This window comes from Macaca mulatta, chromosome 13 (assembly GCF_049350105.2).
Source record: "Macaca mulatta isolate MMU2019108-1 chromosome 13, T2T-MMU8v2.0, whole genome shotgun sequence".
Lineage (NCBI taxonomy): Eukaryota > Metazoa > Chordata > Mammalia > Primates > Cercopithecidae > Macaca > Macaca mulatta.
In genome coordinates this window covers 4,595,290-4,838,937 of record NC_133418.1, presented here as the reverse complement: position 1 = coordinate 4,838,937, position 243,648 = coordinate 4,595,290, and the positions used below count along the sequence as shown (strand labels likewise).

General features: G+C 53.2%; 4 protein-coding genes and 4 long non-coding RNA genes across 28 annotated transcripts; 3 read left to right on the top strand and 5 right to left on the bottom strand.

Moving 5' to 3' along the window:
* Positions 1 to 27,334: 27,334 nt before the first annotated feature.
* Positions 27,335 to 28,628, bottom strand: LOC114671815 (uncharacterized). Its single transcript, XR_003721946.2, has 2 exons — positions 27,923 to 28,628; positions 27,335 to 27,744 (listed from the first exon to the last, which is right to left on the bottom strand). It is a non-coding gene; the product is annotated as an uncharacterized LOC114671815 (long non-coding RNA).
* Positions 28,629 to 55,012: 26,384 nt separating this feature from the next.
* Positions 55,013 to 68,717, top strand: GPAT2 (glycerol-3-phosphate acyltransferase 2, mitochondrial). Of its 8 annotated transcripts, XM_077958789.1 has the most exons (23): positions 55,013 to 55,817; positions 58,246 to 58,368; positions 58,519 to 58,632; positions 59,329 to 59,402; positions 59,814 to 59,918; positions 60,128 to 60,256; positions 62,614 to 62,713; positions 63,149 to 63,282; positions 63,594 to 63,693; positions 63,790 to 64,002; positions 64,381 to 64,503; positions 64,674 to 64,756; positions 65,086 to 65,204; positions 65,852 to 65,922; positions 66,002 to 66,260; positions 66,350 to 66,498; positions 66,686 to 66,763; positions 67,243 to 67,374; positions 67,457 to 67,577; positions 67,658 to 67,723; positions 67,962 to 68,017; positions 68,110 to 68,174; positions 68,390 to 68,717. In XM_077958789.1, the coding sequence occupies exons 2-23, from the start codon at positions 58,306 to 58,308 to the stop codon at positions 68,472 to 68,474; spliced, it is 2,439 nt and encodes an 812-aa protein (XP_077814915.1). In that variant the 5' UTR covers positions 55,013 to 55,817; positions 58,246 to 58,305; the 3' UTR covers positions 68,475 to 68,717. The 8 variants fall into 8 exon arrangements, with proteins under 8 accessions (XP_077814915.1, XP_077814918.1, XP_077814916.1 ...); XM_077958792.1 differs by lacking the exon at positions 68,110 to 68,174 and having other exon boundaries at positions 63,227 to 63,282; XM_077958790.1 differs by lacking the exon at positions 68,110 to 68,174.
* Positions 68,718 to 68,830: 113 nt separating this feature from the next.
* Positions 68,831 to 77,415, bottom strand: LOC704637 (oxaloacetate tautomerase FAHD2A, mitochondrial). 2 transcript variants are annotated; one of them, XM_077958803.1, is made up of 8 exons: positions 77,102 to 77,415; positions 76,236 to 76,486; positions 74,874 to 75,090; positions 71,394 to 71,453; positions 70,957 to 71,119; positions 69,426 to 69,534; positions 69,205 to 69,292; positions 68,831 to 69,066 (listed from the first exon to the last, which is right to left on the bottom strand). In XM_077958803.1, the coding sequence occupies exons 2-8, from the start codon at positions 76,478 to 76,480 to the stop codon at positions 69,004 to 69,006; spliced, it is 945 nt and encodes a 314-aa protein (XP_077814929.1). In that variant the 5' UTR covers positions 76,481 to 76,486; positions 77,102 to 77,415; the 3' UTR covers positions 68,831 to 69,003. The 2 variants fall into 2 exon arrangements, with proteins under 2 accessions (XP_077814929.1, XP_002808091.3); XM_002808045.4 differs by having other exon boundaries at positions 77,242 to 77,415.
* A 17,066-nt stretch (positions 77,416 to 94,481) lies between these two features.
* Positions 94,482 to 188,204, bottom strand: KCNIP3 (potassium voltage-gated channel interacting protein 3). 3 transcript variants are annotated; one of them, XM_015112830.3, is made up of 10 exons: positions 188,075 to 188,181; positions 179,413 to 179,481; positions 175,090 to 175,255; positions 103,361 to 103,485; positions 102,864 to 102,933; positions 102,572 to 102,642; positions 98,802 to 98,909; positions 98,025 to 98,129; positions 97,241 to 97,303; positions 94,482 to 96,530 (listed from the first exon to the last, which is right to left on the bottom strand). In XM_015112830.3, exons 1-10 carry the CDS (start codon positions 188,087 to 188,089, stop codon positions 96,483 to 96,485), a joined length of 840 nt encoding a protein of 279 aa, XP_014968316.1. In that variant the 5' UTR covers positions 188,090 to 188,181; the 3' UTR covers positions 94,482 to 96,482.
* On the top strand, positions 98,839 to 101,651 carry LOC144333667 (uncharacterized). Its single transcript, XR_013402579.1, has 2 exons — positions 98,839 to 99,045; positions 99,974 to 101,651. It is a non-coding gene; the product is annotated as an uncharacterized LOC144333667 (long non-coding RNA).
* Positions 179,904 to 186,899, bottom strand: LOC144333666 (uncharacterized). Its single transcript, XR_013402578.1, has 2 exons — positions 183,154 to 186,899; positions 179,904 to 182,749 (listed from the first exon to the last, which is right to left on the bottom strand). It is a non-coding gene; the product is annotated as an uncharacterized LOC144333666 (long non-coding RNA).
* A 6,885-nt stretch (positions 188,205 to 195,089) lies between the features above and the next one.
* PROM2 (prominin 2) lies at positions 195,090 to 211,819 on the bottom strand. Of its 11 annotated transcripts, none has more exons than XM_015112846.3 (24): positions 210,469 to 211,819; positions 209,790 to 209,839; positions 209,184 to 209,386; positions 208,970 to 209,090; positions 208,661 to 208,724; positions 208,262 to 208,351; positions 207,777 to 207,979; positions 207,340 to 207,414; positions 206,563 to 206,626; positions 206,205 to 206,364; positions 205,393 to 205,545; positions 204,057 to 204,180; positions 203,422 to 203,513; positions 203,218 to 203,302; positions 200,238 to 200,384; positions 199,658 to 199,729; positions 198,813 to 198,905; positions 198,476 to 198,529; positions 198,120 to 198,200; positions 197,878 to 197,946; positions 197,057 to 197,146; positions 196,778 to 196,884; positions 196,390 to 196,462; positions 195,090 to 196,172 (listed from the first exon to the last, which is right to left on the bottom strand). In XM_015112846.3, the coding sequence occupies exons 1-23, from the start codon at positions 210,710 to 210,712 to the stop codon at positions 196,399 to 196,401; spliced, it is 2,505 nt and encodes an 834-aa protein (XP_014968332.3). In that variant the 5' UTR covers positions 210,713 to 211,819; the 3' UTR covers positions 195,090 to 196,172; positions 196,390 to 196,398. The 11 variants fall into 11 exon arrangements, with proteins under 11 accessions (XP_014968332.3, XP_014968333.3, XP_077814912.1 ...); XM_015112847.3 differs by having other exon boundaries at positions 195,090 to 195,982; XM_077958786.1 differs by having other exon boundaries at positions 209,236 to 209,386; positions 210,469 to 210,875.
* LOC144333665 (uncharacterized) lies at positions 207,962 to 215,561 on the top strand. Its single transcript, XR_013402577.1, has 3 exons — positions 207,962 to 208,098; positions 210,260 to 210,375; positions 213,193 to 215,561. It is a non-coding gene; the product is annotated as an uncharacterized LOC144333665 (long non-coding RNA).
* Positions 215,562 to 243,648: the final 28,087 nt, after the last annotated feature.

Sequence of the window (243,648 nt, the reverse complement as noted above, 5' to 3'; positions counted from 1 at the left end):
TGTTCCCATACAACAGGAAACACCTTTCCGCTCCAGCGAAGGAAGCCAAGATCCAGGGCCCGATTTCCTGCCTGCCTCACCAAGCTTCCCCCTGGGGCGGGCACCACCCCACCACCTGGCTCCTTTCACACTGCCCTGTGCGCCCGACACAGGGCTCCAGGAGAAGGGGTTTAGAGTCAGGGACCAGCTCCTGGCAGTGGTTCTCAGAAGCTGCCAGCCTCCCAGCCTCTGAAATGGCCCTGCCAAGGTCTGCCCTCAGTCTCCTGTTCAAGCCCCTACCCTAACGAGGATGCTGGGAGACGGTTTCCCTGCAGGGCACATGCAGTCTGGGTGACTGGCTCCTCGCCGGGCCTGAGCGATGTCCCCGGCGCCTGCAACGAACCAAATGTGGTTATCGGTCCCTCTGCCCCTGCTGGCTCCCAGACGCTGGCAATAGAATTACAGCCTCACGTCCGCCCTCCTGCTGCCTCTTGCAGTCAGGGCGGCCTTCCCCTCAGCTGCACTCTGGGGTGGGGCTGGGTGTCCTGCCTATTGCCCCTGTTGGGAAGGCATGGCCGAGGCTCGGGCAGCCAGGATTTCATGATGGGCTGGGAAGAAGGAGGATGAGTGCTGGAGCAGGGGTCCAGAGACTCAGCCTGGAGTCCTCAAGGACTCTGGGCTGCTCACATGACCTGCAGGCCTGGTCACCTCGCCCCTGCCTCCCTGACGCTCTCTCCTCGGCAGTCTTATCTCTCTGCAACCCAGGCTTGCCCAGGGCACTTCCCTCCTGAAAGCCTGTGTTGGTGGCTCCTGGCTGCCCACAGGACAAAGTCCAGGCGCCACCCCAGTTACTTGCCATTCCCCAGGGTGTCCAGTTCCTCCCTGGTGCATGAAGGGCAGTAGCCTCTGGCTAAGGACACAGGCCCAAGATCAGCTGCTCAGGGATGGGCCATCCAGAGTCCCCTGACATCCTTGGTGTCTCCCTCTTCCTGGTGTCCCCCTCTTCCCGACCATCCTGAGACCACATTTCCCAGCCCCCTTGATCTAGGCGTGAGTCGGGCCAATGGAAAGGGAGGGAAGAGAGACACGCGCCCACATCCACTTGGCCCATGAAAGTCTCCCAAGCAGGATCCTTTACTCAGTTTCCCTTTTGTTGCAAGCATGCAGGCCGCAAGCTAAAGATGGTAGCACTAGAGAATAAATAGAGCCTGGGTCCCTGAGTCACCACTTGGATTCACCCTAGACTGCGACGTGAGCAAGAAAATCAACTTGTGCTCAGCTGCGGAGATCTGGGATTCTTTGTTCTAGCAGTTCGCTTACTCTGACTCACAAAAATCTTAGGAGTAACTGAGCAAGCGGTGTAACACGAGACCACTTTTCTTGTCTGTGGAATGAGATAATAATGTCTACGTTGAAGAATGATGGGAAAGACAGACCATCAGGCACCTGGCCCTCAGTAAGCCCTCAGTACTTAAAGCTATTTTGCAGTTTCTAGGCCTTTGCATGTCTCTTCCCTGTCCTGGCCTTTTCTTCCCAGCCGGCTCCATTCTGGGCCTCCTTCTAGGCTCACTGCTGTATGAAGCCTTTCTGAGCCCCCAGCTTCCACGCTCCTCCTGGGCCTGGGACTTGCGGCCTGGGGACACGCCAGCTGGAGCACTTCCCTTGTGGCACCATTCTCAGTTATCTGTCTATCTGTCTGTCTGTCCCTGGACTGGGTCCCACCTGCAGCCAGTGCAAAGCTGCAAAGCCCGGCACAAAACAGGACCCGTAAGTGGCTCTTTCATTTGTTAGCAAGGCTGGGCCTGCTAGTCTCAGGCCGGGGCTGGTGCTGTGAGGCGGACTGAGGCCCTGAACGTGAAACCGCGTTGGAAAATGGAAAAGACTCTCCCAGACTCTCAGGAGCAGGTTCCCTGGCCCAGAGCACACTCCAGCCCCTGCCCCACCACAGCCCCTCTCTCGGGGCACCTTCTGCCACAGTTCCCTTTTCTGCCTGTTTTTCTGTCTCGGAGACTCAATGCCAGCTGTTGTCAAGGCAAATGGCACCAAGCAGGACTCAGGTGAGGCCTGGAATCCACACCAGGGCCCGTCGCGGTTCTCCACCTGCCACGCTGCAGCTAGCTGCTGACCAGATGCAGCTGAGGACAGCCGAATGAGAACAGAGGCCTCCAGACAGCAAGGGACTCTCCTGGCCAGTGCTGGACACAAGCCAGCCTGGGGGCGGTGGGGACAGCAGCCCTGCTCGGCTCTCTCTCCTGCTCGTCCTCCACCCTCCCTCTTTTCTTCCTCCCAGGTGCAGGGGGTCGCGAGTGTGTGGGCTCCCTCCCTTGTCCCTGTGCAGTACGGGGTGGGAGCAAGACACCTGAAGGCTTGTAGTGAGCCCCTCACAGGAGGCAGGGGCGGAGGAAGGAAGGGACGTAGCACCTGGCCCAGGTGTGGAAAGCTTGTACCCCTGGACCCAGGGTTCCGACTCAGCTGTGACCTGGGCCTGTGAAAGGACTGGAGGGGAGCTGGGCATGGGGCCAAGCCTGGCATGGCTGGGGAAGAGGACCCAGCCTGCCGCTCGAGGCCACTGCCAGTGCCCCGGTAAGTCTGGGAGGGGGAGCCCCGGCTGGACCATGAGGCCACATGTCCCTCTCATGCTTCTTGCTCACCCCCTCGAACATGCTCTGGATCACAGGTAGTGCTGGTGTAGGGGTGCCATTGTGGAGGGACAAGGTGGAGAAGGGTCACAAACAGTGATCTTTGTTTAGGAGGCGTTTGCCTCTGGGATGGGGCAGTGACTCCCTCCAGAGGGAGCCCCTGTTCCTCCTGGGGCGTTCTAATCCACGGCATCCCCATTCCAGCTGGGCGAGGACGCTCTACGGGCTGTACTGGCAGGACTCCCTGCTGGACCTCACTGGGGTCCACGGCAGCTGCCCCAGGGTATCTCTGCCCATTGGGCCATTTCAGAGGCCGCCTGAGGAATGGCTTCCTTGCTCCAAGTCTGCCTGTCCCTGGGGCTGCTGCAGCCTGCAGGCAGCCTGTACACACGGATACATCGGGGATCCACTTCCAGCCTACAGGCGCACAGACACCGTGAAGGCGACAGTGACGGGCTTCTGAGTAGAAGAGGACCACATGCTCCCAGGCCCACCACTGCCACCGTCCCGCCAGCCCCAGGCTGTCCCGGCCACTGGGTTTCTGTCCTGCCTTCAGCAAACCTCCCAGCAGCAGCACTTCCCCGCCTCACCGGGTCTGCAGGCCCTGCTTAGAATGGCACAGCTGCAGCTCCTGATTTATGTAACTCTCCTCTTGTTGTCAGAAACTCAGGTGGCTTCTGGTTTTTCACCATTACAGAAAAAGCTGCGCTGAATGTCTTTTGAGCATAGAGCTTTGTCCTTCGTGAGGACGGCTCCTCAGTCCAGACTGCTAGAACTGGGGCTGCCAGCTCAAAGAGCCCAAAGGCCCTCAGAAACGATCAGAGATGAGACTGAGGTCAGAGAGGGGTGGAGACCTGGCTAAGGTAACCCAGCAGGTCTGCGGTACTGCTGGGCTCTGGTCCCGGGGCTGGTGATCCTTCCTCTCCTTGAAGCTTTTGCCCTGGAAAAGAGGGCAGAGCTGCAAATGCCTCTCCAAAGAGGATTTTTAAATAAACATTTTTATTCAGATATAATCCACTTACCATGTAATCATCCATTTAAAGTACACACTTCGATGGCTTTTAGTATATTCGCGGAGTGTGCCATCATCACCACAATCAATATGAACCCATTTCCATCACTTAAACAGGCAAACCCCATACTCTTTAGCCACCACCTCCCCCCGCCTCCACTGCACCCCCATCCCAGCCCTGGACAACCACGAATCTTCACGCTGCCTCTGCAGAGCGATTTACTCTGGATGTTCCTTAAAAATGGAGTGAGACCACATGCGGGCTTTTGTGGCTGACTCCTTTCACCGAGCAGAACGTTTTCCAGGCCCGTCACGCTGGAGCGCGCATCGGTACTTCGTTTCCGTTTTATTGCCGAATGATATTCCGTGGTATGGCTAGACATTTATTTTATTTGTCCATTCATCAGCTGATGGACATTTGGGTTGTTTCTACTTTGGGGCTCTTATGGGATGATGCTGCTATAAACATCTGTATACCAGTTCCAGTGGGGACATGTGTTTTCATTTCTTTTGGGTATGGACCTAGAAACGGAAGCGCTGGTTCCTGTGGGAACTCTATGTTTAACATTCTGAGGAGCTGCCAGACTGTTTTACAAGTTGCCACGCCATTTTATAATTTCCACCAGTGGCGTGTGAGGGTTCTAATTTCTCCACATCTTCATCAACACTTGTTATTGTCTTTCATTTTTTATTATTAGAGATGGGGTCTCACTATGTTGCCCAGGCTGGACTTGAACTCCTGGGCTTAAGCGATCCTCTCGCCTCGGCCTCCCAAGTAGCTTGGATTACAGGCACACACCATAGTGCCTGGCTTGTCTGTCTTTTTTTATTGTAGCTATTCTAGTGGATGTGAAGTTGTACCACATCATGGTTTTGATTTGCATTTCCCTGATGACTAATTATTTCTAATATCTTTTTAAGTGCTTACTGGCCATTTGTGTATCTTCTTTGTAGAAATGTCTTTTCAGATACTTTCCCCTTTTTTAAATTGGACCATTTGTCTTTTTGTTATTGAGTTGTAAGAGTGCTTCATACATTCTAGTACCTTATCAGAGCTGTCCCTTATCTGATAAATGCCAGATCTTATATATCTGTCCCTTATCAGATATACGATTTGCAAATATTTTCTCACATACAGTGGGTTGTCATTTCACTTTCTTTGAAGCACAAAAGTTTTAATTTTGAAGTCCATTTCATCTAATTTTTTGGTTGTTTGTGCTTTTAATGTCATAGTGAAGAAACCATTGCCTAATCCAATATCATGAAGGTTTACGTTTATGCTTTCTTGTAAGAGTTTTATAGTTTTAGCTCCTATATTTAAATCTGTGGTTCATTTTGAGTTTTATATATGGTGTGAGGCAGGGAACCAAATTCATTCTTTTGCATGTGGATATCCAGTGACCCAATACCATTTCTTGAAAAGACTAGTCTTCCCTTCATTGAACTGTCTTGGCACCTTTGCTGAAAATCAATTTGACCATAAATGCAAGAGTTGATTCCTAGATTCTCAATTCTGTTCCATTGATTGGAATGTGTATCCTTATGTCAGTGCCACAGTCTTAATCAATGTAGGTTAGCAGTAAATTTTAAAATTGGAAATCCTCCAACTTTGATTTTCTTCAATATTATTTTGGCTGCTTTGGGTTCCTTAGATTTCTGTGTGAACTTTGTGATCAGCTTGTCATTTTTTTGGAAGAAGCTAGATGAATTTTGATAGGGATTACATTAAATCTGTAGATCAATTTGGGGAGTATTTTCATCTTCATAATATTAAGTCTTCTAATTGATTAACACAGGGTATCTTTTCATTTATTTAGATCTTCTTGAATTTCTTTCAACAGTGTTTTATGGTTGTCAGGGTTTAAGTTTTTCACTTTTCTTATGACATTTATTCCTAAATATTTTATTATCTGATGCTGTTTGTAAATAAAATTGTTTTCTAAATTTCATTTTTGGGCATTGCAAGAGCATAGCTCACCAGAGATTCCAGACCCTTGTTGTCCGCTGGTGGATGGTCTGTCTGCTCCGCCCTGAGCCACCCTGGGTTCCTGCAGCATCATCAACCTGTGTGGCCAGGATTTGGTTACAGGCCTATGTGTCCACCAGAGTGTGGCTCCTCAAGGGCCCCATCCCAGCATAGAGCCCAGTGCACGGGGCGGGCTGAGCTGGGAAATGAAGAGTGAATGAGTCAGTGGGCGAATGAAGGAACAGACCGACCACAGGATCTGAGCTCGCGCTGGGTTCTGCGCATCCTGGGGCAGCGACTCTGGAGCTCAGGCCTGGAGCCCTGCAGCCTGTCCCAGGCCTGATCTTGCGCCTTCCCCCAGGTGCCTTCTGCCTGTGCCCCCCACCTACTTGCAGGGACATAAAGCCTGAGGGGTGGTGTCTTTATGCAGCTGCAGCTGTGGAAAGCCTGGATCCCCAGAGGTGGAGCTGGGTGAGGAGAAAGCAGGGAGGGCCCAGCTATCCAGCAGCCCAGTACCTGAATGGCCCGTCCCTCCATCCTCTGGCCCTGGCCCTTGGGCTTCCCGTGAACTGTCCTCGGTCCCTCCTGCCTCTCTGCCTTTCTGATGCCTTGCTCCTCATCTCAAGCAGACCTGGCCTCTTTGATCCAGGCAGGCAAACAGAGCCCTTCCCTTTCCTCTGCCCCGTCCATCCTGACAGAGAGAGGCGTGTGGCTGTGTGTGTCCTGTCTGCAGCATCAGCCACCCCCGCTGCCCACAGAGACCTCCAATCTCCAAACCCGAGGGCCCCTCAGCACCCCCACAGAGACACTGCACCTTCTGCTCCCAGGAACCCCTCTTCACTGGGCGTCCCTGCCTCTTCCTTTGGCCTCCTGACCACATCTCCATCTTTCCCACCTTCTGCCCCTTGCATGACGGGTTCCCAGGGTCTCCCCCACCTTCTGCCCCTTGCATGACGGGTTCCCAGGGTCTCCCCCACCTTCTGCCCCTTGCATGACGGGTTCCCAGGGTCTCCCCCACCTTCTGCCCCTTGCATGACGGGTTCCCAGGGTCTCCCCTACCTTCTGCCCCTTGCATGATGGGTTCCCAGGGTCTCTCTTTGGTTGCTTTCCCACATCCACTTGGTTCTCTCCATGGGCAGTAAGACCCTCTTCTGGGGCTTCTGCTATCACCACACCCACTCCCACCCCTCAGTCCCAGCCCTCCCTCTGCAGCCCAGGCCTGCATTGCTGGCAGTCAGCAACGCCTCCTGTCCTGAGAGAGTGCCTGGCTGCACTCTCTTCCCGGCTGCTCAGGGGTGAAACTTGGCCTCATACCGAAAGGAGAGTCTGGGTTGCCCAGCCTAGCTGGGGGCCTGGCACTGCCCCCAGGGGTCTTCCTGCCTTTGCAGCCTCAGCACCTGCACCTCCTCTCCCCACATCTGGACCCTCCAAAAACAGACTCAGGGCCACTCCCTGGTGGCTTGAGCTTCCCCTGTGCTGGGCCTGGGCACACAGTTGCCTGTGACTAGAAGCTTCTCCCCTTTCTCCTCCACTCCACACGTCCGTCATCTAAACCCCACCTACACCCCAAGGCCCACGTGAAGCCCCTGCTGACTGTACCTCTGGGCTTGCTTTCCTCCTCGCCTCCTCCAGTCCAGCAACCCCTGGCTGGTTGCAGGCAGCGGCAAACCAGAGGGAGGTCCTCAGGGCAGGCCGCTCTGGTGGTTGCTCTGCCTCTGGGCCTCCCTTAGGGTTTGCCGGATTAGCCAAAGCAGTGCAGGTGGCCCTGGCTGTCAGGGAGGGAGGCCCTGGGCCTGGAGGAGGTGCCCACTCTCCAAGACCGCTGGGAAGGGCCTGCTGGCCAGAGGCTGCCCCACCATTTCTCAGGCTCACACCGTGGTCTGTTCATTTGTTCATTTGTTTGTTCAGACATGGTGGATGCCCCCTGGCGTGTTCACGCTGGTGGAAAGGTCACCACCAGGACAGTGCAAAGCATGAGGCTTGCTGAGAGAATCCATCAAACCCAGCTGGAGGGCGTCCAGGGTGGTCTACAAAACCCACAGCACGGAACAAAGGCAGACACACACACGGCGAGAACTCTCACAAGCAAGAAGCAAGGGTGGGATGATGGAGTGGAACCCAGGGGGCGTCCTGCTCTCTCAGGAGAGGTGGCTGCTCGAGGGTGGCTACAGGGTACGCGGTCAGGGACGTGACGTGTGATTCATGCGTTCAAGCCAGAGCTGGACTCAGAAACAGCGCAGACAACCCAGGGGCGGAGGGCATTTCTCCCTTACTCCGTGGCTGGGACTTGGTGAGCAATATCCCAACAGCGCCTGCACCTGCTGCAGCATCTCTGGGTATCAGGGCGGCTTCCTGTCCTGGAATCTAGATACGACGGCCATGAGCACCAAATCCCCTGGCTTCTGGGAGCGATGCCTTCTGGAGTTCTTTGTGACTGCCGGGATAGAACTCACGCTCATCCCTTATCCCCGGTTTGGGCCACTAGACAGTTTTGAGGATGCGTGTGCATTCAAGGACATCCATGGGAATGGAGATGAAGAGAAAATGAACATAAATCATGTGAGTGGCCCCTCATGGGGCCTGCAGCTCAGTGTGGGTGGTGACAGGCATGCGCCTAACTCAGGCACTAAGGAAGGAAGAGGCAGGAAGTGGGGGAGGCTGGAGAGGGAGGGTGAGCCTCTCCCCTTAGGGTCCTGCAGGGATTGGGGGTGGCAGGAGCCCATATGGGGGTCAGGATTTGAACGTGCACGGCCTCTGACTGTGCACGCCTGGGGCAGGGCAGGGCCTGGGAGGGCTTGGCAGACGTGGCCTTCTGCATGCCTCTCTGCTGAGGTCGGGGCATGAGGCTAAGCCAGCCAGAATTTTTGGGCCACCTCTGGCTGAGCACAGAAGGCGGCTGTCTCCAGTGGAGGGGCAGGGGCCTTGGCCCTTGGAAGCAGGTCACGGGATGTGGATGCTTAGATATGTGCGGACGTGAGCAGCTCTGCGGTCCTTGGCCCCTTGCTGGCCAGCCCCAGCGCCAGGCCTGACTTCCCCTCCTCCCGACACTGCCAGGCTGGAGGCCAATGGCTGACCGACCAGGCTCTGCCTTGGGCTGAGCTGGAGCAGGGAGGGTCTGTAGGACTAAGGAAAGGGCCACTGCTAAAGCTATGGCAGCCTCCATCTCATCAGCCTCCTGATTAAAGTGTCACTGCACAGTGCCTGCCAAATTCATTGGGCGTTGACCCCAGGATGCGGTGGCCCTGCCAGGCCTAGGGGAAGAGGCAGGTGGGCTTCCTGGCCACCTAAGGCGGCCTGAGAACTGCCCATGTGTGGGGTGGGAGGGAGGGCAGCTGTGTAAGCTACACTGGGCGCCGAGAGACAGGAGATGTGAGTCCCTGTCCCTGCCTATTCCTCATGAGTGGTGCGGCCTTGGGCAAGCAGCTTCCCTCCTGTCTAAGGAAGTAATGAGGCCAGTTACACTCCCGGGAGCGGAGAAGCTTCCTTTGTAGACTGTGCAGTGCTGCCAGAATGGGAGGTGGAGAGGAGAGCTGGCCTTCCAGCCGATGACCTGATGACCTCAGCTGGCCAAGCAAAGAGGTCCCGGGGGACAGGCAGGTATCTTGGCCCTCGCTCCATTTTGTCCCTTTGCAGAGTAGCCGTGGGCTAGGGTGAGTATGGGTCCAAGGCTGGAGCCCGGCCTGGTCAGGACACGGGCTTGGAGCCTTTGCATTTTGCAGGCTAGAAGGACATCCTTGAGAGAAGAGCTATTACCGCGGCTGGATGGATCTGATAGCTTTATGAAGTCATCAGCAATGACTGAGTACCCAGGCTCTCCAGACCTCAGGCCTTGGAAGAAGTGTGGCACTCGCAGGACCGCCTGCTCATGGCAAGGCCCTAAGGTAAGACCTTGTGTGGGTCATGGGAGCCGCACAAGCCGACACTCTTACCTTTTGCTTGGAGAGGCCTGGAGATGCAGGCCCGCCTGGGCCACCTGAGTTATGCACAAGGGTGTTAGTTCAGCACCTCCTCCCCTGCAGTGAGACCTCTTGCCCAAGATCACAGGGATGGTCAGTAATAGCCCAAGCCAGGACTCCTGGGCTTAAGGCCTGGGCAGCTGCCTCAGGTAGGGGGCTGTCTGCCTTGTGGCCCCTCCCAGAAAACATGCTTGTATTTGGAACTCTGGTTGTGCAGCCACCCAGTTGGCAGCTTGAGAGGGGCATGTGTTGGTGAGAAGGAACACGGCATCCTCTGCCTTGCTCTGGTCTGGCCTCACCCTGCAATGCAGGGGCTCCATCCGCAACTCTCTGGGAAGAAGAAATACAGACTTTCTCAGACAAACAAAAATTGAGGAAATTTTTTGTCAGTACACGTGCCTTGTAAGAAATATTGAAAGAAGTTCTTCAAAGAGAAAGAAAAACATGTAAGTCAGAAACTTGGATCTATATAAAGAAAGAGAGCACTGAAGAAGGAATGAGTGAAAATAAAATAGAAAGTGTTATTTTTTTATTCTGAATTGATCTAACAGGTAACAGTTTGTTCAAAATAATAATAGCAACAATATATTCAATTATTTAATCATATATGTGTATATATAGATATCCACAGAAACATATACTTAAGTATGCTTATGTATAAGTGAAATGAATGACAGTAGTGATATAAGAGATAGGAGGCAGGAATTGGGATTATTTTGTTATTACAAGGTGCCCGGTATAACCCATGAAGTAGTATATGGTATTTGAAAACGGACTTGCGTTAGTTGTAGACATATATTGTGAATCTAGGGAAAACACTAAAACAAGTGAAAAAAATAAGAAGAAAAGTATTTTTTTTTTTTTTTTTTACAAAAAAGAAATTGTCTTAGTGTGCTTGGGCTACTATAACAAAATACCTCAGACTGCATAATTTATAAATAAGAGAAATTTATTTTTCATAGTTCTGGAGGCTGGGAAGTCCAAGATCAAAGCAAGAGCAGGTTTGGTGTCTGATAAGGGCTCACTCTCTGCTTCCAAGGTGGCACCTTCCTGCTGTGTCCTCCTGTGGTGGAAAAGATGAACAGCCCCCTCTCACCTCTTTCATTAAAGCACTAATCCATTAATGAGGGCTCCACCCTCATGACTTAATCACCTCCTAAGGGCCTCACTTCTTATCATATTGGTGGTTACATTTCAACATATGAATTTTGGGGGAACATATTCAGACTATAGCAGAAATATGCTGACTATTTATTTTTTGGTCATATAAAATGCTGAATTAAAACCACAAAAGGCAGAAAAAGAGTGGGAGACAAAATAGAGGAACAAACAACAAAGCAACAAATAGAAAAACAGTAACAGGTATGGTAGATATTACTCTAACTATGTCAATAATAATTTTGAATGCAAATGGTGTAAATACACCAACTAAGAGATTCTGCAAAGCAGAAGAAACTACCAACAGGGTAAACAGACAACCTATAGAATGAAAGAAAATGTTTACAACTTATGCATCTAACAAAAATCTAATGTCTTGAATCTATAATGAACTTAAACCAATAAGCAAAAAACAAACAACCCCATTAAAAAATGGGCAAAGAACATGAACAGACACTTCTCAAAAGACATCTGCACAGGCAACAAGCATAGGAAAAATGCTCAATATCGATAATCAAATCAAAACCACAATGAGATACCATCTCACACCAGTCAGAATGGCTATTATTAAAAAGCCAAAAAATAACAGATGCCGTAGAGGTTGTGAAGAAAAGAGAATGCTTATACACTGCTGGTCAGATCATAAATTAGTTCAGCCACTGTGGAAAGTAGTCTGGAGATTTATCAAAGAACTTAAAACAGAACTACCATTCAACCCAGCAATTCCATTCCTGGGTGTATACCCGAAGGGATATAAACGATTCTACCATAAAGACACATGCAGGCATATGTTCATCGCAGAACTATTCACAATAGCAAAGACATGGATTCAACCTAGATGCCCATCAATGATAGACTATATATACACTATGGAACACCACAGAGCCATAAAAAAGAATGCAATCAATGTTCTTTGCAGCAACATGGATAGAGCTGGAGGCCATCATCCCAAGTGAATTAACACAGGAACAGAAAACCAAATACTGCATGTTCTCACTTATCAATGGGAGCTAAACACTGAGTACACATGGATACAAAGAAGGGAACAACAGACATCCGGGGGATACTTAAGGGTGGAGGCTGGGAGGAGGGTGAAGATTGAAAAACTATCTATTGGCTCTGCCTGGGTGACAAAATGTTCTGTACACCAAACTCCCATGACAAGCAATTTACCCATGTAATAATAAACCTTCACATGTACCCCTTGAACCTAATATAAAAGGTGGAAAGAAAAAAATCAATAATGAATAACCTTTCAAAAACAGAAAGTATGAAGCCCAGATAGGTTCACTGGTGAATTCTACCAAACATTCAAGGAAGAAATTATATCAGTATTCTACAGTCTCTTTCAGAAAATAGAAGCAGAGAGAATACTTTCTAACTCATCCTATAAGGCCAGCATTACCCTAATACCAAATCACACAAAGCCATTATAAGAAAAGAAAACTATGGGACCGATATCTCTCATGAACATAGATGCAAAATTTGTCAACAAAATATTAGCAAATAGAATCTAACAATGTAAACAAAGAACTATACACCAAGACCAAGAGGGATTTATCCCAGGTATGCAAAGCTGGCTTAATATTAAAAACTTATTTAGATATATAAATCATCACACCAACAGGCTAAAGAAGAAAAATCACATGATTATATCAATAGAGCAGAAACCACGTTTGACAAAATACAACACACATGATAAAAAAAATCTCAGTAAACTAGTACTAGAGGGGAACTTCCTCAACTTGATAAAGAATATCTGCAAAAATCCTACAGCTAACATTGCACTTAACAGTGAGAAACAGCTTTCCTGCTAAGATCAGGAACAAAGCAAGGAGGTCTCCTCTCACCACTCTTTTTCAACATTGTACAAAAGTCTTAGCTAATGTGATAATACAAGAAAGATAAATAAAAGGTATGCCAATTGGAAAGGAAGAAAAACTATACTCTCTGTTTGCAGATGACATGTTTGTCTATGTAGAAAATCTGAAAAAAAAAAAAAAAAAATCTAGGCTGGGTATGGTGGCTCATGCCAGTAATCCTAGCACTTTGGGAGGCCAAGGTGGGTGAATCACTTGAGCCCAGGAGTTCGGAGACCAGCCTGGGCAACATGACAAAACCCTGTCTCTACCAAAAATACAAAAATTAGCTGGGTGTGGTGGTGCGTGCCTGTAATCCCAGCTACTTGGGAGGCTGAGGTGGGAGAATCGCTTGAGCCTGGGAGGCAGAGGTTGCAGTGAGCCTAGATCTCACCACTTCACTCTGGCCTAGGTTACAGAGTGAGGCTCTGTCTCAAAAAATAAATAAATAAATAAATAAAATAAAATTGAAGAGGACATAAAAAAATGGAATGGTTCATGGATTGGAAGAATCAATATCATTAAAATGTCCATAATACTCAAAGCAATCTACAGATTGAATGCAATCACCATCAAAATACCAATGACATTCTTCACATAAATAGAAAAAACAACCCTAAAATTTATACGGAACCTTAAAAGACCCAATATAGTCAAAGCTTTCCTAAGCAAAAAGAACAAAACTTGAGGAATCACATTACTTGACTTCAAATTATACTACAGAGCTATAGTAACTAAAACAGCATGGTACTGGCATAATAACAGATACATAGACCAATGAAACAGAATAGAGAACCCAGAAACAAATCCACACACCTACAGTGAACTCATTTTCAACAAAGGTGCCAAGAACATACACTGGGGAAAAGACAGTCTCTTCAATATACGGTGCTGAAAAAACTAGGTATCCATAGGCAGAAGAATGAAACTAGATCCTAGACCTCTATCTCTTGCCATATATAAAATCAAAAGTGATTAAAGACTTAAATCCAAAACCTCTAACTATGAAACTACTACAAGAAATCACTGGGAAAAATCTCCAGGGCTTTTTTTTTTTTTTTTTTTTTTTTTAATTTGACAGAGTCTTCCTCTGTTGCCCAGGCTGGAGTGCAGTGGTGCATTGTCTGCCCACTGCAACCTCCACTCCCGGGTTCAAGTGATTCCCGTGTCTCAGCCTCCTGAGTAGCTGAGATTACAGATGTACCCCATTACACCTGGCTAATTTTTGTATTTTTAGTAGAGGCAAGGTGTCATTATGTTGGCCAGTCTGGTCTCCAACTCCTGGCCTCAAACAATCCACCTGCCTCGGCATCCCAAAGTGCTGGGATTACAGGTGTGAGCCACCACCAAACAATATTATTTAGCACTAAAAAGAAAAGAATTCAGCACTAAAAGACTTTAGTGCTAAAGTCTCTTTAGCACTAAAAAGAAAGCACATGAGCTTTTAAGCCATGCAAAGACAAGAAGGAAACTTAAATGCCTATTATTCAATGAAAGAAGCCAATCTGAAAAGGCTATGTACTGTACGATTTCAACTGTGCAATCTTCTGGAAAAGACAAAACTGTGGAGACAGTAAAGAGTTCAGGGGTTGACAGAGGTTAGGAGGGAGGGAGAGATGAACAGATGGAGTATCCCAGATTTTTAGGGCAGTGAAACTACTCTGCGTGACACTACAACGGGGGCTACATGTTATTGTACTTCCATCAAAACCCATAGAAAGCAAAACACCAAGAGTGAACCTTAATGTTAAATATTGACTTTGGTTGACAGTGATATGAATGTGACTTAATTGTAAGAAAAGTACCACTCTGGTGGTCCATGTTGATAGTAGGGCAGATTGTGTATGTGTGGGATGTGTGGAAACTCTCTGTACTTTCTGCTCAATTTTGCCGTGAACCTAAAACAGCTCCAAAAAATAAAATCTATTAACAAGTTAAACTTAAAAAAAAAAGTCTATTAACAATAAGCAAATGCAAACTCTAGATCTGAAAAATACAGAAACTAAAATGAAGTATTCACTTAATAGGGCTGATGACAGATTGGATACAAGCAGAAGAAAGGATCAATAACTCAAAGGCAGGCCAAATTAAGTTCTCCAAGTTGAAGCACAGGAAGAAACCAACAACAACAGAGCAGAGGAAGGGTCAGCAAACTGTGGGCCCATGGACCAAATCTGACCTGCTGCCTGCTATTGTAAATAAAGTTTTATAGGAACCCAGACATACCAGACGTTGTTTAGAGAATAGCTGAGTAGTTGTGACAGAGACCATATGGCCTGCAAAGCCTGAAATATTAAGTCTTGCCCTCTAGAAAACAATTTGTCAACCCTTGTAATAGACCCTCAAAATCTATGAAACAATATGTTAAATGGCATGTTATACATATAACTGGAGTCTCAGAAGGAGAGGAGAATGGGAATGGGGCTTGAATGAGAATATTTGAAGAGAGAATGACTGAACACATCTTCACAAAACTCATGAAAGATGTCAACGCACAGATCCAAGAATAAAAATAACCCTAAACTGTATAAATACAAGAAAGGCTACACCTAGAGATACCATCATCAAGCTAGAAAACAAAGGTTAAAAGATCCTAAAATCATCCAGAAAATACAATCAGATGACATTTAGGGGAAACACAATAAGAATTGTAGCTGATTTCTCACTAGAAACAAAGGCAGCTAGAAGACAATTGAAGAACCACTTTGAAGGGTCTCAAGGAAAAAATTCTGTGAGCTTAGAAGTCTATATCCAGTAAAAATGTCACTCAAAAATAAAGGCCAAATCAAGGCATTTTTAGACAAACGAAAGCTTAAGGCATTCATTGTGACACTATAAATAGTACTAAAGGAATTTCTCAGGCCAAAGGGAGAGAATCTCAGATGGAAGCCTGGACTACACAAAATAAATAGAAAGGACCAGGAATTGTAAATACATGGAAAATATAAGAGATTATCTTTTGTTTTTTACTTTAGAAAACACTTTTGGCCATTTAAAGCAAAATAATAAGCATGTGGAAGTAAATTATATATAAACACTAGTGCAACGGGCAGAGAGATCAACACAATTACACCATTGCAAGTTCCTTTTATTGTCTGGATGTGAGTGATGGCTACAAGTATATGCAGGTGTAGAAATATATCAAGCCATAGCTTAGGATTTGTGTCCTTCACTAGATGTTAATTATCCTGCACTTTAGTGAAGTACTGTTACCAAAGAGAAGAGAACGGACAGGACAGAGCTCTGCAGGATGGATGGAGCAGATATTTATGTTTGTCACGGGAGAGTCAGGACCTCCCGCTTGGCAGAGGCTGCTGGGAGCTGAAGATGGGGTTGGCTGGGGCTCAGCCCACTTCCTGCACTGCCAAGGAGGCAGTGTTCTCCTCTGTGACTGACTCCTGCTGGAGCCTTGGCTTTGTGGAGATCTGCGACAGGGCTTGGCCCATGAGATGAAGAACCCAGAGGCCTGGCCTTCCTGTCCTGAGCCTGGTCCCACTTCTGGGGACGCTCTCCTATGGTGGAGAAAACCAGAATGTCAGCCTGGAAGTACTTGATGGCTGCCATTTTATAGAGATAGGCTCTGGGGCTCAGAGTGAATACATTCTAGAAACTGGACTGGAAACCAGATCTCCTCTTTATACTGTAGCAGCTGTCTTGGGTGCATTCAAGCTTGTCCTTCCTAGGTCCACAAATATTCCTCTCTCTGCTCTTTTCTTTAAAATCCTCATACCACCAATGCTAAATAACTGCTGATAAAACTAATTCATACTAAAGTGTGAGTGACTGATGCCCAGTTAAAGTCTCCCCAAGAAGGGCATGCATAGTAACCACCTCCAAGAAACCATTCTAATGCTGTGATCCCATTCAGCATGCAGGCTGAGGAGAAATGTTTTGGGATGAAGCAGGCAGAGCTGAGAAAAGGGTTGCCAGTCTGGAGCTAGCATGGTCCAGGAGAGAAGGCGGGCTCTGTCTTTGCCCGAACTCATCGGCTCATCTTGGACACGTTCTGTCACCTCCTTGGGTCTGTTTCTTCTGCTGTTAAATGAACGCTGGGCACTCAGATGGCCCAGGGCCCTTCAGCTCTGGTGTCCCAGGCCAGTTCACTCACAGCCTATTGGAGCTTTTGCTTTACAATCAGCAGTCCTCTGACCATCACTGGCTCTCACGACGTTCTTAGAAGCAGATTAGAGGCTGGAGTGTGTGGGTCCCCATGTCACAGGTGAGGAAATGGGGCAGAGAGGGCAGGTCCGTGGCCCAGGGCCACTCTGTGGGATGCCACTGCATTCCTCCCCCTCCCCCGGCTGCCTCATGAACGGGGTAAAGGAGCCTTCCCTTCCTGACAGAACCCACTGCTTCTCTGGGCAGCCTAGGACAGTGGAGCCCTCCCTGGGCAGGGGTGGGGGTGCAGAGCCAGCCCCACTCAAGTCCCCAAGGGAAAGTACGGGAGGCACTCAAGTCCCCCCTGCCTCTCATTCCTCCCCAACAGGAGGCCTCCCCCAGTGCCTTCACCAGCTCCCAAATGCCTCTCACCTCTGCATCTTTGAGCCTTTGGCCCGGCGCCACCTCTGCCGGCACGCCCTTCCCTTCTTCTCCGCCCAGCACACTCCCAGCAAAGCAGCCCCCCAAGGCAGGATGCAGCTCATGCTCCCAGTGGTGGACGGCTGTTTCAAGCATACCTAAGGGTTCCTCTTGCTGCCTGCAGACTCCTCTTGGGGAAGGAGCATGTCTTGTCTCTCATGTCCACCCACTTCCCAATGCACAGTTCCTGGCACGCAGTGGGGTCAGGACACGCATTCTGAGCACTTCAGCGGGCTGGCGAGGCACAGTGTCCCTGAATGCCCTCAGAGTCCAGGTCTGGCCCAGCCCCATTCTTGAGGATGGGAAGCTGGAGAGGTGGAAATATCTGGGCTGAAAGCCCGGCTGGTCACATAGAAGCTGGTGAACTGGACACTTCACCTGATGCCTCTGAGCCTCACCTTAACATGGGAGCTCAGCTCTTCCTCTGCCGCCTGTGGTAGTGAGCAGGCGAGGTCGTGTATGTGAAGACTTAGAGCACATGTGCCTGGGACATAGGACATGCTCAACCTCTTCTTCCTGTTAATCCTCCTCTGACACCCAAGGGACCCTGGCCAGGCCACCCAGCATCCTCTGTTTTCTCAAGGTCAAGGGAAATAAGGGCCCCAGCACTGCCCAGCCTCTAAGGCGTGGTCAGGGCGCAGGTGGTTCGTGATGACAGTTGCTGGGAGCTACAGGAGAAGTGAGGAGGGCCGGTGGGCCCTGTGGCAACTTCCCACAGCTCACAGGAGGGCTGGAGCTGACCCGGCCCCTCCACTCTGCTGCAGAAACAACAGCTGCTGCTCCCTGGGCTCTGGGCGGTGTCCGCAGTAGCCTGGAGACACCACAGCCCCAACCCAGTGGAGCCCCCGCCCTGCTGTTTTGTGTTCTCCAGTGCGAGCCCCCAGCTGGTGCGCACCTCTCTTGCCTTAGGGATGTAAAGCTGGTTTATTTCCGAAATAAAGAGAACAAAGCCTCCTTGTGGCAATAATTATGCAGTCATAAGAGGAGACTTAATGGGCCTTCATTAAGAGGTACGCTCAGGGAATGACAGCTCTGACAGCTGCCAGTACTGACTGTCTAGAGTCATGATGCTGTTCCCTGAGGGAGCATCACCCCTTCCCCTGAGCTGCAGCGGCTCCTCTGGGAATGGGGCTCACCTCTGGAGCCGCCAGAGCCGGTCTGGTCTCTCAGAGTGGCCTCGGAGGGTGTGTGGCTGCATTTGTGGCACTTGCTGTCTGATCAGAGAAGCAATGAACATGTGCCAGGCCGGGATCTCACAGGCATCTAGGCTGGTCTGACAAATCCTTGGCCCCATCTGACCACGTCTGTGCCCGTCACGCTGCGTTTGTTCCTACTGAGCCGAGGCCATATCCGAATTCTTCTTCCAACAGTCCTCCAGACAGCCAGGCTAGGGTGGCCAGGGAGTGGAGACTGGCTGTACCTTCCCTATAGAGTCCGTTTCCCCTCATCCCTGGATGGAGGCCACCCTGGGACCCACAAAGGGGTGTGAGCTAAGGAACAGCCCCGGCCAGATGGCGGTGGCCTCGCACCCTGGCGTGGCTGGATCTGTTTCCACAGCTCCCTTGTCCGTGGGGAGAAAGCAGTGATTCAGGCCTGGCTGAGGGGCATGGACAGACACTCAGCATCTTCCTCCTGAGCCCTGTTTCCTCTCCCTCAGGAGAGGAGTTTGAATTGCCCCCTCATTCCCCCAAAAGCCCAGGTAAGCCCATGCCACTGCCAGCGGGAGCTCCAGGCTCATGACTCAGGAAAACCAGAGCGTGATACGCCCCTTTCTTCCTGTCGCAGCTGTGGCTCTCCTGGTTGATCTGTGCCTCAAAAGCAGAAGGATTCATCCATTTGAGTCCCATGGATGGAAGCCGGCCCTTCTTCATAGAGTGGCACAGGGGCAGGAGTTTGAACACCCCTAGGAGTATGCGAAAGGGCACCTGTGGGATGAAGGCGTATCTGTGTCTGCAAGCGGGTGGGTGGCTGGGAGCTGGAGGATTTGGCGGAGCCAAAGATGGGCTGGCTTTGCCCATCTTAGGGTTGTTGGCCTGGAGCTCAATTGCTCTGCGATGGAGGAAGGTGACTCTGGAGCTCTCACAGGCATGGGGAGGGGCAGAGGGACAGAGAGAAGAAAGGGACGTGGGAAAGAGACCACACAACCCCTTCCATGAGGCTGGCTGGATCTTCAGTCGTGTGGCTGGAACTCCAGGAGATGTCCCCTGAGCCCAGGAAGCAGGATCAGTCAGGAGAAGGCCCTAAGGAAAGGCTTTGGAAACCACCTGTGGCCCCGCTGTACTCCAGGCCAAGGAGAGACAGACAGAGAGGGGCTTCGGGCAGCCAGTGGCACTGAGCTCTCAGGGTCCAGGACTGGGGCAATATTCAGGCTATACTTTCATTCCATAATGGCAACATAACAGAGTGCAGAGTGCTGGCTAAAGAGTGGGTAGCTTGAACCTGGTTCAAGGCCAGCCTCTGGCAGCTGCCACTTTTTCTTTAGTTTAGCAGTGGCCAACCTGCGCAACAGACCCCTTACCACATGCCAACACTGGGTACAGTCTGTGTTGTAGGGGTCTTGGGAACCTGAATCTTGAATGCACCCCTGTGCTCTTTCTCTCGCTGGGGACCCCTCACTGGGCTGTCTTGGGTTGTGCTCCGTTCACTGGGCCAGCTCTTCCCCGTGCCCCCAGCCCAGCCTTGGCACTGCATCTGGAACTCAGATGGGGACAGTAGCAGCTTTCAGGAAACTGCCCAGTGACGGGACTGGGCATCACACAGAGGGTGACTCATGTTCTAGTCTGTAGTTTTGACGGAATGCTTCTAAAAGTTCCTGAGAAAAGGCGCAATAGAAGAAAAGATGTCTGCAAACGTCTTCAACGCATCCGCATGTTTAGCCGATAGAGTGGCTGCCGTATTCAACCAGGTTCTGAGTTGCAGGAAGCTGACTCCAGGGGGGCTGGTGGGTTGACCCCTTTGGCTTCCAGTTGCTAGGCAGCTCCCCTGACTTTGTGGATACTGCCCTTCCCCGCACTCACCACCTCTGCTACAACATCCTGTCACTCAGAAATCCCAGTAATCCGACCCCATGTGCACTAAAAACAAAAAATTAGCTGGGTGTGGTGGCGGGTGCCTGTAATCCCAGCTACTTGGGAGGCTGAGTCAGCAGAATTGCCAGAACCGCGGAGGTGGAGGTTGCAGTGAGGTGAGATAGTGCCACTGCACTCAGGCCTGGGCAACAGCATGAAACTCCATCTCAAAAAAGAAACTCCAGCAATCGTCACAAACAAACAAGCTAACGGGCAAAGGACACACTAACAAACGGCGGCTTTGATGACCAGGAAAGCACACGGAGCTCCCATGAGGAATGTGTTTTAACTAGACGTGCCTCTTTGGGGAAAAAAGAAAAAAAAAAGAAACTCCTAGTAGAAAAAAAAGCCCAGTACTGCTTCTGCCAAACTCAGCTCTGGCAGCAGCTGCTCCTGTTTAGAAAGACCTACATCCCAGGAATATTAAATGTTTTATTGTGATTTTATTTTATTTGTTGATGCAGAGGGTTTTTATTTTATCTTTTGAACCAGTAGCAGCAGCGGGAGAGGGAGAAACGGGGGAGCCGCAAAGCTGGCTGGGGATGTCCTCCCTCCTCTGTTGGGGGTGGGGATGACGCCCCAGTCCCCTTCGCTTGGCTTGCTGGCCATGCAGGCCCCTGTCTCTGCCATGGCGTGGGGACTTGTGGTATTGGGAGGGAAAGAAGAAGTAAAGAGAGATGAGGGCAGAGGAACTGGGGTGTCCAGGGGTGTTTGGCCCAGAGCAAACCCAGCTGGCCCTCCCACATTCTGGGTCTGTCATCTGCTAGGACAGGCACAGTGGGAGGGGTGTGCCCTCTGCCCGTCCTTGGGGAGGTGCGAATGGACTAGATCCAGTCCAACCCCCCAGCTGGTGGAGACCAAGTCCCTGCAGAGGCTGCCCAGGACCTGCTGAGCGGCGACCTTGGGGGCGGACACCCTATATGCACCCAGCACTGAGGGTATGCGCGCTTCTCCTGTGCTGCCTGGGAAACAAACAGGATCGACCACAGGCGTCCACCCCCAGGGAAAAGGGTGAAGAAAGTGCGGGGCCCTGGCGGGGTCTCTCTGGGTTTGCAAGGAGAAGCCAGAGCGTCACAGGAACCCAGGAGGTGGGGGGGATGCAGAGCAGGACCTATTATTCCTGTCATGAAGTACCGATTCTTCTTTATGAGAAAACAACAAATATCTGGTGCCCGAATAGGATTATGAATTTTAAAAGATCCGGAGGAGTACCCGAGAAATTGTTCATGATTGTTGGGGGAAGGGAAACATTTTATCTTAGACATCTGGTATGGCTTGAAGTGTATTTTTTTTGGGAGGGTGACATGTATTATTTTTATTAAACAGTACTAGCTGAAGCCGTTACCTCTAGAAACAGGAGTGTGTTTTGTGGGAGGGTTAGGTGGTTAAGAGACATATTAGAACTGCCTGTAATACTTCCGGGTTTTTTTTTTCTAACAAACAGAAATGTTCTGGGACAATTAAAAAAATCTTTAAACTCCAATAATAAAGAAAAACAAAGCAACTCCTGGCTGCAGCCTGTGGCCTTTTTTCCCCTGCACACCCTGCCCGGGAGCTCAGGTCTTAGGAAGGCAAGCTCTGGCCTGCAGCTTGCCTTCCTAGGAGGCTTCCCCGACTTCTCAGCGTGTGTGCTGCGGCCAGGGCATCTTGGCACCTGGATCCCAGCTCCATGGGGCTCCAGGAAGGCTCAGGGGACACAGTGGTTACTTGATCCTGCTGTCTGCTGTCAGAGGAGCATGGTGGGAGCCCAGGAGGCTGGCCCAGCTCCCCAGCAATGCATGACACTCCTGGCACCGGTCCCAGCCCCGCAGACAGACAAAGCACCATCGTAGTCTCCAAAGTCCTCTAAGTCCGGGTCGTTGTTTGCTTCTCAAAGGAGCCCTGGTGGATCCTGAGCCAGCAGTCCACACCTTTGCCCAGGGGGAGCTCTGACTCAGCTCTCTCGCTCCTTCCCCCTCACCCAGGGCCCCTCTGGTTCCTGAGGCTGAGGGACATGGGCTTGTAGGGGGAGGGTTCTTGGGGGAGGCGTCCCAGACCTATTCCCGGTGCCAAGCTCCCCTCCCTCTCCCCCCATTCCCCCATCTCCTGTGTTCCTCAGTGCCTGGCAGGTGGCATTGTTCAGCACCTGACAGCTCTCTCCACTCCCACAGCGCCTGCCTCCTGCACTGTTGTGTCAATTTGGACAGCTGTCAAGCCAGCTCTGAAACACACCCAGTGTTCCCTACCCAATTCTGGAGGCCCCACTCTGCTCCAAGCAGCCTGGCGACCTTGGGTGTCCTTTTTCCCTTCTGGGTCAGGGATCCCACCTGGGTTGAAGAGAGCAGGGGCAGTGTGGTGCAGCAGGAGCCTTTTCCCATACCGTGCGCTTGCTGAGAGCTCGTTCCCCTGGGACATGAGAGATGCACCACCTTCCTGCCCAGCTGGGCGAGAACATCAGGAGAGCCGAGGTTCCAGGAGGCCTGGACGAAGCAGTGTTTTCAGTAATGCAATATGCAGCACTGACCAGGGCTGCAGCATACCAGGTGCAATGCTAGGGGATAACAGATCACAGAGAAAGGCTGAAGCACTCAAGGACTCACAGTGCAGTGGAGTGGCCAGCAGACAAGTGGCTGGCGAATGATGTGAGAAATTCCACAGTGAAGACATTTGAAGGCAGCAAGACAGGGCTTTGAGTCTGCCTAGAGGAGCTCAGAAGCCTTTGCCGAGGTGGGGGCATTTGAGTTGGGCTTTGAAGGATGACTAGGAGTTCACCAATTCGAGGAGACTAGAGGGGCCTGGCAGTTAGCAGCCAAAGCAAAGAGAAAGCAACACATGTTTCACCCAGAGAGGCATCAAAAGGGCAGTGGTGGAAAATGAGGCTGCAAAGACTCCCCAGATAGTGCTGAGCCTTTGTATTTGTTAAGGTGCTTTTGGCTGTCATTAAACAAATTGTCCAAAAAAGTGTATAAACACCCGTCATGTCTTATTGTGTGATATCGTTTGGATGGTCCCTCCAAATCTCATGTTGAGATGTAATCCCCGTAACTGCCAGAGCCTTGAATGCCAAGACACTTAGGCCACAGTGGGAGAGAGAACCATTAGGGCTCAGGGCCCAGGGCGTCTGGTTGAGAAGGAGGCACTGATGTCCGTGGTTGCTCCCAGCACCTCCCCTTCGAGTCCTCACTCTGGTCCTAGGAGGCAGCAGCAGAGCTGTGTCTGAGCTGCAGCCTCTGAGGTTCAGGCTGAGGATGGATCAGCGACACGGGCAGCAGGACCAGAGCAACAGCCTCATGGATTCTGGCCTTTCCTCAGTCCCCAGGGAGAGGCCCCTGCACCAGCAGCACTTTGCAGCAGCCTGGAGGAGCAGAGCTGGCCTTGTGCCCTGTGGAGTGCCACATGCAGGCCCTGAGCAGACACGCTGCACAGATGACCTCGTCGAATCCTCAAAGTGACCACCTCCTAGAGCGGACACTGTCACTACACCCACTTCACAGACGAGGCAACTGAGGCCCAGCAAGGCTCCACACACAGCTGAAAAGTGCAGGCAGAGGGAGAAAGCAGGACTTCTGCATGCACCTGCTCCCACCCTAGGCTGCCTGGGAGGCTGGGGCTGTGGGGTGGGGGCTCCCTCCACCTCTGAGACCCCTTCCCTTGCAGGGCATAGCCAGTGAGTGCTCTGGGCTTCCCACAGACAGACAGGAGAAAGAAATCAATTTCCATGGTATTCAGGTGCTGTTACTCACAGCAGAAACGGATCCCAACACACCTGAGCCCTGTACCCTTTGGGGTCCTGTACGGTATGGCCAAGTGCTGTCACCACACCGTCTCCCACAGGCCCCCCCAACACCCACAGGATTCCCTGGGCATCCTCATTGAGCAAGTAAGAGGACTGAGGCTGGGCAGTGTTCAGGTGGCCCAGAGCCAGATGCCATGCGGTGGCTTCAGCCGTGGGGCCCTCTGCCCTCATTCAGCCTGTTTCCCCAGATGCTTGAGTGGCAGCATTTGTAAACTGCTTATTTCTGAGTTCTCTGCAGACATGTTGAAGCAGAATCTCTAGTGACAGGCCCAAGAACATGCATTTCTCCGAGGTCATGAGTGAGGCTGAAGAGCTGAGCTTGCCTGAGGCAGAGAGGAAAAGTGAGCTTTCCAAGGCCACACAGCCAGCCAGCGGCAGAGCTGAGGTCAGAGCCTAGACCCGACTGGATCCCAGGCCATGTTGGCTGGGGTTGAAGTGAGCATTGGCTCCTGGGGCCCCCAGAGCTACAGGTGAAGGGGTATAAAGGCCTAGGGGCTTGGCTGGGCTTGGAGAGCTGCCCAGCTGGTGCATTCCAGGCCAGAGCCTGTTCATCCTGCCCTGGGGCTGGGATTGCAAAGCCAGCAGAGCACTTGCTGTTCCTCTGGGCAGCTGGGACAGCTTTGCCAGCCAGCGCACACTCTTCGTCCTGCTGGGAATATCCAAACCCTGCTCAGGCAGGTTCTTGCTCCTCAGAGGCTCCCAGTCTCGGCTCCTGACTCTGGCCACTGGCTCCATCCCGGGCTCTAGGCTTCTGCTGCTGCTCCCAGGGACTGCCAGCAGAGAAAGCTCTTAGTAGTTAATGGGGGAAAACACTAATCTGGGCGAAGAATCCCTGGGCCGGGCACCTGGCCCTGCTCTTACCTGGCCAGGTGGCCTTCGACAAGTCATGGCCTTCCCTGGACTTGGGGCTGTACCTCTGGATGGCCTGAGATTCGGCCTGCATCATCCAGAGTTGAAGATGAGTGCTGGTGGGCTCTACTCCCCTTCTCCAGGTGAAGAATCTATTCATTCATTCAGTCATTTGACATTCAAGAAATATGTATTCAACACTGACTTTGTGCCAACTTCTAGGCACTAGGATACCACAGGGAACAAATGCAGCAGTAATCCTTCCCCCTTTAGAGCTGATGTTCCAGGAGACCCATGTGCACAGGGTGACATCATTAAGTATTCTGAGATTAGATGGATGGACGTGTGGATGGATGAACAGATGAATGGATGGATGGATGAACAGATGGATGGATGGATGGATGAACAGATGGATGGATGGATGGATGGATGGATGGATGGATGGATGAAAGGATAGATGGGTGGATGTATGGATGCACAGATGTTTGGATGGATAAATGGACAGATAGATGAATGAACGATCGATGAATGGTAGATGGATAGATGGATGGACAGACGAATGAATGGATGGAGGAATGGACAGATAGTTGGGTAGATGCATAGATGGGTAGACAGATGAATGGATGGATGGATGAATGAATGGATGGTAGGTGGATAGTTGGATGGACAGATGAATGAATGGATGAAGGAATAGATAGAAAGATAGATGGATGGATGCATAGATGGATAGACATATGAATACATGGATGGATGAATGGATGGATGGTAGATGGATGGATGGATGAATGGATGGACAGATGGACAAGCAGATGAGTGAATGAATGGATCAATGGATAGACAGATAGGTGGATGGACAGATGAATGAATAGATGGAGGAATGAATAAATGGGTGGATGGATGCATGGATGGATAGACAGATGAATGGATGGATTGGTGGATAGATGGATGGATGGATAGATGGACAGACAGATGAGTGAATGGATAGATTAATAGATGGATGGTAGATGGACAGATGGGTGGATAGATGAATGGATGGATGGATGGATGGACGGATAGGTGGATAGATGGACAGATGGATGAACCAATGGATGGATGGGTGGATGAGGAGGGGAAGAAAACTGAGCCCCTGCTCTCCTCCCTGTCGCTGCATTTCCATCCAGGACAGAGCTGACTGGCTGACTGGGTCTCCTGGACAGAAAGTGAAGGGGGCAGTGGCTTGGCTGAGGCAGGGCTGGGGATGACAGTAGTTGGGCTCTGGGGAGACTTTGGTGATGGATGGGCTTGGTGTCAGCGAAGGTGGCCTGGGAGGAGGTGGTAGGGGATGGGCTGAGTGTTACGGGCACAGGAGACGCAGTTCAACCCTGTGAGTCTGCCTCTCTTTTGCCTCTTTCCAGGTGGGAGACTCTCTTTGGGTTTGAAAACCCCCAGTCTGAGATGTGCTGTTTCCCTTGTGCCCCACCAGGGCCCAGTGTGTAGCGTTCTGGGGACACCGGGTGTTGGTGAGAATGAATCAGGGAGCCATAGTCAGGGGGCTCAGTGCAGGGCAGGGGTGAAAGGAGCACTGGAAGCAAGCGGGCCTGGGAGTAGGGCATTTATTTACTATTTGTGGGGGCCATCTCGGAGGGGTGCCCAGCAGGCTGGGGTGGCCTGCCACAGCACTCAGTCCTCTCAGCAAGTCTGCAGCAAGAACCTGCTGGAAGCTGCGACGTTCACAGCTGCAGGATGGGCAATCGGCTCTCAGAGTCGGGCTCTGCTTCCATCTACAGGCCTGGATGTGAGGGCAGAGGAGCACTCAGTCTGCTGAAGGTCTGCACAGCTGGGCGGCAGCGGGCGAGATTGGCATTCACTCAGCATGCAGCTACTGGGTGCCTGGCTACTGCTGGGAAGCAAGCTGAGGGCGAAGACGGCCCCACAGGGGCAAGAGCTGGGTCCACCGCAGGAGGTCACTCCCCAGGCATGCAGGGCACAGAGTCAGGGGGAACGAGCTCCCTCCCCACGCACCCCTCCCCAGCTGTCTCCCTCCCCACGCACCCCTCCCCAGCTGTCCCTGAGTCACCAGCACCCTTCCCTTCCACTATCAGGGAGGCCCTGGAGCTGCTTCCTATCTCCCACTGTCCTGTGAGTCACCTCCCCACCCTCCAAGTCCCTCCCACACGGTGCGATCAGCATTCCCGCCTCTCTGCCCATGAAAGTGATTTCAAAAGGCAGAGGCAACGGGTGGTGGGTGGTCAGGTGGGCAGTGCCTCTCACCTCCCAGTCCATCTTTCTTCCCACAAGTGGGGCAGCGGCAGGGCTGAGAAGACCAAATTCAAAGCATCCTGGAAGGCCTTGGGGTGTGAAGGGCACCAGGCAGCGCATGAGGCTTTGAGAGGTGCCCCTGCCTTGTGCCAAGCAGGATCCTTCGCTGCTCTGCACACTGTGACTTGAGCAGGCTCTGGAACCCGTCTTTCTACCATCAGAGTGATACATGGGCTAGATGTCAAGGAAGATGGAGTGTGTTCCTCCAGGCCACAGCCCTGGGCCTCTGTGACAACCCCTTTGAGATGAAGAGACCTGGGTGGAGAGCCTGCGGCAGGGATGGTGGGGACATCTTCAGTGCTGTGGCATGGGTTCATTCCTCAGCATGCTCCTGCAGCCACCCCGAGCTGAGGACGAGGCCCAGATCCACAGTGGCCTGGCAAGTGCTCCCAGCAGAGCGAGCAGAGCTGGGCTTGAGTGCTGTCTGCCCTGTGTCCTGCGGCGAGGCTAATCACCTTCTGTTTCTGGGTCTTGAATCCCTTTTACAGCATGGGGGCTGGATGCTCTTTGAGCTTCCTCCTGGCTTCGATCCTGGAAACCCACACCTCCTTGTTTGCAGTTGTGTGACTTGGTCAAATCGTGTAACCTCTTGAGCCTCAATTTCATTCTGTGTGAATGAAACAGACAGTGAAAGCCCTGAAGATTAGATTTTTGATAGAAGAATTGTAATAGCAGTGACCCCATAGCCCTTTACCATTTGCAAGGTGCTTTCAGACAAAATATCCCACTGGTCCCTCCCAACAATTCCGCCACCAAAGGTGTTGTTACTTTCATCCCCAGCTTACAGTCTGAGGAACGAAGGCCCAGCTACCGGGGCAGGTGCGAAGGTGGGCCTCGCTTCCAGGTCTCAGCCTCTGGATGAAGGGCGAGATCCCTGCAGCTAAGGACGAGCGAGTGGTGGCACAGAATGTCCAGCTTGCCGGTCTTTCTTTCCCAGTCTGGGGCATCTCTGTGAAGTCTGATGAGTGGCAGCCCCTCCCCAGGTGCTAGTGCCAGGCGGCGGAGAGCTGCTTCTGACAGCTGTGCAGATAATCGTCACTTCTCCATCGCTGCTAATAGCATGTTTAGCTTGCCAACTCCTCTGTTCGCCTGGTGCCTCCCACGGGCCCAGAGCTTGGAGTTTCTTCACTGCCTGGGGCGGGGCAGGCTGGCAGAGGGGCATCTCTGCTCCCTGTCCCTGGCTGCAGCCAGCAGCTCCACCCAGGGCCCTGCACCTGGGAGGCGACTGCGATTCCATGCCTTGGCTCCCACCACCCCAGGGAAGTCCGTCTGGGCTCTGGAAGAGCAGAAACGGCCTCCTGCAAATCTCCTACCTGACACAGGACCAAGTGTGGGAAGGCTCTGGTCCAAGGGGCTTTCTCCAACTCTGGACCACAGGGAGCCGGCAGGATGGGGGCCAGTCCACCTTCAGATTACACCTGTACCTCTGACTCAGATGCCCTTGCCTCCCAGGCCACCATATGATGTCTCCTGTTTGCAGATCTGGCCATGCTGGGGACAGGATGGACCCCCAGCCGCTCAGTTGTGACCCTTCCGAACTTGTTAGGTTAGCAGAAAACTCAGCTCACACTCTCGGGGACTGCTCCTCCCCTGGTTCATCCACAAACCCCAAAGGTTCATGGGATTCCTAAAAGCCGCCTGCCAAATTTCCCTCCTGTAGGGAGAAGACCCCGTGGTCTGGCAGGACCCACTGCCCTTGGCCAGGCACCCCTCGCTTTGATCCTGCGTCTGGCTCCTTCCTTAGGAGCCTGCAGACCTCTGTGGGGCCACTCCCTGGTGACCCACCCAGCCCAGGCAGGATGGACCCCACAGTGGACCACACTCGGTTCTGTCCATCTCCCTGCCTTGGGAAAGTACTTGCCTGTGGTTTGGATTCACCTTTGACCCTGTGGCACACTTCTGGAATGTTCCCTCCATGAGGGCAGGGACTTGGTCCTGTTCACGGGATCTCTCTGGCACATGGAGCAGCTGCGTAGCCCAGACGGGGCGCTCAGTCATCCTCTGCTGCCTGAACAAATATGTGCAAGTTTGTCCTTTCACTGCCCTTAACATTATTTTATGAGTAATTTTACAAGTTTACCATTTTTCTTGGATGTATAATAAATATCCCATCTTATTGACCCACAGTTCCCCCTCCCGCCACTTGCAAAGTATTTTGGCTGACTCGACTTTTTTACTATGATAAATAATGTTGCTATAAACAGCTGTGCACGTATAGCTATTTTTCCCTTTGCAATTATATTTTTGGGAGGAATTCCAAACAGTGGAATCAGTGGGTCAAAGAGCATGGCATATTTATGGTCCTGGATGTGCTGGGACTGCCTGATTCTCAGCCCTCAGGCAAATCCTACTTTCCCTGAGGTCTAGCTCTGGGTGAACACCCACGTAAGTGTCTGTCTGCCCGAGGCTACCCCGGCCTCTGTCTGGCTCCTGTGGTCGTGGAGCGGACCTCATGGCGCGGGAGCTGGAGACGGGTGTGGGAGTTTAAGGAGGGGCAGGAGGAGGCAGCTGTGGGAGCCGTGGAGACGGCTTCATGGAGCCAGGATCTCTGTTCCGGGAGGGCAGTAGGACCCCCTCTTCTCCCAGAGCCCTGGCCTTCTCTTGGGTGGCTCTCCTGTCCCGGAGCCACCCCGCCCCCTGCAGCTAAGCCTCCACCCCCAGTCTCTGCGAGGGGACAGTGCCCCCCGCAGACAGGTGTGTTTGGGGAAGAGAGGGGACCCAGTGCCTCCGCCTACTCCGGGCTTTCTCCTGTGGGCCCTGGTGTGGTGTCACGTGGGGGAGAAGTGCCTGTGGAAGCTAGCTGCTGAGCAGAAGGTCTTTATCACTGCAGAAAATGCACCTGAGATCTGCCGGACTTCCGCCTCCATCCGCTGGCTCTGCTCCTCCTCAGCTCCTGGAGCCCCCTTTCCCCACCATTAGCTCCAGGCCTGCGGGCCTGGATGGTCTAAGGAGAGGAACCCACGTCGGCCCCTCGGGGGATCTTCCAGATCCTGGCTCCTACGGGAGGGCAGGGTATCAAGGGTGGCCACTCACTAGGCAAATCTTCCCATCTTGGGGAGACTTACTCTCTGTCTGGGGATGCCCACATTTTATGGGGACCCCAAGGCTTTCCCCTGCAATGGGGTAGTGTCTGGGAGGCGGGGCCTGCTGTCCCTAAGGGATGGTGAGCCCTGGCCCAAGCAGGGCTAGGCAGTGCCCTGTGGCTGAGGCCTGAGCGGCATGGGCGTGGCTCGTGCTGGGAGGGAGGAATGAAACTCCCTGTGTCCCGAGGCTCTCCCTTGGAGCAGGCTCTCTCTGTACCTCCTGCCCTGTCCCGTCCGGCTTGCAGGTCCCTCGGGGCAGGAAGTTCTGGGAAGCAGTGCAGAAAGAGCCCTGGACTTGGGCGTTCTCATCCAGTCTCTGCCACCAATGGCCTGTGGGATCCAGCCTCCACCTCAGTCCTCAGCCGGACGTTTGCCTGTGGCCTTGTGCAGCGCCTGTGGCCTCGGCAGGGTGGCTGAGGGTGGCTGAAACCCAGGTTGTGGGAGGATCTGGAAGGAGCCTGGCTCCTGTCTCCCCATGTCCATGTCAACCCTTGGCCTGACACTTGGAGACCCTCGGGGTTGGGGGTGTCACCCCCCTTCCTGTAGCCTCCGCATCCGCCTCCCATGCCCCACTCTGCTTTTCTGCAGGCTGGTGCGGGAGACAATGGCTGTGGGGCGTGTGGGTGCACGTAGGGGGGGCCTGTGTGGGTTGCGCAATTTTCCCGGACAGGCAGGCGTGAGAGGGAGAGGAAATTGTTCTGTCTGAAATCTCAGAGATGAGTCCTTGAGAGCTGGCAGAGCGACTGCTTCGCGTCTGGGTGGGGAGGCAGGAGACAGGGTGGGCCGTTTGCAGGGACAAGAGCAACGCAGGGCAGGCGAGTCCTCAGGGAGAATCCCAAGAAGGCCACAGCAGCATAGAGATAAGCCCTCATATTTCCCATGTGTCACCTGGACAAAGAGCCGTGATGCCCCCATAACAGCCGGTCCTCAGAGAATCCAGAGGGCTCGCTGGGGATGCAGACGTTATGATAACACCATTTACAGATGAGGAAATGGAGGCTCTGGAGGGGTTCACTGGCCTGCCTAGGTCAAGAGCCAGCCCGTTAGCGATAGAGCCAGAGCCTGAACACAGGTCTCCGGATCCCGAGTGCACATCTTCCTCCTAAATGACCACAGGGAGGTAATGTCTCTGAAAGCAAAGCCAGGGAGAGCCACCAAAGCAGCCAGGGAGAGCCACCAAGGCAGACAGGGGCCGCAGCTTTGTTCAGGTAGAAAATGCTAAAGGTGCCACAGTCCCACCTCACCCCCACCCAGCTGTCACCCTCAAAAGTGCATCTTTCATGCTAGAGGAGGGGAGGGGTTGAACTGGGACGACAACTTCCCTACTGTGACTCTGAAGCCCAGAGGCTGGGCTCGGCAACTTTCTGGGATTCACAGAGAGCCTCCTGCGGGACTTCTACATCTCTGCCATGGTAATTTTTATGTATTTATTGCCACAGAAAAGGAGCCAGATAGCAACAGCTAGAAACTGAACCGTCCACAGAATCTCTCCCTCCTTCCCTGGCAACATTCAGCTGCACGGTGGGAAGTGCTGCAGCGATGGGCCAGGTGAAACGGAGTGGGCAGGGGCTCTTGGTGAGGTGGCATTACGGTAGTCATCCGGGCTGTTCACAGATGTTTACGCCAGGCGCATGGTGGGAGGTGACGTCTCCATCCACTTCAATTCAAGCATGGCCATGTGAGTGGCTCTTCCCAACAAAATGTGGGTGGAAGTGGGTGGAATGTCACTTTCAGGCAGAAGTCTTAGGAGCCCGTGTGTGGGCCTGCATGTTCTCTTTCCCCATCTCTGAGATCCCGGACACGCCTGTTGAGATGAAACCTCTGTCAGACTGGGTCACCGAGTGACTGGGATGCCCGGAGCCCTCCTGCTGACTCAGCAGACATACTGCATATGTCGGAAATACCTTCACTCTTTTCAGCCACTGAAACAGTGGGCTACTTGTTACCCACGTGACCCGGTCTGTCAGGCTCCATGCAGTCACCAATCTGGCCAGTAAGATCCCTGCCCAGGACTGTAGAAGTAGGACCTACACCTCTCTAGAGGGCTGGGCCCACAAGGTGCAAACCTGGCTGCTGTGTTTTGCACTGTGGGATTGTGGAAGCAGACAGATCATTTTTCAAAGACAGAGAAGGACGTGTTCTTCATGCATCTGATTGAAGAGACGCCCTGAACAGGCTAAGTGTGAGCGACGAGGCTGTTTATTCACTTGGGTGGGAGCGGGCTGAGTCTGAAAAGAGAGTCAGTGGAGGCTGGTGGGAGTGGAGTTAGTTTTATAGGTTTGGAGTAGGTAGTGGGAAGTTACAGTTAGGGGCAATTTTTTTTCGGGCAGGGGAAGAATGTCACAAGGAGCATAGTCACGAGGTGGGGAGAGGTCACGAGGCACGATATCACAAGGTGGATTGATGAGTTAGGGTGGGGCAGGGACAGACCACAGTGGTGGAATGTCGCCAGGTCGGCTAATCAGTTAAGGCAGGAATTAGCTGTTTCTTCTTCTTTAGTGGTTCTCCTGTTGCTACAGGCCTTGTGACTCCAGGAGGCCTGTACATGTGGGTCACAGGGGTCACAATGGCTTGACCATGGTGCAGCCTGTTCAGAGGACCTTACGGGAAGCAGGCACACAGTAAGGAGAGGTGCAGAGCCCTCCCCAGGATTCTCTCTGCTGCCTAAGGTCTGGATGCATAAAAATCCTTGTGTCCCGGGAAACTCTTCCCCTTTTCTTATACAAGCTGGGTTGGTTTAGGTTGCATTCAACCACACGTCCTAATATAGAGTAAAAGGGGACGTGGGAGACGCCTCCATCTTACAGATGAGGCACTGAGGCTCAGAGTGGCCAAGCGCCTTGTCCAGGATCATAGGGCCATTGAGGACTAAGGCTCGCCTGCTCCCTTTCTAGTGAAATAATCCAAACAATAAAGATCCATTGTGAGTCCTCCTTCTCCCTCTCCCTCTCCTATCCCACTCTCTAGAAGTAGCCGCTCTTAAGAATTTGGTGGGCTTTGTCTCAGACCTTTTAGAAAAGGTGTTTATAATCACATGTATACAACATTCATAGATTTTTACTGGAAAATGGGATATTGACCTCATTTTTCTGAAATTCACTTTTTTCACTCTTCAGATTGTTGGCATTGCCAAATTCTATCTGTGCCTGGTGAATCTGGTGATGTGTCTGGGAGGGAAGTGGTGAACAAAGTCAGGGCCACCTTGAGCCCTTGTGTGTCCAGACTCAAAGGACTGAGGTCAGAAAATCCTCTGTGCAGGGCTGAGACTTAGAGGCAGGCTGGAGCCTTCCAGGAAGTGGTGCAGCCCCTCCAGGTAGCCGACCCCTCTGGCCAGCTCTGACCTGGAGCAGTTCAGCCTTTGGTTTCAGTAAAATCTGCACCCCCCTCTCCCCTCCCCCCACCCCCGTGGAATCTTCCCACTGGCCCAGTACCTCCCCGTTAACTTCTGGGGCAAATGGCCTTAAGTGCCTTCCTTGCTCCCACAGTGGGCCAGGCAGGAGAGAGGCCATTAGCTGCGGGGTAGGGAGTGTAGCCCCGGATTCTCACCTGGCAACCCCAGTAACGAGCACTGCAGAGGCAGCCAGACACCCTTATTGATCAGGAAGAAGTCAGGAGACCAAAGTTAGAGAACCAAGGGCTATGGGCCTGGAGAGAACCCAGGGAAGCCTAGCCAGCCAGAGGCAGGCAGGCAGTTAAAGGAGGGGGTGGAGTTTTCAATTAACAGCTTCTCTGCTAGAAGCAGGTAATTATCGGATTAGCAAGGCTGTTAGCAAGGCTGCTTGCTGCCAGTGAGGAACCTGGCAGGTGCTGCCTTGGACGAGGAGGACCAGGCTCCAGATTCCATGGGATGAAAAAGACTCTTTGAACTGGGGGTCCTGAAGGCAGCTGAGAGCCATGGGACTCAGCAGGGACACAGTGAGCAGGCTAGAAGGGCGGGAGGCCACTGTCCCCTGGCCTCACAGGGCCCCTGGTTCGCAGAGCCTTCTTTGCCTGGGACGGGCTAAGGAGGCAGTGTATGAGAGTATCTGGGGGTCATGGTGTTGACACCCCTGGAATTTGCACATTACCACACAGCTCACATGTTTTCACAGTGGTTTGGCAGGGAAGCTGCATAAGGCAGGGCTTGCAGCAAGGACTTTGACATTAGACATGCTTCAGTTAAGCCTCGCTCCCACTTCCCAATCTAGGGGACTGGGGGATCCTCAGACAGCCCAGATGCTCCTCAGACTTCTAAGCACCTTTCTAGTTGGGAGGATCGTGCCAAATTCTAAAGGAGCCAGTATGCACCTCCATGTGTGTCTTCCCCTGCCAGGGAGTTGGCAGAGGCCGCTGTTCCAGAGAGCAGAGCCTCAATCAGCCTGAATCCCTGAGTGACCTGCATGGAGCAGATTCCCTCACCAACCCCCATGAGTGGGAGTGAGAGGTAAACTACTGTGTTAGGAGATGTTTAGAACTGTGTGTTATAGCAGCATAACCAAGCCTACCCTGACTATTACACAGGGTCAACCTCACCTTTGTAAAATGGGTAAGAATGATACCACCTGGAATGATTATTGTGAGGTCTAGTGAGAGGATATATGACTTGGCTGAAGGTTACACTTAGCTTCTGGACCCCCCACCTTCTCCAAAAGCAAGGAATGTTGCCATGGACCAAGATTCAAGGCCAGGGGCATTTGATTGGCCACTTCTAGCAGAAGGAACTCCTGTAATGCTTAGCAAAGTGTTTAAGGGTTGAACACATATGGGGAGAGAATGGTGGAGACCTGGGCTGTGCCCTTTGGAAAGGCTTGACCAGCTCCCTCTGTCTGGCTTCTCCAGTTCTCTTTTGTCCCCAGTGTGGGGAGAGAGGGTGGGGGCTGCTACCCCAACTCTTGCTGGCTGGAGCCGTGAGCATTGCTTGCTGTGTTGCTGGGCTCTGGGAGGGCTTCTCTTGGTTCTTGAAGGCCCAAGGCCATAAGTGACTCTTGTGACCCCATCAGCAGCACAACTGTCCCTCTGCCCCCCTCTCCCATAGCAGCCCCCAGCATTGCCTCCTCTCCTGGCACAGCTGTACTCCACCACCTTCCATCATAAGCCTCCAGCCTGTCCGCTGAGCTGGTCCTACTTCCCTCCATTTGGGAGAAGCCGTGGAAGCTGCTGACTGTTCTCCTCCCCCTCGTTTTTCAGCCTGTTCCCCACTGTTCACGTTTGGTCTGCAACATCAAACCCATTTCTTGTTCAGCTGATCTCATTTCTCCTGGAGTTTCTGATGCTCTGAATCCAAAGCCCAAGCAACCGTATTCTTTGCACTCTCCAAATACGAAGCCCTCTCACCCTGGCTCAGCAGTTGGCTCCCTGCTCTGAGCCAGCTCACCTGATCCTTTAGAGAAAGAATGTTCCAAGCACAGGCTTTAAAAATGTCCCTCCTACTTTGTGCATATTCTAATATTAGTGGACTCGTCCCCACTTAAGATGCCATTTCCCCGACAAAGCTGGCAGCCTTAATGCCCTTCTCCAGCGCCCATTCTGCCCACCTTGGCTGAGGTCACCGCTCTGGGCTTTGAAATGCACAAACACAATCAGAGGCCAACTCCTGTCATTTGAGGATCCCTGATTAGAAAAGAGCTTGATATAAGCAGGGTGTGTGTATGGAAAGAAAAAATTAGAAAAAAGAGATAAATAAAACTGGACACACAGATCAGCATGGGTTAGCGGTTTCCTTGTCACTGTCACAAACAGACCCTTGTTCTGGTTCATGCCGGCCACTGCCACCCTTACAACCAGAGGTACAATCACTAGGCCTGTGCCATCCAGGGCAGCAGCCACTGACCACGTGTGCTTGATGAGCACTGAAAAGGAGCTCAGAAATGCTGAGATGTGCTGTGAGTGTGAAATACACACTGAATTCTAAAGACTGGGGATTAAAAAGAATGGGAAACATCTTATTGATATTTTGTATATTCATGAGACACTGAAATGATAGTATTTTGAATACATTGGGTTAAAACATATTATTGAAATTAATCTTTCTTTTCTTTCTTCTTTTCTTTTCTTTCTCTCTCTTACTTTCTTTTCTTGACATGGAGTCTCGCTGTGTTGCCCAGGCTGGCGTGCAGTGGTGCAATCTTGGCTCACTACAACCTCTGCCTCCCAGATTCAAGTGATTCTCCTGCCTCAGCCTCCTGAGCAGCTGGGATTACAGGCACCCACCATAACTCCTGGCTAATTTTTGTATTTTTAGTAGAGACACGGTTTCACCGTATTGGCCAGACTGGTCTCAAATTCCCAACCTCAAGTCATCCACTCACCTCGGCCTCTCAAACTGCTGGTATTACAGGCATGAGCCACCGCACCCAGCCTCTTTTTCTTTCTTAATGTGGCCACTAGAATACTTAAGATCCCCACTGCAGTGCACGTTGTATTTCTGTCACACACTGTTGCACTGGACACCGCTCTGTCACTCCTGCCATGCAGTGCCCTGCCCTTAGAATGCCGTGTCTTTGTTTCTTACTGCTGCTGTAGCAAATTAACCACCAGCTTAGTGGCTCAGAACAACACACATTTATGATTTTGCAGTTCTGGAGGTCAGACTCTGACCTAGGTGTCACTGGGCCGCAGCCAAGGTGTCATCGGGGCTGCGTGCCTTTCTGGAGACTGTGGAGAATAATCTGTTTCTGTGCTTCTCTGAGCTGCCCACTTGCCCTGGCTCACAGCCCCCTTCCATTTCCAAAGCCAGCAATTGTTGCGAGACTTTCTCATACGGTGCACTCTCACGCGGACTCGCCTACCTCCCTCTTGCACATTGAAAGGACGCTTGTGATTGCACGGAGCCCACCTGAATAATTCAGGATAATCTCCTGACATTGAGGTTAGCTGATTAGTAACCTTAATCCCATGTGGGCACTTAACTTCTCCTTGCCATGTAACCTAACATATTCATGGGTTCCGGAAATGAGGACTTGTTACATCTTCGCGGCCCCTCTTCAGGTGCCCACATACCAGTGCCCCGTGCACCTGTTTTCTTGTTCTCTGCAAGCTGGCCAGGTCTTGGAAATGACTGGTGTGGGGACACTTGCTTCATTTTCTCCCTTTTCTTGATTACAGTCCAGAGATCTGCCGGGGGATTGCGTGACCCCAAAGAAGTCGATTTCCTCCTTGAAGGTGGGGAGAAGGGAGAATGTGACTTGACCAAGCCAATTAGCAAACTACCTTCCCTCCCAACAGGAGTTGATTTGTTCAGGAGGGGGTATGTGAGAAAAGCTGGGCCACTCAGAGCCCATCTAAACACTTCACTGAAATGCTGATAGAAAGCAGCTGTTTGTGCCACAGGGGGAAAGCCAGCCTCAAATGAAACTGTCTTACAAAGAAATAGAGATGAATGACTTGTAGAGAAATGGAAACAGAAACAAAATGAAACTTGCAGAGAAAATATTGCAAGTAAATGTTGAACCTCTGGATCGAACCATGCCTGAGTCCCTCCTGGCTCTGGCTTTTCAGTGAGGTGGGTCCACACATTCTCTTTTTTTGGTCAAACCATTTGAATGGGATTTTCTGCTATTTGCAAAATAAAGATTTGCAATGATCAGACAGGGGTTAAAGCCGTATTTGATCTGGACACAGGAGAGTACCTAAAGCCTGTCCTCACCCAGCTGTCTCTTCCCACTGGTCTTTGAGGCAGGTCCTAAAGAAATGCCCTGTCTCTCCTTCCCCCAGATCTCCAAGAGGACCCTCCTGCCTCTGCTTCTCTTTCTTCCCTGGAGTCAATGTTGAGGTGTGCTGGTCAGCCTCATCCAGCCCCTCTTTTCTGGGAACTTCTCTGTGGCTGGATTGACTGGACAAGAGACACACCAGGGTGAGCTGGATCATCAGACAGTCTCTCCTAGGAATGTGAAATACGAATTCAGAGAGGCCGGCAGCCCATTGTCCATGGGAATGCAGAAGCTGTGGGGCTGAGAAACCCCTTTCCATCCAGAGGGAAAGAAGGTACAGTGGGTGAGGGGAGAACAGCAGAGGCAGGCAACTCTGGGGCCAGGGGAGCCAGAAGGAGCAGCTGCCTCTGTCTCCCAGGGCTTGCTAGCTTGAGGTCAGGTCCTTCCTGAGGTCTGACTGCTCCTCGTGCCCATTGGGTGTGAAATAAATCAATTATCACCTGCCCTTTTTCCCTATAGATGAGTTGAATCAATTTCTATCACTTGGCATCAGAAGAGCCTTGAATAAGCCACCCTTCCCATTCCCATGCTTGCCCTAGGACCCACTGCCTCAGATGGGGAGAAGGCCAAGAGAACACCCAGCCTTCAGGGACCCTCATGGAGGCAGTTCTCTTCCCCCACTTTGTGCCAAGCAGGAGAGGCTGCTGAGGCTGCAGCTATGACCTGGGGTTACTGAAGGCAGCAGGAAGCAGTGTGGGGTTGAGTCCCAGGTCTCTTGACTCCACACCTGGTGACCCATGCAGCTAGCTGTCCAGCCCACAGCCATTCTCCCCTTCCTCTCCCTCAAAGCCAAAAGTGGTTACACAACACAGTACAGCCCATGACAGGCATCCTCAGAGTGGGGCTTCCACGACAGCTACTGCTTTCCTGTTGGACCTGGTGGCTCTTCACTGTACCTTTCCCCTTCCCTACATTCCTCCCTGGGGCATGAAACTCTGCCTGAAGGTGTAGCAGCAGGTATTTGTGACCCTGAGGATGAAGGCACCGGCTGAGGGTGTCAAAGTAGGGAGCTGGAAGGACCCTGGTCCCCTATAGCCTCACCCCAACAGCAGCAGTGGGACCATGATGGGTCCTGGCCTTTGGGTTTCTCATTACTCATGGAAAAGAAAGACCCCAAACCATGTTTGCTTAAGACCTTCTTGTCAGGTTTCTGAGTCTTTGTTATTTGCAATTATGACTAATCCAATCCAATGTCCTCTGGGAATTTGGTTGATGGGTGGAGTTTTCTGGTGAGAAGGAGAAGGGTTCAGGGACTCTCTAATTTCATCATTTTGCCCAGGGTCCAGTTTTCTCTCAAGTTTGCAAGGACACATGGAAGGTCAGCAGAAACTTGGCCATCTCAGCGTCCTGGTGGGTTAATTTTACGAGGATTTCTCATCACAAAGGATGGGAACCCAAAGGAGAATGGCTGCCATTGGAGCCTTTCCTCTCCCTCCACTGCTCAAAACAACTGAGCTCTGTGTCAGTTGGGCTGTAAGCTCACTGAACAGGAGTTAATTTTACTCATGTAACAAACCTATGTGGTCCCAGGATAGTCTCACGGCCCAATAAAGGCAAAGCACGAGGTTGGCAAGTCTGAGATGTTCTTGATTTTCACCCATTGCTGCAAGATGGCCCCTACAGCTCCAAACATCACATCCTCAATGGTGAATAAAGCTGATCTCCAACTGGGAAGGGCCTCTGTCTTCTGGTGTGGTGGAGGCTGTTGGAGCATCTGCAGGAGTGTCCGAACCCTGTGCTATTGGGGTAGTCCACGCCCTCCAAGCCAGTCAGGGCTTTCCTGTTTCCTCTGTCAAATACTGGCTAAGGATGGGTCTGTGATGCAATTCTGGCCAGTGAGGCATGATGATAGAGCTGCTGGGTGAAATTCTGGGAAAAGTTCCCTTACTCTTTAAAAGATGGATCCAGGAAGAGAGAGCTTCCTCTGCTGGATGTTGTCATATCTGGAGGTGGTGCCTGGAACTGCGGCAGCTGGCTTGTGATTATGAGGAAAGCTGGCCTGAAAACAGACTGTCCCATTGAAGAGGGCAGCATGGAAAGGTGGAATAAACCTGGGTCCCGGTTGGGTCGCTGTGGCACTGATCTAATCAGCCCTGAGCTGTCCTACCTCTGCACTGCTTGGCACAGGAGACACATCTTCACTGTTTTAAGACCCTTTGAGTTGGGTGTTCTGTTTCTCGTAGCTGAAGGCACTCTAACCAATCCACACATTTCCCTCTGTTCGACTTCCTGCTCCAGAGAGACAGGCACAGACCAGTACCGGGCAGCCCCACTATGGGGAAAAGAACAGTGCTTATTCTTTGCCGGCACAGTGGGAGCTCTGCCTCCTGTGGCAGGCTGGTGATTCCAAAACCACACTGCCTGCCACTGCCAGAAAGAGGCCAGGACTGTGTTCAAAACCCCAGGCAGCAGGAAGAGTGGTTTGGGGGAGGTGTTGTGGGAGTGCATAAAGGAAGGCCATTCCCTGACCCTCAGAACCCACACTGCCCTCAGCCCACACAGCCCTACCCAGCCCAGCATCGCCCCCAGTGCCCGTGAAGACAATGACGGCAGCCACCCACTGGCTGCTCCTGTGCCGGGCAGGGCAGGAAGGCTGGCGGTTAAGTGCTAGAGAACCCCCAGGCCCTGGGGCTAGGCCGGAAAGGGTTTCTGTAGAGACAGTAAGGACATTCTGTCCTCTGCAGGCCTCCTGGTGGAGGATGAAAACAGGCCGGCTCAGTACTTTTTTGGCAACCGATTATATAGATTTGCATCCACATAAGCTCCTTCTTGCAATGATCCAGGCCCCCACAAGGGCTCTTCCCACAGTCATTTGTGTTGAGAACACGCTGAGCCCTTGAGCCTCCTTTCTCTCTGGGAAAGGGACTTTTTGGCCGTGAGAGGGACCTAGAGGGAGGCACTTCTGGAGGCATTATTCTTTCTAGGAGGAAATGCTCCAGGGCTCTCCTCCATCCACCGCTAGCCAACACGTTGAGGGAGTGGCAGCGAAGGTCATGCCTGAGCTGGGCAGCCATGGAACCTCACTTCCTGCTTCTCCAGCTTCATTCCCAAAGACGTCCCTCCACGAGCTTGTGCTCACGCCAAGCCTATGCTGGATGACCTTGCTGTCTGCAGGTGATGTGACCCGGGCCTGGCCCTGGGGATTAGTTCAGGCATGTCACTCTTTCTGGCCAAAGGCTTTTGGGGCCCTGGGGCTTTTGAGGAAACCTCTGAGAAAGGGAGGTCCACAGTTCTGGTTTCCTCGCTGCGAGAACACGCCCGGCCCTGGTGGGAACCATCTTTCCCACCCGATGGAGTCAGCCAGGACTTTTTAGTCACTGGAGTCAACACATTCTCTTTGTAAAAAGAAAAAATCAATTTGAGCTGGGCTTTCTGTGGCTCACAGTGGAAACTCATGAGTAATATAAATGCAGATGTCCCTCTTAGGCCAAATTAATCTCTCCTTTATTGCTCTCTCTGTATCACACACACTTGCTTCATTGGCATTTACTCTTTCCCCACCTGCATGGGTGACCTCACCCCCGCCGCACAAAGGCCCGGACATCGCTGCCTCTGCAGCCGCCCCGGATCCAGGAGCCATTAATTTTACTCTCAATTTGAGCTAAACTCCTCAGTGAATTATCATTGGTCCAATAAAACCGCTGTTTTATGTATTCTTTTCTCTCCACACTCACTCCCATTCCCTTCCCCTGCATGGGCAACAAGCTCCCCAGAGTCCTGTGCTTTTCAAATGCTCTTGCAAAACAGATACTGTCCTTATGTGTTTAATTTCTGCAAATGGTCATGTTTGGGTTCCCAAGTTGCTTCCTCCTTTTTAAACTCAGCCCTGTGTTCAGGCCCATCCTTGTGGCTACGTGTGCATTTCATCTCCCCTTGCGGCTGCATAATTCTCCATGGTGTGGACCATTCCCATTTTGCTTCCCCATTCTCCCCAGGGTAGACCCCTAGGGTGCCTCCCACAGCCCCCATCCCCACACTACCACAAAAAACCCTGCAGTGGACGTCTTCGTGTGCATGTTCGATGAATCTGTGTCACTTACCTTTTACATCTCTACCTGGAAGTGGTATAGCAGGGGTGGAAGGGATGCATGCTATTGACCAAAATCCTTCCACAATGGTGGCTCTGGTCTACACTCCACAAGCAGTGCCCTTACTGACTTTCCCACTTTCCCACCCAACATAAACATTTTTTTTTTTTTTTGAGACAGGGTCTCACTTGTTGCCCTGGCTATTTACAGGTGCAATCATAGCTCACTGCAGCCCCAAACTCCTGGGCTCACGGGATCCTTTCACCTGAGCCTCCTGAGTAGCTGGGATGACAGGCGTGTATCTCTGTGCCCAGCTCCAATGCTTGTATTTTCCCAGCTAAGTTTTGCCTAATATACTGCATTTGTTTTCTACGGCTGCAGAACGAGTTAACACAAATTGTGTGGCTTAAAATACCATGTACTTTTCATCTCCCATTTTCTGTGGGCCAGGATTCTGCCTTCGGTGTAGCTGGGTCCTCTGCTCAGACTGTAATCAGGTGTTGGCCAGGCTGCATTCTCATCAGAGGCTCCCCCGGGGAAAGATTGATTCCAGGCTGCCTCAGGTCGCTGGCGGACTTCATCTCCGAGTGATTGTAGAACTCAAGGAGACTTGCTTCTTCAAGGTCAGCAGGAGAGAGTCTCATACCTTTACATCCTTTTTTAAAGGGCTCACCTGATTGGATGCACCCTGGATGATGTCCTTTTTTATTAACTTAATGTCAACTGATCAGGCACTTGAAGTACATCGGCAAATTCCTTTCCCCTCTTCCACATGGCACTTCATCACTTTTGTTAGACTCTATTGATTAGAAGCACACTTACCAGGAGAGTGTTACAGAAGGGCTTGCCTATTGGGGTTCAGCTGAGAATTTTGCCTACTGAGCGTGTAAGGTTGTATCTGGTTCAAACTGTAGTAAAGCACACATAAGGTAAAATTTCCCATCTTAACCATTCTTAATTGTACACTTTAGTGGTATCAAATACATTCACATTGTTGTGCAACCATTACCATCATCCATCTCAAGAACTCTACTTTTGTGAACTGAAACACTGTGTCCAATTAGATACTAACCTCCCATTCTGTTTTTGCCCAGCCCTTGGCAATCATTCTATTTTCTATTTCTATGAATTTGATTATTCTAGGTATCACATGTAAGTGGAATCCTGTCTTTTTGTGCCTGGCTTATTCCACCTAGCATAAAGCTCTCAAGGTTCATCCCTGATGTAGCCTGTCACAGAATTCTCTCCCTTTTTAAGGCCAAATCATGTTTCATTGCACGTATAGACCGTGCTTTGCTCACGCATTCGTCCATTGGACACTTGCTTCCACCTTTTGGTTCTGTAAATGCTGCTGCTATGAACTTGGATACAGAATATCTCTTTGACATCCTGCTTTCAATCCTTTTGGGAATATGTCCAGAAGTGGAAATTCTTGGTCATATGGTAATTCTATTTGAATTTTTTTTAGGAATGGTCATGTTGTTGTCCACAGTGGCTGCACCATTTTACATACCTACCGGCAGTGCACAAAGGTCTAATGTCTCACTCCACACCAACACTTGGTATTTTTGAGTTTTCTTGATAGTAGCTGTTCTAGTGGGTATGAAGTGCTATCTCACGGTAGTTTTCGTCTGCATTTCCCTTATTCTGGGTGATGTTCAGCACCTTTTTGTGTGCTCATTGATGATTTGTATATCTTTTTTGGAGAACTATTTCCTTATATATCTTATTGTTATAATGTGTATTTCTGTACTAATGATCTTGGCCACCTCCTCATACGCTTCCTGGCTTTTGGGGTTTCCTCTCCCAAAAACTGCCGGCTTGTGTCCTTTGTCCATTTATTTTCCTTGTTAATTTTCAGGAGTTCCTTGTATATTGAGGCTACTAATCTCTTGTCAGTATAAGACTACACATAACTTCTCTCGTTTTGCCATGTGTCATTTGGAACAGATCTATTTGATTTTAACATCATGAAATCCCCTCCCTTTTTTCTGCCTTATGGTTTCTGCTTTGAAATTTTGTCTAAGAAATCTTTTACTCCCTTTGGGATGTTCCCCTATGTGTTTTGTTTTCTAACATGTTATAATCTGGCCATTCACGGTGGTCAATGTGAAAAACGATCCCATATAAGCTGGATGCTCAGATCATAGATTAAAGAATCAATGAATGATTCTTGGATTAAAGAATCAATAAGTCGCTTCCAAGATGGCCAAACAGGAACAGCTCCGGTCTGTAGCTCCCAGCAAGATCGATGAGAAGACGGGTGATTTCTGCATTTCCAACTGAGGTACGTTGTTCACCTCACTGGGACTGGTTGGACAGTGGGTGCAGCCCATGGAGGCGAGCTGAAGCAGTGCAGGGCATCGCCTCACCTGGGAAGTGCAAGGGGCAGGGGGATTTCCCTATTCTAGCCAAGGGAAGCTGTGACAGACTGTACCTGGAAAAATGGTACAATCCCACCAAAATACTGTACTTTTCCCATGGTCTTAGCAACCAGCAGACCAGAAGATTCCCTTCTGTGCCTGGTTCAGTGGGTCCCATGCCCATGGAGCCTTGCTCTCTGCTAGTGCAGCAGTCAGAGATCGACCTGTGAGGCTGCAGCCTGGCAGGGGCTGGGGGACAGGGAGGGATGTCCGCCATTGCTGAGGCCTGAGTAGGTAAACAAAGCAGCCAGGAAGCTCGAACTGGGCAGAGCCCACTGCAGCTCAGCAAGGCCTACTGCCTCTATAGACTCCACCTCTGTGTGCAGGGCATAGCTGAACAAAAGGCAGCAGAAACTTCTGCAGACTTAAATGTCCCTGTCTGACAGCTCTGAAGACAGCAGTGGTTCTCCCAGCATGGCGTTTGAGCTCTGAGAACAGAGAGACTGCCTCCTCAAGTGGGTCCCTGACCCCCGTGTAGCCTGACCGGGAGACACCTCCCAGTAGGGGCTGACAGACACCTCATACAGGCGGATGCCACTCTGGGATGGCGCTTCCAGAGGAAGGATCAGGCAGCAATATTTGCTGTTCTGCAGCTTCCCCTGGTGATACCCAGGGAAACAGGGTCTGGAGTGGACCTCCAGCAAACTCCAACAGACCTGCAACTGAGGGTCCTAACTGTTAGAAGGAAAACTAACAAACAGAAAGGAATAGCATCAACATCAACAAAAAGGACATCCACACCAAAACCCCATCTATAGGTCACTAACATCAAAGACCAAAGGTAGATAACACCACAAAGATGGGGAGGAACCAGAGCAGAAAAGCTGAAAATTCCAAAAGCCAGAGCACCTCTTCTCCTCCAAAGGATTACAGCTCCTCACCAGCAATGGAACAAAACTGGACAGAGAATGACTTTAACGAGTTGACAGAAGTAGGCTTCAGAAGGTCGGTAATAACAAACTTCTCTGAGCTATTAAGAAGCATGTTCTAACCCATCGCACGGAAGCTAAAAACCTTGAAAAAAGGTTAGACAAATGGCTAACTAGAATAAACAGTGTAGAGAAGACCATAAATGACCTGATGGAGTGGAAAACCACAGCAGGAGAACTTCGTGACGCAAACACAAGCTTCAATAGCCAATTTGATCAAGCGGAAGAAGGGGTGTCAGTGATTGAAGATCAAATGAATGAAATGAAGTGAGAAGTTTAGAGAAAAAAGAGTAAAAAGAAATGAATAAAAGCCTCCAAGTAATATGGGACTATGTGAAAAGACCAAATCTACGTTTAATTGGTGTACCTGAAAGTAACAGGGAGAATGGAACCATGTTGGAAAACACTCTTCAGGATATTATCCAGGAGAACTTCCCCAACCTAGCAAGGCAGGCCAACATTCAAATTCAGGAAATACAGAGACCACCACAAAGATACTCCTTGAGAAGAGCAATCCCAAAACACGAAATTGTGAGATTCACCAAGGCTGAATTGAAGGAAAATATGTTAAGGGCAGCCAGAGAGAAAGGTCGGGTTATCCACAAAGGGAAGCCCGTCAGACAAACAGTGGATCTTGTGGCAGAAACTCTGTAAGCCAGAAGAGAGTGGGGGCCAATATTCAACATTCTTAAAGAAAATAATTTTCAACCCAGAATTTCATGTCTAGCCAAACTAAGCTTTGTAAGTGAAGGATAAATAAAATCCTTTACAGTCAAGCAAATGCTGAGAGATTTTGTCACCACCAGGCCTGCCTTACAAGAGCTCCTGAAGGAAGCACTAAACATGGAAAGGAACAACCGGTACCAGCCACTGCAAAAACATGCCAAATTGTAAAGACCATCAATGCTAGGGAGAAACTGTATCAACTAACGAGCAAAATAACCAGCTAATATCATAATGACAGGATCAAATCCACACATAACAATATTAACCTTAAATGTAAATGGGCTAAATGCTCCAGTTAAAAGACACAGACTGGCAAATTGGATAAAGAGTCAAGACCCATCAGTGTGCTGTATTCAGGAGACCCATCTCATGTGCAGAGACACATATAGGCTCAAAATACAGGGATGGAGGAAGATCTACCAAGCAAATGGAAAGCAAAAAAAAAAAAAAAAAAAAAAAGCAGGGGTTGCAATCCTAGTCTCTGATAAAACAGACTTTAAGCCAACAAAAATCAAAAAAGACAAAGAAGGCCATTACATAACAGTAAAGGGATCAATTCAACAACAAGAGCTAACTATCCTAAATATAGGCACCCAATACAGGAGCACACAGATTCATAAAGCAAGTCCTTAGAGACCTACAAAGAGACATAGACTCCCACACAATAATAATGGGGGACTTTAACACTCCACTGTCAATATTAGGCAGATCAATAAAACAGAAGGTTAACAAGGATATCCAAGAATTGAACTCAGCTTTGCACCAATCGGACCTAATAGACATCTACAGACCTCTCCACCCCAAATCAACAGAATATACATTCTTCTCAGCACCACATCACACTTATTCTAAAATTGACCACATAATTGGGAGTAAAACATTCCTCAGCAAATGTAAAAGAACAGAAATCACAACAAACTGTCTGTCAGACCACAGTGCAATCAAATTAGAACTCAGGATTAAGAAACTCACTCAAAACTGCACAACTACATGGAAATTGAACAACCTGCTCCTGAATGACTACTGGGTAAATAACAAAATGAAGGCAGAAATAAAGATGTTCTCTGAAACCAATGAGAACAAACACACAACGTACCAGAATCTCTGGGACACGTTTAAAGCACTGTGTTGAGGGAAATTTATAGCACTAAATGCCCACAAGAGAAAGCAGGAAGGATCTAAAATTGACACCCTAATATCACAATTAAAAGAACTAGAGAAGCAAGAGCAAATAAATTCAAACGTTAGCAGAAGACAAGAAATAACTAAGATCAGAGCAGAAAAGAAGGAGTTAGAGATACGAAAACCCCTTCAAAAAATCAATGAATCCAGGAGCTGATTTTTGAAAAGATCAACAAAATAGACTGTTAGCAAGACTAATAAAGAAGAGAGAAGAATCAAATATATGCAATAAAAAATGATAAATGGGATATCACCACCAATCCCATAGAAATACAAACTACCATCAGAGAATACTATAAACACCTCTATGCAAATAAACTAGAAAATCGAGAAGAAATGGATAAATTCCTGGACACATACACCCTCCCAAGACTAAACCAGGAAGAAGTTGAATCTCCGAATAGGCCAATAACTGGTTGTGAAACGGAGGCAATAATTAATAGCCTACAAAACAAAAAAAATCCAGGACCAGATGGATTTACAGCCGAATTCTACCAGAGGCACAAAGAGGAGCTGGTACCATTCCTTCTGAAACTGTTCCAATCAATAGAAAAAGAGGGAATCCTCCCTAACTCATTTTATGAGGCCAGCATCATCCTGACACCAAAGCCTGGCAGAAACACAACAACAAAAAAACAGAATTTTAGATCAACATCCCTGATGAACATCGATGCAAAAATCCTCAATAAAATACTGGCAAACCGAATCCAGCAGCACATCAAAAAGCTTATCCACCATGATCAAGTTGGCTTCATCCCTGGGATGCAAGGTTGGCTCAACATACACAAATCAATAAACATAATCCATTACATAAACAGAACCAACAACAAAAACCGCATGATTATCTCAATAGATGCAGAAAAGGCCTTTGACAAAATTCAACAGCCCTTCATGCTAAAAACTCTCAATACACTAGGTATTGATGGAACATATCTCAAAATAATAAGAGCCATTTATGACAAACCCACAGCCAGTATCATACTGAATGGGCAAAAACTGGAAGCATTCTCTTTGAAAACCGGCACAAGACAAGATGCCCTCTCTCACCACTCCTATTCAACATAGTGTTGGAAGTTCTGGCCAGGGCAATCAGGCAACGAAAGAAATAAAGAGTATTCCATTAGGAAAAGAGAAAGTCAGACTGTCCCCGTTTGCAGATGACATGATTGTATATTTAGAAAACCCCATCATCTCAGCCCAAAATCTCCTTAAGCTGATAAGCAACTTTAGCAAAATCTCAGGATACAAAATCAATGTGCAAAAATCACAAGCATTCTTATACACCAGTAACAGACAGGGTGCCAAATCGTAAGTGAACTCCCATTCACAATTGCTACAAAGAGAATAAAATACCTAGGAATCCAACTTACAAGGGATATGAAGGACCTCTTCAAGGAGAACTACAAACCACTGCTCAACGAAATAAAAGAGGACACAAACAAATGGAAAAACATTCCATGCTCATGGATAGCAAGAATCAATATCGTGACAATGACCATACTGCTAAGGTAATTTATAGATTCAATGCCATCCCCATCAAGCTACCAATGACTTTCTTCACAGAATTGGAAACAACTACTTTAAAGTTCATATGGAACCAAAAAAGAGCCTGCACAGCCAAGACAATCCTAAGAAAAAAGAACAAAGCTGGAGGCATCACAATACCTGACTTCAAACTATACTACAAGGCTACAGTAACCCAAACCACATGATACTGGTACCAAAACAGAGATATAGACCAATGGAAGAGAACAGAGGCTTCAGAAATAATACCATACATCTACAACCATCTGATCTTTGACAAACCTGACAAAAACAAGTAATGGGGAAACGATTCCCTGTTTAATAAATGGTGCTGGGAAAACTGGTTAGCCATATGTAGGAAGGTGAAACTGGATCCCTTCCTTACACTATATACAAAAATTAACTCAAGATGGATTAAAGACCTAAATGTAAGACCTAAAACCATAAAAACCCTAGAAGAAAACCTAGGCAATACCATTCAGGACATAGGCATGGGCAAGGACTGCATGACTAAAACACCAAAAGCAATGGCAACAAAAGCCAAAATAGACAAATGGGATCTAATTAAATTAAAGAGCTTCTGCACAGCAAAAGAAACTATCATCAGAGTGAACAGGCAACCTACAGAATGAGAGAAAAGTTTTGCAATCTACCCATCTGACAAAGGGCTGATATCCAGAATCTACAAAGAACTTATACAAATTTACAAGAAACAAACGACCCCACCAAAAAGTGGGCAAAGAATATGAACAGACACTTCTCAAAAGAAGACATTTATGCAGCCAACAGACACATGAAAAAATGCTCATCATCACTGGCCATCAGAGAAATGCAAATCAAAACCACAATGAGATACCATTTCACGCCAGTTAGAATGGCGATCATTAAAAAGTCAGGAAACAACAGATGCTGGAGAGGATGTGGAGAAATAGGAATGCTTTTACACTGTTGGTGGGAGCGTAAATTAGTTCACCCATTGTGGAAGACAGTGTGGCAATTTCTCAAGGATCTAGAACTAGAAATACCATTTGACACAGCGATCCCATTACTGGGTATATACCCAAAGGATTATAAATCATGCCACTATAAAGACACGTGCACACGTATGTTTATTGTGGCACTGTTCACAATAGCAAAGACTTGGAATCAACCCAAATGTCCATCAGTGATAGACTAGATTAAGAAAGTGTGGCACATATACACCATGGAATACTATGCAGCCATAAAAAGGACGAGTTCATGTCCTTTGCAGGGACATGGATGAAGCTGGAAACCATCATTCTCAGCAAACTATTACAAGGACAGAAAACCAAACACTGCATATTCTCGCTCATGGGTGGGAACTGAACAATGAGAACACATGGACACAGGGCAGGGAACACCACACACCAGGGCCTGTCAGGGGGTGGCGGGTTGGGCAAGGGACAGCAACAGGAGACATACCTAACGTAAATGATGAATTGATGGGTGCAGCAAACCAACATGGCACATGTATACCTATGTAACAAATCTGCACGTTGTGCATATGTACCCTAGAACTTAAAGTATAATGATAAAAAGAGAATCAGTGAATGATTCTTTAATCCAACATCTGAGCATCCACCTTATATGGGATCACATTGTTTTTCTCCATATAGTAAGAAAGAGTTTTTCCAACAAGAACAGCAACTCTTTCCCACTGACTCGTGATGCACCTTTTATCATAGACGAAGCTCTCCTCCAGCCAGGTATCTCCCCTCTCCATGCTGTCAGTGTGTTGTCTATTGGTTCACTGTCATCATACTGCTTAAGACAACAACAGCACCTTTAGAGAGTACCGGAGTATCTGGAAGAGCAAGCTTCCTGCCTACATTCCTTTGGCTTAGGCATCTGTGGACCTTTATCCCTTCTCACATGTTTCAGAGTAAGTTTCTAAAACTGGACTCTTTACTGGACTATAGTGAAGTGATTGATGAATTGAGGGAGAAATGACATCTCCACATATCAGGCCACCCCTCCCAGGAGCAGGGGATGACTTTACTTGGGGAGTGTCTATACCCTCATTCTACTCCCACCCACCAATTAGTCAGCAATGGATGGAGTTGCTCAATCAATGCTAGGGAGGAGATCTCCAGGGAGGAAGACAGAGTGGGCCTGGAATATTCTTCAGCACCACTGCTTCCATTCCCAGCCATGCCTGGCAAGAGGGAGGAAACATCCTGTCACAGAACCTATGTTTTCTGGGTGGATGAAACCCAGGTGTCCTGGAGGAAGCAGGTATGATGGGAAGTTGGGGCAACGGGCAAGGGGACACAGAGCAACAGAACTTCTGGTTTTCCCTAGCGTGGCCCAACCCTCCCAGCCAGCATCATGAGGTGGCACTGGCTGCTTCCCCCTCGTCCCGGGCATTGGGAGGATTGATGTGCTTCATTCAGCCTGTCTGCCTCATGACTTGACTGAGCTACACCTCAACATTGTGAAGTAAGTAGACAGATTATCATCCCCATTCAAGAGAAGAGGAGACGTCATCTCCTGCTAAGGTCCACGGAGAAGGAAGTTCACTCATCACCTGAAAAACATTTATCCAGAGCTCACAGTGCACCAGCTTCTTGGCCCTGGGATGTGGCAGAGACCAGACAAATGGTCAAATGGATCCAGTCAGCATTAGACACCATGGTGGACATGTTGTTCTTGTCAGCCAGCCAGCCAGCACCATTCTCTGAGAGAACCAGCCCCGTGCCCTCCATTCCTCCTAGGTTGGTCAATCGTGGTGCCCCCTCACCAAAGACAGGAAAGGGGGCAATGGTGTGGGTCCAGCCACTATGGCAGGACATGCAACACCCGCTAGCCACAGTGATTGGTCGAGACGGTAGGAGGACAATCCTCGCAGGACCAGTCTTCCCTGGGGTTTCACGTCTATATTGGGGGACAGAAGTTTCTTTCTACTAAGGTTGCTGAGGAGGGCGGATATAAGTCTTGGGCGACTGACAGTCACGTTTTTATAGAAAAGAGGCTTCAGCAAGAACAAAACCAAGCAGAGACGAGCAGTATGGACACATGAGAGAGAACCAGAGGCCTGACAATGTTGCTTTAGCACTTAGGTCCAGCCATGCCTGAAGTTAACACATTCATACTTTCCAGTTATGTGAGCCAAACCATGATCTTTTGGCTTATGCACACTTGAGCTGGAATAAGTGGAAAGAAAGAGTCCCACTGAACAGAGCTCCTACCAGCAAATCCAACTGTCTGCCCCCTCTACTGAACTCTCACCCCTCAGGTTCCACCAGACTCTTTTAAGTTGGGGCTTATTTTGATCATAATTCCCCTTCTTTCAAATTGTCTGAATCTAGATTCTGTCAGGAAATACCCTTCATTCCTCATTGGTTTATGACATCTGCCAGAAGGCCAAGCCTGCCTTCTGTGCCATCCTCCAAGTTGGCGATGAAGATACCAATGTGGAAGAGAGAGCACTGTAGCATGCAGCACCCTCCTCCCTCAGGGATCAGCCCTTGAATGTCTCACACTGTCCCTGGTCTTCGCAGAATCCCAGATCCCCAATATTAGAAAGGACCTCAGGTTCCCCATTCACTCTATCTCAGCCTCTTGGCTCAAGTTTTCAACTATAGAGGGGGTGCCAGCCTTGGCCAGAGGAAAGTGAGTGTCTGTTGGCAGCTTCCCAGCACCAATGTTCCCATTCTCCTGCCACTAGCACCCAAATTCAACTTCTCCATTCTAGGCTTTGGTTTGCTGCAATGCTTAGCAAGATGTTATGGAAGGTTCTGGTATAACAGAAAGGATCCACAACATAGTGCACCACCAGTGGTTACCTCTGGAGGTGGCTGTGCTCACAGCACCTGGGCCTGGGAGGGAAAGGAGTATATCAGAAACAGGCATGTCTCCTCCATTAATCAGGGATCCTCAGACACTGGCATTTGAATTACCAGACTGAGTAAGGAATAATCACCTTCACCCCATGGGGGCAGACACCATCCAATCGGTCAAGGGCCTTCATAGAACAAAAAGCAATGGAAAAGTGCATTTCCTCATAACCCTAACGGAGGAGACACGCCTGCCTCTCATAACCCTAACTGATGGAGGAGACACGCCTGCCTCTGAGACAGCCCTTTCCCTCCCAGGCCCAGGTGTTCTGAGCATAGCCACCTTCAGAGGTAACCACTGGTGGTATCTATGTTGTAGATCCCTTCTATTATTCCAGAATCTTCCATAAAGTCTTGTTCAACGTGGCAGCAAACCACAGCCTAGAATGGAGAAACAGAACCATGAGCATAGTTAGGGGATGGACAGATGATCTTTATTATGGGAATTGGCTCCTGTGATTATGGAAGCTGAAAAGCCCCACCATGTGCCTTCTGCAAGCTACAGAACCAGGGAAGCTGGTGGCGTAACTCAGTCCAAGTTTGAAGGCCTGAGAACCTGGGGCTGGGGGTGCTGCTGGTACAAGTTATATAATCCAACGCCTGGATCTAATGTCCAAGGGTAGGAGAAGATGGGTGTCCCAGCTGCAGGAGGGAGGGATGGAGAGAGGGAGGGAGGGAGAGGGAGGGGGGAGGGGAGGAGAGGGAGGGGGAGGGGGAGAGAGAGAGAGAGAGAGAGAGCACGCGCGAGAGCGAGAGCGCCTGCATGCAAATTCTCTTTTCCTCTGCCTTTTTTCTATCAAGGCCCTCAATCAACTGAAAGGTGTCTGCCCCCACTGGGTGAAGGTGAATATTCCTTACTCAGTCCAGTGATTCAAATGGCAATCTCTTCCAGAAACACCCTCACAGATATACCCAGAAATAATGCCTTACCGGCTCTCTGGGCATCTGGTATCCCAGCCAAGCTGACACCTAGAATTAAACATCACGTCTCCTCTTCCCAGCCCTCTGGTGTTCCACGGACAGATGGGCGGAGCCCCCCTGCTCATTCTAATGCCAGCCCAAGTCCTTTTCTCCAGGGGATGTACAGGAGAAAGGCCTGTCAGTGCCTTCAGGGAACACGTGTCCCCAGCCATAGGGAGGGCCTTTGTCCCTCTGGGCGCAGGCAGTCAGTTACATGTCTGGACCTTCTGGGTAATGTGTTCTGGCATGAGTCCAGGATGGGGCTTACCAAGTCCAGTCCAGGTTGGGCAGGGCTCAGCTCAAATCAGTTTCTGTTTCTCTCAGGGTGGGGTCAGTCACAATCAGTGTGTATGGCAGCTGGCCTACAGGTCTTGCTGCATTGCAGCTCTGCCTCTCCTGCAAACCACTTGAAGGAGAAAGAGCACACTGAGTCCTTGGTGGCCCAATCCGGGTCTGAGAGGGATGCTTCTTTTCAAATGTCCAAATTGCAGCAAACCACCACCACCACCACAACAAAATACATTTCTTCCAAAGAAGCAGCACGTCTGAGAGCTGAACTCTGAGATGCCGGGCGGGCCTCATCTCTACGGTCAATCCATGCAAACTTCTAGTCTAAAGTCTCTGCCTTGGGGGTACTTCTCAGCATAAGAACTCCTTAAGAGGTGGGGACATGTCCATAACGGCAAAACTCAGCGGCCTGTACAGATGGTGTTCCCAGAACTAAGGGGCGTCAGCCCTCGGTAAATTCAAGTCTGCACTCTTAGGACGCAACTTACAACTTCGAAATGAAGGTCTATAGTTTTCGTTTTTCAGCTTCAGTCTCAGGATCTCGATGTGCACAGGGCACTGTGATACAAAAGAAAGGTAAGACAGGGTACAAAATGGATTCTGCAGGTACCGGGAGGATGTTGCAAATCCCAGTGGAGGTGAGTGGATGCACACACAGCCTGGACAGACACGAAATGGCACAAAGGGAGAGATAAGGCTACATCCTGGAGGGGCAGGCTGTGGGAGTCACATCAGGGCTGGTGAGTCAGAGAGGAAGGAGGGATGTGAACACGTTCTGTGCTCTCTTAGGCCCCTCCAGGCTCATGTGTGGCTTCTCTCGGGCACATGTGTGTCACATGCCCTGGAACTGCGGAATCCTCTGGCATGGCAGGTGGACTCATTCCACGGGGGCAGGAAAAGAGAGCACAGTCGTTTCCACATTCATCTGTTCTATACTGCTTGCCTCCCACTGGCTGGTCTCCTGCTGGGTGCTGGGAACACAGTTACAACACGAATGAACCCAGAAGGTCTTTGTTCACGCGGAGCTTAGGGCCGAGACAGGAGTCGGGTCTTAATCAAATAACCACACGAACGAACGCACTAGCCACAGGCCCAGCTGAAACCTCGGCACCTCGCGGCTGCGGGAGGTTCCCGACTGGTCTAGGCTTCCCATTAACAAACGAAATGACCCTGGGGAGGCCGGACTTGTTTTTCATGACTGCAGCTGTCTCCTGACGACGTTCTCTCCTTTCTAATCGTCCTCAACTCGGAATTTTGCTAGAGCCTGAACCCCAGTTTGGGGTGACTGAGCCCTAGGATAACCTGTTTAATCAGAATCTGGCCTGAGTCCCTGCTTGAAGCTCGGGCACCCAGGGCCTCGCGGCCGCCTGCAGCAATCCCCTCACACCGCGGGCCAGGGCCGGCTGGAGAAGCGAGCAGGCCGCCCACCGAGCACGGAGACCGGGAAGTGAGCAGGCCACCCACCGAGCACAGAGACCGGAGAACCGAGCAGGCCACCCACCAAGCAGAGACTGAGAAGCGAGCAGGCCACCCACCGAGCACAGAGACCTGAAGCGAGCAGGCCGCTCACCGAGCACAGAGACCTGAAGCGAGCAGGCCGCCCACCGAGCACAGAGACCGGGGAAGCCAGCAGGCCGCCCACCCAGCACAGAGACCGAGAAGCGAGCAGGCCGCCCACCGAGCACAGAGACCGGAAAAGCGAGCAGGCCACCCACCGAGCACAGAGACCTGAAGCGAGCAGGCCGCCCACCGAGCAGAGACCTGAAGCGAGCAGGCCGCCCACCGAGCACAGGTCACGTGTCCACGTCGAGCGCGGCGGAGCACGGGGCGCAGGGCGGGGCTTCTGGACCAGCGCGCATTCCAATTGGTTCTCGGGGCTGCCTTTTAGCCGGACGCGCCGAGGCGGGCGGTGCGCCCTTCCCCTGGGCAGTCCACGCCTTCCGGCCGCCTAGTGGAGCTGCTGCTTTGGCGGGAGTTGGCGGCTGGTGTGAGGTGAGAGGCGCGGGGGCCGCTCCCTGGCGAGGCCAGGTCAGACGCGGACCGGGATCATCCAGGGGCCTTCCTACTTCAAGAGCCTGGTCTGAGCGGCCTGTTGGGGACTGGGCAGAAGTTGAAGGGGAGGGAGCGCCGGCCATGCGGGGCCTGTGGCGGGAATGCGGGGCCTGTGGCGGGAATGCGGGGCCTGTGGCGGGAAAGGGGCCTGTGGCGGGAATGCGGGGCCTGTGGCGGGAAAGGGGCCTGTGGCGGGAATGCGGGGCCTGTGGCGGGAATGAGCCCCTGCGGGGCCTGTGGCAGGAAAGGGGCCTGTGGCGGGAAAGAGGCCTGTGGCGGATCTGGGGGTAGCTCAGGGAGCGCCCGCCGCGGTCTGGCGAGGGAGCCGAGGCCTGAGGGGCCCTGGGCGGGGCTGTGGGGCGCCGCGGCCGTGTTGGAGCAGAGCCAGGAAGGTGAGGTTCTCTCGCGGCTCTCTGTAGGGCGCGAACATTCCCAAAAGGGGCAGGTTTAGAGTCTGACCCTTGATCAAGGGCTGAACGCGCAGATGTGCGCGGGCTCAGGCGTCGATGATCATCAAGGTGGAGGCAGACGGGAGGGCTCCTGCGGTCGGGCTACGGGGACAGCGGCGGCCAGCTGGGCCCTGTGGGGTGTGTGCTCAGATGCCAGAGCTCAGCTTTTTCCATTACAACCGCGACTGGAAACCTTGATTTAAAAAAAATGTGTATATAACAAGCCTTCTGCTGTTAAACGTTGGTTTTACTTCATAAGGTCTCAGCACGTTGTATAGTCAAAGAAATGTGTGTGTGTGTGCGTGTGTGTATGTGTGTGTGTGTGTGTGTATATGTATATATATGAGTATATATATGAGTTGAATTTACTCTCGAGGTGCCAGTTTACATCCTCTGCTGTAGGAGTCCTGAGCTGTGTCGTTGAGGTAATTGGCAGATGGGGGTAACCTCTTGCCCTAGCTTTGACTCTGCTTCGGTAGAGTTAGCACAGAACTAATGGGGTTGGATTTGGGGATTGGGGGTGGTCTTCGGCTAAGGGACAGATATCCGCCTTGCAGAGCAGGCAGGACTCACCACAGGCCTCAGCTTGTAGCCTTGCTGTAGCATGTGTCTGTGAACAGAGCTATGCAAACATTGTCAAGATACGGAGTGCCTTTGGGATGAGCCTCCTGTGGCCCCCCAGACCCCAGGCACTGCAGGATCCTGATCCCATTATTGATTGGCTTCATGTCGGGAAACTGAGCTGACTGGGGAAAGGAGGAACGTGCCTGGAGAATTTTTGGGAGGACGTTACTGTGGGTCAGCTGGCTCTGCCTGGTTCTCTCTTGCACGCAGGGCGGACTGCTGGACATACAGAGATGAGCCCCCTGCCCTCAGGACACTCCAACCACGTAGGGAGATGAAACCATGGTCCTGGAGGAGGGCTTCGAATGGCTCTTTGTCCGGCAGGCTTGGGCTGGGGAACCCAAGGAGGAGAGGGAGGACTTAGAGGGTCTTCCAGAAGCATCGTGGACTTAGAACCCTGGGCAGAATTGGGTGGGTGGCTGGGAAAGGAGAGGGTCCCAGATGGGCCTGATTACAGTGTGGTGGGGATGGGGAAACATGATTAGAGCAGCCTATTCATCAGGGTCATGCTGGGAAATAGGGAAGAGGGGCTTCTAGGCCCCAATTTTTGAGCCAGGAGGCGTTCAGTGCTGTTTGAAGGAACATATTTATTAGTTGAGGGAAATATGGTGGTGGGATGGAGGGGCTGAGGAGCTACAAGTGGCGTCTTCTGTGGAGAATGTTAATGTGAGAGGGGAGTGATTGTGGAAAAGTCTGTCTTGTCCTTAACTAGGTGCTCATTCTTGCGAGTAGGCCTCTGTGTTCTGACCCCCAGTTGTCCCTCTTCTATTAGCCAGCCCACATTCCCATATGTTTGGGTGGTTACAGGGCTGTCTCCTGGTGGGGAGGGGAAGGGCAGCTGGGAAGGGCAGCTGAGAAGGACCTGGTAGCCTCATGGCGATAGTCTTCTTCCTCTTTGGCAGTCTCATGCCTCCGTCTTTTCAGTCCAGCCCTTATTCTTTCCCTCTGCACAGAAAAGATCAGCATCTCCGGTACAGCCCTCATCTGTGCTAGGAGATGGCAGGGTGGGTGTGCATGGTAAGACAACCCATCCCCCTCATATTGGCCTGAGGAGGGCCCTGACCTGGCTACTGTGAGACTTTTTGAGAAGAGCTGGCTCCTTTGTGGGACCAGTGGGTGTGGGGCAGGGCCTTGATCTGAGCCAGCCCCTAGTATCCAGCCTAGGTTCTCCTTACCGCTGATGGCCTAAGTGATGTCTGTCTGTCCTGTGATGGGGGGGTTGAAGTTACTTCAGGAGTCCCTGGATTATAGCTCAGATTCTTATGGCTCCATCCCTCTACCTTTCCCTGGCTCAGGTTTCTGTGGGGACAAGGAGCGTGGCAGAGATGACTGGTTCGTGGTTCTTCTAGGCTCTCATGGCCACCATGTTGGAAGGCAGACGCCAGACTCAGCCAAGGAGTAGCCCCAGTGGCCGAGAGGTAGTGTGGCTTGTCCCATTCCTCAAATCCCCTCTGCTCTGCCACCCCTTCTGCTGTGCCCCTTACTTCTAGAGCCTCTGTCGCTCCATCTTTCCCTCTCTCCTGCCAAGGACTTTGAGTCCTCTCATCTCTCCTCATTGCCCTTTCCAGACTAGCCTGTGGTCCTCAGGCTTTGGGATGAAGCTGGAGGCTATCACCCCATTCCTGGGGAAGTATCGCCCCTTTGTGGGTCGCTGTTGCCAGACCTGCACCCCCAAGAGCTGGGTGAGTGATGGTAGGGCCAGGCCGCGACCAGGAAGCTTGGTTCTGGGAGCTGAAGCTCGGGGAAGCTGCTTCCTTTATGCCCTTCCAGGCTTGGCTCTTCCCTGCCCCATGCCTCTGCCTCTGTCTTGCAGGGGAAGGGGTGCAATGGGATTGGTTGTGTGGTTGGGCTGTGGCTTGTTCCCAGGCCTGGGAGAGTTGGGTGGGAGAAGTGCAGAGGGGCCTAAGTGTGGTAGGGTGTGCCCAGGGGGCTGGGGTCTCATCATGCCCGTGTGAGTTTTCTTGTTCAGTTTTGGGGACACCACCCTCTCAGACTTCCCCAGCACTCAGCTCATGCTTGAAGACCTCTTTTTCGGTTCGTGCCACGTGATGGTGGTGAGGGGGCCCAGATTTCTCGTGGAGACCCAGGTTGCCTGTTCTCTGCTGTTGAGAAGATAACTTCCTGGAGACTTTCATATGCCACCTGAAAAAGGGTGATTCTGTACAGGATACAGCACTTTAGTTTTGAGCATGGGCCCCTTTTTCCTGAGCCAGCCTAGGATCTGGGGTCAAACGCCTTTGGGAAATACAGTGCTGTAATGTTTTCTCCTGGAAGACTTGGCAGGCTGCCAGGCAGAGACCAGAGGGCAGCACAGGGGCTTTTCTTTGCCAGTTTGCAAAGGTCCCCCAAGACATGCTGTCTCTCCCCCTCTGTGGCAGGAGTCCCTCTTCCACAGAAGCATAACGGACCTAGGCTTCTGCAGTGTGATCCTGGTGAAGGAGGAGAACACCAGGTAGTCAGAGCTACAGACTGGAGCAGGGTTGGGGACAGGGCCCCTTGGGTGCAGGGCTGCTGGGGCCCTGCTTTTTGGTGCCATTTTCTTGCTCTGATAGAAAAAGAAGGGCCCCGTCCTCTGTTCCACAAGCCTGCAGGGAGGGGCAGACGTGGAGCTCTCCTGCAGTTCCTTCTGTGAGCATGTATGGATTGCCCACTGTGTTTCAGGCTGTGAACCTGTCCCCGACTCAGCAGGGTGAGGGGTGGGAATGGGGCACAGATGGACAGGCAGTTCTTCTTCCTGCTAATGTGTTCCTGGGACATGGGACTGGGGTGTGGTCCCTTTCTGATTGAATAGCCCTCTGTGAGCCCTGGTGGAGGTGGGCCCTCTCTGAACGATCTTCCCTCCTGCTCTGGGAGCTGTGCCCAGGTTTCGGGGCTGGCTGGTTCGGAGGCTCTGCTATTTCCTGTGGTCCCTGGAGCAGCACATCCCCCCCTGCCAGGATGCCCCACAGAAGATCGAGGAAAGCACCGGGTGAGGAGGCAGGGAGTGAGGTCTGGCTGGTATTTCTGGGATCCTGAATGGGATGACAATGACAGTAGGTAGGGGTGGTTCAGAGGGCTGGCTGGGGCAAGGCTTCTAGAGCGTGAGCTTTGCCTGGGACCCTTCCTTAAGGAGAAGGGTGAAGATTGGAGGCCGTTCCCTGCTGCAGCCTCATATCACTCCTCCCAACCCCCCCACAGGGTGCAGAACCTCCTCTCAGGAAGGGTCCCAGGAGGCGCTGGCGAAGGCCAGGCTCCTGACCTTGTGAAGAAAGAGGTACAGCGCATCCTGGGTCACATCCAGGCCTCACCCCGTCCCTTCCTGGTCAGGTAACTGTGCTGAGGGGCACTCATCCTTGGGCTGGGGACTGTCCTTCTGGAGAGTGGGTGTTGGCTGGGCGTGGGGAAGTGCTGAACTCTCCTCCTAGGGAGCTGGGTAGTGTTTACCAGAGTGGGCTGCAGCCTGCCTTCACCACCGCCTCCCATCCCCACATTCCCCAGCACAGGTCTGAGCTTCTGTTACATGCAGTGCACTGTTCCAGGGAAATGGAGGGGCAAACAGAGATATGCGTGGCTGCAAGAAGGAGGGAACAGGGCTGAGACAGAATACCAGTAAGGGGACAAAGAGACTGTTTAAGCCAGAGCCAAGAGGAGGAAAAGGAGCCAGCCTTGGGGGTACAAGAATGAGGGGAACAGTCTTGCTAGAGGGAATAGCCTGAGTTTTGATCTTGGGCAGGAGAGGGACTAGGTTTGCTCAAGAAGCTGACGTGGTTGGAAGCCAGCAAGTGAGGGTTCGAGAGCTGTGGGAGGTGAAATCGAGAGGCAGAAGGAAGGGATCAAATCATGTAAAGCTGTGCAAGTTTGGACCGGATCTCTAAGTGCAGTGAAAAGCAGCTGCAAGGTTTTAAGTGGGAAGTGACGACATCGTGGATTAGGGTCAAGAGTGGAGACTAGAAGGGCATCTGGAAGGCTGTTTTGTTAGTCCAGGTGCGGGATGATGGTGGACAGTAGAGGTTGAAAAGTGGATTGAGAGATCGAGGTGACATTAACAGGACTCAGTGATGGACTGGACGGTGGGAGCAAGGGTAGTGAGGGAAATTGGAGAAGTTACAGGACAGCCCCATTTCTAGCCTACTTTCTGGTGGTATGTACAGAGAACAGGCTATGGGAGAAGTGAGTTGGCCCAGAAAGCTAATCTGGACAGAGAGTTTTGGTATTTGACATGCTTGTGGAGACACTGAGGAGGCAGTTGCATGTAGGAGCTTGGAGCTCAGAAGAGAGGTTGGGGCCAGAGACACTGTGAAGCTTTAGCATACAGATGGTGTTTAAAGCCAAGGAAATGAATGAGTCCCTGAGTGCAGGAGGGCTTGGGGCAGCATGTATCAAGCTCAGCTGTCTTGAATATGCTGAGTGGCCAACTGAGCAAGGACAGAAAGTAGAGGTTGTTGGTGACCTTGGCCAGCCCTCCACTGTGACAATTCCTTGACTTTGTTAAGATTTCTAGTGCCTTGATGTCCCTTGACATCAGCCATCAGCCTCCCTGTCTGTGTTGTCTTCCCTCTGAGACTAGCTGAGATTGCAGGCTCAGGGTGCGAGTAATGCTCTTGGGAGGGAATCATAGGCATGACCCCCGACTGTCTGCCTTCTCTTTGCACCTCAGCAGCCCAGCATTGCTAGAGAAATACACACCAGTGGACTGGTTTCCTTGCTAAGTGCAAATGTCACAGGGACACATGGCACCCTCCAGAGCTCCCATCTAGCCTGCTCCTTCTTAGACTTATCCAGTGTCAACTGATGCCGCATCTCATGCTTCACAGAAAGATAAAAACCATCACATGGGGACTTGCTGCTTATCTGCCACATTTCCCTGCTACTGCAGCTATGTATCTGTCCTAAATTAAAGCTGGTCCTACACCGGTGCAGTGGCTCATGCCTGTAATCCCAGCACTTTGGGAGGCCAAGCAGGGTAGATCATCCAAGAGCTCAAGACCAGCCTGGGCAACATAGACAAGCCTGGGCAAACTTGTCTCTCCAAAAAATTAGTTGGGTACAGTGGTGCGTGCCTATGGTCCCATCTACTTGAGAGGCTGAGGTGGGAGGATTGCTTGAGCCCAGGAGGCAGAGGTTATAGTGAGCCAAGTTCGTGCTATTGCACTCCAGCCTGAGCAACAGAGCAAGACCCTGTCTTAAAAAATAAATAGAGCCGGTCTTCCTGTTGGGCTGGATGGACAACCCCACCTGCCTGCCCACCAGGGATTTTGCCCCTGCAGTTGTCCCCTTTCCTTCTTCTATCACTAATCTTTCGTTTTTATTTGACCTTTCCTGGTAGTTTGCGAAGAACAGGCTGGGTTCTGCCTGGAGAGAGGCTTGGTTCTCTAGTCTCCTTTAGGGTAAATGGAGGCAGATGCTCTGATTCTGATGTGAGGCAGCTACACCATGAGGTTGTGGGAGAGTAGCAGCGTCTGGTGGGCATGAACTGTGGTGTCAGAACTTCCAGTCCCAGCACCACTACTTCTTAGTGTTCGCTACCATGAAGCAGTTCTGTAGCTTCCCTGAGTCTCACTTTCCTCTTCTGTAAAATGAGGACAGTGGTGGGGCCTGCCTTAGAGGAGCACTGGGCGGCCCTCCAAGTGCCCCAGGCTGAGCGTCACTCCTTGCTGCACCTCATGCCTGGTGTCCCTCCCCAGGCTGTTCAGCTGGGCGCTGCTGCGGTTCCTGAACTGCCTCTTCCTGAATGTGCAGCTCCACAAGGGTCAGATGAAGATGGTCCAGAAGGCCGCCCAGGCAGTAAGGCCGCCCTCCATTGGGATGGGGATGGTGGGAGCAGAAGAGCAGAGGCTGGGCCAAGCCCATAAGTGAGGAGCAGCCCCCATCTGGTCCTGCTTCCTGACCTCTCTGCTCCCTGCCATACAGCAGTCCAGTCCCCATCAGCTGGTGGGAAAAATCCCCTGCTTTTTGCCGACCTTCCCTTTATGTCTCACGGCCCTGCTCCCACGGGGCTTCCTCTAATGTCTTTCCATCATGGTCTTAACAACCATTACGTCAGTGCATCAGTGCAGTTACCTTAAAAGTTGTCTAAACGCTCCTTTGCCTTTGGGAAATGTGCTCAGAGGAAGAACTCTCAGCTGGACCCTCCCTCCCTCGGGCTGCCCTGGGTCTTTGGCTGCCTGTGTCCTCAGGGTGGGGCAGGTTGGCACTTCCCTCTGGCTCTCCCCGGAGCAGGGCTCGCCACTTGTCCTCCTCTCTACTCACAAAACCCTCCTGGACGGGATCCTGCTACCCTTTATGCTGCTCTCCCAGGGCCTGGGTGTGCTCCGTGTGGCCTGGGACTCCCGCGCCTGCTCCCCTGCCCTCAGGTAAAAAGCTTTTGCCTCTAGACATACGTGGGAGAAGCCGCAGGCTGGGGTGGGGTGTGTATTGGGGTGTGTTGGCAGCAGCTCCCTGCTAAAGCTCTCTTCATGGCCCCTCTCATCCCAACCATACAGCAGTCTGGCCTGTGGGGCTTAGATGGAGGGGTCAGCCACAGGGCCTAGGGCCATGGCTTCACCTCAGGGTATTCAAGTAGGACACAGGCTGGCCGTGGGGGAGCTGAGACTCTCACTAGCCCGTTATTCATTCTCATCTCCAGAGCCCCTTTCCTTATCAAGTTCTGCCCTATGTCCCACAGAGTTCTCCTGAGGAAGCTTGGGGGGCTTTTCCTGCCCCCAGAGGCCAACCTCTCCCTGGACAGCTCTGAGGGGCTCCTTGCAAGGGCTGTGGTCCAGGCGGTGAGTGCCCCCAGTGGTTACATATGGGCCAGGCTAAGAGGACCAGGGGTCTGTTTCTGCTCTGGCCTTAACACCCCCTGTCCCCACTTATTCCAGGTCATAGAGCAGCTGCTGGTTAGTGGACAGCCCCTGCTCATCTTCCTGGAGGAACCTCCTGAGTCCCCGGGGCCACGGCTGTCAGCCCTGGGCCAGGCTTGGCTGGGGTTTGTGGTGCAGGCAGTCCAGGTGGGCATCGTCCCAGATGCTCTGCTGGTACCAGTGGCCGTCACCTATGACCTGGTTCCAGATGCACTGTGTGACATATACCATGTAAGAACGTGAGACCCTCCAGCCCTTGGGCCCCTGGGTGGACACCAGCTCCAGATAGGAGGCAAAATATTGTGTCCTGTGGCTGAGTCCCTCGTAGGGCTGCTGGGGCTACAAAGGAATCATCTGGCAGCACCTGCCAAGGCCATTACCATCATCTCATTTCATCCTCTGAAGACCTTGATAGGGAGGGATTTTTCCTGTGTCATGGATAAGAAAAGAGGAGCTTGGGACAAGGTCATGCACCAGTTTGGGCCTGAGATAAAACTGAGCATGCTGGGACCAGAGTATACCTCTGGAGACCAGGATGGGTGGGCAGCCCTGATGTCTACTCCAGAGCAGTGCCCCTGGCAACTATAGTCATCCTCTCCCTCCTTGCAGGCCTCGGCCCCCCTGGGGCTGTGGACAGGAGCTCTGGCTGTGCTACGTAGCCTGTGGAGCCACTGGGGCTGCAGCCGCCGGATCTGCTCCAGGGTGCACCTAGCTCAGCCCTTCTCCCTGCAGGTATGGAGTCAGCTGGGGAAGGCTGGGAGTACCTAAGGGGTCTGTCCTAGGCATCTTGGCAGTCTGGCCCTCGAAGCCACTGCAGGGATAGCTTTGCCTACTTCCAGTGGGCTGTGTGCAAGTTTCCTGATAGTCCAGCGCAGGCCACCTAAGAACCTTGTCCTGGGCAGGAATACATCGTCAGTGCCAGAAGCTGCTGGGGCGGCCGGCAGACCCTGGAGCAGCTACTGCAGCCCATCGTGCTGGGCCAATGGTAGGGGCATGGGATCGTGCGGTCTCATGGGCAAGGCAGGCAGCCCTTCAGCACCAGCGTCTGTATCCCCCCTAGTATACACACACTAGCAGACCTCTCTCACCACATATTCTGGGGTCATCTTGGATAGTTCCAGTCACTCGCCTTCCCAGCAGTCTGAGTGTGAGAATATGGCACAGAGGCATGGAAGGGACTGGGGTTTATAGAAGCCATCCTCTGTCCTGGGGCTGGGAGGGGGGAACACCCTCACCTTTTAGAAAGCTCTAGGCTTTCCCACAGCTGTTTTTGTGTTTGGTCCCTTCATTCTGTAATCTGTGTCTCTATCTCAGTACTGCCGTCCCAGACACTGAGAAGGAGCAGGAGTGGACTCCCATAACTGGGCCTCTCCTGGCCCTCAAGGAAGAGGACCAGCTCCTGGTCAGGAGACTGAGCTGTCATGTCCTGAGTGGTGAGGGTGAACCAGATCTGGGCCTTTGGGGGTGGGTCCCTGAATCGTCCCCTCTCTGGGTCAGCCAGTCACCAGGGTTCTCCATTCCAAGTGAGTGTCTGCACGTGAGACCCTCTATGGTACCTCGGGGACATGTGAAGAATGGAACCCTCCTCCTACAGGAGGAGCAGGGCAGCCAGGGCTGGCATGAGGGAGCAGCTAAGTGCATGCACAAAGATGGTGGCCTGAGGCCAGGAGGCTGCAGCTGCTTCCCCAAGGCCACACCCAGCCCTGCCTTCTGAGGGGAGTCTCCTTAGCTTGGATGGGGATGGTGTTAACTGAATGGAATGATACGTGTAAGGGCTTAGCAGAGCGCCTGTGCAGAGGGCCCTTATAGAGAGAGCCATCAGTATCGTCTCCAGTGGCCCTCTGTAGTAGAGGCTGTGGGTTGGTGTGTGGGCCCCAGGACGAGATCCAGGGAAAGGCCCCCAGCTCCTGGCCTGGCTGTCAGCCTGTGTGATAAAAGCCACTGCTCCGGGCGTACATTCCTCATCCCTGGGGTGAGCTGGGATGTGTGGCTAGGAAGACTTGCCAGATAATGGAGGGACCAGGCTGCTGGGCCTCAACCCCTGACCAGCATCTCCACCCCCCACCCCGCCCCACTCCAGCCAGTGTGGGGAGTGCTGCGGTGATGAGCACGGCCATCATGGCGACACTGCTGCTCTTCAAGCACCAGAAGGTAGCGGGTGCCATGTGGTGGGGACCTGGGCGGGGGGTGGGGTGTGGCTCTCCTGCTCAGGCCTGCTCTGCCCACCCAGGGCGTGTTCCTGTCACAGCTCCTGGGGGAGTTCTCCTGGCTGACGGAGGAGATACTGTTGCGTGGCTTTGATGTAGGCTTCTCTGGGCAGCTGCGGAGCCTGCTGAAGCACTCTCTGAGCCTGCTGCGGGCGCACGTGGCCCTGCTGCACATCCGCCAGGGCGACTTGCTGGTGGTGCCGCGGCCTGGCCCAGGCCTCACGCAGCTGGCACGGCTGAGTGCTGAGCTGCTGCCCGTCTTCCTGAGCGAGGCTGTGGGCGGTGAGTCTTGAGGTGCACGGTGTAGGTGGGATGTGTGTGCAGTGGTGAAAGGAATAGCTTCATCCTCATAATGGACCCACCTCCCCCAGCCTGTGCAGTACGGGGGCTGCTGGCAGGCAGAGTGCCGCCCCAGGGGCCCTGGGAGCTGCAGGGCATATTACTGCTGAGCCAGAATGAGCTGTACCGCCAGATCCTGCTGCTGATGCACCTGCTGCCGCAAGACCTGCTGCTGCTAAAGGTCAGGCCTCCCCTACGGCCCACTTGCTCCTAGGCCTTCCCCTCTTGGTGGCAGGAATGGCCCAACTGCCCAAGCCCTACCTCTGAAACCTCCTGGGTGGTAGGTCTGGCCTTGCCCGACCTTTGGCTAGGCCCCTGATCATGTGCCTGGCTTGCCTGAGGCCATATGGGTGCCTTTTTCTCCCCAGCCCTGCCAGTCTTCCTACTGCTACTGTCAGGAGGTGCTGGACCGGCTCATCCAGTGCGGGCTCCTGGTCGCTGAGGAGGTAGGCAGGGCAGCTGGAGACAAGACCCTTCCCTTGGGCCTGGCATCCTCCAGCCTCACACCCTGAAGCCAGCTGCCCCAGGCTCCTCCTCTGCCCTGTGTGTGCTGTGGGGGTGGACTGCCCCTGGCCTTGCAGCGGGGAAGCCTAGCTCACACCTCTCCTCTGTGCCTTGGGAAATGGCCACCTATGCCCTGGTTCTGTCACTCTCTCTGGATAGCACTGGACATGTGTGCCTCTGAGGTTCTCTGCACACTTCCTGCTCCCCACATTTCTTGGTGACATGGGCACTGCCCTTGAGGGTGGGAATTCACTTCCTCCCACTCTGCAAGTTGGCCCAGCAGGTGCTGTGGCATGGCTCTGGCCATCCTCTTGGGTCTCTAGGTCTGCTTTTACTGGATTCACCTGCATGTATCTGGTCTGGGGGTACAGGGTTGATCCCTGGCCAGATTGTCAGAGAACTATGGCTCCATGGCCCCTAGACCCCAGGCTCCCGGTCAGCTTGTGACACAGGGCGACAGCGACTGAGCAGGAAGCTGCTGTGGAAACCAAGTGGGGACTTTACTGATAGTGACAGTGATGATTTTGAAGAGGCTGAGGGCCGGTACTTCAGGGTGTGTTTCAAGAAGCTGCCCCTGGAGGGAGGTGGTAGGGAGGTGGTGGGGAGCTGCGCTCACCCCGGCCTGTCCCCCCCAGCTCAGCCAGCAGTCACACTGCCCAGACTTCTTTCTCTTCCTCTGCCGCCTGCTCAGCCCACTGCTCAAGGCCTTTGCACAGGCTGCCGCCTTCCTCCACCAGGGCCAGCTGCCCGATACTGGTGAGGCCCTTGTTCCCTTGCAGTCCTCAAGGCAGGCTGTCTGCGTAGGGCACCAGGTCTAGGTCTTCTCTTTTCCGCAGAGTCGGGCTACACAGAACAGCTGTTCCAGTTCCTCCAGGCCACCGCCCAGGAAGAAGGGATCTTTGGTGAGTCCCAGCCAGTCAGCCCAGGCTCCTGGAGGCAGGGGTGTTTGCTGGTGGTTGCTGCCCCCTGCCGGACAGTGAACCCAACTCTAGGAAGGCGGCTGCAGAGTTCAGAGGGTCTTCTGTCCGGTCTGAGCTCTAGCCCTCCCTGGGCTGCTGCTTTACACAAGAGGAGAGAACCCTGTGCCCAGTGGCTCCCTGTCCTCCCTACCTAGAGCCTTCACCTCTCTCTCCTCTCCAGAGTGTGCGGACCCAAAGCTCGCCATCAGTGCTATCTGGACCTTCAGAGACCTAGGGGTGAGAGGAGCCACTGTCACCATCTTCTGTCCCCGTTCCCACCCCGATAGAGTGGCTCAGGGACACCCAGCTACGTCCCCATCACCCCACAGGGCTGGCGTGATGGTGTCTCATTAAGACCCTGGGATTTACTTGGTGTCTTCCAGCAACATACGTGGTAATGGGTTGGAGAAGATGGGATGGTCTCCAGCCTCTTGGTCTCCCAAATCACTGGCTCATCCTTCTAGGTGGGGTATTAGGGCTGCTTTGAGGCAGCTTTGCACAAAACACTGAGGTCTCACGGCAGGTTTCTGGGGGACAGGCTTGGCCCCTGGGCCCGGTGGACACAGTCTCTGTGTTGAGGGTACTCATGGCCCATCTTCCATGGCCCAGGTTCTGCAGCAGATGCCGAGCCCTGCAGGCCCCAGGCTCCACCTGTCCCCTACTTTTGCCAGCCGGGAGAATCAGCAAAGACTAGAACAGTTTATCCGGCAGTTCATTTGTAGCTAGAACTGTGAGAAGGAGCCTGTGCCGAGACTTCTCAGCCCCACAACACAGCCGTGTCCTAGAGCCAGAAGACGGAGAGGAGGCTGCAAACCCTTAGCTGGTCTATAAATATAATCATTGAGGCTTGATTGTCCCTTGCCATCTCTTGCTTTCTCCCTCCTTTGATGTGATAAACAAGGGGACCAGACAGGTTGTCTTTTCCCAAGCCCAGGAGTATCTTTGTGGCGTATGCGTGTGTATTTGCTCTCTTCTTCCCCAGTCCCACAAAATGCCCCGACTTGTCCCATGAAACAAAGCCCAAAAGAAGACAAACAGCAGAAGCCAAGCTGCTGCTTTGGCCTGACAAATTTATTGAAGAGAGCTCTGTCCTCCTCCCTTCTACCCAGAAGAGGCGGCTTCAGGGCCGGCACCTGCCCATACCTGTCACTGGGCCTTTCCCTGGGCTAGGCTGAGTGGGAGCAGATGCCCCCATCCTATGTCCAGGGCCTGTGCAGGAGCCATCACACCACCTTGTTGATGATGACACCTAGTTCTTCAATCTCACACTGGACTTCATCCCCCTTCTGCAACAGAGCAGGCCATGAGGGTGTCAGCCCTTCCGTCAGACACACGCACATCCACACAAGCTTGTACTTCTCAGGTCTGAGCCAAGCCTGCCAGGCCTTCGGGGCCCTTGCTCTCTTTCCTTTTCGCTAACCTACCTTGAGAAAGACAGGAGGTTTCCTGAATACACCGACACCTGGGGGGGTCCCAGTCAGGATGACATCCCCTGGGTAAAAGGTGACAAACCTGGAGCAAAGCCAAAGGACCCGGTGAGACCAGGGGCTGGCTGAGGTGGTCACAGCCAAGGGTGGAGGGCTCAGCTCAGCCTCCACATGTGGGCGGATGGAGTGGGACTGGCAGGACAGGCCCTGGCACTCACTGGGAGACCCAGGCTATCAGGTCCTCCGTCTTGAATACCATCTGGTTGGTGTTGCTGCTCTGGACCACTTCCCCGTTCACTCGGCAGCAGATCTTTAAGTTGTGTGGATCTGAAATGCAAAGATGGTACCTTGGGGTTATCCCTTTCCCCCCTTAAGCCCCCCAGTATTTCATAAACAAAACTGTAGCGGAGCTTTGTGACTTGCCAGGTGAAAGGGCTTTGTGCCCACATTGACTCAGTGCTTTACGTTAGAACTTTCTGTATAGACATTGGCCTTTTCAGGCCTCCCTGCATCCCCGCCAAGAGCACCCGGCAGTAGTCACAGGGCTGAGTTGAGAGGATGTTCCAGACTCTGAAGAGGGAGAGAAAAATGGCTCGGTTTTTGCCTTGAAAAAAAAAGGGCATCTGTCTACAGCATCGGATGACACCTGTAGATACAAAAATGCCTCCTGGGTAGGGCCAAGCCTGGTGCTCACGCCTGTAATCACAGCACTCTGGGAGGTCAAAGCAGGCAAGGACTGATTAAGCTCAGGAGTTCAAAACCAGGCTGGGGAACATAGTGAGTGCTTGTCTCTATAAAAAATAATAAAAACATTAGCCAGGCGTGGTGATGCATGCCTGTAGTCCCAGCGACTCAGGAGGCTGAGGCGGGAGGATCGCTTGAACCCTGGACATTGAGGCTTCAGTGAGCTGAGACTGGGCCACTGCACTCCAGCCTGGGTGACACAGTAAGACCATTCCAAAAGAAAAAAAAAAAAAAAGACTTAGCATCTATAAAGCAGTGAGGTAATAGTTCTAGCCAGGACAGTGAAGCCTCATGTAATGGAAGATGGCAGGGGATGGATTAGTGTAAGAACATCCTGGCTAACCAGCACTTTCAACTGTTGGTGGTGGTCTTAGTGTTCTACTCCCCTTAAGTAGAGCAGCTGAAACACAATTTAACTTTACTAAGGACTCTGCATGGGGTGCTGTGAGGTAATGGGGTCTTTGGCATCCTGGCATGGCTGGCCCACATGGACACCTCCCCCCATCTCCACCACAGTTGTGGGCGGCTGTGTTAAGAGGCTGCGCTCTACGCTCTGGGGCACTGCCCCCGTCCTGGCGCTGTCTCCTCACTGTATGTGGTCGGTGCTGTTCTGTTTCCACAATGGCTGAGTGAGTCACACGGGCTCTCATGTCCTGTACTGTGGAAGATGCCAGGGCCTTGTGATAACTATGCTCCATGATGCTCAACTTAGATTGTTTCAGATGGCGGCAGCCACAGGAAGCCTGATCCACCCATCAGCTCAGTGTTGTCATTTACTTCCTGCAGTTTCACATCCTCTGCAGTTGTGTTCCCTCTAGGGGGCTTGGGAAGGAAGTCCATGGGAGAATTCATGGCTGAGGGTAAGAGACTTGCCCTGTGTGGAGTCAGCAGTGAAAGGGTGGCCAGGGAGGGCAGGCACCGCATGTACCTGAACCCACACTCCTCCCTGGAATGGTGTTCATCTGTGCAATGGTAGGTACAAGGGGGCAGGGACCAGGGACCTACCTGCTACACTGTCCTTGGTCACCAAGGCAGGGCCCAGAGGGCAGAAGGTGTCGAAGGTTTTCCCCAGCAGCCACTGTTTCCCATTGCGTCTCATTTGCCAGTCACGAGCACTCACGTCATGGGCCACAGTGAAGCCGGCCACGTGGGCCATGGCATCTGTGGCCTATGGGGCAGGGGATGTGGCCATACAGGAGGTTAGATCACGGGTAACACCAACACCTTCGGCAAAGGATCTCTAAGCTGTTATCCCGTGTTAGTAGCCAGGACCAGCCAAAGGTGGGTGAAGGGCAAGGCAGTGTCAGGGAGCAAGGAGGCTGACCGCTTCCCAGGGTCAGGGACAGCTGGCACTGTGTGTTGGTGAGAGGTCAGCACTGGGAGAGGCAGGAGCTGGGGCCTCTGCTACACTCTGGCCTGGGAGCCCCACCTTTCCACCTCACCTTGATATGCTTGCCTTTCTTTCCAATGACCACGGCCAGCTCTGCTTCCCAATCTACTTCCTGTAGAGTGGGAGAGGAACAGTGAGCTGCAGTGACTTCGGGGCCCATTGTCCATGCTGAGAGGCTGCACACGGTGCTGAAGGGCCTGGACCTCTGTCATTAGGGCTTGGGTGCCAGCCCATGTTTGCCATCACCACGAAGCAGAGCCAAGTGAATGACAAGGGAGGTGTGACTTGCAGACCCATACATTTTGGGCAGTGGCAGACAGCATCACGGGATGCAGGCACAGGTCCTCTCCCCACGTTGACTGCAGAAGAGCAACATGTGTCCAGCGCACTGAGTTTAAAAGTTACTCTGGATACTTTTAACAAAGAATAAATACGAAGTAATATCCTCCAGCAATATGTAACCTTACTGTATGTCAGGGACTATTCTAAATGCTGTAATGTTATTAACTCACTTTAGTAAGAAAAAGATTGACATCCCACAAAGGACTTGAGTAAGCAATTCACAAAAAGGCAATGGACATGGCCAGAAAACATGAAAATATGCTCAGCCTCTCCCATAATCCATAAAATACAACTACAAAATAGATATAATTTGGAAATTGGCAGCTCTTTCTGATAATAACCAGTTGGTATGAGTACACCTGACACCCAGATGTTGGTCTCTAATACCACTCTCCATTAAAAAGCACCGGGTTCCTCGGGGAAATGGCTAATTCCAGGTCCAAGACAGACAGTACATGGTAAGACTAGAACATCTTGGTCAAAAAGCTAGGATATACAAAAAGTGATGGGAATGGAGCCAACTTGAAGGCCCCTCACTGGCCAAACTGAGGTCACCTAAAGAATGTAAATGATGAATTACAAACAATTGAGTAAAAACAAAAATCATGAATTCACAGTGATATTGAAGACACAGGAATAAAAAGAGGAGAGGCAGCTTTTCTTCATAGAAGAATGCCAGCCAATAAAAACAGAAGGCATGATTGAGAAGAGTCATTGATCTTGGCCAGGCACGGTGGCTCACGCCTGTCATCCCCGCACTGTGGGAGGCCGAGGCGGGCGGATCACCTGAGGTGAGGAGTTCAAGACCAGCCTGGCCAACATGGTGAAACCCTGTCTCTACTAAAAATACAAAAATTAGCCAGGTGTGGTGGTACACGCCTGTAATCCCAGCTACTCGGGATGCCAAGGCAGGAGAATCACTTGAACCCAGGAGGCACAGGTTGCAGTGAGCTAAGATCATGCCACTGCACTCCAACCTGCACAACAGAGCGAGACTCCGTCTCAAAAAAAAAAAAAAAAAAATAGGTCATTGTTCTCTAACCCCCAATGCAATAATGGATTCAGTCAGGATGACCACAGGATCCCTGGATGAGAAGCTATGGGGCAGTAAGATAGTTATGTGATCTCAAACTACCACTCATAGACTGCTTATTAATTACAAAAATGGAAATGCGTCTTCCCAATGGAGGGACCTAGTCAATGTCAGCTAAACCAAGTGGTCAAATTCTGGGACCACTGACATGAGCCTCCCAGTGGGATGCAATGGGAAATGTATAACATCTTTGTAGACCTCTTGATAAAAATGCTTACCCTGACACTAATCATGAAGAAACAACCAAACCCAGGGTGTGAAACACGCTATGAGACAACTGGATTCTTCAAGGAAAGGGCAGGGAGCATGTTTGAGATCAGGAGTTGGCAAACTATGGCCAGCTCACTGTCTGCTGTAACAGTTTGAATGGAAACCCACCATTCATTTCTGTATCGTCCCTGGTGGTTTTCACACTACAAGAGCAGAGTTGAATTGCTGCAAAAGAGACCATCTGACACTCAAAGCCTAATATTTACTAATTGGCCCTTGATATGGTTTAGCTGTGTCCCTACCCAAATCTCATCTTGTGGCTCCCATAATTCCAACATATTTTGGGAAGCCCCGGTAGGAGATGACTGAATCCTGGGGGCGGGTCTTTCCCACGCTGTTCTCACGACAGTGAATGGGTCTCACGAGATCTGACAGTTTTAAAAATGGGAGTCTCTCTGCACAAGCTCTTTTCTGCCTGCTGCTATCCACGTAAGATGTGACTTGCTCCTCTTTGCCTTCTGCCATGATTTTGAGGCTTCCCCAACCACGTGGAACTGTAAGTCCAATTAAACTTCTTTTTTTTTTTGGTAAATTGCCCAGTCTCAGGTATGTCTATCAGCAGTGTGAGAACAGACTAAAACAGCCCTTTAAGAAAAGGTCTATGGAACCCTGTCCTAGATTGAAACCACTAAAGAGATAAAACAATACAGTGTGTGGCCTTGGTTGATCAAGGAGCAATAAAAAAAGTAAGCAAATTAAAAGTTACCTTTGGGGCAGTCAGCAGTACTTCTGATTGGGAATTGGGGCAACTGGATTTTATACTAAATATTATTCAAGTTAATTTTCTTGGTAGTGATAATGGTGGGATGGTCATGCCAGCCACTGTCCTTATTCTTAGGAGATGCCTATTTAAGTTTTTCTCACGAAATTGTCTTAATATTCCCAATGTGTTTTAAAAGGTCTCCTTCACCCCACCCCCTGCAAAAAACAAAAAAAAAAAAAGTGAATGTTTGCCATGTGGAGGGCAGGGAGAAGGCAAGGGAGAAAAATGAAATATGACCAAATGTTTACAATGAAATCAGATGGAAAAGTTATCTGAGCGTTCACTATGTTACTTTCCTAGCTTTTCTATAATTTCCAAGACATTTCTAAAATAAAAATCAGAGAGAAAAAGTAACCAGTGTTAATAAGGGTATATACACTACTGGTGGATGTGTGAGTTGCTTTTACGATCTTTTAAAAGGCCATTTGGCAGAATTTTTCAAAAGTTTTGAAATACTGCCTATACTATGACATATTTAAATTCTAAGGGTTTATTCAAAGGAAATAATAATGTATTAATGGACATGCAAAGCCTTTTCTATATAAGGATGTTTATTGCAACATTTATTTATAGAAGCCAAAAACTAGAAACAGTATCCAGCAATAAGGTAATCGGGAGTAAACTAACCTATATAACAAACTCCGTGGTAACCTAAATATGTCAGGGAGAATATTTAATGGCATGAAAAAATGCTCCTGATGGAGTCTTAAGTAAAAGATAAGTGTATGTACAGTATAAACATATGCAGGAGTGGAGAAACACTGGGAAGACAGACAGAAAAACATTAATATTACAAGCCCTGGGCAGTGGGATTACGGGTGACGTAATTTTTAAATGTTTGTCTCCATTTTACCTACAGTGAAGGTGTATTGCTTTTGTAATCAGGAAAACACGCACATTAACTTTTTTTCCCAAGGCCACCGTTATTACTGAGTGTATAATCCCCTAGAGTTTCTGCTGAGCAAGAGCTACTGAGCAAGAGCTGGCTCCAGCAGGCTGAACACTGAGCTCAGAACGCCCTTGTGATGGCTCAGGGACGAGGGAGGGCGTGGGGAGGCACTGACCTGGCTCTCTGGTGGGAGGACCACCTCATCATAGGGCCCCACGATGGAGCTGGCAAACTTGCTGAAGATGATGGGCTCCTTGGGCACGGGCACGTTCTGTTCTTTGCAGTGGTCCGCATAATTCATGCCCACACACACCACCTTATCTGGCCGTGTGACTGGAGCCAGGAAGGTTACCTCCGACCGTGGGAGAACTGGCAACTGGGCAGCCAAGGCTCTGTAGAGACCACAGCAGGTGAGAGGGTCTGGCTGGGAACAGGTCAGCAATCCCGGCAGGTTGGGCAGATCCTGCAGCAGCTACAGGTTTTGCTTTTTGAAATATATTTCCTAGCTCTATCAACCATCGGAGTCAGTATGAAAATCAAGCCGAGCTATCGTCCTTTGATACCAGAGCAGGGCTTTTATTTTTCCAGTGTTGATTTCCGCTCCCGCTTCGGTAACTCATGTCCATGTAAAAGATACAAACTGGAATACACAGAAAGGCCTCCCGTTCCCCTTCTGGTTCCCCTGTTCCCCTGGCTCTTCGCAGCTACTCTATGGATATTCTTCTCCCAGCCTTTTGTATGCACATGACAGCACCAATCTTTACACTTTTGACAAAAACAACTGGTTTTGGAGATCTCTCCTTAACAATATGTAACAATACCTAGAGGGCGTCCTCCTTATTGCTTGTGGCTGCATGTTACTGCTGTATAGAGATATACCCAAGTCCCTAATGAGGGACATGGAGGTTTCTCATCTTTGCAGAATATGGCAATATGGGAACATACTGTTAATACTGTGAGCCGTGAAACATTTGTATTTTTTCCTATTTTAATAGATGAAAACGATATCTTAACATGTTTTTAATTTATTGTTCATCAGCTCCTTAGACCAGATTCTGTAGGGGTCCAGGCTTCAGGGACGCTCTCACCTAATCTAGTCCAAACCCAGGAACTGTCTTGTAAAAAACCTCCCTGCAGTCATCTCCTTGTAGGAGCTGGGAGTCTCTATCACTCCCCCAGCTGCATAAGATGCCTTTTAGGACACCCTAGCCCAGACCCGTCAGTCAGTCCAGGACTTCATTCCCAGAGGAGGCAGTGTGATGAAATAGAGAGTCCTGGTTCCAGCACCAAATGTATGGCCTTGAAATTGTTAATCCCCTCCCCTAGGCCTCAGTTTTCTCCTCTGAAAACTGAAGATGTTATTACATAAGATTTCTAAGAATCTTTTAAGAGAACAGGTGAGAAATAAAAGGTGGGGTTACTCTGCTCCCTTGCCAAAGAGCTACCTGCTGGTGCTGTTTCCCAGAACGGGAATGCGGTGGGAGGGTGCGGGGGGACCAGGGCAGCTGCTTCAGGGCGATGCTGCCCACTTACTTACCTTCTTGCCACTGAGAGGGTGGCCTCTCCCTGCTCTAGGAACTGTGTCATCGTCTTCGGGAGTGTGGGGTCAAAGGCATTGAGGTTGATAACCCCTCCACCATTGCCTGTCTCCAGGCCCAAGTGAGGCCCCACCAGGTGGGGTGCCTGGAACTGTACTAGTCTCATGTCTCTGGAGGGCTGAAAGGGCCACTTCTGAGCCTGCAGCAGAGCTGTGAGCAGCCTTCTTCTACCAGACACCAGCATCAGAGCCTGCAGAGAAAAACGCAGGATCCAGGAGACGAGGATCCCAGAGCCATCATCAGGATCCCCGAAATTCCTAGGACTATAGCCCAAGGCCCTTTTCCCCATCAACAGTTCCTTGCACACCACATGGGAAGTGGTCCAGGCTTGTATTTTATCCTGCTATACTTCATAAAATGAAACTACAGGCGCCCTCTGGCTGTTGCCTCAGGGACAAGGCTGGTTACCAGCTCTCCAGGAGAACCCCAGGCCCCACTGCCTGTTCCCTTCCCAGGTGACACACACATGCAGGTTCATTCCAACCTGACAGCGGTCCCCTCAGGTAGCGCGCCCTCCCTTTACAGAAGAGGACACTGAGGCTCGAAGGGGACGACGTCAGGTGCCCAAGGTGCCAGTCAAAAAGTGGCCCTGGGGCTTCTGCAACAACCACTATGTCACACGGCCCGAGCTCAGTCCAATTCTGCAAGAGTCTGTAAGCAAAGGGGCGGCGACATGAGGTGGAAAAAGCAGCCTCCATCAAACAAAGCCTGAGACACGGGTGTGCACGTCGGATCCCAAACCACCGTTCACTCGCCGGGAACCCCCATGCCGGTCCCCTAGGTTCTCACATGCCCATCTCCGTACCCTGCAGTTAGTGAGCGCTCAGAAAGGTCTGCCCCGTCGGTGTGGTCAGAAGCGGCTGGGAATCCGGTCCCAGTTCTGCGCTCCGCGGGAGACCCGCGCCACGGACACCCTTCTGGCCTGAACCAGCCAGGCTCTCCTACCTGGCGGCGGAGGCCGGTCCTCCTGCGCTGAGTTAGCGCTCGCGGGGCCGGAGGTCAAGGGCGGCGCGCGCCTGAGCACCGACACCAGTGACCGCAGCCAGCCGGGGAAATACAGCCGCGCGAACCCAGGGCCGCTGGCCCAGATCACCGGAGCGAGAAGCGGGCGCGTCCTGTGACGTCACAGGCAGCCGCCGCCGGAGGGGCCCCAATCCCGGAAGCGCGGGCCCAGCGCGGGGCGGGCGGCTCCGGGGGTGTTCGGTCTCCAGTCACAGCCCGGCGCCTGCCGCGTCTTCTGGAGACGGTGGCTCTCGGAGCGACTCTGCACTTGCCGGAGCCCGAGAGTGGGCGCTGCCCGAACGTTTGTCCCTGGGCGCTTCGCTGGCCTCATCCAGTCTGGGCCTGTTCTGGGCCTGGCACGTTCCCGTCTTCCCATCGGTGGGGAAAGTGGTGGAGGAGACCGAGGCAGGTGCTGGGTGGCGGAGAATGATTTGTGGCTTCTGATTCTGACGGGTGTGGTTGAGGAGGGGAGGGATGACTGCCCCCGTTTTACCTGCGGGGAGCCTGGCGCCAGAGCTGTTTTCCCAGAGTGACAGGCGGTGAGCAGTGGAGCTGGCGCTCCTGACGCCGAAGCCCGGCGTTTCCCAGCCACTCTCGGCAGCGCCGCTGGGCGCAGGTGGGGAAACGGGGCTCCGTCCCCTGCAGAGGGCGGGCGTGCAGGGAGCGGCGGACGAACTCCACAGACAGCCATAGCTCGGCTCTTCAGCTGCCGGCTTTGAAGAGTGTGAGGGGCTGTGGGCAAGAGGCTCCCCACATTACTCAAGGACCAGATCGTCAAGAGCTTGATTTGCCCCACGAAGGAGTCTGGACCTTGTGTAAGTGCACAGGAGACCGCTGGAAGGTCCTCACTGGCGTGCCATGGCCCGACTTCTATTTGAGAAGTTTTTCTCTGGCCACCCGTCTAAGGAAAGGTGTCTGGGTGGGTGGTGCAGGTGAGAACAATGGTGCTGTGGTGGGTGGCGGAGAAGGTGAGTGTTCAGAGATGTTCAGGAGGAAGAACTGACAGCTCTGGATGACAGGAGGTGGAAGTGAGAAGGAAGGAGGTACAAGGCCGACTCCTGGGTCTCTAGCCCGGTAGGTGCAGGGCCGTTCATGGAGACGGGGCTTCTGGAGGAGCAGCGGGTCTGGGGAGAGGATGGTGAGCTCCGATTTGCATGGGACATCGAAAGGGCATTGAACGGTGGGCAGTCGGAGACATGGGTCTGGAGCTTGGGACTTCGGCCTAGCTTGCAGAAGGTAACCACAGATATAGAAATGGAACCTGTGTCTGGGCGCGGTGGCTCACGCCTGTAATCCCAGCACTTTGGGAGGCCGAGGCGGGCAGATGACGAGGTCAGGAGATAGAGACCATCCTGGCTAACACGGTGAGACCCCGTCTCTACTAAAAATAAAAATAAAGTAGCCGGGCGTGTTGGTGGACACCTGTCGGGAGGCCGAGGCAGGAGAATGGTGTGAACCCGAAAGGCGGAGCTTGCAGTGAGCCCAGATCGCGCCACTGCACTGCAGCCTGGGCGACAGAGGGAGACTCCGTCTCAAAAAAGAAAGAAAAGAAAAGAAAAAAAAGAAAAGAAGAAGGAAAGAAAGAAAAGAAAGAAAGAGAACCTATGGGGGTGGCTGTGATCAGGGGGATCGCTGAGGAGAACCTGGCACAACCGTTGCACTAAGCCATAGCTCCCAAAGGCTTTCTGAAAAGCTAAGGTGCAGCCTGGAAGAAAATATGTGCAAAGGCTGTATTTGATAAAAGACTTGTATCCAGAATATAGAAAGAACACTTAAAAATCAATAGATAAAATCAAACAATTCAGTTTTTTAAATGGACAAAATATTTGAACAGACAGTTCACCAAAGAAGATACACAGATAGAAAATTAGGACATGGAAAGATGCTCAACATCATTAATCATTAAGGATATGCAGATACAAGCACAATGTGACACCTTCTCACACCTATACCTACGAGAATGGACAAAGAAGACTGATTATAAAAAGTATTGGCAAGAATGTGGAGGACCTGGGATTCCTGTACACTGCTGATGGGATTATAAAATAGTACCACCAGGATCGAAAACCATTTGGCAGTGTATGAAGAGAGTTAAACATACACCTACTGTATGATTTAGCCATTTCAATCCTGACTCTTCACAGTACTGAATTTTATCTTAGCCCTTTGCTCCTAGAAATAGTGAAGGTTAAGGAATTCCTCCACTCTTTTGTTCCAGATTACACCCTACTGGAAAGAACCAGTGACTTCCCATATAACTTGGATAAGACTCCCAGATGCTCCCTTGTTTATCTCTGACCAGGCCAGACACAGACCCTCTAAATTCCCAGTCTTGACATCACAAATGATTAGCTGAACTGCTTGTCCCTACAGATCAATAAGAACAAAATGCCTGTAAGCAAACCTTGGTTCGGATTCTCTCCTTTTCCAGGCCGTTGAGCTTTGGCCCACCTGCAGCTTGTGCCAACCCACAGCCCTCCTGAGGGTCCCTCCTGAGAACAGGCTGTCTGCAGGGTAAGACCTGCTCAATGGTGACCCTCTTGCTCAGCCCACTTTCCCATAACAGTTCTTTGTAGCCTCGTTTACGCCTCCCTATACAAGATCAGCCACTTGCCTACCCTCTGAGACACTTGCAGATCATATGGGAAGGCTGCCAGTGGGCACTGCAGCATTTCCCTGTTGCAATGATCACCACCACACCCCCACAACAGTCCTTTAGAATAAATTCTCTCCTTGCATAATTCAGATTTGTTTTTTTTTGTTTTATAGTAATTACCTGAGAAGTAAAAAAATATGCTCATGCAACGACTTATACATAAATGTTCACAGCAGCCTTTTAACAAAATCTCCAAACTGGAAACCACCTGGTTTTCCATTAACAGGTGAATGTGTAAACAGTGTGTGTGGCCACACTAGGGAATACTCAGCAATAAAAAGGGACAAGTTGTTGATGCAACATGGATCTAGATCAAGATAATTAGAGTGAAAAAGGTAGATTAAAAATGAGTATGTATGGAATTACTTCATTTGGATCGAGTATCCTTGGGGGGTACTTTCCAAGACCCCTAGAGGATGCCTGAAACTTCAGATAGTACCAAACACTACATCTGCCATATCTTTTCCTATACATACATACCAGTGATCAAATTTAATCCAGATGAAGTTAATCTGGTGCTACACAGTTGCTGTCAATCAGAATATGTTTCTGTTCACGTCTTCTACCCACAAATCTAATGCTTTTTCCATCCTATCTAAGCACTTCTCACACCCTGTAGCCATAACTTTTGCAGTTTGAGGTGTGACAGCAAAACTGGCATACATTTCTTTTTCCTTCTTCGCAATTTCATGGATAGAAGATTCGTTCTTTCTGTAGATCTTAGCAACCTCATCATGTGATTTTTGTTTTCTTAAGTCAGGAGTGTTCCCATTTTCACTTAAAGGAAGGCTTCTCTTTGGCATATCGGAATTGCCAGCACCACTCCCCTTTTGCTTTGGGGCCATTATGAAGTCAGATGATGGTGCCTTGCACAGAAGCACTGCGGTACCACAACAGTGGATCTAATCACGGAGCCAGCTTATTGGTGACTAAGGGGCAGGGAGGGCAGACGTCATGGAAAAGCTGAACAGAGGAATGATTCCTGTCCCAGGTAGGATGGAGCAGGATAGTGCAGGATTTCATCACACTACACAGAACAACACATAATTTAAAACTTAGGAATTGCTTATTGCTGAATTTTCCAGTTAATATTTTTGGGCCATGGTTGACCTTGAGTAACTGAAATTTCAGAAAGCAAAACCATGGATAAGAAGGGACTACAGTACACTAGAAATGCAAATGAATGTGTAGTGACAGGAAACAGTCCAGTGGTTGCTTGGGTGTAGACACATCCTTGGAGAAACTGCTTGTACCTAGGACAAGAGATGGTGGAGAGCTGGACAAATCCAGGGTGGTGTCCAAATGGATGGTGGACAAATCCAGGGTGGTGAAACAGAGATCATAAGACTGACAGAATATACTCTTTGTGGCTTATAAATTATTAAATTATAAATAAGACTAAGGCCATGCCAGGCAAAAGTCACATACCCCTACACTAAAAGAATAAATGTTCTAACTCACCAACTGCCAGATGCTAACTGATGCCTCCAGACTCCACTCCACAAAGCATAAGTATAGGTTTGACTGAACAAGAGACTGACTTCAGTAGTTTTCTCCTGATAAGACACCACTGACTGTGGGCTGGTTCTGACCAGATTATAGAGGCTGTGCAGTGAGTACCTTTGTGTTCTTTTTTTTTTTTTTTTTTTAAAGGCAGGTCTGGCTCTGTTGCCCAGGCTGGAGTGCAGTGGCATGATATTGGCTCATTGCAATCTCTGCCTCCTGGGCTCAAGCCATCCTCCCACCTCGGCCTCCCAAGTAGCTGGGAGCACAGGCGCACACCACTGTGCCTGGCTAATGTTCTAACTTTTACCTTTTGACCCTTAGAGGCTAACTTTAGGCATTTAATGTTACGTTTCCACCCCAAAGTGAGCACGGATTTTATGCAACACACAGGGTTATTCAGTTGCATGTGTTAGGGTCCCCTCATAAATATTCATAAGGCTCTCATATAACTTACTGAATATGTATGTATAGTTCCTGTCTTTGGGCATACGCCTTAGCCTCGCCGCTTTTTCCTCTGAAGTGCCTGCTTTTGGTTTCTGCTAAAGGCCACGTTTCCCCACCTGTGGGATGGCCAGCCTGCAAGTGGCAACCCTTTCTAAGAGATAAAACTCTCCTGGCTAAATTTCTACACTTTGTGACTTCTTCCATTGACAATTGTGACTGAATAATCAGAGAGGAAATAAAAGCTTTTGACCCCTGCTTTCTCCGTGGCTACCATTATGATGTGGGTTGGTTTTGCCATGAATTCCTTGTCACTGCCTCAATGCACGCCCAGCCCCACAGGCAGCTTGCTCCTCTCTCTGCCTCTCCCTTGCTCTGGTTGGTAACTCGCATGTTTCACAGAGAAAACAGAAGCCCTCACTTGGCATTTCCTACTCCTATGCCCTCAGACCCTCCACACCTGCACCTGCCGTGTGCTAGCCCCGCTGATGAGGAGCGTCCTCCTTCCCAGGCCTCAAGTCCTGTGCAGGAGCCCCTGCACCGTGGTTGCCTTGCACTGAGACTTACCCCGTATTCCTCTTGAGCAGGACTCTGCCTCTTCAGCACGTCTTCCCGCCTGCTCGGATCTCTCTGTCTCAAACAAATCGAAGCAAAACTGCTCTTTGGGCCGGGCGCGGTGGCTCAAGCCTGTGGTCCCAGCACTTTGGGAGGCCGAGACGGGCGGATCACGAGTTCGGGAGATCGAGACCATCCTGGCTAACACGGTGAAACCCCGTCTCTACTAAAATACAAAAAAAATTGGCCGGGCGAGGTGGCGGGCGCCTGTACTCCCAGCTACTCGGGAGGCTGAGGCAGGAGAATGGCGTGAACCCGGGAGGCGGGGCTTGCAGTGAGCTGAGATCCGGCCACTGCACTCCAGCCTGGGCAACAGAGCTAGACTCCGTCTCAAAAAAAAAAAAAAAAAAAACTGCTCTTTGGCCCCACTTCCCTCCAGCTGCCCCTCCCACATCGCTCACCAACATTCCTCGGAAGGTCTCCCACAGGAGCTTCCTTCCCATATGAATCTTCACTTTGATTCCTTGTCTCCCATTCATTCCTCATTCATCCGGATCTGACCTGTGCCCCCATCCTTCCACTGAAACATGTCTTACTTAAGTCCCCAGTGATATCCATGGTGCTCAGACCAAAAGACACTTTTGTTGTTGTTGAGATGGAGTCTCGCTCTGTCGCCCAGGTTGGAGTGCAGTGGCGCGATCTCGGCTCACTGCAACCTCCGCCTCCAGGTTCAAGCGATTCTCCTGCCTCAGCCTCCCAAGTAGCTGGCACTACAGGGGAATCCGCCACCACGCCCAGCTCAAACGACACTTTTTATCGTTACCTCTAAGCACTCTTGGCCTCTCTGGGCCATTTCCCCGTGCTTTAAATACTGCCTTCCCGTGGCTTCCCAGCAGAGGTGACTGGTTGCCTTCCAGTATCCTTTCTTTCCCTCTTCCTTAGCAGTAAAACCCCATTTATTTGCTAGATACGTGGCTGCCTACAATAGAGAGATTCATTTCTCAGTCACGCTTTGAGGCTACATGAGACCATGAGAGTTAGTCTGATTAGCGAGATCTAAACAGAAAATTTGGGAGTTAAAGGAATTATTTAAAAAGAATCAGCAGGCCCTTACTCTTCACCCTTCTTTCTTTCTACTGGCTGAAATGTGAATGTGATGGCTGGAGCATGAAGGGCCATCTCTGGCTTTGAGGTGACAGGTTACCGGAGCTAGGATCTGGATCCCTGAGGATTGTTGAGCTGCCAAACCAATGCCAAACAATGCTCTGTTGGCCTTTTATGCAAGAGAGAAAAAAAATCTATGGTATTAAAAGCTCCCATTATTCTGAATCCCTGTTCCTTGCAGCCAAACATAGTCTCCATTGATAGGTCTTCTGTCATATCACATTGTCTTGAATTTTCTTCCTCTATCTCAGTCATTCTTCAGACTCACTCTCCTCCATCCAACCTGTAAATGTTGCCGCCTCTCAAAGCATGGTACTTATGTCTCTTCTCACTCAACAGGATCCCTCAGACCACATTTTTCATGCTTGATGGTTTAGTTGCTACCTATAGAAAGAAGACTCACATGTGTACATCTCCATAAACTCAACTGTCTATGGGACACTTTCATTTTGATGTCTCAAAGGCACCACAAGCTCAACATGAACTCACGATGTTTCCACATCAAACGTGGTCTTCTTCTGTATCTCAGAGGATGTCATGGCATCCCCTGACCATCCACCTGAGCAGCCCCCAAGCCAGAATTCAGTCTTTGCCTTTTCCTCACGCTATTCCCATTTGCATCTTCACATCCTGGCAACTTTACCTCCCCACATCATCTGAACGGATGGACTTCCCACCATCCCAGGCCAAGATGCTATCTGACCCTGCTGGCCGCACTCCCACTGTGGCCTCTGTGATGATTTAAAAACATGTCCTCAGGCCGGGCGCGGTGGCTCAAGCCTGTAATCCCAGCACTTTGGGAGGCCGAGATGGGCGGATCACGAGGTCAGGAGATCGAGACCATCCTGGCTAACACGGTGAAACCCCGTCTCTACTAAAAAATACAAAAAAAAATAAAACTAGCTGGGCGAGGTGGCGGGCGCCTGTAGTCCCAGCTACGCGGGAGGCTGAGGCAGGAGAATGGCGTAAACCCAGGAGGTGGAGCTTGCAGTGAGCTGAGATCTGGCCACTGCACTCCAGCCTGGGCAACAGAGCGAGACTCCGTCTCAGAAAAAAAAAACAAAAAAAACAAAAAAAAAACATGTCCTCAAATTTTTTGACAAGCCTTCCATGTCCATTGCCTTTCTTGTGGGCGGAACCTAGCAATTCACTTCTGAGGAGTATGGGGGAAGGACCCAGCATTCCTTCCACAGCTAGGCTGTCAGGCTGCCTGGCTGCCGCAAAAAGTACCGTAGCCTGGGGGACTTAAACAGCCGCAATCTGTCACCTCAGTTCTGGAGGCCAGGAGTCTCAGATCATGGTGTCGGTGGGCTGGGTTCTTCTGAGGCCTCTCTCCTTGGCTTGCAGGTCGCTGTCTCCTGGCTGCCTCTGCACATGGTTGCCCCTCTGTGCACACGTGGTGCTTGTGTCTCTTTATGCGTCCTAATCTCTCCTTATAAGGACGCCAGTCAGGCTGGATCAGTGCCCACCCTAGAGCCCTCATTTTAGTTGAATTACCTCTTTAAAGGCCCTATCACCAAATCCAGTCACAGTCTGGGGTCCTGGGGTCAGGACTTCAACATGTGGATGAGGAGGGGGTGTAGTGCAGAGTCCATCACAACTAGGTTCTAATCGGTGACCCAGCTGCTTCCTGGCTCTCAGGACAGTGCATCGGTCTAGGTCCGATCAGGAGAGAGAAATCACGCAGGGATTGGAACAGACTGAGTTTAATACAAGGAGGTAGCAACTACGGCAGGGGATTGGAGCCATGAGGGATAGGCTGGTAAAAAGTAAAGAGAACTCTAAGGACTAAGGAAGGACCTTAGTATAAGAGTAACCAAGTTGGGCGTGGTATTTTACGCTTGTAATACCAGCCGTTTGCAGGCCAGGGCAGGAGGATTGCTTGGGCCCAGGAGTTTGAGACCAGCCTGGGCAACATGGTGAGACCCTGTCTCTACAATAAAAAATTTAAAAATTAGCCAGGCGTGGTGGTGTGCATCTGTGGTCTCAGCTACTCAGAAGGCTGAGCTGGGAGGATTACTTGAGCTAGGGAGGTTGAGGCTGCCGTGAGCCACGATCATGTCACTGCACTCCAGCCTGGGGGACAGAGGGAGACCCTGTCTCAAAAAAAAAAAAAAAAAAAGCAGCCAAACTCTTAAGATACAGGGAAGAAGCTCCCACCATATAGACCATGAGATCCAGATCTTGCTGTAGTTTTGCGCTGGTGAAACTCGCTGGAATCTTGTGTCTATTGTAGCAACCATATTCCCCTTGGAACCAGATCTTCCCCTTCGTCATCAGGACCCATCACTGCAGCCACTGGATCAACCCTCCTGTTTTGCCTGTTGATTCAGTGGCATAAGGAACCCAAAGTGACCAGGGAGCAGTGTTCACTTCTCTGTCTCCTGGGGGAGGCTCTCTCCCTTTGAGTACTACTATCTCCAGCAGAGCTCAAAGTGGCCAGGACAAGAAACAAAACTGCTGTAAATGAGTTATTAGATGTACTAGCGAGAGAAGCACTCCCACTCCTTATAGTCCATAGATGATGCTGGGCAGGGAATATGTGTCCCGTGGTGAAAACCTCTGCCCCTTCCACAGTGGAGGAGGTCCAGGGTAATCAACCTGGCACCAGCTGGCTGACTGGTTTCCATGGGGAGTGGTGCCATAGCAGGGACTTTCCACTGGTCTCTGTTGTTGGCAGACTGAGTCTGAGCAGTGGCGTCAGCCAGGTCCACCTTGAGACGGGGAAATCCATGTAGTTGAGACCACGCATATACCCCATTCCTGCCACCATACTTTCCACCATCTCCTTACTCCAGACAGCCAAATATACTGCTCAAAGTTCTATCCACTGGGGGGACTTCCTTCACCACTGCCCTTCAGAGTCATCCCTGAGTGGGGCTGCCATCTGCAGCTTGTTACTTTTGGGTGGCATAAGCCGATTGTACAGATCCATTCATAAGTCTTGCTTGAGTTTCTTCTTCCTCAGTAGACTGATCCTAAAGAACATGCAGAAAGCCACAGGCAGGGATGGAGGGAGAGGAAGCAATGCAACTGAACTTGCTGTCAAAGGAACCTGAGCCACCTGCTCCTGCAGCTTAGCTGTCCCCTCCCCACTGCCTGAGCTCCATCTCTTGTCTGCCACTTCCACTTGATAGCACGTCCAGCTTATGACTAGGTGGGTCAGACAATACAGATTGTTTTAGGAAGCTCAGACCACGTGGTCGCCTGACAGCCCATGGTTAGGTTTTCAGTCTTTACCAAAGCCCAACAACAAAGCTAGAGGCTGTTTCTCAAAAGGAGAGTGATTGTCTCCAGGAGACGGTATAGACTGGCTCCAAAATCCTACCGGTCCAGCTGTGATGGTTCTCCTGTTAGTGCCTTCCAGAGGCTTCAAGCTCATGCCTATTGGCCGTGAACACTCCAACCATCAACTGACTTCCACCTCAGCCGCTGTCTAATTGCAACAGTCATGAGAGACCATGCCAAGAATCACGTAGCGGGCCCAGTCAAGCCCCGTCCTTGTAACATGTAGCTCAGTGGCTGTGTGACAATAGCTAAACAGAATGACCTCCTTTCTGGTTTCTCTGCATCCACTTGGGTCCTCTCCAACCTGGTGTCCATGTTTCAGTCAGAGTGGGGTTTTCAAAACACCAATTTAAAGTTATACTCCTCAGTGGCTCCGTGCTGCTGTCAGGCTGAGGCCAACACCTTTGGGGTGGCTCTGCCCTGCAGGCCTCTCCCATTTCCCCAGCATTTGTGCCTGGGATCTGGCTGCAGCCCCTGGCAGTGCTGTCTCCCTCCCACCCCTCAACGCTTTCCCCAGCCCCTTCCTCCTCATCCTGCAGGCTGAGCTCAAAGGCTGCTCCCTGGTGGAGTCCCCACGTCATGCGCCTGGCCCAAAGCTCTCACCAAACCATGAGCCTCATCTTCCTGATCATGACATCGGGTGTAAATTTATACTTTTCATAGGATTTAATTTATTAACGTCTTGTCTCCAAAAAAATATAGGCTCCACCAGGGAAGGCTTTGCAGGTATTCTGACATTTTATCCCCATTCCCTGGCACAGTGCTGGGTGCACAACTTATTTTTTGTTGTTTTTTGTTTCAATGAATGAATGAATGAATGAATGAAGCAATGGGCAGATGGGGGATCGGGTGGGACAGATGGGATAGATGGTCGTCCCTGCCAACCAGTGTCTTGTCGCTTTTTCCACATCTGCAGGGGCAGCGGGAACGAGGCCCTGTAGTGGGCAGGGAATGGGGTGGGGGCGCAGTGGGGGAGAAAGGAGGAGGCCAGCGATTCCTCCCCTCTGGGGCCCGTTTGCTCTGCCCAGAACACACTTCTACCTACTTGGAAAGTTTACTACTGGGAAAGTTTGTCCACAAAGCAAGAAACTTGAGGATTTCTAAATCCTGGTCGGCTGCCAGGAACTAACGGGCGCCTGGCTCCTTGGGGCCTTAGTTTTAGTTTCTGGATGTTTTACTGTATTTGGTGATTTTTCAAACCTGGGAAAAAGTGCTGCCTGGCTTCACATGCTGTGTTCCTGAGCTGGGACACAGCCAGGAGAGCTCAGGAGAGGAAAGGAGATGGAGGAGGGGCTGGGCTGGGGTGCGTGCCCAGGCTGAGGCCCTCCAGTGTTGGCCCCGCCAGCAGAGATGTCTCTAAGGGCCTTCGACCCTGGTGTAACCCCACATCTGGCCTCACGACCCCAAAGGCTCAGGGCCCTGTGCCTGGCCCCTCCCTGGGAGCCCTGCCAGGGCCTCCCTCCCTGTGACCTTGACTTCAGCCGCACTGGCTGAGCCCTGCCTCCCCCTGGCTCGCAGAAGCAGATAGCCCAGAGATTGGGAGGAGGTGGCTTCAGGTGCAGTTGCAGGGCTGCACCCCCCAGGTTTTGCTTCCTCTCTCTTCGGCCCTCAGTCAGGGCTTCCCCTGCGGGCTTCCTTCCATGTCACTGTGAGGACACAGTGGCAAAATGGCAGCAACAGCTCCAGGACTGACACCTTTGCAGCTTCAGAGATGGCGGAGGAGAGAGCACCTTTCCCAGCCTTCCCAGCAAAGGTCTCCCTGGGCCTCGATGGTAATCAGGTCATGTGCCCACCCCCCACCAATCACTGGGACCCGAGGGGGAAAATGCACCCATTGGCTTAGGCCTGGCCTCGCTCTTTTCCCTTGGAGGTGAGAGCTGACTCCAAGGCTTCACGGATGGAGAGTGGAGGAGGGGTCTCCCAGTGAGACTGGGGGCTACTGGCAGGAGAAGAGGGAGGAGGCTGGGGAGGCAGAAGACTGGTGCTCGGTCAGGAGACCTTCCTCCTTGCCCTCATGGTGCCCAAGGCCACGAGAGAGAAAGAAGTTCCTGGGACCTTTTATCTCAGGCAGAGAGATGGGGTAGACATAGATCCTGTATGCACGGAAGGTTTGATTATGTTCAAAGCTGGTCAAGAGCTGAACGGAGGGGACTCTGTGCACGGGTCAAAGAGCAGGAGGAAGGCAGGTACGGCCAGGTCTGGTGAGCTCGAGAGAAGCCGGGTTTCCTGCTTGAGGAACAGAGAGAACAGAAAGGTGTGCAGGGCTGGCAGGGAGCCCAGTGCTAAGACTGATGGCCCTCGGTGGCTGGGCAGCAGTCAGGTGGGGGTGGGCAGGGGAGGCAATGGTGGTCCACTGAGTGCTGCCACCATCACTTAAAGATGGCTGTGCTCTGGCACTGTGCAGGAGGAGCCCGACTCCCTTCCAGGGCCACACAGGGCCTTCCTGACAGGTCCCCGCCCAGTACACAGCCCCTTTGCCAGGACCTCTCAGCTCTGGCCAAAGGCGAACAAGACCCATATGTTCCCCCTCTGGATCCGTGAGATGTTTGAGTGGCGGGGGTGTGGGCGGGGTGGGGAGAGTTTCTCTCTAGTACCATCATCTTGGCCTCACTCAGGCATGAGGTTGCTGCTGGCCATGCTGGCTCTGTCACCGGCCCTCAAGCCCTTTCCCTGTGCAGCGGGGCCCCACCTCTCCCCCACCCTCAAGCTCTTTCCCAATCTCTGACCGCTGTGAAGCTCACCTTGCAGGGAACTGACTCTGCACACTCGCTTGACAACCAGCTGGCTGGGACAAAGTCCAGGCCACTGCAGCTGGCCCGCACATGACCAGCGATTTCCTCTCCAGGAATGGCCGGCCTTTGGTAGGCCCCTAACCCAAAGGGCTAGGGCCCAGGTGAAAGGACCAGAGGGCTGGGGGAGGGCCCCGTACCTGCTTTGGGCTGGCAGTAGTGCCTCTGGACCTGGGGGCTTGTCTGGGACCCAGAAGGTTGATGATGGCAATGAATAGATCAGAGAACCACCTTTGGAGGAGGGTAGAACTGGGTCAGAGAGGTCCTCTGCGGTCGGTGTCAAAGCCTTACTCACTCTAGACAACTCCGCCTGGAATGTGCCCTCCAGGGAAGTCAGGGCAGGTGACGGGGATCAAAGGCTCCTCAGTGATCTGAACACATGGCAGACATGTCCCACACCAAGGAAGGCTCTGCTCACTCCTGTTCTGTTCACAGTTCTCGGATATGTCCCAGCCCTCCATCGCATTCCCACAAGCGCAGTCCCCAGCCTGTGCCCCGAGGTCACTTTCCGCATCGCTGCCCCATCACCTTCAGGGCCTGTTCTCATTGCCTTCTGCTGCCTGCACAAGACTTGAATTTCCTGACAGCAGGAACTGCAGCCTCTTCCCTGTGGACTCAAGATGCAGCTGTGCTCGGTGTGTGGAAGGTGTTTAATAAATGGGGAATGGCACCTGCCTTGCCTAGACCTGGGAAGGCAGAGCTTGGAAGGTGAGGGGAGTGAAGGTCAAAGCCCCACCCAAAGCAGAGATGCAATGATTAGGGCTCAGGGAGGACAAAGCACCCTGCAGCCTCGGGAGCCTGGGAGGTGGCTGTGAACGTGGAGGACAGTGTTGGTGTTCCTGAGGGTTCGGGGCCACGGGGCACGGGTCAGAGGCTGCAGAGTCCCTAGTGAGTGCAGAAGGGTCTCTGCCTCCCTGGGGCAGGCCGTGGTCCTGTCGAAGTCTGGGTCTGTAGGCCTCAGTTATCTGCAAGAGTCTCCTTCCGTGGGCTCCTGGAAGGCCGCTGTCTCCCGCCTTCCCGACCCGGGGGCCTGTGAAGGGTGTGAGTGGCGTTCGCAAGCTGTCTTCAGTCCGATCCGGAAAGCCTGGCGGGTCAGGGGCAGGCTTTTTAGGAGCGCCCCGGGGAATGAGGCCGGGGACACGCATCGTGCCCGTCCCCAGCACCCAGCTTGGTGCACTCGGTGGGCTGGTTACTTGATACAGTTTTGGGGGCAAACCATGTGGAGAGCGAAGTAGAAATAGGAACGTATCTTTGGGGCTGTGAAGGAAATGACAAGTTCCTTCCAAGGAGCTTCCTCGGGCCGAAGGAGGGAGGAGCGGGAGGCCGTGGTGGGGCCCCGTCGCCCCCGGCGGTCAGTGGAGAGGGCACAGCACTTGAGCGCCTCACTCCTGTCTCCTGGGAAATCGCTCCCGCAGCCGAGAAGCCTGGGACCTTCTAAACACGAGCGGCCCATTCTCCGGAAAGCTGTGCTACAGGGAGGGTGTGGGCGCGCTGGCCACCGTCTCGGACCCGCCTTTCCCACCCTACCTGTCGAGAGGGCCCTTGGGGTGAATGCAACAGGCCAGGCCCAGGTGCCAGCGCCGGCTCTGGGCCCCCTTCCCTCCCCATTTCCGCGCGGTGAGAGTGGCCTGCTGTGGCCCGATGGCCCCGACTACCCCTCCTCAGCCTGCTGGTCCCCACATGGGCCTTGGGGTTACCAAGAAAACTGGGGAGCAGCATAGATTTGTTTCCAAGACCTGGAAACTCCTTCTGAAATGTCTGTCCGCTCTCTGATGGCCTATCGGTGTGAGTCACCGTTCCGTAAAAAGGGACAGATGCAGGCACACGTCAGTGGCTAGGAAGGAGGGACGCCTGTGTTCATTAAGAGATGAGGAGATGTGTACGCGGAATCATCACACCAGCCCTAGCAGAGGAATTTTGTTGTTCTCGTTGCTTATTTTACAGATAAGGGAAACCGAGGCCCAGCAAGGTAAACTGACATACTGAAGACGACACGGAAAGTTCCAGAATGGAAGCATTGCCCTGTGCCATAGATGCTGCAAGGCTTTAGAGATATGGCGTGTGTCAAGCAGTCACCTAGGATGTGGACTGGGGACACAGCTCTTCTGTGTCCTCTGGGCAGGGTGAGGGGAGGGGATGTGGACTGGGGACACAGCTCTTCTGTGTCCTCTGGGCAGGGTGAGGGGAGGGGATGTGGACTGGGGACACAGCTCTTCTCTGTCCTCTGGGCAGGGTGAGGGGAGGGGATGTGGACTGGGGACACAGCTCTTCTGTGTCCTCTGGGCAGGGTGAGGGGAGCAAGAGGGTTCCCCTGCCTTTGCCCCTTTCCCACCCAGACTTCTACATTGACTGGGTGGGAGCCGCACCCAGTGAGGACCTGGGAGTGCTGGCTCCCAGAGCGGATGGGACCAGCCCTGACCCTGTCCCAGGGGCAGCCAATCCATGGGCCATTGAGAGGCTTGGCAGGGGAAAGCCGTGCCCAGCAGAAAGGGCCATCCTCAGTCCAGTCAACTCCTCTGGGGGTGGTGGGAGTTTGCCCTACGGAGAGAAGATGTTGCACAAGACAGAATCGAGGCAGAGGGCAGCCGCGTTTAGCAGAAGCAGTGCCAGGGCAGGGAATGTTCTGTTCCCAAACGCCAGGCCATGAGATGGTCTAACCCCACTGCTGGAGCTGGATGTGCTATCTGAACATCCTGTGCTCATTGAAGCCTGATTCTGTCATGCAGTCTGTCTCCTTGTGCTTGTTTTACAGATGAGAAAACCAAGGCACAGCGAGATTGTGTGACTTGCCCAAGGTGAACGGTGAACTGGGGTTTGTGTTGTGGCAGATGGGTGACTACGTCACAAGGGTGCTTGGGGAACTTCTGTCTGTCCTCTGTGCTTGAGGCTGATGCAAGAAGCATGAAGGGTGTAGAGAGCAGTAAATATTGAGGGAATCTAAAGAAATGCAATGTTACTTGCAAAAATAGTAAAAAAAAAAAAAAAAAAAAAATTCAGTGTAATTTCCAAAAATAACTAACGCAATATTTCCAGTCTCACTGCTCTCCCAGACCTTATCACTTCCTCATCAAGAGATGGAGACTAGTTCTCCTACGCTCAAAACTCAGTAGGACTTCATGTGACTCTTGATGAATAGAACGTGGAAGAAGTGATGAAACTTGACTTCTGAGGCTAGGTCATCCGAGGCAATACGGCTCGTGCCCTCGTGCCTGGTTCTCTCTGAGGACACTTGCCCTTGGGAACCTCGTCACCACACTGCAGGGAAGCCCAGGCCACACGGAGAGCCATAGATGTGTTCCCGCCAACAACCCCAACTGATGCTGCGGCTTACTGCCAGCGGCACCAACTGTCCAGCATGTGAGTGAGTGAGCCGCACTTCTGCCGCGTTCTAGTCATCAAGACAGTCACATGAAGTCCTACTGAGTTCTGAGGGCAGGAGAACCAGTCTCCATCTCTTGGTGAGGAAGTGCTAAGGTCTGGAGAGCAGTGAGACTAGAAATATTGCATTAGCTATTTTTGGAAATCATATATATATATATATATATTTTTTTTTTTTACTATTTTTGCAAGTAACATTGCATTTCTTCAGATTCCCTCAATATTTACTGCTCTCTACACCCTTCATGCTTCTTGCATCTTCGACCTTTTAGCTGGGAGATCGCCTTGCTTCCACATGAAGTAAAGCCCTTGGACTTTTCTTTATTATCTATTGGTGGCAAAGTCTCTTATTTATTTATTTATTATTTATTCTGTGACAGAGTCTATTCCACCCCAGGCTGGAGTGCAATGGCACCATCTCAGCTCACTGCAACCTCTGCCTCCCAGGTTCAAGCAATTCTCCTGCCTCAGCCTCCCTAGTAGCTGGGATTACAGGCCCTCGCCACCAGGCCCAGCTAATTTTTTGTATTTTTAGTAGAGACGGGGTTTCACCATGTTGGCCAGGCTGGTCTTGAACTCCTGTCCTCAGGTGATTCACCCGCCTCAGCCTCCCAAAGTGCTGGGATTACAGGCATGAGCCACCGTGCCACATTGAAAATATTTTATTTGCCTGGTGTAAAATTCCAGGTTGGCAGTTACTTTTCTCTCGGCAAACTGGACGTGCCATTCCCCCGTCTTTCCGCATCACCATCACTGAGGAGAGCTGGCCGTCAGTCTGCCTCTGGCTGTCTTTGTCATCTGTCTTTGGTGTTCTGCAATTCACTGTAACGTGTTTAGGTGAGTTCCCTTTTATCTTGCTTGCTTAGGACGTGTTTGGATTTCTTCCATTTGAACTGGGGAGTTGGGGAACCCTCCTTCTCCCTCCCCCGGGCTCTCATTCTTGTCCCTTCTCCGTCATTGTCCTCACACGGCTTATACTTTTGAAAATAAACACCAGGAGACACGTTCAGGCAAACACTGCTTTCTTCTGCCCCGTGGCCCTCACTCCCCAGCCAAGGGGACACCCAGAATGACTTCCCACAACTGGGAAAGAAAAATTATCTGGGGGTGAAATACACATGGTGCCTCAAGAAGTCCTCCTGCCCTGTGGGGTCTGTGTGGAGACTCCAGGGCTGGCGCTTCCCAGGAAGGCCCCGAAGGCCCACTGTGTGCATCTCAGCCTCACTTGGCCTCAGTGAGGTCACACTGCGAGCCTGAGAATTTGAAGGGCGTTCTCTGCCCCCAGAGCCAGCTCTCAAACGTTTACCAGCACAGCTCGGGGCAGGATGCGCGGCTGATGGCAGCAGGGGTGAGAAAAGCTGAGCTGAAGTTCAGAGCTGGGATAAAGCCAACAGGAATCCCTCTCCTTTGTCAAGTTTATTTTATTAAAATATACAGGACTGAGTATTAGTGGATGCTGAGAACAAGAACCACCCTCCCAGGCCGTGGCCGAGGGAGACGCTTCTGCCATGCAGACATGCGGCCGGTCTGGTCCCAGCGCGGGAGGCAGACCCCTCCCGGTTGGGCTGTGCAGCCAGTCTGGCCCCGAGGTCAATGCGGGCAGGGGTGTGGTGGGGACGCTCTCCTGAGGCCTTGGTCTTAGCAGAGTGACACCAGCTGGGAGGGCCGGGCAGGGGGAGAGGGGAGGGAGAAGATCCCTGAGCCAGGGAAAGCTGATGCCCTCCTGGAGGCAGAGGCCCCCGGTCAGCCTGGAGTCTGGAGCCGGCGTCCCTGCAGCTCCGCGGGGGAGGCCACGCTGTGCCCGAATGCCGAGGGGCCTCCACCACACCGCCTTGCCTCTGAGGGCCCTGCTCACCCTGGGGCTGGCCTCCTGGGGCACTCGGGGACTCCCCGGGCCAGCCCTGAGTGGAGCTGGGCTGGCTGCGATGGAATGTATTATGTGGGAATGTTCCTGGAGGGGCCGTGCGGCCTGGGACCAGGTTCCTTCTCGGTGAGGCCCGGGCAGGTGCGAGCAGCGTCTCTCTCCTCCGGGGTTTCCGCTGACCACCCAGTCGCAGGCTCCTCAGCCCTCACCGCTGGCTCCAGCCTTGGGCTGGCACTCTCCATCCCCAGATGGAGGGGACCGCCAAGCAGAGTCCCCAGGGTTTGTGCTTTTAAATGTTGGTCAGCCGGGCTGGGCTTTGGGGCCCTGCTGATCTCAGGCACAGGGCAGACCCCCCAGGCCTCTTCCCTAGGGCCACCGTACTGGGGCTCCTGGGCCCGAGCCTCAGCCAGCAGGAGGGCCTGGCCTCTGAGAAGCAGTGTGCTGGGCTCCCACCGGGGCTGCGCCTGAGCTGCTAAGGAATGCTTGTGCTTTTTGTGCAAGGCTGGGGCAAGCCTGGGCAGAGGGACGGCGACACTGCTTCAGGAGAGGGGGCTCAGCCAAGCCGCTGGGCCACAGGAGGGGCACTGCAGGAAGAGGAGGGACGCACCCCTTCCCAGGCCCCTCTGAGCTCTGCCCCGGGCTCCCTGGCTGCCAGTCCCTGAACCACGTGCCTGCTCCCGGGACCTAAGAGGACCTTGGAGGGAACAGTCTGTGCTGGAGGGTGTGTACAGCCCCACCTACTGCATTCCCACTGAACCAGGACTAGGACAAGGAAAGGCTCATCCCACCCTGTGGAGGGACAGAGTGCCCTCGGATTCTCCACCACGACCAGTCCCCAAGCTTGAAATCCCCCGCCTTCCTGCCATGGAGGGAGAATGGGGCCCAGTGGCCCTCACCACCCAGGCTTGCCCCACAGTAGGTGGCCTGGTACCCAGCTCTTCCAGGTCAGTGGAGTGGCAGGGGGTCCTGGGAGCCCCAGGAAAGCATTTCCAGAAAGCTGCAGGCTCGGCCTCCATCACCCCTCTCCCCTGCCCCCCAGCTGGTCCCTCTGGGGTCCTGAGGTAAGAGGCTTTCTAGAGGCGTAGGTAGTGGGTAGGGAGTGGCTGTGGGGAGGAGGCCAGGGGAGCCCGGAGCCGGCCCACTGTGTGGCAAGAAAGCAGAATGGAGAACGGGACGAGGTGGGCTCACCGGAGGTTGGACCCTCCCCTGCAGGGGCACTTGAGCCCCTTCCTGGTGACATCCAGCAGCTGGTGGCCTGCAGACCTGCTCTGTCAACCGCTTACCCAGAAGCAGCCTCGCCTCGCTGGCCTGGGGAGGGCTGGTTGGGGCTCCTGGACTCGGCTCCCAGCCAGACTCAGCCCCTCCCTGCCAGCCCAGATGAATGGCTGTATCTGTGTGTGTGTGTGTGTGTGTGTGTGTGTGCAGCAATCTGTTCACTTTTTGCAAATCTATTTTTTAAAAGTTTCTCGGAGGCTGTTCCTGGCAGGATGGAGATTTCTTGGGGGTGGAGGTGGCCATGGCCATGCACTCCTCCGGACGTGTCCTAGATGACATTCTCAAACAGCTGCATGGAGCTCATGATGTTCTCGTCCTGCGTGGAGAGAGGAAGGGATGCCGGTCAGGTGTTAGGTGGCCTCCAAATCCGACCCCCTTGAGCAGATTCCCGCCAGGGACTCGGAGACTGCACCAACTTCCTGTCTGTCTATCTCATTGGGTGGAGGGGAGCTGGGGGACAGGGAGGTGAAGTAGCTGGTCCGAGGTCCCCGGCTGATGAGGCACAGCCTGTCTTCAACCCGACTCCTGACTGCAAGCCCGTCTGGGACAAGCTGATGAAGGGGACCCCGGCTGGCCTCCAGCAGAGGCGGGGGCTGACCAGGACTGCTCTGGGAGTGGGGCAGTGGAGGTGCTGGAGGCCCAGCGTCCTGCCCCCTGAGGTGCTCTCTGGAAGGGCCAGCAGCAACACTGCAGAGGCCCTGGTGCCTCCCCACAGTGACCCTCTCCCTCTGGCTGGCCCCATGTCTGCCCCTAACTTGAGACTCTCCAGGGGCAGGGCTGAGGGAGGGTGTGGGGGGAGTGGGGGGATGCTGTGGGCTACAGGGGTGGGTGGGGAGGAGGAGACTCAGACAAGAGGGCAAATGGAGCTTGGGGCTGCCCAGGAGGTGGCGAGGGGCCAAGGACAGCTGTCACATCCTGGGCTGGCAGGGGTGGGACTGGGGTGAGGGAAGGGGCGGGCGCTGCCAACCACCCACCTCTGTAGCAGAGCCTGTAGAGAACTGTGGCCCGGCCTCCCGTGCCACCTACCTTCTGACAGGTCTCCAGGAACTCTTCAATGGTCACCACCCCATCCTGGTTCCGGTCCATTTTCTGCAACCCAAGCCACGCCCAAGGTGACTCTGTGCCCCAGCAGAGACAGCCCTGCCCCGGGCCTGAGGACGCAGAAGTCACAGGTGGATGGATGGGCGGGTGGGGTCCCTCCACTCCGACTTGTCCCCTGTGACTCCTCTGGATCCAGGCCACACAATGAACCCTTCATAGCTACCTCCCAACCGACTGCTGAGGCTCCACGCATCTTCCCCCTGCTCCCCTAGGCCACTTCCCTGAGCCTTCCTGGGCTTGGGTTTCCCAGAATCTGTCCCCACACTCACCTCCCTGAGAGGCAGCCAGGGCAGAGGGAGCAACTGAGTCACAGGACGGCCCATGTCTAGTGGCCCCAGCAAGCGCGCGGCAAAGCCTGCGGCCCCTGTACCCCCATGCATACAGGTGAAGGCCCCCAACCCGCTCCTCTCCCAGAGCATCTTCCTGGAGGAGCCATACAGCTCTCAGGCGGCATGGAGCTCTGGCCCGGCGTCAGCTGCCTCGGGATCCCAGCCCTGGCCCCCAGATGAGGTCCACAGGGCAGAGCGGCAGTGTAGTTCGCTTCTCAGGGGTTCTGACAACCAGCCAGATGGGAGGGGCAAGTTTAACCTCCTCATGAGGAGTGGAGAGGCTTGGAGGGGCAAGGCACTTGCCCGGGGGAGGGGGCCCAAAAGCGAGAGCCCCTTCTCTGCCCGGTTCCTCTCCTTAGGCAGGGCTGGTGCGCGCTCACCTGGAAGAACCTCTCCACGTGCTCTGCCGGTGTGTCCTCCCGCAGGATGGGGTAGGTGTGGCGGCCCATCATGTCATAGATGGACTTCATGATGGCCAGCATCTCCTGGAGGGGGAGGTTGGCATGAGCCTGCTGCAAGGCTGGGGTGGCTGTGAGGGCCCAAAGGGAGCAGGCGGCATCCAAGAGTGCAGGGCACCTCCAGGCCAGTGAGTGCGAGGCGCCAGACGAGCTGGACAGAGGAGCCTTCCCGCTTCCGGGGCACCCAGAGCGAGCTTCTGACTCCAGGGGAAGCTCGTCTCCCAGAGAAGTGGGAGATGGATTGTGTGCTTATCTCCAAAATGTGACGCTGTAGCAGAAAAAGTGCTTGGACCAAATGAAACCTGTCTGTGGGTCCGTGCGGGAGGGCTCCCATCTCCACCCATGCCTTAAGGGACCACACTGCCCCCTTCACTCGGTGGGGGCCAAGGCCAGGACCTCTGGCTTCTCCACTTAAGTCTCCCCCAGGCCTTCTGTGTCAGACAGGATGACCGGAACACTTGCTGAGCTGGACCGAGATGTGTGGTGCAGGGTACGTGAGCCCACCCTCCACACCTGGGTGTCCAGGACTGAGGGCCCAGGAGAGGAGGAGAGCCCGCTGGCTGCTGTCCCCAGGGCCAGTCTCTGGATGGAGATCGGGAGAAGACAAGAGGGCAGCAGGAGCAGGGAGAGGAAGAGGGGTGGGGGGTAGAGCAGCAGGAGGGGAGGAGGGGACAGCCCCTGCCCCCAGCCCTCCACTACCTCTTTGGTGATGTAGCCATCCTTGTTAATGTCGTAGAGATTAAACGCCCACTTGAGCTTCTCATGGACTGTGCCCCGCAGCAGGATGGAGAGGCCGACCACAAAGTCCTGTGGGGAAAGAGAGGGCGGGGCGTGACAATCCAATCACTGCCCAGGTCTAGTTCCAGTTGCTGTGTGGCTTCCACTGAAATTCACGTCTCCACAGGCGCAGAGCCTCCCTAAGAGACTGACGGCGTCCATTCAGGTCAGCACAGGACGAGTGTGTGCCCGCGTGTGAGCGCATGCACGGGTGTGCACCTGTGTGAGGGTGTGCACCTGGGTGAGTGTGTGCACCTTTGTGAGTGTGTGAACCTGTGTGTATGCACCTGTGTGTGTGCACTGGGTGTGTGAACCTGTGTGTGTGTGCACCTGGGTGAGTGTGTGCACTGGGTGTGTGAACCTGGGTGAGTGTGTACATCTAGGTGAGTGTGTACATCTAGGTGAGTGTGTGAACCTGTGTGAGGGTATGCACCTGTGTGAGAGTGTGAATCTGGGTGAGTGTGTGCACCTGGGTGTGTGCACCTGTGCAACAGTGTGCACCTGGGTGTGTGAACCTGTGTGTATGCACCTGGGTGACTGTGTGCACTGGGTGTGTGAAGCTGGGTGAGTGTGTGCACTTGTGTGAGGGTGTGCACCCGGGTGTGTGAACCTGGGTGTGTGCACCTGTGTGAGTGTGTGAACCTGTGTGTATGCACCTGGGTGTGTGAACCTGGATGTGTGCACCTGGGTGAGTGTGTGAACCTGTGTGTGTGCACCTGGGTGAGTGTGTGCACCTGTGAATGGGCACCTGGGTGTCTGCACCTGTGTGTGTGTGCACCTGGGTGAGTGCACGCGCATGTGTCTGCATGTGTGTCAGGAGCGGCATGGCCAGGTGCACGCGCATGTGTCTGCATGTGTGTCAGGAGTGGCATGGTAGCTGATACTGAGGTCAGATAAAGACATTCAAATATATATGGTGTCCTAGACCGTTTAATGCCGTGCTGCCTCGGGAGACGCCTGGGGGTGCTCTGTTAATAAAGGAGGTGCTCTGTGTTTACTCTGCCAAGCATCTGCATGGCAAAGGTGCTTGAAAACTTCTAGCCTAAAAAGCTAGAGGAATGATGCTCAGCTTTTTGTTTGTGGTTTGTTTTTAGAGACAGTCTCAGACGGTCACCAGGCTGGAATGCTGTGGTGCCATCACGGCTCACTGCAGTCCCCAACTCCCAGCCTCAAGCGATCCTCCACCTCAGCCTCCTGAGTAGCTGGGACCCCCTGGAGTAATCCATGCCTGGCAAATTTATTTTATACTGACAGAGATGGTCTCACTATGTTGTCCAGGCTGGTCTGTAACTCCTGGCCCCAAGTAATCCTCCTACCTTGGCCTTCAAAAGTGCTGGGATTTAATTCCAGGGCCACCTTGCCCAACCCTGGTGCTCAACTCTTGAGTCATGACATGCTGTGTGTGGCCATTGCCTTTGGCATGTGACACTTTATTACTAATGTGACAAAATATGACAGTTCGAATGGTTTCCATGTGACAACTTCAACTGTTTTGTTACAGCAGTTGGTAGAAAGCAGGTTTTCCCTCTACCTCTTGGAAGGTTTAAAGGTGAAAGGTCCTCCCAGGCTGCTCGGAAAGAAAGCGGTGAGAAAATGGCTGTACCAGCGAAGTCGGATGGAGGACGGTCAGAGTGCAAGGGACAGGGCCATGCATCGGGGCCCTGAGGCCCCTCAAGTGCTAGATTTTTGGGATTGGAGGAAATCTGTACCATGAGAGAGAGAGACAGAGAAAAGCAATTTGGAAGAACAAAAATTATCCCAGGAGAAAAAACTCGACAACAACTATTAGGTTCAGAGATTAGAAATCTTGCATCACTAAAATAAGAATAGGATGTCATACAAAAGGGGTAACTGGAAAAAAGAAAGAGCTCTTGGAAATTAAAAATAAGAAAGCAAAATGACAGACTTAGAAGAAATGTTGGGAGAGCAAATGGAATCTTCCAGGAAGTGGAATGAGAAGGCAAACAGCTGGAACATAGGGGAGAAAGAGGGTAATGACAGGTGCACTCCAGAGCGGCCGATGCTGGGACACAGGCAGTTCGGGAAGAATGGGAGAAAACAGAGGAGAGCGGGTCGGAGCAATCAGAAAACACGATTTCCCAGACTGGAAGCAGAGATCTCCAGCATCCACCACGTCTTGGCACAATGTGTGAAAACAGCCTGCAGTTTAGTTGTAGGCATAGATCATAGTGAAATTTTAGCAAATTGGGTGCAAAGAGAGGATCCTATAAACTTTCTGAGAGAAAAGCAAAGCCAAACAGAAAAAGCAAAATCAGGTCCCATTCACAGGACAGCGTCAGCAGGGGCACCTGAGGCAGGAGGCCCAGGGCACGACGCCACCCCCGCTCTGAAGGAGAACAGCACCCCCGGGAGAGCTGGTCCCTACAATGGATCAAGCAGGAGTAAGAACAGAATAAAGATACTCCCAAGTGCTCAAAGGCTCCAAAGTTACAGCTCACATCCTCTTTTATAGGAAGCGGCTGGGCGGTGAGCCCCCGAACACACAGAGAGGAAAGCAAGAGAAAGGAAGATCAGGGATCCCAGAACCAGGAGACCTAGCCCAGCAGAGTGGGGAGGAAGCCCCAGAGGGCACCAGGCCCCAGTGAGGGTGGAGCCGTGGGAGGCTGGGTGGGGGGCTCCTCTGGCAGACCCCAGGAGGAAGGGGCAGGGAAAGGACCCTGAGTCCTCCCTGAGGCTCCTCCATGCTAACCAGGTGCTTTCTGTGTGCTGTGGGGTTGGTATTTTAAATCTGAAAACAAGATTTGAAAACACGGTCGGCTTCTGTGTGCAGAGCCCTCGGTGTGTGGCTCAGAGCGGAGGGGTCCTGTGGTCACAGGGCAGGCGGGGAGCGTCAGTGTGCCCAGCGGGCTCGCGGCATAAAAATAACCCGCGCCGGTTATCGACGAGTTATTATTACCCCGTGCGGCCGGGGCCTTCTGGCCCCATGTGCTTCTCTGTGCTTTCCTGTTAGCTGCCCTTGGCCTGGAAGCCAAGTTGTCGGGATATCGATCAAGCTGGCTCTCAGCAAGGTTTTCCTCCCCAAAGCGGTTTCAGCTTTTCGCCTGCAGCTATTTTTAGAGTCCTGGGTTCCGTAGATGGGGCCTCTCTCCAACGATCCCTTGTGGCGGGGCTGGGAGGAGCCCGGCCGGGCCCCACAGGGAAGCTGTCTGGGTGGGGGATAGGCTTCTCCCTCCGCCAGTGGGTAACTCCAGGCTTCACTCTCAGTGCCCAGCTGGGATGAGCCCTGGAGGCTGTTCCGGCTGGGAAGCTTTCTAGATATTTCTGGCCTATTTTCTGGGTAACAAGGAGTAAATTCTGAAAATGGAGGTCGCACATCCCACCATCAGCAAACCAGGCCTCTGGGTTAAGCCCTGATCCCTTTGAAAATGCAAATTCCTGCTGGGTCACTACCACCCGTGTGTGCCTCGGGGGCTCCCTTGACTGGGAGAGCTGGATACAAACTCTCAAATGGAAGAAAAGGCTGAGAACGTGGTACCGGCCCAGCAAAGTCAAACACCCCAGAGCTCACCGGCCCAGGGCCAGCCACATCCACTCGTTCCCAGGGTGACTCACAAGATCCTTCCCACCCAGGACCATGGCTCTCTCGACAGCCCTGAGAGTGACGCCAGGGCAGCGATTCAGCCCGGCAGCCACAGAGGCAGGTCATGTGGGAGGAATCCGGGAGGACCTACCTCAAAGTGGATGGCCCCGTTCCCGTCGGCGTCGAAGGCGTTGAAGAGGAAGTGTGCATAGGTGGTGGCATCTGGGGAGGGCAAGGAACAGGCTGGGGTGTGTCGGGGCTGCCTGGTGACTCATCCCCCACCCCAGGCAACCCCAGCTGGGGGTGCTAACTGTGTCCTGGTTTGGAGTCCCTGTTTTCCATGGGACAGGGGCCGCACCAAGCCTCCAGGATGCAAGGGGCAGCAGGAGGGTCCCCTCCCTCCACACTCGGGACACAGCAGGGCTGCCCTGCCTCGGACTCACCTCCCTGAGGGAAGAACTGCGCGTAAATGAGTTTGAAGGTGTCTTCGTCCACCAGGCCCGTGGGACACTCCTGCAGCAGGAAGGCACCCCCTCAGCCCTCAGCCACCCCCAGCTCCAAGCCCGACTCTGCACGGTGCCTGGCTGGCTTCTCTCCACCCCCTTGGAGGCTGCCTGCTGCCCGTGGCACTGCTGAGACCTCCTGGCCTGGGTTGTGGAAGCCCGGGCAGGGGTGGGGTGAGAGGGAGCAGGGGTGAATAGGAAGGGGCTGACTGCTCCCCCATACCCTCTTCCTCTGTACCAGCAGCAGAGACACGGAGAGGGGAGCGTGGCAGCCTCAGTGACGCCCATTCCGGGGCCTGCCCCCCGCCAGACAGCTTCCCACAACACGGAAGCCGCTTCAAGGCCCCCTGGGATATTTACTGTGGCACAGAGAAGTTTCCAGGTCTCCCTGGGCCCGGGTCTCCAAGGCCTCTCCCCGGGGAATGGGGAACACTCACATTCTTAAAGCCCCTGTAGAGAGACTGCAACTCCTTCTTGGTGAACTTGGTCTGGGCCTGCAGCTGGTCCAGCCCCTCCGGCTGGTGGCGCACCGTGGACAGCTCCAGCTCACCGTCGCTGCTGTCTGGAGTGGGACACAGATGAGAGAGGGTAAGGCTTGTAGCCCTGCTCCTCCATCGTGCTCCGGTGTGGCCAGGGCATGGGCCAAAATAGTGGGTGGAAGAACTCTCCGTACATGACTACCATGTACAGTCACACAGGCTGTGCACTGCACAACAGAGGGGGGTGTGACTGAGTGGCCCACGCAAGAGCTGCGCCTCTGCTTTCCTGCCCCCAACAGGGCAGGCCTCCCCATCGCAGGCCCTGCAGTGTGCCCCCCTGTCAGCTGCACAGTGGGACAAGGTGGGAGCTGCTCTTGTCCTAAAAGGTGCTGAACGAGGGCATACAGGAGCGGGAAAGACAGCAAGACAGGCATGAGGGATCCTTGAACTTCAAGATCCAATTCCTAGACCACTTCCTCCATGTGGCCCTCCCTGGACTTCCCCAGGAATGCAGAGGGTGCCTCCTTGGCCCTCAAAGCCTAAGGCAACACTGTTCAGCTGCAGTTGGCAGAGGAGCGTTATTCACATCTCGGTAGGAGGCCAGACCTCCAGGGCTGTGGGGGCAGGGATCAGACCTGTCCTTTAAAAACAATACACAAGGCCGGGCGCGGTGGCTCACGCCTGTAATCCCAGCACTTTGGGAGGCTGAGGCCAGTGGATCACGAGGTCAGGAGATTGAGACCATCCTGGCTAACACGGTGAAACCCCGTCTCTACTAAAAATACAAAAAATTAGCCAATCACGGTGGTGGGTGCCTGTAGTCCCAGCTACTCGGGAGGCTGAGGCAGGAGAATGGCGGGAACCCGGGAGGCGGAGCTTGCAGTGAGCCGAGATCGCGCCACCGCACTCCAGCCTGGGCAACAGAGCGAGACTCCGTCTCAAAACACACACACACACACACACACACACACACACACACAAACTTGTTAACTAACCATGGCTACATCTCGGGGGGAGGTGCGATGTCAGGTGATTTTTACTTTTTTATTTATGATTTTAAAAAACATTTTCCTAATTTCTTTTGGTGTGACATGCATCACTTTTACAATGCAAAATAAAGCTAGAGCTGAAATAGCACTGAGTGCCCACCCCTTGCTGAGCAGCACCCTCTCATAATTAGAGATCGCCACCTTCCCATGGACCCAGGACGCATGGGCCCTGCTGCCCCGTTGCCCTGTCTCCCCTGGGCCACACAGAATGGTGGTGATCCGTAATCACCTGCATGGCTGGTGCTAGCTGCTGCCTCTCCCACGGCACAGCGAGCTCTTCAGGGGCAGCTGTCCTGCACCGCTCATCCTGTGCCCATGGTGGCTGGCATGGTGCCGGGCACTGGTCCTGTGCTGAGCTTGCTCCCTACCCAGGCCTCTCCCGAGAGCATGGCGGGAAAGTCAGCCTGCACTGCCCACTCTTACTAACCACAAGAGCATCCTGAAAGCTGCTCAGCAAGTGGGCTGTTTCTTTGGTCAACACATGCTCCCAGTCTCCAAGATAAGTATTTCATACCATCCTTCCCCTTACGTTTCCAGTATCTCCTCTCCCATCCTTACCCTCAGGATAACTATTTCATACCATCCTTCCCCTTAAGCTTCCAGTATCTCCTCTCCCATCCTTACCCTCAGGATAACTATTTCATACCATCCTTCCCCTTACGTTTCCAGTATCTCCTCTCCCATCCTTACCCTCAGGATAACTATTTCATACCATCCTTCCCCTTACGTTTCCCGTATCTCCCATCCTTACCCTCAGGATAACTATTTCATACCATCCTTCCCCTTACGTTTCCAGTGTCTCCCATCCTTACCCTCAGGATAACTATTTCATACCATCCTTCCCCTTACGTTTCCCGTATCTCCTCTCCCATCCTTACCCTCAGGATAACTATTTCATACCATCCTTCCCCTTACGTTTCCCGTATCTCCTCTCCCATCCTTACCCTCAGGATAACTATTTCATACCATCCTTCCCCTTACGTTTCCAGTATCTCCTCTCCCATCCTTACCCTCAGGATAACTATTTCATACCATCCTTCCCCTTACGTTTCCAGTATCTCCTCTCCCATCCTTACCCTCAGGTTACTTCCCACTTCACTGAGAAGACAGAAGCCATGGAGGAAAACTTCCCCAAGCCCTCACCCCACACCTACCCACCTGCCTGCTGGCGCAGACGTCTGCACCCCTGCCTGCTCCGTGGCTGAACTGTGCCTGCTCCCAGCAAAGGCAAACCTGCCTATTGCAGTGGGTCCCGACCCCTCTCGCCTACTCAGGCAAGTGGTGCCAGCAAGTCTCCCGCTCTTTCCTCATCATCTTGTCCTCTCTTCTGGATCATTCCCACCACCATATAGACATACCGTAGAATCTGGAATCCTTTTAAGTACACGCAAACCCTGTAAACCAGCATCCCACGCCAGGCAAGCATCCCACATAGACTCTTCCCCTGCCCGGGGGCCTGCACAGGGATGCTCAGAGCAACAGCATTTTTTGGTGGGAGAGTTGGAGGCAACTCAGGGGTTTACGGCAGGCAGGATGAGTAGGCGAAATACGGAGGCTGCACACTGGGGAGAACTGCCGTGGAGCAGACGTACACACGGCAGCGTGGATGGATGGATAGTAAGAATCCTTTGATGAAGAGGCAGACTTTTCAGACTAGAAAAGCAAGATCCAACTAGATGCTGTTTACAAGAGGGATACTCCTAATACAAAGATAGATTAAAGCAGGGTGTGTGGCTCACGCCTGTAATCCCAGCACTTTGGGAGGCTGAGGTGGGTGGATCACCTGAGGTCAGGAGTTCAAGACCAGCCTGGCCAACGTGGTGAAACCCCATCTGTACTGAAAATACAAAAATGAGCCGGGTGTGGTGGCGGGCACCTGTAATCCCAGCTACTCGGGAGGCTGAAGCAGGAGAATCACTTCAACCCAGAAGGCGAAGGTTGTAGTGAGCCGAGACTGCACCATTACCTGGGTGACAGCGTGAGACTCCATCTCAAAAAACAAAACAAAACAAAAAAATTAAAATGAAAGACTGGAAAAACATTAAGAAAGCTGGATGTTTTATAATGATACAAGGATTAATTCATCAAGGCAGCAGAATAATCTAAAATAGACATCACCTAGTAACAGCTTTAAAATACCTGAAGCAAAAAATTCAGAACTAAAGAGAGAAACAAACAAGTCACAATCATAATTGCAAGATTTTGGCATCTTTTTCCAGTAAATGGTATGACAAGTGACAATATAAAAGGTTTGAAAAACACCATCAACCAATTTGACCTAATTAATATTTATAGAACACTGTATAATTGTAGATGCACATTCTTTTCCAAAGCATATCCTGTGGTTACCAAGATATATCAGATGCTGGAACACAGACTCTCACCACAATGGTATTAAGTTAAAATTCAGAACAAGATACTTAGAAAATCTCAAGGATTTGGAAATAAACAATACGTTTCTAATTAGCTCATAGGTCAGAGAATAAACTGCAAGGTGATCACATTTTGAGATATTTTGAATTGAATGATTAAAAAAACAGAGCATATCAAAATTTGCTGGATTCAGGTAAAGCTGGGCTGAGAGGGAAATTTATTGCTTTCAATTCCTTTATTAGAAAAGAAGATAGGTGTAAGAGCAATGATATAAGCTTCGAGAGTCAGAATCTAAAAAATGCAGAGCAAATTAAATTCAAAGTAAACAGAAGAAAGAGCATAATAAAAATAAGAGTGGAAATCAATGACAGGCTGGGTGCAGTGGCTCATGCCTGTAATCTCAGCACTTTGGGAGGCCGAGGCAGGTGGATCACTTGAGGTCAGGAGTTCAAGACCAGCCTGGCCAACATGGCAAAACCCTGTCTCTACTAAAAATACCAAAAAAAAAAAAAAAAAAATTAGCTGGGTGTGGTGATGCACGCCTATAATCCTAGCTACTCAGGAGGCTGGGGCATGAGAATCACTTGAGCCCAGGATGTTGGAGGTTGCAGTGAGCTGAGATCGCACCACTGCACTCCAGCCTGGGCAGCAGAGCAAAACTTGGTCTCAAAAAAAAAAAAAAATCAATGACAAATATAAGCATAGCCACAAACCTTGTAATAAAGTCATTAAGAAACTCAAGTCATAGACTGGAAAAAACATATCTCCAGGATATGTATCTGACAAAGCACTCATTTCCAGAATACACAATAAACTTCTACCAATCAACACAATAAGACTAATAACCCAATTTTTTTAAATAGGCAAAAGACAAGGACACGTCACAAAAGAAGATACACAACTGGCCAATAAGCACGGGAAAAGGTACTTCGAAGGACGTATGAGAATTCACGCAGTGATGTGAAACTGGAGTACTGGCGCAGCCAGAGTGGAGCTGCCTCTCTAAGCAACTCAGGTGTTAGCTGGGACCCAGAAAAGCTATGCTTTAGGACTGTGAACCACATCCCTGAGTAAGCGCATGCTCTAGACCCAACGACAAAGTCAAAACGAACCTACTCTAACAGAGCCTAAAATAAAGTCTGTGGAGATCACGTGAGTTGGCCAATACTTTAACTACCCGCCAAACTAAAGTTTGTTAGCATTTATATTAAAACAATACAATCCATTCCCTACACGATCCCTTTCACAATGTCCAACATACAACAAAAAATAAAAAGACATAAGAAGCAAGAAAATGTGACCATAATAAAGAGATAAAGGATAAGCAGAATTATTAGACTTTTATTGTTAAAATTATTAGAAAAGAACTTTGAAACAACTGTTATCAACACATTGAAAGAAAAAAGGAAAGCATAACAGACGAGAATCTTAGTAGAAAAATTAAAAACTATAATAGAACAACAAAATGGAACTTCTAAGCTGGAACCAAACAATACCTAAAATTAAAAATTCACTTGATGGACTGAGTGCAGTGGTTCACGCCTGTAATCCCAGCACTTTCAGAGGCTGAGGAGGTAGACTGGTTGAGCCCAGGAGTTCAAGACCAGCCTGGGCAACATAGCAAGACCTTGTCTCTACAAAAAAATTACCTGGGCACGGTTGTGTGCACCTGTAGTCTCAGCTGCTTGGGAGGCTAAGGTGGGAGGATCACCTGAGCCTGGGAGACTGGCGCTGCAGTGAGCCATGGTCATACCACTGCACTTCAGCCTGGGCAGCAGGGCAAGACCCCATCTCAAAAAAAAAAAAAAAATTAAACTGAAAAAATTGAAAAAAAAAAAAAGAGAGAGAAGACGTAAACTACCAATAACAGGAAGGAAACAAGGGAAATAAGTACTAACTTTCCAGACATTAAAAGGATTAAAAAGGAGATATTATGAATAAGTCTTTAGACACAAATTCAACAACTTCTATAAAATGGACCAATTCCTGAAAAATGACAAACTACCCAAATTCACCCCAGGTGAAAAAGATAACCTGAATAGTCCCAAGCGGCATTCTTCATGAACACAGGTGCGAAATTTCTCAACAAAATATTAGCAAATTGAATCCTTTGATGAATAAAAAGGATAATACACCACACCAAGAGGCATTTTCCAGGAACATGAGGCTAATTTAATATTTGAAAATAAATCAACGTAATCCACCATATTGTCTAAAAAAGAAAAAAATACTAATCATATCAATTGATGCAGAAAAAGCATTTGACAAAATTCAACATCCATTCATTAAAAAGAACTGGGAATGAAAGGGAACTTCCCCACATTAATAAAAGTCATCTACACAGAATCTATAGTTAACATCATTCTTTTTTTGTTGTTGAGAAGGAGTCTCACTCTGTCGCCGAGGCTGGAGTGCAGTGGCCGGATCTCAGTTCACTGCAAGCTCCGCCTCCTGGGTTCACGCCATTCTCCTGCCTCAGCCTCCCGAGTAGCTGGGACTACAGGCGCCCGCCACCACGCCCAGCTAGTTTTTTTGTATTTTTTAGTAGAGACGGGGTTTGACCGGGTTAGCCAGGATGGTCTCGATCTCCTGACCTCGTGATCCGCCCGCATCGGCCTCTTCTTAATGGTAAAAAACAATGTTTTCCCCACAAGCAAAAAGGTCAATATACAAAAATCAATCACATTTCTATAGATCAGTAATGAACAATTCGAAATCAAAATTTAGGCAAAGGTGTCTCCTGAATTTCAGTGGCAGTAAGATCCAAGATCCTTGCTCCGGTCTTTTATCTGTTTTGGAGCTAAACAGGGAGAGGGAAGGATGGGGGGGGCTTTTGGTGCTACCTGGAAGCTGAAGGACAGTTAGAACTCTGCTGACTACATGAAGGGTCATCAAAGGTGTAGCTGGGCAGGTGGAAATGTGACCAAACCAACAGTGATTATCAGTAGGAGGGAGACAAAGTGGTGACCAGGACTCAAAGCAAATTCAATCACACAGAGAAACCAGGGCTGCTGACAGACACCGTACACTGTTAGAGTACGTCTGCTGTTAGTCTGGATGGAGACAAACGTGTTCACAGACAGAAACGGGATGGCAAAGACACAAATTTTGTAAGATAAATGAAGGATGGCAAAATGGTTATGACTCCCACTTAATTTTTTTTTTTTTATTTCCATAGGTTTTTAGGGAACAGGTGGTGTTTGGTTACATGAGTAAGTTCTTTTTTTTTTTTTTTTTTTTGAGGCGGAGTCTCGCTCTGTCGCCCAGGCTGGAGTGCAGTGGCCGGATCTCAGCTCACTGCAAGCTCCGCCTCCCGGATTTACGCCATTCTCCTGCCTCAGCCTCCCGAGTAGCTGGGACTACAGGCGCCCGCCACCTCGCCCAGCTAGTTTTTTGTATTTTTTAGTAGAGACGGGGTTTCACTGTGTTAGCCAGGATGGTCTCGATCTCCTGACCTCGTGATCCGCCCGTCTCGGCCTCCCAAAGTGCTGGGATTATAGGCTTGAGCCACCGCGCCCGGCCCCGAGTAAGTTCTTTAGTGGTGATGTGTGAGATTTTGGTGCACCCGTCACTCCGGCAGTATACGCTGAACCCAATTTATAGTCTTCTATCCCTCACCCCCCTCCCACGCTTTTCCCAGAGTCCCTAAAGTCCATTGTGTCATTCTTAAGCCGTTAGATCCTCACTTGGTGACACAGCTGCTGTTTGCCACTATGAGCAGGCATAGAAAACTACGTGGCCGGGAACCGGAGAAGATCTTCAGTTTTTCTGTTTACTCAGGTCTCAGGGTTATGCTGCTGTTACAGCACAGCTGATCACTAATTCGTTATCCTTAGCATGGAGATAGAAAACGGTGACTTAAAAACTTGTTACTCCAAGCAACTAGCCTAGTTTGTCCTGCAACTTTATCATGTTTTATAATTTGCATTAAAATGTTAAGTCACAGGCTGGGTGCGGTGGCTTACACCTGTAATCCCAGCACTGTGGGAGGCCGAGGCGGGTGGATCATCTGAGGTCAGGAGTTCGAGACCAGCCTGGCCAACATGACGAAACCCTGTCTCTACTAAAAATACAAAACGTAGCCGGGCGTGGTGGCAGGTGCCTGTAATCCCAGCTACTTGGGAGGCTGAGGCAGGAGAATAGCTTGAACACGGGAGGCGGAGGTTGCAGTGAGCTGAGATCGTGCCATGGCACTCCAGCCTGGGCAACAAGAGCGAGATTCCATCTCAAAAAAAAGAAAAAAAATTAAGTCACTTTTTTATATAAAGAAGTGAATGGATTTTGTAATTTCCTTTGGAATGCAAATCAAATGAGAATAAAAATCTTACACACAAATAAAAAACCCCAAAACTTAACAATACCATTTACAATTGCTCATCTCACAAATGAAATACTTAGGTATATATCTTACAAAACATGTATATAATCCATATATGCCAAAAACTACAAAATGCTGATGAAAGAAATCACGGAGGATTCAAATGAGGGAAGAAACATAACTATGTTCATGGACTGAAAGGCCCAGTGCTACAAAGATGCCAATTATCTCCAAAATGATCTACAGATTTCACACAATTCCTACCAAAATCCCAGCAAGAGTTTTTTGTACATACAGATAACATACTCTAAAATTTATCTAGAAAGACAGAGGAACTAGAATAGCTAAAATAATTTTGTGAAAGAAGAATAAAGATATTGGGTTTTTATGTTTATTTTATTATTTTATTTTATTTTATTTTATTTAAGACAGAGTTTGGCTCTGTCACCCAGGCTGGAGTACAGTGGCATGATCTCAGCTCACTACAACCTCTGCCTCCCGAGTTCAAGTGATTCTCGTGCCTCAGTCTCCCGAGTAACTGGGACTACAGGCACACACCACCACACCTGGGTAGTTTTTGTACTTTTAGTAGAGACGGGATTTCACCATGTTGGCCAGGTTGGTCTCAAACTCCTGACCTCAGGAGTTCCTGAGTGATCTGCCTGCCTCAGCCTCCAAAAGTGCTGGGATTACAGAAATATTGCTAAATAAAAAGGTAAGCACAGACTGGGAGAAAATATTACATTTGCAAATTGCATATCTGACAAAGGATATACAGAATATATAAAGAAGTCTCAAAACTCCGCAGTAAGAAATCAAAGGACTCAAATTAGTAAATGTCAAAAAACCTAATCAAACACTTCACTATAGAGGATACAGGGCTGGTAAATAAGCACAAGAGAGAGGATTGGCATCATTTTCCATTAAGGAAACACAAGTCAAAACCTCAATGAAATGCTACTATATACCCACCAGAATCCCTTGCATAACAAATATTAACAACGTCGGGCGCCTGCGTGGGGGGATGCAGAGCAACAGGAACCCTCTATGTTGCTGCAGGAGAGAGACGCTGGAAATCAGCTTGGCACTTTCTTATAAAGAGGCTTTTCCCAGAAGACCCAGCAATCCCATTTCTGGTTATTCACCCAAATGAAATGAAAGCTACTATATTCAACTCCAGGCAAATGCTTAGAGCAATTTCATTCAAAATTGCCCCAAACTGTAAATAACCCAAATGCCCTCCAACCGGTGAGTGGATAAGCTATGGTACGTCACACAAGGAAAGGTACTCAGCAGCAATACGGAACAAACTCCTGACACACGCAAAACGTGAATGAATCGCACATGCAATGACGTGAAAGAGTCCAGACTCCAGAGGCAGATCATGTCTGAAACATGTGTGGGACAGTCTGGAAGAGACAAAATTACAGAAAATTACAGGGGAAGAGAACAGATCAGTGGCTGCCTGGAGGCTGACTACCAAAGAGGCAGCATAAGGCAATTTTTTGTGGTGATGACATTGTTCTATATCTTAGCCAGTAGTGGTGGTGTGCGCCTGTGGTCTGACCTCTCAGGAGGCTGAGGAGGGAGATGCGTGAGCCCTGGAGTTCAAGGCTGCTGTGAGCTATGATCACACTACTGCACTCCAGCCTAGGCGACAGAGACCCCATCTCCAAAAGTAAGTAAATAAAAATAAAAATTAAATTAACATAAATTGTTCTACATCTTGATTGTGGTAATGGTTACATGACTATGCATGTATCAAGATTCATGGAACTACACAGCCAAAAAGGCAAATTTTACATTAATTTAAATTAGAAAAAATTAGAATACTTAGCTAAGAGGAGGAGGGAAATGGGGGCCTAAAAGAGGAAAAACAAATGAGAGGCCATAAATGGGTCAAGGCTGATGGTACCCCACGAACTACAGAGTAGGATGGACTTAATCCTCTTTCCCGAGGACCAAGAAACAAAGTAAGATGAAAACTCCAAACCTGACGCTATTTCTTTCATTAAAAACAACAAAACTCCTTCACCGTATTTTCCCCAAGCCTTTTTCTCACCTCCTGTAACTCCCTGCCTTCACTTCCTCTCTTCCTGTTCTCCCTCGAACTTTCCACTCCAAGAAAACCGCTCTTACAAGGATCGTGGATGATCTCCATGTGGTCAATATTGTAATTTTGATTAAAACATGGCATAAGGGGCCAGGCACGGTGGCTCATGCCTGTAATCCCAGCACTTTGGGAGGTCCAGACGGGTGGATCACCTGAGGTCAGGAGTTCAAGACCAGCCTGGCCAACATGGCGGAACCCTGTCTCTACTAAAAACACAAAAATTATGTGGGCACAGTGGCGCATGCCTGTAATCCCAGCTACTTGGGAAGCTGAGGCAGGAGAATCGCTTGAATCCTGGTGGCGGAGGTTCCAGTGAGCTGAGATCGTGTCACTGCACTCCAGCTTGGGAGACAGAGAGAGACTCCATCTCAAAAAAAAAAAAAAAAAGAGAGACATAAGGTCAAGGAAGTTAATCTATTCTGGCATTGCTAGAAAGGACTACCTGAGACTAGGTAAATTTTTTTTTTTTTCTTTTTTGAGACAGGGTCTCACTGTGTTGTCCAGGCTGGAGTGCAGTGGTGCAACCACAGTTCACTGCAGCCTTCCAGGCTCAGGTTATCCTCCCACCTCAGCCTCCCAAGTAGCTGAGACTACAGGCACACACCATTACAACCAGCTAATTTTTTGTATTTATAATAGAGACAGGGTTTTGTCACGTTGCCCAGGTTGGTCTCAAACTCCTGGGCTCAAGTGATCCTCGGGACTGCATTGTTTTTAAAGAAAAGAGGTTTATTTCACTCGTGGTTCTGCAGGATGTACACAGAACACAGTGCTGGCATCTGCCTCTGGTGGGGGCCTCAGGAAGCTCCTAATCCTGGTGGAGGGTGAAGAGGGAGCAAGTAGGTCACGTGGCAAGAGTGGAAGCAAGAGACGCAAGGGAGGAGGTGCCAGCTCTCTAATGTATTACATAAATTGTATACAAGCCAGATTTCACATGAACTCAGGGAGAGAACTCAGTCAGTACTGTGAACATGGTGCGAGGCCATTCAGGAGGGATCCGTGCCTGTGACCCAACACTTCCCACTAGTCCCCACCTCCAACACTGGGGATTTAGTTCAACGTGAGATTTGGGGGGGAACAAACCCCAAACCATATCAGACAACGCAAGAGTGAACAACGTATGCCTAATGCCACTTTTGAAGACAGGTGCAAAACCCTAAACCAAATGTTAGCTAAATGAAGCCAATAGCATTTTTTTAAAAAGTACATCATGATCAAGAAGATTTTATCTGGAAGAACATAACGAGGAAAAATCATATGAAAATCTTAACGTAGAAAGAGCATTTGATAAGCTTCCATGTCTATTTATAATTAAAATAAACAACGACCAAGAAAAAAAAAACAAAAAAAACCTCTGAGCAAACCAGGAGTCAAAGGGAAGTTCTTTAACTTGATTTGCTTATATTTGCAAATCACATATTTACAAAAAAATTTACAGAAAATATTGGATTTAATGGCAAAAGCTTAGACACACTTTCTTTAATATTTGGGACAAGTTTGGCCACAGGCCCCACTAATCAATGTCTTGCCATTGCTCTTAGGAAATTTAGAAAAGAAATAAATAGTGTATGAATTAGGAAGTAAAGGAGAAAATTAACATTATTTAGATGACATGGTCCCTAGAGGGACTAAAAGAATCAACAGACAGGAGAGTTCAGTAAGGTTGCCAGATACAAGATTAATCGATACAAAAATCAATAGCAGTTCTCTACACCAGTAATAACCATCTAGAAAACATAATTAAAAATACCAAGATAGGCCGGGCGCGGTGGCTCAAGCCTATAATCCCAGCACTTTGGGAGGCCGAGGTGGGTGGATCACGAGGTCAGGAGATCGAGACTATCCTGGCTAACACGGTGAAACCCCGTCTCTACTAAAAATACAAAAAACTAGCCGGGCGTGGTGGCGGGCGCCTGTAGTCTCAGCTACTCGGGAGGCTGAGGTGGGAGAATGGCGTGAACCCGGGAGGCAGAGCTTGCAGTGAGCCGAGATCACGCCACTGCACTCCAGCCTGGGAGACACAGCGAGACTCCGTCTCAAAAAAAAAAAAAAATACCAAGATAAACACTCACAATAGCAATAAAACTAAAGAGTATCTCTAAGTAGTAATAAAAACTCAAAGGACCTCTACATGGAAAGACATTCTGAATACATGAGGCATTCCATCTTACGGCCACATAATGTAAGGATGTCCTTTCTCCCCAAAGTAATCTGTAAGTAAATTCAATGCAATTCCAATTAAAAAATCCAGTTGGATTTTTTTTTTGAAAGCTTGATAAACATGCTGAAATGTATATGGAGAAATAAAAAATTCATAAAAATCTAAAAGAATAATAAATGAGGAGTTTCTCTCAGACACTGGTACATGTTGTATAGTCATTGTAATAAAAATTGTATTTTATTGTAATAAAAATAAAAAAGAACAGACAAACATACCAACAAACAGACCAGAGAGCTCAAAAAAGAGACTGAGGTATAGGAGGGAATTTCATGAAAGCTATGGGAAAAAAGGTCAGAGCGTTTAGTAGATGGTGTTAGGGAAACTGAATCACCATATAAAGAAAACCAATCTAGACTCCTTCCACATCCCACATGCACAAGTAGGTTCCAGGTGCATTAGAGACCCCAGTGTGAACGGTAAATGAAAGAGCTATAATAAAATGTGCAAGAGCCTCTTGTTAACCTAAGGTTGTGGACAGACTTCTTAAAACTTCAAAAGCTCAAACCACAAGGGAAAAAAAGGACGAATCTGATTACATCAAAATTAAAGATTGCTGTTCAACAAAGGTCAGAGTGAGACACTCAATGGAACAGAAGAAGATAGCGTGCAGTGTTCACAAATGGTGAAAGAGGAATTTCTAGAGCAGGTATCAGCAGAAAAGGAAACCAGAAAGATGGATACAAACCTGAAAGATGGCTCAATTTCGGTAACAAACAGGACACGTAAATTAGCATGAGAATGCAGTACCTCCTAGATTGCTAAGAAATAATAATAATGAAAAAATAAGGTTTTGGGTAACAACGCAGATCAATGTTAATTCTGAAACACTCTAGTGCAGGTGTCCTCAACTCCCTGGGCCGAGGACCGGTACTGATCAGTGGCCTGTTAGGAACCTGGCCGCACAGCAGGAGGTGGGCGGCAGGTGAGCAAGTGAAGCTTCATCTATATCTACAGCCAGCTCGCATTCCCGCCAGAGCTTTACCTCCTGTCAGATGAACAGCGGCATTAAATTCTCACAGGAGCGCAAACCCTACTGTGAACTGTGCACCGGAGGGATCTAGGTTGCACACGCCCCTTAGGAGAATTTAACTAATGCCTGATGCCCATTACCATCCCCTCCCCCAGCATCATCCATGGAAAAACTCTCTTCCACAAAACCAGTCCCTGGTGCCAAAAAGGTTGGGGACCACGGCTCTAGTGAATGTGGGAACTGGTACAAACACTGTGGAAATCTATTTGCAATTTTCATAGGAATTATGTATTATATAAATTGTATAAAATTAACACTTTGCATAAAATTAACACTGGGCCTAGGACACAGGAATCCTCTCCTAGTATACATGCTACATCCAAGTGCCCAGGAGACACGTTATAAGAATAACCATGGGCGCACTCTTTACAATAATGGCTTGAATCAACCAAACATCCACTGACAACAGAGCAGATAAATAGACTGTGGTTTAGGCCAGGCTAGGTGGCTCACACCTGTAATCCCAGCACTTTGGGAGGCCAAAGCAGGAGGGTTGCTTGAGCCCAGGAGTTTGAGACCAGCCTGGGCAACATGGCGAAACCCCATCTCTACTAAAAATACAAAAATTAGCTGGATGTGGTGGCGGGTGCTTGTGGTCCCAGCTTCTCAAGTGGCTGAGGTGGGAGGACTGCTTGAGCTAGGGAGGCAAAAGGCTGCAGTGAGCCAATGGTCACACCACTGCACTCCAGCCTGGGTGACACAGTGAGACCCTGTCTCAAAAACTAAATAAATAAAATTGAAAAAATAAAAAATACATATTGTGGTGTATGCACCTGATGAAATAATACACAGCAGTGAAAACATGAGTGAACTGTGTTAACACAAAGCAAGTTACATTTTGCTGAACGAAAAACCAGTCCTAGGAAACCAGTATAAGTCCATTTTTCATAAAATTCAAAGCCAAGAGCAACTGAATCCTCTATTTGTAGGGAAGATAAGAGATAAAATCATAAGAACAAAAATCAAGGAATGACACATACAGATCTGGCTAGGGGAACCTCCATGGGGCTGGGACAGGGGAGGGTGGGTTCACTGGTCTTCAGTATGTTATTCTTTATAACTCACATATTAAATATATGTTTATTAGATGTTAATTGAATTGGTTACAATTTCATTTTCCCAGAGCCAGAGAAAATGAGAGAGCACGTGGGGTGAAGTGGAGGCGTGAACAGACACCTCTGGTCTGGATTAAACCCTGGATGCTTGGACAAAAAAGAAAGCAGACAGCAATCCCAGGAGAAAGGGTCAGAGAATGTGAAAAGGCAACTGACAGAGGGGGAAGCTGGGAAGGCCCACACAGAGGTATTCAAAATCATTAGTATGGAAAACGCACGAGAACAATGAGAAAAAGATGCTACTCATTTAACCTGCCAAACCTGAAAGTTACTTGAAGTCCAGCCTTGATCAGGGATGTGGGCAGCTTCTCCCGAGTTCCGGGCTCACCTGCGTCCTTGCCATCTGCACTGGATGTCGGGGAGGTTGTTAAGGGGACATGTCCCAAGTGAGCTCCTGAGCCTCCCCCTAAACCTGCTCCACCCATAGCCTTGCCTGCTCAGTTGATGCAGCTCTACCTGCCGGAGCTCTGGGAGGGCCACACTCAGCCCATGTTGAAGTCCCGCCAGCTCCACTGTCAACACGTGTTCCGCCTCTGAGCCCGCCTTTCCCCTCACCTCCCTCCACCCAGGCCCAAGGCTTCTACCCTGGACCCTGTTAGTCTAGTCTTCAAATGTGCCAGAGGAAGCTAGTGTGTAAACATATCACGTACACCTCTGCTCAACAACTTCCCCCAAGCTCTCAGTATACAATTCAAAGTCCTTAGATGGCTGATAAGTGTCCCCAGCTCCCCAGCTCTGACTTCATCTCCCATGTCTCTCTCTTCACTGCCTCCACCTTAGCCATGTGGGTGCCCCTCAAACCTACCAGGCACACTCTCCCCGTAGGGTCCCCCTATTGCCAGCCTCTGGTCAAATGTCACCTCCTCCTCAGAGAGACACTTCCATTTCTCTCTATCTCCATCTGTTTCTCTCTTCATTGGGATATTGCTCCCTGGCATGTGCAGATTTCTGTTTACTAGTGCTATGGACTGAACTGTGTCCCTTCAAATTCATCGCTGAAGCCTTAACCCCCAGTGTGACTGTATTTGGAGATAGGGTCCTTAGGAGGTAACCAAGGTTACATGGGGTCACAAGGTTGAGCCCTTATCCCATAGGATTGGTAGCCTTATACGAAGAGTAAGAGAGGCCGGGCGCGGTGGCTCACGCCTGTAATCCCAACACTTTGGGAGGCCAAGGTGGGCGAATCACCTGAGGTCAGGAGTTTGAGACCAGCCTGACCAACATGGAGAAACCCCATCTCTACTAAAAATACAAAATTAGCCGGGCCTGGTGGTGCATGCCTGTAATCCCAGCTACTCAGGAGGCTGAGGCAAGAGAATCGCTTGAACCCAGGAGGCGGAGCATGCAGTGAGCTGAGATCACGCCACTGCACTCCAGCCTGGGCGACAGAGCAAGACTCCATCTCAAAAAACAAAAAGAAAATAAAAAGACTAAGAGAGACAGCTATCTCTGCCTCCACGTGCATGCAGTGAAAGGCCACATGAAGACAGAGCAAGAAGGCAGCCGTCTGCACACCAGGAAGAAAGCCCTCACCAGAAACTGTCCTTGTGGGGACCCTCTTCTCAGACTTTCTTTCCAGAACTGGGAGAAAATACATTTCTGCTGTTTAAGTCCTCCAGTCTGCGTTATTTTGTTATGGCAGCCGGAGAAGACTAAGACACCTGGTATACTGTTGGTCTCTCCCTCTGCAGGGTGACCGCAGCAGGGATTCGGGTCTCCTCGCTGCCGTACCCAGCCCTGGAACAGTGCCTGTGCATGGGAGCTGCTCTGGAACATGTGCTGGGTAGGATTCTCCCAGCTATGTTTCCTCGGGTGAGTTTATGGAGTACCAGCGCCGGCTTTAATTTTAATGCCTCTAGGCAGAGCCTGCCTCCTGTAGATTGTCCCAGGCCCCAGCATTCCCTGATGTTTATACCTGTTGGGCACAGAGTGGGCAGGAGAATCAGAGAAAAAGAGATAATAGTCCAAGACTCAGGTCCAGTGACAGCAGGTGAACTGGTGTCAAGGGCACCTGAGCACGGAGTCTAAGGTGAGCCGAGGCACAGGTGGACACGAGAGCCATCGAAGGGCCCAAAGCGGAGAAAGGGTTGTCTGATTTGCACTCCAGAATGGTCACTCTGGCCACAGGGTTTCACAGTGAAGAGAATGCAGTGAAGGGAACTGGTGGGAGGTGTCAGGAATGAAGAAGCCAGAGTTTCTAGCTGCTGACTTGACCAGGGTGGGGTACGCAGAGTCCAGAATGACCCCGCATTTCTGACCTGGGAAACTGAGTGACTGCTGGCGTCATCTACCAGGACATGGATGTTAAAATTACCCAGAAATGGAAGGTAAGGCAAGAAGATAGCTGCATGGCTTTTCAAAGTAACATTAGAGCACTGTCTACAGGAGACTTGGACGTTTACTATTGATCAGGGCTCCAGCTCCGTGTGTTTAGATGTTAACTTATAGAAGATTGCTCAGGGCAAAATTGTTATGCCAACAAACTCAGCCATTTCCCTTTCTACCTCTCCCCCAGTGCGGCCCTTCTCCTCCTTCTCCAGGGGCTAGTCCTGGGCCACCTCCTCCCCATCGAAGTCCCCATTTGCTGTGGTTTGAATGTTTGTCCCTCCAAAACTCATGCTGAAATTCAGTCACCACTGTAACAGTATTCAGAGGTGGAACCCGTAAGAAGTGTTTAGGCCATGAGGGCCCCACCCTCACAAATGGACTAACACCATTATCACAGGAGCGGCTTTGCCCCCCTCTCACTTTCTCTCTCTCTTTCTCTCTCTCTCTGTTCTTTGCCATGGAATGATGCAGTAGGAAGGCCATCCCCAGATGCCGAGCCCTCGATCTTGGACTTCCCAGCCTCCAGAACTGTGAGCCAATACATACCTGTTCATTATAAATTACCCTGTTTGTGGTATTCTGCACAAAACAGCCTAAGACAGAAAACTGGTACTGAGAGTTGGGTGTCGTGATAACAAATACTTAAAAATGGGAAAGTGGCTTTGGAACTGGGTAGTAAGCAGAGGCTGGAAGTCTGGAGGAGCAGACTAGAAAAAGGCCTGTCACCATGAACAGAACATTAAGAGCTCAGAAGAGAAGAGCTATAGGAAAAGTCTGAAATGTCCCAGATATTAAAGTGGCTGTGATCAGAATGTTGGCAGAAATATGGATGGTGATGAGGTCTCAGAGAGAATTGAGGAATAAGGTATTGGAAACTGGAGAGAAGCCCATCCTTATAGTGACAAGGAACTTGGCTGAATTGTGTCCATGCCCAGTGGCTTCATGTTTATGGAAGGCAGATTTTTTTTTTTTTTTTTTTTTTTTTTTTTTTGAGACAGAATCTCGCTCTGTCGCCTGGGCTGGAGTATGGAAGGCAGAATTTAAGAGTGATGAGGCCAGGTGCAGTGGCTCACGCCTGTAATCCCAGCACTTTGGGAGGCCGAGGCAGGCGGATCACGAGGTCAGGAGATCAAGACCATCCTGGCAAACACGGTGAAACTCCATCTCTACTAAAAATACAAAAAATTAGCCGGACGTGGTGGCGGGCGCCTGTAGTCCCAGCTACTCGGGAGGCTGAGGCAGGAGAATGGCGTGAACCCGGGAGGCGGAGCTTGCAGTGAGCCAAGATCGCGCCACTGCACTCTAGCCTGGGTGACACAGCGAGACTCCATCTCAAAAAAAAAAACAAAAACAAACAAAAAAAAAGAGTGATGAACCAGGATACCCAGCAGAAGAAATTTCTAAGCAAAATATTGAAGGTGCTGTGTGGTTTCTTTTCATATCATATAGTAAAATGAAAGAAGAAAGAAATGACTTAAAGACAGAACTTATCATGAAGGCATTTCAGGATATTCCAGGCTGCCCCTCTCATCACAGGCCCAGAGCTCTAGGAGGGGAGAATAGTTTTAGGGGATGGGCTCGGGGCCCCTCCAAGGGCCCGCTGCTCCAAACTGCCTTTGGGACTCTGCTCCTCACATTTCGCCGCAGTGCTCCTTGGCTGCTCCAGCTGTGGCTCAAGTGGGCCTGAGTGTAGCTCAGGCCATGGCTCCAGAGGGCGCAAGCAGTAAGCCTTGGCAGCATCCATGTGGTGCTAATTCTGCAGGGACACAGAGTTCAAGAGCAGTGGAGGCATGGCTGCCTCTGCCTGGATTTCAGCGGCTGGATCAGACAGCCTGGGGGTCCAGGCAGAGACCTGCCGCAGGGGAAGAGCCACTCCAGTGAGTCCTCGCTAGGACAATGCCCTGTGGAGCCACAAGGGCTGGGCTGCCCTTGAGACTCCAGAGCTACAGCCTGACCAGCTGGCAACATCAGCCTGGGAGAGCTGCTGCGGCTGCCGAGCCCACCAAAGCCATGGGGGTGGGGCTGCCTGGGATCCCAGTGTGTCCAGGAGGTAGGATGTGGAGTCAAGGAACATTACTCCCGAGTCTTAAGATTTAATGTTGCTCTTCACGGTTGGTTTTGGAAGTACTTGGGACCAGTTATCCCCTTTTTTCTTGCCGGTTTCTCCCTGAATGGAAATGTCTATCCCACAACTGTCTCACCATTGTATTCTGGAAGCATGTAACTTGTTTAATTTCACAGGTTCACAGCTGGAGAGGAATTTGCCTCAGGATGAATCATGCCTTGAGTCTCACCCACATCTGATTCAGATGAGACTCTGGGCTTAGGAGTTGCTGCTGACATGAGCTAAGACGTTTGGGGGCTATCGGGATGGAATGAATATATTTTGTACGTGAGAAGGACATGAATTTTGCGGGGGTGGGCCCGGCAGAATGCTGCGGTTTGAATATTTGTCCCCTCCAAAACTCAGGTTGAAATTTGGTTGCCACTGCAACAGTATTAAGATAAGGGACCTTTTTGAAAAAAAAAAAAATTGTTTGGTTTTTGAGAGGGGGGTCTCACTGTGCTGCCCAGGCAGGTCTCCAGCTCCTGAGCTCAAGTGATCCTCCTACCTCGGCCTTCCGAGTAGCTAGGACTACAGGTGCACTAGCATGCTTGGCAAGAGGTGGGACCTTTAAGAGATGTTTAGTTTACGAGGGCTCTGCCCTCACGAATGAGCTAATGCCCTTATTGCAGGAGTGGGTTTGTCACCATGTGAGTGGGTTTGCCCCTCTTACTCTCTCTTGCTCCCTGGGCCCTTCAGCCATGTGATGCTTTCCACCATGTTATGACACAGCAAGAAGGCTCTTGCCAGATGCCAGCCCCTCAACCTTATACTTCCCGGCTTCCAGAACTGTAAATCAATACATTTCTGTACAATACCATTACCCACTCTGTAGTATTCTGTTATAGCAGCAGAAAACAGGCTAACACACCGTTGACAGCCAGGAGGGCTGCAATCAAGTTTGAATTCCTCTATCCAACAAGCATTTTGCCACAGGAGTAAAAGCATGAGGGCTTTTTGATGTCTAAAAGTTGTACAGCAGCCTGACAGATTACAAGCAGAGCTTTCTTCCCAGTGTGTAAAAGTCTCAGTCCAGGTCCTGTCCTATACCCCATGTCGTCCTCTCTCTGCAAAAGCTCAGCAAAGTGGCTCCAAATCTTTAACTCACTAAGCTGAAATGCACCAGGTACTGGGCAAGGAGCACTTTTTGGCCACCCCATGGGTGAAGCCTGTGAAACCTCTGAGCTGCACCAGTACCTCTGCAAAGCCCCTCATAGGCTTCCTGCAGCTTGCCACATAGGAGAGAAGCAGAAGCAATGGAAGATTCTCTAAAAACCTCTCGAGCCTATGCCTCCTGCCAGCTGTCACCCATCCGTTCCCCTTTGTGGCAAAACTCCGAAGAGGTGCCATGCTTCCCGGCTCCCATCCCTCCTGAACACACTCCATTCAGATGTTCCCCCCACCAGTACTCCCCAAAGCTGCTGGTCAAGGTCCCCTTGGCGCACTGCAGCACATTCATGCCCCTGTGTGACACAGTGCCCGGCCTGTACCTGACACACGCAGAAGCCAGGGGTGGGCGCAGCTGGCTCAGACAACAGCCAGTCAGTTCCGGCTCCAGTCACAGCAAGGTGAGGCCAGCAAGGTGAAGCGCCAGGCTGGATTGTGACTGGATCTGATATTTCCAAAAGTACGCATGTGGTCACCAAGGGGAACACTCATGGCCTTCCTGACATAGATACTGCATTTCAATACTATTAATTTAATTTACTGATGGGAAGCCCTGGAATTCCTGCAGTCCTGGGTCTACTGAGAGCCTCGGTGTGGCCCTACACTCATGACTTCACATCATACCCTCCTCAGTGACTGTGCACTGGGCAGAAAGAGTGCGTCATCCCCATAAGGCCTGTGGAGACCAGGGAAGAAAGAAGCCCCACCCACTGCCCCAGGGGCCCGGCCTCTAGAGGACCAGAGCTCAGCTCCTGAGAGGTGCAGCTGGCCCTGGAATTGCCCACTGGTGCCTCTGGCTGACCGTCCATGAGGGCTTGGGGCAGGGCGTCCTGCACACCACGAAATGGGGCTCCATAGCCCTGTCCCAGGCCAGGGATCTCAGCCTTCACTTACTCTGCTGCTCAGGTCACTCCTAAACCATAGGGTCCCACAGAAGGTCCAGGAACTGTCGTGGGGTGAGGGGAGGCCTCTGGGGCAAGACTCCCTTTTGAATCTGAGCTGAGCTGTCCCTTTTACCCATCAAGGGGGCACTGGACTTGTAAGACTTCATTGGAGAGTCTGTGGTGAAACTGCTGTGATGCTACTACCTGTGTCTAGGTACGTGACAGTGGAGCCGCTGACCTGGGGAGGAAGGGGCCTTGCCCAGGTTCCCAGCCTAGAGCAACATCAAGCATCCGGCTCCAGCCCATACTGTCTCCTGCAGAGGCCACCCACGCTGGCAAGCCTGGCCCAGCAGTCCCTGGGCCAGCAGCCTCTGGGCTCCTGACTCTACAGGGCACAGGATGAAGGATACCCAACACGACCAAGTGCAGGCCACGTGCATCTTCCCTTCCCACTAACTCCTAGGACACAGGTAGTGATGTGTAGCTGTGGGGGAATGTGGCCTGGGTCGTTTCAGGCAAGAAGTGAGGCGAATGTACACTCTGAAAGTGTCTCCTCCTAGGCGTCATGCTACCTGACTTCAAACTATACTACAAAGCTACAGTAACCAAAACAGCATGGTACTGGTACCAAAACAGAGATCTAGACCAATGGAACACAACAGAACCCTCTGAAATAACACCACACATCTACAACCATCTGATCTTTGACAAACCTGGCAAAAACAAGAAATGGGGAAAGGATTCCCTATTTCATAAATGGTGCTGGGAAAACTGGCTAGCCATATGTACAAAGCTGAAACTGGATCCCTTCCTTACACCTTATACAAAAATTAATTCAAGATGGATTAAAGACTTAAATGTTAGACCTAAAACCATAAAAACTCTAGAAGAAAATTTAGGCAATACCATTCAGGACATAGGCATGGGCAAGGACTTTATAACTAAAACACCAAAAGCAATGGCAACAAAAGCCAAAATAGACAAATGGGATCTAATTAAACTAAAGAGCTTCTGCACAGCAAAAGAAACTACCATCAGAGTGAGCAGGCAACCTACAGAATGGGAGAAAAATTTTGCAATCTACCCATCTGAGAAAGGGTTAATATCCAGAATCTACAAAGAACTTAAAACAAATTTACAAGAAAAAAGACAAAACACCCCGTCAAAAAGTGGGCGAAGGATCTGAACAGACACGTATCAAAAGAAGACACTTATGCAGCCAACAGACACATGAAAAATGCTTATCATCACTGGTCATCAGAGAAATGCAAATCAAAACCACAATGAGATACCATCTCACGCAGTTAGAATGGCAATCATTAAAAAGTCAGGAAACAACAGATGCTGGAGAGGATGTGGAGAAACAGGAATGCTTTTACACTGTTGGTGGGAGTGTAAATTAGTTCAACCATTGTGGAAAACAGTGTGGCGATTCCTCAAGGATCTAGAACTAGAATTACTATTTGACCCAGCGATCCCATTACTAGGTATATACCCAGAGGATTATAAATCATGCTACTATAAAGACACATGCACATGTATGTTTATCATGGCACTATTCACAATAGCAACGACTTGGAACCAACCCAAATGTCCATCAATAACAGACTGGATTAAGAAAATGTGCCACATATACACCATGGAATACTATGCAGCCATAAAAAAGGATGAGCTCTGTTCTTTGCAGGGACATGGATGAAACTGGAAACCATCGTTCTCAGCAAACTATCACAAGGACAGAAAACCAAACACCGCATGTTGTCACTCATAGGTGGGAAATGAACAATGAAATAACTTGGACACAGGGTGGGGAACATCACACACTGGGACGTGTCGGGGGCTGGGGGGCTGGGGGAGGGATAGTATGAGGAGATATACCTAATGTAAATGATGAGTTGATGGGTGCAGCAAACCAATATGGCACAAGTATACCTATGTAACAAACCTGCACGTTGTGCACATGCACCCTAGAACTTAAAGTATAATAATAATAATAAAGAAAGCGCTTCCTCCGTGCCGGATGCTGCCTTGAAAGACCTGTGCACACTCACACACGCAGGCTCCACAGCGGCTCAGGGCAGGGGTCCTCTCACTGTGGGCTTGGACCAGGGCAGCTGCCTCCACGTTGGGCTCCTGACACCTGTCCTGTAAGAGGCCGGGACACACACGACCATCTCCAGTGGTCCCCGAGGCCCTGCAGTGGTAGATGCATTCGGGGCAGGTGTGCTGGTGTTCAGAAAGGTCCTGGCTCTGCCGCTCCCTGGCCCTCAGCTTCCTCACTGATGAAACGAGCCTGCTGATGAGGACAAGATTGGGAGATGCACAAAGTGCCCCCAAGGAGACAGCACTCTCTAGAGGTTGGTTCCTATCACTGTCATCAGCATCCCAGATCTGGAAAGCCTACCCAAGGACCTGCAGGAGACCTGAGGGACTAGCAGTTTACAGGGCAGCAGGCCCAGCCAGGGAACAGGGCACGCAGCACACCCACAGCATCACCACTGGCCCCAGCAAAGCTGGGAGAGGGTGTTGAGGGGAAGGAGAGCAAGAGAACAAGCAGGAAGGATCACAATGGCCCTTGGGCCTGCTCCAAGCCAAGAGATGGCTGCGGATCCAGGAGGCCCCAAGGTCACCTTTGTAAGACCAGGCCCCTGGTGGTCCCCTTGGCCCTGCAGTTAGAGATGCTTTCAGGGCAGGTGCGCAGAGGGCGGGTGCAGAGTGTCTGGGGTCACCTCCCAGGAGGGAGGAGCAAGGGCAGTGGGCCAGACCCTGCACATCCTGATTCTAGGCATTCTCCTCTTCCCCATCACACCTCACACCTCTGCTGTCTCTGCCGCTCAGGTCACTCCTAAACCATAGGGTCCCTGCCTCCGCCCCAGCCAGAGGGACCCTCCCTGCAGAGGGCACCGTCCCAGAGCTACTCTAAAGGCAGGGCCAAGACTCCGTGTTACCTGTGCTGCCTGGCAAAAAATGTGTGTTCGATAAGTGTGTGCTATGGTGGCATATAACTTACATTTATTGAACACCCGCTGCTTGCCAGGCAGTGCTGGGCATACTGTGAAGCTCTAAGTGTAGAGACACACGCCCCTGCTGCTCTGAGAGAGCCCACGGCAGGGCGGGACAGGAACACAGAAAATCTGAGGGCTGCGTATCTAACACAACCTGAGGGGGCAGGGAGAGGGCAGGGTCTGGGAGAGTTCCCAGGGGAGACGGTGCCTCTGCTCCCCGCCCCTCACTTACAGGTGAGGAAACCACTCAGACAGAAGTGACTTGTCCACGTGATGTGGAACTCCCAGCCCTCGGCCAGCGCTCCTTCTAGGACTGCGTCCTCCACTTCAGTGCTACTGACACAGGGTCAGATACCTCGCGTGCTGTGCTGGGGCCACCCTGCATGCTGCAGGACGGTGAGCAGCACCCCTGGCCTGTACCCCCCAGATGCCAGTAGCACCTCCCCAGCTGTGACAACCAAAAATGTCTCTCGACGTTGCCAAATGTCCCTGCCGGGTAAAACTGCCCTTGGTTGAGAGCTGCATGGAAATCTGAGCTGAGCGAAGAGAAGCAGCGGCCAAAGTCGAGCCTCATGCCACAGATGTGGTCACAAAGCTCTGGGCTGGGGCTGCATCTGCCTCGCCCGCCCGCACCCACTTCTTCTTGCCCTCCCCGTCTGAAGTTCTGAGACCCGAGTTCCTCTTTCAACTTTTCCAAAGTGTTTTTGGCTCAGCACCCTCTCTGGCTAAAGCGGATACTGGGAGGTATGATTATCCTTATTCCACAGAAGAGGAAGGTGAGGTTCAAGGAGGTTAAACATAGAGAAGTCACCCTGTAAGCAGGTGGCCACGCCGGGCTGGAACGGGGGGAAACCCAGTGTGCTAGACCAGGCAGGGCCTGCAGGCCGGGATGCCCGGCTCCAGCCCAATGCCAGCTGCTCCCACTCTGGCCTCTGAATCCGATCTGCTCCCAGAAGGCCCTTCGTGGGGGAGGCGAACTGGACCACACGGCCACATCCAGTGAAGGGCTGGTGTCAGCTGCTCTCCCTCGGGGATCAGTTCTGTGTGGAGTGGTCGGGGAGGCCCCCACCCAGGTTCTCCGCATGGAAAGCATCTTTCTCTTCCCAGGGCCTTGCCTCCTGCAGAGTCTTGGCCACTTACTCACTCTGTGCATAGGGCTCAGTCCTCCCACTAGGAGACACCCCTGCCCCAGTCAGAATCCAATCCCGCCCAGCTGAGAGGCCCTTACAGCTCCCACCCCAGCACACATGCTCAGTGTTTGCTCACTAACCCATATGGCTAATGGTGGGACTATAGCCATTAGGACAGAGTGCCAGGTTTAGGGGGCAGATGCCTGGGAACCCCCAAATCACTGAAGCAACAACCTGACAGGCTGCACACTCTCTTCAGCCACGGACAGGAGGCCTCCTGCAGGGTGACCAGACTGTTATCAACTCCACACAGGAAAGCATCTGCCTTCCTGTCTCCCTCCTGGACATGTCTCGTAAGCAGTTGTGATGACCAGGGGAGGTCTGGCATTGCCAGTGGTCAGGGCCCTGGCAGGCCCCCCGGCCACCCCCTAACTGGCAACAGGATGTTCCTGAACTGGAAGGCAGGGGAGGGAGAGCTGGGGGGAAAGGCAGGGGAGGGAGGGCTGGGGGGAAAGGCAGGGGAGGGAGGGCTGGGAGGAAAGGCAGGGGAGGGAGGGCTGGGGGGAAAGGCAGGGGAGGGAGAGCTGGGGGGAAAGGCAGGGGAGGGAGGGCTGGGGGGAAAGGCAGGGGAGGGAGGGCAGGAGAAGGAGAGCTAGGGAGGGAGGGAGGACTGGAGAGGGAGGGCTGGGGGGAAGGCTGGTCGGGGGGGCATGGAGATTCCAGGAGGGGCTGCTAAGTCCTGTGCTGGGTCTTGTCCTCAGGTGACCTGGAGCCTGGATGTTCTGAGTCCACAACCAGCTGGGCAGCAGCCTCTGACCCCAGGACCACTCCCTCCCTCCCCTGGCTGCCCCTCCTCCCCTTGCCTCCGGGACACAGCTCTCCAGTGTTCTGGACCCTGCTCTTTCTCGCTGACCTGTTAACAAATGCTGGAGGGCCCCAGGTTGGGCCCTTGAATCTGGTCCCCTTTCTGTCCTACCCATTTCTTATTTGTTTGTTTTTTTTGTTTGTTTGTTTTGAGACAGAGTCTTGCTCTGTTGCCCAGGCTGGAGTGCAGTAGCATGATCTCGGTTCACTGCAATCCGGGTTCAAGTGATTCTTTTGCCTCAGCCTCCCAAGTAGCTGAAATTACAGGTACCTGCCACCACGCCCGGCTAATTTTTGTATTTTTAGTAGAGACAGGGTTTCATCATGTTGGTCAGGCTGGTCTTGAACTCCTGACCTCAAGTGATCTGCCCTCCTCGGCCTCCCAAAGTGCTGGGATTATAGGCCTGAGCCACTCCACCTGGCCTGTCCTACTCACTTCTCTGGTGACTCCCCCAGTCTTACAGTGCTATATCCCCACATTTGCCAGTGGCCTGTAAAATTCTTTCTCAGCCAGACTACTCTGATAAATTCCTGACACGTACACCCCAACACCTCCTTCATGGCTCCACTTGGACCTTTTATTTTGTAGAGACAGGCTCTTGCTATGTTGACGAGGTTGGTCTGCAACTCCTGGCCTCCCGTGACCCTCCCACCTCAGCCTCCCAAAGCGCTGGGATTACAGGCATGAGCCAGGGAGGTCCCTGCAGGTCTCTGAGCCACAGAGCTATATGATAGTAAATTTGTTTTGGTTTCAGGAATGAAACCAAATCATCTGGAAACTTTAAAAAATACCCGCCAGGCCCACCCTGGGGCACTGAACCCTAAATCTCTGCCAGGCCCGCCCTGGGGCACTGAACCCTAAATCTCTGGGTAGAACCCAGGCACTGGGATTTTTAGGAGTTTCTTGGGGGACTCTCTGCCCTGGGTCCCCCATCAGTCCCTTTCTCTGGGTGACTTCATGGGGGAGCCACTGCAGCCACTTCTGAATCTGTGGGAACCTGTCACAGCAGTGATAGAAAATTAATACATCCCAAACTCACCAGGTCCAAATAGAGCTGCTGACCTTCCCACAAACCTGTACCCCGCCCCAGGCTTCCCCATCTCAACAGATGGCCGCTGTACCTTCTAGGTGCTCAGGCCGATCTTCCAGACTCCTTCCTTCCCCTCATGCCCCACTGCAAACCAACAGCTCTCCCTGGGAAATAGATCTGGAACCGGAGACTTCCCCCAGCCCCAACGCTGTCTCCCTCCGGAATGGCTGGAAATGCCTCTCACAGGATCTGCTTCCCCTGGCGCCTCGCACCCCAAGTCTGCTCTCAACACAGCACTCAGCGGGACCCTGCGGAAAGGCAAAGCCACTTCACTCCTCTGCTCGGAACCTTCCGATGGCTCCGGGTTTCTCCGACAGTAAAAGCAAATGTCCTTGCGGAGGTCCACCCCTGGCCAGGGCAGTAGTCTTCAGGCTTCAGTACGTCCCCAGCACCTGGACCTGGGGAAGAGAGAAGCTGCTGGGCCCAAGCCCAGACTTTCTGAGCCTGCAGGTTTGGGGTAGGGGCCTGAAGATGCATTTCTTTTTTTTTTTTTTTTTTGAGACGGAGTCTCGCTCTGCCACCCAGGCTGGAGGGCAGTGGCCGGATCTCAGCTCACTGCAAGCTCCACCTCCCGGGTTCACGCCATTCTCCTGCCTCAGCCTCCCCAGTAGCTGGGACTACAGGCGCCCGCCACCTCGCCCGGCTAGTTTTTTGTATTTTTTAGTAGAGACGGAGTTTCACCATGTTAGCCAGGATGGTCTCGATCTCCCGACCTTGTGATCCGCCCGTCTCAGCCTCCCAAAGTGCTGGGATTACAGGCTTGAGCCACCGCGCCCGGCCTTTTTTTTTTTTTTTGAGACGGAGTCTTGCTCTGTCACCCAGGCTGGAGTGCAGTGGCGCGATCTCGGCTCACTGCAAGCTCCGCCTCCCGGGTTCACGCCATTCTCCTGCCTCAGCCTCCAGCGTAGCTGGGACTACAGGCGCCCGCCACCACGCCCGGCTAATTTTTTGTATTTTTAGTAGAGACGGGGTTTCACCGTGTTAGCCAGGATGGTCTCGATCTCCTGACCTCGTGATCCGCCCACCTCGGCCTCCCAAAGTGCTGGGATTACAGGCATGAGCCACCACGCCCGGCCCTGAAGATGCATTTCTACCAAGCTGCTGGGCTACTGCTGCTGCTGACCCACAGCACACGTTGAGAGTCCCTGTCCTCGAAGGCCGTGCGCCTCGAAGGCCGTGCGCCTCAACTCCCAACTCTGGCTTCAGAGTTCGCTCACCACTGATGACACTGAACACTGCTCAGGAGAAGTGGCTGCAGTGACTCCCCAATGAAGTCACCCAGAGAAAGGGACTGATGGGGGACCCAGGGCAGAAACTCCTAAAAATCAAAATGCCTGGGTTCCACCCAAAGATTTAGGGTTTGATGCCCCAGGATGCGCACGGCAGAGATTTAGGGTTTGATGCCCCAGGCTGGGCACGGCAGAGATTTAGGGTTCGATGCCCCAGGGTGGGCACGGCAGAGATTTAGGGTTTGATGCCCCAGGGTGGGCACGGCAGGTAGTTTTCAAAGTTCCCAGATGATTACAATGACGATGTGCAGCTCGGTGAAGAGACCACTGGCCCCCCACCTCCACTGCCACCGCTCCTCACTCACTTGGCTCTACCCACTTACCCTGACGACACTGAGCACACCCCACCTCAAGCCTCTGTGCTCTCTGCAGCAGCCCCCACCCCTGCTGCTCTGGGCCCCCTGCTCTGTGCCCATCCAGGCAGTAGCTCTCACAGGACCTGGCCTCAGGCTCGCCAGCAGGGGCTGAGACAGAGGGGACAGAAAAAGGCTCCAGCTCCCCCTCTTGGTCAGCAGGTTCCCTCATGAATTTAACAAATCCTCCCCAAGCTGCCGCCTGGTGCCAGGCACTGTTCTAGGCACAGGGTGCTAATGTGAGCAGGACAAAGTCCCTGCCCTCATGCGACCCGCGGCTGGGGGAGAAAGACCATGAACTAACGATAAAGAAACTGAGATACCCAGTATCTTAAGGGAGTGACAAGGCTGTGGGGAAAAATCAAGCATGTAACGGAGTCTTGGCTCCTACAAGGAATGTGCTAGGAGCCCGGAACCACAGAGGGACAAGGAGGACCTTTATGTCACCAGCACATCAGGGATGCTGCCCACCGGGGCCCACCAACAACCTCCACCAGCAAGGCTCCACGGAGAGCCACAGGGGCGAGTCTTTGAGCACTTGGGGAACACAGATCCCCTTGAGAACCGTATTTCAGCACTCCAGGAAGAAGCATCAAACACACAATCTTGCCCATAATTTCAGGAGCTTTATGGACCTTCTGGGCTGGGACCCCACGGTGTTAAACATGGAGTGTCAGGCACCATAGCCCCTCAGATGCAGACCCCACCCCCGGCCCTGCCCCACAGGGTCCAGGTCCCAAAGCCAAGACGTGATCCCCGTGATGGCCCTCAGGGCCATCCCAGCAGCTGCAGGCTCTCGCACCCTTGCCGAGGTGAAGCTCATGGATGGCAGGCAGCTTCTTCATCTCTGATATCCTGTAGGTTACCAGGGAAGGAGAAATCCTAATTAAGCAGACAGGATGAGGTCTGCCTTTCTACCACCCAGCGTCTGTCACACTGAGGCTAGCCTGGCCTCTGGCCAGGCCCATGCCCTGCTGCCCACTGATTTGCCCTGGTGGTCTGGACAGCCATGCCACCACCCCGGGCTCAGCCCCCTTGTCCATGGATCAAGGGGTGAGCTTCCTGTTCCATTAGTGCTCAGGAAAAGTGACTGCGGTGACTCTTCCATGAGGTCATCCAGGGAAAGGGACTGATGGGGGACCCAGGGCAGACAGGAAGCCTCTTTGACTGCTGCATGTATTTCTAGAAGGCTGCGTCCCCAGAACCCGGATCCATTAGTTCCTAGCAATCCCCAGGGCACCATAACTCTGGTCTATTACAGATGAGAACCACGGAGGCTCAGAGAGGACAAGAGACCCCTCTGACTACACACGCACAGGCTTGGAGTGGAGCTGGGCCAACAGTCTCCTTCCAGCCCCCAACGGCACTGAGGATCGCTCACATCCAGGCTGCTGGGACAGCCTGGGCTCCTCACAGCTCATCTGACAGTTCCTTAGACGTTGCCTGGCCAATGGGAGCTTCCAGGCCCTCGGCTGGCTGACACCATTCCCCACCAACAGAACATCTGGAACTCACAACCCCCTCCCTCTGACGGGGTGGGGGTGTCTGAGTGAGAGAATGGCTCACTCAGTGCTGTTACTGTGAGTATCACTGACCTACTCATTGCCAGTATCCCTGATAAGGATGGCTCACAAAGCCTGCACTTTACTATCCGTGCAAACCCCACTGGTTCGAGCCCGCCACAGCCCTAGGGAGCAGGATTCTTACCGGCCCCACTTTACAGACGGTGAACTGAGGCTCGGACTGTTTCAGGGATTTTTACAGCCAGTTTATGAAGGCGACAGGATCCCAGGATAGGCCTAGCTGACTCTGAGGCTGTGAGCTCCTCCAACTGGATCAAGACCCCAGAACTCCAGGGGTATGAGTGGGCACATGCACCAGAAAACAGAGATTCATAGGAGCCTGAATGAGGTTTTTGGCAGGTGGAATAAACCGTCTGTTGTCTTGTGCATACTGTCCACCTTGCAAAGAAATCCCTCCTCAGAAATCACAAAGGCAAACTTCACACTGCCCCCGACCGTGGGCGAGCCTGCTGTTAGGAAGGTCTGAGGTACTAAGTGAAGTGAGGCTGGCTGTTGCTCCTGGCCACCGGAGGCCCCGAGGATCAGGGAAGAGCAATGGCGAGATCACGGCTTCCCTGGGCACCAGCCACCCTCCACGCCCACCCCAGGCTCCAGATGGGGAAAGAAAATGGGACAACGGGACAGGGGATGGCACTCCCTGCAGGAGGCACAGTCCTCTGAGGCACAGCAGCACAGGACGCTCACCCCTCCACACTCTGCCCCAATCCCAGCACCTGTATTTCCCACAAAGTTCCCTGTCACAGATTCCCCTGCCAGGGCCAGCATCCGGCCGAGTGAAGGCCCAGCCTGGGCCACTTTCTTCCCCATCTCCAATCCAAAGCTCTTGGTGGCATCCCTCTGAGCCACCTGGAGCAAGGCCCTTCTCTCTGGGCCTCACGCACTCACCAAGAGACAAGGGGTGGCAGAGTCTAGTGGCTTCTCAGTAGCATGTGGCCGTGGACTTTGGGAAAAGAGCTAGCCCTGGACACCAAAGGCAGAATGGAGGGAAGCCTTGCTTCCTGCCCCTTCTCGCCCTCAGCAGCCCTTCACAGGGGCTCCGGGCACATCCCCATGCCCGAGGGGTTGCTGGGCAGCTCCCAGGCAGGGGCAGGCTCTCTGTCTCTCATCCCCAGGCCTCTGGGTCTCAGTACTAAGAGCTGGAGCCCAGCAAGGTCAGCAGACTGCTGGGGCAGGCAGGATGCCCATGTCCTCGGAGAGGGCAGCAGGGACAAGAAGAGGACGAGCTAGCCCCTTCCCCACGGTCCAGAGGTGCGGGGCCTCTTTGAACAGGGGGCAACCTACATCCCAGGCTTCAGGGTCCCCTTCAGAACCAGGTGTGCCATGGAAGGGCCCCAGGGGGCCGTCAGTGTCTGATCCAAGTGTGGGTCTGTCTCCTCAGTTAATATTTTATTGGGACAGAAATGTGGCGCCTGCGGGTTTGGTTACTGATCCCATGGGCTTGAACCTTGCTTGGGGAGGGGTAACTGGATACCAGGTGGGGGGCGAAAGGGGAAGCCCCATCACACGGCAGAGGCCTCAAATCTCTCCCCACCGCCTAGTGCCCTGGGCTGAGGGTCCTTCCTGTCATCTGCACCCTGCGCCACCTCCCACTACAGGGCGGCCCAAGCCGGTGTCCTCACCAGGGGCGCTCGGACTGCAGGCCTAGGACGGCAGGGGCTGTCCGCTAAAGGTGTCACCAGGCGCCTCGCTCACACCCAGCCCAAGGGCTGCGGCTTCGTCCCCTCTGGGGCTCCAGGGAGCCCGGGCCCTCTGCGTCTCCTTATTCCCAGGACCAACCCTCCGGAGCCGGGAGGGGGCGGCGGCCCAGGCCGCTCCTCGCCAGACCAGTGCACCCCGGCGTGCGGGTGCCGGTCCCTCCCTCCAGACCACGGGTCTCCCGCGGAGGCGGCGGAGGGGCGGGTGGCCACGCATTACCTTCCATGGATATGGGCTCCAGAATGCCGAACTGCTTGAGGACGGCGATGAACAGCAGCACCACCACGGCCATGGCGCACAGCTCCATGCCCTGGATGCCCATGGCGAGCCGGGCTGCCTGGGGCCCTTGGGCCCGGGCGCACCCCTCGCCCACACACTGCCTCGGAGGCGCCGGGGCCCGTGCAGCCCGCACGGCCTCTCGGGGGCGGCGACGGCTCACATGCCCCCGACAGGCGGGGCTGCGGGGTTGGCTGGGCCGGGGCCCCGCGGAGGGCGGCGGCGGCGAGCGGGGCAGGCCGGAGGCTGGACGCGGCGGCCGAGCCCGAGCGCAACTTTCCGAGTCAGCCGGCAAACTTCGAGGCGCGGAGGCGGCGGCGCGAAACGCAGCGCGGACGCCCAGCGTGGGCCAGCGGCGCCTCCATGCCCCGCGCGGGCGCCGCGCCTCTGTCGCCCCCTCTCCAGCCCCGCGGGCGCGGGGGCGCGGGGGTCCCGGGCGCTCCCGGCCGCCCCAGCCTCCATCGCCGCTCCCCGCGCGCTCATTGGCCTAGGGGCGGCGGCCACTCCGGGAGGCGTCCCTGCGGCCCCCCCCGCGCCAGCCCGGGAAGGGCGGAGGGAGCCGGCCCCGCCCCGCCCGGCACGGGCCAGCCCGGGACGGAGTCTGGCGCGTCGCCACCGCTGCTCCGCCAGCGCCTGGAGGCCGCGCGGTCGGCGGTTTCTCCCACGCGCAGGATGGGGCCGAGGGGCTGGGGAGGGGCCGAGGGGCTGGGGAGGGGCCTGGAGCCCGGGAGGAGGGGGCGGCGGCTGCGCTCTCCAGGGGAGGCGCTGAGCCCGGCCCGCCCCGCTCCGCTGGCCCGCGCGGAGTCGGCGGCGGGGGATCCGGGAAGCCCTCACTGCCCGGCGCATTTCCCGCAACCCGGGTCCTCCGCCGGAGAGTAAACTGGACCCGGGCAGCCCCCTTTGAAAATGCAGAAGTTGGTCTCCAAAGTTCTCCCGTTCCGGAAACCCGCGCGCGCTCGGGCCTTTGGGGGAAGCGTGGGCTTGGCCCTGGCGGCCGCGGAGCGGAGCTCGGGCGCTGACTTTGCTGCGTGACCTTGGTCGAGTCACCGACTCGCAGCCGCCGCCGCCTCCTGCTCCGCGAGGGGGAGACGCGCGCCTCCGGGCGGGCGGGCGGGCGGCGGGGAAGAGCTAAGCGGATGCGGAGCGCCACGCGCGGGCAGGGCAAGGGCATGCTTATTCGTTTGTGGGCGGCTTTCTTCCTGTCGGGGGCCGTTAGAGGAGGGGAAGCCGCGAAAAGGAAGGAGAAAATAGGGGAGGACAAGGCGTGGCCGGGCGGAGCCCGGGGTCCTCGGAGCCGCGAGTCCGGAGACCCGAACCGGGAGCCTGGCCCTCGGCTGCCCCCCAGCGGGCGCGGCGCACCGCGGGCTTCCCCGCGGGACGGACTCCGCCGGGCAGCGCGGCCACGGCCCGCACCTCATCCTTCCCGCTGCGTTAGCCACGGGAGAAATGCAGCGGGGCCACACGCCTGTGAGCGCCAGTCCTGTTTGGACTCACGGCCTGAGCAGTTGCAGCTTCCTTCTAAGGAGCCTCTGCCACTCGCTCGGCCATTCATTCAGCTGATGCTCGGCCCCAGGCACAGAGCTTGCTGCCTGGGTGGGGTGGGAGCCGCGGCGTGTGGCTGCCAGGGCCCCCTGGAGCGCGCCTATGTGGGCCAAGCCTTTGGGCTTACGTGTGATTCTTAAAGGACTCCCCCGTGGGCATTCCTCTTCCTCCATTTTACAGGGGAGGAAACCTAGGCTAGGGGGCTAATTATGGGAGGGGCACAGGGACAGCCAGGCCTGCTGGAGTTCGGAGCGGGGACTTTCCCGTGACACCAGCCTGTTTCTGGTGGGAACTGAGTGGGAGAGGGCTGCGCAGTGCAGCCTCACTGCATAGTTAAATGTCTGAGCCTAGTTAAATGTCTGAGCCGTTGGCAATAGTTTTAAGGAACTGTAAATGCATAGCTTTCAATTCCAGTTGATTGGGATGTGGTGATTCTCCACTGACCAAAGGCAGAAGTTCTAAGCAGAGAGGCTAACAATCCCCAGAGAAAACAGCTCTGTTGGAGCAGAGCTGTTAAAGAGCCTCCTGCAATGTAATTTACACACGTAAGTGCTGAGCAAGATCCAGCCTGTGCCCAGGTAGTGCCGGCTCAGACTCCATCAGTGACCTGTGAAAGCCTAGTGGTACATAACCCCTCTAAGCCTCAGTTTCCTCATCCATAAAATGGGAACAATAATCCAGCCTCTCCGGGAGCTTGAAAGGATAGGATAAGATGCAGGCTGGCACGTGGCAGGGGCTCCAATGCTTGAGATCGAGAATTGAGCATGCAAAGGAGGCCATCTTGGGGGTCCTGAGGCTGGCATCCACCCTTCTTCTCTGCCTCTGTTTCCCTGGGTGCTCCTGAGCATCTTTCCAGTTCCCAGTGAGAGCTTCGATGACTGCCCATAAACCCTGAGCTATAAACAAGACATCGATCCTCTGGCTGTGCCGTGTAAAATATTAACAACGCCTAAGTGGATACCAGGCCTGAGAGCAGAGTGTCCACGCGGCATTAGCCGCCTGGGCTATGGGCCTAATGGATGGGGAGCTGACTCCCAGGCTCACGCACCAACTTAGGGCCTGTCAGCTCTGGGACCACTGTGGGCCCACTGAGGCTGGGCTGAGGGTCTTATCACAGTCCCCTTGCCTGGGACTTGGAGAAGGAAGCCAGCAGGTGAGCCCTGAGGCCCCATGTACCCCCCACCCACCCATGAAGTGCCTTCCCAGGTGACTGTCTGCCCTGGCGTGCATTTCTTCCATCCCCAGCACACCCCAAGTGCCTCCATGTGGCAGTATGCCGCGTGTGGGTGGCACTCATTGCTTTGGGGGAAGCACAGGCTGGAGGTGAGGCACATTCGAAAAAACCTCTGCAGGGCGGGAGTTAGGGAAGGGCTGCTGCAGAGGCGGGGACAAGTTGAGGGGCAATGTGGGGGGAGCAGTTCACTGGTCTTTGGGGTGACTGGAGAAGGCTGGGGCCCTGAGCCCTCTCCTGAAGTCCTCAGGATGACTAGGAGACAGGGATGCCTTGTGTCTTGCTCTAGTTTAGGAAGTTTTCAGAGGAAATTGCTTTGGGGTGGGGGTGGGGGGTCACTCCAAACCTGGACATGCACCCCACAGCTGAGGTCACGACCATTGCTGGAATATTGAAGCTGCCACTCCAGTTCTGTCTCCAACAAGCCAACCCAGATTCTAGCAGCCCTGCCTTGACTGGCTTTGCCTGTGAACTAGCGCGCACCTGCCTGGGCCACACTCTTCCTCCCTGCGTTTTGGCTCTCTGCCCTGGCATCTTCCATGCTGTTACCACAGCTGCACTGGCGGTTCCCAGGGCCTGGGACTCTGTCAGTTTGACCAGCATTCCCTGGATGTCCCATGCTAAGTGTTCCTGACCACCTAGCTGCCCGGGGATTTCAGGAAATCTCCGGACTCATAAGGGTGGTCTGGGCTGGATGCATGCTGTTTGAGGAACCCATTCCGTGAAAACAACTCAGCACACTGGTCCAGTCCCAACCCTCCTGGAGCGGGGCTGGGGGAGGCCTCCCTTACTCTAGTTTAGTTCTAGTGCTTTCTACTGGGCAAAGCAGCCATTATTCAATTTATTTATTCTTCCCATATTTCATGGAAACCGGACAAGAATGCCCAGGAGTGGAATTTCACACCCGCAAGGGTCCTCAAACTCAGCACCTCAAAAGCTGACCTCTTCATCCTTCCCACCCTGCCACTCCCCAAGTCTCCCCATCTCAGTTGTTCAGCCAGAACCCTGGCTCTTACCTTGGAATATCTGCCTGTCCCCACCGCTGTCCACCCTGTCACCACACTCTTGCCCTGTGCCTCCTTGTCCATCTCTGCCCCTTTGCCACCAGCCCAGCCACAGCACCATTCTCCCTCCTGGACTCCGGACATGGGTCCCCGGTGCCTCTCCGCACCTCCACTGAGGTTCTCCTCCTATCTCTTCTCGGTTCAGCAACCAGCATGATCATCTCAAGACAAAAATCAGACCCTGCCCCTTCCCCATGGGAAACCCCCAGGGGCCCCCTGATTCAGCACTGGCCGTGTTTGCCTGTGTGGCTGGTGATCACGCCCCAATTTCCTTTCCTGGCCTCAGTGCGGTGACTGTGGAGGTTTGCTCAATCAGTGTCAATTTCTCTTTTCCACTCCATACCGCCCCTCTGCTGCCACAGTGATTGGCTCAGGGATGGCCACCAGATGGGAGCCAGGACAGTGAGAGCCCTCCATGAGACTGGCCTGGGGAAAAGCAGGAGATTATAGTAGCTAAGTGGCCAGCCTGCCACCATGTGGGAACAGCGGGCCTGAGAACAGAGTCACCTCCGGAGAAAACACAGGAAAAAATGAAGAGAAAGAAACCAAGTCCAGTTGGCAATGCCGTGTGCCCCGTGACACATCTAAGCCTGTATCTTTCAGACATAAGAACCAATCAATCTGCCAATTGTGGCTTAAGCCAGTGTGAGTTGGATTGCTGTCCCCTGCAGCCAACAGGGTCCTAACTAATGCATTCTCCACTCCTCACGCAACAAAGACCACAGTCCTAGGAAGGCCCCAGTCCCAGCAGCTGAAGCACTTACTATGTACCAGGTGTTTCAACATGACTCATCTCTTCATTCCTCACAGTTCTGATAAGGTAGGAACTGGAAAGGAGGAAGAAGTTGAAGCACAGAGTGGTTAATGCTTTGTTTAAGGACACACAGCTGATAAACCAGGGTGAGCATTTGAACCCAAGCAGTCCAGCTGCAAAGCCTGTGACTTCAATTCAACCTTGCCCCCATGGCCAGGCCCCTCCTCTCTCTTGCTTGTGTGGCTCTGGTCGCACTCGCAGCTACCCGAAGGAGCCCAGCACTCTCTCATCTCGGCGTCTTCGCACGTGCTTTCCCCTGAACTGTGAACTCTTTTCCTCCTCCCTGTCTTTGCCCAGTTTATGCCTCATCATCCTTGGGGTCTGTACTCCAGTGTCACTTCCGCAGACTCACCTTCCTAGATCTCCTGCCTGTCATCCGTTTCCACCCCACCTCCGTCCTTTTCCCTCCTTGCAGCTACTGCAGTGGGAATGTAGATATTTGCTTACGTGTTTATTTGTTTCTGCTCTCCCACTAGACTGCAAGCTTCCCGAAGGGACGGCGACTGCCTGTCTTGTATAAATATTTATTATAATTGACAGGGTTCCCACGACACCTGTTCCCAATTGTTTCATCAGAGGATGCCCTGGTGTCACTAGCAAGACCACAGGCCTGGCCGGGCGCGGTGGCTCACACCTGTAATCCCAGCACTTTGGGAGGCCGAGGCGGGCGGATCACAAGGTCAGGAGATCGAGACCACGGTGAAACCCCGTCTCTACTAAAAGTACAAAAAAATTAGCCGGGCGCGGTTGTGGGCGCCTGTAGTCCCAGCTACTCGGGGGGCTGAGGCAGGAGAATGGCGTGAACCCGGGAGGCGGAGCTTGCAGTGAGCCGAGATCGCGCCACTGCACTCCAGCCTGGGCGACAGAGCAAGACTCCGTCTCAAAAAAAAAAAAAAAAAGACCACAGGCCTGGGAGTCCAGGAGATCCAGGGCTGAGTTCCTGGTCTCAACCCTAGCCTGTTCATGGATGTGGCCACAGCACATTGCCTCTTTGAGCCTTCCTTTCCTCCTTGTAAAATGGAGTCACTTGGTGATGTTTACCTGCCTGTTGCACAGTGGACTATGGATATGAAAGTGTCTCAAGATGCACAAGAGGGACCTCGTTTCTGTAGAGAGCCTGTTTCCTCAGAGCCAGAACAACCTACGAAATGACACCAAGGGAGCCCAGCTCTCTTGGCCTTAGAGTATTGCCCAAGCCCTCTGTATTAGTCCATTCTCACATTGCTATAAAGAAATCCCTGAGACGGGGTAATTTATAAAGAAAAGAGATGCATTCGTCTCATAGTTCCACAGGCTGACCAGGAAGCGTGGTGCTGGTATCCTCAATCATGGTGGAAGGTGAAGGGGGAGCAGGCCTGTCTCACATGTAGGAGCAGGAGCAAGACAGAGAGTGAGGGGGGAGGTGCCACACGCTTGTAAACACCCAGGTCTCGCAAGAACTCACTCTCTATCATGAGAACAGCTCCAAGTGAATGGCACTAACTCATCAATGAGAAACAATGCCATGATCCAGTCACCTCCCGCGGGGCCCCACCTCCAACATTCAGGGTTACCATTCGACTTGAGATTTGGGTGGAGACACAGACCCAAACCATATCACCCTTGAATCAGACCCCCAGGGGCTGCACGCTTCCCTTCCACACAGCCTCTGCTCTGGCCCAACTTCACATGAAATCTGGGAGGCTTAAGGCTACAAGTAACAGAAAACCCCATTCCTTGGCTTAAATCATAAGGAAATGTCCAATGTGACACGTAGGAAGTCCAGCCAGAGGATGGCTTCTGGGGCAGCCAGCTTAGATGCAGTGGCACCTGCAAGAACCTGGGCTCTTGCATCTAACGGCTCTACCAACTTTAGAGCATCTGCCTTAACCACAGCCTGTTCCCATCACGGTCACAAGACAGGTGCCTAATTCCAGATATCACATTCTGACATGATACTGTCCAAGGGGAGAAGAAACCACCTCTTCCGGAATCTCTTACTGTGAGAAAGACTTTCCCGTTAAACTTCGCATGAAAAATCCCCTCATGTGTCATTGGCTACGGTTGCGGCACATGCCATGCCGAAACCAATTGCTGGCAACAGAAAAGAGGCCACACTGTGGCAGAGACTGCCAGTTTGCCACCAAAACCCGTTCTCCTCTCTTCTGCAGTAACAAAGTCTTAGCTACACGTGCAACCGTCTGGCGGGGACTGCATTTCCCAGGCCTCCTTGTAATTAGTGTGGATGTGTGTTGTTGCCAAAGGAGGCTATGAGTGCAGCTTTAGGGATGGAGGTTTTGTTGTTGTTGTTATTGCTGTTGCTTTTGTTTTTGAGATGGAGTTTCACTCTTTTTGCCCAAGCTGGAGCACAGTGGCACCGTCTCAGCTTACTGCAATCTCCGCCTCCTGGTTCAAGTGATTCTCCTGCCTCACCTCCTGAGTAGCTGGGAGTATAGGCGTGCACCACCACGCCTGGCTAATTTTGTACTTTTGGTAGAGACGGGGTTTCGCCATGTTGGCCGGGCTGGTCTCAAACTCCTGACCTCAGGCGATCCACCTGCCTCGGCATCCCAAAGTGCTGGGATTACAGGCATGAGCCACCGTGCCCGGCCTGGGACGGAGGTCTTAAGACAGTAAGTGACTCTCCTACTTGTTCTCGCTTCTCTTTTCCCACTGGCCGGAACTCACACCTGTTGGTGACCAGCCTCAGCCATGCAGATCTTAGGGGTTGGGGGAGAAAACAGCCACAGTGTGGAAAGGGCCTGGGTGCCTGAATGGCTTCATGGAACAGACCCTCCCACCAATCTAGAACTCTCATCTAGGGAGAAAGGGAGAAAGAAATACACTTTTTTATGCCTTGAGGAAAGAGATGAGATCAAGGAAGAGCTATCAATTTGGAAATAGAGGTGGAAAGAGAGATGGAGATACCAGGTATTGAAGGCTTATTCACAGTGTTAGAAAAGCCAATTGCATTTGGACCAAACAGAAGAGATAAGACTGATGCCACTGGGCTTTGGGGGTCTCATTATTACAGCACCTGGTCTGATCTAATTCTTATTTTCAATCTTTTTTTTTTTTTTTGACAGGGTCTTACTCTGCCACCCACGCTGGAGTGCACTGGTGCAATCTCAGCTCACTGTGACCTCCACCTCCTGGGTTCAAGTGATTCTCCCACTTCAGCCTCCCAAGTAGCTGGGATTACAGGCATGCACCACCATGCCCGGCTAATGTGTGTGTGTGTGTGTGTGTTTTATTGGTAGAGACAGGCTTTCACCATGTTTGGCCAGGCTGGTCTCGATCTCCTGATCTCAAGTGATCTGCCCGCCTCGGCCTCCCAGAGTGCTGAGATTACAGGTGTGAGCCACCGCACCTGTCCTGACCTAATTACCACAAGCATGATGATCAGATCAGCCAGGCCTGGCTCCCCTTGTGGCTGAAGGAGGAGGGAGGACACCTGAAACTGGGGCCAAAAGCAGAGCTTTTAGAAGAGGAAGCAGGAGAGGGATAGATGGGGGCAGACAATCGGCAGTGTCTGCACGAACACCCAGCTCCTTGTGGTATTTAGGCACAGGGCCCAGAGCCTCATCCTCCACCCCCTGAGTCAAGATAGCAAGTAAAGGGCATCACCTCCCTCCAAGGCAGGGCTTTACGGCGGCTGCAGGCTGCGTCCCGTCAGCCTGTACTGATGGGCCTCTCTCTGGGTGAGGCTTAGCCAAGTCAATGCTGCAAGCACCTATGAAACCTTGTCTCTGGGGGTGGCCTTCGAGGAGTCATTAGGAAAGTTTCTCAAACTCAAGAATGCCTGCTGCCATTTGCTGAACAAGTACCCGTCCGGTGCTTTACACGCATGTCCTGATTTCGTCCTCACAGAACAAGTACCCGTCCGGTGCTTTACACGCATGTCCTGATTTCGTCCTCACAGAACAAGTACCCGTCCGGTGCTTTACACGCATGTCCTGATTTCGTCCTCACATCAACCTCGTGGATAAAGGAAGTGACGCCATTTAGCCCTGTGGCAGAGACTTCCGGTTGCCGATTTCGTGTCACCTCTCCCCTTCTTCCCCTCGAGTAGACTCCTTATCTTGTCAGAATTGCTCCTCTGCCTTTTGGCTGAGATCAAGTCTAATTTCATTGGGGGCAACAGTGTTCTTTGCCACAGAATTACATTTCCCGGGGTCTTTGTGGCTAGATGACCGTGTGATATAGTTTTGGCCAATGGGACATAAATAGAAACCACTGGGTAGGGTTTTTAGGAAACCATCTTTATGGAAATGGGAAGGACTCAGCCAGCATCCTCTTGTTGCCATTTCTCCCTCCTCATTTCTGGGATGGGCTTACGATGTCTGTCCCTGGAACCATGAAAGAAGGACACAGGTTCCTGGGCTCTGATGGCTGGAGCTGCCAAGCTAAACCTCTGGATTTCTCATTGCTTGAGAAAGCTAAACTCGTCTCATTTAAGTCGCCATAATTAGGTGTTCTGTTTCACGAAGCTAACGTCAACCTCAAATGGATTCTAAGGTGGAGAAACTGAGCCTAAGAGATGTGCCCAAGTGTCCACAGCTGGTGAGAGGCAGAGCTGGGGTTTGAACTTAGCCTGAAGGCAGTGCCACAGTGACATGCTGCCCCACAGCCCCTACCTCCCCCCCACCTCCTGTCCTGGCCTTGCCGATGCCTCGGAACCTCTGCCTTGCCTGGTGTCTGCCTGCTCCTCGTGGGCCATCAGTCTTGGGCCCGTGTCTCCTTCCACAGGCCTAATCCCTGACTGAGAAGCATTCGCTGTTTGTTCTCCTGCTTCCCCCACCACCTCCAGTTCCCCACACTGTAGCCCCATGGTTGGGCCTGGACTTTCTTGGCCCCAGTCCTCATCAGCACCCCCAGCCTAGCTGCCCACCTTTCTACTCTGGCCCTGCTTCTCAGAGAAGCCTAGAAACAGAAAAGCCCATCATGAGGACAGCGGAGAGCTTGGGTGAAAGATGAGGGTGGCCTGGACTGAGGTGGTGGCAGAAGGACTGGAGAGGTGGGGACGTCATCAAGGGGAAGTAGTAAAGCCAACAGACTTTGGGCAAGTAACTTAGCCTCAACATCACTCGATTTCTGCAACTACAAAACGGGAATGATGGTAGTGCATATGTCTCAGAGTGAGCGGGAAGGTGGCATCAATTAGATGTATAAGCACTTCAGAATAAACCTTGGTCCATTCGAGGTACTCAATAAGAGCTGTAGCCTCAACTGTTATGACAGAGAAAAGATTCATTTTATATCCCAAAGACACACTCAGAGACCAAGCAGGAACATAGATGAGTTTGAATAAATTTGTATTTTTAACAATGCAGACATCATTCCCTTCCCCGCCCCTCGAATCCAGGAAAGGAAGGTTCCAACCATGATACAGTAGGTGGCATCAGATTAATCTGACCACTGAAAACAGCTCTAGGATCTGGACAGAGTAAGTAAAGCAACTCCGTGAGGGCACTGGACAGCAACTAACAGAGGGCAATGATCCTCGAGAATAGAGAATCACTCTGAATGGACGCCGCAGTTCACTTTATCTTTATCCTCAAGTATATTTTCCAAAATGCTGGGCGTACAGGATCACCTAGCACTGATGGTCACACTGGATAAAGGAAATAGAGCTCAGAGTTCAAGGCTGCTAAGGCAGCTATGATTTGAGGCGATGGGGGTCCGGAAAGCAGGGAGCCACAGAGAAGAAGTAGCCCCCAAAATCTGCATGAAAAGATCCTTCGGGGCCTTGGCTAATCGCTAGGCTCTGCATTAGCAGGAGAGACTCTGGAGTGCTTGCGGAGAACAGCTGCCACGATGTTGAGAGCAGAGCAAAGATCCCAGGAGTCAGACAACACTGAGGAAATATGGAGGTTCAGGCCCAGCCAAAACACTGGTGAACACTGGTGAACACCCTGGGCTTTCTGTTGAGACCTCAGAAACGCCATTTGTTAGAATTAAGATCATGCCTTAAGAGAAGAGCTATACTCTATGAATAAGGAAAAAAGCTGAAACAGATGCGTCCTAACAAAGGCTAAAAACAAACTTTGACAGGAATGGTGTGATTTGTCAGGAGTTTAAGTGCTTGCCAAAACAGAACTCAATGCTCTTTACAGGGAGGTAAGTAAATCCAGGGCCTGTATAACATATCACTCACAATTTCCAACATGCAATAGAAAATTGTTAGACATGAGAAGAGGGAGAAAGTGGCTGATTATGAAGTCAATAGAAATAAAATCCAGAGATGACTCAGATGTTTAAGTTAGCAGATAAGGACATAATTCAAAATAACTATGATCAATATGTTTTTAAAAAAATAGAAAAAAGAAATGGACAAAATAAATGAAAAGATACAGTTTAAATTTTAACAGAGAATTTGGATCTTGTATCATTGAAGGCTTCATCAGAGACGTGGAACCACTATGAGTGATATGGAATCTGGGCTTTGTTATAAGAATGAGACCTTGTAGGCCGGGCGCGGTGGCTCAAGCCTGTAATCCCAGCACTTTGGGAGGCCGAGGCGGGCGGATCACAAGGTCAGGAGATCGAGACCACAGTGAAACCCCGTCTCTACTAAAAATACAAAAAATTAGCCGGGCGCGGTGGCGGGCGCCTGTAGTCCTAGCTACTCAGGAGGCTGAGGCAGGAGAATGGCGTGAACCCAGGAGGCGGAGCTTGCAGTGAGCCGAGATCGCGCCACTGCACTCCAGCCTGGGCAACAGCGTGAGACTCCGTCTCAAAAAAAAAAAAAAAAAAAAATGAGACCTTGTATAGTTGTGGAAGCTGGGGAAGAAGTCTTATTAAGGGCTGTTGCCTCTGCGTATGCCTGAAGTTGCTGTAGGTCAGCAGGACCAGAAAATGGGAGGAGAGACTGGACATGAAGTAAGAGAAAATGAGAACAAACTGGAACTCGAAGGGACAAACTAGAATCCACATCTGTCTCTCACTACCCCCAAACCTGACAACACGGGTGACCTGCAAAAGAAGTTCACACTGTCTGTCATAGAGCTACGGTGTTCAACAAAAAATTACAAGACATGGCAAGAGACAAGGAAGTGCAAATATAAGAGATGATAGTGAAGGAGGAACAGAGGAACAAAAAGGCATGTGACAAATAGAAAACAAGTAGCTAAATGGCAGCATAAATCCAATCATATCCATAATTACCTTAAACGTGAATGGACTAAAAGTGAATGGAATCAAAAAACAGGAAAGAATTTAAGGAGGATGAGTGAGTCAAAGTAAAAAAGTCTAACAAATGTATAACTAGACTCTCAGAAGAAAAGGAGAGAGAGAGAAAAGCACAGAATTAGAATTAGGAGAAATATTTAGAACTTGAATAAATTATGATAATAGCTACAAAAATAATTTAAAGAAATAACAATAGAATTTGAAGAAATTTTCCAAAACTGATGAAGGACATCAAATTACAGGTTTGATAAGCTCAATGAACCCCAGGCAGGATAAATACAAAGAAAACCACAGGTAGCTACATGTGCTATGGCGTGGAGCTCTGACATGTGCATAGTCAAACTGCTGAAAATTAGAAGTCAAGAGAAAACCTTAAAGCATCCAGAAGAAAAACAGACACATTATATTCAGAGACATAACGATACAGAAATGATGGTAGACTTCCCAACAAAAACCACAGAAGCCAGAATACAGTGGAATAGCATTTTTCAAAGTGCTCAAAGAACGGTAACTGGCCATCCTAGAATTCTATACCCAGCAAAAATGTCTTTTAAAAAATGAAGGGTAAATTAAGGCATTCTGAGTTAAGTAAAAATTATGAGAATATGTCATTAGTGGATACATTCCACAAGGAGTACAGAACAGGTAACATAGCAATGAACTGAACATGCTAACATAATAAAAACAGAATTTTTATGCTTTTTATAAGATCACAATTAAAAATATTGCTCATTATAAAAAGATCTATGTGGTAAATTCCTGCCTGAGTTAAATCGTTTAAAAACTCTATTGTTAGAGATGAATTTGTATGTTTCCCTTTCTCTAAGAACTGAAAACTGTAGTGTTTCCCGTGTGGGAACCACATTCTGGTAACAGATCTTTTCCCGTCACAGGAGCTGTGATCTCTTAGCATCTTAGGCCAGAATCAGGACCAGTGATCTGAAAGGAAAGGAATTTCATGTTCCTTAAATTAAGTAGTTCTGGTTCCCAGGGTTCTCACGGTCAGGTAAGACTTGGAAGGCAGGAGAAGACCAAGCTACTTGGCCAAGTGGGGACTTGACACATTCCCAGGTGTTACTGTGATAGCCGGCCCCTCACTGCATAACTCCGGGAATGTTCTCCTTTGAGCGCTCAGTGACCTGTTTGACTCCCTCTTGGTCGGGGGAACGAATCTCTCTGATTGCCCCCATCCCCATACAAGGCGTATCCAAATCCCCATCTGTTCTGCCAGAGATCTGCAAGTATCTGGTTACATTGAACAGGCAATGGAAGGGGGAAGTTTGAGGCCAGCTTGTCCTGTGAACCCCTCACCCTGCCTCCTGGTCCGCAGTGATGAGAGGTTCCCATTTCCTCTCTCATGCGGAGGACTTCTCATCCCGTCTTGTGTCTTTTCATGCCCCTACCCAGATGCAGTCCAGGGGAGCTGACCGGCCCCAGCATGGCAGGACTGGGTAAGGCCAGCTGTAGCTCTTCTCTTCATACTCCTAGAGTTTGTACAAGGCCCACCATGTTGGTGTGTGGATTTCTCTGGGTAAATTTCTGGATTTTGGCTGACCTTGGCTTTCCTACCTCTCTCTGCTGCCAAGAGAAGAGGGTAGTGATGAGTAGGGAGACCCAAGACCGTGTGAGCTCAGCGGCCTGGCTTCACACCTCCTCGAGCCTCAGTTTCCCTCATCCCCACAGTGGGGACGCATTCCTTAACCCCTGCCCACCCCGCATATCGTCATGAGTACCAGATGCACACATGCCCGTGCGAGTGTGCTGTAAACGAGGGTCTGCGGGACATGCCAACTAGTGTGGCACTATGCCAACCGGCCCCTCAGTCTAGGCCGGCACCCTCTGCACAGAGCGTACGCAGGAAGCACCGCCGGCCAACTCAGAGCCTGCGTTCCCCTGGCACTCGCCCCAGTCGCACGGGTCATCAATCCTCATGTTTTATGATGCTGACGCAAAGTGCTCTCAAGTCACATCCTCGCTGGTGATCTGTGAAGATCTCTGTACATAAGCATTTCTTTGTTTGAACTTGAGCCGAGGGCCCAAGGGTGTCTTGGGGAATTTCCATCTGGGACGCTTGATGCCAGGATCTCAGCTTCTGCGGTGTCTTCTGACAGCTCGGAGAAGTGTGTGTCTTGCAGATGGCCTGTGTCAGTTGAATGCAGATGAATGACTTGGGAACCAAAACCTTGGGGTCTGAGTCAGAAAGCAGCAGGGGAGCAACCACGGTGCTGGGCAGGAGTGAGACGCCCCCTATCCAAGTCCCACCTTTGCCTCAAGGAATTTGGGAGGACTCAGCCACCCATCATGCCCTCTGGACTCAGTGAGGGAATTGGGTAACAACAACGGATAGCAGCAGTGTCATTCATTGCTGCTTACCATGTGCCAGGCACTGTCCTAGGCACTCACTGACATAGTGTCATTGAATCCTCCCCGTGCTCCTACGAGCTATCACAATTGCAACTAACAGAGGCTACAGGACTTGCCCATACGGTCTCTACCCTGAGCACGTGCTCTGAGGAGTCCCTGGAAACACCCAAGCATTCGAGGCTAGGTTGGCTGAGGGCAGGCCCTGGTGAGGCCACCATAGGGGAGGAGTCAGGGCCAGGGGAGTCTGTTTCCCACAGTAGTAGTGGGAGAAAGCTTTTGATTCTTTTCTCAATCCAGAGGGATGTAAGATTTCAGAGTTAGAAGAGGCCTAAGTTCATGCATTTACTCATTTGACAAATACTTCCCAAGTCAACTCTGTGCCTGCCAGATGTGGCATTACATGCTGCAGCTGCAGCTGCAGCCCTGGCCTCAAGGAGCTTACACTCTAGAGGTGTAGGCAAACAGTCAAACAGTTATAAGGACATGGCCAAGCCTGTGACCGGGGATTTATCCTCAGAGCAAGGGAGCATTCGTTTGGTTTTTGTTTTCTCTACAAGAACTACTCTGGCTGCGCGTGACTACATGCGGGGTAGGGGAGCTACAGTGATTGTACCACAACTCCCATTTCACAGGTGAGACAAGTGAGGCCTAGCCAGAGGCTGTCACAGAACTCATGCGAGACAGGGCATTTCACATTCACATAACCTTACCTTTTATTAAGCATCTTCACATTTGTCTTCTCCCTTTTCCCTAAGTCTGGAAGATCCCTAAGGATGTGATTCTTGGGGTCTTCTGTTAAATGTGATTCCCATTTAACAGATGAGAAAACTGAGGCCCGGAGGGACAAAAGGTCTTCCCAAATGTCACAGAGACAAAAAGAGGCAGGGAAGGCTTGAGAACCCAGGTCTGAGACTCCAAAGCCAGGGCTCTTCACCACCCCCACATTGTCTTGAAAATATAAAGGGTGTATAGTAAAGGCTCTGAGAAGGTCTGTAGGAAAGAATTTGTGTAGCCTCATCTGACTAGTACTCCCCAAATGTGTTTGCCACAAAATACCTTCTCCACATGACACATATTAATATCCCATGCCCCACACTTGAAGACGAAATGAAATAATGCTTACATTTGTTATCTTTAATATTAAGGAACACCCCCTCCTCTCCGTCCCCTCGCCTGTTTTCTGGGCCTCCTTTTAGATGAAAGAGGAGCGTGCCGAACTCTCCTCCATGACTCTTAAGTTCTTTTAGATATTTTCAAAATAAGAGATGGCGTTCCGCCGTGTTGGTCAGGCTGGTCTCGAACTCCTGACCTCAGGTCATCCACCCGCCTCGGTCTCCCAAAGTGCTGGTATTACAGGCGTGAGCCACTACGCTGGCCAGCCTGATATAAACCTTAAAACAGTTGACTCAGAATAGAATCAGATCATCAGTATGTTCTCCCGTTGCTACGCATCTGCCCCCGAGCGCCAGGGCCATTTGTGTGTCACATGCGCGTTCTCGCCTGGCTCTGTGCCGTCTGGTCCAGGGCTCAGGAGGACCGGCCTTTTGCGTGTGCTCCTGGGCCCCTGGATTCCTCGGCCTGTGCCTCCTCTCTCTGCCTGAATGCTGAGATGCTGTATTAAGCCTAACTTGAGAGAACTTGCTCACTCAAAAGGACTTAGCCCTTAAACCAAACCATGGGAAGAGAACGGGGCGGGGATAACCAGAAAAGTCCGCTCAGACTGACTGCATCCTCCACCTCTCACATGCAAACGCTGCATGTCAGCGTCCCTTCTCAAGTGGCTTCTTCCATGTGGCTTCATGGTTGGCTACAAGAGGTTGCCCAGGACTGCATGTCACAGTCTCTGCATCCCAGTCACGGGGCCACCCACTGTCAAAAGATCTGGGAAGGGATCTCCTTGGCCCAGCCTGGGTCAGGCACCTGCCCTGGCCAGTGGGCATTCCTGTTATGACTGACCAGCTGGATCGGGTAAGAAGCTGGGAGCCCTCGTGGCTACCGATGGCAGAACAGGATGCGGGGCACTCTTTGGAGTGTGGATAGGTGTCTTTCTGAACAGAAAAAACAATAGCAGCTTTCTGCAAATGTCCAAGCCAAGCTCTAGGGATGGGCGCAGGCAGAGGGGGCAAGGAGTCCTTTAGACATCAGTGTGCACGTCGGGCTCGGTCAGTCTTTTGGCTTCAAATCCGTCTATGTGCTGATGACCCCCAAATGTATCCCTCCAGTTCCAACCCTTGCATATCCCACCTGCCTCCTTGAAGCCTCTGCTAGGATCTCTTTATATGTCTCAGACTCGAAATGCTACCACCAAGCCCCCTCCTCCCCTCAGGCCAGGCCAGCTTCTGTTTCTCCCACCACAGTGAATAACAGCTTGGTTCTTCCAGCAGCTCAGGTCAAAAGCCTTGGCCTGACTCCTCTCGTTCTCACGCGGCTGACACCCAGGACATCTGCAAATCCTTTGGGCCCCATCTTCAAAGTGCCTCCAAACGCACCGCTGCTCCCTCCCTCCTCCACTGCCACCCTGGACAGCCCTGCCGCCCTCGGGCTCGGCCTCAACAGCAGGAGGGGCCTCTCCTGCCAGCTCGCCTCACACCTGAGCTCTGGCCCTTGCCGCCCCTCTGCCTGCCTGGGCAGCTTCCCTCACCCCTCGGATCTGTATTTGAATGCCATGTGCCCTGCAGGCCCCGCCCTGGGCATTCCTCCCCTCTTCCCTGTCCTAGGTAATTTCTGCAGCCCTGTTCCCTTCCCATAGATCGTTTATTCATCACTCATTTCACAGCCTATAAGCTCTAGGGCGTTTTGTTCCGTCCGGTTCCCCGCCGTGTCCCCAGAGCCTGGGACCTTGCCTGCCAGACAAGGAGCCCCACGGCTCCACAACGGGGTGTTCTCAGACCAGAGAGCAGAGGAGAGATCAGTGCCAGCCCGGTGACCTGGGACTGGGAGCTGCAGCCCCGGCGTCCTGGCCGAAAGGGCCCTCTGTATCGGTGGCCACTGGCTCTGGGTCAGCTGCAGTCCTAGTGACTGTGTGTCTGTCCTCTCAGGCCCTGGGTGGTGTTTGGCTGTGAGAGTTTTACACTGGGAAGCTGCCCTGGGGGGCACGGATGGGTGAGTCTACCCTAACACCGATGTGTGACCCTGTCTGGGTCTCGAGGGAGAGGGAAGTGAAGCTGGTAGTGGAGTTCTCGGTAGCCCCTGGTCACCCTGCCCCGAGGGCAGGGCTGGGACACAACGCAGTCCCCTAGACTCCACCCCATATGGGATGGCCCTCAGAGGCTGCTGGGGAGCAGCCACAGCCAGGAGACCTGGTGCCCAGGAGATGCTATAAATATTGATTTGGCTTCACCTCCACCCCCAGCCCTTGGCAGGGGAGGTCTGGGCTGAGGCCTGTCCAGGGACCCATTCAGGATCAGCCTCCCCTGTCACCTCGAGATGCCCCAGATCCCTGCCCCTCCCTGCCCAGTAGCACTTCAGGGCGCCCTGGGGAGCCGCGGCCAGACCTTTCTGCTCCTGCCTCTTCTCGCCCCAGCCCTGCAAGTCAATTACTCCCAGTTCACTTCTGCTGCGGCAGCCGGCGGTGGCTGCGGCCGGAGGTGAGGGACGTCCTGAGCCCCTCCTAAGAAGTGGTCAGAGGCAGGGCAGGGAGGCCAGGATCTGCGGCAGAAAAGGGGAGAGGGGTCCCCAGCAGGGGGACGAGCGGGGGACCAGAGCGGGGGCGAAGGCCCTGAGTTGGCATTTTCAGGTTTGCGTCTGCAGACAATTAGGAGCTGAATTATTAAAGACACGCAGGGAAGAGCTGTTTTTAAGAAAGCATGAGTAAGCAGGGGCATCGCACAGCAGCGCCCAGGATCGAAGGCGATCAATGGCTGTAATGGCTGTAAATATTTACTCGGCTTAACTGGGAACGTGTGCGCCAACCACGAACCTGACGTAAGGGTCCGTGCCCAGCAGACCCCTGTCAGGCCGGCCAGAGGGCACGGCTTCAGCCTGCTCCCGGGTCCCCCCGCTCCCGGCAGCCAGGCCAGCGCTGTGTGAGACCCAGGTGAGGGAGCCCTAGCGGTGCAGGTGCCCTCAGGGCACGGGGTCTGGAGTCAGATACAGGGGGGCCCTACCAACTTGGTCACACCGGACAGGCTGCTTAACCCCCTGTAGGATGGGCTAGTGATGCCCACGTCAGGGCATGTGAGAAAGCCCAGTACAGTGTCCAGGCTGGCCAGTGCCCAGCGAATGCCAGTCCTGTTGGCCTGGAGTCTGGTGGTCCAGAGGTGAAGGGCAGGTATCAGGGGAGATGCCTGGGCCTCTGCTCTTACCCCACGCCTTTGGCTTAGTTGAAATACAGGACCTGCTTACTCCAGAAAGTGGGATGCTCTCCATAGGGGTGCTGTGGGATGAGAGGGTTGTAGGACCACTCTGAGGCTCAGCCCGTCGCTGGGAGCCACAGCACGAACTGGGCACTTACTGTGCACAGAGTGCTCCTGGGCTAATCGTCGTGTTCTGTTTAATCCTCAAAGTAACCCAAAGAGACAATTTCTTCTCTCATCACAGCCCATGTTAAAGATGAGGAAGTGGAGGCCAAGAGAGGCACGGTGACTTGCCCAAGGTCGCTGCAGTCCAAGCCCTCCCACCCTTCCTAGAGACCGCTGGGCTACACTGAGACCCACCCATCCTCTGCCCCCCACTCCTCTGCAGCTCCCCTCTTCCTTCCATGGGTCACTGAGGGACGTCCCTGGCCCCGGCCAGCAGCCCGCATTCCTGAGGGCATAACTAAGGCCCAGCAAAGGCCAGAGCCCGGAGGCAGCTAGAGCTGAAACCTGTGTTTCTTCCTCCAAGGTGTGTGCTGGGGCACACACTCCCCCACCCCAAGAGTCTGGTATTGGGGAGCAATGCCTGCTCAGGCCAGGCTCCCTGGCGGTCAGTTAGCAGATCTGACTACAGACTGAGAATGCTGCCGCAAGAATGGCACCCGAGCCCTTTCCCAGCACACAGGCATGGCAGGCACAGAGGCCCTGAAGGTGGTGAGCACGCTCACACACACAGGGGTGTGCACACACATGCATGTGGCACACACATGGGTACACGCACCTGAGCGGGCACGCAGCGGCATCCAACCCACCCTCCCCAGATCCACCACTTCCTTTGTGAGATCAGTGCTTGGAACCAGCTCAGCTGCCCCCTGCCCGCCCTGCCGCTCTCCTCCAGGCGCTCAGACGGAGCCCATAGCCTCACCGTGTGGGCCTCCGTTTCCCACATGGGACACTGCGGCTCAGACAGTGGAGCAGCGGCAGCACGGCTCTGGGAGTTAGACCTAAACGACCTCAGACAGCTCACATTCTTTCTCCAGTCCTCAGTTTCCTCACTGGCGCCATGAGAGCTCAGCAGGTCTATGATGAAGGCCAGCGGGGCCGGGGACAGGGAGGGTGTGCCGTCATGTTTGGTCCATTTTCCCAGTCCCGGGGAAGCTGGCGGGGGCCGGGGGTGGTGCAGGTTTGCATGTGCGAGAGCCTCATGATGAAGGCCCCAGGGGGTGAGGCCGAGATAAACTGCATATGGGCCTCTGCTCTCTTTCCCTGAGAGCGTGTGGGGGCCACGGAGCCCCAGGTCTGTCTGGTACAGGCTGCCAGCAGGTGTGCAAATCTCCCCAGCTCAGGTCTATCCCCGACAGCCCAACCACAGCAGATTCTCCCGCAAGTTTAGCATGAAAGTTTGGGGTGAGATGGGAAGGGGACCTGCAAGGTGGGGAGGCTTCCCTGGCTCCTTCTTCCCTCCCAGCTGGGCTGAGTCCTGCTGCGTGCAGCCTCCAGGGTGTCTCATGCTGTGCGTTGGACGGATGGATGGACGAACGGATGGACAGACAAACCAGTCCCTCTCTTAGCCTCAAGCTCTTCCCCTGGAAGATGGGGGCGACGGTGATGCCCCTGCAGGATTAGCACGAGGACGAGCTGAGGACACAGGTGAGCACCAGCACCTGCCCGAGACAGAGAAGGTGTCCTGCCACTCCAGCTCCCTCCTCACAGTGGACATCCCCTTGCTCTGGCCCCAGGAGGTGCTCAGAAGCTGCATTAACTGTGGCTATAAATGAAAACAGCCACTGCTTCCAGGTGCATGTGTGTGTGAGAGAGTGTGAGCGCGCATGGTGAGCGTGTGTGTGTGTACGTGTGTGCATGTGTGAGTGTATGTGAGTGTGTGCATGCGTGCGTGTGTGTGAATGTGTGTAGGTGCACATCCAGGTTCTTGAAAAGCAGGTAGGGGGTCTGCATGTGGCCTCAGAGCCATTGAGCTGGGATCGCTGAGTGCAAGGGGGGGCAATGAGGTCCTGGGGATGGGAAGTAGGGGCAAGTGGTGGCACTCACTACAGACAAGGTGGGCATGGTTAGTGTAAGGCACCATCATCAGGACTTGCAGAGACCTTGGGAGTCGGCAGGTTGACCTAGGGTGCCTAGAATGGAGCCTAGAATGGTGACCTACTCAAGCCTTGTTCCGTAGACGTGGCACAGTCTAGGTCTAGTGAACAGTCGGCCTTCAGTCCTCCAGCGAGAGAGGGACTGGTCCCGTGCAATCTGACTGGGTGGCCGAGCACTGTGGTGATAAGAGGGGTCAAGGCTTCTGAGGAGGAGACCCGTAAACTGAGCCCTGCTGGGGAGAGCGGCCCAAGGTGCAGGTGCTGGGGGCAGCGAAGGCCCCACGCATGAATGCCCTGCGGAGGAAGGGCAGAGCGAGGGGAGTTCCAGGCGGACACCAACTGGGGCCGAGGGGCTCAGCCATGTGGGCAGAGCCAGGTCCCACAGGGCCCTGTAGGCCGAGGTACATTTGGAATTTATTCGAGGACCAACGGAAACCAGGGTTTTGGCAGGAGGTGGCAGACTCCAGTTTATGTTTCTGAAGCTGCCCCTGGGCTAGGTGGCCAGAGGACACCTGCCCTCTGGGGAGACCTTAGGTAGGAAGCGGGGAACAAGGAACCAAGTCAAGAACAACCCCGCCATGGGCGTTCCCACCGCCATTCACAAGCACAGCCGCAGTGCAGGATAGGGCTCCCCATCTGAGAACAGGGCCGGCAGGCCGAGCCAGGTCCACAGGCCCTGTAGGCCATGATGGGCACTAGGAATTTGGGAGCTGGTGGCTTCCCAGAGCCCAACCTGAAGCTGTTCTTGGCCCTCCCGAGTGGAGTGTGTGTATGTGTATGTGAGTGTGTCTGCATGTGAGAGTGTGTGCTGGGGTGTGTGTATGTGTGCATGTGTGTGCATGTGTGTACACGTGTATGTGTGCATGTGTGTATGAGTATGTGTATGTGAGTGTATGTGTGTATGAGAGTGTGTGTGAGTGTATGCATGCATGTATGTCTGTGTGTGTATGTGTATGAGTGTGTGTATATGAGTGAATGTGTATATGAGTGTGTATATGAGTGTGTGTATGTGAGTCTGAGTGTGTGTATGTGTGTGTATGAGTGTATGTGTATGTTTGCATGAGTGTGTATATGTGTGTGTGAGTGAATGTGTATGTATGTGTGTATGAGTGTGTATATGAGTGTGTGTATGAGTGAATGTGTGTGTATGTCTCTATGAGTGTGTCTGTGTTTATGAGTGTGTATATGTGTGTGTATGTGTGTATATGTTTGAGTGTGTGTATGTGTATGTATTTGTATGTGTGTATAAGTGTGTGTATGTGTATAAGTGTGTATATGAGTGTGTGTATGTGTGTATGAGTGTATGTGTATGTGTGTATGAGTGAGTGTGTGTATAGATGTGTATGAGTGTGTATGTGTGTAAGTGTGCATATTTGTACATGTGTATGTGTATGAGTGTGTATGAGTGTATGTGTGTATGAGTGTATTTGTATGTATTTGTGTGTGTGTGTGTGTATAGGTGTGTATGAGTGTGTATGTGTATGTGTATATCAGCGTGTGTATGTGTATGAGCGTGTGTATGTGTGTATGAGTGTGTGTATGTATTTGTATGTGTGTATGAGTGTATATGCGTATGAGTGTATAAGCATGTATATGTATTTGTGTGTGTGTGTGTATGTGTATGAGTGTGAGTGTATGACTGTATGTGTATGTGTGTGTGACTGAGTGTGTGTGTGCGTGAATGTGCCCTGACCTGCCCCCTGCCCTGGGCATCTTGCCTCACTCCAGGCAACCTGTTTTGGGGGTAGGGGATAATGGCTGCCTTGGCCCCCTGAACCTCCTGCCTGTCCGGGACCCTCCTCACACGATACCCAGCTTTTAGCCAGACCCTAAGCTGCTGGGACATCCCCCGACTGTCCTCTTGTGTTCTTTCTTAGGCTTAGAGGTTAGCACAGATTTCCGTGCCCCTCCTGCTGGGCTGAGCTGCGGCCAGCACTCCATGCCACAGCCTCCCTGCTGCTCAGATGAGCTCCTGCACCGTCTCCGCCAGTCCCTACTCCAGTCCCAGGATTCCCGTCACTGCTCAGGCCCAGGCCCAAACCCATCCCTCTCTGGGACAGCCAGCTCTCAGCCAGCCGATTTGGGGTCCAGGCCTGTGGACCCCACCAGCGCGGCTGCACCTTGCTCCGAAGGGAGGCAGGGGCCCAGCCAGGACACTTCCCTCCCCACACTGTCCCTGTCCGTCACTCAGCCAGCAAGGGACTGGAGCTCCCTTCTACCTCCCAGCCCAGCCTCAGCCAGCCAGGAGTTTGCCACCGTGGTTCTGGGCTCTTTGCATTTCCTCCCAAATTGGAAGAGGCCATAAAACTGTCTTTTGTTTTGTTTTGTTTCGTTTTGCTTTGTTTTTGAGACGGAGACTCACTCTGTCGCCCAGGCTGGAGTGCAGTGGCGCCATCTCAGCTCATTGCAACCTCCATCTCCTGGGTTCAAGCCGTTCTTCTGCCTCCGCCTCCCGAGTAGCTGGGACTACAGGCGCCGCCACCAGGCCCGGCTAATTTTTGTATTTTTAGTAGAGGTGGAGTTTCACCATATTGGCCAGGCTGGTCTCGATCTCCTGACCTTGTGATACGCCCACCTCGGCCTCCCAAAGTGCTGGGATTACAGGCATGAGCCACCGCACCCGGCCAAAACTGCCATTTTTTTTTTTTTTTTTGCAAAGCAAGGGCATGAAAAAATTATTTTTAAAAAACTATCTCACGTTATTAAGAAAAACTACTCAGCATTATTTCAAACAAGAATGAAACCTGAGTCTGCGACAGGGAATCCGTTTAGTTCGCTGACCAAGTCAGCCCATGGCCCATCTCTCCTCGTTCCCCACAGAGGCCCCGCCAGCCCACGGAGGGGAGGCGGGGAGCCCCGGTCTATCTGCGTGGTGGGGAGTCCAAGGCAGTGGCCACGGGCTCCCTCAGCCTCCCCCGCCCCGTCAGGTGCAGGCCCCGAAGTCAGGAGCCCCGCACGTGGCCCTGGCGGCCCTCCCCTCGCCTGCCCGCAGGAGCTGGCCCCTCGTCCATACAGGAGGACAGGACTTCCTAGATGATGTCTCAAAACCACTGCCTCTGGGGTGACAAGGGACGAGGCCACGGCCACCCCAAGGCCTGCGGGGACATAGGGACCAGGGCAGGGGCTGCTGGGGAGAGGGTCCCAGCTTGTCTGGGGCTTAGCTCAGGGCATTGGGAGCCAGGACACATCCCGGAAGACAGGTGGCATCCCGGGGATGCCAGATCCTGGCATCTTTAAGCCCCAACGTTGTGACGGGTGGGAACAGAAAACGCGGCAGAGCCGGTGACCTGAAGGAGTGAAGTGGTCCCGGAGGCGGACGCGTTGGCACCTGCTGCCCCTGGTGGAAGAGGACGGAACGCCTGCAGAGAACGCTCCTGCGCCGGCGGGAGGGGCCCTTTCCCGGAGGGGTGGCCAGGCCTGCGGGCTCCAGCCTGGGCAATGCCGCCGCGGAACCCTGGGCACCCACTGCCCTCTCTGCCACCGCAGTTCTGCCTTTTCCTTGGTCGCCCCAAGCACACACAGACGTTTCCTCCCACCTTCCTCTGAAAGCTGCTCCCGTCTCCTCTCCCCACCTTCCGAAAAAACTCCCAACCTCCTGCACCCCACAGGGCAGGAGTGTGGGTCCCACATGCACAGCATACTGGGGAGGGGCCTGGCGCTAGGAAGGTGGCCATGGGGCCAAAGGGCCCTGTGCCTGGGCAGGTGGCTCTGCACTTTTCTGGAGGCTGCCCCCTCCACCTCACCCGTCAGCTCGTCCTTCCGCTGACCCTCCCATAGAGTTCCTGTCCACCCCCCTCCTACATGTTCTATTTGGCCATTTGGAGGCAGGCAATGGGGGAGGCTGGGTGGGTGGAGGCCAGAGCGAGGGCTGGGACCACAGCAGCCCATTCTTCCTGGAGAATCCCAAATTCCTGGGTAAAGAAGAGCTTCAGCCTGCTCACAGTGGCTCTTTTTTTTTTTTTTTTTTTCTTTTGAGACGGAGTTTCGCTCTGTCGCCCAGGCTGGAGTGCGGTGGCCGGATCTCAGCTCACTGCAAGCTCCGCCTCCTGGGTTCCCGCCATTCTCCTGCCTCAGCCTCCCGAGTAGCTGGGACTACAGGCGCCCGCCACCTCGCCCGGCTAGTTTTTTGTATTTTTTAGTAGAGACGGGGTTTCACCGGGTTAGCCAGGATGGTCTCGATCTCCTGACCTCGTGATCCGCCCGCCTCGGCCTCCCAAAGTGCTGGGATTACAGGCTTGAGCCACCGCGCCCGGCCTTCGCAGTGGCTCTTAACGAACTCTGCCTCGTCCGCAAGGCCTTGGGGAAGCATTTGAGAAGTGCTCTGAGTGAAGGGGCACAGGGCCTCACAGCACTGGAAGCGCCAGGGAGAGCTGCCAAGGGCCGGGGCTGGCTGGTGTTTTGAAGGCAGGCCCCGTCCCACGAGCAGGAGCCACAAGCACACCCCCCTCCCTGGCCCCTGTGCCTGGATAAGCGGGGAGGGGAGAAATCACGGGATAGACATCTGGTCCTAGACCGTGAAAATCCTTCTCTCCAGCTTCACTTCACAGACAGGGAAACCGAGGCCCCACCCAGGGCCTGGAAACCAGTCCCGCTATCACCAGCCCTGCCCTTGTGGCCGGGGGCAGCCCTGCCTTGGCCCTTTATGGACACTGATCGACTCCTTAAAACCACTCTCGGCCGGGCGCGGTGGCTCAAGCCTGTAATCCCAGCACTTTGGGAGGCCGAGATGGGCGGATCACGAGGTCAGGAGATCGAGAGACGATCCCGGCTAACACGGTGAAACCCCGTCTCTACTAAAAAATACAAAAAAATAGCCGGGCGAGGTGGCGGGCGCCTGTAGTCCCAGCTACTCGGGAGGCTGAGGCAGGAGAATGGCGTAAACCCGGGAGGCGGAGCTTGCAGTGAGCTGAGATCCGGCCACTGCACTCCAGCCTGGGTGACAGAGCAAGACTCCGTCTCAAAAAAAAAAAAAAAACAAAAAAACAAAAAATAAAACCACCCTCCATTATGCCCATTTGATGGATGAGGAGACTGAGATGCATAGAGACCCAGCAGCTTGTCCAAGGTCACAGCAGGGTGGGGAGGGCAGCAGGCTGTCCCGAGGGGACAGGGCTTTTCACGTGCCTCTGACAACAACCTCCACCGTGACCTCATCCTTTTTTTTTTTGAGGCAGGATCTCAGTCTGTTACCCAGGCTGGAGTGCAGTGGCACAAACACAGCTCACTGCAGCCTTGACCTCCTGGGTTCAAGCGATCTGTCCATCCATGTTCCCAGCAAGTAGCTAGGACCACAGGTGTGTGTCACCGTGTCCGACTAATTTTTGTATTTTTTGTAGAGATGGGATCTCACTGTGTGCCCAAGCCGGTCTCGAACTCCTGGGCTCAAGCAATCTGCCCACCTCGGCCTCCCAAAGTGTTGGGATTTACAGGCATGAGCCACCAGGCCCTGCCAACCTCGTTATTCTTATGGCCATTTTGCAGATGAGGAAACTGAGGCTCAGAGGGGTTAGAAGCAATTTGCTTCACACAGAGCTACGAGCGGCAGAGATGAGATGCTTAAGAGTCGTGGAACTGTGGCCTGAGGAGCACTGAGTGCCTGTTGAGGTCCCGCCAGGCACTATCTAGCATGGCGGTCGGGGCATCTGGCTCTCGGAGAGGCAGAACTAAGGGCTCCGATGTCTTCCAGGCCTGTAACACGGATAAGATACCGTGGTTTCCTCCTCCCTGTGGGCAGAGAAGACAAGCCTGCAGGCAGTGGCCTCACTCACCCGGGTCTTTCTGTTTCATGTCCCGTCTGTGTAACTGAGCAGTCCTGTCTCTGTCTGCCTTTTGTTCCCACCCTCTAAAGAGCCGCGTGTTCGTCTCCTTGTTAAGGAGTTCCACAGAACCTTGATACGCACTCCGTATCTATTTGCAGAATTGCATTTTAGTGCGTCAGAATGACGCTTTGTCAATTCGAGCCAGATGTGCCCCATTTTGTGTGAAACCTCTGGTCTCTGCTGCCTCCGTCGGGTGCCCCAGCCCCAGCCCTGACCCCTCTTCTTCCATTGCACCCTAGCCTTGTCTCTGGGGCTCCATCCGGGGCACCTGCCCTGTGATAGGGTGAGTGGCCCAGAGCACAGGGCTGGTGCTTTCTTGGTGTGAATTCCGTGCTCATATCTGGTTATATCTGGTATTAAATGTAACTTTTCCTGTTGCGTTTGAGAGAAGTCTCAACAGCCAGGAACGAGAGATGCAGCGAGAGATGCAGGACCAGCTCTGCAGGCCACACTAAGGGGCTGCAAAACCGGCTCCGTGACCCAACCCTTCACCCACAGAGGGTGGCGCAGGGAAGGCTGGGGGGCCGGGGAGGAAAGGGCCTAGGCTTCCCTAGGCTGGGAGGACAGGGCCTAGGGAAGGCTGCGGGGAGCGGGGAGGAGAGGGCTTAGGGAAGGCTGGGGGGAGCAGGGAGGAGAGGTTGGGGGGTGGGGAGGACAGGGCTTAGGGAAGGCTGGGGGGGCGGGGAGGAGAGGCTGGGGGTGGGGGGAGGAGAGGCTGGGGGGTGGGGAGGAGAGGCTGGGGGGTGGGGAGGAGAGGCTGGGGGGTGGGGAGGAGAGGCTGGGAGCGGGGAGGACAGGGCTTAGGGAAGGCTGGGGGGCAGGGAGGAGAGGCTGGGGGTGGGGGGAGGAGAGGCTGGGGTGCGGGGAGGACAGGGCTTAGGGAAGGCTGGGGGGCAGGGAGGAGAGGCTGGGGGTGGGGGGAGGAGAGGCTGGGGGTGGGGGAGGAGAGGCTGGGGGTGGGGGAGGAGAGGCTAGGGGGCGGGGAGGACAGGGCTTAGGGAAGGCTGGGGGGAGCAGGGAGGAGAGGCTGGGGGGTGGGGAGGAGAGGCTGGGGGGTGGGGAGGAGAGGCTGGGGGCGGGGAGGACAGGGCTTAGGGAAGGCTAGGGGGCGGGGAGGAGAGGCTGGGGGGCGGGGAGGACAGGGCTTAGGGAAGGCTGGGGGTGCGGGGAGGACAGGGCTTAGGGAAGGCTGGGGGTGCGGGGAGGAGAGGCTGGGGGGTGGGGAGGAGAGGCTGGGGGGCGGGGAGGACAGGGCTTAGGGAAGGCTGGGGGTGCGGGGAGGAGAGGCTGGGGGGTGGGGAGGAGAGGCTGGGGGGTGGGGAGGAGAGGCTGGGGGGCGGGGAGGACAGGGCTTAGGGAAGGCTGGGGGTGCGGGGAGGAGAGGCTGGGGGTGGGGAGGACAGGGCCTAGGGAAGGCTGGGTGGGCAGGGAGGAGAGGCTGGGGTGTGGGGAGGACAGGGCCTAGGGAAGGCTGGGTGGGGTGCTGCAGGTTTTTCCTTCTTCTCCCACCCTGGGGGCTTCAGTCCCCTCCTCCCTCCAATTCAGGGACTTCTGAGAAGCCCGTGGTGATCTGAATGTGCCCCTGGAGTCTGGGGGATGCGGGGCCAGTTGGGTCTGATCTGCCCCTGGAGGAGGTCAGGTGGTGACTGGCTACACTGGCCGGCGGCTGTCAAGGTGAGGTCAGTGAACTGGGCACCCACCCAGAGGCCATCATGGAGCCGGAGGAGATGTTCCCGGGAAATCCGTCTTCAAAGTCCCATCCTCCCCACAAGAAGGACCACTGAAGAGGAGCAGCCTCAGCACCTGGGAGACAGGCCGAGGGGTGGCAGGGGCCGCTGAGCGGTGGCGACCTTGGGCAGGCCTGGGAAGGGCATAGAGACTCCGAGACCCACCCACAGCTCACCACACCCTGCCTCCTCCTCCCCAACCCGCCAGGCTGCCGTGAGTGGCAGGAGGGAGTCCCGAAGCAAAGGAGGGTGTCGGGTTGGAAGGGATTCCCTGAGTATTTGCTGACACCTGAAAAGCGACCACAGGATCTGCAGAAAATTGAATGCAAATGGCAGGGAAGAGCGGCGGCCCCAGCGAGTGGACCGAGGGTCAGAGGCTGCAGCGCCTCAGGCTCCCTCCACGTGGTTCCACACCTTGGCAGCAGGCAGTGCTGTTTTCAGTGGCACCCACCCCATTCTCCACTGCGCCTCCGGGTCCACACCCAGCCAGCTCTCAGCCTCCTCACCCGGCTCCCAGAGAGCACCTCCCCAGCTTGCTGAGGATCCTAGAACCGGCATCGCCAGAGCTGGGAGGAGCTCAGAGGACGACCAGCAAGCCCCAGCCCTCGGTGCCAGGAGAGGCACCTGGGGCCCCGGGCAGAGGCTCACCCGCTGCTCTTGCCCTCCCTCCCTTGTTCTGAGCTGGGGCTCAGTGGCCACCTTGGGAACAGCCCTCCTGGCCTCCTAATCCGGTACGAGGCTTAGGTCTCACTCTCCCCAAGGAAGACAAGGAACATGGACTGAGACAGAGGGAGTCGCGTCGCGGAGGGAGCCAGAGGGAGCACCAGGAGCCCGAGCGCCTGTGAGGCAGGACAAAGGCATGACACAGGCACCCGGAGCTCTCGGCAATACAGACTCTTGCTTATGGCACCACCATGGCCATAAACCAGCCCTCTGGGCCACCCAGCGGAGGAGGCACTGTCACCGTAGCCCCCCAGCGAAGATGAGGAGCCAGGCCAAGGGCGGGCAGGAGGAATGCTCGGGGTCACTAGCCAGGAGGAGCACCCAGCTCGGAGGCTCGTGCGCAGTGGCTCAGTGACCCCGGGCACATTCCTCTCCCCCGGGCCTGGCCCGCCCGTGTCTCACCTCACACAGAAGCAGCCCAGGGTCCACTATCTTCAAAGTTCCTCCTTCCCCAGAAAAACTTCCTGAGGAAGGGAAGGCTCAGGAGCCTGAGGCACTGCGAAGGGACAGCACACGCAGCCACAGTATTCCCCTGTCTTGAAAAACTGGAAGGCCCAGGAACCCGGGGCTCTCCAAGTCCCTACCCAGAGCCACCCGACTTGCCACCTGGGGTTAGACTGAGCCCCCCGCTCCACACAGCCTCTGCACGGCAGGGTCTGCCTTCCTCCTGCAGACTCTGTGCTATCTACCGCTCTCCACGCCTCTGTTATGCTACCGGTTTGGGTGTGTGCGTGAGTGTGTGCTCCATCTTACGTTTGCATGCTTCTCAAAATGTCATGCATGAATTCGACAGGTATTTCGTGTGCCAGGCTCTGTGCGAGGCACTCAGGACAAGGCAGGGACAACAGGGGCGGACGAGCCCCTCGTCCCTGGAGCGGCTGAGGCAGCCCAGCCCTGCCGGCGGCTGCAGGTGACCTCTCAGCGTGGAGCAGCATCTTCTGGCAGCATAGGCAGCTGGCAGCACCAGGTCCTGGGATGTACGTGTCACATGTCTACGCCAGCTCGTCTTTGTTTTAGGGACTTGATTTTATCTCTCTTTGGAAATCACTTGACTTCTTTAGCCTGCTTTCCTCCACGTCCCCGCAGCACTTGCTCAGCACTCCAAGCGGCTGATGGTCACTCCTTTCAGGATCTGAAGCTCCTGATATCAACCCTTCCCCCGTGTCCTTCCCAGCAAATGCCAGGTCCCCCCATGCAGGACACCACCCCTGTGCCTGCTTCGTGGTCCCCAAGGCAGAGCCTTGGTCTTGGTCCTGCTTAGCCCCGGGCGCAGGCCGAGGAGGTAGAGCCGAAGCCGGGAGTGGGACTGGCGGGCTGTGGATCACCCGCCTCCGGGGCTTCCCATGGGCCTGGGCCCACAATCGCAGACTCGGGGAGCCCCCTACATCCCTGCCAAGGCCTTCAGGTTGCTTGGGTTTCACAGGTTTTGGGAGGTGGCTGTCATTAATTGAGAACTTTCTATATTGAGGTCTCAATACACACTTGCCCATTTTTGTCAATCCTCATCACAGACACCACTTCTGCCTTTGATGGAAGAAGAGACGGTCACCAGTGAGGATGGCCTGGGCAGTGGAGTCGGTGTGCACAGGAGGGCTGGCCTGAGAGCCGCCCCACTCCCTCCCAGCCCAGGCTGGGCCTGAGTCTGTGTACCCCACAGAGAAGCCGGCCCCTCCCCATCTGCTCTCCCTCCCTGAGCCCAGGAGTTGGGGATCCCAGGCTTGGCATTCACTGTCCTGTTGGCTGCAGAGACTGCAGTTCTTTGTGGTCCTGCTCCCAGGGCCACTGCCCACCCCCGTCCCCGTCACCTCCAGACAAGGCAGGCCCAGTCCTCGGCCCAAAGCTGCCCCTCTGCAGCCCTGTCCCAGCCCCACCAAAGCAGCCCTCACCTCGAGCCAGGTTCCCAGAGATGAAGCGGAAGACGACGCTGCTGGTGCCTGCCAGGTGCTTCCCACAGCCATGCTGGCACTCCTGGAGCCTCGGGCCAGGGCCACACCCTGCCATCCTTAGGCCTGGCTTGATCCGCCCGGCTCCTGCCCTCAGCTCTGCCCTGCCTGCCACTGTGCAGGCGGTGCCCCCACAAGGCTGCTCCCCAACCTCCTCTGCCAGCCTCTCCTCAGCCTGACACTCAGCACCTTTCTTTCTCCAGGACTCCCCTCTCCTGGTCTGTCTGTCTGTCTCTGTCTCAAACGCAGTGTCTCTCCTCCTGGTCTCGGCTTGTTCCCAGTGTCTTGGGCTCTCCGGGCCTGTCCTTCTCTCCTCTACTCTCTGTCCCTGCCTCTGGCTCTCCCAGCCTTTCCAGGGACTGCCTGCCCTTCAGCCCAGAGCCCCAGGGCAGCCAGAGCGCACTCAGCCCCCCTGCCTTGGGTCGGCCTCCTCAAGTAGCCCCTGCCCCTGCCCCTGCCCCAGGGCTGCCCCTTCACCTGGTGCCTGGCCTCAGCCTCCAGGCCCCCGGAGCTCACTGTTCCTGGAGGCAGAAGGGCCCCTGCGGCTTCTTGGGCTGGGAGGCGTGGGGATGGGGCATCGTCCTGAGCGCCCAGCACCAACTGAGGAGGTGACGCTGGTGTGATTATCAGCTGAGGCTGTGATCTCACTGCAGAGGGGCCTCACCCAGGCTCCAGGGCCAGAAAGGGAGCAGCCTGCACCCACAGTCCCTGCCTAGGAGGCTCGGGGCCAGGGACCCTGAGCAGAATGGGGGTATTGGTAGGGCCGTAGCCTTAGGCTGTCTCTTGACCTCTGACCTCCATCCACCGGCCTCATCCCTCAGCCCTGCTGTGCCTCTCTAAAGTGCAGAAGGGGAAGTGGGAAGGGGTTCCGCTGCTGAGGAGGAGAAGGGAGAGCCGAATTCGTGACTGGAGCTGACCAGCCCCCTGCCCTCCACGTTTTTGAGCACCTAGCGATAAATAAAAGCGATAACAGCCAGGCAGCTCGCTAAGGTCTTTCTGGGTGCCAGTGAGTGCCTTCAGTCATCAAAACAACCCTGCAAGCTCCGTGTGGCTGAGAATGCCAGTTCCGTATTCATTCTTTCTGAGTTTCACCAACAGGGTTCAGATGCTGTCGGAGATGGAAACGCGCCCAGCTGAGAATTCCACCTTTCCCCTGCCTTCCTCGCAGCCAGGGCAGCTTAGCTCCGGCCAGTGGGATGGAAGCGTCCGTCTTCCAGAGACTTCTGTGAGTGCTGCCTTCCTGCCATGGGGACCACCGCTCTCCCCTTCCACCTGGTTCTCCTTCCTGTTGCTTGAAATGAGGCTGTGTGGGCTGCAAAGCAACCACCTTGCCACGGCGAGGGAAACAGTAGAAGAACCAAAGACATTGACACTGACGTCCCCCAGCTGCCAAACTAGCGCCAGCCACTGCCTTGCCCCTTATTTCTCATGTAGGAGCTGATGCACCTGTCTCGACCAAGCCACTGTTACTTGGGGTTTCTGTTATATGCAAGTTCAGGCAAGCCAAGGGATCCCTTGCGGAGGGAAAGACGAGCTGCTGCGCCTCGCACGCCCGCCTGTAAAGGAAGGTGCAGTGCCCGGCGGGCCTCCTGCAGTTAAATGTGCCACTCAGAGGCTGTGCCGCAGGTGCAAGCCAAGCACAAGCAGCGCTGCCCCTTGGGCCTAATGACCCAGCACATTTAATGACACACGATGAGTCTAAGGCAAGTTGGGACGCTCTGTGGGGCCATGGCAGACCCCCAGAGGGGAAATCTGTGGTCTGTTGGGTTTTGAGCAATGCCAAAGGTCTCTCCTATTGGCTTTCGGCTAACTGCCCACTGCTGGGCTGCTGTGGGGGTGGACGGCCTGATGGTGGGACAGACAGAGACAGACCGACCAGGTGGCCATGAGCCCCGAACCGCCCATCAGGAGCCAAGTATCAACCTCTCGCCCAGCCCCCCTGGTATCTGCATGTGCACACAGTGCTCTGTCGTCATGCCCAGGTGCTGTGGACGGAGCCCGAGGCAGGGCGGGTCTGGAGGGCGCAGGGAGGCTGTACCTGCGGGGGCTGCAACTCCCACCGTGCCTGCTGCATTGTCGCTTTCCCCACAGCCCGCCTGCCCCCCACGGTCTCCAAGGCTGTCTGAGGAGGAAAAACATTCAGAGGTGACTTGTAGACAGAGCTGCAAGAAGTGTTGGCACCAACTCCAGGTGACACTGAGGCCCACCTAGGGGAAGGACGTGGAGAAGGGGACATCTTCCTGGCACGTGTGTTGCCCACGTTGTCTGAAGAAGAGAGGGCCCGAGGCGCAGGTTTACATTGATCATGGATGGCTGTTAACCATTAGTTCAGGGGTCAGGGAGGTGGAGGGGCAGGGTCGGGGGAATAAGGGCTGGGAGGCCTGGGGAGGAACCACCCAGAGTGGGACAGCAAGTGCTTCACAGGTGCCCTCCGAGGGGCGCTAGGGCGGAGGAGACGCTGGACGATTGGACGATCAGGTGGGCCAGTGGTCCCCTCTGTGCACCTCACAGCCTCTGTTCCCGGCCCCTCTGGCGTTTGCTTGAGAACCACGGGTTCAATGAAAGAACTTCTCCCTGGGCTGATCAGGCAGCAGCTGCCGTTCAGTGCCCAGCCGGCCACCGGGTGGCAGGTCAGCCGCTCTGCGTCCCCGTCCCTGCCATCACTCCGGGGCTCCCATTATCCTCAGGGGAGTGACGGTCACTCTGGGTGTGACCTTCCCTCTGGCCCGCCCTGGTGCTGCCAGCACCTCCCCCCATCACGGTGCCCCCGCGCCATAGATCCTGAGCAACAGACTCGTTTCTCCGTGGAGCAGAGCAGTGTGGTCAAAGGCCAGGGTTCACAGGCTCCTGTCCCCGTCCTGTGCCCACCCCAGAAGCAGCCGGCCTCACGGAACAGTGACGAGACCCACTGAAGGCTGGCTCTGGCACCAGTTGCGGGTTCCAGGGCTGCCCTGTCCGGCGCCGGTGACCCTGCTGGATGTGCTGCTTCTCCCCGCGTCAGAAGAGCAAGCTCAGAGACCAGGGAAACGCGCAAAGGCCCCTCCCTCATCCAGGCCCACTCACCGCACCTCTGCTGCTCGTCTCCAATACTCCAGGCTCTGGATTACAGGCTTCAGATTCCCGTGGGAGAATGTGTCCCCTGCAGGAGGCGGCATGGGGTCTGCTGAACTGCAAGCGGGGGGACGGCCGCTTGGCCATGCTGGGTCCCTCACACCACTCAGACCAACTGGCATCAAGGGCCATCAGTCAGCGAATGACCCTGTGTCCGGAGCTGCGCGCCCCGGCCATAGCGAATAATAATTGAGGATTAAACGCCTGAGCTATATTCATTTCCACCCCACACCTTCTCCCTATCTTTGCCTTTTTTCCCCTGTACTAATACCTCATTAAAGATGGCGCTCTTCCTGCTTCTTCTTCAGTCACTTTTCCCGCGCCCGGGAAAATTGTTACTTAATAGCGCAAGCGCAACATGACGTCCGACCGGAGAAACCCGAAACCTGGCCACGCCCTCGGCAATGAGATCATTTCCGCCTTAGCCCAACCCCTTCCCTTCCAAGTGTATATAAGGCAGTGCATTACCGCCATTAAACGAGACTTGATCAGAGCACTGTCTTGTCTCCATTTCTCGTGTCTCTTGTTCCCCAAATTCCCACCCCCTCCTCCAGGGCCTGCTCTGACTATCCCGCGGGCCGGGATAACCCTGTTATCAAGGGGAGCAGGGAGACTCTACCTCAAGTCCAGTGAATTCTCCAGGGAGCCAGCAACACTGCCAGTTACAGTGATGAAAGTCAGTGGGGGCTTCTAGCAACCCCACTGAGGCAGGACCACCAATGACTCAGATCCCTCAGGAATGGGGCTTTGGATCACTCCACCCAGGACTCAGCCAAGGCCCTTGTGGTGTATTAAAGATGGCCACAGATGTCACACTACAACCCATGGAAAGGGGTTAATTTTCAGAAACCCTTGACAATTTGCACCGATCTGACACCTCACTTTGATGTCATGTATCTCGATGCCTCATGACGTCAATTGTATCTTGTATCTTCAAATACACGAAAATTATGTTTATAGATCTTTATATATTAGAGACAAGTTAATTCACCTTTTGTTCCCATACCTTTCTGCTACCCCTTTTTCCCAGGAGCACTGGTGGTGGTGATGATTTTACGTGGGGTTGCCCTTGAACCCATGGGAGAATGAGCGTCTCCCTGGGACGCACGGGCGGCTGAGGAGGATTTGGGTCTTCTCTCTGGGGGAGGGGCATGTGTGTGCGTGTGTGTACGTGTGCGTGTGTGTGTGCATGTGTGTGTGCTCTGTGTGTGTACATGTGCGTGCTCTGTGTGTGTACATGTGCATGTGTGTCTGCTCGTGTGTGGTCATGTGTGTGTGCACGTGTGTGTGCATGTGTGCATGTGTGTGCATGTGTGTGCTGTGTGTGTGCGTGTGCTTGTGTGTGCATGTGTGTGCTTTGTGTGTGTGTGCACGTGTGTGGTTTGTGTGTGCATGTGGTTGTGTGTGCATGTGTGCGCTTGTATGTGCGCATGTGTGGTTTGTGTGTGCTTGTGTGTGCATGTATGTGTGTGCATGTGTGTGTGCATGTGTGCATGTGTGTGTATGTGTGTGCGCACATGTGTGTGCTGTGTGTGTGCTTGTGTGTGTGCATGTATGTGTGTGTGCGTGTGTGTATGTGTGTGTGTATGAGAAATGGCTGCACCGTGTTACACAGAGGGGTGCAGCAGCTGCTAGAGCGTTCCTGCCAGAGTGGTCCAGGATGCCAGGCATCTCCCAAGGCGGTAGGTGGGGCCCTGGCTTCATCCCATTCAGACCTCGTTCTCTGGTCCTCTGGAGTTTCTGTGAACTTCCTGAGGCCTGGAGCAGACGCCTCCTCTTAAACCCGCCTGCCTGGTTTCAACTGTCTGCAGCCGGGACCCCAGGTTATTTGTGGGTGACATTATTATTCCAGTTGAAGAAACCCAAGTCCCACGGCCCTTGTGGGCACCAGGCTTGAGAAACAGGTCTGTCCAGTGTGGCACTGGCCATGCCTCTGGAGAGGCGTCCTGCAGGGAGGGACTTCAGATGCGGGGGAGACACGCAGGGCAGGCCAGAGGCCCAGCTTTTGGGTAATGGAGGAGGGTCCAAGGAGCTTGTAGGCTGGGGATGGGGGGCATCTCCTGGGTAGAGTGGGGCCAGGCTGCCTGTGCTCTGAGTCTCCTGGGCTCCCCTCTTAGAGGCCCCACTGTTGGCCACCTCCTGACTCCATCCTGGAGTCTTCACACCCAGGAGGGGCCACTCAGGGCCCAGCCACGATGCTCCAGCCCTCGCCCAGTGTCTCCAGGCCCCTGGTTCCTGCCCGCTCTTTGCCAACGTTCTACCTCGCCCAAGCTGGATCTTGGCTTTCACTCCCAGCTGTTCCCGACTTGTGTCTCTGGCCCGACTTCCGCCGAATGGAAAAACCCCAGTACAAGGGCACAGTGTCTGGGCCGCCCGCCTCCCACAGGACCCCAAGGCTCAGGACACCGTGCTGGGCCTCCCAGAGCATGCCGCGGGGCTACACTGAATGGGCCCCATTGTTCTTTGCACCCAGAGCCTGTGCAGGCTCCCAAAGAGCGGGGATGCCTCGTCCGTCTGCACACGGCGCAGCACTTCACATGCGCACAAAGCCCTCAGTGTGACCAGCCCGCCCTCCTTGCGGGACACACGCGGGACATGTTGGACTGAAGATAGGAGACCCGGGAGATATGGCCAAGGGAGACAAAGGTCACATCGGAGTCCTGGCTCCTCCCTCTGTGAGGTCCCTGGGCTCCCTCCTCCCTCAGCTCCCACCAAAGACGCTCGTCAGGTGGGCACCGTGGAGCTCGGGGCCCGAGCCCCCCCTGCCCCAACCCCCGCTTCTTGTGCCACCTGCTGAGTCATGTGACCTCCCCGAGCTGCCAAGGACGCTTTGGCACATCAGGGAGATGAGCTTCACACTGCTCCCTTGCACAATCAAACAGGCTCTTGGACGTGTCACTCACATCTGCTCCCAGTCCCTGCACAAGGTCCGGTAAACGCGTCCACGCACGGGAGCGAACCCATCGCTGGTGCCCTGGCTCTGTCGCCTGAGTGTCTTTGACAAGTTGTTTGGCAAACGTGTCCTGACAGCTGGTGTGGAAAGGCCCTGCCCTCCAGGAAGCTGCCCTGAGGTAAGGTGGGGCATGCTGTGGTGGGCCATGCAGGGATGGTCCCCCCCAGCCCTGACTTGAACACGCCAAGCCAGCCCCTGTCTCGCCTTCCTCCCCGTCCACCCCACTCAGAACAGCTGCTGCTGTCACGGGTGTGCAGAAAGCTTTGGCAAAGGGTGCACACCAGCCCCAGACCGTCCCGAGCCACCTCTGCCTGCCAGAGACAGAGACGGGAGGATGAGGCAGAGCATCTGCAGGACCTGAGGGATGGAGGGAGGGTTCCACTGCAGCACCCCTTAAATACCCGTTGCCACCAAGAAAACCCCGGAAGACTGAAGTGGAGGAAATCTGAGTCTCGCACGACATGAAGCTGTGCCCGTCAGAGTGGACCTGAGCCTCCAGCACATGCAATGGCCACCGTGCTCTCGTCCCCACCCTAAGGGAGAACAGACGCATTTTCGTTCTGACGCAGAACGGACAGTGCCCTGAAGGTGGTCCTTCCCGGTCGAGCTATGTGTATGTGCTTCTAGTCAACTCATCAAGTTTCTGCCACCTGCAAAACCTACCAGCCCCATCCCCGAGAAGTTGGGGTGCACGCGGACCTCACCCATGCCTTCACAGGTGCCAGTGCTTCCATGGAAAGGGGTTGGGAACAAGTGTCAGCCAAGGTGACAGCATCATAGATGGGTAGGGGCTCTGTGGGGAAGCAGAGGTGGTGGTGGCAAAAGGGAGGGGGCTGGAGTCGTGCTGGGAGCACCATGGAGTGGCGTTTGTGGGTAAAGGACGGGGATCTGGCGCGTAGCGGCCAGTCCCTTTGTGCACAGGCGTGGACCTCTGGCTGTGGCTGTCAGCCACGGTGCCTGCTGTTTGCCCAGACCCCTCAGGTGATCACCTCTATGCATGACCCCCATCAAGCCTGGGAGGCTGGGACCCCTATTGTGCCCATCCCCTGGTCAGGGGACCAAGGTTTCCTGGAAATCACACAGCTAGAGAGGGTCCAAGACAGCAAACCAGATGCAGCTGTCAAAGGCAAGTCGGCACCTTTTCCTTAAAGTCAGAGGCAGACTGTCACACGCACCATGCTCACCTGTGTGACCCCGAGGCAGACTGTCACACGCACCATGCTCACCTGTGTGACCCCGAGGCAGACTGTCACACGCACCATGCTCACCTGTGTGACCCCGAGGCAGACTGTCACACGCACCATGCTCACCTGTGTGACCCCGAGGCAGACTGTCATACGCACCATGCTCACCTGTGTGACCCCGAGGCAGACTGTCATACGCACCATGCTCACCTGTGTGACCCCGAGGCAGACTGTCACACGCACCATGCTCACCTGTGTGACCCCGAGGCAGACTGTCACACGCACCATGCTCACCTGTGTGACCCCATGAGTGTGCGTGGTGTGTATGCGCCTGCATGAGTGTGCGTGGTGTGTGTGTGCCTGCATGAGTGTGCACGGTGTGTGTGCGCCTGCATGAGTGTGCGTGGTGTGTGTGCGCCTGCATGTGTGTGCGTGGTGTGTGTGTGTGCCTGCATGAGTGTGCGTGGTGTGTGTGTGCCTGCATGTGGTGTGTGTGTATGTGAGTATGCAAGTGTGTATGGTATGCCTACCTATGTGTGCGTGGTGTGTGTGTGCCTGCATGAGTGTGCGTGGTGCGTGTGCGCCTGCATGAGTGTGCGTGGTGCGTGTGTGCCTGCATGAGTGTGCGTGGTGTGTGTGTGCGCCTGCATGAGTGTGCGTGGTGCGTGTGCGCCTGCATGAGTGTGCGTGGTGCGTGTGCGCCTGCATGAGTGTGCGTGGTGTGTGTGCGCCTGCATGAGTGTGCGTGGTGTGTGTGTGTGCCTGCATGAGTGTGCGTGGTGCGTGTGCGCCTGCATGAGTGTGCGTGGTGTGTGTGCGCCTGCATGAGTGTGCGTGGTGTGTGTGCGCCTGCATGAGTGTGCGTGGTGTGTGTGCGCCTGCATGAGTGTGCGTGGTGTGTGTGTGCCTGCATGTGGTGTGTGTGTATGTGAGTATGCAAGTGTGTATGGTATGCCTACCTATGTGTGCGTGGTGAGTGTGCAAGCTCATGTGTGGTAGAGGCACCGGCGTGTGTGCACAGGTGTGAGTGGGAGGTGTCTGCGTGTGTGTGTGAGATCGTGGCCCTGTCACACCCGGCAAGCACCAAATATCACCCACGGCGAGCCCAGGGCAGTGATTCCCGCCAGTTCTCTCCTTAACACACCAGAACGCAGGCCAAGACGAAGAGCCGGCACTAATCCTTGGGGTGCACCGAACAGGACCAAGGAGGGGCTGAGGGCGGGGCCTCCTGATCACCAGGCACTGCACACATTATTTCCCTTCTTCAAATGTGCCCTGTGGACAGGTTCCAGCCTGCCTTCTCACGGAGGGCTTACAAAGGATGAAGGAGGTGCCCCGGCTTACTCAGGGCGGGAGCAGTGGGCAGGGTGGAGCCTGGTGTGTGGGACTCTGCAGCCTGGCTCTGTCTTCCTAGCCAACTGGAAAGCCCCAGTGTGGTCCCAGCTCTCTGCACCCACGCTCTGTGGGTCCCACTGGGAGCTCAGTGGCCTGTGTGAAGCAGGCACTCAGTGAATGGGGAAGGGTGTGAGTGAATGAAAACACATTTTCAATAGAGACAGGGGCGGTGTGGCCCGGGCTGGCCTTTGAGCCCTTACAAAGGACAGTGCTCAGAACAGATCTCCCCACCCCCACCCTTGACCACAGCCCATCCTGGCCCTACCTGAACCCTGTGGGGCTGTGCTGGACAGGATCCACTTGACCAGGCAGCATCTCATCAAAGCCTGGCGGCTGAGCCTTGGCCTCTGCCACTTGACACCCTCCTTCTTGCTAAGTGGCGTGTGCCCGAGGTCCCCCAGGAGGCTGCCGTCCGATGCCTTTGTCACCTCCTGCAGTAGGAACAGGCAGAGCAGCCCTGAGCCCCAGCTCAGAAGAAGGACCCCTGGAGGGTCCCCAGCTGCCCTGATATCCTAGGTGAGGCCTGAACACCACCAAGGGTTCTCCTTCCAGGGCTGCACGCCTAGTGTGGGCAGGTTCCTTTCACTCTACAACCTGGCTGTGGTGTAAGACGGGACCCCTGGAAGCGGGGAGGACAGGGGTGCAGGGAGGGGTTGTCGGCAGCGATCCCAGACTTGCTCGTTGGGTTCCCCCTTGGCACAGGCCAGGTTGCCAGAGCTGAGCGGCCTTTAGAAATCATGGTCCCAATCCCTCGCCTGCCTGAAGACCAGAGAGGCAAGTGGATCTATACAGGGTCACACAGCCAGGTCCAGCTCCCTCACTCCCCAAGCAGGGCCACTGCTCTACCTGAGTTTCCATGTTGAGAGAAGCTGAGAGTGAATGAAAGGCTGGGTGGTGACCCCAGGAGGGCTGCGCTGATGGAACCCACCACTGAGGCTGGCAGGGATCTGAAGAAACGGCTCCAGCTATGGACGGGAGAGTGTTGGGAGGAGCGAGCCGTGGGTGGTCATTAAGAGGCTGTGGACCAGCCGGCGCGGTGGCTCACGCCTGTAATCCTAGCACTTTAGGAGGCCGAGGTGGGTGGATCACCCGAGGTCAGGAGTTCGAGACCAGCCTGGCCAGCATGATGAAACCCTGTCTCTACTAAAAATACAAGAATTAGCCAGACGTGGTGGCGTGCACCTGTAAACCCAGCTACTCAGGAGGCTGAGGCAGAGAATTGTTTGAACCCGGGAGATGGAAGTTGCAGTGAGCTGAGCTTGTGCCACTGCATTCCTGCCTGGCCAACAGAGCCAGGCTCTGTCTCAAAAAAATAAATAAATAAATAAAAAAAGGCAGTGGGCCATGAGCCTGAGTCAGTGTGGATAGGGAAAGAACGGCCTGGGGTCATGGTGGAGGCCCCAGGGTGGCAAGATTTGCTCTCCTACCACGTATTTCAGGCCCCCCAATCCTGACATCCGAACTGCCCACCATGCTCAGCTCCCATGCCGGCGGCTGGCCCGTGAAGACCGGAGGAAGGAGGTGCATGGCAGGCTGGCTGCCACTGGCCACACCTCTGTGCACCTGCTGGGTCTAGTTTGCTGCCTTTGGCTGTGCCCTCCTGTTCAGGGTGGCAGGGGGACAGATGTGGCCTGGCCAATAGGACCACAGCCCACCAACGGCCCTCATGCCCATTCTGTCCGTGACGCACTGCCTGAGCTCCAGCTGTGGCACTGGCGCCACCCCACATGCATATGAGCTCTGAGCGGTTGGACTCATTGGCCAGTGAAGAGGGTCACTCGGGGGTGGGTTGGCCGTGCCCTTCCCAGATCACAGGGTCTCGTGTGTGCTACTTTTGCACAGTCCTGAAAAGCATTTGGTTGTTCAAAGTAAATAACAGATGGGCGGGGTTGTCAAGCAGCTTAGAGAGACGCAGCCCCGCAAGACAGCCCTGTGCTAGCTGGACTCTCAGGTGCGAGGGCCAGAGACTGACTCCGGCTGGTATGAACTGGGAGAATTGGCAGCAGGGAGCCCGAGCCAGTCACAGCCTGCAGGGAAGCACAGAGAGCCAGTCCCGGAAAGCAGGCGAGATCAGAGAGCAGCGCCGGACACCGGCCCTGGCCGTGCCCGTCCACACAGAGCCCAGTGATGGGGCTCTGCTGCTGCTGCAAAGTCTGGCCCCTCTCCTGAGGCACGGGCCTGGGACCCCCACGGGTCTCTGCACACTGCAGGCTTCAGTTGAGGGAGGATTCTCCGGGTACTTCACTGGCTCATGGTCCCTGAGGCCCATCCTCTTTTGGGATTGGCAGCCGGCCCACTATTCAGTTTAGTGAAGTGGTCCCCTAGGCCGGGAGATGTCCAGTTCCCTTATCCTGGCTTTTGGGCCTTCCTCAGCTAGGTCCCAACTACCAGTCCTCCAGCTCACAGTCGTCATCCACCCTTCCTCCGACACACCCTTGGCAATAACCCCTGCACGTCCCTCCCCTTCTCCAAGGCTCACCAAGCAATGAGGGGGCTCAGTGGTGCCCAGAGCTGCAGCAAAAAGAGGCACTGGCCATGCTGATGGAGCAGAAAGAGGGGGAGAGCTGGGAGTGGACGGGTGCCTGGGGTGCTGAGGGAAGCTCCCTACATGCACATGCTATGCACACACAGGTGTACACATGCTCACATGCACGCATGTGCACACACATGCACACATACATATGCACACACGTACACATGCTTGTATGCACACACGCACACACATGCACACATACGTATGCATACATGTACACATGCTCGTATGCACACACGCACACACAAGCACACATGCATATCACACACACGTACACATGCTCGTACGCACACGTACACACACAGACATATACACACACACGTCCTGTCAGGCTGGGTCAGAGACGCAGGTTCTCCATTATTCAGGATCTTACTCAGGAGTCTTTATTTTGGTTAAGGAGGGGAGTAGGGGAGAGAGTGGCAGTGGGCGCTTTATTACATCACAAATTCTTTGCCGCAGGCTCTGCACGGCGGGTGAGCAGAGGACATCAGAAGAAACTGAGGCAGCCGGGGAGCCCCTGGCAGGAGCTCTTTGCTGAGACCCCCAGCCCCGTCTGCGCCCATCTCAGCACAGCACTGGCTTGGCGGGCAAGGCTGCTTCTCGGGGCCCAGGGTTAGTCACAGGGATTCTGTCTTGAAGCCCCAGGCCCAGGTCATGTGGGAGATCCCATGGGTGTCCTGGGTTCTAGCTCACAGGGCTCTGTCCTCCCAGGAAGGCTGGCTGAGCCCAAAGGGCAGGCCGAGCACCTCCCAAGTGGATGTCGACGCTGAGCTGAAAGGAATCTCGTCACTACAACCCACTGTGGTCGGTAACACGATCCCCGTTTTGCAGATGAGGAAACGAATTCCCTGAGTTTGGGACGTGCCGGGCCCACGCTATACGTATATGTATCGTCTTCTGATTCCAGTGTTCACAGGGGCTTGACCACGGGCTTTGCTGCTGACACTGTGTCCCTGGGACACTCTCTGGAGCTGGATGTGTTCTGAAGCCCCTTAGGCACATCAGCAGCCTTCCAAAAGTACCGCTGGGGAGTGCTGTGACGCCCTCCTGGGCAAGGGGGCCCCAGTGGAGAGAGTCTGGGTGGAGTAGTGGGCGGGGGTTCCAGGCCAGGCTCCTCCATCTGGCTGAGGGGCCGGAATCCCACCTGGAAACCCCATAAGGCAGGCCCATGATGGCCACCCCACTGTGTGAGGCGGGCCCGGGACGGCCACCACCCTGTGTGAGTCAGGCGGTGGGTTCTGACGAGAAGGGGGCGGGGAGGGCAGGGAGACCCCAGCAGCGGAGCTTGGGAAGCGCTGGGGCCCATCAGGCTGTCGGGGAGGCTGGAGGAGGGAGAGTGACCGGGTCATCCTCATGAATATTTGACACTTGTCTGCCTGGAAGAGGGTCTGACTGAGCTGTCAGGGAATGTTAAATAGCAGCGCAGACACCCTCCGGCTAGCTTGGGAGGCTCACAGCATGGAAGGGGGGTGTCCTCAGAGGCGGCCCCATGGCCCCTCACCCCACAGTGCCTTGGTGCTGGGAGAGAAGCTGGGGCAGTGATGAGATGGCACATGAATTAGATGCCCCAACGCTGCTGGCAGCCCCAGAGCCTCCCTGCCAAGCCCTGACAGCCCCACCGTGCCCCTACAAGTCTGCTCCCACACCACCGCCTTGGCACCTGCTGTTCCCAGCATTGGACGCTTCTGCCCTGGGCGTTCAAGGCCTCACTCAGGGAGAGCCCCTGCCTGACTACCTAGGCCACCCTCCCACGTGCGCCTCCATCTCAGCCCTTCTTCACAGCACCCAGCCCTGGTGAACTGTGAACCTATCCTACTATTGTGTTTTCTGGTGCATTTTCTGTCTCTCCCCTTTAGCGCGTCAGCTCTGCGAGAGTGACACCTGATGCTCACGTGACCTGTTTTTCCTCGTGACACAGCCTGGCACCCAAGAGATCCTCACTCCCAAAACTCAGCAGTCAAAGAGCAGACGTCAGGTTAGAAAGCGCGAAAGACATGCACAGACGTTTCACCAGAGAGGACGTGCGGATGGCAAAGGTGGCAGAGGAGATGTTACCGTCATCAGCCATTCTGGCAACGCAGAGGAGGACCGCCGTGGGACACCACCATGTGCCTGTCCGAACAGCTAGAACCAAAGATAATGACAACTGAACGCTGCTGAGGATGTGGAGAAACGGAATCTCCCCTGCATTGCCGGTGGAAAAGGAAAACGCCTTAGCCACTCTGGAAAACAGTTTGGCAGCTTCCTATAAAAACCAGACATGCGCTACCACAGAGCCCAGCCACGGTACTCTCGGGCGTTTCTCCTGGAGAAATGAAAAGTTATGTTCAAGTGAAAACCTGTACACAAATGCTCATGGCAGCTTTACTTGGCATGGCCCCAAACTGGAGGCATCCCAATGCCCTTCGATGGGTGAATGATTACAAAACTGCAGTGCGTCCGTACCACGGAATCCTGAACAAGTCAAACAAACAAACCGTTGGAGCACACCACACCTGCGTGAGCCTCTGGAGAATGACGCTGAATGAAAAAGCCAACCCAAAAGGTCACATTCTGTGTGATTCTATTTATATAACATTGTAAAACGACAAAGCGTCAGAAATGGAGAACAGAGGAGAGGGCCAGGGGTTAAGGATGGGGGGAGGTGGCAGGAGGGGAGGGGTGTGGCTCTCACAGGGCGGCAGGAGGGGCCTTGTGGGGACGGAGCTGTTTTGCATCTTGGTGGTGCTGTTGGGTGCCTGAACCTACAGAAGTGATGAAATTGTGGCGAAAACGCACACGGGAATGAGCGCGTGTGAACTGGGAAATCGGATAGGGCTGGTGGTTTGCGTCATTGCGGACACTCCGGTTGTGCTATTGTGTTGTAGTTTTGCAATGTGCTGTCTTTGGGGAAACCGGGTAAAGGGTACATGGGCCCTCTGTGTGAGCTGCTACAACTGCACGTGAATCTACAATGAGCTCAGTAAAGATTTCCATCAAAAAATACTCTCACGCACCCAAAAAGAGGGCGTTAAAAACACAAGCATGCACGAGGCCCTGAATAAATATTCACGAATGATCAAAAGTCCCCTGTGCTCTTCCTAATTCACCCGGGACTCTCCCCTCCCACTCCTGCTCGGTGCCGGCCCCATTTTAATGGGCAACAGAACTGTCATTGTCCATCAGCTTCAGGGGATGGCCAGGGTTGAGTGGCAGAGACCAGTGAAGCCAGAAGATCTGGGCCCCGGGTTCAGGCAGAGTCCCTGGTGGCACACTTGGCAGTGTGGGCACTCAGGGCTGTGTCCCAGAAACGGCCCTAGGCTGGCCCTGGGGACCTGCAGCCTTCTCAAAGGTCACAAGGTTCCCTCAAGGGTAGAGGCTGCTGCTGGGCCAGGCAGGTCCTTCTCTGCCAGTCACCTGGGGGCCGAGATTTGTGGCTCCTGTCTAGCCAGGCAGGCCAGGACCAGGCCTCAACTTCCTTCTAAGTCCTCCTGGCCTGTGGGATGGAAAAGGGATGGCGTGGGTGATGCTCCTGCTGGTGCTGGTGCTGAGTTAGTTGTTTGGAGGGGTTATCTTATTTAATGGTCACACCAACTTTTTGAGGTTCCTTAGAACCTCAAAATTACCCAACGCATCCAACTGAGCCCCAAATCCTGCAGTGGGTTCTAGCTCACCCCCTCTCACGCAGCTTGCCAGGGTCCCTGGGGTACGTGTTCTCCTGTTATTCAACAGAGGTAAACCCAACCTGTTCTGAGTCAGCTGCGTCCTGGGGGCTTTGGCCTGAGGTCTCCGGCCCTGGGGAGCTGCACCTACAAGGTGCAGGAGATGACTTAGACTCCGGGCCATCGCACTCTCCAGCTCCCCCGTGCCATCCCCTTTACAAAGGGAGGGCATGGCCTCAGCTCAGAGCCTCAACAGGCCACAGACTGTGGGTGGGAGTTTGTCGCTGCTGCCTTATTTCACGGCAATGTGGTGGTTGCCTTCCACTCCTGCTCCCGGCTTCCCACTCACAGTACTGATTTAAAGATTCCCTTCTAAATGGATTCACTAAAATTCAACGCACGAGTTAATTTAAAGAAAAATAGTAAGAAACAATGGCACAGGTCACAACAGATACAGCAAAACAGTAAAGGCAGGAAGTGTGTGTTTCTCTCTGTGGCTGAGGCTGAGGGCCTGCTCGACTCAGCCAGGCGACCCCCCAGGTCTGAGTGACGGCGGCCTCTCGCCACACAGGCTGCTGAGACTGACACGTGGCTGGTCCACACTGAGACGTGCCCTCCATGTAAACATACACCGGGTTCCAAACGTTTACTTACTAGACTATCAAATAGCACATTAAAAATGCTTTCTATCGATGGCAGGTTGAAGTGATAATCATTTACACTGGGTTTAATAAAACATATGGTTAAAATAATTTAACTTTTTCTTCTTTCTTTACTGTGCCTACTGGCACATTTGAAGGGACATCTGCGGCTTGCATCACGTCTCTGTTGGACAGCACCGGTCTGGATGGTTCTCAGACCTGCCAGCCGGCTGGCTTGGGGCAGCATCCTCCTGGCAGGGCACAGCCGCGGCAGCTGTTCTCTGCCACCCAAGTGCAGCTGGAGTTGGAGCTGCCTCAGAAGGGTGGCCTGGTGGAATGTGCAGGTCAGGTTGGGGGGTGGATGAGGCAGGGGCCACCTGGGGGAGGCGATGGGTGCCCAGGCCCAGGAGAGTGGGGGAAGGTTGAGCCAGGCGGAGGTCATGGCTGGGTGCTGGGGCTATTATGGAGACAGGACCTACTCTAGATGTGGGCAGTGAGGGAGGGGCGGTGGCTCCCCAGTGCCTGAGAAAACTGTCACTGTGGGGACGTAGGAGGCAGGGCTGCCCCCCATGCTTTCCTCTCCCCCTGAACACCGTCCAGTCTCTGCTGCAAACACCACACCATCACCCCAGAGTCTCCACACCACAGACAGAGGCTGCGCACTTGGAACAAACCTCCAGGACCTGGACTGGACATTCTGCCTTGCGGCTCCCTACGCTGTAGGTCCCCTGAGAGGCCAGGTGGCCCACAGGGCAGCATCCCACTCCCTGCCCGATGCCCAGCATGGCACAGTTTTGTCCTGTGGAGGCCCATCGGACTGAGAAAATGCAGTCAGACTGTCAGGGGCGTGCCAAGGTGAAACCCTTGAGCTGCCAGTTCAGTCTCCGTGGTTCTTATCAACTGTGCCCCAGAGAAACTCCCAGAGAGCCGTCCAGAGCAGACGTGGCAGAGGTGAGCAGGGGGCACATGGCGGCCTGTGAGAAGTGGGGGTGCACGGCCAGAGGCCAGGCAGAGTCCTGGGAAACCTGCGCTAAAGTGTCCAGGCTCCGTTCCCCAGAGGTGGCGTTCTAGGAGCACATACATCGCTGACTCCTCCCAGATGTCTGCAGACTTAACGGATGCAAAACAGAAGTGAGTGGCTTTGCATGTGCCACCAGGGCCCCTGGGTGTGGACTCAGAGGGCACGGCTAGTGGGGGGCAGGGTAGTAGATCGAAGGCAGGTGGATGTGATGTCCGGCAGCAAGGACAGTGGGAGGGATCTGTGGCCAACCAGTTATGTGAATCCCACACTCTCGCTTCCCAGCTCGGTGACCCTGACAGAGAACCTGACAGCTCCGAGCCTCAGTTTCCTCATCTGCAAAATGGGGGTGACAATATGCCCTCACAGGGTTAAGGGGAAGGCGAGGTGACAAAGCCCCCAGCGGGGGAGGGTCAGTATTCCTCGACCTTCCGACCCCAGGGAGGGTCTGGCTGTCCGAGCCCGCAGCCTGGCATGCCTGGCAGGGAAGCCCTACCTGCCACTCTCAGCTGCCGCACACCAGAATCACGCGAGGAGGCTCCCACCATCCGCCTGCCCAGGGGCTGGATTGTCTGAGGCAGAGAGGCCTGGGCTACTCCGTTCTTATAAAGCTCCTCGGAAGATCTGAAAATGCCGCTTGGAGAATTTGTTTAGAGTGTCTGTCCCTCCAAATAGAAAATTCTTGGCCTTGCCTGAAAGACGAAGGGGGTCTCCCTGTTCTCACCCCCTTCCTCTCTGGGAGGGCTTCCCCGAGGCCGGGGCCAGCAGGGGACATCCAGGCTGCTCAGACGTGGGGCTCCCCACCCCCACCCCGTCCACGGCTGCTGCAGTGCGGACTGGCCCACCCGGCATTGCTTGCTGTCGCTGGCTCTATTTCCATCCCTCGGGACAGATGGCAGGAAGCAGTGGTGGGCGTTGTGTCGTGCAGGCCCCGGGGTACGGAATTGGGAAGCTTTGGAGAGCCTGGATTCTCCACCCACCGCTGGGCACAGACAGACATGGGCCAGGCGGCTTGCCTTGTCGGGGGAGCCGCGGTCGTCATGAGTCTGTGAAGATGCAGACACGCACATGTGCACACACACATGCACACACACACGCACACACAGCACTGCGCCCCAGCCAGCCCTCTCACAGCACCAGAGCAGGAGAGCCAGGCTGTCCCCCCGGCTCTGATGGCTGCCACCTTGGCAAGGACAAGCTCCCCGTGCTGCCTGGCAGCGGGGAGGCCACGTTCACCCAGGGGAGAGCTTGAGTTGCCTGTGGCCACATTGCCTCTTGGTGGCCTTCCCAGGCTCTCCCCAACGGCCAGAAGGGATGGCATAGGTATTCCCTTCACATATGGAGGCCTCACTCCGTGCCAGGGGCCAGGCCAAGCCGCTTGGTAAAGGATCACATTTATCTGGGGGTTCTGTGATATTCATACGTCCCCCAGGAAAATGAGGGGACAGTGGCACAGAGGAGCTAAGTAACTTGTCAGAGGACACACAGCCGGTGCGTGACGGAGCCAGGACTGAGCCCAGGTCTGCTGGTGCAGAGTCAGGGCTCACAACCAACAAGGCACAGCCATGACACCTCCTGGCTGTGCCGGTCTCCTGGCCAGGGTCCTTCAGTCCCGCACGGTGAGGATCTGGGCTCTGTGCAAGACCCATGGACATTTGTGTGCACATGCGGGGCACTGCTGGCAGTGGCCCTGACTTTAGTCAGTCAGGCCTGTGCCCTCCCACCCTGCACTGCTCATCACAGGGCCTGGCAGACGCTGTGAGCACCTCTCAGACCCAGATGGGAAGACTGAGGCCCAGAGAGGGGAGGGCCCTGCCCTGAGTCAGTGGGGCAGAGGTGGGGCTGTCCAGAGTGCCCACCTTGAGAGACGATCCCATGACAGAGCTGGGCACAGGGGCATGTGGCACCGGCAGGAGGGGACTGGGATGCAGGGGACTTGCCCCTTGCCTACCCCGGCACCTGCCCACTGTCCACGTGCTGAAGGTTGGGGAGGGCCAGGGGCATTGGGCAGGCTGGGAGGTGAGGTCAGAAAAGACCACCAGCTGCTTTTCCTGGCTGAGCCTGGCCCAGGCCCGGCCAGACTGATGGAGAGGGCATGCTGGGCAGAGAGGTGAGGTAGCAGATCGGAGGGGGAAGCTGGGCCCACCCTAGTGTGGGACATGCCACCCCCAGCTGCCCTCCTGTCTCAGCTCAGCTGCTCCTTCTCCAACTCTGCGGGTCCCCTTGCTTCTCTCCCTGCCACAGGGCTGCTCTGTGGCCTTCTAGGGCATCAGCTGATCACAGGTGACAGATGCACCTGCTCAAGGGTAACACCAGTCAGCTGGGGCTGGGAGCCCTGGGCAGGGAGCAGCACGGGGCTCGCCCCACTCTGTGCCCTCCCCCAACTCTCAGGCTCCTGCCTGCCCCAGGTCTGGGCACTAGGTCGATAAGACGTGCTCACTTCTCTCCCCTCTTCTGTTTCACCCTGGGAACTGACAGTGCCTTCTTCCCCACAGAAGCCACGCTGGCTGCTCCTGGAAGTCGCTGGGACGCCCAGGGCTGGGCACGCTGGCTGCTCCTGGAAGTCGCTGGGACGCCCAGGGCTGGGCTGGGGAGGGCTGGTGGGCTCTGAGCCCCCTCTGCTAAGTCAGCAAAGCCGTTCTCTGCCTCCCGCAGAAGGTCTTGATAAGACGAGGCAGCCTGAATTTAGAATGCCGGGGCCCTGTCCTTCCTAGCTCTGGATCCACAGCCCAAAAGTGGGAGGCAACCAGCTCCAGGTCATGTGGCTCCTGCAGGGGATGTGTCCAGGTGGAGTCCGGCTTGTGTCACTCACTAGAGGGCTCAGAGGGCACAACAGACCACCGGCCCAGGGAGTCAGGCGCATGGCTGGGATGGGCCCCTCCTCTGGCATCCGGTTAAAAGCATGCCCTTCTCCTCCTGCGTCTTCTTCCACATCGCCCAAGCCCTAGGGACCTGCTGCGCTCTGGAGTAAGACAGAGCAGGATTCAAATCTCAGCCACAGCTCTTTGTAGCCCGCAGTCTGGGGCAGGCCTCTGTTTCCCCATCTGTGAAGTGGGGATGAGACCAACAGCTGCCTCGTGGGCTGCACGAGAGTCCAGGGAGATAATGCAGGAGACAATGGCCCGGATGGGCGCTGGCACCCTAAGGCTCCTGGCCCACAGCCCTGCCCTTCTCCTGGGCTCTCCTGGAGAGCTGAGGCAGAGCCCCTTTCTTCCAGCGCAGCCTGGGGTCTTTTGAAATGTGGGAGCAAATTAGGGCCCATCTGGCACAGTGCCCTGCAACAAGGCTAGAAGCTAGGCAGAAGGGGTTCCTGGTGCACTTGCTGGCTGTGAAGACACCATAGCCCCAACACCGCGACCGCAGCCCCTGCCGCAGAGCCTGCGGGTCTTTCAATCCTTTCTCCTAAGAGCTCATGGAGTCCTGGAGCTGTTCCCTTTCTCTGAGCCTCGGCGTCTAGAATGGGAATGGCAGTGCTCCCCGCCTCCCTCCAGCTGAGAATTCGTGAACGGCTGGGGAGTGTGGGGAGAAGACTGGGGAGCCGGGCAGTCATGGGGCGTCACTGGGGGGCAGCCACTGACCATGACCCTGAGGAGTCAGAACACCTCCCAGCCTGAGCTCTGATTACAGTCCCTGCTGCCACAAGAGACGAAGGTTATTTTTCACCATCTCCCATTGATCTTGATGAGAGACCTAGTGGTGGCTCCTCCGAGGATGACTGTCTCTGCTGGGCCCAGCACCAGAAGCTGTGGGTCTCACTCCCCTCCCTGGCCAGGCCAGTCACAGGAAAGCCGCTAGCAGACATAAGGACAGCGAGACTCACTGGGGCCCAGGAGCCAGTTGTGGGAGGGTGGAGGGCAGTGTAGGGCCACAATGGCCAAGGGAAGAACCAGAGGTAAGTGCAGGACTCAGGCCACCCACTCTGCCAGTCTGGCAGGGGCAGGAGTGGCCAAGCTCCCAGAGTGACCTTTGGCAGTTAAGACCAGCAGAGGAAAGGCAAGGGAGGGGAGGACTGTCCTCTGCTGGTGGTCAGAGCTGGCTGTGTGCACATCTGTGTGCAGCCTGGCTCTGGAAATTCCCATCTCTGAGGTCATGCAGGGTCACGCAATGCATCTCTGCCCGTGGGCACAGTTGCACTGTGTACCCCTGTGCCGGGGTGACAGGAGTGAAGGCACATTTTCCATATGCAGTGTTGCCATGCTCAAAGGGCTTCATGCCACCACCTCAGTTGATCCTCTTGGCACCCTGGAAGAGGGAGCAGACAGATCTAGGGCGGCCTGCAGTTTGGGGGCAGTGTGGTCCAAGCCAGCCACCCGCCCATGCTTGGATGCTTGTCCTCACAGGTGAAAGAGGCAGGAAGCCATCTCTTCAGGCCAGAGACACTGAGGTGCCAACCCCATATCCCTTCTTTCCTACACTCAAGACCCTGATTCTCTCTGGGTCCTTCTGCCCTTTCTTTCTTTCTCCTTCCTGCCCATATGTCAGTATGAGCCCACGTGTGCTGGCTGGAGCTCCAGCAGCCACGTTGCACCTTAAGGTAACCTCAGCAGTGATGCAGAGCGGGCCTGAGACGCTGCTGACCAGGTGGCCTCCAAGCCAGCCTCCACGGCCCCTCTGGACTTCTGCGTGACAGAGAGACCCCGCTAACCTTGTTCCAGCCACTGTTACTTGGGGCTTTCTGTTATGAGCAGCCAGACCTGGTCCTGAACGATCCTGAATGTGTGGGCAGCTCACAGGGCAGCAGGCCAGACCTTCCGAGAGTCACCTAGAGGCTGGAAGGCAGCTTATTTCTCCTTCCCTCATTCCTTCTTTAATTCTTCACCCTGCCCTGCTCCCCACCAGTACCTGCTCGACTGTTTCCCAAACTCTGTGCCAGGCATTTTCCTCGTGTTCTCTCTCTGACCTCTCCACAGCCCACTGAGAGGGAATGGGTGGGGGGTGTCCTTGTCAGGGGCTCTGAGCCCTTTGAAACGAAGTGAGCGCTCATTCATTACTCAATTGCTTGATTAGAAGATGCGTCCACTGACCAACTTCCAAGCTCAAGTGACTCCCTCCCAGGCTCACCCCTCCCCCAGCCCTGAAGGCTGTGGGGCCCGGGCTCAGTGTCAGCCACGCTGGCACCTGGCCCAAGGGCCTAACTGAGCAGGGGGCTGACCCCAAGCTCCTCCTCTGTCCAGCTTCTCTTCCGCAAACACTTAAAACCTCTCCCATCCCAAGGCAGCCCCAGGAGTTCAGCCTCCCAGCCAGGACACCCCAACGCCAGCCACGACACCCTAAAGCTCACTTTCCCCAAAGGAAAGTGGAACAAGAGGGGACAGGGGTCAAAGAAAAATGCTTCCTGGTCCAGGGCAACCCCCAGAACCCCCCATTCCTCCCCACTACCCCCCTCTAGAGCAAGACTCCATTCTCCCAGCGCCTACCTTAGCCGGCTGCATCCTGGGTGCCGAAGGGAACTGTTGCCAGTCTCCCCACTTCACAGCCGAGGCAGACAGGACTGCCCAGGCCGGCTGGCAGCTGCCTCATGTTTGCTTGGACCCAGACGTAATTGTCAACGGCGGCTTCTCGCCCTCCCCCTGCCCACCCCTTCCTCCCTGCCGGCTTTTATCGCTCCACCCCTCTGCCTCCTCCCTCCCTCCCTCCCTCTCTCTCTTCTCTTCTCTCTCTCTCCCTCTGTTTCTCTCTCTCTCTCTCTCCCCCCACCATGGCCCCTAATCCGGCCTCTCAGAGTCTGTCGAGCGCCTCTGTCTGGCTCTCCTGGCCTCTCCCCTACCCTGTCACCAGCATCTCTCTGGGCCTCCTCTGCCATCTGCCTCTTTCTCTGCTCCTCGCCTTTCCTGGTCACCAAGGAAGAATGGGGGCAGGGGGTGCGGGGAACTGGGGCTGGGGAGAGGGGCGCTCAGGGCAGGAGTTTCTGCCCCAAGGAGTGGGGAGGAGCCGCAGCTGAACCCAGAGTGCCCAGGAGGGACCGTGGAAGGGGAAAAGGAACGGATCTTTTCCGGAGGCATTTTCCAGAGCAAGTCAGGACACCCCCACCGCCCCCGTCCTGCCTGCCGCTCTACAGACACAGGACGGTGGCACCCTTATGATGATCTCAGCCCAAGGGGCCCCCAGGAGAGCAGGGAGCCGTGCTCCCAGCATTTGAAGCGTCCTCTCTCAGGGTCCTGGCCTGAGGTGCTGGTCTGCAACGTGCTGGTCTGGGGCTCACAACCCAGAAACAGTGACAGCCACCAGGGTCACATCCTCAGGATGACACTCAGGGTCCTTCCACCTCTCTCATCTGTCCCTCATTGACTACCTCCCATTCACCCATCCTAGGGCCTCGAAGTGTAGGTGTCTCCCCAGTGCATGAGCTGCTCATGCTCTCCAGCTGTGCTGGGCCCCTCCCAGCTCCCAAGTCGGGACGCGTCCAGGGCAGCCGAGGACCTGATGGGATCTCCTGGGGTGTGAGGGTGGGGGATGGGGGCGAGGGCTCCCAGGCATCCCTGCGAGAGGGGGCTCTGTCCCGTCCCTCGGCCGGGCAGCTCCTGGGCATTTGGTTGGCCCCCAAGCAAACCACTCAGGAGCCAGGTGCCCGAAATCTTTGCCAAGTTTCCCTTTTTGGAGCCCAGAGGAGCCAGCCTGTGCCAGCAGTTCCCATGGAGACGAAGCCCTGGGATGCCTCCCTCCTTCGCAGCCTGCACAATTGTGCTTGCATGCCCTTTTTCTTTTTTTTTTTTTTTTCTTTTTTTTTGAGCCAACCAATTAGCTCCAACTTTCAGATCCTCAGGGGAAGAAAATAGCCCGGAGCTGTCAACCCACCAGGGCAAGGAGGAGGTTTCCAGAGGGGAGGCGGCAGCCCAGGTGTCTGGCCCTGTGCGACTTCAGGACAGGTTGGACTTCACACTGGAGAAGGGGCTCCGCAGAGCCTGGAGGACTCCCCAGCTGCCCCGCGCCCCACCCACACTGCACCCCAGGAAGTGGGGGAGGGAGGGAGGCCCCTTCATGGCTGTCAGCTCAGGGCCAGCATCCTGGGAGCTCATCTGCTTTTTGTTTTTTGAGACAGGGTCTCACTCTGTCACCCAGGCTGGAGTGCAGTGGTGTGATCATGGCTCACTGCAGCCTTGACCTGCCAGGCTCAAGCACTCCTCCTATTTCAGTCTCCCAAGCAGCGGGGACTACAAGGCACATGCCACCATGCACGGCTAATTTTTATACTTTTTTGTAGAGATGGCGTCTCACTATGGCGCCCAGGCTGGTCTCAAAGTCTTGGGCGCAAATGATCCACCTGCCTCTGCCTCTCAAAGTGCTGGAGCTCCAGGCGTGAGCCACCATGCCCAGCCCCATCCTCCCTTCAGCGCCTGGGACAGTCCTGCCCTTCTGACTCTGAGCAAGCCTCCGCAAGCAGGGACTCACCGAGCATCTTGAGTCCTCATAGTGGCCTTGGGAGAAAAGTGTCATTATCTCACTCTACAGATGATAACGGTGAGACCCGGAAAAGCTAAATTACTTGCCCAAGTCACAGGCTAGGGAGTGGTAAAGCCAGGGCCCAAAGCCTGTCGCCTTCTTCCCGGAGTGAGCACCACGGGTGCTGAGATCCCACTGGTGACTCTGTGCCCACAGCTTACACAGCAGCTTGGAAAATCGGTGACTGCACTGCCATGATGGGCTGGTCTTCCCGATGGCCTGGCCGGAGGAGTCAGGAGCAGAGGAGCCCACTCATCACAGCAGCACCCCCGAGAGTCGCTCACCCCTGCTTGGCACCCTCACCGACATCCCACACTCAGATGCGCTGTCCTTGGCGTTCACAGGTACGACACCGCAGGCCTGGGACGACTGCCCTGCCCTGCTGGGCCCACCAGTTGCTCGGGCCTTGTGAACCTTCCACTGCAGCTAATACCCAGGTGGGCACCCCTCGTAAAATGCAGAGGTGGAGCGTGTGTGCCCCCTGCCACCACACCCCGCTTCCTCAGTGGCCTGTCCAGGGCCCCAGGCACTCCCAGCTGGGGCCCTCCCCTGGGCCTGTGGGGAACACAGGAATGAGAAGGGGAGGAGAAAGGGGTCTGGGACTCCCACGTGGGCTCAGAGGCGGCCCTGGTGTGGGCACACGGGCATCTGCAGGCTTCCCAGAGACAGCCTTGGCAATTCCCAGGGTTCTCTGTGGTGTGTCAGACCCACAGGAGGTTAAGGAGGCTCGAGAGGACCTCGTCTTGTCCGCTAGGAACGCTTCAGCCCTGTTTCCCGCTGTGGCTTCCTCACACAGGGGCTATGGGGAGAAACCGAGGCTGGGGGGAGTTTGGAGGTGAGAAAGGAAGGGATGATTTCAAGCCCGGATGAAGGTTGGGTTTCCTCTCGTCACAGTGTTTCAGGAGGCCGTCGTGGGCTGTTTCAGCTGACCAGGGCCCTCACTCTTGTCCTCCCCAGGCGAGTGGCTCATGGTGCCCCCCGCCCTTCTGCACCTTCCTCCATTGTTGCTCATGATCCCGCATTCCAGGCCCAAATTCAAGCCCCTCCTCCCCAGGCCCCCAAACCCAGCTGTGGAGCCCCCAGCCCAGGGCTCTTTTCCTTAGGCCCTATTTTCTGTTGGGCCCTGACTGAGGGGTACAAGGCGGGGGAAAGAGAGAGAGAGAAGCCTGGCCGGCTGGGTGCATCCTGGTAAGAAAATACAAATGGTCCTGATCACTTCACATCTCACAACACAGGCTCAGCCCCCATCCAGGCCCATGTCATTGTCAACTCTCCTGCTCCCCACCCAGCTTGGGCCTGGGGGTGGCGGCCTGGGGCGGGCGGCGGGCACAGCAGCCTCCAGCTGAGCTGTGCTCTGGGTTTGCAGAGGTTGAGAGCTGTCGCTCTTTCTCTGTGGGCTCCTCCAAGGGTCCTCGGAGCCTGGCCTCATGGTCCCCCGACTAGAGTGTTTCACACGGGCCTCAGGGAACCCACAAGCCCCCAGTACCTAATTAGAACTCTGCCTCCTCTTGGGCTGAGGTCGGTTCACTCTCTGGGCGGCCTCCTTCGACTGGACCTAGGAGACTCCATGCCAACTGTCACGGGAGGCCCGCACCTGGGCCGCCAGCCCTCTCCTTAGCTTTGCCTTCAAGGCAGCCAGCCTGACTGCCCTTGAGACTTTGCAGTGGGTGCGGCATCAGTCCAAGGGATTTCTCAAACTTAGGGGACACCGTGAAGCTCTCTGGCGGCTTTCTTTAAAGCCCCTTTCCTTGCAGCTTGAAGTGAAGAAAGGGCGGCTGACCACACACCTCGGACTCAGCTCACCTCCCTGAAACCTCCCTCCTCTAACCTCAGCGCCTGACTCCTTGGCTCCCACTCCAGCCCTCAGTGTGGGTAGAGGCTCAGCCACCTCTTCCCTAAATTCTGCTTCACTCATGGGCAGAGGTCAAGGGCTCAGATGGGGCCCCACCCTCTACTCACCCCCTCCCTCCCTCCTCACCCAAGCTGCAGTTCTTGGCCAGCATTTGTAAGACGGATGAGTGCGGACCGCCCAAGGACGGGCACACCCAGCATGTGCTAGGAAGGGCTGGGACCATGGAGAAGGAACTTTATGCTGGCAGCAGGTGCTGTGTGCACCAGGTTGGCCACCAGCCTCCTGGTTCAGTTCCTGGCACTCAGGCTAGAAGCAATGGACGGCCCTGGCTCGGGGAGAGCAGGGAAGGGGGACGCTGTCCACATTCGCCCAGAGCGGGGCCTCGGGCTGATTCCAGAAGACTCAGATGTGACCTGAGTGGCACTGTTCTCCGCTGATTCATTGGGAGGAGTGTTGCTCTTTCTACTCCGCCCACATCCAGTCTCTGCCTGAGCTTTCTCAACTGCCGGGCAGGTAAATGACAACACCTGCCTCCCAGTTAATTCATGGAAAGCGCTTCCTGACTTATGCTCAGAACTCAGTAAATAAATATTAACTCACAGTGTTTGTCCCTTCAGGTAGTTGAGCAGGCTCTTGCCTGGCCACGTGGCTCCCTTTGTACACCTCGAGCCAGCTGGAGCCGCCCTGAGCAGCCACCTGGGACCTCAGACACCCTGGCCCATCTGGCATTTCTTTGGCAGAATCTATCATGAGGCCTTCTGCTGGGGGGCCAGGTTGGAGGGTCTGGAAGAACTCCTAGCACCCCCAGTCTGTCATCCCTGCTACAGGGACAGCAAGGACACTTGGTTCAAGTCGCCTTGGAGATAGGGCCTCGCTCCCGCATGCCCACAGGGAATGGGAACTGGCATTGCCTCCAGGAAGAAACCTCCAGGGCCACCAGGACCCGGGGACGGGCTTCCAAAGCCTGGCTGGGCTTCAACTTCTGAGACCCTGAACCAGCCATGGAACTTCCTGGAGCTTCCTCTGCTCAACCAGATGAGAATTTGCTCCCTCAGAGACTGTCGTGGGACAGAAGAAATAGACTGTGACCTCAGAGGGGCTTTGTTTCGCATATAAAGTAGCACTAGCATTTCAGGATTCCAGAATTTTAAAAGCCAGAGAAATAGGTAATTTATCTTTCTCTGTGGCTATTTCTGTCTCTCTGCCAACTGCCGAGTGCCACCCCATCCCCGGGTGACCAGTATTACGGTGGCGCTCTCGAAACAAAACTCCTTTGCAAAAGACAGTGTTCCATTAGCTGGGCCCCAGTTTCTGGACACCAAATTCAAACAGTGGCAGCTTTTTCCCAGTTTATAAGGGGAACATCAAAGTCAATTTTTTAGGACTACTTCTAATAACTGTGGACTGAGTAATTTGGACGTAATTCCCAATTCAGGACAACTTAAAAAGCTGCTCAAACTCTGTGTGTGTGGGGGAGTGGGGTGGCGGGCATTTTGAACAGCTTTTAAAGTTATATGTATTTATTTATTTAATAAATATATGTACATATATATATTTAAGTCTAATTGAGAGTATTGGGAAGGAAACAAAGCAGTGAAGAATTACAAGGCCAAGATCTAGGAAAAGGAGGCAACTCAGAGACACACGCACGGCATCTGGGACTACGTTTTCTGTAGGGGGTCTGCGGATTCTAGAAGATACTGCGAAGCCCCCACAGGAAGGCTACCTGGCAAATGTCTTACGCTTCCGGTTGGAGCCCCAGTGGGCTTCACCCGATGAATACGGATGAATCAGAAGTAGACCAGCCCTTAAAGTAACTCAAATCATCTCATTCCCTACAAGTAGATGAAAGAGATCTGGCTCACTGCATCCCCAGCCACCTGCCAGATGTAAACATAATCCTCACAGAGGAAGGTAACTCTATCCCAGACCTGAAATTACTTGTACTCAATAAAAAAAATTGCCAAGTATGGGAGGAGACAGGACAAAACTAACAAAAAACAAGAGAAACAACAGGCACTAGAAACAGACTAATGGAGGCTCCATATAAGGGACTAACTGAACTTTAAAGTAACTATGCTTAATATGTTCAAATAGATAAAAGATAAAATAGGTAATTTTGAAAGAAAACTGAAAATATTTAAAAAATGGCTTCTATTCCATTTGTAATCCCATCAATTTTATTTTTTAAATGCAAGGGTGCTACTTCCCCCAGGTAGGTCAACAGATGAGTAACGAGAAAAAAAAAAAAAAAAAAAACCCTCTAGGAAAGGCAAAAAAGAGGCAGTCACGCTACATTCAAGGATGCTCTTCTGACAGTGATAACAATACATTGTGCATGCACCATTCTAATTTCTAGAAGAAAACTTGTAGCTGGTTTATAAGATGCAGTTAATCATAGATACTTCCAGCCTGGGCAACATGGCAAAACCCCATCTCTACAAAAAATACAAAAATTAGCCAGGCATAGTGGCACGCACCTGTAGTCCCAGCTATTTGGGAGGCTGAGGCATGAGAATCGCTTAAGCCCAGTAGGTGGAGGTTGCAGTGAGCCAAGATTGCACTCCTACACTCCAGCCTGGGTGACAGAGCGAGACCCTGTCTCGAAACAAACAAACAAAAGGAAACAAAAACAAACAACACGGACACTCCCTGAAACCCAGCCCACCACAATCTGAAAGGACTTTCTGCCTTTGAACAGAGGCCTGTCTCCCTCTTCCCTTGTACACGCCCAGACACCAGCTCTACCTCCGGCCCAGAGCAGTCATGGCAAACAACGACAATAACAACAGGAAGCTTCCACCTACTGAGCCTTTGTTTTGTCCAGGCCGCTTTCCGTGAATGATCACATTTGATTTGCACAACTCTTTGCGGAGGCTGTGACTCTTCTCCCATCTTATAAACGGAGAAGCTGAGCGAGCACGTATCACAGCCAGGCTGGGAGTCTAGGTCTGCCTGCTCCTGACAGCAGGCTCCCAGGCTGGGATGCACGCCCTACCTGCATATTGCTGGAATAACCCCTGGATGCCTGCAGCCAGAGGTGACCTTAGAACTCTCCTCTCCATACACACTCATTAAACACCAACTGTGTACAGGGCCCCAGCCGAGGAAACCTGGTTTTAAGGACCCAGAACCAAGTCTCAGGGAAGTGAGAATGCTTTAATGGATCTGAGGTCTGTCCATCTCTTCTCTCTCTCCTCTTCCTCATTTGTGGAACACAGCGTCCAGCACTCAGGGCTGACACAGGGATGGGCTGGGGATGACCCTCGGCCACACGCGCAGGATAGAAGGGGCAGTGCAAAACCCTGTTCTGGCCACCAGACCACTCCTAAGAAAGCTGGGTGGGGGCTGCGGAAGATGCTTCCTTCTGAAGAGATAAGGGCGAGTCCCCACTGTGGCCCAGGCCCCCAGGTCCCTTCCTCGGGAGCCAGCACTCAGAGAGGAGCTAAGTGCTGGTACCCCCATTTCTAACCTGGGTGCAGGCAGTGAGGCTCGGCCTTCAGACAGGCCTCCGTCACCCCGCTGGGCACCAATAAATCCAGGATGAGATCTGCAGAGGGCCCAGGGCTCTGGGGCAGTGGAGGGCTCAGGGGCCATGAGGCAGGGCCTGCAGCCAGCCCAGACCTAGGCCACGGTGCCCCTGCCTGATTAGTGGTGTCACCTGAGTGGTTTGGTTGGGCAGGGCGGTCCCCTGGGCCAGCAAGGTAGCAGTGGGGATATGGTGATGAGGGGACAAAGGGAGGAAGCAAAGGGCCAGGAAGGGCATAAGCAGGAAGTGGGAGCCAGCGGGGAGGCCAGATGAGGATGGGGTGGGGGGCGAGGAGCTCAGAGAGGGGCAGAGGGAGGCTTGGCACGGGGAGGACACACGGGAATGGCAGTGGGGTTGGACGAGGACTCTATCCCACCCCAGGGTCCAGGCTCCAGCAGGTGGAGAACAGGCTCTTCCCGTGAGGACGCCACCAGCAGGGGGGGTGAGGGGTGGCACCTGGAGGGACCTGCTGGCTCTGCAGCTGCACGGAAGTCCCACGTGATTCTGAGAGCGAATGATGGGGGTCGTGAGCAGAAAGAGGTGGACAGGAGCAGGCAAGGTCGGGCCAGGTAAGCCGGAATTAGGGACAGTCCAAGCCCCGATGCCAGCCTGGGCTCTGGGGCAAGAGCTACCGAAGTCCTGTGGCCCAGGCTGAACCAAAGGGGAGGACAGGCAGCCTTGGGGTCAGCTCACCCTGTCACGCATTAAGAAGGAAACGGGTGAAGAGGAGGGAGGGGAGAACAGGGCTGTCAGCCCCGCTGCTGGACGGGCCACACCCAACACCCAGACCCCACCATGTGCCCAAGCCTTCCTGCCCTCCGAGGCCCCAGAAACCCCAGGCCCCAGCCCCTCCCCGCCCCACTCCCTCAATCCCTGGCAGGGAGCAATTAAGCACGTTGGGGAAAACTCACCCACAGGCCCTACAGCTTCAGGGAAGTAACCCGGGGGATGTGGAAGAGCTGAGTCTCCTCAGAGCTGGTGGAGCTGCAGCGTCGAAGACAGAGAGAGCATGGCCTCACCCCAGACCCTCAGCCCAGACACAGGGACAAACCCAGAGCCCTGAGGGTTTCTCCTCGGAAGCCCTCGGGGGGATGGGAAGGGTCCTTCAAATCTGTGCCCAAACGGATGCAGCAAGAAGGGTAAGGGGCAGACGTACGGGGGAACTTCCTGGCTCTCCAGGGCTCGGCCATGAGCCTCCTCTGCCTGGGAGGCCTCAGGAGGGGCTGTGACAGGGACCTGGCCGCGGAAAGGACACTTCCCTGGCCCCTGACGCTGCCCGCAGCCCTGGCAGCCCCTCACCTGAGGCGTTTCCGGATAGGACGGAAGTATTTGGAGGTCTTGACAGCAAAGATGATGCTGGGGATCAGGAAGAAGGTGCACCACGCCAGGCAGAACCAGAAGGCATTCTGCAACAGGGCTTGAGGTCGGCTCACCAACCCACGTGGTACCCAGCCCCACCCAGCTGCCTGGTCATCAGAGCCGGGGCAGGGGCCATGCCTGGCTTCACACCCTGCTCACCCGGCCCTCCCCGAGAGCAGGAAGCCTTGGGGACGAGGCCTGATGAGCTGGGGCACTCACCCAGGGGTCAGCCACCATATCACACAGGATCACACGGCTGTTGTCCAGGGCTCCGGAGAGGGGCTGGCAGGTGGCGATGTGCTGAGTCACCTGTGGTGCCAACACGAGGCAGGTGACACAGAGACACCCGGACCCACAGGTGCACACCCACATTCAATTCAGGGAGAGTGGTTGACAGGGACGCAGATAGGCCTGGGGACACCACTGGGGCCACCGCACACTCGTACACACATGCAGAGAGGCAGGTACAGACAGATGGGGACATACCCCACAGGCTCCTCGCTGGCCCTCCCCTTTCCATCTGTTCACCAGCCTGGCCTACTACGACCCAGCACCGGGCTTCAAGCCACTCTCACTGGGGAGGCAACACGTGTGTGTGCATGCGTGCACACACACACACACAGGCACACAGACACACTCAGGGTACACCCAGACCCCTGCCACCTAGTGTGGGGTCCAGACAGCTTGCAGAGGCTGTGTTCAGCAAGGGTCTGCAGCGGGAGGTGGGCTTTGAGGATTGGCCTTGGACAAGCTGGGGAAGGGGCCGGCCCAGGGAAGAACCTGCAGGCCAGGTGTGAGGAAACATTTTGGAGAACGCCAACCCTGCTCACACTCAGCTAAGGGAAGGGCTGCAACAGAGGTGGGGTGGGCAGAGCTTGGCCAGCAAGCAGGGGTGCAGATGCCAGGTCTGGGAGTTTGGGTTTGATCCTGAAGGCCTGGGTCACCCCCAAGGGGCTCTGGGGGCGGGGGCAGGGCTGAGCAGAGGGAACAGCTGGTCTGCTGGGGCAGGGAATCGGTCATTGCTCTGAGGCCCCACTTACCTCCTCTCTTACCCAGGCCACGTATTGGGAGAAGTAGCCCATCTCCCGGGCCAGGAAACACTCACTCACCTGCAGGAAGGAGAGGAGGTCTGGGCCCCAGGGGTCCCGGAAGCCCCCCGCCCGCGCCACCTCCCATGCGTGGCAACTTGAGGACGGTCCCAGCTTTCCTGGGAGCCACAGTGAGAAGCTGGGAGTGGAGAAGTCTCGGGGGAAGCCCCTTCCCCATCCCACCCACCACTCACATTCCTCAGGATCCTGGTGGCCCAGGCAGGCAGCTCTCCTTTCAGGTAAGTGACATTGGCTAGGACATCTGAGGTCTCCAGCTGGAGGGGACGAGAGCCTCAACTCAGTGCCCCACATTCACGCATCCATTCATTAATTCAACACACACCGAGGCACACTCAGCAGGAGAGGGTTCAGCCCCGACAGACAGGCCAAGGGTGGTGATCCCCCAGGCTCTGCCGCCACCCCCATCTTCCTCCCGACCCCACCCACAACCTGGGCAGAGCTCTGAGGTCCAGAGTGAGATGGGCTCCTACTTCCTGCCTCCCTCTGCAGCCCCCCTGCTCCACCATACGTCCCCACCACCAGCAGCCACCTGGAGATTCGGGGCAGAGGACTCCAGGGCCCTGACGCTGAGGTTGAGCTTCGCCTGTGGAGAAGAGATCAGGGCTGGTTAGGGGAGGGGAAGGGAAGGGGAGGGGAGGAGAGGGGAGGAGAGAGGAGAGGAAGGGAGGGGAGGGGAGGGGAGAGGAGAGGAAGGGAGGGGAGGGGAGGGGAGAGGAGAGGAAGGGAGAGGAGGGGAGGGGAGAGGATAGGAAGGGAGGGGAGAGGAGGGGAGGGAACAGATTCTCAGAGCTTCCCTCCCCTTTCACTGTCCCCTCTCCAGCTCTCCCCTCCCCCAGGCCCCAGGCTCCCTGGGCCTGCAAACTGACCACAAGGCTCTGCTGGGGAACGACCTTCTCCTGGTGAAGGTTTCTGAGTCCGTGGGCCTCCTCCTGCAGCTGCTGCCCCAGCACAGAATTGCCCTGAAAGGATATAAAAATCAGAACAGCCCCACCCAGGACACATGTACCCCTCACCCAGGCTTTCACTCCGACATACCAAGGGGAAGTGAGAGGCAGAAAACCGAAGCCTCCATAAGCTCCAGGGCCTGATCTGGGTTTGGGGGGGCCTAGATCCAAGTTCTAAGTTCACTCTAGCTCGCTGGGTGTCCCTGTCAGTCACAGAACATGCCTGAGCTGCAGGGGCACCTGCGGAAATTGAGGGTGCTCCTGGCTCTGCCCACCCTGTGGGGTTGTTGCGGGGCCTATGGGATGTTTCAAAGAGAACTTTTAAACCCTAAATGGCTATAAATATAAAATGCTATTTTTCCCCTCAAGGGCAACTGCCATGACATCTCATTCATCCCAAAGTCCTCACAGCCCCTGTCCCAGCAAATCCCGCAGTGGCACACATAGAAACACCTGCCCAACTGCGTGAGGCCAGAAAGTTATTTCATCTGTTCTGAGACGGAGGACAGGCCACCCAACAGATGAAGAAGCTCCGGCTCAGAGACGCTGCATGTCTTGCCCAAGGCCACACAGCCAGTGGGTGGCAGAGCTTGAGTAAGAAGTGATGCTGCAAAACCCTCCAGCCCAGCCAGGGGTCAGGAGCCTCAGGCCTCACTGGTGGTGGTCCTCAGTCCCCTGCCTTTGCCCTCACATCCTCCCACCCTCTCCTGCCTCCCAAGCCCCCCGTTTCTCCTGCTGCCCAGTGGGGGCCCCTGCTTCCCTCTCACTTGGGCCTGGGCCAGTCCTTCCAGCTCCTGGGCCAGCTGCTCCGTGCTAGTCTTCACCACAGGCCTCTGGATCTGCAGGTGCACAGGAGAGGCCAGGAGGGATGAACCCAGCTCCCGTGGGGCCCACAACCACCCGCTCCCAGCCTCCAAATCCCGTCTTATCAAACAGAACTGACACCAGCTAAGGGTTTTGTGACGCATGAGTCACAGTGGATTTTCCCTGGAACTGTGAAATATTTCAGACATTTTCCCAATGAGACAGAAACAACAAGAACAAATAAGGCACCTCTGGTGTAACTCAAGGAAGAGGCGACTTCCCACTGTGGGTTCAGAACCACGAACAGCGACACGCGCTGTTGGGTTAGGGGAGAGGGTGTCCATTCCCATGTGACCTGGGTGGTGGCAGGAGGACGGGCCCAGGGGCACATGATCTGGGGACACCTCCACAGGAAGAGGCCCCAGGAAACGTGGAAGAGCCCAGAGCCGGGATAAGGCGAGATGCCCACCCCGCTCCTCTGTGGGCCCCTTCGTTCCGTCACCACCTGGCCGAGGAAGCCCCACTGAGGTGCCCACCGCTGACCTGTACGAGGAAGTCGGGGTAGTGGACGCGCTGGAGCCCGCTGCTCTGCAGGGCCTCCAGGTCCCGGCGGGCGGCTGAGCTCAGCAGGTCCAGGCTCTGTGTGTCTACTTTCAGGCTCTGCAACTCCTGCCACAGCTTGTTGGTGTACTGGGAGGGTGGGGGCAGGGTGGGGGTCATGCCCAGTTGCTGAGCTAGGACCCCAGAGATGCTCCCCTAAGCGAGGCGGTCACCAGGCGATATGGTCTGGATATTTGTCCCCTCCAAATTTCATGTTGCAATGTGACCCCCGGGTGTTGGGGGTGGAGGTGGGCCTGGTGGGAGGTACTAGATCACGGGGGCGGATCCCTCACGAAGGCCTTAGTGCCGCTGCCCGGGTGATGAGTAAGATTTTGCCCAGTTAGTTCACGTGAGACCTGGTTGTTTGAAAGAGCGTGGCACCTCCACACTGGCTCTCTCGTTCGCTCTCTCCCTGTGTGACGCGCTGGCTCTCTTGTTCCCTCTCTCGCATCTCCGCACTGGCTCTCTCGTTCCCGCTCTCCCTGTGTGACGCGCTGGCTCTCTCGTTCCCTCTCTCGCATCTCCGCACTGGCTCTCTCGTTCCCGCTCTCCCTGTGTGATGCGCTGGCTCCCCTCGGCCTTCCGCCATGAGTGGAAGCTCCCTGAGGCCTCCCCAGAAACGGGTGCTGGTGCCACGCTTCCTGTACAGCCTGCACTGAAACCTCTTTTCTTTATAAATTATGCAGCCTCAGGTGTTGCTTTTTTAAATTTTTGGTTGGGGGAGGGGACAGGGTCTTGCTCTGTTGCCCAGGCTGGAGGGTAATAGCACAAACACAGCCCACTGAAGCCAGGACCTCCTGGGTCCCAGTGATCCTCCCACCTCAGCCTCTCGAGTAGCTGGGACCACAGGTGCAAAACACCACACCTGGCTTTAAAAAATAATTGTATAGAGGAGGTCTCCTCATGTTGCCTAGGCTGGTCTTGAACTCCTAGGCTCAAGTAATCCTTCCACCTCAGCTTCCCAAAGTCCTGGGATTACAGGCGTGAGCCACCATGTCCAGCCTCAGGTATCCCTCTATAGCAATGCAAGAACAGACTCACATGGCAGGCCCTCAGGGCCCCCTGCCCTGGACACCCCAAGCCCCAGACAGGCTCCCTGTAGGCCCTTGTCCCAAATGCCAAGACCTGGCCTGGGCCAAGACACAGACCTTCCCTGGCCACCCGAAATAAAATAGCTCTCCCATCCCCTCTTTATCCCGTCAGCTGTGTCGAGGCCTTCAAAGCGCTTGTTGCTCTGAAATGATGTTACTTGTAAGTTAATTGTTCATTGCTGTCAGCTCCACGAGAGCGGGGCTTTGCCTGCCTGTTCTGCCCCCAACCCCCAGCATCTAACTCAGAGGCTCATACATGGTGGGAAGGGTACAAGTTTGTTAGTTGTGTGAATGAGTGAATGAATGAATGAATGAATGCACGCAACTGCATTTTCAGGAAAGAGCCTCAGCATTTTCCTACTATCACTGGAAGAGATTTAGACGTCATAAAATGCAGCCTGAGTGTTTAACAGATGAGAAACTGAGGTTAGAGTGGAGCGTCCACTTGCCAAGGTTACACAGCTGGTTAGAGACTGTGGCCCAGCTTGGCTCTCCTCCCCGCATCCCTCCGGGCTGCCTTCTCCTGGAGGGGCAAAGGCCTGGCCGTCTCGGGTGGGGGCCTTTGGGCCGTGTCTCAGGCATCAGTGGCAGCAGCTTCACGAGAAGTGGGGAGGTGCGTGGTGCCCTCCCCGTGCCCTGGAAAGCCCTGTGTCCTACTCATGTCTGCGTACTCATCCGTATCTCCTTTGAGGACGAGGATTCTTACAACCACTTGGGGTGCGTTGTCAGGTGGCCTCAAAGGACTGCCCAGTGCATCCGAATCCAAAGCCCAGGACTCCTCCCCTCGAGAGCCATGGCTTCCCACCAGCAGGGGATGGGGGCTCCTCTGCCCAGGGCCCTGGTTCATCCCTCCCTCCCTGGCCAGCCTTCCTCCACAGGGCAGTGTCTCAGCCTAGCACTGAGATATCGTCTGCTCCAGCGGCCTCCTGTCTGGTTAAAGATGCGGAAGGAGGAGTGAGCTGCGTGACTGTCCCAGGTTGTGTAGTTCAAGACACAGAGTTGGGACTGGGCCATGTGGCTGTGCCGTCCGTGGGCCGAGGCTGGTTGGTTGATCCAGGGGTTGGAAGGGTTTCCCGGGACGGTGCAAAATCAGGAGTTAGCATGCTCTGTGTCTGGGGAGGGAGAAGGGCACCGGGGCCGGGGATGGGGGGTTTCCCCAGCATGTGTTTAGGAGCCTGGAAGTCGAGGAGGGAATGTCTTCTGGCTTCTGTGCACCATGAGAATCCCGTTCTCAACGTCCATCCCTCTTGTGAAACAGCCCTTCCTTGCCTTCGTTCTAGAACGGTCTCTCGCCAGCATCGGCGAGCGTCTCCAGCTCTGCACATCAAGTCCCAGCAAAGCCCAGAGGTTCCAGGAAGAGGCTGGTTTGTCAGCCTGGGGGTGGAATCCTGCCGCCGCCACCTCCCACCCCGTGAGCTTGGCAGGCCCTCCCCCAGCGTTAGCCAGACCCACCGCCGTCCGTGTCACTGCCACGTCCTTCCCCAGCCTCCCCCTCCCAAGTGGAGCATCCCGGCCAATGCCTGTCCTCAGTCAGGACACGTGTGCCCCCCGTCCTCCTGCTCATTGTCACCAGCTTTTCCTGCTGCCACCTTGGCTGTGCTTGGGGCTGGACATAGCCTCCAGGTGCACACGGACCCACCCACACACCCGGAACCTTCCCCAGAGCTGGGGACTGGGCCTCTGCCCTCGGGCACCTTAATCGCTCACACAGACTTCTCGGGTCTCCTGGGTTCAAAGAGACGGTGCCTCCACAGAGGCAAAAAGACCGGAGGAGGGGATCTGAGGAGGGGATCTGAGGAGGGCTCCTCACAGTTCCCGAAACGTTCTCTCACCTGGCTGATATCCAGATGCTCCTCCAGGTTGTAGGAGTCATTGAGCTGCAGGACTGTCCAGAGCGCTGCCCCTTCCTTGCACTGCCTGAGGAGGAGTGAGGGGTGCAGACGATGAGCCTTGGGGGTGGCGGGAGGGCCGGTCCCCTGAGGGACACCGGTCTCCTTCCTTCCCCAGTCTCCAGCTCCGCCAGGCTGTCCGCTCACCGATAAGCTTGGTGGATGCTGATGTTCTTCCTCAGGCCAAGAAGGTGCGACGGGTTCATGGACGGGGGCAGGTTCCCTGGGGTGTCTGCAAACTGGGGATGGGGCAGTGAGAAGTGGGCACAGAGCGGGGTGGGGGCAAAGCCAGCCGGGTCCCCTAGGGCCTGGCGCTGTGCCGCCGTGGCACAGCAGAGACGAGGGGTAGGAAACATCCCCTCAGCCCAGCTCACACCTGGCCTCTAACTCTGGTGACCTCTGGACCCTAAATCCTTACAGGGGCTCTTCCCACGAATCCCTAGGAGGGGAGGCCGGTCCGATCTTCTGCAGAGAACCCAGTCCAGCATTGCAGCTCACCGGGCACCAGGGCGCCGGCTCCCAGACAGTGTTAGGAGATGAGAGGGCATGGGTCAGGGTGCCATCTCTCAGGTCCCTGCCCTGGGGCCTGGGCAGCATCTCAGGGACTCTCCCTCCACCGTCCACTGGCGGGTTTCTGTCTCTTTCTTTGGCCATGTCTGTCTCACTTCTCCCCTCCCTCTCTCCCTCTTACCCCCGACCACCACTTTCCCCCAACCCTCCTGTCTGCCCATACTGCCCCCACCTCCCTCCCCAGGAGGGCCTGTGAGCAGAGATGGGCCCACCTCAAAGAGCTCGCCGCTCTCCCAGCTCTGGCACACCAGCGTCTGCACGTTGCCGCCCACCAGGAAGGTGGCAAACACCAGGAGGATGAGGGGGGCAGCAAAGAGGAAGCTGAGGCCCACGCCTCTGTGGAAGGCGAGAGGCAGGACTGACGGACAGCAGGGACTGGCCGCCCTGACCACACCCTCTGTCCCACCCGCACCCCAGGGCCAGCCTGCTCAGCCAGTTGGCGCCAGGACAGAGCCTTCAGAGGAGAGGAGCTTGGAGGACTTGGCCTCCCGGGGAGGAGGGAGAACCCAGAATTCCTGACTGTCCCGGTCTCACCTTCGCCCCATCCCCACCCTGTGCCTGGTGCCCGGGCTGGCCCTGGCAGCCTAGAGGAGAGAACAGCTGTTTTGTTCAAAGAGCCAGGACTAGCTGGGCTCACATCTATAATCCCAGCACTTTGGGAGGTTGAGGTGGGAGGATAGCTTGAGTCCAGGAGTATGAGACCAGCCTGGGCAATAGAGTGAGACTTTGTCTCTACAAAATTTTAAAAATTAGCTGGGCGTGGTGGCACACGCCTGTAGTCCCAACTACTCGGGAGGCTGAGGCATGAGAATCACTTGAGCCTGGGAGGTTGAGGCTATAGTGAGCCATGATGGTGTCACTGCACTCCGTCCTGGGTGACAGAGCAAGACCCTGTCACAACAACAACAAACAAAACAAAAAACAAAACAAAACCCAAAGAGCCAAGACTGCTGACTTCTGTGCCTGGGGCCCATGGAGGTGACCTGCTCCAGGACCCAGCACTCAAAAGGGTCACCTGGCACGGCCAGGCATGACCTGCTGACAGGGAAGAGCCTGAGGAGTAAAGATCTTAGACCAGGAGGCTCGAAGGGCTTATGAGGTAGGCACAGCCCTACGTCAGGCTGTGAGGCTTGGAAAGTAAAACGTGGGGTGGATTTCAGCCCCCACTTACCTCTTTAGCCAGGCACTCTTGTTCAGTGAACAGCCTGTACAACTGTATGTGGCAGCCTTGGCCTTAGAGACCGTCTAGTCTGGGGCTGGCAAACAGATTCCACCTCTGGTGCTGTTGCCTATTGGTGGTGGGGGCCGCCTGGAAGCTGGGGTGAGGACTCTAGGCTGTGTCTGACTCAGGGGAAGGAGTGCCCATTAGATGCTATGGCAGTTGCCCCTGCTGTAGGAGGCAAGAGCTCCTTGTTGGCCATTCCTGCTCTGGTTCAACCCCTTTATTCAGATGATGACACTGGCAGCCACGGGAGCTGTGCTCAGGAGCGAGAGTAATCGGCCAGCCCTGTAAGGGGGGACCCTTCCCCTCTCCCAGCCCTCTCTTACGCCATGAGGAAGTGGGCTCCAGCTTCGCCCTTGGCTTCTGGCTGGCTGGGGTCCTCCCTGGCAGATAGGCCCCAGATGCCCAGATTGAGGCCCAGCAGGTTGCAGAGCGCCACGAGCAGGACCACGGAGCACAGCACGCAGCCCACGATCCACCTGCCACAGAGAGGACACGGGTGTCACTAAGAAGGCAGGCGGCTGGCACCAAGATGGACAGGTGTGGGACCTGGTGGCTGGGTGTGGCCGCTAACCCCAAGGCCGGGGCTTCAGAAATGCAGATACAGACCCTTCCTGAGGCCCTACTGCTCTTGTGTCATCTCCAGGCTCAGGTTCCGAGGGCACACAGCCTGGTAGGGACTTGGAAGCCTGTGGAGTCAGGGGTCTTGGCTTAAAAATATGCAGAGGCAGCCGGGCGCGGTGGCTCACGCCTGTAATCCCAGCACTTTGGGAGGCTGAGGCGGGCAGATCACGAGGTCAAGAGATAGAGACCGTCCTGGCCAACATGGTGAAACCCTGTCTCTACTAAAAATGCAAACATTAGCTGGGCGTGGTGGCGGGTACCTGTAGTGCCAGCTACTTGGGAGGCTGAGGCAGGAGAATCGCTTGAACCCGGGTGGCGGAGGTTGCAGTGAGCGGAGATTGCACCACTGCACTCCGGCCTGGGTGACAGAGCGAGACTCCGTCTCAAACAAACAAACAAACACAGAGGCTCAGTATAGTCAGGGGCTGATAAGGGCTGGGAATGGGGCTCAGGATGTCAGCGTGGCATAGAGGCTGGGCTGCCCGCCCCACCCCACCCTGCGGGTGCCCAGCACCTGTAGGTCTCGTATCTCTGCACCTCCTGCAGGTAGGGGCGGCTGCTCTCCTCCACCTCCTGCAGTGCCTGAGCCCAGCGGGAAGCTGCCTCCGAGCCTGGGAACCCTTCAGCCAGTGTCCTCAACCCTTCCGGCTGCTGGGCCACTGCCTTCTTCAGCTCTGCCCAAAGTAGCGGGGACTTGTGGGATGCGGAGGGCACCCTGGGGCCCAGGAACAAGACAAGCGGGCAGGAAGAACATCTGGGAACCAGAGGGAGGACAGTCCCCCGCCACCCCAGTCCTCTCTCAACAAGCCTCTCTGGTAGGGGTGGGGCGGGAAGCTGTGCCTGGCAGCTGCCTCTGACCCTTGCGGCCTAACCTTGCACCACGCTGGACGTCTGCATGGCAGCCAGGGTTGGAAGGGCGTTGAAGGTGCTGTTCTCCTGCAGGAACCAAGTAGGGATGGGCCTCCCCATCTCTGCCCAGTGTTCCCTCTTGGGAGACCCCAAAGTCACCAGGCCTAGAGGGAGGGCCCCCCTCAGTGCTCCCAGCTTCCCTCTTTTCTCTTGGTCACTGCCCTCCTCTCCCCTCCCTTGGCCCAGCCTGACTCAACTTCTAAAAGGTTGTTCCTCCCGGACCTCTTCTTCCTACCCCCATCCCTCTCCCACCACTGCAGTGAACTCTCAGCTGTCCTCCACACAACTGCCAGGTCTAGCTCCTGAAGATACAGCCCCAGTCCACCCTTCCAGCTTCGGCTCTGACTTCCTTCCTTCTGGAACCTTCCACTCCAGCCACCCAGCACAGCTGACTCACCATTTCCCCAGCTCCAGGTCCTGGGTCCTGGGCGCTGACTCACAACACCGAGTCCTCCCCCTTGGCCCATCTCCACCCGAGGGAGCCGCCTGCCCCCTGGGCTCAGGTTGGGCACTGCTCCCTTGCCACCCCAGACGCCTGCTGCCTTAAAGGTCCCAGCTCTCCCTTCCGAGCACAGACTGTGTGCACACCAAGGGTGGTCGTCGGGAGTCCCCTGCCCAGGGTGCTGTGTGGTGAGTGGGGCCCCAAGTCTTAGGTTCAACTGGGTTCCTGCCCAAAAGGGGGAAATGGAGGCCCTCACTTGGCAGGTGAGGGAGGAATCAGGCAGACCGGGTGGTCTCACCTCCTGGACCATGCTGGAGAAGTTGGCCTCGGGGACTCCCTTCAGCCGGTGCAGGACATGGTCCACAGAGGGCACCTGAAATGGGGGAAGGTGGGTTATTACAAAGTTCAAGGAGAAGCCTGAAGGGGATCCCTGAGGGCGGACGCAGGGGGCAGGTGCCTCTGAACCCCAATGTCCTCAAGTGTAAAATGGGGACTGTCATGGCTCCCACTGCCCCTGGCCGCAGCCAGAACTCAAGGAGCTCACACACGTGAAGCTCACGCAGAGGGCGCGGCCCGGGGAGCACTCCACCCACAGCCAGGATGACCGGCATTAACCCCGGGTGGGTGGGGCAAGGGAGGAACATGGGGGAAGGGGACTGGGAATTTGCCGGATCCCAGGAGCGGCAGGTGGCCGGCCCTCCGTGACTTTAAGAGGACTCTGTCCTGGGTCTGCACCTGGCTGAAGTCAGCACCCAGCTCCAGGGCGTGGGCCCGGCTCAGGGCCCCTGCACAGTCTCCCTGGCACCCGGCCTCCTGCAGCAGCTGGAGGAGGCGGTCCCGTTGTTCCTGGAGGGCTGACTCCAGGTCCTGCTGCCCGGCCTGCAGCTCCACCACTGTAGCGTTCAGGGCCTGCAGGTGGTGCATGGAGACCTGCAGGGCTGAGAGACCCACACCCAGCCTGAACGGTGGCCCCCATAGGCATCCCAGAACTCCCCTCCCCCAGCCAAAGGGACCTGCAAATCATTGACCTCCTGCCTACAGTGGAAACTGCCCCTGGGTACGTCAAGCCAGGGGAGGGGGGCTGGATCCTGGGGTACAGCGATGGGGAAGTATAGGTGGGGCAGAGGCGGCTCAGGAAATCCAGGGCTGAGGGCAGGTGGGACCGTTCCCAGGAGGACACCCGCTGGGCTCCACATTATCCAGGGGCGGCTTCAGCTCACCCTGGCCTAAACTGCCCACGGCCGCCAGCAAGGGGTACACGGCGCTCCTGAGCTGGGTGTGGACCGCGCTCCCAATGCTCACACCGACACCTGCAGGGCACACGGCAGTCTGCAGGGTGAGGCCCCAAGGATGGAGGGGCCTCCCCATTCCCATCCTGCCTCCCCAGGCCCCACCGGGCTCTGCAGAAGCCGGCGGGTGGAGGGGAGTGGAGGAGGGGCAACACGCTTCTTCCTCCAGCAGCTGAGTGGTGGCCACTCTTGCTCTCCAGCCGGCCTGATCCCCACCTCTACCAGCCTGTTCCCAGGTGGGGTCCAGAATGAGGGAGTGAGAGGCCCCCACCGAGGCACCCGAGCAGGGGCCCTGCAGCCGGCCCACCTGCCAGCCCCCGAGACCCTCACCATCCAGCTCCTCCGAGACGCGCTCCTGGGGCAGGGAGAACTGCTGTGCCACGGCCTGCAGCTCCTAGGCAAACACAAGGCCCTGAGGCTGCCCTTCCTGGTCACCCGCAGTCCTGACCCCCATCTGTCCCTGGCCCCTTCCCTGCCCCTATGGCATCCGCCCTGAGGGTGGTGGACTCTCAGGCAAGGTGGGACAGGAGGCGGCTTTCAGATGTGCTGCTGATGGGCCAGCAAGAGCCCACTCGGCTCTGTCCTGCCCGGGCCCGGTGCTCACAGGGGCACATGTGGGTGAGGGGTAACAGTGCTCACTTGGGGGACATCAGAGACCAGGCCTCGGAGGCTAAGCAGGGTCTCAGGCACAGCCTCCACGCTGGGGCCCATCTGTTCATGCGTGCGCTGGTTGGTGACTAAGGCACAGACCACACCAATCCTGTGGGAATGGAGGGAGGAGGGAGGTGCTTGCGGGGTAAGAGGGAGCCTGGGGCCACCGCCCGCCCCGCCTGGGCTCTGGGCAGTGCCTTACAGCAGCAAGAGGGTGGTCAGCAGCAGGAAGACCATGAGGGCCGCACACTCACAGGCCAGCGCCTTGTGCTCTGTCTTCACTCGCCCCCCGCAGCGCCGGCGGCAGCGGCAGCAGCAGAAGCAAAGCCCGGCAGTGGGCATCAGCAGCAGGTAGAGGCCGGCGACCACGGCGCACACCACGTAGCCCGCCTCGTACCGCACCACCTGGGCAGGCGGCAGGGCATGAGGGGCGACCCGACCCCCACTGCCCAGCCCTGGCTTCTGCCGGAGTCCAGAGGGAAACCAGAAGGGGCGGGAGTGCTGTTGGGGGAATGGCCTGCATCTCATGCAACGCGTCCCAGAGGCGACCGCATTCTTACTGCTCATCACCATCTTACACAGGAGGAAGCTGAAGTTCAGGAAGTTCCAACTCCCTGCAAACCTCATTGCCAGTAAATGGCAGAGCTGTGGTTTGCATCCAGGTCTGCGGACGGCAGGGCCCACAGAGGAGGGGCGAGGATGCCCGAGCCCCCGCCTGGTGGACTGAGCGGACTGGGGGCTTTTCTGCTCCCATCCTGCTGCTCACCCCGGAACTCCCTCCCCCAGTACCTTTCCCCAGCTTGCTCACCTCATTCACCTTCACGGAGGCCAGCTCATTCAGCAGGGCCTTTACCAACTCTACCGGAAAGAGCCAAGCTGAGGATTTGGGGGCAGCCACCGCCCTGCCCCGTGTCCGTCCTCTCCCCACTGCCAGGGCAAAGTGGCTCTGAGGCAGGGCTCCCGCCACCACCATGGCACCCTCGCAGGAGGCTGCATCACCGCAGCCCTGCGCCATCCTGCCCTGACCTCAGCACTGCCACAGGAGGGTGAGAGAGGAGAGGCTGCAGACCTCTCCTCCTGGACCCTACAGGTCAGTCCTGAGCCTGGGCAAAGGCGGAGAAGGGGCCTGGCCTGGCAGTTCTTCCCCTCAAGCAGCAAGGGACAAAACTGGGAGGGTCCTTCAGCCACTCCTGGACCACCCAACCCAAGCACCACTAGACTCAGAGGATGTCTGAGTCAGGTCTAATGTATTTCTAATGTGACCTCCTCACTTTACAGACAGAGCACCTGAGGCTCAGAGAGGAAACGAGGGCTACCCACAGTCACACAGCAGGTTCTGGAGCCCGCCCCGGATCCTCCGCCTTCTACCCCAGGAAGACGGCCAGTGCCTGCTGGTAGGTTGGGCACATCTCATGGTAGAGGGGGACAGAGGACGCCTGGCTGGGGACCCAAATGCTGAGGCTCTCGCTGGGGAGGTGCACACTCACCTGAAGGGAAAGGATTCAGCTGCACCACGGAGAGGAAGCGGTGCACGGTGCCGTAGAGCGAGTCCAGGAGTCCTGGCGCACGAACTCGAGGGGCCAGCCACCGGGCCCTGGCCGCTGGGGTGAATGTCAGGGGCTCTGCCGGGCCAAGGGACTTGCAGTCTGTGGCCCCCACTGCCAGCCGACTCAGGGACAGCCCCAGGCCCAGGCCCAGCAGGGGAGCCAGCAGCGCCAGTGCGTGCCTCATGGGGTCAGGAAGGTAAGGGGCTCAGGCTCAGGCTCAGGAGGGAACAGGCAAGCCCAGGGCAGGCCGTGCATCCTTCTCCAGCCTCTGTCCCTCTCTCCACAGCTCTCAAAACCTGCCCAACAGGTTTGGGTTCCTGAGCTACCTGGCCTCCCGCCTCCCTAACTGCCTTGGAGCATAGGAAGGGCAGGGGTGGAGGCACAGGGTAGGGGCAGGGCCAGGCTGGGACCGCCCTTGGTGGCCTTGGGTGGAAGCCTGGGCTCCCCACCACCCAGATCCTTGCAGGCAACGGCTGCCTTGAGCTGGGTCCAAAAGGTACCTCAGCAGCTTGGGATTGCCTAGAGTGGCCCCATTTCAAATATTCTGTTCCATGCCCAGCTCCAGCAGCCCAGTCTGGGAGCTGGGAAAACAGCTGCTTGGTGAAGCCCTGGCCAAAATGGTCATAAGACCAGGCACACAGGGCCAAGACCCAGGCTTGCTCTCCCTGCTTCATCTGGAACCTGCGCTGTCCCTGCAGGTCATGCCCGGTGCCCACTGCCGGGCCGATCCGGAACACAGGCCCACCCTGACGGGCACAGGCCTTTGGGAGGGCAAATCCGAGGTGTGCCCTTTGGCCTGGCGTACCTCATCCAGTCAGCAATTGAAAGAACTGATAGGATATGACCAGAAATGTGTTGGCACAGATCTCTGTTTTGTGAACAGCTGTATGCCCAATGCCCAGAAAGTCGCCTGCAGCTGAGCAGGCCATGGGGAAAATTCACTGAAGGGCTGGAGGGAATCAGAAACAGTCCTGAAAGCCACCACTGAGGAACTGGCAAAATGAGCCTCTTACATCACACACTGGGCAGTTGCTAAGGAACGTGCTGTGGAAATGTCTCTTGTGACTGAAAAATACTCACATGCACTCGTAAGTGCAAATAGCAGATTACAGGCCAGCACACGCAGTAAAGGTGTAAAACGGTGATCATTTCCACACATAGAAGATTACAGACCAGATGGGAGGCTGAGATGGGCGGATCACGAGGTCAGGAGATGGAGACCATCCTGGCTAACACCGTGAAACCCCGTCTCTACTAAAAATACAAAAAAAAAAAAAAAAAAAAAAAATTAGCCGGGCGTGGTGGCGGGCGCCTGTAGTCCCAGGTACTGAGGAGGCTGAGGCAGGAGAATGGCATGAACCCGGGAGGTGGAGCTTGCAGTGAGCCAAGATTGTGCCACTGCACTCCAGCCTGGGCGACAGAGCGAGACCCCATCTCTACAAAAAAAAAAAAAAAAAAGAAGATTACAGACCAGTACATGCAGTAAACGGCAGTCATTTTTCAGTGGGGTTGCCGGCAATTTTTCATTCTCTTTTGCTCACGTGTACTTCCTCATTGCTGTGCACTAAACGTGTGTTACTCGTATTTACATAAGTAATCGAAGTTTGTGAGTTTCCACGGCAGCTCCTTGCCCCTGACTGGGAGCCTTGGAGAAAAGGGCTGGCTCCGTGGCTCCCAGGACCCCCAAGCTCAGCCCAGGGCGATAGTTCAGGATGGTCTGCAGGGTGGGTGAGTGGCTCAGGGATGTCTGGCTGTCTCTGGTAGGGTTATCAGGCAATTGGGGCCTTACCTGTGAATCAGGGCTGAGCCCGCAGGAGAGCTCTTATACCCCCCATTGCTGCCTCTGCGGCTTTCTCAGAGCCAGGGGACGAGAGAACACAGTGGTAGAAGGCATAGTCCAGTTAACAGTGGGGAGACACAGGAAGTGGGGCCTCATCAAAGGGTGATTCAGAGGTGAGGATCAGGGATACAGTGAAGAATAGTCTAGGGGTGTCCTGGCACCCTAGGTCTGGTGGGAGCAGGCTGTGGACCCCAGGGAGGGTCCAGGGCCAGCTCCTCCTGTGGGGCTCCGACCCCAGCATGTGCAGAGAGGCCCCTGGCCACACTGCCTATGACCGTGTTGTGAAGCTCAGTGCAGGCTGTGCCCACCTAGGCCCGCCCACAGCCCTTCCTCCCGACTCACCTGAGCCCAGTATCTATGTTGGGGGCTCCTGGTTCCCCAGAGGCTGCATTGAGGAAGAACTGGTCTCTCCAGGGCCTCACCGCTTCTCCCTTCTCCTTCTCCCTCCAATTTAGGCTGTTAAAAAGAACGCTTTCCCCTGGGATGGTTTTCTAACGCCCCCATCAGCAGCAAGATGCACACAGCCCTCACCCGAGTACCTGCCTCTTAGGCGTTTCTGTATCTTCTGACTCCAGCGCACCAGCGGTGGGGCATTCAGGTCCCAGCTTCCTGGTTAGTGCTGAAAGCCCTCGGGGACTTGGGAAATAAGCGCTTTGGCTCCAGGTGCTCCACTCCCACCCTCTCTCTCTTCTCCATTATTGTCCTAATTAAGCCAATCATTGGCTACTGCTATTGTTTTTATTTGTGTGTATGGTAAAAACACTGTGGTTTGAAGATAAGATTTCCCCTGGGATAAACAAAAACATACCAAGCCTCTTCCTCAGCCCAGGGCCGGATGAAGATGCTGAATCTGCCTGTTGAACGGACGGAGAAATAGATGCATGGAAGAAAGGACTATTCTGAGTTAGCAGCCAAGCCAGGAGCGGACACGACAGCTCCCCTTCCCCAGCGGGATCCTGATAAACAATTTATCATCAGATCCGCCGGTCAGCCCCTGCCTCCTCCCACCCCCAGCCCTGCATCGGAGAGCAGGTGGGGTTCAGGATCCAGCCTTGGAGCTGGGCAGAGGAGGCGAGGAAGCCACTGCTCTCCCTGAATTCCCTGGAAAAGCCCAGCACGCAGGCGGGTGACGACTGTTCACAAGCATGGGTGCCCCTGCGGCAGCCACTAAGGGCCTTGGCGGTGGGCAGGTCACCCAGCTGGAGGGCTTCTGGAAGTGGGGACGGGAGGCCAAGGTGGTCCTGGACCCTCCTTTTCCTCCCATCTTTCTGGGTATACCTGCACTTTCTCTGCTCCTGCTGACCCCCGCACCCTCTGACCTCCATGGGGAATTCTTTGGTTGACCAGGAGAAGCTGCTCCCGTTTGCCCTGGAAACATCTCCTGGGGCCACGTGCTCACCCTGACTCACCATCTCCAGAAGATCGATGTTCCTGGAACCCCACAGCCCCAAGGTGGGGAAGACGGGGCAGAGGTGGAGACCTCAGCAAGGGGAGGAACTCTGCCCTCCAGAAAGCCCCTGGGCCCCTCTGGCTGCCTCACGCAGCCACACTGGGAACAGGCCGGCAAGAAGCTCAGACACTCTCAGGGAAACCTCAGGCAAGAAGTCAGGCCCCTCTTCTTTCTTGCCTCTGCTATCCATGCCATACCCTGGGAATGAGTGTTAAACCAATTCAAGGGGACAGAGACCCACTTACCAGACCATCAGGGCTACGGCACGGCCACTGTCTTAGTCACCATTTTTGATGGCAAGAATGAAAACCCACTTAGGTCAGCGGAAGGATTTGAAACGTGAGCATTTATTATAGAGACACAAGCGCACTTTTGGAGTCCAAGGGCCCTCAGGAGGGCTCAGAGCCTGGAACGGGAAATCCGTCGAGGGCCCCATGTCTGTCTCAGACCCTCTCTCTGGGGCGGCGTCGGCCTCCTCTGCCGAACAGACTCTCCTCGTCCAACGTGGCAGGGAGGGCTGCCCTGCCGATCTGAGTCTGCCTGTTCTCCCAGGTGGTCTGCTATGAGTCCCGCCAGCACCACAGGCCACACTCTCCATCCTAGCGGGAGGAAACTGGTGGTCCCCACCGGAGGCAGGGTCTCCCAGTCCACCAGGGCCCTCTGGCTGTGACATCCTTACAGGGAGCAAGCGCAGCGGCTGGGCCCAAGCTTGTGGCATGCGGCGGCCCTGGGGGAACAGGCCTCTGCGATGCCTTTCTGGGAATATTTTGGAGCGTTTTGACCACCACGCTCCCAGAATGTGAGTCCCTGCCTGACTTCTCGTCCCTCGGTCTGGCATGCAGCCCACATCTAGCCTTCCAGCACCCCTCCTGAGTATTGCTTCAGAAGGGACCATCGTGAATGTACATGGACCCCGGGCTCCCCTGCTTCAAACCTCCTAACGGCTCCTACACTGGACTCCTTAATTTGTCTCCAGGGCCTCCACCATTGGAGCCCTTCTCAGTTCCCCTGGTTAGTTCCTGCCGTCCTTGGCTCACCCTACCACACTCCCTCCATCCTAGCCCTGCTCACGATTCCCCTTCTTCATCCCCAGCCTCCACGTTCACCCAATTTCTGCTCATCCTTTAAGCTTGGTTCAGTGGTCACCTTCTCTAGGACCCCCAGGTTGAGTGAGGGGTCCTTTCAAGGCATCCCTTAATGTGACACCTGCCCCCATATTCCCCGTTTCCTTGTCTGTCTCCCCCACGTAGACAGGATTGAGTTTTACTCACCGTCACATCCTCTTCAGCCCTGGACACAGAACCCAGCATATTTTCCAGTCTCGAAACTTTGGAAAAGCACATCATTTGAATACATTTAAAGATAAGATTTGTTCCCCATAAGGGTCATCAAAATTAACAAACCAAAACCCCTGGGTGGACGCAGTGGCTCACGCCTGTAGTCCCAGCACTTTGGGAGGCGAAGGCGGGCGGATCACTTGAGGCCAGGAGTTCCAGCCCAGCCTGGCTAACGTAGTGAAACCCCGTCTCTACTAAAAATACAAACATTAGCTGGGTTGGTGGCGGGCACCTGTAATCCCAGCACTGTGCGGGCTGGGGTGGGTGGATCGCTTGATCCCAGGAGTTCAAGACCAGCTTGGCCAACATGGTGAAACCTTGTCTCTACCAAAAATACAAAAAACAAAAACATTAGCCCGTCTCATACCTTGTTTATAAATAAATAAACAAACAGATGTTTTAAAAAGAAGAAGAATGAATGGGTGAGTCCCTGAACTAAAACTCTGTGCCACTGTGGTGAGTGAGCCTGGCGGGGAAGGGTGAGGTGGCTGGGGTGGGAAAGGGAAGAGACTCTTCAGTGAGCCCTGGGACCTTCTTCATGAGCCTCTCCAAGCAGTATGGACGGGAGGCAACCCAAACGGAGGCTACCCAAGTGTGGGAGTGTGTGAGGGTTTCAGCAGAGTGTCGAGAGTCCCCATGACGCTGACGGCGGGCCGGTAAGGTTTCACCACGGCTGCCTGGCAGGGACTAGAAGGCCACGGGACATCAGGGCCTCAGGGAGCTTTGATAGAAGTGGTCAGAGTCGGGAGGGCAGGGGCCCTGCAGGCAGGGGTGCCTGTGCTCTGGTTCCCTGTGGCAGCGTGAGCTTCTAGAAAAAGCAGGCCACAATCAAACAGATCCTCCAGAAACAGCTGCTGTAGGAAGGCTTCGGGTCCACTAAAAACTTCAGTCCTTGCAGCCCAGGCCCACGGGATAGGCTCTGCCTCCTCTCAATGGCCGGGTGAGTCCCCTCGATGAGTTCCCTCTGCCCCTCTCCATGGTCCGTGGCCAGGTGAGTGCTCTTCCCCCCTCTCGATGGCCAGGTGAGTCCCCTCTGCCCCCCTCCATGGCCTCTGTGTCAAATGGGAGAGCAGCGTCTTCCAGCCTGACCCAGATCTCCTCACTGGCCAGAGCCTGCTTGGCTGCCCTCTCTCTCCCAGGTGAGCAGAGGGCTTGTCTCAGGGTTAGGCTCAGGCCACACCTGACACCGGCATCAGCTGCCCGTCTCCCTGGGGCCCTGCAGCCCTGACCCTGGGGAGGAGGCAGAGACGGAAGCCTGGTGTGCAGAACCTCGAGGCTGCTGAGGCCACGTGTGGTCTGGTAGCATCACGGAGCACCCCTAGAACTGGACTTAGAAAGACAGTGGACACACGTTGGCTAAAAGCCACTGGGCCTAACCTGACACCTTCTCCCCTTCAGTCTCTTCCCCCACATTCAGTGGAAGGAGAGATCACTGGTGTCCCCCCTTTGGAGGGGCCACGTGTCTGTTTCTGCCTCTTGGGGGCCTCACAGCAGCACTGTCCATCAAACTCTCCCGAGCCCTGTGTGGCCCCCGGAGTCTCCTGATGTGACCTGCTCAGATGCTCAGGAGCTCTGCACTGACACTGAAACAGACAGACTTTCACTTGCACCCTTTGTCCCCGACACAGTTCTGGGAGTCCCAGGAGGGAAGAGCAGAGGCTTGTCTTCAGTGGGGCCCAGCAGGAGGTGGGGCTAGGCCTAAAGACGAAAGACGAAAGACAGCCTGGGATGGGGGTGCCACGCTGGGGGGAAACGTGAGACCCAAAGCCTGAAGGAAGGTCCTGGCGGCCCATTACCTACTCTGCTCACAGCCTGCCCTGCTCAGCGCCTGGAGACCAGTCTCATCAGCAGGGCCTACTGCACAGAACCGGGAGGAGGAAAGTGTGCGGTCCCGATGGCAGGAGGGGGCCTGGAAGGGATGTGGAGAAACTGGAATGGGGCTCACACCCACTGCCCGAGAGGGAGGCAGGAGGGATGAAACGGCCAACTCAAGGATTCCCAGACTCACAACTGTTTGTGGAAACAGAAAGACGGTCAAGGATTAGCTGACCGCAAGTTGTCGTGAGTGGCGAGTGTGGCGAGACACCCAGGATGCCTTTGCGAGGCTAGATGGCCCTGGAGGCCAAAGGTCCGGCAGCTGGGGCCCGTGCCGTGGTCCTGCCCTGCCCCGCCCTGCTCTGCAGCTTGGACTCCCTCGAAGGACAGTGACAGCGAGATGAGGCAGGGCCAGGAGCACCGAGCCAGGACAAGAGCCGCCCCCAAGGGTCAGGAGGGAGAATGGGAAGGCCAGGGGAAGGCGGCGTTGGCTTCCCATCTTCCACACTGAGAGGAGCCAGAGATCTGACCCTACCGTGTCTTCTCCCCAACTTCCTACCCACATTCTCTGCCTTACAGACCCGGCCACCCACGCCTGCCTCGTTCAAGGCATGGAAGGACGAGGACAGGCACTTTGGCGCAGCCCTCCAGGGCCCCACTCTCAGCAGCAGTTCTCTTTCCTGCACAACTGGCACATTCTGCAGACTCTCTGCAGACCATGGAGAGGACATAGGACACCTGACACCCAGGAGCCCAAGGCGCTCCCACACCCACTGCTCAGACTTCTCAGAACTAGATCCACGTGGCGTCTCCCAGGAAGCAGGAAGGACCTGGACCGCTGCTTTCTGAGGCTCTTTGAAAGGAAAGGCCTTTCCTCTCTGGGTGGGCTGCAAAGGGAGCTCATCACTCACCCCCACGTCTCCGCCTGGCTGCCCGTCAGAATCACCTGCGGATGCCTGGCTTACGTCCCAGAGCCCCCAGATTCTAATCTCCTGTAGTGGAGTTCAGTGTTTGTGAGTTTTGTGAGCTTGCCAGGAGGCCTGAGAGCCACTGCCAGGGCGGCGCAGGCCCCCCTCACAGGACACAGCTCTTATCCTGTAGGGCAGGGGCACCCGCACCTCATGTGTTCCTGACCTTTCTATGTGGGCTGGTGAGGGGGCGTCAGGATCCCTTCCCTGCCTGTGGCCGTCTCTTCCCTGACCTTCCACGTCCACCGCAGCCTGTACCCTGAGAATAAGTAGCCTTTGCACCAGGCCCCAGGGACCAAGACACACAGGTAAGGAATAGGCATGAGAAAGGAGGGTGGGAGACAGTGGGTGCCCCCCACGCTCTCACAGGGGGTGGGGTGGGAAGCAGCTGGGTGGCCGGGAGGAGCCTAGGCTGCAGATGGGCCTCAGAACATATCTCAGGAAGCCTTCAGCTCCTTGGGGGGCAGCTGGAATTTAGGGTGTAATACCCACTGTGGCATGTGGAGAGATGCAGACACTCCCTGCCAAGGTCTGGGCAGCCTGTGGGGTGCTCTGGGGGACCACTGGGGGCCAGCAAGTCTACATGGAGCTCTTCAGGATGGACTACCAAGCTGGCAGGAAAACAGATGAAGTCAGTGACCAAAGCAGTTCCGCTGCACGAACGCCCACCTCACTCCAGCTGATCGTTCTAAATGCAGAGGACAGCGGAGAAAGGACCTCAAAATCAAGATGGCAGTGGAGCAGTGGCATCCAAGTGTAGACGACAGTGAGGCAGCACCCCCCAAATGCACAGGAGAGTGGATTAGCAGTGCTTCTAAGCACAGGGAGTGTTGGAGCCATTCCTTCCAGAAGCACAGGACTCACTTGGGAAGTGAAAGGATCGCTTGAGGTCAGGAGTTCGAGGTTACGGTGAGCGATGATTGAATGCACCACTGCACCGCAGCCTCAGTGACAGAGTAAGATCCTGTCTCAAAGAAATAAAGAAGCATAGGATGTGGAACAGCAGCTCCAAATGCAGACGACATTGGATCAGTGACATCCACATAAACTCAGGGGACAGGAGCTCCAGTGTCTCCAAACGCAGAGGGCTGTGGGCAGAGCCTCTGACACAGGGTATGTTAGGCTGTTTTTGCGTTGCCATAAAGGCCTACCTGAGACTGGGCCATTTATAAAGAAAAGAGGCTGGGCACGGTGGCTCACGCCTGTAATCCCAGCACTTTGGGAAGACAATGACTTAAGGTCAGGAGTTCGAGACTAGCCTGGCCAACATGGTGAAACCTCGTCTCTAGTAAAAATACAAAAATTAGCCAGGCGTCGTGTTTCACGCCTGTAGTCCCAGCTACTCGAGAGGCTGAGGCAGGAGAATTACTTGAGTCCAGGAGGTTGAGGCTGCAGTGAGCCAAGATCACACCACTGCACTCCAGCCTGGGGGACAGAGCGAGACTTTGCCTCAAAAACAAAAAGAAAGAAAAGAAAAGAGATGTAGCTGGCCCTCGGTGCTGTGGGCCGTACACACAGCAGGTGCCAGTGTTTGCTCAACTTCTGGGGAGGGCCCAGAGAGCCTCCCCTCCTGGCGGAAGGTGGAGGGAAACAGGCAGATCACATGGCGAGAGCAGGAGCAGGGGAGAGAAGGGGCAGGTGCGGCACACCTTTAAACAACTGGATCTCGTGTGAACTCACAGGGAAAACTCGCTCATTACCAAGGGGACGGCGCTAAGCCATCCATGAAGGGTATGTCCCCATGATCCAGTCCTCCCACCAGGCCCCACCTCCAGCATTGGGGATTACATTTCACTGTGAGATGTGGAGGGGACATAGATCCAAACCAAACCACAGGGTAAATGCAGCGGGGTCCCCAAAGGCCGAACACAGTGAAATGCCTCTGAAGGTAGAGGAGAGTGGAGCCGTGTCTTCCACATGCAGGGGTCGAGGGACCCGTGAAGATGCACAGTGGAGTGGGGCAGTTCCACCGAAGGCAGAGGACAGGGCAGCTGTGCCTTCCAAATGCACTGGGCAGGGGAGCAGTGACTCCAGATGAACGTGAGAGAGCAGCAGAGACAGCCAAGTGCAATGGGCACGGGAGCCCTGCCTCCCAATACAACAGTGTGGGTCATAAGCGTTCCACGTACAGCGCGAAGAGGGAATGCAGCCTCTTTAAATACACAGGACCGCCAAGCAGTCCCAGGTCAATGCCGACGACGGGCAGCACGGACTCCGAGGGAAGAGTAGCTGTGGAGCGGCACCTCAGCCTGCACAGGGCGGGGGGCAGGGCGGGGGGCAGCGGCTCCGCAGCAGAAGACGGGGTTTGTGCCTGCAGACGAAGATGATGGAGAGCAGAGAGCGGCAGAACAGTGTCCCCCAAACACACACGCAGAGCAGTGCCTTCCACATCCACAGAAGGATGGAACAAGGGCCTCCCCCTGCAGAAAACACTGGAATGTTTCCTTCCAGATGCAGAGAACACTGGAGCTGTGCCTCCAGCTGGAGTACAGTGAGCTGTAACATCCAAGTGCTGAGAACAGCAGAGCAGTGCCCCCCAGTGCGGAGACAGCAGAGCAGTGCCCCCCGGTTCAGAGACAGCAGAACAGTGCCCCCCGGTGCGGAGACAGCAGAACAGTGCCCCCCGGTGCAGACAGCAGAACAGAGCCCCCCAGTGCGGAGACAGCAGAGCAGTGCCCCCCAGTGCGGAGACAGCAGAGCAGTGCCCCCCAGTGCGGAGACAGCAGAGCAGTGCCCCCCGGTGCGGAGACAGCAGAGCAGTGTCCCCCAGTGCAGACAGCAGAACAGTGTCCCCCGGTGCAGACAGCAGAGCAGTGCCCCCCAGTGCGGAGACAGCAGAGCAGTGCCCCCCGGTGCGGAGACAGCAGAGCAGTGCCCCCCGGTGCGGAGACAGCAGAGCAGTGCCCCCCGGTGCGGAGACAGCAGAGCAGTGCCCCCCGGTGCGGAGACAGCAGAACAGAGCCCCCCGGTGCAGACAGCAGAGCAGTGCCCCCCAGTGCGGAGACAGCAGAGCAGTGCCCCCCGGTGCGGAGACAGCAGAGCAGTGCTTCCAAATGCAGAGGCCACGTGATCTTCCCTCAGACTTTTATAACCAGCCAAATTACCATTTCAGTGGCATAAACATGTCTATATTAGACCTAAAGAACCTAAAACATTAATACATCCTGCATTATTTTTTGTAGAACTTCCTAGAGGATGTTTTCCTAAAAAATGGTGGCACAAACCAAGAATAAGAAAGATACAGGAATCAGGAAACAATGAATCGATGCCAAAAGAGAGGCAGAGACACCTCAGAATGACAACCCGCTGGTTACATAACTTGGAGACCACCCAGACCAGATTAGAGTGGGAGAGGAGTGGTGTGTGTGTCGGGGGGTGGATGGGAAAGAGGGATACCTGGGGATAGGGATTCTAGAATGAAGGAAAACTCTGTAGAAGGTGCCTGAAGGAGGATTGGAAATAAAGATATGTGTCTAGTAAATTATGCAAGTTACCAAACAGGGACATTTTATAATATGGACTAAGAAAAGAGATGGGATCACAGCACACCCGCAAGCGTCAGGCCAATGCTGGAGGTGGAATTCATTCATATTACAGCAATTGTGGCCGGGCGTGGTGGCTCACACCTGTAACACACCCTAGCACTTTGGGAGGCTGAGGCGGGCAGATCACCTGAGGTCAGGTGTTCGAGACCAACCTGGCCAATGTGGGGAAATCCAGTCTCTACTAAAAATGCAAAAATTAGCTGGGCATGGTGGCAGGTGCCTGTAGTCCCAGGTACTCTGGAGGTTGAGGCACAATAATCTCTTGAACCCGAGAGACGGAGGTTGCAGTGAGTCAAGATGGCACCACTGCACTCCAGCCTGGGCGGCAGAGCGAGACTTTCTCAAAAATAACAAAAAAACAAAAACAAAAACAAAAAACCCAAAGAAACAAAAAATAAAAACAAACATATTAAAGCAATTGTACTGTGATGAAAAAGGATGAAGCAGCTACATTTGAGAATGTTAACAAGCAATGACTGTGTTCATAAATCTAGATACAGCAATATTTTTTAGAGATACGGAGTTAATATCAGAAAAAAAGAATTAAGAGAAGAAAGTGTGACTGCAGGCAGCAAGGGCAGGGCTGGGTTTTTGCTGATTTTTCAGTATAATTCTTTTTGTACAGTTTTATTTTTTACCAAATGTGTTATTTTGCCAAAAGTTTAATATTTTATGTGAAAGTGACCAGGTTTCTGTATTCATTTTTCTATTATTTCTGAAAGAAATCTCCACAAGCTTAGTGGCTTCAAGTCATGCAAATGTAAGATCTAATTGTTCTGTAGGTAGGAAGTTGGGTAGCTCGGCTGGTTCCTCTGCTCTGAGTCTCACAAGACTAAAATCAAGGTGTGGGTTGATGGCTTGGGCTCTGATCTGGAGGCTTTGGGGTAGAATCTAGGTTGTTGGAAGTATCCAGGTCCTTGTGGCTGTAGGACTGAGGCCCCCATTTCCTTGGCTGCTAGCCATGGGTGCATCCAATCCTTCTCACCTTTGAAATCTCTCTGACTCCTGAATCTGCCATATTCTCTCATCTTTTCTGCCTCATCTCTCTGACTCGTCTGCTTCCTAATCTGTATTTAATGACTCACACTGGGACCAATGATATATTTCAGGATGATCCCCTATCTTCAAGTCAGCTGGTTAGTAACCGTAATTACATCTGCAACGTCCTGTCACAGCCGTACCTTGAATGACATTTGATTGAACAGCCAAGGGACAGGAGTCCTCCAGGGACATCTTTAGAATTCTGCCTGTAATAGGTTTCTTGATTATAAAGCCCCTTATTGTCTTTAATTTGCTACTATAACTTCTGAGTCTCCCAGAAGGGGGATTTCTGTGTCAAGTATCTCTTGGATCAGGTTCAGTTGAATACATCAGAAAACTCCAAATAACAGTGGGGAAACCAAAACCGAAATATATTTCTTCTCACATAAAATGAGACTGGAGGTTGAAAATCTAGGGCTGTCCCGGCAGCACCATAATCATCAACAACCCCTGCTCCTTCTCTCTTTCTACTCTATCATCCCAAGGCAGTCTCTAAACTTGTGGTTGATTCAAGGAACAAAATGGCTGCAGAAGGTCTAGTCATCACATCCACATCCCAGGCTCAGAGATGGCTGAGAGGAGCTGTAACCCTCCCAGTTGAGGCAACTTCCTTTAAACAGCCTTCCCAGAGGTCATTCCCAGACCTTAAACTCACGTCTTATTAGCCAGAACTTGGTCAAAAGGCCACACATAGCTACAGGTAGGGTGGGAAACATGAAGTTTCGGCCAGGCACTCAGCTGCCTGGAATAAAGCCAGAGCTCTGTGGCTCAGGGAGAAGGGAGTGTAGACACGTGTGGATTCAGCCTCCAGTGACATCCTCTGTGTCTCGAAGTTATTTGACTGCAGATGCATTTTGTTTTGAGTGTACCAGGCAAATTCTCCCTGTCAGAGCACAGGTCAGAAAGTGTGGTTTTTCTCCCTCACTTCTCCCTCGCTTGCATTCTGGCTGCCCAATACATTTAAGTTTTACTCTCTTAGCCCCCAGTTAGTAGAAGTATTTTAGAAGCAAGTGACGTAATACTGAAGAAAATAAAAACACATATCCATAAGTTGTGTCGTATTAAAATAGGATCCTGCGCTTATCAAGCGTAAACGAAATAATTCATGTCTTCTCTTTTCCCTTTCATTCTTGTTTTACTCTGCTGGTACTTAAATATGGTAGAGCATGCACCAACTGGCACCACACCTCCACGTAGCTCTGAAGGAGAAGGGGAACCCCCAGCACCTGCATGGGGGCCATTCCTACCAGCCACGGCCCTGGAACTCGATGCATGACCAGACGCAAATGAGGAACTCCAGGGACTTCTGCCTGGAAGTCCCCAGGCCCTCTCCTTTCATATCCAACCAGATGGCTCAGCCCATCCCACAGCATCCCTCCCATCTCCTTGCAAGGCAACTTCCTCTATCGAAGACCTCGGCACAGCAGAGGATTCTCTAGTGTCCCCTTGCTCACTTTGCTGCTGGTCACAACCTGGAATCTGGGAGCCAGTCCCTATCCTTTGTCCCTGAATCTCCACTAAAAGAATTGTGGAGGCTAGGTCTGGTGACTCACGCTTGTAATCCCAGCACTTTGGGAGGCTGAGGCCGGCAAATCACCTGAGGTCAGGAGTTCAAGGCCAACCTGGTCAACATGGTGAAACCCTGTCTCTACTAAAACTACAAAAATTAGCTGGGCGTGGTGGTGGGCACCTGTAATCCCAGCTACTAAAGAGGCTGAGGCAGGAGAATCGCTTGAACCTGGGGGGCGAAGGTTGCAGTGAGCCGAGATCACTGCATTGCACTGCAGCCTGGGCAAAAAGAGCGAAACTGTGTCTAAAAAAAAAAAAAGAAGAAGAATTGTGTAAGGGTCTTTGACGAAGGGTTGGGGGTAGGGAAGGTAAGTGACACAGAGGGAGGAATGTCAGTCATCATGTTCCTCTTGATGCCCTCACAGGTGTCCGCGGCGGGGAATCTCTCTGGGCGCTGCCTGCCTGCAGGGCCTCCCTCTTCTGTCTTGTCGTGAGTCTCCTCCTGTCTCAGATCCTGGCACTGAAAACCCAAACTTGTAGCCTGATGATGACATCACATGGGGTTCTGTCTGGGGCTGGAGTGTGAGCCCTCTCCACGTACACAACTCTGCAGGCCACTGTTGCAGGGGTGCCTAGAGGACACTGCACGCTCGGAGAGAACCACCTGGGCTGCAGGCCACCCTCACCTTCTCATCTGGGATTCATGAGCCACTGAGGACCCCAGTCTTCCATGTGCCAAAGCGGGGTTTGGCCTTGCTGACCTCTGAGGTTGACCCCTGACTTCACCAGTCGGCGGCTGGTGATCCCACCTCCTGTCATGCGGGAAGCAGGTGCTCTGCCCCACTGAGCAGCATTCTTGCAGATGAGGCAGGGCACGAGACAGCAGAGGCAGAGGCAGCAGTTTGCCTGGGCCCAGGGAGACAGAAATGGGCTCTTCACTGTTGCAGTCAGTCTTCTTGTCCCCAGAGGGAGAGAGGATGAGAACCCAGGAGACTGGCTTCATTGTCAAGGTTTCCGTGGAGACTGGCAATGTCCGAGGGGGACCTGTGGTGTAAATTACAACCTGGTGAAGTAGGCTGCTCTAGGATGTCCAGGAAGGCACTTTGGTGAGGGAGGCAGTGCCCCCAAATGAAGGTCGGGCCTTTGATAAGAAGGGGAGACAGAGCAGGAATTGTGTCAGCAGAAAGGAGCCCGAGAGGAAGAGCTGAGGGGACGGCTGGCGTTCAGGATCTAGGCTAGATCAGGGAGCAGGCAGGTAACATGGAGCCCAGACACACTGTTTCAAAGTCAGTGTGAAGCAAGGAGGTGGCAAACGCAGGAAGGGACAGAAGGTCAGCATAAAAGGGTGGGTGTGTGTTTGGCGCCCAGCAGGAACGAGATGAGCCGGTGAGCACAGACGCAGAAGCGAAGCGCGGCAGGTGAGCACACGTTGCAACGGGCAGCAGGCTGCAGGGAAAAGCACCAGAAGCTTAAAGCAGAAACTCAGACACGGGCCCGCCAGAAGAAGGAGACTGGGTTCTGTGATACGTCGGGAGCCACGCAGCAGCCGGACCTGGGTGTGAATCTTGGAGACAGAAGCTTCCCAGGGCAGCTCCAGGATCCAGGTTTCACCAAACCACAGCTCTGACAAGAAGCCCAGGGTTAAGTGCGGCTCCTCCCCGGGAGCACTCCCATGGGAAGAACAGCCTTTACTTCAGGTGGGGAGGGGAACAGCCGGAATCCCCTCCTAGGACCCTCTCTCCAGGAAAACCACGGTGATTCAGCAGTGCCTGCCCCTCTGCGGAGAAGCCCAGCACCTCTGCACTTAAAAGTTAGCCAAAGGCAGCAGACTGCCTGTCCTGGAGCCCAGGGCTTGGGTCTAGCCCATATTATCACGAACAAGAGCTCACAAGTGAAGCCGTCGGATCATCACACTCGCCTCCCACTTGGCGCCCCCACAGTCAAGTTCTGTCCCAAACGTTTGTTGGCCACCACAGCCAAGACGATGATCCATGTTCATTTTCCTCTCCCAGATGCTGGGGAAGAGCGCGTATTCCAGCCTCAATTGCAGCTGGCTCGGGGCCATGTGGCTAATTCTGATGAGCAGGCTGCACGTAAAAGTAAAGTGGGTTACCTCTTGGCTGAAGCACAGCAAAGTAGATGTGAGGTCGCCTGGCTTCCTTCTTCGTCGGGGAGACCCTGAAGCCACGTGCTGAGATGGTGATGTGACAAGACGGTGGGGCCTCCATCTGCCTGGATCTCTGGGTCTTGGCAGAGCCGCCAAACTCAAGCCCCCAATCCCCCCAAATACACACACACACACTCCAATCCCAGTGAAAAGTGGCAGAACATTCAACCCCAAAATAGGCCACTTTGACAGAAGGATTACCTCAAGCCAAAGGCAACTTGAAAACAGCAGGTGCAGCCAGGGCACTCTGATCTTCCTTCTCTCCCAGAGAACAGGAGACAAAAACTCCCACGTGAAAGGTGCCCTCCTTTCTCCAGGAGAAAGGAACATTCTTCAATGGGGAGTTGTTGACCAGAGAATTCCCTGCAAACAGACCTTCCTTGCACCTCGCCACATAGCCAGCTATTCTCTGCAGTCGCTTCTCCTTGTCTAACCTGATACACACGCAACAGGTCTTGCCGTTTCTTTCAGCCTTTGATCCCTTATGAGAATTCCCACGTTATGAAGGGTTTTCTTTACTTTTTTAGGCGTCTGCCTGGGAAACAAAAAGTCTATATCCCATCAAAATAATTTGTTGCGCTTCATATTGTCTTTTTAAAATATGATTTCATCTGTTATTTTAGATTCAGGAGGTACATGTGCTGGTTTGTTACCTGGGTATCTTCCAGGATGCTGAGGTTCGGAGTACGACTGATCCTGTCACTGAGGTACTGAGCACACTGCCCAGTAATTAGTTTTTCAACCCTCGCCCCTCCTTCCCCACTTACTCTTCCCTCTAGCAGTCCCCAACATCTATTGTTTTCATCTGTGTGTCCACGAGTACCCAGTGTTTAACTCCCACTTGTAAGTGAGAACATGTGGTATTTAGCTTTCTGTTCCTGTGTTAGTTTGCTTAAGATAATGGCCTCAGCTGCATCTATGTTGCTGCAAAGGACACAATTTTATTCTTTTTCATGGCCGCATAGTATTCCATGGTATACGTTCCACATTTTCTTTATACAGTCCACTGTTGATGGGCACCTAGTCTGATTCTGTGTCTTTGTTATTGTGAACAGTGCTGCAATGAACATATGAACAAAGACACGTGTGTCTTTTTGGTAGAATGATTAGTGTTCTTTGGATATATGCTCAGTAACGGGATTGCTGAGTTGATCAGCAGCTCTGTTTTAAGTTCTCCAAGAAATCGCCAAACTGTTTTCCACAGTGGCTGAACTAATGTACATTCCCACCAGCAGTGTATAAGCATTCTCTTTTCCACACAGCCTCCCCAGCATCTGTTATTTTTTGAGTTTTTAATAATAGCCATTCTGACTGGTGTGAGATGGTATCTCATTATAGTGTTGATTTGCATTTCCCTGACGATTACTGATGTTGGGCATTTTTTCATATGTTTGTTGGCCACTTGTATGTCTTCTTTTGAGAAGTGTCTGTTCATGTCTTTTGCCCACTTTTTAATGGGGTTATTTGTTTTAAATTATTTAAGTTCCTTATAGATTATAAATATTAGACCTTTGTTGGATGCAGTTTGTTAATATTTTCTCCTATTCTGTTGATGGGAGAAAATCTCTGCTGATGGTCTCTTTGGCTATGCATAAGCTCTTTAGTTTAATTAGGTCCCACTTGTCAAGTTTTGTTTTTGGCACAATTGCTTTTAAGAACTTAGTCATATATTCTTTCCTGAGGCCAATGTCCAGAATGATGTTTCCTAGGTTTTCTTCTAGGATTCTTATACTTTGAGATCTTATATGTATATCTTTAATCCATCTTAAGTTAATATTTGTATATGGTGAAAGGTAGTGGTCCAGTTTCAATTTTCTGCATATGGCTTGCCAGCTATTCCAGCACTGTTTATTGAATAGGGAGTCCTTTCCCCATTGCTTATTTTGTCAACTTTGTTGAAGCTCAGATGGCTATAGGTATGCAACTTTATGTCTGGGTTTTCTATTCTGTTCCATTGGTCTATGCGTCTGTTTTTGTACCAGTATCATACTGTTTTGCTTACTGCACCCTAGTAGTATAGTTTGAAGTTGGGTAGCATGATGCTTCCAGCTTTGTTCTTTTTGCTTAGGATTGTCTTGGCTATTTGGGCTCTGTTTTGGTTCCATATGAATTTTGAAATAGTTTTTTTCTAATTCTGTAAATAATGTCGATAGTAGTTTAATGGGAATGCCGTTGAACCTATAAATTACTTTGGGCAATATGGCCATTTTTATGATATTGATTCTTCCTATCCCTGAGCATGGAATGTTTTTTCATTTGTCTATGTCCTCTCTGATTTCTTTGAACAGTGGTTTGTAGTTCTTGAAGAGGCCCTTTACTTCCCTTGTTAGCTGTATTCCTAGGTATTTTATTCTTTTTATAGCCATTGTGAATAGAAGTTATTCGTGATTTGGTTCTCTGCTAGTCTGTTGTTGGTATATAGGAATGCTAGAGATATTTGCACATCGATTTTGTATTCTGAGACTTTGCTGAAGTTGCTTATCAGCTTAAGAAGCTTTTGGGCCAAGATGACGGGGTTTTCTAGATACAGGATCATGTTATCTCCAAAGACAATTTGACTTCCCCTCTTCCTATTAGAATACTCTCTATTGGCCGGGCGCGGTGGCTCAAGCCTGTAATCCTAGCACTTTGGGAGGCCGAGACGGGCGGATCACGAGGTCAGGAGATCAAGACCATCCTGGCTAACATGGTGAAACCCCGTCTCTACTAAAAAATACAAAAAACTAGCCGGGCGAGGTGGCGGGTGCCTGTAGTCCCAGCTACTCGGGAGGCTGAGGCAGGAGAATGGCGTAAACCCAGGAGGCGGAGCTTGCAGTGAGCTGAGATCCGGCCACTGCACTCCAGCCTGGGCGACAGAGCGAGACTCCGTCTCAAAAAAAAAAAAAAGAATACTCTTTATTTCTTTCTCTTGCCTGATTTCCCTAGCCAGAACTTCCAATACCATGTTGAATAGAAGTGGTGAGAGAGGGCATCCTTGTTTTGTGCTGGTTTTCAAGGCGAGTGCTTCCAGCTTTTGCCCATTCAGTATGATATGGCTGTGAGTTTGTCATATATGGCTCTTATTATTTTGAGGTATGTTCCTTCAATACCTAGTTTATTGAGAATTTTTAACATGAAGGGATGTTGAATTTTATCAAAGTCCTTTTCAGCATATTGAGACAATCACGTGGTTTTTGTCTTTGTTTTGTTTATGTGATTAATTACATTTATTGATTTGCATATGTTGAACCAACCTTACATCCTGGAGATGAAGCCAACTTGATTGTGGTGGATAAGCTTTTTGATGTGCTGCTGGATTCAGTTTGCCAGTATTTTATTGAGGATTTTTACATCAATGTTCATCAAGGATATTGGCCTGAAATTTTCTTTTTTTGTTGCATCTCTGCCAGGTTTTGGGATCAGGATGATGCTGTCCTCATAGAATGAGTTAGGGAGGAGTCCCCCCTTTTTGATTTTTTTGAATACTTTCAGTAGAAATAGTCCAGCTCTTCCTTGTACTTCTGGTAGAATTCAGCATGTCAATCTGTCTGGTCCTGGGCTTTTTTTCATTGGTAGGCTACTTATTACTGCCTCAATTTCAGAACTTGTTATTGGTCTATTCAGGGATTTAATTTCTTCCTGACTCAGTCTTGAGAGGGTGTATGTGTCCCGCAATTTATTCATTTCTCCTAGATTTTCTAGTTTATGTGCATAGAACTGTTTATAGTATTCTTGATAGTTGTCTGTATTTCTTTGAGGTAAGTGATGATATATCGCCCTTATCATTTCTGATTTTGTTTATCTGATTCTTCTCTCTTTTCTTCTTTATAGTCTAGCTAGTAGCCTATTTTATTATTTTCTTTTTTCAAAAAAACAGCTCCAGGCTGGGCACGGTGGCTCATGCCTGTAATCCCAGCACTTTTGGAGGCCAAGATGGGTGGGTCACGAGGTCAGGAGATTGAGACCATCCTGGCTAACACGATGAAACCCCCACCCCCATCTCTACTAAAAAATACAAAAAATTAGCTGGACATGGTGGTGGGCACCTGTAGTCCCAGCTACTTGGGAGGCTGAGGCAGGAGAATGGTGTAAACCCAGGAGGTGGAGCTTGCAGTGAGCCAAGATTGTGCCACTGCACTCCAGGATGGGCAACAGAGCAAGACTCTGTCTCAAAAAAAAAAAAACAAAAAAAAAACAAAAAAAGAAAAGAAAACAAAACAAAACACCAGCTCCAGGATTCACTGATTTTTTTTAAGGGTTTTTCATGTCTCTATCTCCTTCAGTTTCCCTCTGAGCTTTGGGTTGTGTTTGCTCTTGGTTCTCTAGTTCTTTTAGTTATGATGTTAGGATGTCAATTTCAGATCTTTCTAGCTTTTTCATGTGGGCATTTAGTGCTATAAATTTCCATCTTAACATAGCTTTAGCTGTGTCCCAGAGATTCTGGTATGTTGTCTCTTTGTTCTCATTAGTTTCAAATAACTGCTTGATTTCTGCCTTCATTTCATGATTTACCCAAGAGTCATTTGGGAGCAGGTTGTTCAATTTCCATGTAGTTGTGTGGTTTTGAGTGAATTTCTTAATCTGAGTTCTAATTTGATTGTGCTGTGATCTGAGAGACTGTTACTATTTCAGTTCTTTGCATTTGCTGAGGAGTGTTTTACTTCCAAATATGTGATCAATTTTAGAGTATGTGCCATGTGGTAATGAGAAGAATGTATATTCTGTTGTTTTGGGGTGGAGAGTTCTGTAGATATCTATCAGGTCTACTTGATCCAGACCTGAGTTCAGGTCCTGAGTATCTTTTCAAATTTTCTGTCTCAATGATCTGTCTAATATTGTCAGTGGGGTGTTAAAGTCTTGCATTATTATTGTGTGGGAGTCTAAGTTTCTTTGTAGGTCTCTAAGAACTTGCTTTATGAATCTGGGTGTTCCTGTATTAGGAATATATATTTATAATAGTTAGCTCTTTTTGTTTAATTGAACCCGTTACCATTATGTAATTGCCCTTCTTTGTCTTCTTTAAATCTTTGTTGGTTTAAAGTCCGTTTTGTCAGCAACTAGGATTGCAACCCCTGCTTTTTTCTGTTTTCCACAGGTTTGGTAAATTTTCTTCCATCCCTTTATTTTGAGCCCATTTGCATCTTCACACGTGAGATGGGTCTCTTGAAGACAGCACACTGATAGGTCTTGACTCTTTATTCAGCTTGCTATTCTGTGTCTTTTAATTGGCAGCATTTAGCCCATTTACATTTAAGGTTAGTATTGTTATTTGTGACTTTAATCCTGTCATCATGATGCTAGCTGGTTATTTTGCAGACTTGTTTATGCAATTGCTTCATAGTGTCACTGGTCTGTGTACTTCAGTGTGTTTTTGTAGTGGCTGGTACGTTTTTCCTTTCTATATGTAGTGCTTCCCTCAGAAGCTCTTGCAAGGCAGGCCTGGTGGTGATGAATTCCTTCAGCATTTGCTTGTCTGAAAAGGATCTTATTTCTCCTTTGCTTATGAAGCTTAGTTTGGCTGGATATGTAATTCTGGGTTGGAAATTCTTTAAGAATGTTGAATATTGGCCCCCAATTGCTTCTGGCTAGTAAGGTTTCTGCTGAGAGGTCTGCTGTTAGTCTAATAGGCTTCCCTTTGTAAGTGACCTGGCCTTTCTCTCTGGCTGCCCTTAACATTTTTTCTTTCATTTTGACCTTGGATAATCAGATGATTACGTGTCTTAGGGTTGATTTTCTCATGGAGTATCTTACCGGGGTTCTCTGCGTTTCCTGAATGTTGGCCTGTCTTGCTAGGTTGGGGAAGTTCTCCTGGGTGATATCCTGAAGTATGTTTTCCAACTTGGTTACATTCTCCCTGTCTCTTTCAGGTACCCCAGTCAGTTGTAACTTCAGTCTCTTTACATAATCTCATATTTCTCAGAGGTTTTGTTCATTCCTTTTCATTATTTTTTTCTCTATTCTTGTCTGCCTGTCTCATTTCGAAAGATAGTCTTCAAGCTCTGAGATTCTTTCCTCCGCTTGGTCTCTTCTGTTATTGATACTTGTGATTGTACTGTGAAGTCCTCATGTTGTGTTTTTAGCTCCATCAAGTCAGTTATGTTCCTCTCTAAACTGGCTATTTTGGCTGTCAGCTCCTGTATCATTTTATAATGATTCTTAGCTTCTTTGCATTGGGTTACAATATGTTCCTTTAGCTCAGCAATGTTTGTTATTATCCACTTTCTGAAGCCTACTTCTTTTTTTTTTTTTTTTTTTTTTTTTGAGACGGAGTCTCACGCTGTTGCCCAGGCTGGAGTGCAGTGGCGCGATCTGGGCTCACTGCAAGCTCCGCCTCCTGGGTTCACGCCATTCTCCTGCCTCAGCCTCCTGAGTAGCTAGGACTACAGGCGCCCGCCACCGCGCCCGGCTAATTTTTTGTATTTTTAGTAGAGACGGGGTTTCACTGTGGTCTCGATCTCCTGACCTTGTGATCCGCCCGCCTCGGCCTCCCAAAGTGCTGGGATTACAGGCTTGAGCCACCGCGCCCGGCCCTTCTGAAGCCTACTTCTGTCACTTCAGCCATCTCAGCCTCAGCCCAGTTCTGTGCCCTTGCTGGAGAGGTGTTGTGGTCATTCGGAGGAGAAGAAGCACTCTGGCTTTTTGAGTTTTCAGCACTTTTGCATTGATTTTTTTCTCATCTTTGTGGGCTTATCTACCTTTGATCTTTGAGGTTGCTGACCTTTGAATGGGAATTTTGTGGGGTCTTTTTTGTTGATGTTGTTTTGTTTTCTGTTTGTTTTTCTTTTAATAGTCAGGTCAGTATTCTGTAGGGCTGCTGCAGTTTGCTGGGGGTCCACTCCAAACCCTAGTTGCCTCAGTTTTTCTTGTGCCTGGCGGTATCACCAGTGAAGACTATGAAACAGCAAAGATGGCAGTCTGCTCTTTCCTCCGGAAGCTCCATCCCAGGGGGGTACTGACCTGTTGCCAGCCCAGACATGCTTGTTGGGGGGTCTCACCCAGTCAGGAGAAATGGAATTAGGGACCCACTTAAAGAAGCAGTCTGGCTGCTTTTTGGTAGAGCAGGTGTGCTGCGTTGGGGCAGTGGGGTGGGGACCCTTCCACGTCTGGACAGTTTGGACTCTCCAAAGCCAGCAGACTGGAATGGCTGAGTGGAGCAAATCACAGAGATGGCAGCTCTTCCGATTTGGAATCATTAAAAAGCAAAATTTCCCTTTTCCTGAAACCCCAACAAACTAAACTTGACCAGTTGATATAAACTTCAGAGAAATCGCAACAACAACCATATGGACAAACTGCATGCCTGCTGTTGTCTGAGCCACTGAGAAAGTTTACTGGGGCCGGGCGTGGTGGCTCACACCTATAATCCTGGCACTTTGGGAGGCTGAGGTGGGTGGATCACAAGGTCAGGAGATTGAGACCATCCTGGCTAACACGGTAAAACCCTGTCTCTACTGAAAATATAAAAAATTAGCCAGGTGTGGTGGCGGGCGCCTGTAGTCCCAGCTACTGAGGAGGCTGAGGCAGGAGAATGGCGTGAACCCGGGAGGCAGAGGTTGCAGTGAGCTGAGATTGTGCCACTGCACTCCAGCCTGGGCAACAGAGCTAGACTCCGACTCAAAAAAAAAAAAAAGTTTACCGGAACATCCAGTGCCATAACTGAAAATATTCCAGCTGCAAACCAGGAGGTGCATCAAACTACAACTGCTGTCTGCATTCCATCATCTAAGGATGCTCTGAGCTCAACTCTAGAAATCTTGACTGGATGCCGTCTGGACTCAGAGACTAGGCTCCCAATTATGAATCTTTGTGAAAGTCTAAAAAAAAAACAACACTCAGTTTGCTTTTTCCTGTTCTCTCCCTCAGCAACAATCACCACAGAAGACTTCTGTGACCAAATGTGTGGGGATTTCTCCCCACGCGCCAAGCAAGCAATGAGTTGTGCAGTGGACACCAGCCGGGTGACCTCCAATTCAGTTCAGTTCTGATGCTGTCTACCCAGAGATGGCCCAAGAAACTACAGGTGAGAACTCACTCCCACAAGCCCCTCCCCTCCTTCTAACCAGCACAAGGCCAGGCCTCCGGAACTTCTGACCCACCAGATTCATGTGTTTCCCTGAGTCCTGTGAGCTGCTCTAGCAAGTTACGATCATAGAACCCAAAGCGTTTTTAGAGAAAGACTTCGGTTTACCAGTTTATTACAAAGCACATTTTAAAAAGTACAAGTAAACAGCCAGATGAAGAGACATACAGGGTGAGGTCTGGAAGGGCCTGCGTGGAGTTGGAGTGCTCCAGCCTCTGGGCACGGGAATGAGTTTTGTTCACCTTCCTGTGAGCCTCCATGTGCTCAGTTACCTGGAACCTCCTACCCTGTCCTCTTGGGCCTTTTATGGAACCTTCATTGGATAGGCATGGTTGAAGCCTGAACAACCATGGAGAAATGTGACTGGACGAAAAGAGCATGATCAAATGCTAACAGACTGGGTGGGAAACCCTGCAAGGCCCGTCCGTCCAGATTCTCCTTGGCCTCTCTGTGCGGCACTCCTTCTTCCAGCGTGAGCGGGGCAGGACCTTCTCTGAAAGGAAGGTCTTAGACCCACAATCAGATTAGAGTCCTGCCTTGGGCAGGTGAAAGAGGGGCAGGAAAATGTCAGAGAGAGAAATTCTTTTTCTGGGGCCTTCTTCTAATCCTAATAAACACTTTGTTTTTCTTTTGTTTCCAAAGAAATGCTCCTCATTGAGCACCTGACTGCTGGTGCCATACGGAGACCTCATTTAAATGGACACCTCCTCCCACTTGCACCACTGCTTCCTGGAATAAGACACACGTATTTTACAAAACTAGGAGGCTGAGGCAGGAGAACTGCTTGAGCCCGGTAGGCGGTGGTTGCAGTGAGCTGAGATCGCACCACTGCACTCCAGCCTGGGCAATAAGAGCGGGACTCTGTCTCAAAAAAAAAAAAAAAAGGAAAAAAGAAAAGACACACATATTTCACAAAACTGACCTATTCTCAAAACTAAGAAGGATGGCTCATGCCTGTAATCTCAGCACTTTGGGAGGCCGTAGCAGGGAAATTGCTTGAGGCCAGGAATTTGAGAGCAGTTTGGGCAACATAGCGAGAAGTTTTTATTTTTTTCAAAAAATAGCCAGGTCTAGTGGCATGTAGCTATAGTCCCAGCTACCCGGGAGGCTGAGGTGGGAGGATGGCTTGAGCCCCGGAGTTCTAAGCTGCAGTGAGCTGTAATTGCGCCACTGCACTCCAGCATGGGTGACAGAGTGAGAATCTGTCTCAAAAAAAAAAAAAAAAAAAGAAAGAAAGAAGAAAAAAAAGACAAGGAAAAAATCAAATGTGAGTCTCGTGTGTATGTGTAAAACTAAAACAGAAACAAAAACTCTAATTTGGAGTCCTGAAAAGAAACTCTGGACAAAGGTGTGCTTCCAGAAAATAAAACCAGAGGCTCGGGATGTCACCTGAAGTCATCCCTCAGGAATGTGCCTTTCAAAAACAATTAGGCAGGAAAGAGGACATCCCACATGATGAGTAAACTAATTAGAGAGCTAAACGTAATTTCAGGTGCATTTTGCCAAGAATTCAACAGGCCATTCAGCTCGCAAACCTGTACTTAGTACCTATTATGTACCTATTATGTACTTAGTACCTATTACTCCACCACACTAAAGCAAGAGGGAATGGAGGAATATTTCTGCAACTCTATTCCCTTAAATACGTACATATACATACATATATATACACACACACACACATGCATGTATATATAGGCATATCCCTTAAATACATACATATACACACACACACATGCATGTATATGTAGGCATATCCCTTAAATATGTACATATACATACATATACACACACACACACATGCATGTATATATAGGCATATCCCTTAAATACGTACATATACATACATATATACACACACACACATGCATGTATATATAGGCATATCCCTTAAATACGTACATGTACATACATATATATACACACACACACACACACATGCATGTATATATAGGCATATTTAAAGCAGTCTATATTAGCATTAAAAAGCCCCGGGTACAAAGATGTGCTAAGTACCGATGATAAACACAATCCTCTTCCTGTTGTTGTTGTTGCTGCTGTCCACAGACAAAGCCTCTAAAAAGACTGACCTCCTTACAGTGTGCGTTGAAGCAGAGAGGCTGTAAATGGCAGCTCCAGTGTCACCAAGTGCACAAGATGTACCAAAAGAGACAAACACTGAGCTGGGGGATCCACCCAAGATTTTAAAGACATGAAGAGCAAAATACTGTAATGGAAATGTTTGCCAAAATCTCTCTCCTATCATCTGCTTAGCCGCTAGGCGAGGCGTGTCCCGGGTGCCCTGCCTGAATCGTAGCCTGCAGTGGACTGCCTGGTCAGGCCAGCTGCCTTCTTACAAGCACTGGAATGCCCCTTGGTATCTGTTTCTTCTCCTGAAAAACTGAGATATTCATAGTCCCTACCTCCTAGACCAGAAATGATATCACGTATGTCCAGCAACTCAAACAGTGCCTGATGCATGGTAAATGCTCACTGCATGTGAATAATCATCAGTGAAGCCCGGGGGCCCCCAGTCAAATCGAAAGTCACAGAAGTACATCTCTGTGGAGGGAAATCATCTCCACGTTTTCAGACCCCTCCACAGGGAATCAGGCCACACGCACGTCTTCCGTTAGGGGGAAGCTCACACGTTGGATTTGGGAGCTCTTCCTCCACCCAGCTTTCCATGGGGCCTCGGGCACAGTCTCTTGAATACCTGCAAAGGTGGCACATTTGTGCCCTAGATATAATTTTTGGAAACAGATAAAAAATGTCCAGCTAAGCCTGGTGAATGAGTATGAGTCATAGTCTGCCCAAAGACGACTGATGATGACACAATGGCACCTGCTCTCCCGCTGCACCAGGGTCTCCTGAGAGCTGATGGTTCTCAGGCCCCAGCTGATACGACACTGCCACCTGCTGAGGCTGAAGGGAACTACCGAAGCAAGTAAACCCCTAAAACAAGTGAAACCAGTGCTGAGCCCCCGGATGACAGCCCTGAAGCCCCGTAACAGTGCAGAGAACTCCTGTTTCCCTTTTGCCAAACCTTCCCCTGGAGTTAAATTAACTTGATCTACTCAGCCAACTTCAAGCTTTGGCTAGGCAGTTAATATTTCTGTCCTTCCTTTTTGGTTTACACTTGGAGACATAATTTATACACACACTCTCACATATGTATACGCATTTTAGGAACATTTTATAGACACTGCATATGTAAATCTTAACTGTACAATTTTGACAAACAGATACACAGTCGTATGCACACCCCAATCGCGATAAGGAGCGTCATTGCCCTAGAAAATCTGTTCTGCTCCTTCCCAGGCAGTACCCCTCTAAGTAGCAGTGACTCTTCCACTTTCTGTCACTATAGATGAGTGCTGACTTTTCTAGAGTTTCATATAAATGAAACAATGTAGAATGTACTGTAGTGTTCTGACTTCTTTCATTCAACATGATGTTTTGAAATGAGCTCATTTGTTTTATTGTTGAGTAGTCCGTTGTGTGAATACACTGTAATTTGTTTTTCTATTATACTGCTAATGGACATTTGGGCTCTTTCCAGTTGTGAAAAGCATTACTAGGAACATGCTTGAAGAAGTCTTTTTGTGAACATATGTGCTTATTTCTCTTGGGCAAACATCCAGGAGTCAGATTGCTGCGTCATTGGGTGTCTTTATAAGAAAGTATCGAACCATTTCACTCATAGACACTGTTGGGTCAGCACTGGGCGAAGCGGGCATTCTCTACAACTCCCCACACTTCACTCAGACACTGTCGGGTCAGCACTGGGTGAAGCGGGCATTCTCTACAACTCCCCACACTTCACTCACAGACACTGTCGGGTCAGCACTGGGTGAAGCGGGTATTCTCTACAACTCCCCACACTTCACTCAGACACTGTCGGGTCAGCACTGGGCGAAGCGGGCATTCTCTACAACTCCCCATACTTCACTCACAAACACTGTCGGGTCAGCACTGGGTGAAGCGGGCATTCTCTACAACTCCCCACACTTCACTCACAAACACTGTCGGGTCAGCACTGGGCGAAGCGGGCATTCTCTACAACTCCCCACACTTCACTCAGACACTGTCGGGTCAGCACTGGGCGAAGCGGGCATTCTCTACAACTCCCCACACTTCACTCACAGACACTATCAGGTCAGCACTGGGCGAAGCGGGCATTCTCTACAACTCCCCACACTTTGAAATGGAAATGCTGGATTAAAACATCATAAATCATCTCATGGAAACATAGGAGCAATCCCAAAACACATAGTCATTCCTCACTGAAAGGAACCAAGGATCCTTGGCTGATTCCAGATTTGGTGCAAGGAAAGAACAAAGTGAGCCTCAAACCTCCATCGCGTCAGAAGGAGGGAGGCGCCCAGAGGCGGTGACGGAGGAGCCAGCGTGGAGTCTGCCACTTCCCGTCCCACCATCGCTGAGTGCTGGGCGACAATGTTCCCGACGCAGACAGCTACCAGAGGACTCGCATTAAGAATACGGATAAAGAACTTCCGCAAAGGAACTTAAAACGCTGAATTTTTTTAAATGGATAAAAGACTCAGTCACTTTTAAAGAGAATATAACCAATATCCAATAAACACTTGAAAAAGTGATCAAAATTAGTAATACTCAGAAAAATGAAAATTTATTTCATTTATTTATATTTCAAATTTTGGAGGGAACAGGTGGTGTTTGGTTATGTGGATAAGTACCTTAGTGGTAATTTCTGAGGTTCTGGTGCACTCATCACACAAGCAGTGTACACTGTACCCAATGTGTAATCTTTTATCCCTCACCTCCTGCCCACCCTTTCCCCCTGAGTCCTCAAAGTCCATTATATCCTTCTTATGCCTTTGTATCCTCATTGCTTAGCTCCCACTTATAAGTGAGAACATACAATGTTTAGTTTTCCATTCCTGAGTTACTTTGCTCAGAATAATGGTCCCCAACTCCATCCAGGTTGTGGTAAATGCCATTATTTCATTCCTTTTATTCCATGGTATATATATACCACAGAAAAATGAAAATGTAAACCAGCGTAAGAGACCACTGCACATGAGCCAGATGGTTAAAATGTAACAGACGAAAGGTACAAAGTGTTGACAAACTGGAACTCATGGCTTACTGACAGAGATGATGTAAATTGGTAAAGCCAAAACCATTTGACATTATCTTCTAAAGCTAAACATCTGTCTGCTCTATGACCCAGGAATTCTATGTACCCAAGGAAAATGCACTTATATTCATGAGAGCCCCCAGACTGGAAACAATTCAATTATCCATCAACAGTAGAATGAATAAAAAAACTGTAGTATATTCCCACAGTGGAATACCACACCATCAGTGAAAAAGAACAACTGGGCCGGGCGCGGTGGCTCACGCCTGTAATCCCAGCACTTTGGGAGGCTGAGGTGGGCAGATCACGAGGTCAGGAGATCCAGACCATCCTGGCTAACACGGTGAAACCCCGTCTCTACTAAAAGTACAAAAAAAAAAAAAAAAAAAAATTAGCCAGGCGTGGTGGCGGGCACCTGTAGTCCCAGCTACTTGGGAGGCTGAGTCAGGAGAATGGCATGAACCCAGAAGGCGGAGCTTGCAGCGAGCGGAGAACGCACCACTGCACTCCAGCCTGGGCGAGAGAGCAAGACTCTGTCTCAAAAAAAAGAAAAAAAGAAGAACAACTGATACATACAGAATGGTTGAATCATACAAAATGTGGGGTGAGGAAGCCAGATACAAAGGAGTATGTACTATAGGATCTTATTTAAATAATGTTCAAACAGATAAAACTAGTAGAGGAGGTAGAAACCAAACCCGTGATCACCCACGGGGACGGGGAGGTGCGGCATTGGGAGGATGAGGTGGGGTGGCATGGGGTGGATTAACTGGGAAGGGAAGGGCATGGAGGAGCCCTTCCAGCAGAACGAAAAGGGTCTGTATCTTGACCAAGAGCTGGGTGGTTGTTACCTGGGTTTATAGACATATAAAAATTCACCAAGCATATACTGAAGATCTATACATGTTAGGAATGTTAACCCTCAATTAAAACTTTCTTTAAAAGGAATCCATGGACCCATAGTGATCCTCTGAACCCAGAAAATCTGAGACAGGTCTCAGTTAATTTAGAAAGTTTATTTTGCCCTGGTTGAGGACACGCCCATGACACAGCCTCAGGAAGTCCTGACAACATATGCACAAGGTGATCGGGGCACAGCTTGGTTTTACACATTTTAGGAAGACATGAGGCGTCAATCAATCTATGTAAGAAGTACATTGGTCCGGTCTGGAAAGGCAGGACAACTGGAAGAAAAGGCAGGAAGACTGGAAGTGGGAAGGGAGGTTCCACGTCACAGACAGGTGACACACAAACGGTTGCATTCTTTTGAGTTTCTGATTAGCCTTTCCAAAAGAGGCAAATCAGATATGAATCTGTCTCAGTGAGCAGAGGGGTAACTTTGAACAGAACGGGAGGCAGGTTTGCTGTAAGCAGATTTCCAGCTTGAGTTTTCTTTAATGATTTCGGGGAGGGGGGGGCGGCCAAGATATTTTCCTTTCACAAAAAAAAAAAAAAAAAATACCACCAGGTGGAAAGTGAAGATAGAAAGCTCTTCTTTTCATAAGAATGCCAGCACTCAATGTGGGAGGAATAACAGAATTATAAAAACACCATTTTGTAGGCACTAATGTAATAATTGATTCAGGCAAGTATCATCCATGGAGAGCAAAAACACTGGTGAAACGTTGTTAGGAGCCAAGATATTCATACAAAGGGAGAAGTTACTAACTACAACTAGAGAATTTGGACAACATGTGAACAAAGTAATCAAATTTAGCATTAGGAACAGGACAAATTGGCATCTTGAGTCTCTTGATGTGACATAAAAAAAAAAATTTTTTTTAAACAGGGTCTCACTCTGTCACCCAGGCTGGAGGGCAGTGGTGTGATCCTAGCTCACTGTAACCTAGAACTCCCAGGCTCAAGCAATCCTCTTGCCTCAGCCTCCTGAATAGCTGAAACTACAGAGGACAGTCACCAAGCCCAGCCCTCCTAATGTCATTTAATGAAAATCATACATATATGTAGATTTCTTGTCAAAAGTGCTTAATCTGGATCTAATTATGAGGAAATAGAAAATACAGATGGTATTTTCTACAAAACATTCTACAAAACAACTGGTCTGGACTTCTCAAAATATTAATGTCATGAAAGACAAAACAAGCTTGAAAGACCATTCTAGACAGAAGGATACTAAAGAGGCAGGACAAATAAATGCAGTGTGTCCCAACTGATTGGAAATTGGATAGGGAGCCGTACATGACATCTGGGGATAACTGGATAAATTTAAACTAACTGTGTGTTAGACAGTAATCTTGCATCAGAGTTAGATGGTTTGGGTTGAATAACAGCATTGCGATTATGTTGGAGAATATACTTGCTCATAGAAGACACATGCTATAATCCCAGCACTTTGGCAGGATGGCTTGAGCCCAGGAGTTTGAGACCAGCCTGGGTAACATAGCGAGACCCTATCTCTACAAAGAAAAAAAAAATTAGTTGCATGTGATGGTGTGTGCCTGTAATCCCAGATACTCGGGAAGCTGAGGCGGGAGAATTGCTTGAGCCCAGGAGGTCAAGGTTACAGTGAGCTATGATCATGCTGCCGCACTTCAGCCGGGAAACAGAGCAGAGATCCTGTCTCTAAAAATAAAATATCTGGGCACAGTGGCTCAGGCCTGTAATCCCAGCACTTTGGGAGGCTGAAGTAGGCGATCACTTGAGCCCAGAGTTTGAGACCAGCCTGGGCAACACAGCAAAACCCTGTCTCTCCAAAAAAAAAAAAAAAAAAAAAAAAATTAGCTGGGCATGGTGGCGTGCACCTACAGTCCCAGCTACTTGGGAGGCTGAGATGGGAGAATCACCTGAGCCCAGGAGGTGGAGGCTGCAGTGAGCCATGATTTCACCACTGCACTCCAGCCTGGGAGACAGAGTGAAACTCTGTCTCAAAAAATAAAATAAAATAAAATAAAATAAAACACATGCTGATACATATTCTTATAAGATACAGGACATGAGTAGTAAAATGCCATGATGTCAGCAATCCTGTTGCAGATAGTTCAGCAAAAGGAAAACATGCAGAGACAAAGAGAAGGGAAGGGAAGGGAAGGGAAGGGAAAGGAAAAGAAAGAGGGTGGGAAGGAAGAAGGGTGGGAAGGAAGAAGGGAGGGAGAAAGGAAGGGAGGGAGGAGAGAGGAGCCTCAGGTCCCTTCTTTCTAGGGCCATATCAATAAATTGTGGTAGTGATTATTTCATTGTCTTGAAAAATAATTCATTTAATAAAACACTTCATTTCTAAGGACAAAAGAAACCAGAAATTTCCTGCCTTGCATGCTGCTCTTAACTCCCTGGGACCTTGGGACTCAAGAGCCACTTAAGCCAGGAGACCAGGACTTGGGCGTGAGCAGGCAGTGATTTGGATCCAGGACACCACAGTGGATTGAGACCCTTAGTGAAACAGGTGGTGGGAAATGCATCTAACCACTAAAATGGGGGCCCACAGAGACACGTGGCTCTCTAAGCACCCCACACTTGGTGATGGGAGTTGGGAATGGGGTGATCTTCCCTTAGTGAGTCAATAACCACAGACCTGTGTGAAGGAGAGTCTGGCATTTGAGGTAATGTTTCCTGCTTAGTCCAGGAGATCTCAATTCAAGAAATAAATTTATTTAATTCTTCTTCGGAGAAACACTCCACAACACAGGCCTTCCAGTATCCCGACATACTAAGGCCAGTAAAATGTAAGCTCACAATTCATGATTATAAAACCATGAGAAGCTAAGCCGGACCAAAGTACGTTTAGCTTTAAAGAGATGAGAGAAAAATAACAGCAGCCTAGAACCTCACATCCAGTGAAAATACATTTCAGGAACTGAGGCAAAAATGTCAAACGGAAACGGAAATGTCATCATTCAACAGAAACTGACAATTTATCAGCTACGGATCCTCACCAGACTAACTTCAAAAAAGATGCCTTCAGAAAAAAGTTATTCCAGGAGGCCCTGTGAGCTTACATTTTACTAGCTTAATACGAAGGCCTTCTGGAATGCAAGAAGGCATAGTGATACACACATGGGCAAGTCTAAACAAATATCGATTGTATAAAACAATGACAATGTCAGTAAAATAAAACCAATACTTCAGAGGGACAGTGATTCTGCCACAATGATTGCAAAGACTGACCCAATTCTTCATCCCTGTCTGGGTCCACACTCATTGCAATGTGATCTTCTAGCCCCTTAAATCAGGAGCTGGAGTTGATTTTCTCCCCACCTAGGCTGGCTTGTAACTCTGGCTTATAGAATGTGATCAAAGTTTCAGTGTACTA

Coding starts and splice junctions, on each gene's coding strand:
- KCNIP3 (XM_015112830.3), bottom strand. Junction 103,486..175,089: donor CACAGCCCCACAGGGTTCAG/GTAGGGCCAGGA, acceptor GTCCCACTCCAG/ACAGCAGCGACGGTGAGCTG. Junction 98,910..102,571: donor ACGGGGCCATCCACTTTGAG/GTAGGTCCTCCC, acceptor CTTTCCCCACAG/GACTTTGTGGTCGGCCTCTC.
- GPAT2 (XM_077958788.1), top strand. CDS start 58,306: ATGGCCACCATGTTGGAAGGCAGACGCCAGACTCAGCCAAGGAGTAGC. Junction 59,919..60,127: donor AAGATCGAGGAAAGCACCGG/GTGAGGAGGCAG, acceptor ACCCCCCCACAG/GGTGCAGAACCTCCTCTCAG. Junction 66,261..66,349: donor CCTGAGCGAGGCTGTGGGCG/GTGAGTCTTGAG, acceptor CACCTCCCCCAG/CCTGTGCAGTACGGGGGCTG.
- PROM2 (XM_077958780.1), bottom strand. CDS start 210,712: ATGAGGCACGCACTGGCGCTGCTGGCTCCCCTGCTGGGCCTGGGCCTG. Junction 205,546..206,204: donor CAGAGATACGAGACCTACAG/GTGCTGGGCACC, acceptor TCTCTGTGGCAG/GTGGATCGTGGGCTGCGTGC. Junction 196,463..196,777: donor CCTATCCGGAAACGCCTCAG/GTGAGGGGCTGC, acceptor TCGACGCTGCAG/CTCCACCAGCTCTGAGGAGA.
- LOC704637 (XM_077958803.1), bottom strand. CDS start 76,480: ATGCTGGTGTCTGGTAGAAGAAGGCTGCTCACAGCTCTGCTGCAGGCT. Junction 75,091..76,235: donor ACCCTCTCAGTGGCAAGAAG/GTAAGTAAGTGG, acceptor TGGTCTCTACAG/AGCCTTGGCTGCCCAGTTGC. Junction 71,120..71,393: donor AGAAAGGCAAGCATATCAAG/GTGAGGTGGAAA, acceptor CCTGCCCCATAG/GCCACAGATGCCATGGCCCA.